Genomic DNA, 233392 nt, shown 5'->3' on the forward strand with positions numbered 1-233392 from the left:
ACGGCGCGGGGCTACCGCCGCGGGGGTCGGGGCCTCCTCGGGGCTTGGAGGCGAGGCCGGGGGGCTCCTGCCGGCGGCCCGGGCTCGGGGGAAGGAAGAAGGGCGGTGGCGGCGGCCCAGGGCGGCCGGCAGGGGGCTCCCTCCGCCCTCGGTGGGCCGCGGGGCGCGCAGGTCGGCGCGGCGCAATGCCCCGGCGGAGGCGCCGCCGGGAGGAGCGCGGGGCGGGCGGGCGGCGGCGGCGGGCACCGGCGGGGCGGCGGCGGGCACCGGAGGCCTCCTCCCTTCTCGTGCACGGGGCTCGGCGGAGCTCCTGGGAGGGCGAGGGGGTGGAGAGGGCAGCCCGGGCGAGCCTCCCAAATTCGCCCGGCCGGCTGGCGGCTGGAGCTGCCCGGCGCAGGGGTGGGGACCGGCCGCTTCCTTAAACGTGCGCGGCGGGGGGCGGCGGGGCCCGCACCGCCCCCGGGAGCCGGCCCGAGCCTCCCGGGCCGCGGCCGCAACACGTGGAGCAAACTTTCGAGGGACGGGCACCCGGCTGCAGCCGGCCACCGGGCACCGCAGCGCCGGGACCGCGCCGCATGGAGCAGCTCGCCTCTTGCTGGTTTGAGGGGTTTGGGGTGCTGGGGGGCTGGTTTTTAATGGCTGCTTTTAGTTTTTTTTTTCTTTTTTTTTTTTTTTCCCTCCTTTTCCCTACTTCTCTTCTGCTGCTTGTTGGGTTGGGACTTCTAAAGCACGCCGGGGCGAACGCAGCGCTTGAAAAGCCGAGAGCAATGTTGCAACGTCCCTTGTGGCAACGAATTTCTGTTTTTTTTTCTTTCGCTTTTTGCGAAGGCAAAGAGGAAGGGTGGAAAAGATCTCGCCGGGCTCGGCACCAGCCTAAATACCCGCCTGCGAGCAGCCGGCGAGGCAGGAGAGGGGGCACCGCGGCCGCCCGCCGCCTCTCCCCGCTTCTCGTAGTTGAGCCCGAGCTGTGCCGGGGCCCCGCGGCTCTGGGGGAGGACGGGGACCGAGGGGTCCCCCCGAGCCCCTCTCCCGAGCCCCCCTGGGCGCTCAGAGCAGGTACCGGGGCTCGGGCTCCCGCCGTGCCGAGTCACGGTGCGCTGCGGGGCCCGGCCCGGGGGCTGCGGGCCCCGGCCCGAGGTGCGGGCGGCTGCGGGGTGCCGGCGGCTCCGGTTCTTTCTCGGGGCCGGGCACCTCTATCCGACACGGCCCGGCCCGGCCCGGGGAGGGGGCGGTGGCTGCTGCCGGGGGTGGCCCCGCTCCGGCCGGGGCCGGGGCTCTGCGCTTGCGGCAGGCAGCGGCCAGGGCAAGGAGTTGAATGAAAACACTAGCGGTGCTAATAAAAATAAATCACAGCCTGCGCCTGATCGGGCGAGCTGAGGGCTGGGTCTTTGCGGGCGAGATGAGAGGTTCGTGGCTTCAACTGGCCTACAAAGTCCCAGTTCTCGGCTCCCAGGACCTGCCGGGCTCGCAGCGGGCGAAGACGGAGCGCGGCGGGGCCGCTGCCCGGGGCCGCGGGGAGCGGCCGGAGGCGGCCAGCCGTAAGTGCCTTCCTTCCCTTCCCCTCCGGAGGGGCCTCGAACGACCGGGGCCGTCGGCGATGCCGCGGCCGCCCCCCCCCCGCAGTGCCCGGGCCCTGCCTTAGCAGGCAGCGAGCGCCCGGATTTCGCTCCTGCGAGGCCATGTGCATCCTTCCCCACCGCTTTCACTTTCAGAAAACACATCTGTTTTCTTTTTTCTGCTCTCTCCCCTTTCCTCTTTTTTTTTTTTTTTTTGTTAATAAATCTGGTCACATACACACCAAGTGGCCTGGCTCCTGGTCCTTCTCTTCTTCCTTCGATGCTCTTACCCCTCACCCTCCTGAGGTTCCCTATTACTTGTCTTTGGTCCGGCGCCCTGCACTCCTGTAGGCACTGGTTTGTGCTCCTTCTTTGGGCACGATATAGATACAACGCAGTCTGTGGATATTATTGTTTGCTTATGTAGCATTGTATTTTTAACTTCTGCGCCCTTCGGTGTTATGTTACATTGCATTTTAAGTTCTTAGAATTATTTTGAGGCTCCCCATAATTTTTTATTTGTGTAGAGATGTTTTTCTTTCTCTCTTGTCAAGTCGAGAACAATGATCTAGAATAACGAGAAAGCCATGAGAATATTGTTGCTACTTGGCCTGAGTTTCCCGAATGGAAAATGAAGTGGCTTAAAAAACAGAGGAAGATTTTAGAACTGAATCACTTCTTTGCTGTAGTATTGCAGGAGTCTATGTTCTGTGTGTGTACACAGACACTGATACAGTCCACATAACTTTTACACTCAGACCCCATGAGATTTTTGCAAACAAAACCTGTTTTCAGTGCTTTATTCTATAGACTTTGCCCATAAAAATATTCACTTTGTGTTTCATGGTTTGCAAGAATTTGCAAATGCTATTACAGACCCGTGCTTAAGTTTTTCTCCTTCAGTCCTCTGTATCCAGACACTTGTGCGCAGCATACTAAAAGGTGTATTAATAGCTATTCCTCTGACATGTGTCTGGGCATACTGTCCTCGATGCAGCAGAATTATTTCCCGTGTGCAGTCCTTCAGGTGCTGGTTGGACTTTGGGGCCAGCAGGAGCGGTCAGGTCTGCCTTGGGCCTGTTCTCTTTAGGAATCTGTACGTGGGTACTGGGTGGGAGCTTTCTTTGAAACCAAAATTTAAAGGAATTTTTTTTGCACATTTCTTTTCCCTGCACGCCCATTTTTTCCAGAGAAGACTGTCTAGCAGCCACAAAACGGAAAAGTATGTGAAAGTAAGGAATAAAGGCAAAAATGCTGTTCCTCTTCTCGCAAAGAACGCCGTCGGGGACGGCTCTGCTGTCCTATTTGCAGCCCTTTTCTCCCTGCAGATCTTTAGCTCTTAACGAAGTTAATCTGCAGTGAAATCACAGAAATCTGATTCTAATCATCCGCCCTGGAACAAGACGGGGCTACAAGACAACGAGCATAGTGTAAAAATACTTTAAGCATGCAGAGCCATATCATTAACATTAAAACCTGATGGTGTGAAAGGGGGGAACTGGGGGTAGATTTCTGTGCCTCTTTAGCACGCTCCTCGCAACTCCTTGTATAAGCTCTCGGTATCGCTGGCAAGCAGCGACTTCTGCTGAGGTTGCTTGTGTTGCAGTTCAGTCTCTGGAGCTGGCTGGTAGGCTCAACTGAAGTTTTCCCTTTCATAGGAGATTTTCTTAATTGTGGTTTGCTTTGTAAAGCTGGGTAAACTGCTGGGTTTAGCTTTTGCCAGATTTAGCATAATCTGGATATTTTTTCCAGCAATAATTGTTTTCTTCCTGCATTTAAGTAACTCTGGCAAGTTTTGCCCCCAAAAGCCCTGTTTTGGAGCACTATATAGCATAATTTGAGTTACGAGCTTTTGGTTTGGGTGCTTCCTTCAAGACCCAGTCAAAGCCTGTTGTTGCAGGGAGCGAGTGCTCAGTGTTTTGCCATCATCAGGACTTGGTAAATCTGTTCAGCTGAGCTTCTGTCTCCCTGGTCCCTTTTGGAAATCTTTTTTCTTAATGGCATTTGCTAAGGTGAAAGGACACATTTTGCTTTTCAAGCAGCATTCATCTGTTTGAATTAGAGTGGATGTAGTTGTTTATAGCTGCTACAACTGTTGATGGACTTTCTGATGCTAGGAACGTAGTTTTTCTTCATTCACCTATAATTATTAGCAACTGTTTAGATTGTAGCTGCACACACGGCATTGACGAGCCCTTTCCAACTTGTGTTTGCGCCCCAAAGAACATGCAGTGCGCTGCAGCCGTATTTCTCAGCATCTGGTTTACACTGTTCAGTTTTAACATTCTCTCTGAATTAAATTTCAGGCTGGAAGAGAACATTCCCTCCTGCCCCAAATGACTTTTTGTGGGTCAAATTACAAAGTAAAAATATTTTATTTTTTAAATAATATTGCTCTGAAGGCTGGGCTGGGGGTAGGCCACACTTTAGCACTTTCCAAATGCTAAATAAGATGGTTCAAGCTTCTGCTGCAAGTTGTGGACAAGCTCTTAAATTACTTTTTTAGCTCTGAAGCTTTCAATAATATCCTTTGCTCTCTGGGATGCAGGCTCAATTATTTCCCCCCACACACCCCAGTTAATAATGGGGCTTTGTTTTATTTTCACTTCTAAACTTGATGCCTCTCTTGCTAATGTTTCTGTGTGTACAAATATGCTTTCTTCGTCAGTCAGACTTGGCAATACTCAGGCCACAATAAACTAGTTCTGGGCAGTACGGTGAGGCTCTCTATTTATCAGGGCCTTTCTGGGGAAGTTTATTACACAGTAAGAGTGACATTTTCAGCCTTCTGAAAGAGTTGGTAAATATTTGGCAGGTTCTACTCCTTCAATAAAAAAGGGGCCATATTTTATCTGTGATAAAGCCTGAAAGAAAACTATCTAGGCATTAAGGCTGGAGTTGTTGGGCAGAAGGGTGGGGTTCGTGCAGGATATTCTTTGAATTGGGCTGAGTGAAGTCAAATGTTTGCCTGCAATTTAGGAACCACTGTTCCTCTATGTTTGCAAATAGAGACCTTCAAGCCAGGGTTGTATTTTGAGTTGCAGAAGGGCACAGGGCATGGCAAGTCTGCGGTGTGTGGGTTACACATTTATACGACCGAGGAGGGACGGTTAGATTCAGCCTGTGTCTGGTATCAGCTCTGCTGCTCGGTACAGACCTTTCACAAAAGCCTGGATGTGCTCGTGTTAGAGCCTTGTGCACTCTGTGAGGGCTGAATTCGGCGCGAGGGAAGCAGCCAAGCTGCAGAGCTCCCCTTCCCTCTGCTCTCGGAACCCTCCTCAGATGGCGAGCCCCGCGCTCGGCGTGCTCCGTGCCAGCTCCCGCTGCAGGCCGGCTCTGAAGCACGCAGAGGCAAAGCAGATGAAGGGAATGCGCTTTTCCCTTCCTGCTGCAGGCCTGCCTGAGAAAAGCCTTCCAGCTCCTGCTGACTTCATCGTTTCCCTTACCGCGGACCCCAAAGTGACGTCCCAAAGGGGAGAGGAGGGGGCAGGAGTGCCTGCGAGGGGCTGCAGGGTGCCTGGGGCTGGTCCGCAGGGGCTGGGGCAGCCCTCAGCTGCTTCCTGCAGTCTGTAACATCCCTGTAAAATACCAAAGATCGGCAGCATCTGCGTGGCTTTCACAAGGCATGGGATATTTCTTTATTTTATTTATTTATTTATTTATTTATTTTTTTGCCTGGCAGAGGGGTTTCTGCTTTATGCCAAGGTTCAATCGCTTTGGGAGAGGGGGGTGAAAAGGATGTGTGGGTACATGTGGTGGTACTAATAGGAGGATTACAGCTGCTAGGATAGGGAAACCCTTCCTTGCTGAGGGCAGAATAGGCCTTTGAAATCCCATCTCCATGCCTGCACATTCGCGTGAACCTTAGTGTGAGCCAGCAACAGTGTGGAAAAGAAATCATGTGGCTGCGAACTGTAGGAAATGAGCCAGGAGTGATGATGGTGTGGAGAAAGCTTCCGCTTCCCTGCCTAACTGATGGACTATAGGATCATGCCATATTTCTTTAGCGCTAAATAATCAAAATATTTCCACGATGCTGCTCGGTAGCTTTGGTTTTGTATAGCCTTCCTGGATTTTATTTGGATCTTAGTGGTCTGTCAGGTTAGGAGCAATAAGTTCTTGGTTTTTTCCCTTCTATGGCAGCAGGCAATGGGCCTTTGTTCTGCCTCTCTTCTGGCAGAAAGTCTTTCATGGTGTCCTGAAAGTCCACGTGGGCAGATGATGTGCCCACATTCCATGGCATCATGCGGGATTTGAGTATTTTCCCACTACAGTTTAGTTAGTGACACCATTTATAGGTCTAGTAGGATTGAGTCCTGACTCCTAGACCATGCCCACTAGTGTTGTCATTCATTAAAATTACTCTAATTATAAAACGTCCCATTTGACCAAGGTTTTGGAGCCTCGCTCAGATGACTGCAGTGCAGCACTCAGTGACTGGTGCAGCTGCCATGCCGTGGAACACACACTGCTCTCCCTGTTCACTCTGAGCACCAGCGTTACCCTGGACTGCCCCATCCGGCAAAAAGGCCGGACCTGTGCCTCTGCAGGCAGGGCAGGGACTCCTCCGGCCCTTTTCCTAGTGAAGGCTTGGTTAAACCAAACAGTGACGTACCAGTGCCTACAGCTGTTTTGAATCTCTCTACTTGCACACTACTTTTTTTTTTTTCGGTTGTAGGTACGGAATTTCCTCAAACTGTAAAATTAGAAAGCGGGTTTCATTCAGCATTATCTCTTTGCATGGTTGCTTTTAAAATACTGTGAGGAACCCAGTTTAACACACTTGAGTTTAATTCAATCATCAGTTTGTATGAGCTAATGTACAAGGGGCCCAAAGGCCTTCTAAAGTTAGTTGTGGTTTTATGTTTTTGGAAAAAAAATCGATGCAGCTCTTTAGGAGCGTCTCTGTTGTTTTACAAAGCATGGGGCTTTGAATGCCAATAGGGTTAAGTTCAAATAGACAAGTGCAGCAGTTTAAGGACTAAATTGCAGGAGCTATTTAACACTCAGCTTAGTTAAAGCGACGATGAGGTTGGGTTAGGCAGAACTGCCGTGTGCTGGAACATCTGGAATAATATCGCACTTCCCCAAAGCGGAATTCTCTTTAAGAGCAGCAACACTTGCTGATATTTGAGAGGGTGGAGCTAGCAGCAACCTACAAATGCTGGAAAATGAATTAAGAATTTATAGAGTGAAATATTGAGACTTTGTCAGGAATCTTCATTTTGATTATGATCTGTTGTTTAAAACATCAGCTAGTTCTGGGAAGTGGGGCTTTCCAGGCTGCGGAGCTCGGTAGGATGGCTTATGCGGGGGCCAGAAGCTCAGCTCCTTGGCGCTGGGCTTTTGAATCTTTTGATGAATTCCAGTGAAACAAGTTGTGGCGAACTGATGTGGAGGTTTGGAGCCAGAATCTGCATGAAAAATCTTGCATGAAAAGAGAGATTGTTTCATCAGGAAGAATTTGAATGTAGTTCAGTTAAAATATGCTGGATTTAAAACTATAAATGCTATTTTGGTATTTTATGAAAGATACGGTTTCCTCAATTCTACCATTGTGGGTGTATTTTACACTTGAAGGATACCATAAAAGTAGATTTGAAGTCTCAGTTGCATTTAAAATATTTTTTATTACAAAATCTGCTTTGACTACAAAGATATTTTGTATAATTGTGACTTCATTTGTTAATTTTGAAGGAAATATTTCTGGAGGAGGAAAATATTCCCATGCAAATGTAACCGTTGTACAGAGCTAGAAACAGAAAGGTGCTTAATCACAAATGAGCTTGCCCATTTTAGTTTAATTTACATTATTTGCTTGATTTTATGGTTAAAGGTAATTACTGAAAAAGCTTAAGTCAGATATTTATGGTATCCAGTTTTTTTTCCAGTGTCATGGATTATTCAGCAATGCAGTTAATGGTATTTTATATATTGTATTTAATATATCTGGAGTGCCTGTTTCACATGAGTTACAAAGCCTCAAAAACCAGCTTGAATCTGCATTTTAAAAACAACTTAAATTGACTTTTTTGAAACAATTGCACTGAAAACAAAATTCAGTTGAATAAATAAAATTGAATTTCTTAAATCTGAGTTAGTGAAGAGCTTCCAAAAAAGATTGTAACAAAGGAGCAAAACTTCACTGAGTCATTTCACAATGCTAGCTGCGACTCCAAGTGCTACACTGAGACTAGAATTACGTTACTCAAAGGCCCAGCCTAAATTTAACTCCAGGATTCGCATACTGCACTCACTTCATTGGAAGAGTTTGGGTCGCATGTAGCATATTTGAGCTAGTTTTGCATCTCCTTGGGGAATAAATTATAGGCTGAATGAGAACATTCACACACATTTATGACATTAATGCTATATGCAGTTGGAGGTTCTGCGTGCATACAGCCTTTAAAACTAATGCTATCTCTAGCCTCCTTCCAGGACTTTATTTAATTTCTGTATCAATGGCTGCTAAGGGCAGAGAGACAACATTTTTCCTGACAGTGTGTCTTGCAAATTTCTTTAGGAACATAGTAGGAAACTTCTCCCTTTAAAATTTCCACTGCAGTGAACTCTTCTCTGCTGCCCCTCGCCCCCAAAACGCTGCCCTGTGCCAGTAACTGCACTCATGTAGCTCGTTGTTTCACATGCCCCAAATAAAAGTGTACTGATTCCAGAGCGTAGGGAAAGTGCTTAAGAGCCAGTTTGGGGTATTATGTAATAGTAGTTACATAAAGTTTTGGATGTCTTTATACTTCTAAGGCACTACTGCCTTAAAAAAAAAAAGTTTCATTTCAAAACGTCTGATAGGAGATTACATGTAAAATATGAATTGGGATTGTAGATTGTCTACATCACAGAATGAATTTACAGCTCTCCAAAGAAGCAGCAGGTATGCCCACTGCTAAATAAACCTCTCCTGTATGCTAGTGGAGATATCGTGGTATCGTGATCTGCACCAGCTCGGGTTTTGTCCTGTGCTCTGTAGTTTTGGTGACTGGTGATGTTTTTGGATGAACAGCCTGGAGTTGTACCTTTATTGTTCTAGAGCCCTGTGTTCCTAAATGAGTGTTTGTAAATCTGTAACTTCCAAAACTTTTTTAACTTTGAAGTGCGTTTTACAAATAGAAGTATTTTGTAACTAGCTAGCTAGCAGTGTTACAGCAACCCTGACTTATGGCCAGCTGCTTGCAGACAGCAAGCACAGATTTAAGTGCTTTAAAAATACATGTAACAAGGCTGTTGCAAAGCAAGGTGGGCTGAGCTGGGCGTGAATGTTGACTGCAGAGGAGTCGTACTGCCTTATACCACCTGAGGTCCCGACCTGGTGGGCTGCAAACAGAATCAGTGCTTTTGACAACCAAGTGGCATGGGCACGGTCCCACCGAGGGGTGCTCTGTGCCCCAGTGGGGCCAGCATGGCAGGGGAGCGGGGTCAACACAGTAAATATGCTCTTCTTCTTCTCTGTCTTCTTCCCTTTAAGTAAATCTGCACCTGGAAGGAAACGCTTTAATTTGCATGAAAGAAGTGCAGTATATCCCAGTACAGCCTCCAGAAATCATCTCCCACCAGAGTGATTTCCCCATGAGCTAAAGAGATGGCTGAATACTTCTTTTTTGTTAAATGAAATTCCCTACAACTTCACTATTCCAGGCACAGCTTTGAGCGTAGCCAGCACTGCTGAGCTATTACCTGACAGCCAGGAAGGAAAAGAGGTGAAAATAAAAGCCAAACTGAGTACATTGACTGGGGTGTCCGACCTAAAGTCAAATGAAAGCGGGCAGCAGGGAGCAGTCAGCACTGGCAGCAGGTTGCCACATGCAGCAGATTCTTGCCAGCCAGTCCTGGTGTCTGCTGTAGTGTCCCTAAGTCTGTCAGGGCCAAGGCAAAGGACCGGTTTCAGTATGCCCACAGGAGGTGCTCCGAGTCCAGCTCAGGTGAGCGGGAACCCTACTGCCCGCAGCAGGGCTGGTAGCAAGGCCTCCTGCTCACTGACTCCTAAGCAGGATTTCCCCTTTCCTGAGCATTTCTCGGCACCCCTTGCACTTGAATAGCAATGGTAAGCCTGGAGACTGGTGGAGTGTTAGCTGGCAAAGGCTCATTCTCATTAAAAGTATCCTTTTGAAAATCGCAGCAGGGCTTCTAGTTCACCCCGGGAGGCCTTCAGCCAACTCTGTATGAAGATGGGGCCCTGGCCCAGCTTCCCTCCAGCACCAGTGGAAAGCGCTGGGGCCTTCTGGTGGGGCAATGGCTCCCTGTGCGACCTAGGCACCTGGCAGCCTTTTAACCATGTATTTCACTCAACTTGTAGATGCGTTTGATGGCTTTATCACCAGATGTCTAAAACTTGCAGGTACAAAGCTGCTCCTTTGACAAGTCACTGAGTGGCAGCGGGCACTGGTGCGGTCCTCTACAACTCAGCTGTTCTGAAGGTTGCTGTGATCCTCTGTCCCCCTGTGTGGCAGGTGAATCTGGGTTTCTATAACCTGTTCTTATGGTTCTAAAACACCAGCGATGTTAGAGACACCAGCTCAACTTCCTGCTGCCAAGCCCTGTCTAGTTGAACTAATGATATTTAGCAAATGAGGGGGGTGGTCCTGTGACTTTTACTGCTCTAAGGAGGCTTCTGGAAATACATGGTTGGGCCCCAAACCAGCCACCATTCTCAGTAGTTATTGAATCTGTGTCTAGCATGTTTAGGAAAAAGTTTCAAAGCTGTTGTTGTGAAATCAAGCTGAGATAATTTAAAAAAAAAAAAAAAAAGGACATGTAAATTTTCCCAGACATACAGCATTAAGACTAAGCAGGTAGGTTTCCTAGTAATACAGACTTTATTTTTCTGTGGAAGATGTTTCTGCATTTTGCAAGAAGAGCAGCAGGTTAAGCAGGGAGCAGCGCAGGCTGAGGGAGCGAGGTCACCGTGTTAGTGTGGGAGAGCAGTGAGGGCGCCTGGGCTCAGCAAGCTGTCTCGGGGGGATTTTCCTTTCCTCCAGCTCGTCCTGGTAACCAAAATAGGCACTTTTCATGAATGCACTGGTAATAAACAGCGTGTGATGGGATTAGTTAGGAGTAGCCAAAACATATATCAATTATTGTATCTGTTTTCTTTCTCCGAGGAGGCTTCCTTTAGAGACATGTGCCTCTTCTCTTGTAATCAAATCCCATGTGCGCTCAGTTGCTGGTTGAAAATTGATTAGCGCATGCTATGCTTTAATTGAAATATCCTGAATTGTCAATATTAACTGATTTTACTGGGTGAACGTGGGGCACGAGTGTTCCTGGACTTCTGGAGGCTCCAGCTGGCAGTGCGCACAGGTCCCACGCCTGCCTTAGGAAGCAGCTCCTGTCCCTCCAACCTCCCCATCAGGGATTTCCTCAGTCATTAAAGAGGCAGTTGTGTCTTGAAAAATGGAGCTTTCTGGTCCTGTGATCTTCTGCTTGCTCCTCCCTGTGGGCTGGATACAATTTGAACTTCCTGAAATTAGTATGAATTAGGAATAAATCTTTGCTGGAAAGGTGGAAAAGCGCAGTGAAAAAATCCCCAGGATAGGTACGCTGTGGATAATGAAATGTGAATTTACGTGACCACCCATGGCTGATGCATATTTTATGGCTGAGTTTTTCTATGAGTCCATAGCTAGCAGTGCAATAGTTTCAGTAATAAGCTTCAGATTTCTTTTGAGGACTTTGTAAACTCCTCAGACATAAGTGAACTAATCCTCAAAATGTGCATATTAAACGAATGTAAGTTGTTACCTGAAGCCCCATTTAGGCACAGTAAGAACTAAGCCCAAAGCTTTTTAAACACACATAAATGATAATAATTAGCTCCAGTTTTAATGCTAATAAATTCTGATAATATCCCTACTGTTGTAATACCCGTAATCAGTATTGGTGAGGAAATGTGGAGAATAGGTACAAAAACTGTAATGGAAAAAAAAAAATCAGAAACCAGACTTGAAGTGAGTTGTTGGGAGTGTATGACCACGCGAACAGTCTTATATTCTTTCCACTTGTTGAGCCTCAAAGAGCAGGAAAACGGGGAGCACAGGAATACTGGTTAGATCCTAAAGGCTCCGGGTCAGTGGTGTGCTTAAGCACATGCTTAACTTCAAGCGTATGATTAATCGCATCCCTGGTCCACAGAGTAATTAAACTTGTGCCTAAGTACTCTGTACCGCGCAGCTCCAGCCTGCAGGCGTACTCTGCATACTGTGCCTGAGAAAGTGGTGAATCAGAAAGTCGTTTTTGGCTGGAGTTTGGAAACGAGCTTGAAAGAGCTGGTTCGGCACCCAGGTCTCGTATTTGAATAGCTATGGAAAAGCTGCTCTTGTTAGCAGAGCGCTGTAAGTAGCAAGGTGTGGCCATTTACTTTATGGTAATGCCTTAGTTTTGTTTAAAGTGAAATTATTTAAAAAGCCCTTTTGCTGAGCAATTTCCTGCTGCTGTCCTGTTCTTTACCTCCCTCCGTGCCAGCCAGACCAGGTTCTGTTCCAGCAAAGCCTGAGCTGGGCAGCCTCTGCCTGGCTGCTTCCCTCCCAGCTTGCTGCTCGCAGCGCTGGAGATCCAGAATGGGAGGCAGTGCGGGCGGGTCAATGCCAGCAGCGTGCCTGCCTTTCCTGCGGTGGTCAGCCCGGGCACAGACCTGCAGCATGCACTCAGCTGGGACCCGGCGGGCATCTGTGCGCAGCTGCCTGCTGGCTGGGCACCTGCAGACCTGCGGGGCCGCAACCTCTGCTCACGCCACACTAGCAACCCGAGTAGCCGATGGCTGCGTGCTTCGCCTGGTCCTGGGCAGGGCTTTGGCCTGGGACTCTTCCAGTCAGTCCTGGATCTGGTTTGAAAGCCTGTGTGGGCCAGGGGCCGTTATTAACAGGCTGTTTGGATGTGGCCGCCGTGTTTTGGTGGCTGGGAGACTTCAGGCAGGGCTGTTTGGCCCCCGCACTGTTTAATTTACTAGCAGTCACGAAGCCTCCTTCAGCCAGAGCTCCTCCCCTAGAGCTCTTTCCTAGCGTTCTCCCTTCCTGTCCCCTTCCTTGGGCCAACCAGTTTAATGCATTATTAGTCTTCACACCAACAGCTCCCTTCTTGGTTGCTTTGGGTTTGTTTTGCCAACGCGTTTGTTTGGCCATGCCACCTGACCCCACAGCACTGCCATCCTCTCTTGCAACTCAGGGTGGGTGTAATGTGGCAGCACCTAGAAGACTTTTTGATGACTAATTGTTTTATTTTATATACTTAAAGACAGTTAAGTGCTTTAGTTTCCTTGTTCTGTGAGGCCTCTGCGTATAAATGCTCACAGGACATAGTCACCATAACGAGGCAAGTCAGCGCCGTATTAAATGCTACCGTTTGAACTATTGGCTCCTACGTCACTGAAAGGCGGGAGGGTAGTTTTCCAAGCAGACTCCATGGAAAGTCTGTGTAATGTGTTTGATTATCCAACCTTGTCATTTTCACAGGGACCAGTCAAGATTAACAGGGCCTAAATGTACCATCCCCTAAAAATAAACCTGGCTTTCCAGCTCCTCTGCTGATGTTGGTGGCAGGGCTGGGAGAGAGGAAGAATGATGCTCCAAACTGAGGGGTTCAAAGAAAATGAAGATGGGTTCTCTTCCATCAGTGCTCAAGGGTTTGTTCGTTGTAGGGTCCCAGTGCAATGAGGACAAAGAGCTTTGAGTTCTGTATGGAGGCTGGGCAGCTCTCACCACTGAGACAACAGCAATTGGGATGTCTTCTGGTAATTGGCAAAGTGAGAGGCTTCCTGAATTTAACTGATGGATGTATTTTTATCTTCTTCTGGGTGAAGGAGACTCAGCTAGCATGGTAACTTCTGGAGCACGCTTGGGCCTGCACAAAGGACAGCCTGATCAGAGTCATAGTTTGTGCTGGCAGTACCAATGCTAATAAACGCCACTATTAGTAACTTGTTCGTTGCTGAAGGGATTTCCCAAACACCATGTGCAATTGTGCTGCCTCTCATGGGGGCAGGTCTGGCTTGGGATGGACTGGACTATACTCAGTCATGCATTTGTCCTCTTGCACTGCACAGTTAATATTTTATAGGGGACCTTTCATGTAATTTTCAAGATGATGATCAACCCAATCTTGGTTTTGAGAGAAAAATCTGACAAAAGCCTCTTTTCAGAAAAGTAAATCCCATAACTGTTTTCTGGAAGCCAGCACTTCTCCAAAGCAGCCCATTCATTTCAGGGCTATGTTGGTATCAGTTGGTTCTTGGGGCTCTGCCCACTGGTTCCTTCACCTGCTGTCAGCTCCGGTCTGGGGACGTATGGAGTGCACAGTCCTTGGAGCACTGGTGTGTTTTCTTCCTCTTCTTCCAGTTACCTACAGTCAGCTCTGCTGCCAGCTAAAACCAGAGGCTGAAGCTCTTGTCTGGGCTGAGCAGGATAGGCAGCTGTTGTCAAAAGGGCCGGAGTCTCTCCTGCGGGTGGGTGTTTTTCATTTGGTAATACCAGTCTATTCCAGCTGAGGATCTGTCCCTTTGTTTTGTGTATAGGACAATTTGTTTTCAATTTTTGTTTCTGAAAGGAAACTGTCAAGACGAAATTCACACTTAAAAAAATTAAGGGAAACAGCCCTTTGTCCATTCCTAACAATCCCCCTCAATGACTAAAGCTGGAAGAATTCTAGAAACTGCAGTCACTTTTTACCTTCGGTTTGTTTTTGTGCAGTTCTTGCATTTTTTGAGTTTCAGATCCAACACACCAAAAAGACTTCAGTCCCTAATCCTCCTGATAACCCCAGTGTAACCCAGAGATTCGTGCTCTGATGATTCGAGTCTGATTGTGCCTCGTCTGGCAGTGGGACTGGGGCAGCAGGGAGCAGAGAACAGCTCGGGCAGTTGGTCCCTCTTCCAGCACATGCAGCCTTGTGCTGGATTTGGAGTCCAAGAAGGAACATGTGAACCCTCTGCAAAGGGGCTTCTCTGGAGCAGGACGCATCCATCCTCTCTGGAGTCTGCCACGCACGTGAAATTAAAGCTGGGTGAGAAAGCCTTGGCGGGCCGACATCTGCAGCGACACTGCTCTTCTGCACCCTGGCCGTGCTCCGTCTGCTCGTGGTGGGGTGCTGGCCGCTGGGGAGGCTGCTGTGTGCCCGGGGCAGGGGCTCCTCTGGTTGTCTTCTGTGTCAGCACAACAGCAAGGGCTACAGACCTGATCCTTGCCTGGGGTTCCTTCCAACTACAAAGAGCTGTTTATTGTCATTCCAAGAAATAAAATAAAAAAGAGAGAGAGAGGGAACTTTTTGAAAATAATAACAGCATGCATCTCATTTTAATTTTAGTCCTAGAAACTACTTGATGCTCATTACAAAGGAATTGATTCCTTAAATGAATGAAGCAGCCATGAGTGCTGCTTTCAGTGGGGAACTGCAGACGCTCTGACTCATGCTTTGCTTCTTGCAGGATCTGGCTTTTATGCTTCATTTAGGACACCAACGTCATTAGCATTCAGAGGGCTCCTGCTTTTTCTTATTATACCGCTGTTATAATTTTTTTAAAGATGCAAATAATATTTGGTTCAGAATCATGGCTCATGTTTTATTACCAAATGGGAGCATAATGCTTGCTTTCATTTGACTTTCAAGCCTTAGAAGAAATTCAAAATGAAAATAAGGTGTGGCTCTGTACAGTGATGAGGGGGTCTCAGGAATTTTTTGGATGTCAGATTGGCCGCTTCTGTGGAGCGTCATCCGCTGATAGAAGGGGTGAGGTTGTTGCCTTGTGTTACACTTTGTGGATCTCTATGACTGCCCCAAACCTCGGCGTTTCCATTGCATGCAAAACAGCTGCACCAGCCTGCCGCCCGTGTCCCTGGAGATGGCATGTTTGAACGGCAGCAGCTCCAAACAAGATGCTGCTCTGCACAGCTGAACGTGGCAGCTCAGCCTCATTGTTTTGGAGCTGAATGCTAACGCAGCGGCGAGCGACTGAGTCCCGCGGAGCACTTGGGCTGGGAAGGGGAAGGGGGAGCTGTGCCCTGCGAGATCCCTGCTGGATCGCACCTCGCAGGTCTGCAGGGATAATCATCAGTCGTGTTCTTCCTAGCCTGTAACTGGAGCGGGAAGAGGTGTCCTTTGCTGAGGGACAGGACATATTTAATGCAAGCAAAAAGAAAAATAGTGCTGAGAGTCCTCGGTTGCTGGCTGTGCTACAAAGGCCCTGGAAGCCCTCGAGGCACTCGCCAGCTTGCGGAGGTGCGTGCAGGTCCACGGCAGGGATGGGCCCATCCCAGCACCCTCCACAGAAAGCTCGTGGAAACAGCAGAGCAGAAGGACATGTGGGAATCTGCTTATGGTTTTTGTTGAGTCCACTTCCATCAAAATTTACATTACTGATGAACTAAAAGGAAAGTGTTGCTCCTTGCCCTAAGGACATGCTGGGCTGGGCTGGGATTTCCAGGAGGATTTGTAAATGAGGGTTGAAAATTCCCAGCCAACTACTTGGCACCTTTTTAGTAGGAAACCTGTAGATTCCTTTCAAATATTGCTTAAGCTGAAAGCTGTTGAGAAATCGGTAGTAATTAGCTAATTAAAATCCCAGCTTTATTAATAAATCAAGAGTAACTGCTCCTGCAATTGGGCAAGCAGGTGTGACCTGCTCTCACTGTGGCTTGGCACCCTGGGGGCGCTGATGCACGAATGCTGGGTGCTGGTCAGGTCTGGGGTCCCCGCGTGTCCTGGACGCAGTGCCAGGGTGCTGACTGCCCATGACATGTGTGCTTGCAGGCGAGGCATTGCTTCCTTTTGCCCCAGCAGTTTGGGGCACTTGAGGGTTGCTTGTGACGAGCTATGCCAGGCTTTGTTTGATGGCATTTCTGCCGAGTGACAGACGAGCCATCTGGCATTACGCTGAAGTGCAGCACGGCGTTTGCTCAGGAGGGAGCCTGCAGCGATGACAAAGCAGTTCCACACCTTCCTGTCTGTGTCACGGCTGGTCACTGTGCTCGGGGCGGCTGCGGGGCCGGCCAGCAGAGACGGCACAGCCGTGCTGGAGAGAGGAGCCTGTCAGACCTCTGCCCTCCTAGGGACCTGGAGGGGACTGAGCGGCAGCAAGAAAAATGAGGGACTTTCAGGGGCAGCTGTGTTTTACTAACCCAGTCATAATGCCCCTAAAAATCCTTATTGTTCTTGCAATGGTCAACTGTAACCTCCAGCATGGGGAGGCCTGGAAGGTAAGCATGAGCGCCTGGGGCAGGACAGGCAGGAGGGCGCAGGCATGCCCTCAGGAGGGAAGGCTTGCTTGCAAGCCACGGTAGTGTTACAGGCTGGGGAAAGTTTGTGGTGGAGGGGATTGGAGCAGCCTCGCTGTCGTGGGCTGTGGTATGGAGGGTGCATTTCTGCGTGAAGCTCATGGCATGAGACCTGACAGTCAGAGTGGGTTAAACGAAACAAACTTTAGTGCTTTCCCTCCCTGTCATGTCTGTCTTTTGTTTTCCCCTCCCGAGAGTGAAATGCAACTGGAGATATTCCCAACCCGAGACGCGGCCCCTGCCAGAGCTGCTCCAGCGGGAGAGGTGTTGGCTGTGAGCAGGGGCAGGGTGTGCCCAGAGATCCACCTTCGCTTCGCGGGGCGAGCGATTCCCCTGGCTCCAGGACAGTCAGCCACGGGAGCCTGGGTGCAGCGTCACCGCCGTGCTTGGGCAGCAGGCAGCACCCACTGCTCCACTGCTGGCCTTGGGGATGGGCTAATTAACGGCCACTGTGGGGATGGGCTAATTAACGCCCACCGAGCAGCCTGCCCGTGTCGCTGTACCCATTTCTGCACAGCTGCTTGCTTGCAGATGGACGGACTCTGTCCAGCCAGTGCTCCTGCTCATGCCCCTTCCTGTAATCTCACAGGACTGTACTCCCGTGACTGATTTCTGTCATAAGTTCTTTAAAAAGTTTTCTCCAGATTCCAGGACAGTGATGTGTGCTAGCTTATTTTATCTCAATTTTTTTTTTCAGTATTAAATTTATTCTTTTCATGTTTGTGAAAGAGTTGGTGGATTTAGACTTAATGCCATTCTTCATATTGCAGACTGCCCTCCCCGTTCTGACTCCCCGTTTTACTCCTCTTTCAGCTGAACTGCTCTGAGTCGTTGCAGATCTCTGCTCGTTCTTATCCCCTCTTCCTGAGCTTTATTCCTACTCTAATTTTTCAGATCAGACAAGGATGTAGTAATTGCATGTGGAGAAGCAATTTGTTAAACAAAACTCTATAATATTCAATTATTCAACATCTTTATGCATTCTAACACCTCGTTTGCATTTCTGAGAGCTTCTCTATGTTGAGTAAAAGTTTTTATTTTCATTGAACTCTGCAACAATGTTCAAAGCTTTTATCCTTTAATAACTCCACCTAGGGGTATGGATAGTCAAATTAATCTGGCCCCACCACAGCAAGTCCCTTTCCCAGTGTCTGGTTGGATTAGTCGTTACCTTTTTTGAAAAGGCTTTGTTTATCAATTAATTGATATGTTTATCAATTAATTCTGCTTTATATGCCTGTGCCAATAGATTAGAACTGCATGCATTTTTTTCTATGCTGACTGCACAGACTTGCCTTTACACATCACTTACCTATCTTTAATTGGGTTATATGGCTCTGGAGCAAGAATTACTCATTTGTTATTTGTTATTCTCAGGAACATTCCCACTGCTTTTCTTAAAGCTGAATTCTTTGTAAAGGAGAAGTGACTAGAAACCCCAAACTGGGTCCCAGGTCTTGCTTAACTTTGTAAGGCACACTGACATACTGACGCTGCTCCAGTTAAGGTATGGTATGGATCAGAAACTCTAACAGCCGCTGTGGAATGAGTGTGTTCACATGAAGTCATCCTGCAGTGACTATTGCAGAATAGTCAACTCCTCTTTGTAAGCAAGCCCCAAAAGAGAATTCTTGTCCCAGTGACTGTGTGACTAGATAAGAGATAATGGGCACAAGAAAGGCACCCTGCTATCAGCTAAGGATGGGCGCTGTTTGGCTGCGAACAACAACGAAATTTGTGCTGCTCAAGGCCATGCAGGACTGTCTCGGGGGTGTCCTTCCTTGCGGGCTGATTCCAGGAATGTGGCACTTTTGGAATGGTTTGTTTTGGGACTTTCCGCTTTGACACCTGTGATTGCTGAGACTGGCCTATCATAGGAAAGCCCAAACCCTCTGCTCCTCTCCATGGGCATTTCCTCTCTTAGCAACTCCAGTGTCTTCACCTGATACTGAAAGAAGATGGAAGAAATTGAATGTTTCCCTTGGCAAGATGTGTGGATGGAATTGATCTGTTTTCAATCTGATATCTACCAAACCAACTAAGTACAATCACCTCAGCTGCTAACACGTTGGAGAACAACAATTTACTTGTTGTACTGAAAGCAGGAAGATCTGGAATGGGGTTTTGTAACTTTTTTGATATGACTCTGTGTTACAATTTTTATATTTATTATCTGCATCTTACTCAAAATAAGAATGTTTATGTTAAAATAAACATTTTTACTCTGAAATACTGGAATGAGCCTGCCCAGCTTCTTCCTATCTCAGCTCAGCCCCTTTGAAGAGAATCAACTCATGGATTTTAAAGTCAGAAGGACCAGTCTGAACCTCAGAGGATGCGCACAGAGCAATCGCTGCAATTCATTCTGAAATCAGTGCCCTGATGAATGGATCTTTTTCTTATGTGCTATGGGAACTCTGCCTATATAAATGTCTGATAAACTGTTCCAATGTTTTATAACCTTGTCTTGTACCTTATGGCAGCCCAGAATTTCCCACTTATGCCTCTTGTACAGCCACAGTGGAAGAAACCCTTCATGTATGTGACTGCGTATGTTGAATAGGAGAACAAGAAGGTTTGGTGTTAACTTTTATACCATCTGTTCTCAAAACAGCTCTATTACAGCTGTCTTTCAGAGTGGAGAGCAGGCACAGCAGAAGTCCATAGGGACACTTGGCTAGGGACTGATAGGCAGGAGGGATCCAGCCTGGCTGACCCCCCCCCCGTTACACCATAGGGAACTCTCAGCAGCCATGTGAGACCATTTCTTAGTGTCCAGGCTAAGACACTAAGATGTCAAGGACAAGAAATCTGGCTGTTCTTTCCGAAAGTTCAGTGCCATTTAGCACCTCTAATCTGGCTTGGAAAAATGCATAAATACCTACAATAAATACATTTTGAAAAGTGTTGACCCTGAAAACAATTTCAGATGTTGCCATCAGTGTCTACTGTGCTTAAGTATTGCCCCAGACTTCCTTGGAGTTGCCATCCCTAGCATATGCTAGGTAGTATGAACATTAGGATAGAAGCCACCACAATAAAGCATCGTGGTACCTCCATGCAGATAATTCTGCATGGATAACAGAGGAGCTGCTAAGCTTGAGCCACCACTCACGTTACTTTGCTCATCCTTGGAAAGCACACACTGACAATAGTAGTACAACCGCCCACCAAGAATAGACCCAAAAGAGCAAAGGTTGCGGAGTGAGATCCCCACTGGGAGAAAAAAAAAATAGAAATGTATTGCTCTTCAAGTACAAGCAATTCTGTTAGAGTCTTTCAAACACTGCTGTTCCAGGCTGCAAGGAGTCTAGCTGCAGGGGACGCTTTCTGAACTGCCCTGTAATATTATCAGCTGCTTTCAGTGCACAACTCCTGTCTGGAATAATTTAATGTGGTACATTCAATCAAACAGAAATTGTATGTCAGCCACATGATCTGAATTAGTCCAGTGCAGGAAATAACATTTTGCAGGCAAATTTGTTGCCTTCTTTCACTGGAGCCCTTTAGTGCTTTGCTGTAGTTCTTGATGAATAGCTGCTTCATGGAGGAAATATGGTTATTATGGCAAACTTTCTTCACAATGTTTAAACATTTAATTTTCAGCAAGACTGAAGAAATCTAAGCTCTCAAGGAACCTTTAGCTTTAGCAGATTATTGTTGGGCTTTGTCTTTTTAATTGGATCAGAATTGGCCAAGTTTATGTAAAGGAACATTTGCAGGAATTGGTGGGAAGGAACGAGCAATTTCTCTGGTGAGCCAGCCAGGCCAGCCTTCTCAAGGATGGACTTTGTTTTGGTGCCCAGTTGGTATTAGCTGAAATTTGGTTGCTATTTGGAGAAATATTTAAGAGAAATAAAACAAAACAAAACCCTGCAAAATGAATTGACTTCCTGAGTTCCACATTAGGCACACAAGCTCATCAGCTGATTTTGGATAGTATGACTTGTGTACATGCCTTTCTCTGCACCATCAAGTTTGAAAACTTTCCTGTGGCATTGTGGCAGGATTTTGTCTTCTGAACCAGAAAGCCATGCAGAAATTCCTCATTACTGAGGCTGATGCTGCATTATATGCAGCTTTTTTTTTCTTTTTCTTTTTTTTTTTCTTTTTTTTTTAAAAAAAGTACATGCTCTTTCCTGCCTGGTAAGGATATAAGAAAAACAATTCATAGTTTTCCAGGTAAATAACGCTATTGGTAGTTATGCGTTAAATCCCATATTATAATCACTGATAGTCCTCCCGCTGTTTGTCATTGTGCCCTTGACCTGACGTGGTGTGACAAACACTGGAAGGATCCTTCATGAGCAGTGCATCTGCAAAACTTTACCTGTTATTTAAGTTGATCCTCCTATAAACCTCTCCTGCTCTCTCTGTATGCAAAATCAGAGTGGTTCTTTCTCCAAGCTCAACAGGAGCATGTTCACGTACAAGGAGTGAAAGCAGAGAAATTCAGAGCTGTGGCAATCCAGTTTATAAATTAGGTAAGCCCATGGAGGTGGACACAATGCGTTTATTAGTCTGCAACTAAGGGAAGGCAATGAAGTTTTCTCTGCACACCCCCAGACTCCTCAGGCTGCTCATCGACCTCATGAGAGAAGCTGAGCATTACAAGGCTTCACTGTGATCCTGAATCTGTGGATGAGCAATTTGTTTTTCCCTTAAACTTCCTGTGACTTTGGCTGAGTGCTTTTAAAGGGAAAAATTGAAAGAAGATTTATTGGTTTCTACAGCCTGCAGTTTACAAATGTACTCCATGTTCATCCACTTCTCCCACAACAAACTGACGTGCCATAATTAGTGCCCACATATACAAGAAGCACTTTTAATCATTACTTAATAAAGTGGAACAGAAATGGACTAACAATATAGCAGGGACCAAAGACATTTCCAGTGCTCCAATACACAGGACAGGGTTTGGCCATCAGCCTGTAGGCACAAAAGCCGTTACAGCTTCGTACTGCGCTGGCCGGTTACAATATATGCTGATGTTTATGTCTGGCAGCACAGATGCTACTTGTAGTACCACGCTTTTGCTCCATGACAGATGAGAAGCAAATCCATGGATTCCAGTGCTTGCACTTCCAAGTAGTTAAGGCTTGCTCTTAATTGGGGAAAGGAAGCCAAAGGAAATCATGTGCATTGGAGTCAAATACCATTTTTAGGAGTGGGAACTGCATGAGTAGTTCAACAGTGATTAAAATAGCCAGGGACCAAGGCACACTAATGATTAATGGTCTCTTTCTGTGAGCTGAGGACATGTCCTACAGAATCTGGCCCTCCTCAGAGAGATTCACGAAGTACAGTTTGGCTGAGCACGTTTTAAAGGCATGAGCAAGAATTGGTTGGTTAGTTCTTATTTTCCTTTATGTTGTGGATCATCTATGTCATGTGGCTTGAATTATTAGCTCCTATTTCTGAAGTGTGTGGTACATACAAGTAACTCTAAACCAACCTGAACCAGGGCAGGCATTGGGAGCACAGCCTGAAGACATTACAGTGGGTACTGAGTGGGTACTGCACGCTAAGCTGCAGTTGGAACAAGACCTAAACAATTATTTTAGTCACTTTTTTTTTTTCTGACTCTGCTTGTTCACCTTTTGTGACTGTGCTACATCCTAAAGCCCTGCACAACCCCCTGCCCAGGTACTAGCTGCGCCATTGAACAGTGGCTTTCCTTAGCAGGACCCAGGCAATATCCTGATGAAGAATCCAGCAGGATACATAGAGGTGACAACAGAGGCCCGAACCCTACCATATCCCCATTATGGCAGAGCTGGGCACCTCAGGACTGGCTCAGCCAGGCCTCAGAGGAACACACCCCATTTGTTATGCCCCAGCAGCCCTCAGCATGGTAAAGCTGGCCACGGGCGCACAGAAGCAAGGCCGTACCTCTGGCTGCCTGCTTGTTTGCAGGCAGGGCCCTCGTACAGCTGCCGCGTCTCAGGGCTGTGATGTGCCCCTGGCAAACCTGGGGCTGCCCCAAGCACCCCACCTTCCCTGGCCTCTCGCTGCCATGAGGCCGGGGCCTCCCAGCTGCACCCCTCGCAGGGCTTATCCCAGGGGGCTGGAGAAGCCGCAGCAGGGCTGGGAAGGCAAAGCCTTTTGGCTGCCCCTGTTCTCTCTGCTGGGAGCCCTGTGTCCGTGGGCACAGCTGGAGGGGGTGACAGCTTCCACAGCCCAGCAGGGGGCTGCAGCAAATGTGGGGCCAAGCCCCAGGACCCTCTCACTTCAGCAGTACCTGAGTGGGGCTCAGTGTGGCACGGAGGGTGCTGGGGGAGGCTGAAAGGCAGGAGGCGAGCTGGGGGCTGCGTCGTGCTCCACCCCCGCTCGCTGTGTGGCAAGGAGCACGGGGCTTAACCTCTGCGTGCCTCCCACCCCAGCTGAACCAGAGATAGGAACCTCTGTCTGTCTCAGTGGGTTTCTGCGGTACTTAATTGATTTGTGCTGTTAAACAGCCTCGTAATAAATGAGTACAAGGTGTTAAAGAAGGATGAGCTAGTGGGAAAGATCCAGCTGAAACAAAGCTTAGATAGAAAACATGTGCATGCCGAGGCAGAGTGCACCCTCTCCCCATTCCCACCCCTGGCCCCGCACAGGGTGATTAATGCTTTACAGAAACACTGGCTTGTTTTCAGGCCTCTGTCGTGTCCTTGAGCATCTCTGTGGCCTGACCATCCAGTGGGGTTTGCTGCTACCGGAAGGAGGCCAACCAAGAAGCTGAGTGTCCCCAGTTCATGTACTCGCCCTTGTCCAGCGTTGTGCTGACACCACCAATTCGCCCAGTAAGGATGGCTTTTCCTGCTCAGAAACAACAAGGCAACACTACAAGAAAACTTTAGTGTAAAGTGAGAAACTTCTGGGAATTCCTCATTATTTTTTTCTTTCCGGCTGCAGAGTAGGGTGAAAACTATCAGCTATAAAAATATTACAGTTTATGCTGTTAAACAAATCATCATTTGTCAACAGGTAGCTGAATTATATCCAATTCAACTTACAGAGCCAAAACTGATTTTTTTTCCCAATACTATCATATAGTAACAGCTGGCAGAAAACTGGCAACCGAGGCTGTGCTGGGCTGATAAATAAACCAATGAGCCTCAGCGCAGAAGACATAGTATCTCATGGAGGGACTGCAGCTCATGCTGGAATGTGTTGAACAAACGCTTGTTAACAATCTATGCACAGGCAGAGAATTGCTTGATGAAAAGGTACTAGAAAAATGTTATTTAAATAAGACACAGATTTCCTAGGGTTATCAAAAGAGCAAGCCAGGTTTTAGGTCTCAGAATACAAAACCATAGCAGCAAACCAGCAAACGTTAGAATTTCTTGTTCGTTGAAACCGAGAGTCTGGTAATAATGAGTGAAATGTCCCAACCAGTTCTAAGATACAGAAAGGCAAGCCAGAAAACCAACAGAGAGAAATATTTTTATATTTGTTTCACAGTTCCCAAATTCTGCTGGAGAATTTTCCACTCTTCCAGATGTTTTCTGAGGCAGAGAGAGACATTCTGACTTCAGATGCTGCGTTGCCTCTAAACTGATCAAACTACCCTTTACCACATGGGAGAAAGAAGGGCAACAAGTGAAAATGACCCATCAGGAGATATTGCTTCAGGCTGGAGCTCAGTGCCTTGTACAGCCAGCATATTAATGCCCTGGGTTCTGTACTTAACACCACTCTGGTTTTGTCTCTGCTTTGCAGGCATTTTATTTTTATCATGGGTAAGAACAGGAATGTGTGCGTCTCTGTGAGAGAATGAGCATGGGGCTGCAAGCTACATCTCAGTGCAAATAATATTTTGGCAGGAAACCTGCAGGAGATTAAATTAGGGGCCTAAAGACTGAATATTAAAACATTTCAAACTTTGAGTTCCTTTAAATAAGCAGCTACAAAACAAAGAAGCAGTCTGACAAAATTAGCAGGTTCAAAGTGCTAAAGGAATCCACTACGGGTTGTTTGCTTATTGATGCAGATTTAGGAGGACTTTTAAAATTATTTGTATTGGTAGCTGTATATGTCAACATGCTATTTCCTCAGTGCATTTTGAGTCCAGATTAGCTAAAGTTTTAAGTGTTGGCAGACTTGCTACAATAGAAGGGAAATGCCAATGGAATAACTTTAAACATGATCCAATCCCTGATGATTCATTGGATGTGTTAAAATTTCCTTTGAGACCATGTAAGTAATGCAGGGACTGGAGTGCAGAGTGCCTGTGACTCAGCTCTCTGCAAGGCAAAGGGAGGATGTCAGAATTACTCACTGGGACAGGAGGAATCTCATTTATCTATTTATAGGCAAGGCTGAGATGAGCTTGTACCATTAAAGAGCTGAGTTTGCCAGTTCCCATTCGGGGAGGAAGAGGGAAGGCCCCCATTTTAGTCGCTGAAATAAAAAGCTTCGGTGTTGGCCTCCTTTTTTCCCCCCCCATTTCCAGCCTTGCTCTCGCATAAGTAGTGTGGGGCTCACAGCCTAGCCCTGTACTGAGAGCAGGGCAGCCCTGAGAACCCCTGGCCCTGGCCGCTGTCAGTGGCTGTCGCTCCCAGCCCTCCTGAGGGGCCCAGGCATCGCGGCTCAGTGCCCCGAGGTCGGGGGAGCCATACGGGCATTACTGTGGCATGTGTCCCTCAACAAGTCTCATTTAAGAAGTACACACGTTGCCAAAACTCTGTTGTCTGCATGTTTCTCTTTGAAGATGTACATTATCACTTGCCCAGGCCTTTTGACAAAGAGGACATCAGATAAAGAGAGGACCAGGGGACAGAGCAGGGAGCTGAGCGCATCGCCTGCTTCCAGCTCCCCGGGGACAGCCACTGAGGCTGCATGGAGGCAAGGCAATGACTGCCGGTATCAGGACAGCAAATCCTGAAGATGTTCCTTCAACCATGTAGCCAGGCTTGTGAGGTGAAAGATGGTCACATTTTCAGATAAAAAGCAAGAGCTCAAACTCACAACAAACTGTTTTAGTGGCATATATCTAGCACTTCACTGCACACATTTTGGCCTAGTTTTCCTACTAAGAAAGAGATCACTACTTGGTGGGTGCCATGCGAGTCTCAGTCACTTACCGCACTGCTCCATCACTGGGAACACATTTGTGGTGTTGGTCTGGGCTGTTCCTTCCAATTCCCTGCATTTAACTCCCATGACTGACTCCTTTCCCAAAAAGAAGTTATCTAGGAACACAGGGCTCTGGATTACTGATCCAGTCGCCCACTATTACAGTCAATTACATTATATCATGCTTTTTGGCAGGCTACTCCAGCACTTCATTTAAAATTTTCAGCCTTAATATCATTTGTTCTTGTGCCAGCATCATAATTTAGTTTAAACAATTCTCTTTTTTCTCTGATCTTTACCTATCAGATGTATTTACTGAAAACAATCCTATCTCCTCTAGTCTTTGTTTTGAGAAACAAAACAAATGAAACTCTTCTAGTCTTCTCTTGTTCTAAACCCTCTGATCATCCTCAATGCCCTTCTCTGTACCTGCTAATCTTCCCTGAACATGAGTGAACCTGTATCTTCTAGGATTGTGTTTGCCTTTCCATATCAGATTGGTGGTTCACAGTTCTCCCTGGGAGCAAGTAATTCACTGTGTTTTTTTTCCACCACCCTACTTTTGTCATTTTCAAGTGAGTAATGTGATATTCTAGTTATTAATTTCTAATTGCATATCTTTATACTTTCTCTATTCTATTTCAGATAAATTCTGTCATTCAGTTATTGCTGACTGATGTTCTGATCCTCCTTTGTATTAAGAAAGCCTGTGTCCTCAGCAGATTTCTTTACTACGTTCCTACTGCTGTGCCAGCATCATTAACGAAACAAGCAAGGCTGAGCTCAACACTGACCTTTGAGGAGTTCCACTTATTAACTGCCTCTGTCCGGCATTTCCCCTCTCAGAGCTTTAGCAGTTTTGTGTTCACCATCCACACTAATCCCCATCTTCTCAACTTCAACTAGTAATTTCCCCTGTGGTATAATATCAGATTCTTCACTCAAGTCTGGATAGAGTAAATCACCTGTATTTCATTTGTCTAGAAAAAAAGCAGTCATCAAAGAGAAGTATCAGGTTAAGCTGAACTCATTTAATGTGCCAGTTCTTTCCAAATCCTGGGATGGAAATCTGCCAGTGCACCTTCATCTGAGCACACTGAATTCTTTAAGGTTTTCCTTCCATCTTACATGTGACAATTTTCATTCCCTTATGTATGTTCCCACTAGAAATCCTGTCTTTGCCCCGCTGCTCAATATGATCATCTCTACTGCAAATGTAGGCAAAGTGTTTTTAATTCATTTTTAGACCATGTGCAGACTGGTCTAATCTCAACCCCATTCTCACTACTACATAATGACCACATTTCTCCTCTTTTTATTTCTCTAGCTGAAACCTTGTGCCATCTGTTCTAATTTCCTTTTCAAAGTCTAGTTCACAATTTTACTTCTGACATTTTTCAGTCTACCCCTTTATTTCCTGACCTCAGCAAATTAAAATCGGATGACTGAGGCAAATACTGCCTCCAGTCTTCTGCTCCGCCACTCTTCTCTGATGCCGCCCTTGTGGCACCGACAGAGTAACTCCTAAAGCAGGTCCTGAATTGCCGGACTGAGCGTGTCCATGGAACAGCGGCTGCTCAGGACCTGCTGGGTAAGCTGCTTAGTCAGCCCCATGACAGGAGTGATGGGCTCCATCAAAGAGCAAAGCAGATGGTCGTTCCCTGTAGCGGTTCCCCTCCAGACATCTGATTTCAGTCCCTGGCTGCATGCGAACCAAATACCCTCTTGCCAATCAGACCTTCTGCCCGTTCCCTGCCTGCTGTCATTTAACTCCCCCCGTGTGTTTGGGGCTGGTTTTTTATCCCACTGGGTTTGGAGTGTTTCCCTTCAGGGTTTGTCCTGCGTGTTTCAGCTAGTTTTGGAATCCAGTTTCACATTCAACTCATACGCTATTCAGTGCAGTTGATTCCACTAATTAGTTCCCTTAATTTCCCAACATTTGCCCTTTTTGAGATGAGTATGTTTTGGTGTGTGACTACAGACGGTGCCGAAAATTCAGCCCTAATGAGGTGCCTGTAAAAGCTCCTGTTTCTTAACCAGTCTTCAGAGGCTTTGGCTGACTCACAACTTGGTGCTTTAGAGACAGAAAAGGAACTGCACTTCCCTTTGTGTGCGAGAGAGACTCTGTATCACCTTAACACTTCTCAATATTAACTGGGGTTTTCGTTCTACAACAGCTGAGACATAAAGAGCCTAAAGGTCACATTTCAAAAGGTACTGCACTCAGTGAAGATTTAGTTAAGTCCCTAAAGTAAAGTCTAAAGCTCCCTAACCCCACTGAGATCACTGCAGCAGTTTAACTTTGCTTACCGGAAAACAAGGTGTCTGCGCCAAGCTGCTTGCTCTGAATTCTGTCTGGTTCCTGCAGACAGCAAAGCGCATCCACACTGCTGGGCGCCCTGTCCCGGACATGCAGCCAAGGCAGGTAGCAAAGGCCTAGCTCGGGCTGCTGGTATGAGGCTGACACAAGAAGAGAGGAGCCCTGTCCGCAAGACACTTTTGAAGAATGCAAAGCATTTAAAATCCTGGCCTTACTGCCACATAGGGCATTGAAAGGGGGATCTGAACTTTAGTAGTCGCCTACGTAGCCACCCACTCACTTTCCCCGCTCCCTTGAGAAGCGCTCTGGGACCCTGCATGTGAACGTGTCCTCACTTTACCTGCTTCCTCAGCTGCAGAAGGCAGCAGCACTGCCCGCTTCCCGAGTCAGCCTGCAAGTGATGCAACCACAGCACTACGGCTATGTCTATCTGAGATAGATGGAAGCTGTCTTCTGCTGACAAACTGGTGCATGTTCAAACCCTGTAGAAAGAGATGAAGTGGCAAAGTTAATTTCTCTCCTTCCCTCTCCTCTCTTCCAAGGGGAGCAGAGATGTCCCTTTCCCAAGGCATGTCTGCCTGGAATGCCCCCTGCTCTGCTGGGCACCTACTGACCTGGGCAGCGTCACAGGACTTGGGGTTTTCTGAAAGAGTAACCTCCTTGTGTGAACAGGCTTATGGCTTTGGGAAACACAAAGCAGTCTTGTCTTCCAAGTGTCCAAGCCTTCTTTTCACATCTGTTTATTCCTTCACTAGCATTTATTTTTGGCCTTGAAGGAAAAACACAACTCCACATTAAAGGGACGGTGTCCAGTTAAAACCCACAGGCGGCACCACCCCTTTGCTCCCCCTTTGCAGGGGAAGGCAGCAAAGGAGCCCAAAGAAAGAAAAAAAAAAGCAGGGTTGGAGAAAACCTATCACTTGTTGGGCACAAAACTGCTTTTACTTTCTAGTGAAAAGGCAGCAGAGCATCCTCAGAAGCACATAGCACACTGGTCAAATAGGCCAGATCCTGCATGCCTGAGGCTTGTTTGTGTACATAATTACAAGTCCAAGGGCCACATTTCCATTTGTCCTGGAAAGCCTTTCTAGCTGGTATTATAACTGGAGCACAGGAGAGCGAAACACAGTCTATCAATGATATCAGATCAGAAAGACACCAGTTCATTCTGCTTCCGCACTGACTCCACAGCCCTTTCAGCTACTGGAGAGCCAGAACATCATAATTTTTACACTGTGTGAACGAGCTAGGGAGGAGCTGCAGGTGATCACTGCCTCCTGAGACCAGTGCCAGCTGCACACACACTTCTCTCCTGTTCAAGGCTAGAGTTAAGGCAAACAAAAGCACTTTGGCCACCAGTGGAGAACGCTCACCTGTTTGACTTTGCGAAGGAGAAATATTCACAGAGCCAGTGCCAGCTTTGTGCCTGTCACCTCCCAGCAGAGACTTGTGACTGTGTGTGGCCTGACGCAGCTGCAGAAGGGCTGTCTAAGGGCTCACAAAGCTGATGTCCAAGGCACAAAGTTCAAGGTCAAGGTCCTGTATCAGCTGTGTGTGTGGTCAAGACCTGCATTCCTTTTGGGAGAGGCAGAGGAGGAGCACAGACTGCCTCATGAGCTCTTTGGACTGTATCTGCAAGAGGAAATAAGCTCACTTTGGCAATGTCTGTTTTGGACCACCCAGCAGCACTCAGCACCCAACCTCAGGTAGCTGCGCTCCCTTCCCGTAGCACAGTGACTGAGCCGGGCACCTGATAACAGACTTAATGCAGTCTGCTCCTGGACCTATGTGACAGTGACCACAACCCTGTCTGTTTTCACTGAAATCAATGGGACTCTGCCCACAGGCCTGACTCATCTCTCTCTTACATCAATACCTTATCTTTTACGTCCTTTTGCTTCTATGAAATTGCAGCTTGTCAGGCTCTGGATGTTTGTAAGGGCATGGCTAGGCCAAAAGAAATGGGGGTAGCAACCCTTGGACATGGTAGAGATTGAAACCTTTGGAAAGACTGGGCCTGTCTCACATGCTTAGCAAGTTAGCAGAATATTAATGATGCATCACTCAGAGTAAATGCTTCTGGATGCTTGGCTGACTTTGGCAAGGGGCACTTTGAGAAGGATAAAACTGCATTTTCATGGCTGAGAGTCTTCCTCCAGTAATAAGATGTGCCCCCTGGGATGCTGGTAACATATCGGTGTTGTCTTCAGAGAGTATGTAGGGGCTAGGGTCTTACATTGCTAAACTGTATAAACAAATGCTTACCGCTGAATATCACGTTAGTCCAGACAAAGGATTTACATACACAGAGACAGCCACAGGTGGGCTGTCCTCCAATTAGCCCATGAATCTAGAAAAAAAAAAAAAAGTTTTGTATTCTTTCCTTTGTGTATAAAACATAATTAAAATAGTTACAAAAACAGATGCATTGTATCAGTAACTGACACATTAAGAATTTTGTCACGGTTGTTCAGGAACTCACAGCCTCCTTGCAATACCGATAATGATTATTTATAACCTACTATGCAAGGAAATTAATCCAGAAAAACTGACTGATTATAAGGTAATACAGTCACCCCAAGGGAGAAATCTAGTGCAAGGTGCCAGCAGCCACGGTATCACACCATTTTCTTGTCTTGTATTATAAACTTTATTGTAAGTAGTGTTCTTGTATTTTGAACAGAATGTCTCAGTTCCTCTGCAAGAAATACCCATTGTATTCCTGCTGAATTTCATTGAATTTACCCCTGATTTATACTAAAGATCAGAGGCAGATCCATGCTACTGCTTTATCTATAAATCCCTTAGCAGCCTATTCACAAAGATGTGCAGCTTCGCAAAAGAGTGAGTTGAGAGAACGAGCTGGGTGGCAGACTGCCTATTAGTTCTGAAGGTATTACCATAGCATCTGGAGAAGCTACATGCAGTACTAACACAAGGTACAAGGAAGTCTCAGCCCTTGAAAAGAGCTAACAAAGAAGATTCACAGAAAGTGGGAGGTAGAAGAGCTCCATGGAAAAGAGAAGTGGCTGTACCATGTCACATTGCAGGAAACTGAGAGGCCGGAGCAGGGCCCTTGTCTCTCAGCACCCTCCAGCTTCAGGCTGCCTTTTGGTCCTTTCTATTTCTGTATGTGGACCTCACCATCTTTAACTAGAAGCTCAACACAGAAAAAGAAAATCTTTTTTTTTTCTTATTTGTCAAGAGAACCAGCTTTCTGCTAGTTGTGAAAACAAATTCTTTCCTGTGATTAATACCTGTCTCCTGTGCTAAAGACATCAATCTCTACATGGATCAGATCCTTATAAAGCTAAGCTCTCTTCTAAGAATAAAAAGGTTTTCTTTTTCTTTTCTTTCTTTTTTTTTTTCTGCTAACATCCCTCCTCACAATTGTCCTTGTTTAGCCCTATGATAGTTTTATGATGCAGTCCCAACATAACTCACAGTACTTCCCATTATTGTGTGCCATGAGCGTTTACAGAGCCATTTTTGGGGTAGATACCAGCCTTTAGACATTCCACGTTTCCTGGTCAACTGGAGCCAATCACACACTGTTCGGTACTGAACCTAAGTCTCTAATTTATACACAACGAAGGCATTGTAATGATAACGTAATGGAGAACAGTCCATTAGCAAAAATTGGCTATCTAGCATGGACAAATTATTTTCTTTTCATGTTTCCATCAATATTAAGAGCCATTAATCATATTTCAAAAAAGAAAAAAAAACAACTGTGCCAATGCCAAACTGCCTTTAAACTTACACACTAAGAATATCTGCATGGGATACCTGGGCCAGCCCTGTTTTCCCTTACAGTGAGGAAACTTTTCCAATATGCTGAGAAGAACTGGATTTTTACCACCACAGATGAGTTCACAACTGGTCCAACTCCACTAATATTCTCTTTATAAAGTCAGAATATAGTAGTCTGGTTTTAACAAAAAAGAAATCAAGACTAAATGCAATGTATTTTGAAGGAGGGAATATTCCTAGCAGCAGCTGGAAGGGAAGTGGAATTCATAAATGTCTCTTTCATCTTTATCAGGTTACTATTCAGTGCAGTCACATTTATTAATAACAACATCCCTTAAACCACATTGTGAAAATCCATTAGCAAGAAATGCTTTAAAATGTACAACAGGCTGTAACAGATGATTTATCGAAGGCTGAAACAATTAAATACTATAAGCAGAGTGGGCATTTTTATAGGCTGCTGAGCTTGCCAGAGTATCCTTACGACATATTCAGAAGTGGACTGTTTGTGTTGTGCAACTCAAACTTTTTCTTGAATACAGTAATCTACATTTCCAAGAGGTAATGCAAACTAAAAGCATTCTTTGACCTTTTTCTTCATCTCACTTCCATACATACCTGCCCCTGGAAATGCTAACGGCCACTTCAAAGTTGTCCTCTGTGGCATTTGCTACACCGGGAGGTCCCAGAGTGCTGCTGCCTGCATCACGTACAGGGAGAGCTCCCCTGGGAGAGCGCTCACTGCTTGCAGGGGAAATGCACTGTGACTGCTCTGTAACAAAACCTAACAAGAAGAACCCTTTAAGAGGTTGTTTAACTATCCCCATGAGAGTCAAACTTAGCAGGACTGACCTGGAGGCGATCACCGTATCGTTCGTTCTTTTCCAACACATCCTGCGTTTGCCCTGGAAGTTGACGTGTTCCCCTCCCATTTCCTTACTTAGGTTTTTAAAACCCACTGTTTAAGTGTCAGCCACCAGCGAGTAATCGCTGTGAAAGTGCTAGATAGCGAGACTAAATTCAGATGAGGGACTTTGTCATTATCTTCATGGACAAAACTGCCAGCCTTGACTACTGTGCATATCCTGCAACACCAAAGGTTCATGCAGGTCCCAGGGGGGTTGTTACAAACTGTGCTGTCCTTCTCTCAGTCGCTTCCAGTTTGCAGCAGAGAACAATAATGGCACAGACAGCTCAGTGCTGCTGCCGCACTCGTTCCCCAGCCGTGACTATCAGTCACAGCCTCCCGCTGTATCAGGGTGAAGATGTTTTTGAAGACATTTTCTTTGTTGCTGAGCAAGGCAAAGCTTGAGTCAGGGATTACAAGGAGAGGCAAGGGGAATGGGTAGGAGATGCGATCGCAGCCAGGGAGAGAGTGAAACAGCGGTTCTGGGGGCTCAGTGCCACTGAGTGGGCTGCCCATGAAGTAGCTTTGGGCTGTATTAGGTTTTCACTTATTTGCTGGCAGATCTGCCCGTGCTTGTTCTCCTTCCAGATTTGATCATTCCCTAATTCTGAAAAAGATGCCCGACGCAGGGGTCATATGATTTCTGAGGCAGATATGCAGACTGCAGCCCAAATGCAGCCCAGTTCCCTCTGGAGTGAAAGACCCCTTCACACCTTTAAGCTGGACCTTTCACTCACCCCAGCAGAACAGGCAGACGGGTAACGCAGACGAGCCACGCTCTGGGTTCATTTGTCCCCACAGCATGTTCCACGCAGGCGGGCAAAGGGGTGGCAGAACAAATTAGCGGCAGAATGTATCTTCTGTAATTGCACACGAGCCAACTTGTTAGATTGATTAGTTTCTGTCCCAGCTGAGATTGTAGCTCCATGAATGCTTTTGACTGAGCACAACTAGAAAATGCGTAATTACATGGGCCAACGCACAGAGAGCTGCAGCTACAGGTGCCTGCTGCTTTGCTGCTGAAGTGCAGCGCACGGGGGGAGAAGAGGAACTTGGAAACAAAGTGTACATTCGCACCTCACCACATCCTCACTGCAGAGGTCACACCTTTCAGGCTTGGGCAGCATGAAAGGCTAAAATTCCTCAGGAGCAATGACAGATTGTGTGGCATGAAACATCGCATGCAGCGTGTCAGTGCTGGAGATGGTGGGTTCAGCCCGTCCAGCCAGATGAAAGCGGTCCAGGCTAATGCTGGTGAGACAATACTTGGCATCTTGCAGGAACAATCATTCTTGGCTGTAATATTCCCCTCCTGGTTCATTTTCTGTTTTCTCTATTGTTGACCTCCAGTGATGGAGGAAAGGGGTTGGACGTGGATGGTGCTCTGAGCAGGAGAGGGGCCTGTAGGAACGGGAACAGCTGTGGGGCTGGGAGGGAAATGGAGACAGGGCAATGAAACAGATACGCTTCCCCTTTGGGAGGATGGGCTGAGCCAGTCTGAGCAAAAAAAAAGAAAAGGGTAAAATGAAAGGGAGGAAACCAGAGAAGAGAAGATGGAACAAGGGAGATCACAGAGAACAACAGGAAGCAGTCCTAAGAGGACAGACATGAAGGCTAGGGCTTGTAGGGGAAAAGCAAACAGAAAGAAAAAAAAAAACTTCAGGAACATTTTGCAGAAGACAGAAAGAGAATTTAAAAAAAAAAAGTCTATAAAAGTGCCAGCTACCCAGCTGCTGTAAGTGAAACTCCAGTACACTTACGTCAACACCACACCACTGATCAGCACCAGGGGAGGAGGTTTGGGGTTGTTTTAATTTCATGGAAAGGCTTTCAGTGATGCAGAACGTGAACACCAGCCTCCAGTGATGGTAAAGGCTTTAGAGGTGCTTACAGCCTCACAAAAACAAGACCCAACTTGATAAAGCCCATGAGACGAGCTGCCACATCACAGCCCAGGAACAGCCAGCCTCTCACCGTGTCTGACTTCCACCTTGAGACCAACAAGACTGGCGCAGGCAGGAGCTGGAGGGGGCACACAGCCACTCCTGCACGCGCGGCAGGGCTGCTGCCCCAGCTCTGTCTCCCCCACACCACAGCAGCCATCGCTTCCCGTACCCTGAGGAGCAGTGAGGGCCTCGACTTCCACAGCCAGGCTGGAAGAGGGGAAGTGGCATCCGCTTTGCTGTTTGAAGTGAAATGTGTGGCTTATTGGTATGGCTTGTTTGGTTTGGCTCCTAGTGCTCAGTCGGTGTTATTAGAGAAAGCAATAAAAATGCATTAAATGCTAGGAACTACATTAAAACAACACGGAGCATGCAACACAACCCAAGACAAGCAAGGGGGCTGAGTATGGAGACTGCCCTTCCCTCCAGTCATCCTCTTCTGCGTGAATATTGTGGAGACAGCATTACAGCGAAGTTTGGAGAGCTGGAGCTGGTGACTTGTTGCCTGCAGCACCACGGAAGATTTCATCCCATGGCTTCTAGAAAGACTTTGAAATACTGCAGTCAGCTCCTATGCATTCCTGCTGAGCTCCTTCCAGACTAAATCCATAAAGTTTCCATGTTTTTGCTGAGACATAATTTTTTTTTGATCACATAGCAAAGGGTATATCCCCCCGCCATAGGGAGGGACTGCGCGATGTCAGAAATGAGATGTCTGTCACCTGCCCAGGCTGGTGCTCACTGCTCTGTCCCAGCTTCTGTAGCTCCATCTGACTTCTTGGTTCCTTCTCTGGCCTTGAGAACGGACTCCAAGGGCTTTGGGATTGCTAATTTGCCCATTTTGTTAACTGATTTTAGCCACAGCTGGATCCTCACAGTTCTTCTGTACCGTGAAAACCACAACTGCATGTTACGCCTGGGCAAGTGGTGAGGTGATTATTGTAAAGCCTGGATTTTCTAAGGAAATGAAGCTTTACATGGAGTGCCGCATAAGCCCAGTGTGTGTATAAAAGTAGCTCTTGAGCACGTCAGACAATTTCAAGGAGACAGGGAGAAGGATTTCTCAAAGCCCTGAAGTTCCCAGACAGGCACTGGAGATGACGGATGGAGGATACAGACACCATTAGTATCCCCTGCGGAGAATGCAGCAGCACTGCTCCCTCTGCACCAGACAGCAGAGACGCCACAAGGGTAAACGCTGTTCATTAGACCCTCTGCTCATGAAATTACTCGTTCATAATCCTTTTCTCTGATCACCTTCTCTTGCGCTCGCTTCCCCTTTCCGCCTGGAGCTGCACCCTGTACAAGTTACACTCACCGCTTTCCACACTCAGCTGCCCATCGTCCCTGGGGCCGACCACCTGGTGGTGACAGTACCTGCGTCCCACTGCAAAATGGGCAACAGAGAAAAGAGCGAGGGGCTCAACGCGCAACAACAGGAGCTGCAGCGGGGTGACAGCTGTCCCCCGGCGCATCCATTATTCGTGTGCAGAGCAGCAGCTTTAAGAAAGTGGTGTAAATTACAGGAACTGGATCACTGGCTTAAACAATGTCAGCACGTCCCTTTGAGGGCATTCACCCCCCCACACACCATGAAACGACAAGTTATTATTTAACAGCAGACCTCACACAGAGGAATGTTTTTCTGTATTCATGACCTCTAACAAGTATAGCAATTGTTTACTATTCTCTGAGTGATCCAGAAGGAGCTATAATGTGATAATTATAGAGAAACCTTCCTAAAAATATATTTCTGATGCATCAGCAAAAACCCAGCAGGCCCCTCCAGCTGGCACTGAACATACGAGTTAAGCCCAATTTGAGAATCAGATCATGCACTACATTTTGTGCAGCTGTGCAAAGGCTGCAACGAGGCGCTCTGGAGCAGAGGCCTTGCAATGATGGAGGGAAGGGCCAGAAGCAGCAGAGAAGCAGACAGGGCCAGAGCCACGGGTTCTTTTCTCCATGGGTAGTGACATTGGAAAACCTCAAGCCCATTTTCAAGATGGACAAACTGAGGCTTTGAAAATCAGAACGCCAACATTTTCTGATCTGCTCACTGATTTGTTGGTGTCTGGTTTTAGAGGGCCAGTCCGAGACCAGGCTGTGCCTGCTTCCCCAGAACCACCAAGCCTCTACATTTTTCACCAAGCAGTATGATTCATTGGTATGATTTTTTTTTTTCCTACACACTACATTCATACACCCTCTCTTTACTCAGTGTTACCAATCCCTAGCTTATGCTCTTTGAAGAAACATCTACAAGGGCTTCAGCTGCTACTACCTTGTAGCAGAGCCACCAAAAAGCCAACCTTCTGCTGCCCTTCAGAGCCCCAGGGGTGACCTAACTCTGTCCCTGCGGTTGCAGCTAATCAGATTGTGACAGGGAAAGCCAGGGCACATGTGTTTGTTCTCTTCGTCCAGCACTGTTGCAGACCAGCACTGCTCTTCTGAGGCTCTGGGTTACCTCAGTAGCACCTACACGCTTCTGTGCCTCAGTCTCCTCACCTACAAATGGGCCAGGATGACAAACCCTCAGCCTAGGGCTGCTCAGGTTTGGAAACACACTTGGCATCTTGAAAGAAGGATTCTGTGGAAGCGCAAACAGTAATTTATTGCTTCAATTAAAAAAGTGTGTGTTTTACAATCCACAGCATGTTTATACTTCTACTTCTTATAGATATCTCTCTAAAAAGAACTCAGCTCTGGTAGCTCCTGGATTTGGCACAGCTTGTCAAATAAGCAGGCTCACCAACCTTTTCACGACACACAGTGCTTCTGTGTAACTTTGCAAGCTGTGTTTGACTTGCCTGAACTTGAACAGTCACCACTGATTGATTGGCTTCTAAAAATATCCACCCTCCATGGTTCAAAGTCCAGAGAGCTCCTGTTGATTTAGATGGAGACCTTCTTGCTGGTGGGAGGCTCAGACAGACACCTGACACCTGGCACTGCTGTCCCGGCTCTGCTCGCTGCCTCCTGTGTGAGGAGGGTCCCGCGGGGAACCCCTGACCGAGGCAGCCCCCGCGCTGAGCAGAGCCCTGCTGCACCATGCTCAGCAGCTCTTGGTACTGCCGAGCAGCCCTACGGGTCCCTGCCCTTCCTGCAGCCCCAGTCCCAGACTGCGGCTATTGGTAATAAGTGGGATGAACCTGGGGTCCCTGCATGTATCCTGCCAGAGGGCTGAGCTCAGGGGCTGAGCACATGGTTATCGCTACAGCAGCCACCAGGAGAAAAGCCAGACTGCCATCTCCATTGGAGGCAACGGAGGCCTTGCTGACATATTCTGGCCATAAAGCACACTGCTGTGGCTCCTGCATCCCCTTATCTAGCCAGCTAGATAAGTTGTAGTCTCTAGCACAATGCCATGGAGAGCTCCATTACTGGGCATAGGGCTGGGGTTTCTCCCTTTAGTGACCGTGGTGTTTGCACCCCCCAGTTACCTGCACCCAGATCACTGCAGCTGAAGCTTCAAAATGCATTTTGGAAAGGGAAGGGGGTGCAGGGCTGGGGCAAACCATGATTCGGAGCACAGGAGCCCCAGCAGATGAAGCTTTCCACAGAAGGAAACTGCAGAAAAGCAGAGCACGGACACCTGCAGTCTGGAGCAAAGCAGCATCTGCTCATTCCAGTGGAGATGCATCGATAGCAGTGTGCCGGGCGCTGGTGAGGAATGCGGCAGCACCAGGTCTGCAAAAGATGTAAAGCTGAGACAGCCTCTACGCAAGGCGTCCCAGCACCGGCAGGTCTCGGGCCCCTCTGATCACTTACCTGCTGACACCAAAGCTAACAAAAGACAAAGCAGAGCACAGCCAAATATATACACTGGATGTTGCCATGCTACTGAATGCAGCTTAGCGCGGCAGGGCTTTTTATAAATGATGTATTATAGCTGAGCTAAAACCTAAATAATAAAGCCTGCTTGTGGATCTCTGGAAGATCACAGCTAGACAGTTGCCTACGGAATACCAGACTAGTGGAAGAAATTATTGGTATTCTAGGAGCATATGGGACTGGAGATGAGCACTGAAGCCAGATTGTGTTTTCGCAGCATCACGTGCAATCCCTTTCATATATGGGTTATGTAACAGGACCCTGGCCCTGCTGTCCCAATGCAAGGTTTGGCAGAACCAGGTTGCTCTGAGGCCCAGACCCCTCCTCCAGCATAAATGTATTCCACAACAGTTTATATCATTCTGACGACCAACAATTTCCTTTCATTTATGTAATATTCTTCCTTCCGTTGCATCTACAGAAGACAGTGCTCACACTTCAGCTCTGCTACGCCGAATGACCCACACTCTTGGTTGTTCCTTGGAAGCATCACCCGTTGTTCCAGTCATCTTCCGAGTTCTTCCTGGGACTTATCCTTCCCAAAGACAGATCATGGGAACTGACTGCGACTTTCCAGACAAAGTTTCAGCAGTTCCTTGTACAGTGGCAGGAGCACTTCCCCATCTTTACTGGAAATATCTTGCCTAATAAACCGTATGATCTCATTTGGCTTTTGTGTTTGGTTTTAAAAGGGGTATAAAGCAGGCTATCCAGTATTTCACTTCATTTTATTTTAGTGTTTGTTATCTGGAAAAAAAGAGGGTAGTTAAACTGCCTTTTTAATTAAATTCCTTTAAATCTTTTAAAACAATAACGAAAGAAAGATAGCAAACAAAGTAAGACAGAAGAATTACCATGTGTATAACCAGAGGTATTTTTTTCCCGTAACACATTTATATATAAATCTCTTTTTCAAAAACTTGCAAAATTTCTCAGTTGCTCAGTCTGTCTCCTGGGTAACATGACACCTCACAAGAGGAGCCTTGTGCCTCCGCTCTTTAGTGGGACATCAGTCTTGGGAACCCTATTGAAATTCTTGTCTAAATTAAAAGTATTCCTAATTTCTTGAAGGTGAGAAGAGCTCGCAGTATTGCATCCTTCTCTCTTTGCTTGTCTTCATTGTCACACAGCTTATTAAAACAAAAGGCTATGAGCACCAACAGCTTCATTAAAGCAGGGGGCTGAGCTATGGGCCCTTCAGGCACACAGTCTCTTTCTATAGATCTGTAAAAAGCACCTCAGAATTTACATGAGCAAGGAGGTAGTAAATAGGTTTAGGTTTAGGTTTCCTGTAAAAGGGTTCAAACCTCCAGTGTCAAATGTTTTGAGCTCCATAAACATTAAAAAAAAAAAAAAGAAAAAAAGTTGGAAAACACTGGCTTAGCTAAAATAAGCTGGCAAAGGCCTTCCTTCCCCATGTCCTCTGCCATTGGCACAGCAGCTACAGGTTGAGAGCTCACCACGTGTGCTGGATGTGGGCGAAAGTGTGTCTGTCCAAAGGCTCACATCCTGCAGTTTGATTGAATCCACAGCAAGGGTTTTGACCGTAAGAAAAGTACTCAAGATGGCTCCTGATGACACCCAATACATCAGAGCAGCAGAAGCACTAGCCCCACGAGGTCAGGGCAGCTGGGAGCACCAGCTGGACAATGCCTGTCACCATGAACATCTGCCATGGCTTCGGCTGGCGACAAGTAGCTCAGAGTGGATGTAAAACACCGGAGGTTGTCGGCATTTAAAATCATAGGGCACTTACAAAACCAAGACATTAAGACCAGCACGTGTTTGCCGTTTTCCTTGGAAGTGGGGAATGGGGAAGAATCTGGCATGCAGGTGGCTCTGAGTGCCCTGGGCAGCCCTGGTGCAGCACAGCTCTGCAGAGGGGCTGTGCTGCAGGAACACCTCCAAGCTCGTTCCAAAACTACACCTTTGGTGCTGGTGCTGTGCAAGCCCAGGGCACTCTTAATGCTGTTTCGGCCTGTACAATGTACAGATTTCAGAATTGAGACCACTGGGTACTAAGGGACACTTCGCTGTCTGCCAAATGGCTCTTTAACATGGCCTGGTGCCTGCCTTTTAGTAAATTTTACTATATCTTCTCTCCAACTTGCTTAATTTATTTTTATTATTATTGTTGTTTTACTCCTTTTTAAAAATAAGGAGACAATGGTTCCTGTGTCTCCCTCCTCAGACAGCAGCACTCTCCCAGGGACCTCTCAAAAACGAAGTCCAGAAGCCAACACCAGGAACTGTAGGTTGCAGTTAGTCTAAAATTGGTGACTTGTCAATTTTAATATTTTTAATTTCCCAACTGTCTACTTGGGTTGCACACATAAAACTTCTAAATAATATGCCTTCTCTCTCTCCCCGCATAGAAAAACACTGTTTCCCTGTCCTCCTTGCAGTATGTGACCCTTCGCTGCTCCCCCTTGCTTATCAAGTCAAGGAATTCATTCAGCAGCTCCACTCACTTACCCCCATTCACAGCCCTCTGAAGGCCTCACCAGCTCCTTGCTCTGTTTAGAAAGATTTATACTTGCATGCCCCTTCATATCCTTCCTCTTTAGGCTTTGATTTACCATTCTGGCTTCCTTATCACTCCATAGCGCTTCCTACATGTTTGTCTTTATAGCTTCTCGCTTTCCCTCTTTGAAATCACCAATGAGTTGTGTTTCCTTAAAGGCAGTGGGAAAAATCCACCTGGCAAAGTGGCCTTTGCAAGGACCTGTGCAAACCCGAGCTCCGGGGGAACGTAAATGCCATTTTGCTTCTGACGCTGGCCCTAAGCACAGGAAGGACTTTCAACCCATATCAAACTTCCTTTCGCAGTTCTCAGACCCTTGCCTGCTTTTACATTTCCTGTGCATTCATTAAAGGAAAGCCCTGTGCCCTCCACCAGCCATGAGGAAATATGACCTTTTTCACCTACTTTTTTAGTCCCACCCTCCACAAAGAGCCACTCCAACCCAGCGCCACCTTCTCTAGCAGGCAGTGCCACAGCTGCAAAATTTTGTCCTTCATTTTTCCTGTTATCAGGTTTGTGACCAACTGGCTCCATAATCTGTGTTATCCTATTAAAGAAATGGGACTAATGGGAAAATATAAGGTCATGCTGGAAAGGGCTCTAGCTGGGGTGACCACCACCCTGTGGACCTCCTTTGGGGTCTCTTCGAGGCACAGATGTGCCGACCTGGAGCAAAACGATGGATCAAAGAAAGCGGCAGAACCCTCTCCGCTCGGCTGCTTGGTGGATGGACCTGAGGTTCGTGTTCCTGATCTTTTAACTCAGTCTTTGAAGTTACTTTCACATTTGTTCTACTTCTAAATATTCCCCTCTGCAGAGATTAAAGCTGGTAGTAAAATATCCCACAAATGTTTACGATCACAATTACACCTGTTCCTAGAAGGATTTCACAGTCGATTGAGTCTCATTATTCTTTTCATATTAGCCTTTCCTGCCCTGGTATCCAGATTTCCCAGCCACGTGAACCAAGTGAGAGCCTTGTAGGTTATGATTTCAGAGTATTCTTTAAAGTGTTTTAAACTAAAATCCTCCCCAAATATAGTCATGCAAGTCAGGCAGGTAATGGAATGGCTTTAGCTGGATGAACTGAAAAAAGAAAAAAAAAAAGAAGGGGGGCGGAGCAGAAGAAATGTTTTCTATAAAGATTGCCTCTGTAAAGGACAGGGGTGTGCATGACCAAGAAGTCATTCCAGATGCTATAAACGCTGCAGAAGCCCAGATTAGATCAATTCTACCCAAATTAAGGCATTCCTACTTTAGATCACACAACTTGGATCCCTTGAGGGGAAATTTCAGTTACCAGCGTGAGCTAATACTGATCTGGGTATGACCAGTACTCAAGCATGCAAGATGCTGGGCAGAAAATCAGGGGAAAAAAATAAGCTTTCTTTGGCATTGATTCAGCCTGAATTTCCCAATAGAAAAACAAAAGATCGGCACTTATGGGTGAAATTCCCCCACAACACAATGAGGCTTGCCTATTAAATAGGAGTTAAGGCATGCATGGTCAGGCTGTTAGGAAGCAGACTCTAAAAAGTCTAGCTGGAAGCAGGAATAGGAAATAGAACCCTACGCCTTCACAGAAGGCTGTTGAGAGTCCCCTTCTCCCATCAAAATCGCCTGGAAACCCCAGGTGCTGTAAGGAAAGGAAAGACTCGATTTGTAAAATATTCCTGGACAGTGCTCAGCTTTACGTAAGACAACTGCCTATCGGCGTTCAGCCCTTTTCTCCTGTAACCTACTTCAGCTGTTAGTGCCAAGCAGCAGTAGAACTACGGTCATGTTCGCTCAGAAATCATCTCAAAATGCCTTCGTGCAAAGGGAGATAGCTTCATATTCTGCACTTCTTAAGATTTCACAGGGCAACTTCTTTCACATTTCCAGCATAGAACAATTTTTCCAATAGGAAAATTGTCAAGTCCTACAGTAATGGCTAATCTAATCTAAAATTTATATTCACGGGGACTGCCCCCACCTTTGGATGCCCATGAAATAAATTAGGCTGATAAAAGCTTACACGGTTGAACTGTGTGAACACGCTAACAGAAAGCAATTGCACTAAAACTCCAACATCCATTATGCTTTGCCACAGAGACTGGGATACCACAATTATATTCTCCTCTGGTTAAAAGGAAAATATTGCTTATCTCTTCCATCATGATACAGAAACTTTCAGCAAAATGTTCAATAGTTACAGCTCTGTCCTAAAAGTCTAATTGCACAATGCAGTAAAAATAGATACAACACTAGCACTTACAAAAAAATGCACTGCAATGTCAAGCAACACTGCCAAAAATCCACAAAGGCAGGCCTTGATCCTGCAAAGCCTCACATCTAGTCATTCGGCTTTTTCTCACATTTGGAATAGCTTTTCTAAAATCAGTGAAACTATCCAGAAAACAGGCGAGGGCCTTTGGCAGGACCAGGGGACTCCTTTACCTACTCTACCGGTGGAAAATTAGATCTGCTCCCTCCTATATAACGTGTTTCAAATGATATTGAATCACCTACGAGTTACTAAAATTAGACTAACAAATAAATTGCTTTGTAGCTGAACTGATAAAATGTGACTGTTTACATATGATTTAGTACCAGAACTGAGATTAAAGACTACTTCAAACACCGCCTTTGCCCAATATGTCATATAAAATTCTGTTTGGTTTCAGCAGAGCTGAGAATGACTTTAACAACCTTGTTAATTACAGATTAGGAATGGAAAGGCTCCTATTTGGCACCAGGTGTGCCATTAGTAACACATGGGATGCAGGCGAGCTGCAGAAGTGCCCTCACTCCAACGCCGAGGAGCAGGCTCGGAGCGCTGGAGCTGAGCCATGGCCAGAAGGCGGCAGCGGGCGCAGTCGGACGGGGGGCACTGGTGCCCCACACAGCCCAAGCGTCTGCCTCGTGGTCCCTCCTCATCTTGTTTGTGTTCAGTTCCTCTAAGTCTCTACTGGCTCCATTGGAAAAGCCTGCAGATAGCCCTGGGAATCCAGCATTGCCTAAGTAAGTGTCTTCGAGCCCTAATGAAGTCCATTCCCTTTTGAAAGGTTTCTGCCCTTGATGAAACAAGGCACGAGGCTGACATTCCTCAGCCCACTTTTCCCTCAGCAGGGGTACAGTGTGTGTTTCTTTAAATGCACAGTTCAGTCCTCATCCACCTCTGGGCTATGCTCAGCACCTGGGAGGCGCAGGCGGAGGCCGAGCAGAGCGGAGGTCCCCGTGCCGGCAGCTCCCTGCCACCTCCTGCTCTCCAGTCCCCAGACACCTGCCCCTGCTCCCCAAGGCTGGGCTCAGCACCAGGCACCTGGCACTGCTCATATCCACCATCTGCCAGGGTCTCACCCGGACATTTCTGCACCTTCTGTCCCACCTCCCTTCAGGGAACTCCTCTGCTGTGCTCCCCAGAGATGGTACGGCCTCTCACCACCCTCCAGCTCTCCTTCCCCAAAATACTCTTCTGCTGGGATGGGAAATCATCTGTTCTTGGCTTATACTGTGCCTCGTTCACGAGACACTATCACTGAACCCGATGTGTTGTAGAAGTGTGCTTGAGTAGGAAGAAGATCTGACACTGGTCCAGGCCTGCAGGACCTGAGCTATCAGTTTAAGCCCTGCAGGGTCCTTTGCACTCACCCGATGCAGACTGCCAGCACTGCAGGCTCTCCCAGCCCCACCAAACTGCACAGGGGCAGAACAGAAAATCAGTTCCACATTAAATGTACCTAGCAATCATTTTTAAGCATTTTAACTCCTAAAGGCTTAACCAAAGCAACACTCCTCATCTTCACCTCCCACGCAAGCCCAAGGTCCCCCAAAATGGATAAAAGAGACTTTGCACAACAGACCAGTCCAATTACAGCAGACACCCCATGGGTAAGCACTGGGCAATGACAAGCTTTCCCACCAGTAATCCTCCAGAGTACCCTTGCAAGTCCTCCTTTCACTTTATTATCCTTGCTCTGCAAAAACAAGGGCTATCTGGGAGGCATCTGGTACATTAGGGTGGTGCCCAAGCATCCACTTGGCACTGGCAGCCATAGCCCATTTCCAGCATGCACACAACAGACACCAGCACAGCTAACCTAACCTAACCACTTCCACACAAACTATCTCCCAGTTGTAGTAGGAAAGGCAGAAAATATAGGGAGGATGGGTGCTTCTTTCCCTCTGATCTTTTTAGAAAATGTTTGCCATAAATCTCTTAAAGGTAAAAAGAAGAAGAAAAGACCTGGAATACTCCCTTCTGCTATGCAAAAGATAAGCTGTGATTCAGCATGAAAGTCCTCCTGAATTTTGCCTAGTTCCCATTACCACAGTGCCCAAATATCCCGTTGTGAAACAAAGTCCCCCCCAGCAAGGTGCAGTGCCAATGCACAAGAAACATCAGGGGGTTTACAAAAGAGAAGAGCAATCCTGGTGCCTGGTATTCTGAAAATGTTGTGCAGCCGACCTTTGAAAAGCAATTCTGAAATCTCTCTCACCAAAACAGAGGCTCTTAAAATCACTTTTCCTATTTAATCATGCTGGTCCCATCTCTGCCCTGACACTTTTGCACTGGAATTCAAGTTTATGGTCTATACTCTATCACCTTTAGTTGCTGCAATTTAATGCATGCTTAAGACCCACACAACTGCAGAGCATGCACAGAGTTCTCTTCCTGCATAGACTACATGTGTTGTACACTGGTTGTTCTTTAGTGTATATTCCATGCTATTAATGTCTTGTGTTTCTATAGCAGCTCCTGAGTGAAGAGCTCAACACACTTTTAGTAAATGAAGCTGAAGCACACCACCGAGGCTGGCAGAACCCCCTGTTCTTTACCTACTTTGACAACTTTGAGTTGTCATTTAACTACCAAGTGGTGCCTTTCTGCTCTTGCATGAAGCCCGTGTTCTTCCACAAAAGGCTGCCAAGCGGTGCAGGACCAGACTAGTTCATCCCTGCAGTTCCTCTGGCAGGCGCTGGGTAAGTGACTGTGAGGTCTGTAGCCTTTCGTAGCACAGACCCAGGGCCTGAATGTACCGATTTCCATGGGAAGCTCTAGAAAGGGGCAGAGCTGAAAAATCCACTGCTGTGCTGCCAGTCCTGATGCAGCCTTTCTTCTCCTGCAAGCCCAGAGCATTTCAGTGACAGATGTCTTCCTTTTCCTTCACCGTGGGCTTTACCAGCATGCTACTGTCACTACCAGAAAAGCAGGAAATTCTGCTGAAGGTGCCCTGAACCAGTAAGAGGCTGGGAGACAGGACTGAATGTGCTGACAGTGGTATTTTCTTTGTGAAGAGCTGCCTGTTCAGGTTTTCTTGGATACTTTTTTCTCCTACAAGTTCTGTCTGGCAGAAGTAGAGGGCTCTATACATCTGTCCAGGATTCCTGGATGTCCAGCAGCCGGCCTGGGAGCAGCAATTGTTGGACTTCGGGAAATCCTCGATTTGCCACATAAACAGGGATGGACTCTAGAACACACGTGTGACCCTGGGAGATTGGAGCCAGCTCTGTGCTTCTACAATAATTATCGTGTGTGTGCAGACCAACTGCGCAGCACACACACACTGGATGCTTCCTGGAAATGCCACACTCACTACACCAATAAACAGATTTCTGCAAGACTAATTACCTCAACTTGACTTCTAACAAGTCTTCTTGTGCCTCAGTGTATCAGTGGGATACTGTCATAAATCTGCAACGTTCAGCAAAAGCCTAGGAAAGATATCGTTTCAGCTGAATTAAAAAGGTCAACCAAGAGCAGCACAGTAACACAATCAACTCCATCACACGAGGTACTTGTCAGACCTCGTTCCTGTGTGCTGTTCTCAGATCTCTCTCTTTGGATTCTGATTGGGCCATCGTGCTTCTGAAGATGCCCACGAACAGAGACATATGTTCAGCCTTAGTTAAAACTGACGACTCCTTGTGTTATGCAAGCAACTGAGCTTTGCTGAGTGTTATCTTTTGATTGACTCCTCCACGATTCCCCTCCCAATGTATTTATCTGAGGCCAATGACAGCCAGCAAATACTTACTAGAACTCTGGTCTTTGGCAGCTCATTCTGGCAGTACCTGTTTTCAGGCAGTTTGAGAAGTGGGTGTCACTTACATTAGCTCACTCTAAAATCTTGACTCACTCTTCATGCATATAATCCCTCCTGCAAATTCTAGGCCATGGATTTTAATAGAGTTTCCAAAGTAGGTGTGAGGGCCGCTGGCTGTGCTAATTTAGTTCCTATTGATTTATCTTGTCTCCTTTCACGGCAGCAAATTGTAAATGCTTCCTTTGCTTCTCTCAGTGTTTGCTCCCTGCGTGACAAGTCTTTAGCATTGATGGAATGTGTTAGTGAAAAGCGCCTTGATGTCTGTTTTCAAAATCACTGAGACAGAGCCATCAACTAGTGATATTCCTGCTCTGGGAGAGCTGCATCATTCAGCCTCTACCTACTTAACTTGGAGAGGAAAGCTGGGCCACATGACGTGAAAGTTCCATAGTAAAAGACACAAACCAATCTTCACAAGAGATTAAATAAACCTGTCTTTAGGATTAGATGCAAAGGTAATCTACTCACCCATTACAACCTTTTACATCTCCCGTGGCAGATGCTAAACCAGTTGCAAACATGAATTTCTTTCTCTGAAGTCAAAATCAGTTGTTGCTGGCTTGTTTTGGTCAGCAGCAGAATGCACCCTCCAGCGAGACTCCTGCTGCATGCCTTAGTTCTTTATGGATTCTATTTTAAAGTTTAAAATCCAATTTTACCTCCAGTCAGATGTGGCTAAAAACTCTATTAGCTCTTGTTTTGTCTCTAGTTGAGCCCCTATTTCTGTAACTGGAACAGACTTTTTTTTTTGAACTAGATTCAGTTTTAGAGGAGTAAAAGGAAATCCTGATGCTCAGCTTCACCCTCTCCCACCACGTTCCTCCGAGGCTTTGATCAAGACCAACCACATAACATCCCTGCTTGGCTAGGGTCTAGTACTTGTATAGTTATTTCCTGCAGACCCTTTTGTGGCAGCTGGAGGCAACTCTGGCACTGTGCAGAAAGGAAGAAGCGGTACTCAGGAAAGCATGTGCTGCACTGTGTTCAGCAGCCAATGCGTCCATGCACAAGCTGAGGACTTCACATGAGGACCGTATAGCCCTTCCACTGATCTGAGTGACACAGCTCGACTGGCAGGAATACATGGCCAGAAGGTGGGAGGAAGATGGAAGAACAGGATCTCCCTCTTTCAGCAGCAGCAAACAATAATGCGGCTCAAACCACATCAAGAAATCATGCTTGAATTCCTGTTCTCAGGAGTTATTTAGGCACTAACCTCCAAAGGTGCTTAGAGGAGTAGAGGAAACCAGGTCTGTAACTTGGTCTCAGCAGTGGGGCAAAGAAGTGGAAGTCCATGGTATATCGCTGTGATCCAGGAAGACTGACACTTCGTAAGTGTGAGTAAAGGCATCACCTTTAATATGCACGTTTAGCTAGGTTTTGATCCAGTCATGTGTTCCCTGTTTCACACGAGAAAGGCCTGTGTTCCAGTTGCTTTTAGTCCTCACTCATGATTTGGGTACTAATAACATACCTTTTGCAAATACAGCATGAAACTTTCCCTTTAGGGAGAGGAACATTTAGATGGAGCCTATAAAGATTATACATTTTCTCTTTAGTTACAATTACGCATTACACTGGTGTTGTTTTTTAATGACCAGAACAAGCAATTTAATCTTTAAAATTACACATTGGAAAAAAAAAAAAACAAGTTATAGATGCCTTTTGCAGCATGCCTCCCCTGCCTCCTTCACTGGGAATCCTAGCATTTGCCTTTGAAACAGAGATATGCTGGAACTGGCATTTGCCAGACTCAGATCCACAAACTTCTGGTTGTGACAGTTCCTGAATTACAGACCTGATGTCTGCAAATGACTGGGTTTCAAAGTGAAGGCAGCCATCATTTTAAAGGCTGAGAAATAAATATATCATAAATCAGCATATGTGGATTTTATGTATAAAGATCTAATTAAATTTTGTTCTGTAATTTCTATATGCAGTATACACACACAGTATATATTTTTTCCTTTTCTTTTGTCCATAAGTACAAGCAATATACCATATAATTCTCTTCCTCTGTAATATGCCTGGTTTTTGTGCTGGTAAAGTAACATCTTAGCCTTTTGTAGTCTGTTACAGTGCACTATAGAATTTTTATTGTATGTTACAGTCTGGTTTGGAGATCATCCAGCAAAGCGATCTGCTTCCTTTTAAAAAATAACTTAAAATACTGCATTTTTCATAAAGTGTATAAAGCCATACAGAATCCAAGTGTGGAAAATAAACACAGCATTGCCAATACCAAACATTTAGCAGGCCTGTCCTAGGCCGCAAAATCACGAGTTTGCCTTACAAATCTCGAGAATTCAAAGACAAGTAATTTCAGGCTTCCTCTACTTGCCCTTCTTCCTTTCAAAATTTCTTGGTTGTTTTCAGGCTATTCTATACAATCAGAAAAGTTGACAATTTACCTCCAGTTTTAAAGAACGTTGAAACTCTCACATAATTACAGGATATGAGGAACCAGACCTTTGAAAAACAACTGTAACAAAATCTGCGGTAAAATTGCAAAAGCTGGTGCTGCTGTAGGCTGAAATCCACTACCTGGCATAGGGCTGACACATCCTTATCCCTATTAACTCTCACCACTGAGATATTCAGAGAAATAAGCAGAAGCTAAGACTGACCCAAACACGTACAGTTGCTTATCTTTACTTCCCTTGGAAAATCCCCACTTTTTGGCTTACAATTTGACAGGCTTTCTGCTACCAAACCGAATTGCTTCCCTGAGCTGTGAAAATAATTCCTTCCAGCACTTCTAAATGTCATTTTGAAACAAGCTTGTAATTCATTATTGGCAGAAAATGCAAGCAGACAGTCAGTGCCTCACTTTTTCACATGCTTGCTCACCCTGGCCAACCCATGGGGAAACTGAAGTGGACATCTCCCCAGTGGTTTCAGGGCCCTCAGTATCCTGCCCTTAACTTGCAAGTGTCTCTGAACACTGAAGCCCCAAAGAGCCTTCTCAACCCAAACTTCCAGAACTTGGTGTGCTCTGGGATGCAGTTACCTCTGTGTCAGGATCAGGGAACCAGCATCCTCTTGCAGACCCTCGTCCCAGGGGCAAGGTGTGATGACAGACCACCAGGGTGGGATCTGCAACAGTTGGCTCTGGTTTAGAAAAAAAGGAAAATTATCAAGAGGTTGAACTATTTTGCTCTGACATTTGCAAAACAAAACATTTCAACTTTTCATGTCAAAATTAAACTCAAAAAAGTTTGAAAACTAAAAGAGCATTTCAAAATAAAATTAAATATTTGCTTCAAACTAAAATACAATTTCCTTTAGCAGGGTTTTTAGTTTTTTTTGTTTTGTTTGTTTGTTTGTTTGTTTCCAGAAAGCACTGAAAAAAACTTGTTTCTGATCAATCCAAAACAAACACCACTTCTCCCCAGTTTTTTTGCCTAGCTCTTACACTGAAATTTGCTGGTCTGACTGCTCTTCCGGTACTTGCAGTGCCCAATGGCAGGTCTCACCCTGTGGATCCACGTGCTGCTTTGGCTCTCAGGGACAAAGCCATACATGCGCTTGCTTAAAGAAAAGGCAATGGCCAGATATCACTGTGTGCTCGACTTATCCAAGCTGCATGGCTGGGACTCACTGGGGGATGAGAGCTGCACCAGGGGAGTTTGTGCTGTTGTGGTTTTGTATACAAGAGTCACATGGAGTTACCACAGCTGTAGAGTTGTCAGTTATGAGACGGTTGTTACAGGGTAGAAAGAGGCAACGTACCCTCTGCAGTGGCACAGCAAGGGCTCCTGCAGGGACTGCAGCCTGTGAAGGGCTGGGACTGATTCCCATCCAGCGCCCACAGCCTTCAAGTTCATGGGATGGTTTCGCGTATGAAGTGCTCAAGCTTCCCTGGTAAAACAAAAGCATTTCACTGAAGTCAGCAGGGCTAGACAAACAAGCAGTAGATGATGGATCATCTGTCTTCTTCAGCCCAACCCGAGGCAGAACTCAAAGGTAACGCACTAACAAACGCGGGTGCCAAGTACTTCGCCTTGGCTCTGCCTGAGGTGCATGGAGCCAGTTTTCGCTGTGCTAAGAGAAGCACTAAATCCTGTGCAGAGCAGGGCACGCTGCTTACCACTCCAGGAATGGCTGTTTTCAGCTTTCTGAGACACTTGTGAATTCATTTTAACACCAAGAGTTGAGCACAAGACCCTTTTCCCTTCCCTTTTTCATGATTTACCACGGATGGGAAATGCCCTCTGGTGCACCTCACCCTCTCATCACTGTCAGCCTGCAGCCGCTGCACCCCTCCATGCTGGGAAGCTTCTTGGAGAGTGACGGGAAGGCAGGGCTGGAAAGTCATTCTAATTCACACATAAGGGCCACTCTGACCTCATTTTGGGCCTCTCTATCCCTTTCACTTAGGTTTGCTGCTGTTGCTGGCTTTCAGTCTGTGCATGGGGTGCAGCCAGGGGCGCACCCTGCACGTGGCCTGGCACCTCCGTCATGGCACCGCTGCACTGGCACGGGCCTCTCAGACATATCCCCAGTCACGAGCCTCACTCAAGGACGCGCCAGATCACACCCAGAGTCACTCTTTTCTTCACAAAAACATATGATATGCAGTCTAAGACTGGCCATCCAGAAACTCATTTCCCACCCAGAGTGAAATGCTCAGGACCCAGCCCTGCACACAGTGCACAGGAGGAGCCTTACACCGGCAGCCCTACAGCACCTACAGGGGTGCCTGCCTCCAGGGATGGATCCATGTTCAGATGATTTGTTATGAAGTGCATTAATTAAAGGGCATCTTTCTCTGTGGCATTTGCTGCCAGTAGATGGACTGTGTGCAGCAGAGATATGTTTTGGTGTTGACATGTACGGGTAGCATCGCTTCAGCAGTGATAGGGAGGTGTTGATGGGATAAAGCCCACCCTCCCAGTAACTCCGTTTCTGCAATCACAGCAGGCCCTGAGCCAGCCAGACGGTTGGTTCTCTCTGTTCCACAGTCCCAGCGCTAATACTTAGCTAGTGCCTAATGGCTCTAGTGGGATTGCAAAGACCTCGCTTTGTGCTGTAAATAAAGTCAAAGGCAAACCGTATGTGCAAGCTAAACACCAAAAGGCAGATGGGGAAAGGGAGAAGCAGGGTCAGATCTGTTTTAAATGTCCAGTTTCTAGTGACAGGTCACCCAGGTTTTGAAGGACGTGCACCTACCCGGGAGCTCGGGGCCTGAGTGCCCTTGTGGTGGGTCTCACGCAGACTTGCCTGAGATCACACAGTGGGGTGCAGCAAAGCAGGGAAAGGCAGGGCTGTGTCCTCAGCCTCTTCATCAAATCACCCAGACGTGAGCCGGACAGGTTCACCTTGGCCAGATGGGGCAGTGGGGTGGAGTGTTTCGGCAGCTAACAGCACAGCCCCCATGCCCACGGCCGTCACGAGGGTCCCCATTTCCCCTGAAGGACTCCGTGCCCCATTCCCATCAGCTGACAAGGGCCTTTTGCTCTAAGAAAAAAAAAAAAAGTAGAACTGTTTTTTGTAAATTTCAGTTGTTCCTTAAATATACCCTTGCATTTACATCAGGTCACACTGCAAGTCAGTCTGACACATAAAAGGGCCGTTTCGCAACGCAGCACTATGTGCCATACAGATGCGATCAATCACACAAAGCAAATTTCCAGCTCCTACAACTCCCTGGCTCCAGCAAGGGCAAAAGTCAGCCCTGTGCTGGGAGCGAGCCCACGAGCCCTCCCACCCACATAGGGCAGGGTCTTCAAGGGAGCTCACAGGATCTTGTGAGACATGGGCCTCGGGAATGCGGTTGTAACGCCAACTTCCTATGCAAGAGCAAAGCAAGATCCTGCCCAACTTTTAGCCAAAGCAGGTCAGCCAGGCTGCAAGGCTCCAGAAGCTGCCCTAATATTTACCTGCACTCACAGTCATGACATTCACTTGCATGTGGTGGCTAAAGAGCCTGAGACACTGCAGGTCTGCTGGCCCAGCCTGAGCTCTCATGCAGTAGCACCCAGAGTGGGCAAGGGAATTGTTTGGGGCCAACATAAAGCGAAGAACTGTTCAGGAATGTCTTGCTGAAACAGCCTCTGAACTCTACAAAGATTTTGCAAGCAGCATTGTAAACAGTTTTCTACTAGGCTTTAGCCCCCGGCTTCTAAGGGCAAACCCACAATTTAAACAGACTGCAAAAACAGGGAAAATAGCAACACAAAGTGCCACAATCCCCCTGAGAGGAGAAATTCTTTATCCTGTGTTCAGACAAAGACTGAATGCAGATGGAGTGGCAGAGGCTTCTGCAGCCTCTTTAGCAAGGTTTCCTACCGGGGTGCTCAGGAGGAAGGAGGGCAGCTCTCTGCGGAGCTGCCTCCGGCCGAAGGGAGCCCATCCTCCGCTGCCTGGGGCTGGAGAAGGGCACAAGGCTCACTGGGGACAGCACGGGGACTGCCCCGGGACGGGCAGGGAGGTGCCTTCCAGACCCAGGCCGTTTCCAGACGCTCCTGCGCCGTGCAGGCTGTGTGCAGGTCCCAGCTGAGCTCTGGTCTCCCAGGCTTTGGTCTGTTGGGGTGGCTGGCACGCAGACACTGGAGGTATTTGCAGCATTGCAGCAGGCAGCACCCACCCTTCTCCCTCAGCATGTGAGAGGTTTGACTTGTATCCTCATAACCTCTGCTCCAAACAAAGTGGCAGAACCATTAAGTAAGACAAAAGCAAATAAAACTCTGGATGGTGAAAGAGCCCATGTGCAGGGAGGACACACTATTGACCCAATAGGGCAGGGAGCAAAAGTTGCGGTTAAGATCTTGGCTGGAGCCCATACGGATTGGCCTGATTCGTGGCAACACATCTAAACCCCTGTGCCACAAAAGCTCCTTTTCCGCAAGACACCGCGCGGCGATATTTCAGTAAGATGTACAGCAACAGGCAGCGCAAGGATTGCAAGGGTAGACCTCTCTAGGGAGGAGCCAGCGCTCCAGAAGCACTTAGCGATGGCAGCACCACAGCCACGGCGCTCTCTGCAAAGAGCTCTCTTGCTAATTGAGCAAGCGAAGGCTTTTTGGAAGAAAAACAAATATATTTGCAGACAGCCTAAAACAATAAAGGAAAATTTAAAAGGCTGAACAAAGGGACCGGGAAGTCAACAAGAGAAGTTAAGGAGCAGTTGCCTGCAAACAGGCTGTGGAGGCCACACAGCTGGCAAGAACTCGCTGCCTCCATCCCTCCTCCAAGCTTTACCTGCCATGGCAGGGAGCGAGGAGGCTCAGCAAGAGGCTGTGGAAATCAAAACGGTGTTTCACGTGGCAATAAATGACCATGTATCAAAGCCAGCATCTGTATCTAGGATTTAAAAACCTGAAGTATTGAAACTGAGAACTCTTCCTGGGGAGGAGCAAAGCGCCAGATAAAGCCAAAGCTGCTGGGGCTGAGCCGTGTGGGGAAGCAGAAGGGGCCTGGGACAGGAGGGGGCCATGAAGGCAGCCTCGAGCATGGCAGGAGCTCAAGCCCCCACCTGTCCCTGCCCCGGGGAGCTACAACAAGGACCTCTTCCAAACAGAAGGATGCACACCTCACTCTTCCTACAGTTCCGCGGAGCTCCAGGGTGGGGATTTAAAATCCTGACACCCTGATTTTGTGGTGGGGCTGCGAGGTGATGGCTGGCGATGGGAGCACTGCAAACAGCCACTTGGCACGGAAGGCCCCAGTGCCCCATTGTGCATTAATACCCTGACTTGCATAATGTAGCAATTAGTCACCAAGAACATGGCAGAGCAAATCCCATTTTTACAGAAGAGACCTGTCTAGGAGTTGGACATTTTCTCCAACAAGCCTCTGATGGATTTCTGAGGAGGATTACGCTGAGATTCCAGGCTTTGAGAAAAAATATGACAAGCCTAAAGTGATTTTTTCTACCAATGTTTAAGCAAGATGCCTGGGTATTGAGGTGTGCTTATATCCCTGCATTTCCTTTAATGCCAGAAAGAGACTGGGGCTCCTTACGACATTCACAGCACCCAGTCCTCAAAAGCACCGTGGGATGGAGCCTGCATTCCCTGGTGTAAAAGAGCTCGGGGAGACGGGCACCAGCCTCACAGAGCAGAGTGAGCAATTATTTAATGCAGGAACCCACCTAGATCCTGGTCTCACAGCTAAATTAGATGTTAATTATTCCCTTGATGTTCAGTTCTTCCTGACGCTGTAGTGAGAACTGCTGCCTATCGCATTACTGTAGAGCTTCTGAAGATGTTTCAGTCAAGGGAGTGGTTTGGTCTGCTTAACTCAGACTTTCTCTTTTCACACACTGTGGGCCAGATTTGCGTGGTAAAATCCAGAGTCATTCCTTTGAAATGACACATTTCGTAGCTGTTACTGAAAACTACTGGCTCATCTCAACAGGGTTATTCTGGATTTACAGCAATGAAACTAGAAGAAAAAAATAGAATTTGCCTGTCATTGACAACTGGGAGTATCACAAGGTGTGAATTTAAAGCACAACAGTTATCACCGAATTCCTCCTCAGGTTAGGATGGAATTGGAACAGAGACACTCTTTGTTTCAGAATAAAACAGCAGGATTTAGAAATAGGTACTCCAGAGTAGCATCTTCTTGGTATTTTGTAACTCTGGAACAGCAAGAGTAACAAAGGAGGTTTAGTTTAGCAAGATAGCCACTCTACTCTCACCTTCTGGGCAGCAGAGAAGCTACCTGCCACTTTGTTTTTTTTTCAAACCCAGTAGACTCTCCTGAAAAGGGTTTCTGTTCATAAATACAGCGTGAAATTCTACAGGGCTCACCTGAACCGTTTCCTTTCAGCATTAGCTTTTATTGCTAAACTCTTGATTTATTTAAAATGGAAAAAAAAAAATCTCACAGAAAAGAAAAACAAGCATTTGCAGGAGTATGGCAACGTTTTCCACACATGCTTTCCCCATGAGTCAGGGTCCATCCTGTGTACTGACACATCCTGCAGGCTTGCACCAACTTGTGGGGCAAAGCTGTCAGTGAGCACAGCCCAGTCACATGAAAAGCACCGAGAGAAACCAAAGAGAACAGCAGGCATCCCAGGAATAACCGTGCAGGACACAGTTTCCCAGCATTTTTTTTTCCCAGGATATCAGCATGCTGCTACTTTTGCTCAACGCTTTGAAAACTTCATATGAACTAGAAAGCAGCTCCCTGGTGTTGGACCCACCAGAGTTTGGAGGAGCGCTAATATCTCTGCAGAAGGTGCAATTACAGCAACCGCACTCAGCACTGCCCTGTGCATCTTGCAGGGCTGGGACTGGGAAACACAGGCTTGTCTAAGCCTGAGAAGTGATTCAGACTAAGAAGATGTGCACTCAGAGCACGGCTATTCCTGTAAATGCCACACCTGGACACATTTATTCTGGAACAAAACGTGACCTGATACTATTTACTTTATCCCTTTGGACAGTTTAGTTTCTTTGGCTTTAAGGGCGGGTTAGGCTAACCCAGAACGGCGCTCTGTTTATTCCACAATGAGTTATATAGGAGTATGGAGGATGGAATGAGTCCACCCCTGAAATTAAATCCCCCAAAGCACACATTTAATTGCATATATTAATAACCAGTGCATATCATCTCAGTGTCCAGAAGACCAAATGGCCCTCCTGATTCGGACAACTTGGGTGAGTATTTGTGAGTAAGATCTCCTCCCCCAGCAAATCATCATCTATCTGAAAGCGAAGCAGTTATTTTTCAGTGGCTTGGGCTGTGATTATAGGATGGTGTAACAGCCCAAACCCCTGAATGATCTTAACTAAACTTTGAGGATGAAAAATTAATCACTATAGTTATTTTATTATGCACGACAAGTAAAAAATCACTTCAAATTTACATAATGTCTAACTGAAAACTATTTAGCAGTCACATGGAGACTGGGATACTTATTAATTATTTATCTTGTCTTTTTATCATCAGGGAGGAACAGGTGATGTTTCGCCATCAAGTTTCTGTGCGAGAGCTCTCGGGCACGGGGCTGCGTTGGTGTAGTTCTGCCTTTCCCAATGTACCTGCTCTGGTACGCTGCAATATGGCCCGAGCTCACAGAGACTATTTCTGCTCCTCTCCCCAGAAATAGATGTTTATCAATATTCTGTCTCCAAAAATACTTTTGCCAGTAATATACAACATATGTTGTATGCTACTAATTAATCTCCAAGTCAGACTTGTGTGAAAACTACTGTTCTAAGCGCTGGGCAGGCTTACATGCAGGTTTCTCAAACAGGCAAGAGAACATGATGGGACAAGAGCTTCCGTGCAGATACCTGTCCTGCAGGTGCTCCCAGAAGAGCCCTGCCTGGCATCCCCACCGCCTGCACAGCTCCCACCTTTGCCATCACTATCTGCTCCTTTGGGGATGGCTCTGACTCCTGCTGTGCCCCTGCAGGGGGACGCACACCCCATGCAGGACTGCTGGGATGAAGCCGTTCCCACCCCTTGGGTCCCTTCAAGGCACTTGAGGAACAAACTGGGTCTTGAAGCAGCTGTTTGGTGCCAGCCAAGCCCCTGTCCTGCTGCCAGGGTGAAATAACTCCTCTCTACTCTCTGTGCATTGTCTTGACTTCTCCCCGAGGGAAACTTATCCAGGATGTCCTCACAGACCTCTGTGACCTCCTCAACCAGTTGCTCTTCCTCTGAGGAGCTGAACAAACTCCTCCCTGAGCTCCTAGCAGCTCATGAGAGGAGTCAGGGAGACACTGCCACCGAAGGTCTTCTCAGAAACCTTCCCCAAACTTTTCAGTGTGCCCCATCCCCATTTTCTCCGTGAGACACACCCTGAGCACCTCTGCCATGCGCAGAGGCGGTGCCCGGGGCTGGCAGCCTGTGCGCAAGGTGAGGCCCATAAATCACGGCGGGGACGTGCTGCAGCACTTGCTGAGAACAGAGGAGCATATTGACAGGTCTGTCCGCAACATCAATATATCAACCCAGAAGAGATCCCCCAAGGTAAAGACAATAACCTGCTTTATCAAATTATCGCCTTAATGAGCCAAGACTGCAAATAAGAGGTAATTGTGTGGGCCAGTGCCCTGGTATGAAACCAGATAAAACAGAATACGGACCAGCATGACCTCTGCAAAATATAGAAGACTATTTATACAGATTTTCCTTATGAATACTTATAACAGACGGTGAAATTTACCCAAAACATTTTGAAATCACCCCCCAAAATTAGCCTCCTAAGAAAGTCCAAGAGCATCTGGTTCCTGGTAAACGACTATCTATTGCACTGCCTTTTAAAGCTAGCGTTAGTGACTATGGAAAATGATTGCACCATGAGAATCCTTGCTACTAGTTTCATCAACTGCAAGAAATTATTGGCCCATAATAATATCAGCAGGAGATCAGCCTGGATGCTCCCCTCTAGCCCTACCAAAATGACTCCCAGCCATATGCCACGTGGCTTAACATCGCACTTCATTTCTATTGACACCGCACCGATCAGCCCGTTGTGCACTTCGAGCTATCACAACGCTCTGTGCTACTGCTGGGAACTCGAGGGGACAATGTAAGGAATGTGAAGAGTTTTACCATCACTGGCATCTACCTGCTCTGGTGATTCCTGACAACATTTGTATCTGGTGGGAAACTGGCGCTTTTGGAGTTGCTGTACATCTTCCATCCTACGTTCAGTTTTCTTGTTTGGTTCAAATACTGCAGTGACAGGGCTAACGGGAGTCCTCTCTGCTTCTGCCATGACTTCTTGTAACAGCTGTCTCTGTATTTCCTCATTACAAAAGGGCAAATTTTATTTAATATATAAGGAAAATCTTTTTTTTATTCAAAACTAGATTTTCATAATTTAAAATCATTCAGTCGCCACCTTAATAATAGCTGGGAAGAAGGGCAGTGTTTTTGAAAACTAAAAAAAAAGTTAAAATATGTCATTTCAGGACTTTCTAAAGGAAAACAGGGTTTCTCTTGAGTTGTCTTCTTAGACATGTTTATGACTTATGACTTTTTTTTTTCTTTTTTTTTTGCCTTTTTTTTTTTGAGGGGCAAAAATGCCATAACAGAAGAGATTGGAGATCATGTACAGGGACAATGACAGGGCTTAGAGATTCCAGATTTTCTGGCAATCTACTAATCTGCTATGTTACTGACAGGATCACAACACACAGGAAGTTTCATTTATAAGTACTTCTTATTTCGGGTCTGTAAGTCACCAAGGCAACAGCATGCGCAGGGACTGTGTCCTGACACCGCGCCGGGGCCACCCCTGCCAGCCTCCCCTGCCACAGCAGGCTGGGTGGCATTTCTGAGCCTTTCGAAGTAGAACCCTAAGTGGCAAGGTGACACCATAAAGTAACTTACACGCAATTAAACCTCCTCATTTGATAGCCCAGAAAAGCTAAGTCCCAATTCATAACACGCTGTGTGCCTATGCCAAAATGTTACTGGACCAAGGCTCAAACAAGAAACAAGAAGATCTGGAAGCTAAGACTTCATTCGACCAGAAACGGGGAAGAGATGATGTTAGTCAGTCCAGTATGTATTTATATATCAGTCTTCAGAGAACAGCAATGCTCAGTTGTCCTCCTATGTTTGTATGCCTGGGGAGAGGTTTCCAGTTACACAAATTTATTGCAGGGTGACACTAACAGATCTCATTTCTTGAGAAAGATAATGAAGTCCAGGACTTTTTGGCAAGGAGCAGAAATTTCAGTATGACAAGCTGATCGCTTACTACACCATAACTTAATACATCCTGTGCGTGTTTGGGAGGATGTTTTTGATGAACTAGCAACCTAAATTAGCAAGTAATTCTTAGCATGTGCCTGCTCTTCTCACACGTCAGGTATCAGGATTCACCTTGAGCTGGGAGATCATTCCCTAAGCATGACTCCATTTGCTCTAGCATTGCGATTTATGACTCCAAGGTGCTTGGAGGGATGAGTGGAGAGGTGGGAATGTCCACAATTATTCAGGGAAAGCCGATGCTATCAGACAAGACTGCGTCATCAGTTTCCAGATCGCACAGCTCTCTTCTAAACAGGACAGCAGAAACAGCAGCCAGCACTGTCTGCCTCTCAATGACCGGGATAAAAAAAAAAAAAGGACAGAAATATCCTCTTCTCCAAAATGCAGAGGACGGTTCTGGAGTGATTTGTAATATCCACACAACTAAGTCCTTCTTTTGTAAATCCCTGCAAGAGCGGGAAGTGAGGTTGGTGATTTTTTGTTTCCAGGAAAGCAAAAGGTCCTGCAGGGACAACTTAAATATTGCAATGGTGGTTCACAGAGGGATGAAACAACAGTTGGCATGAGCCTGTTGGCAGTTTTTAACTCAAATTGCGAAGGAACAGGATAGGTTAGGGCTACTGCTTTGTTATCTTACTGTACTCGGATCCTGTTTACAAGACTGGTGAACACAACACCTAGAGAAGTGAAACTGTTTACTTGTAGTAAACTGCTGATGCTCACAGCTTTTGCTCCATGTGCCTCTCGTGTTGCTTTCCCATCCTTCCAAATATAGTCTCCCGTGATAGCCAAGACCTGGAAGGCTTTTAAGCAGGAGCCTCTTCCCAAAGGGCAGCATGCAATGCAATTTGGCCTTTGCATATCACTGGCACTCAGGATATAGAAAGAAATAATCTTTCTGGAGATTAGACAGGAACCTGTACAAACTCAGAAACAGGGAGATTAATCGCTGGAAATACTACCAAAGCCATGTACCATGTGAGGTACATGCTTGTGCGTGGGGTTTCTGTATGCATATGTGTGTATCTTTATATAGGAGGCATGGTCGGTGTATGTACATACAATCTGCCCAGAATTTCACAACTTAGCTGGGTGGAGGGCAAAGAAAGCTGCTGTGTGGAGAGAACAGAAGGATGCATCCGTTTCTTCAATGAACTAGACGATTTGTTAATTTAGGGAATTCTCACAGACCTGCTGGCTCAGAATGAGTGCAGGCCTACTGCTTTCAGCACCTGACCCAGTCCATAATTCAAATCCTGGTCCTCTTTTGTGGCCATGGGAAAGTCCACAGACATCCTTGCTGCTTCCTCTTCTCCAGGTTACATGGATGGCTGCAGATCTATAGCTAGTACAGAGAAGGAAGCAAAATAAGTTCCTAGAGGCATAGGGAAAGCAGTGACCTGAAGACAGAAAAGAGTGACAGATGTGACAAGCTGACCTGCAATTTATCAGTACAGAAAAGGTACCTCAGGTACTGCCAGAGCCCATGAAGCTGCCCACGGACCAAATATGCTTTGAAAAAAGAAGCTGAACAAGCAGAGATCAAGGTGACAATAAAACACATGCTCCTCACGTGAAGTACTAAGTAAAATGCTGCTCCACTGAAGTCCGTGGGAGTTTTGCCATTGATTTTAATGGGACCATAGTTCCAGCCTGGTCCTTTATTTCTTCTGTTGACAACGCTGTAAACAGCATCACGAAGCTATAAAGTGGAAACATGCCCAAGGCACTGCTAGTGATGAGCTACACTGATGTAGGTGGTCACTAAACTGTAAATAAAGCTGTAACTCTTTGGACTTTGCCCACAAGAACGCTTTTTTCCTGACTAGAAATTCAGGCTTGATAGAGAGCAGGGAGAACACAGTGACTTTTAAAGCCTTCCAGGGCAGACTGACATGGAAGGCCAAGCTGATGCCAGGAATACAAGTAACTGACCTCTCCATCTTAGAAAAAGTCATTTGTGCTCACAAAACTACAGCATATAAAATGTATATTAGCAAATTATACAAGTAAAATTTCTGACATCAGCTGACAAAAGGACATACCAGATAACAGCTCTCTGGGCCTTCAGCTTTTTATTCCTTTCCGTAAGGATTTTTGCAGGAGATGAGCTGGCGTGGTTTTGGAGTTAGCTCCTGAGCCCACACCTCCCAAATTGCCGGGCTTCCCAGGAACCTTCCAAACTCCCAACAGCTTTACAGAGAAGGCAACAAATCTCTTATTTTGCAAGGGAAAGCTGGAGCTCATCAGACTGTTAATTATAAAACTGGATCTACATTCCTTGCTTCTGCTTGCAGTCTGGGCTTTCTCATGACAACCTCTTCTCTCCTTTTATTTCCTGAAGCAGCACCGCCAGAGCAGCCCAGCGGCTGAGTGAACCCACGCCTTTGTGCTGAGCCACGCGAGCTGCTGGAAGGCACAGCTACATTCAGAAGTCAGGGAACACAAAGGGAGAGGAGAGAGTGCAGCAAAGAAGTTTTGTTTCAAGTTTTAAACAACACAAGTGTTAGTAAGCACATTTTGATATTCTAAAAGCTAGCAGGAAGCCCTGCTGAATAATGAGGTTTGACATGGTGATCCCTGAAATGAGTCTTTCTTCTCTGGTCCATACCGCAAATTCAGGCATTTCTAGCTGGTGTCACTCAGAAGAGCAGTATGGTTTCATGTGACAACTTTACCAGACGTCACACTGACCACGAATATTCCTAGAGCTATTCGAGTGAACCCCCCAGCATAACACTGGCTGTGCAGAGACCTAACCCTGAAAGACATACAGGTGTTTAGATCTCCTAATCTGAGCTCCAAATCTCGCTTAGAGCCATCTTTGGTTCCTCATGCATCTTTTGATCTAATCCTTGTCCCGACTTGTATTGGTGATATTGCCACTGGCAACAGGTAGAGTCAGGAATGTAAGAACAAAGAAACACAAAGGGAGAGAGACCATCCAGGCCATAAAGCCCAGCTTCGTGAAGAACTCATGAGCCTGGAAACTCATCTAGATAAGTTCTTCTATGCATTTCTTCTACCTCATCAAATAAAAGTTTTTACCTCATCCTGTAAAGACCTGTACAAACACTTTCAATTCAGTGAATGAGTCTCTCTTTGTTTTTTAGATCATAAAAAGTCACTTATTTTCACGAGTGCAAAATTAATTTACTTTCATCTTCTAGATTAACAAAAAACTAAGATACTGTTAAAAATGATTTTACTAGGTTGATGCTGATTTCAGTTAGCAAGTGCCAAAGTAGCTGACACCTCACTGCCTGGCTTGAAATGTTCTATTATGCCCACAAGAGCTCCTCTGATGTCCCTGGCCTTGCACAACAGCCCAGGCCCTGCGTATCAGTCACCCACTGGACATCACAGGTGGAGAGAGAGCACCGAACTGCTGCACACATCTGCTCATCAAACACCGGAAACACTAACACTGACCTGTACACAGGAAGATGAAATAAGAAAGGACATTCTCTCTCAGTCCCACGAGACTCAAGATATTACAGCCATAGATTCCAGAAAAGCAGACAGAAAGTGTAACATCTCTTACTACTTACAGGGAACACTATTTTTTCAGTAGCATCTCACATAAAAGGCCTGTTCCTGCTCCCATCAAAGTTAGGAGCACAATTCCCGCTGGTTGGGCTACGAATCAGGCCCACTATATATTTTAAAAAGTTAGATCAGCAGCTTTCAAAGTCTCTGGAGGTTTTTCATGATGCTGCCTAATTAATTCAGAAGCAAATAGATTATTTCTCAGGAGGGGAAAAGCAGGAATTATTTAAAAGCTGCCTTTAGGCAAACTACCAAGGAATAAGAAAAATGTAACTACTGGTTATGTCAGATTTCATTTTCCAGATCAAAAATCAGCATGTCAGCTCCTTTTCTTTGTTGTGATTCTTTAAAGGTGCAATGAGAATCCCGCATATGCAGGGAAAGAAGGTGTTCCTTCGCAGAGCAATGCAGCTCCAGATTCCTGAGATCTACATTTTACTGTACTTCCCCCGCTAATAAGTATCTTCTAAATGGGGCTATGTGGAGGAGGGCAGGGAGTCAAGGAGCACAAAGACAGAAGTACTTTCCCCTCTTCTCCAAGTTTCCTGTGCATGGGGCAGGAAAGCTTTTTGCACATCAAATTGTGCAACGCAAGTGATATTATGGGCCAGTTATTTGACATTTCAGTGGCACATGACTGTAACCCCTTAGCCTAACTTCTGCATAAAAGAATAACAAAATAATCCTTATCCAAAGTTGGGCTTGGGGGAAGAGCAGAGTTGCCGATAAAGTTCCACAGAAGGTCGACAACAGGGCTTGAATTAGTTAAGGTCTTCTGCTCTTCCCTGCTGACAAATGCCGCCTCCAGTTTTGTGGTCGCTGTAGCTTGGCACAGATCTGCTGAAGCAACTGAAACTACACCTGTCTACACCAGTTCTGGTTTTGGCCTGGAAGGGTGGTAAATGTTTTCAGAAATTATGGCTGGAACATCAGAAGACCAAAAAGGCATTAAACACCCAAGTCCTAGTGGAAGTCAGTAAACCCAACTTCCATTATATCCCTTCAAACAAGCCAGCTGAGATGAGAGTGATAGGGGAGCTCTCTCATGTTAATACATCACGTACTGGTAATTTAGAAAAGCTTACTTAGTATTAGCTCTGTGTGCAAGAGGTTTGTGCTTCTTAATCCCACCTAAGCCTTTTAAGACACTGTGTTTTTTAATTCAAGGTTTTACAAGGTGGGGTGTTAAACCCTGTCCTACACAAAGAAGAAAATGGGGCAGGCTGGAGGGCAAAGGACCCTGTGAAAAGCACAGCAAACCAAGCATGGGGCAAAATGCTTTGGGGACAGCTTTGTGGCCTTCGTGGGCAGTGGCGAGGACTGGAGGGCACAGCACAGCCCAGCTGGATCATGCTGGAGTGAGCGGAGATGCTGTGGAAGGGAGGCTGCTGTTGGGGTGGCAGCTCCAAGCGGGTGAAAGCCCAGGACATCCCCCCACAAAGCACTGCATGCTAACTCCAACAGCTGTAAGACAAATACACCATTTCAGGCATGGAGTAGTCAGATAAACAATAGGGGGAAAAAAGCATCTCACCTAACGTCTTTTATACTTGGCGGTATTTTTTCTGATTTGCTGCAATATGGCTGCAGAGGCGCTTCAAAGCCGATCCACGCTGCTTTGCCTGAAGAATGTGGGAATCATTCCTATGCAACAGTGCTAGCAAAGGCCCCTGCATTATTCAGTCCCGCTACACTATCAGCCTTGTTGGTTCTCTCCACACACAGAATGAATTTCACCCAGAGCAATAAAAGCCCAGCTTCTGGAAACCACTAGGCTGGAATAAGAGCGCGTCTTTGCGGCACCTCCCGGCTCCCAGCACCGCGGAGGCGATGGCTGCCACTCCCCTGCCAAGGTCTAGGTTTACGGGGAACTCTGCTGCTTTGCTGCTTTTGCTTTTTGGGGTGCGGGGTGTGAAACGAGATTTTTGAAAACCTTTAAATATTCAAACTTGGGCTTAGCCAGTCAGATTCAGAAAGCACTTAGAAAACACGAGCATTTGAGAGGGCTGGCTCAACCTCCTGTTTTTCTGGGATGCCCTCCAGGTACCTGAGGACTGTAAAGCAGAGAAGAGGGGAGAGTCAATAATTCACGCTTTTACAGGACAAAATTCAGATAAGCCTGAGCAAACCAAGCCAGCCATGCACTCCGCTGGGGCTTAGCTGCTCCAGTCCTTAAATATTTTTGGCTGACGGCTCCTTTGAATTCTAAAGCAAAATTAAGAAGCTTGCTGTTTTAAGAGGTTTTGCAAATCTCCTTCCTTTAATTCTCCTCATGTACTCTGTATGGGTGTGTTCTCATTACAACTAGGAAAGACCTGAAGATCTTGTTTCCAGGCTCTTCAGTGTGGGGCAGATTTGAATTCGTCACAGGAATGTGAAAACAGAAAAGCGAACACTGAAGGATTTCCTTACTCACCATCTTTCCCTAGTCTTGACTTAGGTCTTGGTGACTTTACTGACTCTTGTATCTTTGCAACTACAGTGCTAAAATTGTATTTGATGTGAAAATATTGAAGACAAGATATTTACAACATTTCTTCATAGACCCACCTATATTTGAATGTACTTGCTGCCTGGGCCTCAGGTGGCCTTCAAGAAAACATAGGACTTGCTTAACACCTGCAGAGTCAATAGGATCATTTCTGATTATGGTGGGCTTTAGATCTCAAGTCCATACAACAAATCAGGTCCTGTGGCAGTCAAGGTGAGTGCTGTGACACCTGTCAGAGATGGCTGGGAACACAGGACTGAGCCCCATGGGTGTTTAGCTTTTGTGCAATTTGCAGTCCCTAAAATCTCTACAAGATGCAAACCTCCTTTGGAAACATCACACAGGCAAAGTGCTCTGCAGAATACTGAGCTGCGCTCAGTCACTTCCCATGTGTCCTCCTAGGAAGTCTGGGGTGGGATGGAGAGAGGGAAGGGCAGAGAACATTACTGGGCCATGCAGCTTCCAGCTCTCCTCTTATCAAAAAAAAAAAAAAAAGAGAGAGAGAAAGAAAAAGAAAAAGAAGAAAAAAAAGGAAAAAAAAAAAGGCACTCAGAGGAGACCCTCATTTAGTCACTCCTGTGGAAGCCTTGGAGTAGTCTAAAGGAGATTCTGATGTGGCCGTCTACTTATGATTATTTTACAGCCTTCATAATGTTCACAGCAAACTAATGCAAGCAAGGACTCATTTCTGTTACATTCAAGAAAGTGTTTACGTTGGCAGAAAATGTATCTCTTCAAAGCCTATTAATGCAGCATTACAAAAGACAGAACAGTAAGTTACTCAAACTGGAGCTCAAACCTGTTTACTTGGATGAAAGAAACGGTTAAGGGCAACAAAGGGTGCAGCAACATCTGACAGACCAATACACTGAGCCCAGTCCTGCAAACACTTCCTCCTATGACAAGGCCAAAAATCCAACTCAGATGATACTAATACACACGGCAGCTCTGTTATTTCTAGCTGTAGCTAGGAATAAAACTGATCGGGCCATTTGTCAAGGTGCAGCCACGCAAAACACAATGGCAGAAGCTTAAATGAAACATAAATAAATAACATTTCCATTAATTTGGGGGGCTGCTTTAGCCACATATTGGAAATCACACTCACTAAGCGGAAAATGGCTGGGTTTTAATAGGTTCTCCGGAGAGTGGCGGACAGCAGGGACACTTCAGAACTGCTTTTTAGTATTTTATCAATCACAGTCTCCCTTGGGTGGCTTTGGGACTGGCCACGTGAGGACAGGGACGCTCAGGCTGCCTCCAGGCTTGACAGCTTGCTCCAGCAGAGCTTCTTCGCGTGTGTGAATGTGACCGTGCTGCTCTCAGCAGGCAGCCGGAGTGTCTCCATCCCACATTCCTTACACCAGGACACCACTCCCATGCTGGGATGTGCACGGCGCAGCCATCCAAGCATGTTGCGTGGAGCCAGCCTGAATAGGAATTGCCGGCGCTGAGCCAGAGCTAATAAGGCTGGCGAGACCTGAGCTGACTCCTGCAGTCGTGAGTGCAGGGAGCCAGGTCAGGCCCAGCACTGCACCAAGGCACTGCCCTCACCCAGAGCCAGGAGAGCTGAGAAACATGGCACACAGAGGAGCTCAGCGCCTGCGGAGCTTATTTAGCACCAGCTAGGCTTATATCACAAAGAGCTGTCTGCGTGTTTTATACTGCTCTTCCCAGTGCTCCCATTAGCCAGTTTCTTTCTGTACCTGAACCATCCTGGCCTCTAACATATAATGGTGAGCTGACTGCGTTTCAAATTCATTTATAAAAACCTGAAATACTCTGATGAGTTACAACCAATCCACAGTGCAACACTTTACAGCCAGATGGTCAGGCTATCATGACCATCTAGTCCGATTTGCTGATTAACGCGGGGCACAGCAGTCCCTACAGCCGGTTGGTAGGATTAGCTCTGAGAGCTTTTAGTCAACAAAGTACCGGGCCAGCCTTGTTCTCCATCACGCACACGGTGAGCTGAGCAGTGCAGTTGAACAGGATAGGTCTTTTCCCCTTGTAGACATCCCTGCCACACATGGTTCAAGAGGCGCCGCGGATTTCAAGGCACTGGGAAGGCGGTGGGAGCTGTGGAAGGGCACCAGCTCCATGAACCGGTGCTGAGCTCTTGCTGCCAGCTCCCATTGGCAGGGGGCTCAGTCCCGAGGTCCTGCCTCCGTTCCTAATGAAATCAAGTGGAGTTTTGCTTAAGTAAGGGCTGAGTCAGTCATGAGTCAGGATTCGTGGACTTGGCCCAAAGCACACATACATTTAAAAATAATTGCCTTGAGAGCTTGGATAAGTTTTCAGCAACACTGGGGAGATGTGAATAATTTTGGTCAAGCAGGAAGATCAAAGAACGCTGAAAACATCTATGCTACCCAGCCTCGTGGGCACTGTCCAGCCCAGCCACAGGAGCTGTTTGCTTCCCAGGGTGAGAACCTCAACCCATGGGTGTCAGAGAGTGAAATCATAGCTACCCTTTGATGTATTTACATGGGTGGAGATTCCAGGTCATGCAATGAAATGGGATTACTCACACCCTTTTGTTCCCAAGGATTAAAGCCTCTATCTTCATATTCTCAGCAGGAATATCATAATGTTTTGGGAGAGAAACCCTAAGATCTACACCAGTTATACACTACTGTTCTTTTAAATATATATGATATGTGGTTAGCCTTCAGGATAGAATACAGTAACATAAGAGCAAACAAATGAAGTAACAGTAAAGGATGGAGCATGACTGTGAACAACTGAGTACGGCCTATCGGTATGGGCCCAATCTTTTTTTCCTCACTCCCACGGAGCACTCATCACTTGTAATCATATGGGAAAACTGCACCAGCAAAATAATGTATTGTTAATATTCCTATGTTGATTCTTTTCTGCCTGTGATATCTTGCCCTAGCTTGAACAGCCCCAGGCACATCTATTACGCTCATCCAATGGAGACAGTTCCTTAGGGTTTGAAGGTAATGAGGAGATCCATTAAAGTGTTTGCCTGTTTGGTACCAAGTTCGTATCTTAAACGATGAGTGTGACCCCAACATACAAAGTAGCTTTAGAAACAGGAAGAAAAACTCAAGTTAACAGGTATCAGCTACTCTGTAATAACTGTCTTCATGCTTGTTCTCACCCGCTGGCAAATACAAAGTAAGCCAAGGTAGTTTTCCCCTTCCACAAAAAAAAAAAAAAAGAAAAGAAAAGGGGGGGGGCGCATAACTACATTGCATTTACTGGGGGTAAGAGCATGAACAAGGCAATTATGGTGAAGAACCTGACAGGCAGGAGCTTGTTATGCTCTAGTAACTTGCCTGTACGTCACAGCCCTCAGTGCGTGCAAAGGCTCAGAACCAGTGTAATTGTAAAGTGGGGACAGAAATATAATAACACTGGGCAGACAGGTACAGAACCTCAGCACTTCTGTCATGGGTCACGTAGGCAAACCCGTGTGCTATGCATTGAACTCATGCGAAGCCATTTGGCATTACGGTACCTGACTGTCACTTACACATACAGGTACACTAGCAGCTCGGACACACTCCTGTGCTAAGTGGAGGAAGAGCTTAGTGCCACAGTGCAGAGGATTTGAGACAGTGGAAACAGTGCTTCACTTCAGTACCAGATAAATAGATATTTCTGTGGGAGCCCATTTAGAAACCTGGCATGCCTTCCTTCCAACCAAACAGTTTTTGTCTTGGGTCTCAATTATTTGTTTCAGTGACATCCCCTTGTCATCTGTCCCAGCTAGCTAGAAGGTGTATGAAATAGAGCAGCTATTAGGACTCATTAGCATTAGTGGCCTTCGGCAGGTGCTGTGAACCACACGCAGAGTGCTAGGTGCTGTACAGGTCACAGCAAGGAGCAGCCATGCCTCAGAGAAGATGCAACTAAAGTGAGTGATATGTGTGTGAGCAACACGTCAGTTCCCAGGCTTGAAACATGTCTTACAGTACATATGTGCTTCTCAGTCGTTTAACAGATCTGACCTTAACCACAACTTCTATAGGACTTTACCAGATAGCAACGACAAACCACTTAAATGTATTTTCATTCCTCATGTCAAGCCATTAGGTGAGCATCCTGTCTCCACTGCAGAACACAATGCCTAGTGCTAAGAACACCATGTCTAACACTCAGCAAGCAAAGTGTAAGAAAGTATCTCAAGCACATTCTGAAACAGAGAAGGCAAATCCCAGTTAAAGATTATTAAATATATAAATCCATATCATGACTTTATGATACTAGCTGGTTTTTGTTTGTTGTTTTGTTTTGTTTTTAATTTTTGAGCATGATGGCGGCTTGGTAAAGTGCAGAACATGTTAGAGAAAACAGCTAAAGAGGCACAGACAAGGAACTGCAAGCAATGAGAACAGCACATCACGCAGCAGCCATGCCATGAGCACTTTAATCACTACTCAGGATTTTGCAGACATATCTAAGAGAACCTTAATAGGGGATTTCATGCTCTGTTCCTTCATTGGACAACCACAAATTGCACTCATCTGACATCAGAGCAGACCACTGACCATAGGCTCAGAAAAATGCTTTCACAGAGATCCCAATGAGAGCCTCTCCCTCATCCTGCCATTACTCGGTAATCAGTGTGACCCAGTTGGGACTGAGAGGGCCAAGGACTTGCAAAAGACTTAAGCACATGCTTAAGACTGAGCACAAGAATAGTCCTAGTGAAGTGAAGCACATTTATGGGTGATTTCACAGAGCTGGACTGAACTCTGCAACTGCTAGGCATTTCTACTGATTTCATCTGCATCAATAAAAGGATTGTTTCGCTAACAACTATCAGCTGGGTGTTACATGGAAGGGAAAGGTGAAGAGATGAGAAATCAAGAAGGAAAGTTGGTTGCTTAGGGAAAATCAGGGACTGAAGAAAGACTTCTTGGCTCTTCAAACAATTACAAAACTTCCCCAGCTCCCCGAAGGGAGAGCTCAAGCGAGCTGCCTGTCATAGTTGTGACTGTAGTGTTCATAAAGGTCAGCCTGGCCACAGGAAAACACAGGCACAGCCAAATGCCAGACATTTGTTTGGCTTTAAGAGTCACTTACTGCTTTAAAAACTGCAAATGACATGCAACACAAAGCAGGAGCACACCAGGACTTGTGCAGGGAGCACATGGGAAGCCTGCATGCCAGCAGCGCTCGTGGCTCACAGAAGTGAGGCCCAGCGTGGGTCTGGGCTCCTGACCTCCTCCAGGCCATCGCCTGACCCAGCCCCTTGGAAAAGTCACTGAAGTCTCAGTGACTTCAGAGAGGTTAATCAGTGGTGGAGGACGGAACAAGCCAAGTTCCTCATCTGCAAGGTGGCACTGGGACCTCACGAGCAGGGCCAGGACTCGCAGGACTTGTTGGTTATTTCTGGTCTGCTGGACAACCGCAGATAAAAGCTCGATTCCTCAGTTTCCCCTCTGTAAAATGGGGTTAATGGTATTGACCTCTTGTGAAGCACTACTGGACAGAGATATTCCCCTATTTCAGAAGGGAGGTAACAGAAGTCTGCCTGATGTATATTTACACACTTTATGGCCCGAATGGCTTTCTGTGTGTGCTGTGTGGTATCATGGGGCTGCTGTCTCCTCTGGGCTCTGCAGAGCGCTGCTGCAGCACAAATCAGCAGTTAAATGAACACACACCGTGCGTTAGGATCTGAACTATTGCATTCGGTCAGTTATTGGACGGGTGACCAGACTGAAACAGAAATTTCTTCTTCTCCAAGGGCAGGCAGCCAAAAGACCAGCGTTTACCAAACAATGTGCAGACAGTGCATCCCAAGCATTCCTCATGGGAAGCGTAAGCCTCTGCTCTAGCCCGTGTGTGATGGGGAGCGTGGGGGGCAGGCCAGGGCAGCCCCACGCCACCACACAGAGCCACGGGGCTGTGGGGATCACACTTGGCTCACTGAGCCCAGAACCGGGCCCCGTGCCCCGTAAGGGCATCCAGGGTGTCTGCAGGCAGACCGATGCTCTGAGCACGGCCCCTCTCTGCATGTTTTTTCAAAAGTTTTTTTGTCATATTTTTTAAATCTTCACTAACCGCTGTGACCCTTGCGTCCCCTCATCATTTTATACATACCTGAGGTCAGGTCCTGTGAGTGCACAAAGCCTGCCCTGGAAGCACAAATGCAGGACCGAGGCGTGTGGGCCCAGCGACGCACTGAGGGGACACCCGCAGCGGGACGATGGCGACGGCCCAGCCTTCCTCAGCTAGGCCCGAAAGCTCCAGCCCCAGCCCTCTGCGAGCCCTGAGGTTAAAACAACTGGGCTACCACGGAGCTGGAAGCGAGGGGCTCTGGGGAAAGGCCTCGGGCTGAGCCCTCCTGGCACCGGGCCCTCGCCCACGGTGGGTGCGGGGAGCCCCGGAGCGCGGGGCCGGGCCGGGCCGGGCCGCCAGGGGGAGCACGGCGGCCGCCCCGCGGGGCCAGCCCGGGCCGGGGCCCGCAGCCCTCGGACGGACCGAACCGGCCGGGCGACGTGTGGGGACGGGCACGGTTCCACAGGTGTGTCTGTGTGTGTGTGTCTGTGCGCAGAGGAGTGTGTGTGCACACGCACGCGCTTACGCAGCTACCTACAATCTGCCCTTTTTTCCCCCTCAAGGCATTTTATTGTTTTGTTAATTCCCAGGGTATAATCTGTTTTGCATTAAGTGGGATGTTAAGCATCTAATTGTCAAGTGCTGATAAGCCATGGGAAATTTTATTACAAGATAGGCATCAGCTGAATGGAGATAAAACGCATCAGATGGCAAGGTGAGATTTCCAGGTGAGATCAGGCTACCTACTTGAGAATACCAGAACTGAAGGCATGCCAGACTGATCTGCAGAAAAGCTACAGGTGGAAATGGACAAATTGAGGAGTTACAGATCAAGATCTGCTACCACCAACTGCTCCACGTTCCCAGCTGTGCATGGCATTGATGGTGTGCACCTGGACTGATGGCATCACTGGGGAAAGGCCTCAAGCTTCCAGCATTTGATGTAAAACCTGTCATTTACACTTACAAGTACCACAGCACCTATAAATACTGTCAAGCACCCGTAAGTACCGGAGCACAGACTGTAAACATGTTTTTCTGCCCTCTTTTATCTCTCCGAATCAGACAGAATTTGCAGACAGAATTTGGCCCCAGCCTGACAGGTGCAGTCTCAGAGCCAGTCCCTTGCCGTCCAGCCCTGCCGTGTGTAGTTCATGCCCTTGTAGATGAACATCAGACACACGTTTGCATTTCAAGCTGAGCTTATTGTCAGCCCAAATAATTGCTTGATCTTATGAACAGCAGCGTTACCTTGTGCTTCCTCCTGTCTGTATGTGTCGCACCATCTCTTAATGTAGGCAGCGAAGTCTCTGAGTAGAGACTCTTCTTCCATCTGCTGCAGGGCCCCCAAGGCTGTGTGATTCTCAGCATGCGCCATACATCTAGTATCAACATCCAATATTAGGGTGTCACAGGCTACTCTGGGTCCTGGTCCATTGGTTTTACAATTAGAAGTCATCAGTTGTCAGTAAGCTGTTGTCTGGAGCAGCACAAACAGAAGGGGAGCAAAACGTGTCCTCTCTGCACCAGCTCTTCAATAACAGCTCCTCCATCAGGCTCAGCATTGCATCAGCCGGGTCCTACTTATCTCCGTGACCTCCTGATACTTGCTGCTCTCTGTCATGATTTTGGAATGGCAGAAGTAGATGCAGAGATTGGGTTTTGTGATGCTAACAGACTTTGAGCCTTTTAACCTCAAGTACTATTTGTTTTGATTGGCACTTCCTCTACAAGCGAACAAGAACGGGGCTGGCTCTCCGGAGCAGCGCTGCGGTTAGCTGCTTCCGACCAGAGCCTGGAAGTGACAGCACGCCTGCCTCTAGCCCATCCCGCAGATCTCTGATGGTCCTGGCTGGGGAAGCTGCACAGGTAAAGGAACTTACACGTGCTCTGAACTTTGTGAGCTTACTGGGAGCTAGAGAAGAGGAGAAAAACACTCCTCTGGCAGAGGCCTCTGGCACTGGAAGAGTCAGGCCCTTTAATTCCTTAAACCAAACTTTGGACATCACCCTGCACCGTTGCCCACCCCGTGCTATCACCTAACCCTGGCCAAAACGATGCTGATTTCTGACTGTTTCACACCCCTCTGCACAGCTGGGAATGGTCACAGCAGGTACCACCCAGGGGCATTTCAGGCCTCAGGATATTTCAATGTCATCTGCATTAGCATTTATTTCTCTCAAGCAGCAGCACCTGCTGTTGATGGACTCAGAAACAGCCCTCGCAGGGCACCCAGCTGCTCCCAAACAAGTGCCCAGCACCTCCTGTCCATACATTAAATCACACCAGCACAGAGGAGGGGTTCATGCCCCAGCTTAGTGTGCTCCTGGGCTGCTGAAACTGAGGTCTTCTTGGCAGGTCCCACCCTCAAGAAGTTTTGCATTAAGTGAGTGTCCATTTAGTGAATGGCTCAGCTAAAATAATCTTTTCCTCCTCTCTGGACTGCCCTGACAATTTTCTCCTACTCTCCAGAGACTGGTTGGAATTTCTGTCCTATTTACAATTCTTTTCTTTTTATTTTTTTCTAAAAGATGGCTATTTTCAGGTCCCTGAAATTCCCTGGTTATTCAGTGTTGTAAAACAACTGCCAATAAGTTCGCTTTTAGTTCTGAATAAGCAGCTTTTTTTCCTTTTACTTTCATTTTTTCCCCTTTTCTGCTACAGAAAGTGGGAGAGGAAGTCAAGGTGGAAGCATTTAAAAATTTTCTACGTATTTTAGGGACAAAAGCAATTGTCTCTTCAGAAGGTATTTTTATGAAACATTCACTTCATCAGTTGTCAGGTGACTCTATTATGCACAGTGCTGCTGCAGGCAAGGTAACGACAAAAACTGAATTACACTGTATGTAAAATTAAGCTCATATTCCCAGCTGCACCAGAGCTGCCTTCAGATGGGGTGTGTGACAGCCCTGCCTGCAACTGGCCGCTGGTGACTCAGCAGCCGCTGGTGACTCAGCATGCCCAGCACCCGGGGAAGTGCCTCCAGCAGTTCTTACAAGAGCTGAATCAAACCCTAATTGCATTTTAGCCTCGTAAGTGAAACACTCTTCTGACAACTGCACTTTGCAGCTCCAAGTCAGTTTTTGTATCTGCTCTAAACTAGCTTCACCTGTCTTTTTGTCAGAGACATTCCCCCACTGGCTTCTTGACCCAAAATGGATTGAATTTCAACACTGGAATTATTTGAGCTCAGATCTTGTGTGTGTTGCTTGCAGTTACTGTAGGGATCTGAGAGACTTTTGACGTGAAACCCTTTGGCTCCAAATCAGCATTTGCAAACACAGAACTTTTTTTTTTTCTCTCTTCTCTCTCTCTTTCTTTTTTTTTCTTTTTTTTTCTTTGCCTCAAGGTGTAATGTACATTCTTTGGGTCAAAAAAAGCCATCTACTGCTATTAGGACTTCTAGAACATTGTTATTAAATCATTTAACATGAGATCAGGCACTGCCACAAGTTTAGCATGACATGTTTACTGATTTGAAGCTGTCCCTGCACTGGCTGATGGATCACCCTGTGTGCTGTTCCCTCACTGACAATTCCCAATTCTCCCCATTTACGTACAAACCAAACCTTCTCGCTATCCTAGGTGATTTTTTTTACTGGCAAATAAAATATCTTAGAAATACCTAAGTGCCTGCCAAGCTGTAGCTACTGTAAAGCACTGTTGCTCCATTAACTAAAGTGTTAGAAAGACTTAATCAATTCAGCTGACAAGGCAATCTCTTGCTGGCCTTCCTTTCACAATAACCCCTCTCCTAGCCCCTATCCCAGTGCTGTGGAGGTGTACTCTGCCTCTCAGACCTTTGCCAGCTTTCTCTAGGATGAAATTCCCAGTGATAAAGGAAGCTTGTTAAAAAATGTGAGGGGGAGGGAAGAAAAATTTTCAGTTGCTTTGTAACTAATGGTGCCCTGCTTTGTTGCCCCTGACATTTCTGGCCTCCTGGCTGCAGCCCAGCTCTGTCTCTTCCCCACGTCCCACCTGCGGGAAGCCCACGAGGAATGGCTGGACACCCCTGAGCCAGCTGTGCCCACTGCTCGAGGGCAAAGTCCTACTGCAGCATGGGCAACTGAAAGCCATGTGTGATATCTGGAGGGAACATCCTCCTGAGTTACTGACCACTTTTTGCTCTGAATGGAAGTCACCACACACTTGGCTGCCAGGGCTGCCCCTGGTGCAGATGCCAGCCTGGCCGTGCCATGCCGATGCCGATGCCAGCCCCTCAGCACGCATGTGGGAAAAGCACAGCACACCCACACTCAGAGTCACAGGCTCCAGTCCCAGCTGAGTCAACTCAGCCCCTTATTTTCGCAGAGAGGATACGAGGAATCTGATTGAGCTTATCATGTGTGTACGCGGCAGGGAGTGGCTCCTTGGCTTCAAAGAGCAGATAAGGCCATCAAAGTGATTGCCATCTTTAAACACTGCCTACTTACTCACCAGACCTGAGCACGGGTGGATTCAGACTCCAAGCCTCTCACTCCAGTAACCGAGTGGATGAGTTTGCTGCTCCTCTTAGCTCGCAGTGTCAGCGCCGCCCTGGGGAGAAGAGAGTCATTCCTACTTTCTGCTTACTCATCAGCAACACCTTTGTTAGAAACTTTGCCCTGGGACACAACACAGCCTCGTACAGATTGCCGGGGGATCCTGAGCCCCTGGGATGGCTGAGGGTGTCATGCTGCCAGCCTGGGAGCAGGATCTGCCCCCCCCTTCTGTTCCCTGGGGCCGTCACACTGACACATGTGGGAAGTAAAGGTGCTGTGTCAGGACACGATGTGGGGCTCGGCTGTGAAGACAGCCACCTGGGAAGGAGAGGAGTCCTGTTTAATCCCAGGGGCCTGTTCCTGCTGCACAAGTGGAAAGGAAAAGCAGGATGGCAAGTTCCCTACCCTGGTGAGAACAGGAGACAGGAGGCACCACCCTTGCAGGGAGCCAGGGTGCCAGCAAGGAGGCAGAAGTGGATGCAACAAAGTGAACTCTCGTGGTTGGCTCAGGGCAGGAGTAGGGACAAGACAATCCTCTGCCAAGGGCTCTGCTTCACCCAGCACCACCTCACTGGAACTCAGATGGAAAGAATTTCACTTGCGGGCAGGAGGGCAAGTCAGATACAGTATCTCAGCACACTACCCCACCCTGTGCTAGGCTTGTCCTAGGTTTTGATATGCAGTGTGCAAATCTGGAATGCATTCATAAATAAATGTCAAATTCTCAGATGTATTGTCAGCCTTAAAGAAAACTAGCAGACTTAATTAAAAATCCCACTCTTTCTTTGACTCATGACCTGAGTCACATCTGCAGCCTTGCTGCGTTTTGAACATGTAACACAAATGCACAGAAATAAAGTCAATACTTATCAACTTCAAGAAGCCAGCAAGACGATTGCTCCGGTGTTTGAGAAAGTCATCTGTAAGCTGTGGCAACAGAGGTTCAACACCTCTGAGGCATTCCTGTGCAATACACTTAGAAGTGATACACAGATAGCAGTTTATTTAAATCACAAGATGCCATGAATTGGCTCCCATGGTTCTTGCCCAATCAGTAGATTTTGCTGCACTTCAGATATTTTCCTGCATCAGATGACAGCACAGACCCACAGGGATCCAGATGCCCAACAATAAAAATCTCCTCATAGTGGGCTGACACAGTAAACCCCTGGAAATAAATTCCGTTTGTTCCAAGATTCCCATCCCTGACAGCTGGGTGTGGGCTTTGTTTCTGACCCTGGGAAGACAGCACTCCTGCCTGGTGCTCAGGGTGGAAGGGAAGGCAGCTATGACCATTTACCCCATGGGACACTCGGGGTTGGCCATTTCCCCTTTCCTTCCAGCCTCAGAGCAGCAGCCGAGGGCTGCAGGCAGGACACTTGCTGCTCCATGCATCAGGTCGGGTCGGGCCATGCTCGCGGCCACTGCTGCCCCGCTGCTTGCCCCGGACCCCTGCAGCACCTGTCCCACTTGTGCGGGATGAGAGGCGTTCCGGGATCACAGCCCTGCCACAACTGATGGAGGCAATGAAACCAGCAGAAGGCACCTCGCCCTCATGCACACAGGATGTTTCGGCACTGTCCTGTGAGAAGGCTTCATCCAAACCACCACAAAGCCCACCACTTCCATGGGCTCAGGATGGGGTCTGTCTCAGAGTCTTCCCTTTCCCAGGACAAGCTCGTTCTGGACCCGTTTTGGCTTGTCACAAAACCACTGGCAAACACCCACTGATTTCAGGGCTACAAACAGGGCTAACTCCCTACGTCGCCTTCCCTTGGAACACATAGCCCAGCCCCGTGGCTGGTCCAAGGGTTCTTTGTGCTGGCCACACCATGCCCAGCCCGCAGTGCCTGAGCGAGGCAGCGCGCTGCTGCCAGCCCTGGCAGGGAAGGCTTTGCCCAGAGAGCACACTCAGGCTCTTAACTTCCCTTTAGTCGGTTGATTGAGCAGACATGACCTGCCAGGCTCTCTTTCAGGCCTATTTTCTACAATAAGAGAATTTCACCATGCTACTGTGTCTTATTTGCTGCTAATACGATAACAGGCATTTATAGCTGATGTGAATGGGCGTTTATACCTGATGACACGCACACGGCAAACAAAGACAAAGGGCCAGCTCCTGTCCTGTTGACATCTACCATTCTTCAACACTGGCAGCGTACATGTAAGAGCAAGCAGAGTACAGCTTAGTAATTTTGCAAACCAAGCTGTCAACCTTCAGTGCCAGGAAATCTATCTACCTGTTGCAAAATGCAACCTGAACACCACAGCATTATAACATCTGCGCTGCCTGGTCATGACTACCGTTAATAAAGGGTACCCACCTCCTTTTTTAGTAAAGCAATGTGGTCTGTATTTAGGGTTGTGTTAGGAGTTTAGCACTTTTTCTATAACTCTTTTTTTCTGAGAGATTAGAGCTCGGTCATAAAAATTTTATTCTGGAGAGATGTTTAGCAGAGACACTGCCTCGGCTCAAATGCAAGCACCATTTGGTAGCAACCTAAAAATCCTCCCTTCAAGCTCCAAAGTGTCAGGACCGTGATTCCAGTGTAAGCATTCTTCCAGAGAGGTTATTCGTGGTCCCATCAGTTCCACCAGACCCCAGCCCACACAGTGACCATGGTCTCGTTTAAGACTCACAAAGATCAGGGGGAATTTTCCCATCACCTTCCAGGACCCTACCAAAAGGTAGCTCTCTACCAAATTTTCATTCCTTTGTCTTTTAGCTGTGATTTTACCTAAACCAAGCCTAAACTCAGCAGGCCAGCTCTGCCCAGTATAGCACGTAAGCATGAGCTTCAGTGCCAGGATTTATGAATGGACTTAAAAGCTTTGCTGATGTCAGAACTGAGCATCCTTTTTGGTCATTTTTCACGCCCAAACACTGCTAGAGCTGCTTTTCAGAGCCTGCTCTGCTATACTGCTTGCGAAGTGCTCAATCTCCAACCATTGTTGGCAGCTACAGTGATCCCTCTCCACTCTGAGAATGCATCATTAATTGTGGAATTTGGATGCTGGTGGATGTCTTTACAGTTTCCAGACTCTCGCTGTTGAGAAAGTAGATCCTATAAAAGGACTCCGTGGGATTATTTCCTGCTTAGAAAATAAAGAAAATAAAATCCAGGAATTTAGTCCACTTCGGACCTACTGAAGACTGAAGGTCAGGCTTTAACCTTAGCTACTCTGCTGCCAGTCCAGAACACATGCCGGAAAGTTAATGGAATTACTTCAGACTTTCCCCAGCAGAGCTGAGATCAGACACGGGCCCACACTGTCTGGAGATGGAGATATTCTGAGCCAGACTCTTCACCCTCAGCCTTGGGAACATTTTCATAATGGAACATGATGTTTGCAAAAACTAGTCCAGAGGTGGCTTCTCCGTCTCTAAATATGTCAAGAGCAAATTGGCAAGCCAACTGCTCCGACCCTGGAATGCACAGGAAATAGCTGTGACTATACTTACCCATAAAAGCAGTGGCTTAATTCCCACCACCAAAATGGTTTCTAACATGTCATGCTCACAGTAGCTTTGATAAAAGGCCATAACACACTGTATGCCCCTTAAATGGCTTTTAAATCTCAGCCCAACCGTTTCATTATGAGCTCATTAAAAGATGACTGTTCCCTCAGACTGGCTGTGGTCACACAGCAGAACACGAGGTAATTGGAACCACTTCCCTGATCTTGTATAAATGTGTAATATAGCAGTCAACGTAAACCTTAGCTTCACTTGCCAATGTTGCCATACAAATCAGTACACTAGACTTGGCAGCAGTTCAGCCAAATTTGGCACAAGCTCTAAGCTAGTTCGTTTCACAGTTAAGAAAAACAAATCTGTATCATGAACATGCTTCAGAGCACTCATTTCTGTTTTGTTTTCGCAAAAAATAAGGGCAAGATTCGGCTTTGATTTACTTGGGTGTAAATCCAGAGTAACTCCCCTGGTTTTGATTCTTCCAGGTTTCCGTTGGTCTGTATGTGACCATGAGGTGGCTCTAGATCTGACCTAAGGGTGATTCAACCAGGCAAGATACATTTTTTCACTATGTCATTAGCATCACAAATTTATTCATACAAACTGATTCACAGTGGAACCAATATGGGAACGAACCAGTATCAGAGCTGGTACAGATACTGGAACACATACTGACTTAGCAGGGTCACTGGTGTTGCTGAAATCCTGTGTCAGAACCTTTAATTTAACAATCTTGTTTCAAAAGTTCATTAACTGCAAGCAACAATCCACTCTGGCATAAGAAAAGTCAAGCAAGCAAGAACATAACTTGTTTTTAACTTTGAAATAATTTTCTAACTTATATCCACCAGGGACAGGTGTTTTTTGACTAGTGCTTTTTTGGTTGTTTTTCTTCCAAAAAGTATTACTGTCTGTGAAAAGCTATCCTTGTCTTAAATTTTGATTCTTTTTTTGTAAGAGGAGAGATAATGCAAATTCAGTACTTATGTTCTGAAATTTCAGATAAAAGAAAATTAAGTTAAATATATCACAGTACAAGGTAATTTTGTTTGTAAAGGATTTTAAGAGAAACTAAAAGTGGACAAGGCCATGTTGAGGACTACAACTTTTTTACAGTGAACAACTTATCACCCTTCCATTAAAGTGGGCTAATTTCAATAGCCAATAAAGCAGGTTTAATTTCATTTAGAGACTGATTAATTCCAGTAGTGCTATTTGAATCCCATACATTTAACACAACGCTGATTAAAGGCCTAACACCACACTTGGCACAGGAGCCAGCCCCTAGCAGCACTGCACACCAACAGGGAACGCGGCACAGAACGGTGACAGCCTCCCCATAACATCCAGCAATACACATCTCCTTTAAGTACCTAATTTTGTGTTTTCTACTAACCACGCTGACATTTAGAAAAGACTTCAAATGATCCATAGCAACACGCAGCGCTGCACAGAGCCCTCGGCTAACCCTAACGCCGCTTGCACTGCCCTGCACGGTAGCACACAGACACAGCCCGCTTCAAAAGCGAGGTAAAACAGCAAAGCAGCAGAAACTTGGAGGAACACGGCGGCAGTCTGGGGGCGAGGCCACGGGCCCAAGCCAAGTGAAGGCGTTAACAAGGCACCTTCAGAAGGGCTGGGAAGCACCAAACTTCCAAGTCCAGCAGCAGAAATCGGGGTTGCTGCGGCCTTCAGGAACTCGTAGGAGCACGTGGTAGGGATGGAATGAGAGCTCAGCTGAAACACAAGGGGCTTAAGAGAAAGATATTTTAAGCATGTGTCCTGTACCAGAAAGGGTACCGTGACTGGAACTCGTATGCCTTTAGCATGACAGAAAGAAGGCCACGTTAGACGAAATAACAAATGACGTTGTGTTTGTGCAGCATTTCTGTAACATTTGTCACAAAATATGCCCCAATACTCAATAATTTGGATACGTATCCCACCCTTGAAATGCAGCTATGCCAGAAGCATAAAATAGCAGTTGCCTAAAATAGATTTTTCTGCATGGCAGTTAGAGGAAAAAAGGAATGTGACATGCTTGTGCCCTGCTGCCGGGCTTGTGTGGGACCCTGGGTGGGGAAGGACTGGCGGCCTCCCCTCTGCTGCCTCAGCCCCACCGCACTCTGTACTCTCTAGTTTAGCTCCATCAAGCTCCATCTGAATAATTAGTTAGGCATTTCAGCCGCCTGCGCTGCTGAAGGTGGCTTCTGAACCTCCCTGTTCTGTACTTAGAGACCGTCCTTCATTTCCAGCTTAAATTTATCCACGGCCAGCTTATAAACACTTGTCCTCTGGCCAGAATCGGGGTTCACACTGATTCAAACCCATTGAAATTAATGAGGTTTTTTCCCCATTGACTTCAACGAGCCTTGAATTAAGGCCCTGTGTGTGGACAAAAAGGCTTGGGGCAGTTTTCGTAAGAGGAGAGTTTTATCCTGTTGATCTTGGCCTGTCTCTTCAGCCTGCTGTGAACTGTCTGCCTTATTTTAATGCTGTATTCTCATCCTGTCCTAGTGCAAAACTCCTATTGAAATCCAGGACGGTGATGCCAAGTTGTTATTAATTACCGTGCTTCTCGAGGCTCAGGCCTGCAAACTGATCCGCATGAGCTCAGAGGTCTCTCTTCAAGGATCTCCTTTCAGGATCTAGGCTCCAGGTCTACAAGAAGCAAGCACCAAAGGGACAATCTGGTCGGCAGCGCATGCTCTCTCAGCTCTGCTGGCCGCACCGGTGCCACTGCAGCCCCAAGGAGCACACAAGCTAGGCGCTGCTGGATTTTAACAGGAGGGCAGGCGGCCAGCAGGGACACAGCCGGGTACAGGGAGCCTTGCCTTGAAACCTTTCAGTCTAAAACAGCCAGCCTTTTGCTTGCCAGAGTTTCAGTACAGTTCAGCCGTGCGGGAGGAGGGCACAGCTCAGATCCCATTCTGAGGATGGCAGAAGAAAGCCGAGCTTCTCTGCGAGGGCTGAGGGCTGAGAGAGGGAACAGTTGCTGTTCAACTCGACTTTTTGGCTGCAGCACAGACCACCTCTTACCCCAACAAACAGCAAGACGTCACGCAGGATGCACATGAGGTCAAAGTATATTGATATGTGGGCATTTTATTGCATCTTCAGCACTAGGAAATCGTTCTTTGATTCAAATGGGGATCAGGATTAGTTTGCCCTGCCTTCATTACCAGACCTAGTGCTGGGTGGTGCCAGGACCACATTAAAAGCAAGTTTTGGATACACTTGTGTTGTTCATTTTAGCTGAATGGTGAAAAAAGCTGGAAAAAGCTGTTTTGCAGTAGAAACAGAAAAATCTCAAGTAGTTATTAAAAAAAGTTATGAGCTCTTCAGTTAGACCACAGGCATTTTATAAGGCAAGCAGGTCAGGACGTACTTTACTCCCTGAACCTGAAATGTTAAAATAATCATGTTAGGTATTTGCATAGAATTATGTAGGGTGAGTTTGGATCTCACTAATCCAGCGAGTCAGATGCCTGTAAAAATAAATAAGAACCTAAAAAAGAATGACATCAGCCGTAACTACTTCTTCTGCTCCACATTTGGCAGGTAAAAATCAGCAAGAAACCGACTGCATTATACTGACTGGGCTCTGCGCCTATTTCCCATCATGTAGGGAGCCATGCCAAACTCCTGACACAATAGCAATTTTTGCCCAATGCCAACTATTCCCAGCCTGGCAGTATGAATGCGCAGCCGTCTCCTGAGGTCATGGAACTGTAATGGCATCCAAACTGCAATGGGCATCGCTGCTTTAGGAGGTGAAATGGCTGTTGCATGTGAGACCACTTCCAGCGAGCCACTGGCTTTGAAGACAAGCTGTCAGAAGACAAGTTACAGTGACACCAGACCAGGCCACCCTCATCGAAGTCCCAGCTCATGCCAGGCAGCAGGACATGGAGCAGCAGCCTCCAGAGAGCCTGGAAAACAACTGGGTCAGGAGAACTGCTGGTGCCCCAAGGTCAGGTATCCGTGTGAGCTCTGACATAGCAACTGTCGGTCACGGGAAGTGACAAGGGACTTGTATTTAGATGTGCTCCACTCAGTCGGTGCAGTGATAACAAAAGCACTTTACTGCTCTGTGTCCTTCCATGGGGACGGGGACATCTGAAAACTGCACAGCAGAATTTAGTGGCTAGATTGTAATTCACTGCAGTTTCCGACAGCTCTTCCTCTCTTTTATGGCTGATCATCATGTCCTCTGTATCGAACGCTGGGTGGAATCATGCTGGCTTAATAATATACTTCTACTGAGACAGACAAGCTAAAAAGATGTAATTACGTGTTTAACAGCCACGAAGCAGCATGCCCTGCACATGTCCTGTCTGTAAGACAGACCCTTGTCTTCCTGCTGGAGCGTCACAGTGGCAGTGCTGAACCTGCCCAGCTGATGAGGTGCCAACCCTCTGTAAGTAACTCAGGAAAGTTGAAGCGTCCTTAAAGCTCACTGTGGCATGGGGTATGAACATGCTGGAAGGCAGAACACAGCACTGCTGGAGCACCTGTGTCCACAAAGCCGCTGGGCACAGGCTGGTAGGGGTAACTCCACAGGTGTTGTCACCACAGACGGTGGCCGTGTTCAGCTGGGCTGTGTTGAGCCTTGCTCAGGGCCATGTGCCTCCACCTTCACCACTGCTCATCACCGGCTGCCACCACCGGCACTTTTACCTGAAACAGGACAAGAGGCTGTGCCCTGTGAGGCAGACAAGCACAGCAGGGCAGGACAGCTGCAATGTACAAGAGTGTTGCTCTCTTTTTTTTCTTTTTCCTGGCACCGGTGCTCCCTTCTCGTGCTCACTTGAAGCATCTCCAGATGCAGCATGGTCTCTGTGATGCTGCGTTGGACAACCTGCTCCTCTCAACTCTGGTACCAAGCTCTCAGGCTGTCTTCAGCAAACCTGCTCCTATCAGCCCTGCTGCAAAAGCAATATTCCTTCCCCTGTCGGGCATCCCAGTTGACTCTCACTGTCCTTGTGCCCTCCACCACAACACAACAAGGTAACGTGGGAGAAGCCTAGGGCATCTCAATTAAATATGGTAACGAACAACAGGCTGAACAGCCAGCGGCACAAAGCCCTCTGATCTGAATCCCTCTTAGGGGCAGCTTCTGTACAGACTGGACCGAGAGCAAATCAAGTTCCTCTCTGTGTATCCTGGCCCTGGCAGCAGCAGTTTGGGTGGATTCAGAAATCCCAGGGCCCAAACAGCAAGCTAGCAAGAAAGGAAATATTCCCACCACTCTCTCTCACTTAAGTAATCCAACCTATATTCTGTGATCAGAAGGAAAGAGATGAAAGAAAAGTTCTCAGAGCTTCATGGAAAGTGGATTGAAAGTCATCCAGCTGCTTAAAATTTCCTTTAAAAACAAACAAAAAAATGACAGTATTTTGAGCAGCTCCAGTGATGAGCCTTGCAGAAGGCAGCACCGATAGAGAGCTCCAGCTGCCTCGGGGAGCACAGGTGCTGCCCAGGCACAGACCCCATCTCACACAGGGGCAGGTTACCAGCACCAAAACGAGTGCTGAAGGAGTGTGGTGTGACCCACAGGGACTGCCATGTGATTCTGGTAGCCCAGCCAGCAGAGAGAGGGGCAAGAACGTGCACCCAGGCAAATGGCGAGGTGTGGCTGGTACCTGCAGCGATGCGTATCGCTCTAAGAGCTGATTCACACATCTGTAACCCACTTCTGCACAGGACTGACAGCGGTTCTTTCCAAAGATTAAGCAAGAGTATTCTACTTTATGCCAAAACCACCTCACGGAAGCACTCCAGCGTGCAAACTCGTCAACCAAGTGCAGATACCAGCACTGGCAGGCGTGCAGGAGGCTAGCTCGCGCGCAGAGACCAAAAGCTGTGCCTGCAGCCGGTGGGAGCGGGCAGGAGAGGCGGCCGGGCCACCAGCACCCTGCACTGCCAAGGCACAGCCCCCACGGGGTGCTCCTCCGTCACCCCCTGCTGCTGCCTCTCCTGCTCTGCTGGACAAGATGTGAAAGCATTCCCAGCGCCGAATAAGCCGTAGGCAGGCGGCTGGGAAGATCCCACTTGGGCTTTCCTCAGTGCGCCGTGATCTTGTGAGGCTTCGAAAGACTTTTTCTTCCCACTGCACGTTAGCAATTCATTGAGGGGTTTCTACAGATCTGAAAGGGAACAGATGGACAAACTTGTAGTGTGTGGAGTGCTTGAGTGGAAGAACTGCAAAAACTTCTCCAAGAGACCAGCGTCAAGCCACATCAAGAGGTTCAATAGCCTGCGGCCTGTCCCAGAGAAGGCAGGGCCAGAGGGAGCTGAGATGGCTACAGGTGAAAGCCGGCAGTCAGAAGAGCCGTGCATCGCCCAAGGCTCCCCAGACAACCTGCGTGACCCCAGGTAAGTCACTTCTCTTTCCCAGTTTCCTTCTCTGAAAGTGGTGATAAAACTTCACAGGGCGCTCAATTCATGAATGCTAAAAACATTGAAATACGACTGCAAAGATTCTCCCTAATTATGCAAATCTGCAAATAAAACAGCATTTGTAGGGGAGGAGAAGCCATGGGTGGGGCTGAGAACATCCAGATTTTGAAGTTTCCCCCAAGCAATCTCCTCCTCCTGTAGTTTCACAGAAAAGGACTGCTCTGATACACACACTGCTCCTGTAGTGGGAATTTTGGTCACCAGTCCGGCAGTCTGATAGTATTATTTCTACATTTACTAATACTGGACAGAAAGCCATCCATGTTCCTAAAAACCTGCAAGTTTACAAGCTCTCACACAAACAAGCAGTTCCAACCACTGTGCTGTATTTGGAAGGCTGCTTTGAAAATCTGGCTTAGTATCACCTTTGGTTGCTAAATAAACTTGTCTGGAGATTAACCACAGCCCACACAAAAATAGCTACAAAACAGTTTTATGGCTCTGAGTAGAAAGGGGTGTTGGTAAAGGAGCTTGCCTGATTTTTTTAATTATTTTTTTTAAAGTTGAAATGTAAAAAAATACAATATAAGCTCTGTAAGCAGATTCCTCATGGTAAATAAATATGCAGAGATTCAGAGAATGCTAAGTGATCATTTTTAGAACATTTATTTTTGGCAGGGTAAACACTTTCAGACCCCAAGCAACTTCTCTGTGTGTACAGAATCCCCAACTGTGAAAACAAAACAAATAGCAGAGCTTCGTTTGTTGTAATCAGGAGGTTTTGCATGGCTGTTTAGAATAAAGCTGGATCGCATTTGGAGTAACTTGGAAATTCATTGTTTAGGCATTAGCCTCCAGTGGTAAACATCCTACAATATGTACATAACACAGCAACTATTTTTGTACTTCAAAGTCTCCTCTCTTAACTTGGGAAGGTGCAGGATACACACACGTCTTTTTTTTTCCTCAGAGGGAACGGTGGCTTCCTTGCTTCCCTTTGCCCAGCAGAGATCCCTCGTTGCACCGCACCAGACTCCACAAAGAAACCAGACACAAACACCAGACAGCAAACTGCAGTTGAGAAAAGAACTCTTGAGAAATAGGAACTAATGAGGGGACTGCACAGCCCAGGAGCATTGGAGCCTTAATATTCCCCCCTCCTCTGGGCACGGGCTTTTTTTGTGTTGTGTGTATGTGGACAGGAACTCCCTGTTGACTCTTCAGGACTGAATATCCTGCAGATGAGGCAATCTGGACAAGAAGGACAGATGTTCAGCTGGTACACGAGACCACAGCCCCGCCAGCCCCAGAGCGCAGTCCCAGCTATCGTCGTGCCCGCCTCACGTTCAGTGATCGCAGATGGAGGAACGCAAGGTTTAGGAGCAGAGTTGACAAATGTGTCTTCTTATTCCGAGCAACCTAGTGGAAATCTGGCTGCTCAACACTTCTGCAAACACCCATCCGACCTGTCCCACGCCGTGCGTCCAGGGAACGAGCAGCCAATATTAGTCAACGAGCTGGGAAACGCCGGCTTGCCAAGGTCACGTAAGTCTGTGGCAGCAGAAGTAACAGGATCAGCTGGCTCCTCTCCTCTTTCTCAGCCACAAAACTTTCTTCCTCCCCTAACAATTACATATGTGGGTTTCCTTAACAGTTTCTTTTTACATTCCTGTTTAAACAGCACAGGGAAAAGGAAGAGGAGACTTGATGTGGAAAATTAGTTTTGGAAATGCTGAGCAGCGCGCATTTGCCAACTCCTGTTCCTCCAGTCAATTCATTTTAGCCACTCTTAGCTCTCACCGAAATGCTATTTTTAGGCTGCATGTCAGATTTCACAACTGAGACTGACAGGATTTTTCTAAAGGCTTTTCCCTGAGAATTAAAAATGGAAAACAACGTGGAAACTCTGCTCTGTGCTGCTGAGGCTCCACTGCAGCTACTCCAAGGCAAAGCTCCAAGGGACCCGACCTCGCAGAAACAGCTTGCTCAGCAGGCACCAGGAGATCACCAGCACGGGGGAGATGAGCAGGTCTCTCACAGCTAATGAGGCCACGTGGAGCCTGAAATGCTCCAGGGAGACCCTCTGCAGCAAAACAAGGCCCAGACATGGAGCAGGTCTTCAGAATACACAGCTTTGTGATTAAATACCTCAGCTGTTGCTGGAGGTGCCAGGCTGCTCCTTGGGCTTCACCACCACATCCTTGGCGGTGTCCTCTGAGCTGCAGTGCTTGCTGCTTGAAAGGAGAGGGGCAGAAATGCAGAGCTACATCTTTTGTTACAGCGAAATACCAGCAAGGCCTCCAGCAGGACAGCAGTCTCAGTGTACTGTCTGTTGAGCACCTGGCATGCCGTTGGCCGTACACGTTAAGGAATCACAGTTTCTACATGGTTATTTCCGAAGCTAACAGGTGTCTGAAGCCAGTCTCCAACTCAGCCTTGCCATCCAATCAGAGGGAAATCGCAGCAGGTTTAACTCTGGGTATTTTTTAGGGGCAGATCTGTGGTTACAATCTCTGCCATGGCTATTTTGGTCAGCTCTCACGCATCCTGACAGCCCTTGCTGACAGAATGGGGGTGCAGCGAAAATGCATCATCCACACAGAAAATACTGGCTCAACCAAAAAAAAAGATCTTGCTGTAAAAGCTATGGCACTGCAACGTTGTGCAGCATTTTTATTCAATATCCACATGGATATTTGAGACTGCTGGATGATAATGCAGATTGTGTTTCAAATCTTCCAGGGCCATTTTTGCACAAGAAGCTCTGGACAAGTAATCCAGCTAGCTTTCAGTTTGCAGATCAATGTGCCCAGATATTTGATTACACAGCTCTTCCAAGGAAAATGGAGAGTCACTGTGCTAGCTGAGGGCGGTGAGTTCACACAGGTGTAACTGAGCGCAGAATCTGTCTCCCAAGGGTTTTCTGGTGCTTCCTGAAGCTGACAAGATTAATTTAGCAATTTGGAAATCTGTTGCCAAGCCCAAGTCCCCAGAAGACTGCATAGCAATAGGAAGATTAAAAGCAGATGGTTCAGCAACCAAGGTTTTATAGTCACACTTTTAACAGACTTAAAATTCTTGGGCTTCATATCAGCATCTTCATTCTTCCCTTCAATTCAGCATGTTAGTGTCTTTTGAGCACCTCCATAGGAAGTGAAGCCAAGCACACATCACGCTAACAATATGACCTCGATAAAATATATATACCTGTATGATAAGCTTAATAATAGGTTAAGGAAATGTTGATTCTAGCTCAAACAAAGCACTATGCAATTAGACCATCTCCACGTCGCATTTCTAATTTCCACAAAAGAATGCTGGAATTTAAAATATGAAGAGAGAGAACATTTCAGGGAGGGGCTTTAGCAGCTGGGCTTGTTAAGCACAATTTAAACACTGTTGCAGTTGACAAGAGCCTCCTCCAGTGCGGTGAGCTGCTTGCAGAGGACCAAAGGTGGCTCCAGGCCCCGGTTCACGTTCATGAGCATTCACAGGACCCTTTTTGGCCACCCATGTAGAAGCTGAATGCTGGTGCAGGGTCAGCAGGGACACAACCGCCTTTTCTTCATGTCGCCTGCACTGAACAACCTCAGGACTTGCTTCTTAGAAGTCATTTCATCTAGATGTCTCAAAGGCACTCTGAGGGGACCAAGCAGCAACTATTTCTCTCCATGAATGGCAAAAAAGAGGCTTGCATTAACGGGCTTTCTGGCCCAGGGTGCCCCGTGACACTACCAGCCTCAGGGTATCCCAGGCATGAGTTGGAGGCTCTGCTGAGACAGATTTCCATCTTAGAGTTCAGGCCCATGTCAGCACACTCCCTGCTTCAGTGTAATGCAAGAGAAGTAAAGCACAAAGCTCAATACCAAAGCCTTCAGACGGAGAACGAAGCTGGCCTGATTCTTCCCATCCTCAAAAACAGACTTGCAGAAGTGTTTCTCATTTCTGGGTGCCCACGGTGAGCTCCTGCTTTCCTCTCTCCAAATGTCACATTGAAGGCAAAGTTAGTTGCAAGGACAAAAAACTGCACCTGCAAAAACTGAGGAGGCCTGCTTTGAAAATCCAGCCCCCAAAATACATTTGAACACATGAATATAGCGGCCAAACCTCAACTTAAGTCTTCCATATGAAGTATAAGGAATCAAATAACCATCCAGAAAAGAGGTCTGCGAAATAACTTGGCTCGTAATATTTTCATTTGGGTTAAATTAAAATAATTGTAAATCTTCAGCACACACCACGAGAGCTTCATTCTGTGTAACACTGTACATATCCCATTAAGCTTCATACTCAGCTCAGTCCTACAAAAATGCCTTGAAAACCAGACCGAGTTGCCTTTCCTCCAGAAAGTGAGTCTACAGTAATCACAAAACTGCAAGAAAGCAGCTTAAGCTTTGTGAGGAAACCTCCTCCACTGCAGTTAACCAGAGCTAAAAGAGGCAGGGGAAAAGGAGGGGCAGGAGAAACATTCCTTGGAACGAGGTGGAAAAGCATCATTACACACTGATCTCTTTGAGCGGCATTAAGCCTCAGCTGTGCATGAATTAGAGGCTAGTGCCAAGTCGACTATCTCACACATAAACATGGTTTATCTAATGATCCATTTGTAATGACTTCCAAGTTATGACTTCCTGGGCATCCTGGAGGTGTAAAGAAAGAAGGTATCCAGCCCCAAAGTTTCCTCGCACACAAACAATCGAGCGCGGCTTGCTGCAACTGAGCTCTGTGGGGAGCAAGAAGGCTCAGACATCATCTGCCAGGCTTTTCGCTAAATCTGGAGGATCAAGAAAAGCAAAGGAGGTGAAAATCACCTCTACTCACAACCCTATTAAATCATTGCTCATCACCATGGATCAGATGCTGATAACATGATGAGAAAGCTCAATCCCCGGGTTGGAATGAGAAGTTACAGCACAGCATATACGCGGTTGCTTGTGATAGCCACACTAACCCTGCTGCTGCTCCCTTCATCCTGAATCATCTCACCTGCAGCGTCCTCTCCTGACAACCTGAGGGTATTCGCAGACTGAGTGGGAGCAGAACACGGGAGGAAGCAGCGTGCTTGCAGCCCCTGCCTTTGCTGTCCAGGTTCAAGGTGGCCCCAGGCAGGTGAAATACAGACACTCACTCCCAGGTGTGTGATGAGACCGCTCAGATCCTTCCCAAGCCCAGCGCAGTTGCTTCTGGCCCTGTGGGATGACTCCACAACGCAGACACCACCACAAAGGTACCTTCCACGTCCCAGACCACCAGCATCCTAAAGACCTGATCTCTGGTCTTCACCCCGTACAGGAAGCTGTCGTGGAGGCCCGTAGAGAGTGCCCTGCATAACACAGGAACTCCTGCAGGCTCAGCACAGGGAGCGGCAGCTAGCCCTGAGAGTGAAACACACCGATATCCCCTGCTTCTCTCCTGAACATCAGTCTGGGTTCTCCTGGGACCCCTCAATCCTTGCTGTCTGCAGCATTGCAGAAACTCAGCCCTACCCATGGGGGCAAGGCACAGGAGCCGCTGATGCCTGGGTCCTCTTCCGGGAGCTCTCATTGACTTTGAGAGGCTTGGAAATAATCACACCATTTCCCCAGTCCAGCAGTAAACAGAGTATTAAAATTCCCACCTCACAACTGCATTGGCACCAAGTGCCAGCCTTAAAGAGTGTTAAAGAATCTTTGCTACGGGAGGCACAGAAGGGGAAAGGTTAATGAATAATTGGCACAATTCTGCTCATTAGTTCCTGTAGAAGAAGAGTTCAGAGTAAGTTAAACCCCAACACATGAATTTATTTGCAGAGCTCTTTCTGAAATTGCTCCTTCATATTGGTGCCAATAAATCTTACATTCCAGCCATGCTTTTCTAATAGATACAGGCATAATTTCTTATTTCTAGCTGGCCAGATTCATGATGAAAAAAAAACGGAAGAATAAAGCAAAAGCTGCATCTAGCATTTATCTATCTCTATCCTGCAGCCTTCTTTCTCATTTCTCCTGAAGCTCTCATATTCAAAGGCAGCCAAGCTCTCCACATGCAGCTTTAATGGAACACCTATCCCTCAGCACCAACTGCAGCATTCAGCCAGGACCACAGCTGCAAATAAAAACCATCGTGCACTTCCCAAACAAGCACAGCAATGACAGTGTGGATAATACCTTGTATCTCTGAAACAAGAGCCATCCAAAGATTTCAAAGTGCTTTACAGACATTCATAATTTAAAACAATCCACATCCTGCTAAAGGCAATGTTGGATCCTCATTTTGCCGATGAAGAATCGAGGCATTAAAAGATTAAGGGACTGGGGCACAGGGGTAAGGCAGCACTGGACAACGTCCTACTCACAAACCCATACATCACAGCAACTGAATTAGTGACGGCTTCTTCAGGCATTGTAACCATTGCCATATGCTTCTGAAGTTTGCTTTATATAATCCCTTTCTCTATTTTATTTCCTAAGCTACACTCTTAGATATTGTTTTCCCATCGCTATTACCCTCACCTTCATCCCTGACCTGAACATTGCTGTTTCATACCCATTCCAATCACACTGTCCAGTAGTCAGTGGTGACACTGGAATCCAAGGGCTTCTGCCATTTCCACACCATGCAGGCATGATCTGTGCTGGTGAAACAGCTACAGTGTTGTAGTCCTATTCCATACAATAGATTAGGATTTTACTAATAACTCATTAAACGCACCCTACTTCTACTGACTTTCCTGCCCACACTGAATACTTTCTGACGCTGTATAAGCCATGGATTTTGCAAGGTGTGCTGTCCTCTTCAGGAAGAAGCTGGGTACCAGCCTAGTTAAGCAGGGTCTGCTCCACTCAGCACAGGTTGTTTTACTGAATAACCCTCAAAGTTTCAGACCCCAGCTGAAAAGTTTTAATTAATGCATACAAAAAAAGTTTGATGAGACACTGTATCTCCTGATGGACCTCTCCCTGCAGACTGTGGAACTGGGTAGTTTAAAAGCAAAGATTTTGCTCTTCCACTTGGCTGCCATAAATCATACCTTCTCGCTCTATAATTAATCCCAGTGAAATGAAACACAGCAGCCTAACGGATTCACCTGCTGCGGTGCAAAGTGCAAAAAGGCTGATTGAATATACAACATTAGAGATGCAGTTTGGGTTTTCTGACGTACCTCTTTAATGAGCATCTTGCACATGAACAGAACGGAGTGCAGGCCAGGCCGGGAAGACAATGGCAACAAAAGGATTCTACAGCTCTAGCTGGAGGTGAAGCAGAGCTGCAGTACGCTAAATTATAAATGAGAAAAGCAGATGTAAAGACAGCCTGTCTCATGAAAAGCCAAAACCAACTAAAAGGCTTACTCCAGCCAAAGTACAAGCTGAAAACGGAGCATACAGTTTGCTTTTGAGCTGACCTGAAACAAAGGGCTGAACTCACACCAAAGGAAGAACAATGAAAAAGAAACCAAGCCTAGAAAAAGCATCAGGAGCTCACATCTTCAGGTGCCTCTCGTGAGCCACGCCAAGGAGCTCTACGTGCCACACGAGCTACCTGCTGGCCTCCTCTGCTCTCAGCCAAACTACGTCCCTTCACCTTGTAATTACTTCAAGAGAGATCGGTACCTAAGACCAAGCAGAAATTAGTAAGAACTTTGTGGACCTTGAGAAAGCAGGGAGATCCCAAAAGACAGAACTTTTCCTGCCAGAAATCAATACAAAACTTCCTCAAGGCTATGCGAGCAGTGTGCTGTGGACGTATTTGCCAGGTAAGCTCCAGGCTGACAGCTGCAGTTCAACTGTAATACCTAAGACCCAGTTCTTGATGAATATACACCACAAAGTGATACTGCAAATGCTGCTAAGTCAGTGTGCAGTAGGATCGAGCAGAGACAAAAGATGAACGATACTATGGAAATGAAATAAGGATATTTTGTACTTCAAAGGAATGGGATAGAGAGCTTACAGTTCATTGCTGGACTTCAGCTAAGGAATTAGTCATTATTATATAATACCAATTGAATATCACGCAAAGGAGATGTCACAAGAAAAAATCATTCAAATCTTGGCAACACTTTAACTGTATCAATTAAAATTGTACAACACAGTATGACATCAGATAGCAAAGCTTATGCCAGGCAAGTATTTATATAGTGCTATTAAATGACAAGGATTTGGTTTAATTGGTGAGTAAATGGAGCTGGAAGTTGCTAAAGTCGACTCTAGCAACCAAGAAGATCACTGGGGCAGAACAAATCGTTTTTCTCTGTTTTGCGTGTCTGCATTTTAAACCTTCCAGACGCTACAGTAAATGTAATAATAACATTGTATAACGAAGATTGGTTGAAATAATGAGTTTGGGGTGAGAGGGTGAAGCAGTGACTTGTGCAGCATTATTTCACCAGGAAAGTAGAGAGAAGCCGACAGTTTCTGCCTGGAAAGGGGTGAGGAAAACTGGATCACAGTGATAAACAAAATGGAAATCCTCCAGAAACAAAGAAGGTAATTTAGATACCTAGGACAGTTTTGCCCAGACTCAAGTGAATTGCTGCAGTAGCAAGAAAGCTTATTGGTACTGTAGGCAAGAGTCAGAGCTCTAGGAAATGGTTAAAAAAGGCTCGGAAAGCACAGAGAGACAAATCCCGATTTTTCATAGACGTTAATGCAGCACTCACTTGAATGGACAAGGGACTGCAGCACCATCCTTCCCAACAGAGCCTCCCAGAGACGAGACCAGGAGCCTGCTCTGGCTACGTGCACACATCCTCCAAATGCTGAACAGTGCGCTCAGCATCTCTGTTAGCAAAGCTTCTCCACAGCTCCAAAAGAAGCTGCAAATACCATCTGAACGGATCCATGGGCCGGGATAATTTACAGCAGCTGGAAATCTGACCCACCTATTTAATGCAGGGGAATAGTCATGATTTCTTTTCTGCTGTACTGACTAAGATCTCCCCAGCCCTACTCTGAGAACTCTTTAGGCGTTGGGATGTCTACCACAAAAAGCTGAGTGGAAATCCCCAGCCAGGAAAAAAAACATATGTTTAATAAATGGTTCTTCAGAAAAAGACAGAAAGAAAAAAAAAAAAGGAAGATGAGGAGGGGGAAGAAAAGAAAAGGTTTGTAGTTGTGAGATCATAAGAGTCCAACCAAATAAGTGATGACTAAGTGTAATCTTGAGTTTCAACAAGATGAAGAAAAACATGTTTTTGAAATTGTTGAGCCTCTTGTTTCCAGCCAACATATATTCTTTTATTGGCCTGCAAGCGACCCTTTCAACTTGGGCTTTCCTCCAGCCCGTGGGTCCATGGCAATGATTAGAGAGTAGAAAATCCCTGCTACTGGCCAGCTGTGCTCCAAATTACCTTACTCAGCCATGCCTATAAATGTAATTGCTTGTTTCCATAGAATTGCATCAGAACGACCTGCTCACCCCTCACATAATTCATACCTCTGCGATCTCTCTCTGTAGATAAAAATCTCTTTCTTCTTCTGCACATGTATGAAAGAACTGCGAGGACACCGTCAATTCTTCATTAGCCCGGGAAATGGAGGGAGCAGATAACCCAGACACAGAAAAACGTGAAGAGTGCAGAGCACAGGTAAATTATGGCCTGAAATGTACAATAAGAATATGGTAGTAGGGCAGGGCTCAGTGCTGCTGCTGACTGCAGACACCACACACCAGCACAGGCTGGCAGGTGGACCCGGGGTGGCACAGCACTGGGGGACGTGGCACGCTGAGGGGCACAGGGCAGCCCACACCGAGCAGCCCACACTGAGCAGCCCACACTGAGCAGGCTTTGCTGTGCTCCAGGCAGAGGGGAAAGGCAAGTCCAGCAGAAGTTCCAGGAGGTGCCCGTGGCTCAGATGTGAGAAGAGTGCCCCGATGCAAACTCAGCTTGGGCCACAGCATGGGAGGGGAAGGAGAAGGCTATAAGGTCTCAGAAGGTGAGAGGTCAGCATTTGGCAAGAGCCTGGATCAAAAAATTGTGGATTGAAGGGAAAGGAAACCCATGGTTCAGTTTCAGGTCAGTCACAAAGACAGACACAGATAGAGAGGAGGAGAGGTGAGAATTTGCCTCCTTTGCTTTTAAAAGAAAAGCCAGAGAAGAGGAAAATCAACTGCATATAATAGTCAGTGATACAAGCAAAATGCCTGGGAGGCTATTTTCTTGGTAGCAAGCTAATGTTAGACCTCTCTATTAGGACATAAATACTAATTCCACGAGGATGTAAGTGAACTCCCCTCATTCAAAGGCTGCCGTAGGATGGAGGTTTTCGCTGCCCTCCCTTCCTGCCCCATCGGACCCACCAGCGTTTCCTGCCAGGCCCTTCACACGGCAGGGCAGGCCCGCTCCTGACAATGACTGAGGCTCGGGACTATTGTAACCAAAAAGTAAAATATGTTCCCATTAAAAAATGTGGATGATAGCAATTAATTCCACATTTTTGTGAATAAATATCATGTGTTTTGTGCCAGAGCAATTTGGCTTCTTCACAGAAGCTAACAGTGACACATAAATCTATTTTCCTTGTTGCTCAACAGACCATCTCACTCTGCAGACCAGATTTTGCACTGGAACAGGGTTTTCTGTTCCCATCTTTCCGTTAGCACCTTAAATGCTATTCGCCATCCATCTTGCTGTCAACCTATGGGTCAGAGAATTCATTCAAAGCCTCTGAAGCCAAGGTGGGCTCATGACTGCTCAGGGTTTTCACCAGCCGCTGGCCTGCTCACTTTCCCTCCAAGAGGAGCCCCGCTGTTCCCAGCAGTGATGTTACCTGGCTGGAGGAAGCAGCCCGGCCCCGCACCTCTGCTGTGGCCAGTGCCTGCATCTGTGAGCCCTGGCTAGCGAGTCACGAGGAAGGTCCCACGTCTGAGCAAAGAAAGGCCAAGCCATTCAGAAGAAAAGCGAAGGTACTCCTTCCTTTTTCCAGCTGTACTTATTTTGTTTTGCATGTTGAAATCAATGGCATTATAGAATTGGAAAACCCAAGTCAAGCTGTACGGATGCTGGCTGCTTGGAAGCTTTACAGATGTTTGCTGGCCTTACGCGGGAGGAGCGTCGCTATTTTATTGACCAATCTCTTTTGTTTTGTTTTAATATGGAAAATCTCAGCAGCACTTCACTCCATTTGTCTTTTTTTCTTCTTTAGTCATATGATAATGTACACTTATAACCGGTGAATCATCCCCTTGAAAAGTCATAAAGAGAAAAATAGCTCATATGTATGCCTCAGCGGTCAATGAATCATTGACGACAGGTATAATGGGAATAATTATATACTGCTGAGAAACTTTACCCAAAGCCCAGCTCAGAAGGCTAGTTTCAAAACTTGTGAGTTGTGCAGTTGTATCCAAGGTTGTGAGTGCCAGGTTAGGAAACAGCCAGGAGGATTTCAGATTTCTGTTATTGCAAGGAAATATCCTCTCCAAGTGTCTGCTATGTGTTGACAAATTGTTTATACTTAATGAAGCAATAATAATGAACAGTCTAAATAGACATTGATTTCTATGTTTTTAATTCACTTTTACTGGGAAAATATCCTGGCAACAGAAATATGGATGTCAAGCATTGGATGCCAGCCACTGTTCTATAACTATGCTATTTTAAGCAGTAGTATGTATTATTTGGTATAATAACTTATATTTTTAGGGCCTAATCCTGGAAGTTCCTACTCTGAAGAGCTCCAGTCTTCCAACCTAAAATTCTGGGATTACACATATGAATGTGAATTTGTAGCAGACAGTGTCCCGACAAGAAGAGGTTTCAGCCTCTGTGCAGCTTGCCTGCTACCTCCTAGAAATATTCAGTCAAAATACGAATGTGAGCCAAGTGCTCCAGAGTGCAAATGTGAGCCTCTTCCCAAGCCAGCTCAAAGAAATGTAGCAACAAGACGACATGTCCACTGCATGGAGCCCAGCTAGAAAAGAAGGCTTTGGTAGCACAGTACAGGGGCATGACGCATTTTGAAGAGCATGTCTTACACCAAGCAGGCAGGACTGCCTAGCACGCTGCATGGGCTACTGACCCCGCTTTGTGTCTTGTGCTGAGCTCAGCCTGGCAGCCCCCAAACTTTTGCACACCCTTAATGAAGGTGGAGCCAGGTCCCACAATCATCCCTTGCGGGCAAGGCCAGCAGCTACTCTGTGCTCACACCTGCTGGAGCCCGCTAGCGAGAAAAGATGCACAAGAATGCCCCCTCGCAGAGACCATGCCTGTGTCCTCTCCTTTCTGCCTGGCATGAATTCTTTTGAAGTGCAGAATTCCTCACACAAGGAAAAGTAACAAAAGGGAATGTGGATGAATCAGATCAGCTGAGTGCAGCATGAGCCCACCACGTGCCAAGGGCAAGCAGAAGTCTCCAAGTACCAGGTATGCTCTCCCTCCCAAACATCCCAGCGGCACAAGGGAATGGTGATCAGCACCATCCTGCTTCAGTCACAGCAGTCCAGAGCTGTACACCAGCATTTAAGCCAGTGAAGCAATCTCACCCAGACCTGGGAGGAGAAGGTGCTTACATGAACTTCAGTGGACAGAAACAGGCACCTTCTGCGAGCATTTCATCTGATCCATCAGATGCCGGTCTTAGGAGCAGCTGAATCACCCTCTGGAGGTTTCCATTTCTCCTTGTCAGACACAAGAGGAGCAAGGCTCCAGTTGTGACCAGCTCAAGCATAAATGTCTTATTTCTGGATGCTCTGAGTTGGAGCAGAAATATCTCACCCTTAGTTGGGAAAGTAGTTGAAAAGAGATGAGTAGCTGCTGTTGCATTTCTGGGAAATGTGAGATATTATATGACCTGTTAATTTATTCCAGAGTTTCCCTTTATGCTTTAACAATACCGTTCAGTATTCAATTCAAGTCATAATGCTTAATGGCTTGTGGTCAGCTAAGCCTATCCTGCATTTCTGTGCCAGCTTAAAAAATAAACAAAGCTGTGTCTACTGAATGGCACAATTAGAGGGATTTATCCTGCTCCTACCCCAAAACCCATACCAGAACATAAAAATGCTCTTTCAGTTCAGTTCAAAGAAGATGAAAAATGCTTTACATCCTGCTGCAGAAGACCATGAGGGCTGAGCAGTTTACTCAGATGAGGACATCAGTCTTTAGGGGACACAAACACTAGGGAGAGCTTCAAATTAAAACGACTTTCACTTCAAAAACGTCTAGTGGCCTCAGAGTAGATTGGAGATTCAACATGTTGGAGGCTGCACATTTACTTAGGACTTGTTTCCACCGCTGAGTGAACTCAGCTAATAACATGAGTGTTGTCCTCACTCAAGTACCTTTCATACAGAAAAGCTTAGAGCTTGGAGGGTGCTTTTAACAGGGGCTAGCTACCCTACCTAGGCACAAACAATGTGACGTTACCATGTATGAACCATCCCTCTGTCACTTCAGCTCTACAGGTGATTTGAAAAGAGTTAACTCCGCTGCAGAGTTAATTCTGTGCTGCAGAAAATCACCCTAGCAGGAGATAGTCCCTGTCCTGGAGAACTCCAAAGCCCCCACACAAAGTGGGGCAGGAGGCACAGAGACACAAAGAGGTACAGCAACACTCACACAAGCACATCAGTGGCACAGCTGGGAACGGTGCTTAGTACCCAGCTGTCCCAGGCTGGTGAAAAAAAAACAACAACAAACAAAAACAACTTGCCAATGACACTGAGCATCTCAGGCAGTGGGAACAAAACCAACCCCTTCAGCCTAGAGAGATTTTTCTCTCTCTCAATGTTGCCAGCTCTTAGGCAGAATTAGGATTACAAAATTGAAAGTAAGAGCCAAGGTTGACAAGGTCTGCTCCAAGCTTAACTCCTAGCTCCTGTTAGCAGTTTCTGACCCCCGAATTCCCTCCAGCCCTCTCCTGCTGCCTCCAGCTCCAGGTGTTAGAGGAACAGAACCCCCTCCCATGCACAGCTGGATCACCAGCGGTGCAGTCAGCCCATGTTCAGGCACTGCCTGCGCTGTTCGAGTATCCGTGAGCCACATGGCCAAATCCCAGGCTCTAAGGAAGCCTGCAGACCGAAGCAAGGACCACAGCTGCAGGCACAGCAAGTCCCCGTAGCCCATGGACGGAGCTCACTGTTCTGCAGCAGGTCACACAGCTGATGGCGAGCCCCAAGTGCCAGTCACTACTGGAACTCGCCTGGACGTGCAATATTGATGCACAACATACGCAGCACGTGCCATGCCAAGCCACTCCGGGTAAGCTCACCAGTGAGCCCTCCTGTTTGGTTTTTGCCCCACTTCAGGGAACACCCTTCCCTCCTAGTGTCTATGCACTCATCTGGTCCAGTCACAATTCATCACAGCAGATTGCCATTTCTTGGCCCCAAAGCAGTCCTTTAGAGATATCCAGTCTGTGAATCTGCTGCACGGACGTTCCCCACACGCTCAGCTTCCTGGGCTAAAAGCTATCAGCCAACTTAAAGGTCTCCATTTCTTCAAAAGCCTACTTTAATTTAATTTCAGCAAATCAGATTGCAACTGTTTAAAGCTGGTTTGTGGGCTGTGTGCTTTCAAGAAGAAACCATTACGAAAGACTTCAGAAAGTTTGCACTTACGCAGCATTGTTTCTCTGCCCTTCTGCACCTTCCCCACCAGCTGTCCGCCATCCCACCTCCTCCTGCTCTCACATTCCACGTTCAATGGGCTCCTCTGCAGTCAAAAGCTTGCTCTTACCTGGTGGTGCCTTTATGAAAGGCAAATAATTTGTTACATTCAAAAGGGAATTACTTTGCCCTGCCTTTAAAAATGTACGGCATCTTTACAGAGCCTAGCTAGCTTTTCTACCCTCTGCCTGGACATCTGTACAATTATGATCTCAGGATGAAAGTGCATTTTTGAGTATACCATGCAACGAGACAGGACATTTTACTGTGTCTTATATGGAACTTCGAGTGGTTTCTTAAATCCATCATAATAAAAGCAAAGTATCAAACCATGAGGCCCTCTCTAAAAATTCAAGCTCTTTCCCAATCTGAAGCCCTGTTTCTGCTAAATAGGACACAGATGGCTGATTTGAGGGATGAGTGTGAGGTAGGGAGGGAATACCTTTAAATATATTTTCAATATGCTCTTCCCTCTACTGAGCTTCATAGCCCAGGTTTGACACAAATGGAGACTTTTCCCATTGCAGGTTGTTCTCCTTCCCTCCTGTTCCACAAAAAGCAGTAGTTGACTACTGACTGACTCCTTTGTTTCCTCCTCTAAATGTCTTCAGTGCCTACAGTTTCCACAGCGACATCCTTTTAACCTACAGATTCACATCTGATAGAATCAAAGTTACTCTGCTGCACCCTCTGAAGCAGGATTTCCAAGCTGCGCAGTGAATACACATTAATTTGCAGATCAAAGCTGCCATGCTCATTACCTTAAAAATTGACCCGGTCAATATTATACAACACGTATTCAGCACAACCTTTGCACCCGGCTCTATGAAAATCACCTGGTGAATAAATTCATTTAACAGAGAGGGCTCTGAGACTCCCCGGTGCCTCCTGCCAACATACCGGCATCGCTGCCTCGTTATGGGGCCTGGGTGACAGGCAGCAGTTCTTTCCTGTGACCAGTCATGTCCCAAGGGAAATAAATAAATATAATAACAATGATAATGATAACAATGATGATGATGATGATGATAATAATAATAATAATAATAATAATAGAACAGCCTTTGGGAATGACCCTCACTCAGGTTTTGGAAGAGCAGCCCTTCTTCTCTTGAGGAGGAGGAGCAGTGCTTTTCAGCAGGGCTCTGCTTTCAGGTTATCCTGCTGGGTCACGTTACATACCTGGTCACTACACACAGAAATACACTGTCAATCCAGAACAGATTTGCAACAAATTCTCCTTTGATCAGTAATTTTTTTTCCATTTGTATCATCAGCCTGGGATTAAGTCTCAATGGTGGTGAGCGCTGCTCGTTTGTGGCTGAGCTCCATGTTGTGCCACTGCAAAAACTCTCCAGTATGTTGCCTCTGCTTCTTCAAGTATTTTCTGAACACAAAGACAGCAATCACTCTGCTGCCTAACGAGGGCCTGACCCAGAGGCCATGGAGGCTTATGACGTTTCCTTAGGTTTGGACGTTAGGTGCCCAAGGAGAGCAGCAGGAGACGCGTGCAGGCATGAGGCAGACACTGGCGCCAGCACTGCCATCCCTCGGACTCTTCCCTCCCATCCCAGCAACTGGAGAAATTGCTGAGCTGAGCACAGAGATGGGGGGCACCAGAAGGAGATGGGGACAGGTGAAAAAGCTGGGTCACTGGGAGCCAAATGGTTTGTGCTGAGAGCCTGGTCCATGTGTGAGGTGACTGGAACTTCAGCTTGCTGCTGCCTGCTGTGGGGCTACAGGACAAGCAAAGCTCCCTGCCTGCTTCCAAACCCACGAAGGTAGGAGTACGAACATTTCCCCACTTCAGATGGGCTTGTTGAGGCTTGGAGGTTTGCAGTGTGCTGCAAGATCAAAGGATCAGAATAAATTACAAATTCAATACAGGCCTGTGCACTATTTGCAACGTCTGGAGGCGTGACAGACTGCTTAGCTTGCAAAGGAAAGCAGGAAAGCAGAGGTTTCACAAGTCCGTATACTGCAATTACTTGGGCCTCAACTGGTCCTCTGTGAGATGCTCAGGCAAGGCTGCTACCCCCACTAAGCACTTAGTTATGAGGAACCAGAGGTTTTAAGTTTTCCCCTACGAGTACACTAAAAGGAAAGACACCCAGCTGATTCTTCTCGCTGTGACAACAGTCTTTTCTTAACCTTGTGAGTTGCTTCTTAACCACCTGTCCCTTGCAAACTTTCCTCTTTCCTTCTGTGGCCCTTCCATGGAGTTTGTTGGGAAACAGAATACAAAACTTGGCATTTGCGAACTGCTTTGGGTTGTGGCACCCTGAAAGGTCTCGTATTGCTGGCGAGGCAATGACTCTCACACTTGTCCCAATAAGCCAAGGTCTTTCTTGCAGCAGACACATACACAGAAGAAAATTAATGTATTCCAGGAAAGCACAGGGATGAGTTCACAGTTTCAAAACGGGAATGTTTCTATAAACACATACAGACAAATATATATGCTACGGATCTCTTATTCCAGCTATCATGGAAGGTCACTTAAGTCAGACAGCTCAACTGGGGACCTCTCCAGGGCGAAAGGTTTTCTCTGTTTTTGTAGCAGATGGAAATTGTTCTTCTGCTCCTGCAGAACCTGCTGCCACCAGCAGCACGGGGAGCAGGCTCAGTTTCAGGATTTTCACATTTCCTAACTCGTGTACCACAGGTGTTCAGACCACATACATCTATCCCACTAAAACCAACCTCCTGCTTGTTGTTAGTTTTTTCCTAACAGCCACACATGACAAATTACGAACACAAAAGACAGAGCTGACATTCCCATCGATACACACATATATATATTTTAGGGCTCCAGCTGCCACACCTCTCTTTTTCCACCGAAGCATCTTAAAATGGTTGGCAGTAAAGTGTTTGCATAAGATTAAATCCTGATCCAGAGCTCATCAAAATCAATGGGAGTCTTTCTATTGATTCAGAAAGCTTCACAGGACTGGATCTCGAGTGCCTCACAGTTGTGAAGAGGCACAGGTCGTGCTGACTCCGGCTGGAGCGCTCAGCACTTGGCAGGCTCCACACCCGGCCTTGCCAGCACAAGCAACGAAGACAAAACGGAAGCAAAAATCAGAACAGGTATTTTTTATAATTCACCTAAGCTTCTAATTTAGACACACAAGGAAAATATTTTAAAAGGTGTGGAAACTGCCATGAAAATAAAATGCAAAGAGTTGCAAGGCCCAGAGCTGCTGGGAAAGCTTGGGTTTGGGTCTTCAGCAAAGTGCAGTCACCAGAAAGGGTGACCGATCTGTGGAAACCTACAGAGGGAACCTGAGAGGGTGGAAATGATTAAAGCTTTTACATGAGGAGTGCAAGAAAGTGAAGCCTGACTTGAAAAATAAATAAAAGCAAGAAATGTCTTGCAAAACCTTGGAAAAGGGGTCAAATGAAATCCCCCATTAATGCCAGCATTACCTGAGATCCTCATTACTGAAACAACGCTAGCGAGCAGACGACTGCAATCTCTGGATTTCACTCAACAGCAAAGACAGCCAAGGTTTTATAAAATGTTCCTCAGCTGATGCAGACAGCAAATAAGGTTTTCGGGAATGATGCTAAATGCAAGAATAAGGACGATGAAACCAAATCTGAAACAACTAGGAAAGAAGTTTACTTGAATACTGCCTGGAAGTCTGACAACAGGACCAAAAAGCAACACCCTCCACCCCAGACAAAGCCATAGGTAGCTCTTCATCTTGCAGTCAGAACTGGCTGTCTGGCTGTCAGCTAGCTGGGAGGGTGCTGGAAAGCCTTTCCATCGAGAAGCCCAAAATGGAGCGAACAATGCGGTGCCTTGGTCTACTACTTCAGTCACAGGAGGAGGTATTACGAAGCCCAGAGACTACAAACTGAACTGAAAATTATTGAGACAGAAAATACAGCAGAAGCTCTTCACACTAATTAACAACAGTGTATGCATGCCCTGGGACAGGGTAGTTGGGCCCTCACCTGAACTCTTTCAAGCTGACCTACTCCAGGGGTCCTACACATATCTGTAATATCAGACAGACTTTTGCCTCTAACTCCATGAGGTCCTTTTTGATAACAGAAGCTTAAATTGCGACTGGATGTTATTCTCTGAGATCTGTTCCGGTTCAGCCACGTTTAATGGCTGCAGAGCAGGAAAACACTGGATGAAATGCCACGGGCTGTAATGTGCAGGTGTTCGGGCAAAAGAATAACAGCGGTCCCCAAGGGCCATGAAATCAGGGAACTGTGCAGAGAGAATTGAACACTCTCACAATTGGAGATGACTTTGGTTTCCTCTGCCGAAAGCCTGAGTGTGCAGCTGGTCACTTCTTACTCTTACGTTTTGCTCGGTGACCCTCAGCAAGACAACAGGATAAAATCTGGTGTACGTGTGTATATATAAATATATACATATAAGTGGCCCTTTTGTGTGACACAACAAAGCGAGACAAGAGAAGAGAGATAAAGAAGAAGATCTGAAGGAGTATTTGCAGCTGCTCAGACCATGCGTACCGCAGCAGTGACCCACCGCTGCCGTGCTCTGTGGTGATGCTTGAGCTTTGGCTCAGCAGCCAAACAGCCAAAGGGAACCCAGCTTTCACGTAAACTGAGACCCAGGGCCCAGGGAGCTCTCTGGATCCCTTCCGCCAGGCTGACACTGGTACATATCGCTGCCAACGGACCCGGCTGAGCCAGCAGTTCTACCCAGAATGTGTCCTTCCTCCTGGCCATCGAAGAAAACCAGCTGTGTGTAGTAGCCTTTACAGAAGAATTGTTCTGATTTGGGAAAAACATCTCTATTCAAAAAAGCACACAGAAACATGCTCAAAACTACACTGTGTTTACCTGCCACCCTGAGTATAGGAGGTCTCAACCACACACGTGAGAGCTTCCTTGTGCTGGCTCTTTGGAAGCACACTGGCAAGCCAAAGAGCAAAGGAATACGCTTGTCTTCCTGCCAGGGCTTTCAGGAAGACAAAAACAAATGGACAAAAAGACACCACTGCGTAGCATTATTATATAATATAGCAAACATAAACTAAAAAAATGTACTGACAGAAGACTGGAGCAGGAAAACGTACAGTATGCTGAGGTGAGGGACAAGAGACACCGGATAGTCTGATGGAACACTTTCCGTCCTTATGGCATTGCTCACCCTAATATTCAGTAAGAAACCAGTATCCTCATAGCCCAGAGAAACTGAGGCAGAGAAAGTTTCTGTGACTTGCTGACCGTCCCATCGGGTCTGGGAAGGTGCCCAGTGGGGCGGCCTCGCTGATCTCTGCCCCATTACACCAGTGAGAGGAATCCCTTCCCAGCCAGCAGGGCGGGCACTGACGCTGACCAGCAGCCAGGGCCGGGGCCAGGGCCGCCGCTCTTTGCTGTGAGCACAGCTCATGAGGCAGAGTCTTGCAGATACCTGTTTTAGTGCAGAGGCTGCCTCTTTCTGATAAAACGTTTAGAGCACAGTACAGCAAGCCCACACATCTTACAGATCCCAAAGTCTCATCTGGAATGAATCAGTATCAATTCAGACTTTATTTAAACATATTGTTTAAATACAGTTTATCCCTCTTGATGCTGGGTTGAGAAGTTCAGTCTTTCAAGTATTTCTTTCTTACACTGAAATTTTCTTCCATTTAGGAACAACTTGAAAACACATGAACGCAGAATTAAATGCTCAGATACCTTAATCCTATTATCAGTAATCTGCGATGCTTTTCACAGGCCATTAGGCTGACATGTCTGTGTGAGGCTGTGTGCACACCGCGCCACAGCAGCACAGCTCTGTCTGGGAGCAATGGGGACCATATGAGCCTGCAGCGTGCTGTGCCACATGCACAATGCGCACAGCCTTGGTGTCTGGAAGGGAAGCCGACAAACTTCCCAGGCCAAGAGAACTAAAAGCAAAACGTACAGCTCAGCAGCCGTAAGATCTTCTCATCTTTATAACATTTTCTTACTCGGTGACAAACAGCATCTTCCTAGAAATTCAGTTTCGCTTCATGTAAGTTTGTTCTCTGAGTAACGTTGTTTCTCCTCAAAAACGTTTCTCCTCAAAATCATCTCCCATTGTTCCCTACATTAATTCCTTCTTGGTGAAATACCTAGTATGGTCAAATGAGTGACGAATGGCAAACTTTCTAAATTTGAGCATAAACTTGTCCAGGAGTAAACCTTTTAAGGACACTTTCAGGAGATAGAAGCTTAAATCCCATTTTCAACAGGAATCCAGGGCCAGACTGTAAGGCTATGTTGGCATCTGAAGATTTAGAGCGGTTCCTATTTTTATCCTGAATGGCTGTAGACCCTTCAGAAATCAGCCTGCTACAAACCAAAGTCTGTTTCCATGCAGACTGAGGGAGGAGGGTACGGAGATCTGCGGAAGGACGGAACCGTACAGGAATGTGGAGTTGGGCCTCGAGAGCCCCGCAGCTGGGCTAGTGGGGCTTTAGCAGAACTGCTCAGTGCCACAGCTCTGCTTGCCAGAGCTGGGCTGGCTGCTGGTGTGCTTTGCTGGCCCCATGTCCTTTGGAAACAGTCAGTCAAAATCTCACCCCACACCTGCCAGCCTCTTCTTTTCCTTAGCCCAGCGGAGGGTCACATCTTTAATAAGGGACATCTAATAAATAAACAGCTCACAGAGGGTTTGTACACACTCAGCAGCTGTTGTGCACGTTTACAGGGGAGCTGTATGTTGCAGAATCTCAGTGTCTGGAGATGCCATCCAGCTGGCTTGTCCCAGCTATCTGCAGTCAGCAGCAATCTCTAACCACTTACTGATCGATAAAATTTACTAAACTGGTTTTGAATGATTATGAACTAAATGTACTTTTTAAAGGAATGACTGAGGGGACTGCAGCCACGACCATTTTCAGTGGTGTGAAGGATCCCAGGGGTAAGCACAACGTATGGGGCTCTGCCTTACAAGGGTTGGAGGAGTTTTTGTCTTTCGCAGAAGCCAGGATCAGGCGGAGCAGGTGCTGCTGCACCATCGGCACTCACACCTCCTGTGTCAGCGTGTCAAAATGCCGGTTGCACTGAGGGCAAGATGCCCAGCCTGACACAGAAAACCCTTTCATCAAAATGCTCTTATGCTTCATGTAGAGAAGATATTATGAATTAAAGACCCATCCCCCAGCTCTGGGTCAGCAGACCAAGCACTTCAGTTTGTCCCACTCATTGAAGCAAACATACAGACGCTGAGCAGCAATACGACTTATAAACCCATGCCTCAAAGTAGCCACGTGCCTGAGTGTTTTCTGGGTTGAACGTGGCCAGCTTCAGGACCACCAGAGCACCTTCTGCCACCTCCCAGCACGGAGAAGAGCACCTCGCTCTGGAGATCAAGTGACCACCAATTTCCATAGCACTTTTCCACTTGGGAAAGCATTGGCAAAATCCAGCTCAAGAGTACCACCTAGCCTTCCTACAACACGTTACAAACACTAACCGTGAGCTCAACATCACCAAATTAGGCAGCTATCGACTCTTGTACCTGTGCTGTAAAACACAGATTTAAAAGGCTGATGACTAGCTCCACCACAGCATTAGGAAGAGAAGAAAGACCTCAGCCATGTCCCACACGGCCTTTGCTGACACAGGAGCTGCCCCTGCCCTCCTCCCGTGTGCTCTGCGTCATGCTCCCTCCAAGCCAGCCGTGCTCTGCAGGGGATGCTCCAGCTTTTGCTTGGTGTCCCAAGGCAGTGCTACACCTCGGGGAGGGGACTGGCTTGCTGCAGCCCTTTCCCCATGACAATGGACAGAAGGGTTGTGTGTTTCAGGAATATTCACAGTATAACGTGACAGGTTACACTTAGTATCTCCTAAACCCCCAACCCTGCAGCTCACACACCCGCAGACCGGTACCTGGCCCCTGCGCAGGCTCGCTGTGCCCACAGTCACTTCGGAGCTGAAGTCAACAACACCTAACAGCAAGCAGCACTGTCTTATTACCATTTAGCCGAGGAAATTGAGGATGTGAGCCCACTCCAGGAAACACAGGACACGTCTCACACCGAGGGGTACCTACAGCCTGAAGCCAAGGTTCCCGCATGTCCCGGTCGTGGGCAGTGCGGTGCTCGGTGTGCTGTACCTCATGCTGGCCACAGGGGACCCATGCTGAGCCCGGAGGCAGCCAAGCTGCCCTTGCAGCACTGCTGCCATGAAGCAAGGGCAGCCAGACGGCTGCTGGGCATAAGTTTGGAGGCCTGTGCAGTGCTGTTTTGTGCCCTGTGGACTTACTGGCTCAGACCTCTGATCGCTCAGGAAACCCTACTCCAGCACACAGTGTAAACATACCCAGAGTTATCCAACCTGGAATCTTGCCAGACCTCTGGCATGAAATCCCTTTTGCTTGAAAAAAATACAAATAAAATAAAAAAATCAAGATGATCTGAGTGAACAAGAAGGGACACGTTGCAAAGGCAAGGCAGAAGATTTGGGTTTTGTTCTTAGCTCCACCCAACCCCAGTGATGATAATCCTTTGTCTGTCTTTTTTCACTATTTAGATTTTAAGTTCTTAAAGATAGAGACAGTCTCTTGGTATTTGTTTATATAGAGCTTATATATCAGTCCCCAGGATTACTGCAATGATTAGAATAATCTTTAATGACCACAAATCACTGTGACCCATGTTTTACGAATCCTCGGAGCGCAGGCATGTCAGATAGGTGTACAAAATGAGGCTCTGAGCTAATTACAAGGTGTAAGGTACACACTACAACATTTCTTCATGCAGTTTCTGTCCATTATATCCCTATATTTTTGCTTTGACAGTGCTATAACCTACTTGCTAGAGTTACAGAAACAAGCAAATGAGCCCTAGTGTGACTGGGAACTCAGCGCCCACCTTCCCTCCAGCAGGCTCACATCTGACAGAATTAAAAGTCACTTCTCTCGTTACTTCATCCAAAACCACCACCAACAAAACAGAGACAGTGAGAAATTCAACAACGCTTCCAAGAAACTAAGACAGACACAACCCTCTTGTAACTGGAATCTTTAAAATAAAAGCAGGACCTCCAAGCCGGGGCTGCTGACTCTGTGGACCTGGGGCACACACAGGAGGAAAAGAAGAAGGATGCCAGGTGTGGGAGGGACTCGCTGATTGGCATCTGGTAAACCCAGAATGGCACCTTGAATTTGCTTTTCATTTCTGCACAGCAGCATCAGGAGGAATGGGGGAGGAGAGGAAATGAGCAGTGAAAGAGTCACTCAGCCCAGGCAAAGCCAGGTCCCAGAACGAGCCTTATCACCAGATTTGTTTCCCCAGGATTGCCCCAGGATGGCTGCCCACAGCTCCTCTGACTTCACTCATCTGCTACAGATTACATTTGTATAGTCCTACAGCTAAAATATATTAATAACTGAATTCTGTAGGGACAAGTTTTTCAAGTCAACAAAACCCTGGCTCCAGGAGAAGCGGCACCACAATCACTGTAAGCCAAATTTTAGGGGAAGTTTGGGTACTGCTCTGCAGCCCCTGACCTCTCTTCAGTAACTATCCCCTGGCTGTGAGTGTCAAGTCCTTCAGCAAATCCATCCCACAGGTGCTCCTCCAAAGGCCAACAGAGTCACCAAAAAGGCATTCATTAACTTTTAGCAGGTTTTGAGAAGCAGCTCTTTGCCCTAGTGCCCTGCGACACCTACTTCGGCTGCTCCTGGCGTGCCCACGGTGTTCCCCTACCTCTCGCACAGCACAGACCTGCTGCTGCACTGACTCACGGGGAGGCAGAAGCAAATCCAAACAGCTCTGTTCTCAGATTAGTGCAGATGAAATACAGGTTTGCCTGTGTGTGCACTGTGAAGCCAGGATTTGTTTAGAAAAATGACTCTGGTTTACTTCACATGTCCATCCCTATATGCTCTCCCTCCGGTTGAGATAATTAACCTTCTTGAGGAAACATTGATTGGTCCGTAATATTTGTTCAGTCCTGTAGGATGAAGCTCATTTTGGTTCTGAAGTCAGTCCCATTCAAGTAAAGTGTTGTTTGCATTTAAGATCTTACTGGCTGTTAAGATGAATCAAGGTGCTTGGGGCTGTCAAGTTGAAAGCTTAATATCTTCAAATTGCTGCCCAGGTTACTTTGAAATATTTATGTAATGTACCTTTCTTTTCTGGCAAATTACCATTAATGGGAAAGAAGCTTAGTACTACCTAATTGAAACAGCAAAGTCCCTTTAATGGAAACAATTATTCATTATAGCCTTTTTTTATTATTATTTTTTTCCTGTAGTATCTTAAAAATACCTGCATTCCAGCAAAATGTTTTATGTTAATCTAGACTCTGATTCCATCTTAGTCATTTTTCTCAAAGCTGCTGCCTTGAGGAACCAGGCAAAGCAATAGATAAGCACTGATTTCACTCTTCTGACAATGCTTTTGATGTGAAAAATCCTTTTGCTAATGTAGGCTGTTTTTAAACAGGCTGAAACCACTTCAGTTGGAAAGCGTACTATCATGGTATCAATCCAAGACCTATTGAAGCCAAATGGAAAAATTCCAAAAACTGCTCCTCAAAAGGGTTAAAAAGTCAACAGCAAATATTTTCATAAGGAGTTACTCAATTCTAACCAATTATCATAGTCAGAAAGGTCACAGGCTTTCTCTTAGCTACCTAAAATACTCAATAACATGTTTATCAAAGTTCATTTAAAAAAAAAAAATCTATTTGGAAAAAATAGTGAGTTTTCACTGAAATAATGAAGAACAAAATACTCCCATTCTGAAATGCCTGTACAATGCCTCATCCTCTCCTTGAGGGGCAAAGTTTCCTATTGAAAATCGTTTAATAGAACTGCAGGAAACTAGGGAATCTAAATTGTAACAAGGAGGAAGGGTGATTTGTGACAGTGCCAGCAGGCAGGACATTCATGAGATCTGGGATAATTTCCCAATATTGCTGCAGACTTCCTGCATGAACTCAGGCGAGCTGCTTACCCTCTGTTTGGTACCCACCTGTAATAGAGAAGTACCAGTGCCTCTCGCCTGCCTCTGCCCTCTTTAGGTGCCCATTTCCTTGGAGCAAAGACCAAACTCTTATGCTATGGAAAGCTTATGAAACTGGTAGGTCCCAGTACTGGTGTTGATAAAGCTACAGGAGAGGTGTGGAAGCCAAGGGGACAAATCTCTGTTTGCTGCCATGCATTGCACTTTGTGCTGTTCCCTTCTTGCTCCATCAGAACGTTATGTTGTGATGTTTGGGACTTTTTAATTTACTCCGATGCAAAACAAGAGGGAAAAGTTGCTTGTAAATTACTTGCCTTTACTGATCTGGGGAAGATTTCAGAGAAGGTGGAGCCCTAGAAGGATAAACTCTTGTCACTGAAGGATTGCATGAGAGGAAAGACAGGAAACTCAGCTCTATGTTAACTAGTTGCAGGAACAAAACAAGGTCTTACATGCATGGATATGAAAGTCAATATTATTGTCCTCTAGGAGAGCAGAAGAAACATAAAGATAGAAAACAGAATAAAGTTGTTGGGAAAAACACTAAGCACTGCACCTCTTACAGGCACATTGTAAATAATCAGGCAAACAGCCAGCTCAGTACATGTTCTACTTTCTTCCTTAAGCTGATTGCAATGAATAGGAGGATGATGATATTTTCATATGAGAACAAAATAAAATAACACCAACAAAAAATGGCACCCCTCCCAGGAACAGCTGCCTGTTTATAAAAAACAAATCCATTAAGGCTCTTGGAGAAATGGAATACTCCAGTTCTGTCAATAGTGACCAGGTAAGCAGCAGCGAGATCTAAAAGCTATGTAGGACTGCAGTAGAGCAGTAGCTCTTTCAGAGTCGAGTACTTACCTTCGACATTATTGGTTCCAAATCAATCTCACATGCCCTGTATTTACCCATCCGTACTTGTGCTCTGGCTTCTCAGACTGCAGGATGGAGAGACTTTTTTATTTTTTTTAAGTAGATGTCTAGACAGTTGTCTTCGCATCAGACAGAGTGATCACACAGGAAATTCAAAGGCAAACTGATGTGAGCTGCTACAAAATGGAGGTGTTCGGGAGGAGGATGGCAGCTCTCCCAGCATGGGCTGCATGGCCCACCTGCAACCACCATCCGTGTCCCACCGCTCGTGTCCGCCCCAGCCTCACCCGCGCTTGAGATCTCCGAGGAGTCAAAGGAATCGTTCAGTTCTCGTCTGAGCCCTACCAGAACCAACGTGAGGTGCCCCCTGTAAGTCAGTGCCACTTCAGTGGGGGCCACGCTGAGATCCGTCACCCACCTGGGCCTCCAGTCAGCACTAAAAGAGAGAACCTAATGGAAGGAAGTGCAGTTCCCATCAGTCAGTTAGTTACTGAGTGGAAAATAGACATTAAATTGAGCTTCTGCTCCTTCCTCTTTCAAACCCAGAGTGTACTAAAAAACTGAGAACTTTGAATCACCTTGTGATTCATCATAGCATAATACAAAGTATTATGTTCCCTATCTGGTTACATGGAGAGGTGACACATGATCAGAGCAAAGCTTCAAGACCAAAGAAATAATCTGGCTACATAAATAAAACAGGTGTGAGCTTGATTCATTTATTTTCAGAGTAACCATGTCTCTATATGAACTTATTACAAAGAATTTGTAAGTATTATAGATCTTTTTGGACCTACACTACCAAAACAAGAAAAACTCTGATACCTACTTCATTACTCTTCTGATTTTCCCTTTTCTGCCTCAGGATGTATTGCAATCAGGATGGGCAAATAAGAGAGACAATTCAATCAAAAATTGTCAAAGTTGTCAAATGTCTTAAAGGGGTGGATTTCTCAGGTTTTCTTTGCTTCTTTTTAATTTACATATTATGTAAAAATAGTAATTACATTTCCCTATTCTTTAATGGAAAATATCTATAAACTTTGATAACATTTTAAATGAAAAATTAAACTACAGTCAAAACAACCTAAAACATCCAGTTTTGAAGAATGATTTTTTGTTTTTAGATAAAATGGGCATTTCTCAATTAAAGTCTTTCCCAATCAAAAGTGTCCATTTTGTGTGTCTGCCCGGGCGCGTGTCATACTTGCAAAATTCTAAAAACCACTTCGAAAACAAAAGGGAAAAGAATGAAGAGAGAAGAGTGACAGATGGGAAATGGGCCCCCTTCCCTTGAGAAACTCTACCGATTCATCGCAAATCCTCAGGACAATCTAATTTATAGTGGTGGTCTTAAAGACATAAAGTTAATCTTTAAACATAACCTTAGCTATGGAGCACTTAATAATTAAATGAAGACTCCTATTGTTTTAATAGGAACACCAAATTAATATGACCGTTTTAAGGCAAAAATGATTTCTGAATTGCTGTCACCCAAACGACAATATTTTAAGAGACTCTAGGAATAACTCTCCAGAAGTAATTGCTTCATCTTCTATAAAAAGTAGCACAAGGCATTATGGAAGACAGTTTTCATATCAGACCAGCTGAAACCCCCAGAGCAAACACGAAATGAGGATTGCTCACGGACCTTTTAATGGTCCCATAACATTTTTTCTTGCCTTTTTTGGTTTTCAAATAATATACATCATGTTTTACGGCCAATAAAGTTTACTGGAATTTTCATGGCTAACGGTCACTCGTGGTGCAAATCAGAGCTGGGGAGGAAAGGGGATGCTATTTTTACGCTGCTTCTAGCAGAAACAGCCTCTCCTCCGCCCGAGGAAGCGAGCTGAGACCAGGTATGGCCTGCCTCTACAGGGGAGGGAGCCTGAGCGCCTGGAGGGAGGGGGCAGCTCTGGGGCTGTGTTCTGCTAACCGCTGTACGCACAGGGGGAAACCCATTCTTTCAACATGAAACCAGCAAAACAATTAGGCACATATAATTTATGCCCCGTTTGGAGAGACTGAAGAGGAGATGAGTGGCAGGTCAGCTTCAATTTCAGCTGACTTGAGTCAAATCCAGTCAGAGAATTGCAAAATCAGAGCAGGGGCAGAAAATGCTCATTTCCTTGCGGTAACTCTGAGAGGGGCAGGCACGGCCGCAGCCTGGCACTCCACGCAGGCGCTCCACTTGGCAGAGGTGCCAATTATTTATTCATTCCACAAATAAAGTAAAAAAAAAGATTTTTAAACTAAGTCATTTGCAGCTGCAGCTGTTACTAATACCTCAAACAAGAGAGTCCCGCTTAGGGCACTGCCTTAGCAGCAGCAACAAAATGGGACAAAAATCATCCAGCATCTCAGGAGGAGTATTAAATGGTCTGGTGTTTAATGAGTTTTAAATATTATCTGCTGTTTAAAGAATCTGAAGTACAAAGACCTGAAATTCTAAACATCTAACACCGATAGCGCATAAACCAAGGACTCACAGACCCAACGCATTAAGGCAAGGAGCTGCGAGACCGTGTCATGTGTCTCAGTCCCAGCCCGTCACCACCTTGCTATGGGGCACAGCCACCTGGGTTCCTGGGTGCTCCGCCAGGCTGAGCCCTCCCTGCTCTGCTGCCTCAGTTTCCTTCACTGGAGCGGGAGGTAACGCTCGCCGTGCGGCCGGCCACGTGGGCAGCCTCGGTGAACATTTGGAGCCAGCAAGGAGCTGGTGTAGGAAATAGGTGGAATTCCTGAGCCCGTCGGAAAGGCTGGCGGCAGCAATCCCACAGACTGCGTGGAAACAGGCGTGTTGCTTTGTTTACCTCAAGCTTTATTTTTTAAAGCACCATGACAGCTCTGAGACTCGCTCTGGCTCAGACTAATCTATTTTCCCCTCAACACCTTGCGGCGAGCCGTCTGCCAGCTTCCCATCCAGACCAGGGGTCACAGGCGCCCCGAGGGACGTTCCTGGCTGCCGAGCACCGCATTGGCCGTGTGGGAGCAGCAAGCTCTGCATGGTCTGACCCGCTGGTATCAGCTCGTCCCTTGCTCTCACCTTTGGGGCACGGCGGACTCCCAGGGTCAGCACACACACCTCCGAGTCCCACCTCATCCACAGTCAGGCAGCAGCAAGGCCTCAAGGTGCCAAAGCAGCTGAAATGAAAAGCTGCTGTTCTCTGTGTTAGGTTTTGTACAGGTTGTACGGGTGTACGCTTGTTTCAGCTCAATTCTGTACGAAATAAACTTGACGGCTGGACAATGAAGATACTATTATGCACCAAGGATTCATGAGCCTCGTGTTGGCCTGGAGTTATCTCATGAGCATCTTAGAGTATTTCTAACACTAGCCATTTAAAAACATGAGTCAGACTTGCTGTAGTCACAAATGGGCACTTTTTCAATGTCTCAGTCATGTTTTTGAGCTCCTTCTGAAGCAACAAAGACAAGAAACTTGCTGGGTTTTTATATAAAAGCCGAGTCTTAAACAACATCTTAACCCTGTCTGCTGGGACTTTCCGCATAGCACCAATTAACGCAGCACTCGTGATAAGATCCTGAGAATGGATGCTACAGTTTTTGTAGGATAAACAACAATGAAGTTAATCATTACTATAATTATAGCTGTATGTGGAGCTGCAGATGCCTCACATAAAAATTGCTTGTAAATGGGAATCCTTAACTTCTCCCAAGTTTTGCTTAATCCCAGTTTGTTTTCTATTTAGATTGTAAACTTGTTTGGGCTGAATCTCTCACTCCTGTTCATGCAGCATCTGGCACATGGGGATGGTGAACCCTCGTGGAGCTTCTGAGCACTGACGTGAAACAAAAATACCTGTGTGCAGGGAGTTTTATTTTGGCTCTCAAAATATGGGCTGAAGTTCTCTGATGAGAAACCTGGGGATACTTATTTCTGTCGGGGAGGCACTGTTCACATTCAACTTTGTTGTTGTTGTTGTTGGAGAAACAATTTTTTTCTGGAGGTTTTGGATTTATCAGAACAAAGCCAAGACAAGATTCTTTTAATGCAAACAAAAAGTACAAAAGAAATCTTCAGAGTTTGGGATTTTGTGGACAACAAGCTAGAAAAAAACATGCTTAAAGCAAAATCATTTTCCAGATGTTTACAGCTCTTGTAGCACACATGCCCCCAACTCCGGGAGGAAGTTTTTTTTTAAAAAAGGAGGGGGGATCTGAATTGTGACAAGGACCTCTAAGTATTAGCACAACACCAACTAAAACCAATAATGAGACAACTGGGCTTTGTTGGCATACTGGAGTAGGTGGAAAGCTAATTATGTCACCAGAGGAGGAATGAGCAAGTAGGTTTGAGCTGCACGATGTTGGCAGAGGTCTGGGATGAGGAGGAGGAAGAGAAGGAGGAAGAAGAGGAGAAGGAGAAGGAGGAGAAGGCCCAGCTTCTGCCATTGCCCATGCCACAGGGCCCTGACAGCAGGGCAGGCTCAGCTGCTGTGGGCAGAGCCGCTGGCACCCGGTGATTACGGCGTAGCGCCATGGCTCCATATAGGACACAAAGCTAACAGCTCAAGTGAACATTTTAGCTTGAAAAATCCCAACGTTTCTCAGGGAAGGGCACAAGACAGGATTTACTAATTAGGTCATTCTTTATAGACATGTTTGAATGGTGCCTTGGGTTCTCATAAAACTGCTGCCTAATAAGCAATTTATAATTAGCATACACTTGTCACTTAGAAAATTACTACTTCGTATATAGGATTAACAAAGTCTAAATTTGTATCCAGTACTTTTTGCTCAAGTTCAAACTTACATGCCAGTATGAAATGAAAAATAAACACCAAACCACCAACCAACAGGGCTGGCAGCTCACAGCATCACCATCCTTCTCTGCTCCAGCAGCCCAAGAAGGATCAGGCCCAGGAAGGATCGGAGCACGGAGGAGAAGAGGTCGGTAAGGTTTTGAGGACAGAAAACCCTATGAATGAAGCAGCGAGCACACCAGGTCCTCCCAGTTTTCTCAGCCCCTGAAATAAGGGGAGTGCTACTAACACCACTCGGGGAGAGCACCTCATCTGGCTCCTCTCAAAGCCGGGATTTCAGCTGGGAGAATTCAGAGCATTTCCATCCCTCTCCAATATACATCTGTGTTTATTATTTTTTTGCCTGCAAGACTGACAATGAGCAACCCTGTTCACATATTTTCTAAAAGAGAGCATAGTTTGTTTATCTGTCAGCTATAGGTGCCAGTGCTTAGTATGTGTGGAGCGACAGGAAAATAAATGGACTTACTATGCTGCGTGTAGATCCCCTTCCCTGTCCCCCACAAGTCCCCCAGTGCGTTGTCTCGTCTCTGTTCTCAAACCAGACTTGCAGCACACAGCGCTGTGCCCCTGCTCGATTTGCTTGGATGCTCAAAGGGCACGCTTTCAGAGTGTGGGATTTTCTGTTTTTTTGGAGGACTTGACCATTTATCATCCCAAAGGAAAAAGTTCTCACTGATTTCACGAGGATAGACCCTTTATAAATGACTGAACCAGCTTGTACAGACAGAACAGATTCTGTCACTTCAAGCACTTCCTCACCCAGAAGCAACGGAAGAATTTCATCAGATATAAGGCCTGCAGCAATTTTTCTTCCTGGCTTAGGAACTGGCCTGAAGGGATGTGAAGGTCCCTGCGATGTATTTATGGAACAGCCAGAGCTGTTTCTGAGCATTCAATTCTTAGACAGGAAGATGGACAGAAGCAGTGTTTTCCCTCAAATGGATTTTTACACATAAAATATGAAGAACCCCCCAAATGAAAATTCCAAGTTAGAAACCATTGTGTCATAACAAACAAACAAACAAAAAACCCCACACCTTCAGCAGAAAACTGGAAAATTTGGGTTTCTGGCTGAAAGACTTTGAGTTTTGCATTTGTTGCTGAAAAACAATTGCCAAGGAAAATAGATGCAAACTGGGAATGGCTCTGTTTAGTTGAAAACATAACTTTCTGCCTAGAAAAGCTGAAAATGAAAGCTTTGGTGAGCCTCTGCATTCTGCACATGGGACATACAAGTACGAACACTGCTGGAAACTGAGATTTGCTTCTCTCTTATTTCTGAATGACCAAATGTCAAAATACCCCCAAAATCATGACAAGGAGAAAGCCAAGCAGCAGGGATGCCATGCCCCACCTACGAGACCACAGGAGGAGCAGTTACGGGGCAGTCATGGTGGCTTGGCTTGGCCAAAGCAGAAGGGTCCTGGTGGGAACCAGGCTGCACCCAGCAGGCTCTGACCCACAGGGACAACCCTGCTGCCTGCACGAGCCAGCAGGAAACTGTTTATCTGAAGCTTGTCTACGTGATAAGTTCATCAAAAAGCGGCGAGACTTACAGGACGGAACAAGTCCGTTGCGGACCTGCCCTGGATATTGGTAGGCTACTGCAGCCTCGGCGCTTGGTGCGCTTTCAGCACAGCGGGTCGGGACCAACAGGAATGCAAACAGCCCCCAGTGCCATGCTGTCTGGCAGGTTATTTGCTAACGCACAGCCACACAAACGAAACCTCCTGTTAGCAGGAAAGGGGAAAGCCAGGACTGGGGCATGAGATCATCTCTCACCAAGAAGCAAACCAGAGCACCTCAGATAAGCAAAACTGGTCTGTCCATCTGGCTAAAATGATGAAGAGATTCAATCTCCCTTGGCAAAAGGAGCTGATACACACAGAGAGCTGGAACACGGCTCCCAGGCACGGTTCAGTTCACAGCAGTGTCGACAGCCAACATCAGCTGAGCCTCCCCGAGTCCATACTTACTCAGGGGCAAACCAGCCCCGGCTCCAGGTTTGCCCTGCGTGCTGCCCCACGCATCGGGGCTCTTCTGCTCTGTTTTTTATAGGGCCCAGCCACCCCGCCATCCTGTAGCGGGGATAGATGCCTGGGAGCTGTCTGAAATGTTTGCTGCATGGTATTCAGCTAAAAGAGAATTAAACACGCCAGAGGCCCAGTTTTCCCGTCCTTAAGGAAGTTTTGTAAAGGTCTGTCAGTCACATCCTCCTGGATTAAACTAGATAAAGCATTTAGATGTCCACTCTCCCTTTATACTAATACAGACAACTCTTTTAGTGTTAATGTACAGGCTACCACCAATGTGAACAAGGAAAAAAGCTCTGAATCGGTTTTCAAAAGTTACTTACAAGAGCCAAGGTCCGGGGGGAAGGCAATTCAGCAAGCAAAGCTAAGAAAAAACATTCCCAAACTGTCAGCTTAATTAGCTTCAGCACAATATTTAATGTGGTTGAACAGCATGGGTTGGTTTGGGAAATTTAGCATCAACTGCAGCAGGCATGCAGTGCCTCAGTGAGAAACGGATGAAATCTCTTTCTAGTACACAGCAAACTTGCTGGGAAATGTTTTGTTTGCTGGGAAACAATATCTGGCTGCAGGATGAATCTGCTGCCCAGTTTTGGCCAGTGGAGGGGACTGACAAGCCCGAGGACAGCATTCGTTCCTGGCTGGCCTTCCCATGAGACCGCAGTGGCCTTTCTCTGTGTACCTCAGTACATTATGCGAAGTGGAGCTCTGAAAAGCCTGGGAAGCCTCACCTTTAAAGGACTTCCACACTTGTAGGGTGAGATTAGGACATTTTTCAAACAGGAGGGGATCAGACCTGGGGCTCCGGGATTGCAGCTGAGCATCTTATCCAGTTAGTCACAGCGCTGAATAAGTGCCAGCACTGCCTCGGCCTCTGGCAGCTTTGCAAATTTTGCTTCTTTTTTTTTTTTCTTCCCCATAAGTGCAACTGCCCAAAAATGAAACATCCTATATGGAGCTGAGTGGTACATGGCACAACAGAGATTCAGGGTTTTTTTCCTTTAACTTTTTGGTTATCGAGCCAAAAAGTCATGCATCTATACAGGTCATCAGTGAAATATGCAAGTTATTAAAAAAAAAAAGTGAGCATTCAGCCTAACAAACTGGCACTATTATCTCCATCCTTGCAAACAGTAACAAGAAATCTTTAAATGGTGAAAACCCTGCTCCTGGAAAGGTAAGGACACAAAGCCATCGAACCTAGAGTCCAACCCAAACTTCCCCCCATCACCTCAGATTCCTGAAGAGACTTGTGGGGAGGATCAGCTTTAAAGATCACTGCAAGACCAAAAGCCTTTATCTCACAAACCGGCCCCCATTTCCTGAAGTCATCCAGAGATGCTAAGCTCAAGCAATTTATCATCTCTACAGTTACTTGTAAGAACCATTCTCTTAAAACCAAGATTAAAATGGCTGAAAACTTCTGCTGCAAGCATCTTCTGGTGGGGAGAGGGAAACTACCACTGAGCAGAAACACCAAGTCTCTGCTGAAGTGAATCTGCAGCCACAGCCGTGCATTTGCACCGTTTGAGGATCTTGGCCACAGAGCTGTTTCAGAGAAGGTCAAAGAACAAGTCGGAGAAGCTGTGTGCTAGTTTCCTAATAAGCTTGCCTTGTCTCACATTTCTGCTGATTTCTTTCATACCTTCAAAGTTGTTATAGCAGCTCATAAAGAGAAAATAAAGATTACACACAAGCCTTTGCCCTTGAGACCATCCCTGACCTCTGGTTTGCCATTTACATTTATTACAAAAGAGCCTGAAATGTTTTGGAGGCACGGAAAGGCATCTGATGGTTACAGAGGGTTTTGCACCAATAACGCTCCCTCGCTGGGTTTCCTCAGACAGAACTTTGCAAGGATATTGAAACTCCCTCGGTCACAGGCAATAAATGCAACTGTGCCAAGGCTGGGAGGAGGGGAGGAGGGGGATGGTTCCTTGCACACCACTGCTCTCTTATCCATCTGGAATTAGGAAAGCACGCCTGGAAAGAAAAAGCCAACAGCTTTGGATAAGCCAGCCCAATTCCTCGGCTATGACATATTCATTGTATGCACACGTGCGAGAGACCGCAAGTAACTCATTTGACTGACTTCAGTCATTAGTTAAAGTAGAATAAATGAAAAGATTGACCATGGCAATCAGTAGCAAAGGACTTCTTTAACAGTTCTGCAAGCCAACCTTATCTCAGCTGCAGAAGGGAAGCAGTCTTGAGTTCAAAATCAGATTTAACAGGATTTGAGAGCATTCACATCTGGTAAAATCTGACCCAGGATCAATGCTTCCCTGCAGGCTTGTGCCATTGAAATCAACAGGAATGACACTGGAGACGTAAGCATGGTCAGCTTGGAGTCACAGCAACCAGAAGGCAAGAGCGAGTTGTCATGACTGGTGGGCTCCCGAAAAGGAGCCTCCTCCCTGCTTCCATCCCTCGTAGCTTCAGCTTTCTTTATTAAACTAGCTAGGATTTGCCCATGACTCTGCATAATAGCTATAGCTTCCTTTTAATCTGCCATTCACAAACTGCCCGTTGCTACCACATGCTGCACTACAGCCTAGAGGAGAAAGACAAACTGTTTCTCATGAGTGTTCATATATTCATTTCAATTCAATTTAAATGTGAGCTTCATTATGACCTTGTTAGCACTCCCTCTCCTGTTTACTTTCCATTAACATTCAGGCTGTCAAACTTTATTAGCACAAATGACCATAGAAAGACCGAGCTGCTTGAATTCTCGCAGTTTGAAACAGATTTAGTGGGCGAAATTCAATCTATCCGGTAGGCTAGGAGACCTCTCTGCCGTGCGCCCGTCTTCTGCTGACTTGCAAATTTTGGAAGCGTTCACAACCAAAATGTGATGACAAGAAGAAGCCTCGTGCCCACGTCAGGAAAACCAGAAACGACACACTCCCAGGCAGCCAGCCACAGGTAAGCTAATTTTGGATTTCTTCATGTCACAGACTGAAGAAAATGTAAATGGGAAGGAACCGTTCATATCCATCTATTTTTTTCAAATCATTAAAAAAAAAAAAAGGAAAAAAAACCTCAAACCCAAGTATATTCTACAAACAGATACAAAGCAGGAAAAATGTCAAATAAATTATATGATTCATGGAGCTCTGCAAACCACACAAGCATTTTGTATGCAGCCCACACTATCACCTCTGTCTCAAGAGAAGATGACTTCTTTACTGAACTCACCCTTCCCTTTAGTCTCAGTTAGATTTCTTGTCCCCAGAAGAATATTATAACATATGGTTGACTTTCTCACATAATACCTAGTTCACAATCTCACACAAAAACTTCCACAATATATGTCATTTTGACACGGGTTTAAACATGATAAACAGTGTAATACAATCTCCAGCTGTTTGAACAATTCTGGTCATAAACTGCCTCTCTGCATTGTCATCATGCTCGCTTCTACATGGAGCCTTTGTTCTCTTTTATTCCCTACATTACTTCTACTTCCACTCCAAGACATTTTGAAAGAAAAATGCATAAATGCAATGTTAAAAACAATATTCCCTTGGATCTTCTATCTCTATGCAAATGAGAACCTCAATTTCATTTTGTGTTTGTTTGTTTGTCTGGGGGGGTTAAAATCAGAGATGAACAAAAATGTAGCTTTTTTTTTAAATCTGGTTAGGTCATTCTGAAATGCTGTGTGTAACATTTCAACAAAAGTTTGCATAAAGCATTTCAAGAGTGGGAGAAAGTAAATGAAAGAAAAAAGAGAAAAATTAAACCATTCCAATTTTTCAGGTCAAAATATCCATTTCATTATTTAGTTACTTTTATTAAAAAACTTTCAAGGGTCGAAAAGCTGGTAAACAAAATATTTTGTCTATTTATGAAGTTGCCGCAGAAAAAATGTTTTGTTTTCAGTTGATTGCAATGACTTTTTTTCCTATTTTTTTAGTGTAGCCTAGAAGATCGGGACAAGACTTCCCCTTTTTTGTGCGGTTCTAGTGAAAATAAACTTAACATCTAACAGTGAAGCAGATGTCGATTAGGGGAGGTTAATACCCACTGGCACGTTGGTTTCTAAGCCCCACTTCTGGAGGTTCCCAGCGCTGGTCAGTTATGAAACCCAATCTGCCTCTGTGCTAACACACAGCCCTGGCAGAAAACTCCTCCTGCTTCGAATGCTCTTGTGACTTTTGCAAAGCCTGAAGAATAGATGCTTTCCTATTGTTCTAATGTGATGGCACAGGATACGCTGGAACACTGAAGAGGAAATGAGATGGCAAAGATGAGAGGCCCATGAAGACAAGCCCGTGTCTGAGCCTACAACTGGCCGCAGTGGCCGGGGGCTTGCTACAAACCCTGTCCAACAGTTACGCTCTCCTGCGGTGCTCCAGCGTGGCAGCATATTCAATCCCTCCCTGCCAACCCAGGTGTGGAAGAAAGAATATATCTTAATATCATAAGAAACACAGAAAGAATAGAGAAGCATATTTTACTTCATTAGTGGGCTTTAAAAGCTAAGATCTAAGATAAAGATGAAGGGAAATTTAGGGCAGGCTATGGAACGAGTTCCCCAGGGAAACGGTAGAAGCCCCATCAACCAAGATGCTTAAAATTAAACTCAATAAAGCATGAGAAAGTACGTGGTACTAAACAGCATCAGCAGAAGGCTCAGCCACGTGAAGTGTCTTTTTCACTCCTGATTTCTGTTCTCTTCTCACCCTGTCCAAGTGCCCTGGCAGAGTCTGCTCCCACTCAACATCGCTGTCACTCCTCAAACAGCCAGGGGCAACTTCAGTTATTTTAATGGGTTTAGCTTTATGGTAAATTCCTACCCATAAATGTAGAGGGACACATCGTTACAGGCTTATCTGTGCTGAGTAATACCTTCCTCTGGCCTCGCCTGTAACTTCACACTGCTCTGAGTAAGGGAGGTCACTGCACCACTGCCCGGGGAGCGAAGAGGGAAGCGGGACCTCCTGCGTGCTCCTGCCCTCCTGCCTGGTCCTGCCCTCCTGCTTTCACTCTGCCACTTGGCGCCACGTGGGGCCAGCAGCAGGTCACAGGGACGAGCTCGCCCTGTTCCACATCAGCGAGACACAGCGGCAGTCACAGACGGCAGGCCAGCACTGAAGGCAGAACAGACAGGTGCCTGGGCGGGTAACTTGCTGTTCACTGTGCGAACCTAGGGTGAGACTCGGGTAGTTCTGGCTTGCAGATATGATGGGGTTATTCCTAGTGTAAGAGAAAAAATTACCCAAATCAAATAGATTAAAAACCATGTTGGCTCATGCCAGGAAAGCCATTAATATAACTAAATGCTGTTGACAGGGAAAAAGATAAAAATCACATGTCAAAGCCGGGGAGGGGAGGATTTGATTAAAGATGGCCTAACTGATTCAGCAGCAGCAATTAAGGTAGCTCTTCAAGTGGTGCAGCTCACCCTGCCAGGAGGCCAGGAGGGAGGCAGCGGGTCTGGCTCGTCGCTCGCACCAGCGTTACACTGCTGACACAGCTCCACGAAGAGCAGAGCAGAATCGGGCCCGAACCGCCTGTGGCAACGTTACAGGATCAGATAAGACACCTCAGGAATGCAGCAGTGAGTGGAGCACTTTTGTAATGCTTTAATTTCCATTCTTGGCTTATTCTGTCCCAGCTTTCATTAAGAGACGAAACAGTGGTTGGAGGAAAAGTTTTTACATGAATTAGTTTAAAGGGCAGGAATTACATTCGCATTTTAATGGTGTGGAAATGAATAATCTGAATAGGGAGCAACAAATGTGGGAGGGGCTGCTATGTATTTTCCGTTTACCAAACGAAAACAGCACTCGATTTTCTTACTCAACCACCCCTCTGGTTAACTGGCAGCCATCTGCTAGACGCTGAGGCTCTGGCCCTGCAAAGCACTCAGATGCCCTCTGATGCCGCATTAGTTAGCGTTTGTCCCCAGGGTGCTGAGTGGGGGCCCCAGCCGAGCTCAGACCTGGCTGTGCTGGGCTCGGTACAGCCTCTGCCCCACACCGTGCCCCACTGATGGGGCTGGAAAGTGAGCTCGACACAGAAAGTGATGTGCCCCGGGAGGAGCAGATAGCACCCTGTAATGCAGGGGGCAAAGTGCAGCCGCCTGCCCACACTTAGAGCATCCTCCCATCACCAGGCTGAGAGAGCTCCACAGCCCCAGCACAGCATCATGGATACATGTGCTGAAGGGTTTGTTTGGATGAGGACCTTGAAATAACTAACACCAAGGAGAGCTTCACCCGAACATGGTTGCAGAATTATGTCCTGAGCCAAGAGCCTCACTGAAGTCAGCAGGAGACTCTCATGGGCATCAGATGAAATCCCTGCTGTGCTTGGCTGTGTGTTAGAGCAGATACACTCAAACAGCTTGTGTGCATTACAAGGAGTTATCACCTTTGCACTGTGCATATGTGGCAAAAAGCCAGATGGCTTCATGCATGATTCCCTTTAAGCAGAAAAAAAGAAAAGCTCCAAACAAAGCCCCTGGCTCATCCATCACTTCAAATAAAAATGAGCCAGCTACAGATATAAAACAAGCTATGGAAGCCATCAGACCTTCCTTCTCTTTGGAACCTCAGACAAAAAAAAAAAAAAAGCATTGATTTGATTTGATGCAGGCCAAGGTTACACCATATTATTTTATTTTTAAGCAACTGTGAAATGTGGGACAGGATATTACATACAAAAACAGAAAACATTTTTACTGTGTTATTGTTATAATAACATAATAATGCCCTAACAGAGCCACTACAAATTCCTCACCTTTGCAGACCAACCAAGCTCCAATGGTCCTGTCCCCAGCATAAAAGCCAGACCAGATTTTAGGAAAATGCATCAGAGGAACAAAATGAATCACAACACTTTGCAAGACAACCTATCTCATACCGGTGAGTCTAAAAGCGCTTTAGAACTAGTTATTAATTCCAAATGCACCTGCTAGGGAGTCAATATTTACACCTCCTTTTTATCAGTACACAAACTGAGGTCCAAGGCATTAGGATGTTGCAGTGAGTCAGTGGAGAGGCAGGGACGGACGCCAGAGGTCCTGTTCCAGTGGGAGTTTGTTCATCAGATAAATATGCTCTGCATGTTTGCCTTATACCTGGATAAACTAACGGAGACAATATGTTTGCCTGAAGTTTCACAATGAGTCACAGCAAAAGCCTGAAAAGGACCCCAAGAATTCCCTAAAAACAAAAAAGTAATAAAAATAATGTACCATACTGACACTTGCAGTGCAGCATTCATCCAGAGGAACAGTATTGAGGCCCTGCCTTTTTATTTTTGCAAGGAGAATCCCACAAACTAAAAGGCCACTGAAATTGCACCGCTCAAGCTCCGGACAAGAGCCTGAAGGCAGCTGTTGTATCTTATTTGTGCCCCATTTCCAATCAGGCTCTTGCCTGAAACCTCAAAAAACCACACTACCAGCCACTTGGAAATAGGTAACAGGAACCGACAGGGCAGCGCTGCTGGTTTAAGAGCAATAAAATACTACGTTGGACTTACGCCACCCACTGAGCTCATTTCTTCAACCTTTTCTACACAAAACCTACCTCCTGACTTCAGGGGCAACTGTATACATGCATTGCTGCAGCATCTGAAATATAGTACCTGGAAATCAGAAATAAATCTTTGTGTCCAGCATCAGAAATTCAGTTTTGTGGTTGTGCAGGCAACCAACCTGTATGTGCACAAGCCTGGATGGGTGAGCGGACAAAAGCAGCTCCCCCTGACACACACTGATCGGTTTCTCTTCCAAAGAGAAAGTGGTGCCATCGTGTCTGGGGAGGTCTGTTGGTTGGGTTTTAGTATAACAATTTTGGTTGCACTACAAATCTTTGAAGAGAAACAATCACAAAGAGCCTGCAAATAAACTCCAGCACAACTGCCTGTTTCCCAGGGAGCTCTTTATCACAAGAGCTGAATCTAGTTAGAGAAGTTAAGGGAAGAGCAACTTCTTTGCTAGCTCTCCCAAAAGAGAATGCCACACTGCAGTAACAAAAATGATGGAAGGACGGGTGTGTATGTAATAGTGCCATCTGCTGATTGCATCCTGAGCCATAGGCATGTGTAAATACACATGTACTTACACGACAGACTCAGTACACATCTGCCATAGCATCGCCAACAGTATTTTTATTTATTCCTAGCTGTGGCACTGGTCTTAAGGTAGGCCATTGGTAAAAACGTTCTCTAATTCTCTAATTCTTTTGTTGTTGACAGAGCTTCATGCTAGAAAAAAAAAAAAAGTGCTGGGTTGACTTGTTTCAGGAGTGCTGATTCCTTTTATATACCTATTCCTTAGGTGGATGAGGCCTCGCCAGCTGAATGTCAGTCTCATGATTAAAAGAAGCAATTTTCAGCCAGCACACAGGCACGCCTTCCACCTGAGAAAGACCCAAGGAAATAGAAGGAAAGAAACAGGTACAGCTTAGTTTACTTACTAAAGTTGCTCTGTAAAGAAAGCCATGAACAATGAGGTCTAAGAGCACAAGCTGTGAAGAAAATAAAGTGCTTTGGGGAGACCTGCAGAGTGATCTGGAACAGACAAAGGAAATTTGGTGTTTACAAAGGGCAAAGAGAGGAACAGCAATTGTGTGAGCTGGGAGGATGTTCTAGGATGGCACAGAACTATATAACTGATGGTTGTTAATCTCTGCAAGGGAAGGAGCTCTTTTTTTGTGCCATCTGTTTCTAATTACTGCCCCACTTGGCTCTGGGCCCAAATTGAGCAATTCAAACTCAATTCCAAACCACCCAAAGTGTGAAAGGTTTCGGAAGGCAAAGGAATTGGAGTATTGGGCAAAAATCGCAAGGTTTATGGCATTTACACATGAGCACCCAATTAGCTTGTGCACGAGTGCCAGAACAACACACACGAGCACCCTCTTAAGTCATGCATGAGCACCAAATCAGTCCACCCATGCACACCTAATTACTTTATGCAGGAATGCATAAACTCCTGCACGAGCACCCACTAAGTACGCACTGGTGCCTAATCAGTCTTTATTCCTGAGTGCACAGTTAACTCATGCATGAGCTCCTGATTAGTTTATGCATGGGTGCCCAGCTGGTGCTGAGTGCCTAACTGGCACATGCCTGAATGCCCCAGCAGGGCATGTTTGAGCACTCAAGTGCTTCACGCATGAGCACCCAAATAATTTGTGCTCGAGGGCCCTGTTTTATGCATGAGAACGCAATCACTACATGCATGAATGTCCAATGAGTTTATGCTTGAGGAACCAGGGATCCCATGCAGGAGCCCCCAGTCAGTTTGTGCATGAGCACCCCACTGACTCCACCCCAGCGTGGTGCTGGACACGCACAGCACCTTTTGGCTGCTGGGGCTGTGGTGGTGCCTGTGCCAGGTGCTGGCCCCGGCCAGTGCCCCGCCACCTCTGAAACTGCTGGAAGCACCGAGAGCACCCCAAACACCCATGAGAAGAGCCTCCAGCACTCCAGCTCCAACATATTTAAGAAACAGCAGCAGCTGCTAGCAGTGGGGCTGCAGACATGCTCCTGGAAGAAGACACTCCATGTGCAAGGCGCACACCCCAGGGGACTGGCTTTGATATGATTCATAGGTATTTTTACCTTCTTTACGTGTCTTTTGCAGAAGTATCAGAAACACCACTTCTGGAACCAGGAAAGGATGCTGTCTAGAAGCTCTGATACCTGCCCAGCTGCTTGTGATTCTGCAGCACTCCCCCAGGAACTCGAACACAGAGTAATGACTGGCGGTCTCTAGAGAAAAGCTTCACTCAAACAAAATGCATTGGCTTAAGAGGGATAAACGATGAAGCTCTACAGCCCGTGCTGCCACACAGGAGCTCAGATAAAATGATACGATGACATACAGCGGTCATAAAATCTGAGGTCTTATCAGTCCAACTTGGTTAGGTCTCTGAATAAGCCTAGCATCACTGTTGAGTCCAACTTGCACAGCTTTCCTTGTTCAGGCACAGGGAAAACAAGGTGGTATGTATAAAGCCTCACTCATGCCAATAAAAATGTACTACAGGAATGAATGTATTTATTAACTCTCAGCAGTGATGCCAATGGTTTTGGCTCAGCTACAGTTTCCTGGCTTTGGACACAGGGTCACAAATCTCTAAGACTGTTGATTCTTGCCCTGGAGTAAGGAAATGTCTAAAGTCTGAGCTGGAGCTGGCTACCCCAGGGGACAGAAAGTAAAGCCTAGCACCCTTGCAACAGTATAATAACTTTTTTAGCATTCAAACAGAAAAAAATCAAACATTTGCAAGAGCAGTGGAAGGGGTGGCTTGAAGACATTTTGGATCAGCTCTTTCCACTTATGTTCAGCTGCATGCAAAGAAAGGAGCCAGGCAGAGCACCCTGCCTGGGAGCTCCTGCCGCAGCCTGAAAGGGGAGGCTATTTCTGAATGCTCACAGCAGTGTGCTGGTGGTCTGAGGCCTTTCATGAAAAGGCCAGTGCAGGACTGCCTGCAAGGCTAGAGGAAGCATGTGTCTACCTGGCTTGCAAGCAAACTTGCAAAAGCAGAGTTAATATTTACAAGAAATAATGATTTTTTGAAGTAACTGGCAAAAGTTTTAAATTAAGTCCTTTTAGTATTTAATTAGATATTCAGAAAGTTACCACAGGAGGATCGCAAGAGGTCCTTCTTACTACCCTGAAAACAGCAAATATGGGGATAAGCAAATATCACAATTATGCGTTAGCCCTAGCTAATCATCTCATAACCAAAAAGAGTCTTGCCTTTAACTGCCATCCTCCCTGGTCCCTTCTCTGCATGCCTGAGTTCTGCTGCCCTTTACACCAGGACAGGACATATGTCTTCTTGCATATTCAGTGTTTAGCACAACAAGAGGCAGATAAGTCACTGGAGACTACTCATGCTCAAAACCAACAGAAATATGTCTAGCATTTGCCTATGGTCAATCAACCTGGGTCACATCAAGCAGAGCATTTGGGATGTGTTAGAACAGGCATAACGCCCGCAGTTAAGTCACTGGCACATCACCGCAAGTAACTCATTTGGGAGTCCCATTTCTAAAGGTGAGCTAAGTTCTTAGGAGCATATTTCTCAGTGAAAGCTGATCAAAATACATTTCTATGGTCCAGACAGTCGAACTTTTACTTCAAAAAAAAAGATACCTAGTGATTCCTATCCGCAAAGCTTCAGTCTAGGTCACATCCAACCAACAGCAAATGGCACACACAAGGAGTACGTACTGGCTGGGTCTGGCCTGAAGAATCTCTTCTGAAAATGGGTATTGGCCTCTTAAATCCCTGGGCTGCTGCATGTACGTGGTTGAAGAAGGTAGTCAATAGGTTTCTGTAGGAGCATTTGCAGACATTCAGCCCACCCTCTAAGCAGAATTTGCCAGACAAGTTTGACTAAGGCTGCCGCTCTATTATCAGACTGATCTTTCCCAGCACATACCTAGGAGAGCTAGAGACATTTTTCCTAATGCAGGCAGGAGCTGGGCTCGGAAGGTCACCAACCTCACCAGCCTGCCTCATCCTACCCGGCCCTAAAGGAGACGGCTAACCGATGGATTCTGTCAGAAATCTGGAAGATGCTGATCTCACTCACACCTCTCCATTAGATCAGTATCAGGGAACCTTTCCCCCATCTGTACTCTGTCCCCAGAAACAACAAGCTTTACATTTCTCCAAGTATAAAAGCTTTTTCATTTCTTAAGCAAAATCCATCAGCGTTTAGCGTTTCTTCGTGCGCTGAAATCCCCGTTGTTAGTGCTGAAATGTAACCTATCAGTGTTTGCATTCAAGGAGCCCATCAACAGCCTGCGGTTAAATCCTCAAGGGGAGATAAGGCACCTGAACCCCTGTGAATGCCTGGATTTATGGGCGTTGGGCAGAATCGCTTTCTGCCCATGGTACTTAACATAAACACGAGCTGTATGAAGAGCCACTGAACAGCTCCCCCCACCTTTTTCAAGAAATGGCTTTCTCCTTTTGTCCTGCCTGCCTACCTGGGAATTCCTTGGGGGAACCTAGCAACAATACTGTGAGCTGCCAGCAACCTGTTTTGGACAAAGAGCAATATTATCTAGGAAAAAAGACAAAATTATAAAGTATGTAATTAGGATAGGATGTGATATCATCAGTGAGGTGAAGCATCATCAAATACATTGGCCCAGCTAGTGAATTGCACACCAGAGTTTTAAAGACATGGATAATCTTTATATAACTAAATGGTTGACAAATCACTGACATCTTAGATTTGAGTGTGAGTTTCCAGATGAAAGAGAGAAGAAAAATATGTTGCAAGAAAATCAGCAGGATGATTTAGCAGTCTACTCTCTTCAGTGTTTTTTAAGCAGAGTTTTGCAATTAGGTGAGAGGATGCTGCATCACATGTAGACTTAGTGTGCAGACCCAGTGCTTGAGAAATAACAGCCTAGAAACAGAGGTTCACCCCAACACATGCAGATACGAGAGAGCCCACACTCCTGCCCCCTCTGAAGACTAAACAGGAACATTCAGACCTTGCACTTGGGGCTCCTTCTCTATTCCTGCAGTCTTAAGTATTACCTGACCCTGATTAGCACAGCATCTAATCACTACTTAGCAGTGCAATGCACCCAAGGTGTATTGATCCTCACAGTACTGCTGTAAGGTAGTGGACCCAAAGGAAGGGTCCATGTGAGCATGGGGAATGCAAAGAGCAGCTCAGAAAGGAAACGCTGGGGCTCTGGTGCTTCCCAGCTCCATAGCCACACTTCAGAACATTCCTGAATAACGACCCCAAGAAGAAAATACAACTATCTCCAACACAGGCAGTACTTTTAAACATCATCCCAATCCATACAAATTAAAAAAAAAAAAAAGCTTTACACTGATGTACCTTTTTATTAAAGGCAGTTGAAGCACACTGGATGTGTTTCCTAGTATTTCTCAAAATAATTATCTGACTTTTCTTTTTCATCATTCATATTGCCAGCACTATTTATTGCTTTTCAAGGCATGCAGTGGATATTACATCAAATGCTGCCATAACACATTGTGAAGAGCTCTTTGCTTTCCGCGTCTGAAATTCCCTGCACAGGGCAGATCTTTGGAAAAGAAAACATCAGCGAAAAGCTAAATGCTTGTCAAAGGGAAGAGAATCACGCACTCATACTTTACTAAACCTGCTTTTATCAGAGCAAATTTTCTTCCACAAAGAAATATTCACAGCTCTGGGAAAGGAAACACACTTATCGGATCAGCACTGTTTGCAAAGGAAATGACAAATGGTGAATGTTTATAACTTAAAGCGTTTTTAATGAGCTTAAGTGCTGTATTCTAGTCTTGGAGGAAGAGTAAAAGGACTTAGAAAAACAAGCAGTGTAACAGAGATTATGAGATTTATTAATTTCCCTCAAACCACTTGGTACTTGTATATATTCTTTCACCATCTTTGCCAGTCCTGCTTTATGGCACGCAGGATAATTGCCATCTGGCGTGGAAGGAGTGTGCCTTTTGCCAGATGCAAAAGCGAGCTGCTCATACCTATGTCACCTCCCTGCTGGATTCAGTAAAACCCACGGCTGAACCAGCAGCCACTGGCCACCAGGCTGCTCGCTATATTTAATTCTGCAGTGTGATTCTTGCGTGACAGCCGCTGAGCGCAGCAAAGCATGTTCCAGTTTTCCTGTTTCTGTGGTGAAACACATGGGCTGCGTTGCAGGTAACAGTGCAGATGCATCCAAGTTTGAAACCAGCTAAAGACAGCAAGTTAGAACAAGAATCTGAGAGTGTAACAATTTCATTAATCATCTTCAGTATCTTGGCATACATCAGGAACTTATTAGCAAAACTTAGGAGCTAAGCAAAGGGGTATGAATGCCTAAAAAATTGCAATTAAAAGAGGACAACATACACCTAAGGGAAGATCAAATAAACCCTAATCTGTTAAAGAAAGAAGCATACAGCATATTGGAGGACAGCTCCCTATCACCAGGATGTACCACACAGCCAAATCCTTCTGCCCCCCAAAGCCCAAGGCAGTTCCCCATAGCCATAAGTGCAGGACCAAAGCTCGAGGGCTCGGAACCATGCACATGAGCAGGCAGCCTGCCCACAACGTGCGGTAACCCTAAGCGAGTAGTGCAAGGCTGAGCCAGCAGCTGGCACAGTCCAGAACGGGCTTACTCTCAGGTCCTGGACCTCAGCATGTCACCAGGTTGCTCGTACATCCCTTAACACTCAGTGGCCTCCACAACAGATACGCTTGCAGCCTGATGGAAGGTCCAGTCCCTGCTGCCGCTCAGTGTGAATGACAGCTGGAGACAGGCTTAAGGAAACTCCAACAGGATTTTCTGGGAGAAAGGCTCCCAGACAAGCATTGGAGAAAAATCTCTTGCACGTATGTAAAATCTTGCAAATTTGGATTAGGTAGAAAGCCAACTGCTTGGGGATTTTTGTTGGTTTGTTTCGAGATGTAGGTTAAGGCATTACTCTTGCTTAAATTTCTCTAATGGAGAGAAAGTCACAGGATGAACCTGGTTTTAGCACAGTGAAACCAAGGACCGTCTGAGTTTACATGGAAAAACTGAGACCTGAAGGAGCACTGAGCCATTGGGACTCCCAAGGTATTGCGATGGCAGACACTGAACTTGGGGCAGGTCATTTTGTTGTGGAAACACCAGGCGACATAATCTTGGCTGAGCTGTGCTGGCACATGCCACAGTCTGACATTCCTGAACATTGCAAACATTTCTTTTGAATGCCAAGTGACTGGTCTTGCAAGGATTTTTGAAAGCCCATAGCAACGTGGAGCCTTATTACCCCCAAGACACCAGTACCACTGGAGAATAGAGAGGAGCATCCCCACAACTTCAGTGTGAAGTAAAGGTGGAAGGGAATATTCACAGCAACACAAGCTGAGAGGCAAGGCAGTCTACTGCACCAGGATTGCTAGAGTGGGATGTCTGTCCTTCAGGAAATAACAAGCAGGGTTTCCATTAAGTTCAGAACTGAGAGGATGCATGCTTCAAAAAATGTTCCTTAACTATAGCTACTGACAAGTGCACTTTCCAGTAGTAAATCTAAAGAACCAGTTGGGCTACACCTGATCAGGCGTCCAAAGAGAAAATAAAGCAGCAGATGATATATAAATCAGCTTATACATAAAGACAATTAGAAAAAAGGCAACTCCCACTCTGCCTCCTTCTCCAAGTACCCAACAACTGACTGAAATGCTTAAACACTTCAGATCTAACCTCATATTTAACACTCATACCAGTTTACACCACCTTGGGGGTATATAAAATGGCCTAAATGTGAGTATAAATAATTATGTGTAATCAAGAATTCAGGCTCCCTTTGCCTGAGGTGGAAAAAAAACATATTCATTCCAAATCCAAATTCATTTCGGAAATGAATTTTCATGACTGATCAGCATATCTGCTAATCAACATATCTACAGTCTAGCCCTTTAGCATGAAAGCCAAGAACAGAGGGTACTGATGACAAAAGATGATACAATCTGCATGTTCATTGAATTTATCAGCATTTGATGGATACCCTGTGCCCTGGGCAGATAATTAAATGTGATTGATTGGGGTTGGAATGGACCAAGATGGAATCCATTTCAAAAATCCATTTTTTGTTTGTTTGTTTGGTTTGGTTTGGTTGTTTTGTTTTGTTTTTTTGTAGAAAGCAATAGCAAAGAGCAGCGACCAAGCCCCCAGCACACAATCTTTTCATTCATTGCAGAATTTCATTTCCAGGTTGCTGTGCTTAGCATGTCAGTCAGAGTGCTGCAGGAAGGCTGCTGTGCCACTAGCACTGCAGGTCACACCTGTGGACATGCACTCTGAAGACGTAGCTGCAGAGCATCTTGCAGCAGGGACAGCAGTGACTCTCAGCCTCTTCAATCCCCACCAGACAAGACAAGGCCACTTGAGATACTCATGCCTCAGGTCCTGGAATCCATCTCCCTTAACATGTTGGAATAAAACTGTGGTTGGTTCAGAACATAATAGATAAGTGGTACGGACCATCCCCTCTGCCCCAGCACCAATCTCCCTGCCAATAATGTTCCGTTACTGCTTTTTAAACCCCTACCACACATCCTCCAGCATTTTTAGCCTAAAGCAGGGCCGGGACATGCCTCGGTTTCCCCAGCAGAGAGTGATAAGCTACAGCAGGGAGGAAGCCCTTATCTGACAGAGCCCTGCACAAGTGACTCCCCAACCCATTACCTTACTGGAGCTGCCAGCCCATGAACACACAGAAATGTTTCATGCGACTAGAAAGACAAAGGAAGCAAGCAGGCAGATGTACACAGCCTATTTCTGCATATAGCCAGAGCTTAGCAATTCTCAGGCACCAGCTAAGGACCCCCGAAGGTGCATACCTCTAACGTAAACCTCAGCAATTTTGCACAAGCTTGTTGAAGCATTAGCAGTGCAAACCTAGAAACTCCAACTAAAAAATACAAGCCAGTGGTGTCTGAGTAGTGCTCATGAAGACCCTATCAATGACTAGTTAGGATTCAGAAGCTGGCCTTTAGTACTTTTTCCCATTCAACTACCTGCTTGTTACAAAGGACTGGTTCACAACTGGCAGCTTCTTGTTAGTGCATTCTTGATAAATCCCTCTTTGGGGTCTACCATTTCCTAGACACTAATGAGATCAAGGAAGATCTGGAGAGATAAGGCACAGCTGCACTTTTTTTTTCTGCCTCTTGCTCAGCCCTTACATTCTGCAGCCTCACCAAAGAAAAAAAGGCAAAAGCCCAAACACGTGACAACATTTCAAGGGTGACCTAGTTAGTTACTGTAGGTTTGGATCCTTCGCATTCTTGGCACCCAGCGTTTGCAACTGCATACATGAAAACCAGCACACAAAAACAGGGATTATTTTTCCCATGGCACTTCAAAATAAAGTAAAGGTTGAAAACTGCCTGGAAATTCACACTGAATGAACCCATCTGTCTGCAATCTTCAGGCTGTAAACAGCAGTGCTGCTGGCAAACAGGAAAATGATTATTTAAAGGGAAGAAATATCCCAAGCATGGTGTTTTGCTGCATTGTGCCTGTGTTTTCATCCAGTACCAGAAGACTGCAAAAGTAAATGAACACCTACTAATTATTTAAATCTAGAAATAGAAAGGCAACACCTACTGGCCTGATTCCCACGTCTATCTACTCCCTGGAAATAATTGACTGTGAACTTAGACGCTAGTAGCTCTCACCAGAGCTATGGTACATGCTCTGTGACGGGGCTCAAACTTGGCTCTCCCTGCTTGGCTTGTTATGGCAAGTAGAGAGACGTGACAAACCTCCTTTCTGGCTCTTCATTCCCATCCACTGACCTCAGATCTTGTAACATATTTGCTACGTAAAGTCACCCATTATTCAGTAGCAAGGATTAGCTGCTACAGCTAAAACCTGGGCCCTGGTTTCAGACCTAAGTAAACAACCATTAAACCGGGAAACTAAAAGTCCCTGCTCCAGTCTATAACAGAAAACAATTCAGCAATCACTCTGGATTTGAAAATCCCAGGTAGATGTGTGGATCAGGCTCAGCACGTCCGCCTTACCCCACGCTGCTGGCCAGTATCACATCTGCATCAAGGCAGCTGTGCATGCACACTTTGAACAGGTACTTTTGAGAGAGAAAAGCTCTCCCCCAGACAGACCTGGCTCTGTGTATAATCTGCAGCTAGCCCTTTTAGCTGAGCACACTGTTGCATATCCACTTGGCACAGCCAAAGGAAAGTGCACTTTATCCTGCATCCGTCAGCATCAGTGACAGGCAGATTCCACATAAGGGCATGAAATAGCACATATCAGGACAAGGTACTCCGAAGAAGCGCGTGAGATTTAAGCAAGAATTTCCTTCTTTGCTCTTCTGCTCCTGCAAGGATGGACTTGAGATGCTGCTAAGGAAGAGTAAAGATTTCTCCAGAACTGCCTAAGAAGCTTCTGCTGAATGACAGCAAATTTTCTTCTCCCTGCACAGTTTCTAACGCGCTTACAACTGCTGCGAGCAGCGCTGAGCCTTCTGCAGCTCGTCTGAGCTCTCTTTCCAGTTGGAAGTCCCTGCAAAGAAATGCAAGCTCCCCCTGTCCTGAAGGAAGAAATTCAAACAAAATAGCAGCTCCTCCAGCCAAAGCAGAACTTTGCAGAGGCCAAGGTCACGTACGGAGAGGGCAAACGGGACAGCAAGTGCCGGACTCTGCCGCCAAGCGACCCAGTGCCTGGAGCAGCCCATCCAGCCAGATGGCACCTCCACCTGGAGACCAGGGCTCATGCTTTACCCTGCTCTGAGAAGCAAACCCACCTCTGTTGTGGAGTCCTTAACACAGTCACACAGGAACCTGTTCTTTTGTAACCAGCAGATAATTACTCAAACAGTACCAAAGCCAACAGTTACTCTTCTGGGGCTCAGGTCTCCCTTTATATAGGGAGAAAAAATTAAATACTTTACTCATTAAATGCAAGATTAAATGTGTGTTTGTAACTGCACACACATATGTGCACAGACACTGCTGCCTGCCTCTCAGCTCCCAGGCCATTCCACAAGTTCTCAAACCCCGGTTCAGCTAATCAGCTCAGACTATATAAGGGCAGCCCATTTCTGGAGTAACAGATGCTCCTCATTTATCCTTCAACATCACGCCTAGCATTGTCACAACTGGATGCCAGAGTCCCGAACTTGGAGCGCTGCCTGGCAGAACAGGGATGGCCACGGAGCGAGCTTCAGAGCCATTCTGCCACGTGAAACAACGGGAACTAGTAAAAAGGAGAGATACAAAAATCAAGCCAGAAATCACTGCTCACTGACACATGCTGCAGGGGGAGGGCAAAGCTGCATGGACACTTAGTAAGGGTTGAAATTAAGGCAGAGGAAAAGAAGAACCAAAAATAGTTTATTAGTGAATCAGAAACATAGAAGGAGGCAGTGAGCAATGGAACAGCACGTGGAGGAGCCCTGCTAGAAAATAAATGCACGCTATCATGTATAGAAAATAGAAGTGATACTGGAATAGAGATACTCCTAAACAAATATTTCTATGAATAGAAAACATTTTAAAGTAATTTTCTTCATACTGAGTCCACATTTTGTTGTTGTGTGTTTGTTCCATGACCATTCTAGCAAATAGGTTGTAAGTAGGAATGTTGACAAGAACACTTTAATCACATGTTGGCATATACTCAAAGAATTCACGTGCAAAATCGTTTTCACTGAAATTCTAAAAGTTATGCTTATCCAATCCAAGAACAGAAAAAAAAAAATTGCATGTGAAAAGCAAAACACTATGTTATCTGAATTTAAAATACGCTATCACCAGCTCCAGCTGTCCAAACACCATCAGGGAAAACCTTTACCTTCCATTTTTCTCATGAAAGCTGATATTAATGAATTAAAAGAGCACATGCATCAAGATAGTAAGGCACAAACAACCACAGAATTGACCAATCTTACACATCCCTTTCCAGCAATTATATCCACTGGTCTGATAAAAGGTACCACTCTTCCAGCAAAACCTTGTATCACCATAGGTAGGTAGGAGGAGAGAGGAAGAATGAATTAGCCTGAATGACCTGGCAGAAGGCTCAGCATTTCCAAAAGGCAGACAAGTTTAGCAAGAACTGGAATCCAGTTACTGGAAAATAACTGAAGATCTTAGATGAGATATTCCTTGCAACTGCCTGAGTCACTTTCCCTGTTGCTGATCCCAACGGCCTTCAGAGTATGTGGCAATCTGAGGAATTGATAGCACATTGTCTTTAAATGTCAATGGCACACAGGCAGTAAAAACTGGAGGCATTTTTGCAGCCCTACATCACATATAATGAATGTAAAGCAAGCTTTTTTGAAGCAATTTGCAGGGTTTTTCCTATGTGGGACTTGAAATAAAAACATTGATTTTCTTTATGAGGAATCACTGAATTATGCACTAGTCTTAGGCTATCAAGGTTCAGTAATTAAGCAAAGATTTCTAGACTCGCAACAATTCCATCGTGGAAGGGTTTCTGTCAAATTAACTGACAGCAGGTGCATTTCTCAGCCTACTCCAAAGCAAAGAGCTGACTCAAAGGTATGGAAAACACAGGCCCTTTTGTCAGATAGCCTGACTGACAGACATGAAAAATGGAAAAGTTCAGCCCAAGCCTTCTCCCCAGATGTGGCTCCTCCTGGAGCTCCTCCTGCGCTCACGCCCAGCGAGGTCCCCAGGGAGCTGCTCGCGCCTCCTCGCTGTCTGAAAGCCAACACAGGCTGAGCATGGCCAGAGCCCTCCTGCACACGTTGAATGCCTTGAAAAGCAGCAGAATTCGCTTTAATATTTTCAGATTATTTGGTTCCACATTTAACAGAAGTAGTGGAGACTTGAAAATATGAAGTGAGTCATATACTGGAGGTTTTATTTGCTTCTGCATTTATATATATAAATAGGTTAAAAAAAAAAAAAAGCAATTTTTAGTATTTATTTCTCAACACAGATAAGGGAGTTACCATGGCTACCAATCTCCAGTAACATGGTTTAAAAGGACAAAAAAAAAAAGTAAACCAGACTGAAGCTTGAAATAGTCAGGTCACCCTGCCCAATACACACACCGTGAGTATTATGATAGGAACAGGGGACTGAAATCAGTAGGACTGGAAAAATACAATACTGAAAACAAAAACATGGAAAAGGAGTCACAAAGATAAGTGAGCCATGCATGCATCTTCAGAGTCAATATATTTTCAACCACACAGACATCTCAGTAGGACCTGAAATGCCCTACATTTAAAGAAAGTGCACAAAAGGCCCCGAAACAAATTCAAAGACAACTAATTCATCAGGAGATTAATTCAGCTCCATGGGCAGCATGTACAGAGTAGCCCTGTCCATGGGAAGTCGGATGTTTGAAGGCTCAGATTAAAAACTGCCCCAGCTCCTGGAAGTGCCACAGTCCAGCTGTGAATGACCCTGAAGCAAATCCATGCCAGTCCATGCTCTACTTCCCCCCAGTAAAAACACTGAAAACACCAGTAAAAACTTCCACACCAACACATGCATCGCAGCACGGATGGCTCAGACAGACAGAAATACAGCCACTGAAGAAGCCTGACTCCAACCCCTCTGCTTCAAAACCCTGGCAGCCCCCCAGCTCCAGCCGCTCCCCTCGCAGCAAGGCACTGCCACCTCCACCCCTGCAGGGTCCACGCAGCGCCCAGGCAGCACCCAGCACCTTCCAGCCCCCAAACCTTCGGTGGCAGCTCCTCTCAGTCACCTCCAGTGCACGTCAGCTGCTGCATTAACACGGGAATACTCGTAACAGGTCGTTCACCCACACAGCGGGAGCGCAGGCACGCTCGTGCACCTCTAGGCTTGGAAGTAGAGCCAGGGAAGTTGTTTCTGCTGGAGCTTTTTCATCTTTCTGTTTTTATCAGAGAAGAGAGTTTGTCTTCAAAAGGGAAGCGTGCTGTTTCATGCACTTGATTTCCTGATGTTCTGAAGGCCTTCAGACAGATGTTTAAATTGTTTTGTTGACAGGGTACAGAGGGCTCTTTGCCTAGCACCCCTTCCACTACAGACTGGCTAAGACATATTCTTGTATTTTAGAAGCTGAGCAAAGAAGGTGTTAAATAAAGGCCTGAGAAGAATGCGAATGATTCATTTTATATTGATACACACATTGTTCACAAAAATGTAGCCTCATTTAAACAGTGCAATACATTTGGAGAAGGAAAAAGAAAATATCCGGCTGCACAGCTTAATGCATTTTTGCAATCATTGTCATATGAGCGAGCTAAGTATAATGATAACTTACTGAGAAAAAGAAATAATTTGTGCTTATGTGATTAGGACTGCTTAATATTGAAATGATGAATATAGCTGAGGTCCTCAGCTTTTGCAAACTGATCTCCCCGCTCCCACTCCTCCAGTATCATCCCTCTGTTCCCTTACTGCTGCTACCAAGTATTGAAAGAACATTTGCCCGTCTGGCCACAGGCCCACTGTGTGCATGTCTGCACGGGGCTCAGCTCAGTGGCATCAGGGAAGGCCCAGTGCTTTCACGCAATCTGCCTCCCAATTTGTCACATTCTGAGTTTTCTCATTACTTTAAATCATATGAGCAAAGAACAACAAGATGCCCCCTTGGCAACGCCAGCAGCATCAGCAAATTTTAACAATAGTTTGTTTGTGTGCTTTTCAACCTCATGATGGCCTCTGCGTGTTTGACTCAAGAGCTTGATATTTGTTGAAAATTCTGTAGCGCCAGAAGCACAGTCTTTGTGGAAGAGTTAGAAATATGAATTGTTTCCAAAAGCATCAGGAAAATCTCTCTCTGAAAGACGAGGGGACAAACAGTTTTATTATATATTTAAATTTTAAACAGCCCTAATTATACAAGCAAAAATTATCTTTCTGTCCCACTAAATTATCCCCACATGCCACTCAGCCACAGACCAATGAGTTGCAGAAGTCCTGCATCCTGTGCAATGCAGCGACTTGGCCTCCAGCTACTAAAGCAACGCCTTGTGCAGAAATGTGACAGTTCAAAGCACGTATGTTATTTTAATGAAATATCACGATAGCTCGTTAAAGAAAGATGGTAACTATCATTAAATTGTGGAGCCTCTCCTGTTCCCATGTTCTGTATACAAATGAACGCTCACTTTCTTCCCAGAGGTACAGAGTTCAGCTGAGACAGATGTCTGCTGCAACAATTGTTCTAACAACCACCCCTGACAGCCAGGCTCCAGTACGAGGCTCTGATTACCACAGCTAGACCCAGCTTATGGGTCACTTGGGAATTCTGATTAGACCATATACATTTTTCTTAGAAGGCAGAAAAACAGGATGGGATGAGTAAGTTTTGGCTCACCAGAGGCTTTTTTTCCCCCCCCCCCTCTCCTCAGGATGGAGCTGCTCAAGTTTCTAATGAATACTAATTTGTAAATGGCTGAACTCAGATGGAAGAAGTGTGAGGGACAAAAAACAGCAAACAGGAAAAGCAAATAATTTGTATTTATGGACTAGATGTGCCTTCTGGAAAACAACATGGGGACTGACTGCAGCAGAACCAGACACAAAGGAGGAGCACCCAACCAACCCAAGACTCAGTCAGAAAGGATGCAGAGATGTGCAAACACTTTGTGCTCAAGTCTCCATACAAGTTTGAGGACACAAGTCCTGGCAGTCAGCAGCATTTGCTCTCCCAGCTCCCTGCGATGAGCGTCTCCAGGAAGGGCACTTGCAGAACCCAGATCCTGGATCTCCAGGGCTGGGACTCTGCACATGGGAAGTGCTCACCTACACCACTGTCCCTCTGCAGCCGTGCAGTAAAAGGCTAATGATAAATGCATGGCAAGCATGCAGGCTGCTGCTCTGCACCATGCCAGCGAGTCCCTGGTCCTGCTTTTGGCCTCACAACCAATCAGCCACCTGAGCTTCGGAATGAAACCCAAAGCAAGGAAGGTCAGATCAAGTCCCTCACTTCCTGAGTCTGCAAAAAGGGGAAAACAATCTCTGCTGCAACCCTGTGAGGCTCTTCTCTACCTACAGAAGTCTTTGAGACTTTTCTTTGCTGAGGAAACTGCAAAGTTCTGTTAATATCTAGTAAGCTTCACAGGAAGACGGGGAGGACAAACATGCATCAGCTTTATTCCTTGCCATGCAACCAACTTTGTGTGGGACCTTAGCAAGTCATCAACATCTCTGGGTCTCGTTTTCCAATCCACTTTTTAAAAACTGTAGTTTCTACATGGACAGGTAAGATCAAACGATCCAGATCTTTGCCATTAAAGAAATCCCCAACTCTGTTTTATATCAGCAAGGAATTTGGCTCAGCATTTCTGCTGGAACTTTTCACTGCTGTTGCAAACAAAACAGTGGAAAAAGGGAGAGAAAAGCTGAGAGAGTAAGAGGATAATTAAATAGTAGATGTTAAAATTAATTTAAATAGTAGATGTTAAAATGCTGAAAGCCTGGCATGCCTGATAGAGTTAAATACTTCAGCCAGGGAGATGACCAGGAAAAGCCTCCATAACAATAAGAAAATAACTTGACAGAAAAAAAATACACTAGGAAAAATGCTTGAGGCAAGTTGTGCCTTTTAGCAGTCAATCAGTCTTCTATGTTCTCATACTGAACAGAACAAAGGGAAAGGTTGAAGGGGAAATAAGATCATACTTATTCAGCAGATTTACCATAAGAGACATCACTGAAAAGAAAATAAATCATCATCGTCAGTATCACACAGATCAAGAAAAGCATCTGACAGCCTCCAGTGGGTTCACTCTGGAATACCTCAAAGCATTCTTCCATGCCACAGAAAATCACTGGCACCCTCCAGGCTTCCCGTCAGGATGCAGCAGATGCAGTTCCACAAACAGGGGCTGGAGAGTTTGGGTGCTTCCCGAGGAGACAGAGCAGAGATGAATGCAAATCTGACACTACATGCCTCCGCACTGCTATAACTGGGAGAGAAAAGTCCTCTTCAACAGGGTCCATTTTAAGTGTCATCCCGGCCTCCTGCCAGGCCTCTGTGTTTTCAGCATCCAGCGAGCTCCTGCCAGGTGAGGACCAAGCCTTCCTGTACAGCCATTTGGTTCCTTATGAACGAGCACCTTCCCATATTGTTCTTGTATTTAGTGCACTCGTTCAAAAATGGTAAGTCTTTATTAACCATCCCACCAATACTGTAGGACTTTATATGCTGATACAATAGGTTTAAAAAAAAAAAGAAAGAAGGAAAATGAGATTGGTATTCTATACCCATGCAGTTTCTCCTGAAATTGACTTAGTGATTCAGTTGAATTAGTATTAAGAGGACAGGAGAGTTTGATACAGCATGGCACTCTGCAGATTACACTAAGCTACAAACAAGAGAATCCACCACAGAAAATAACTCAGGGAACATGCAGGAAAGGAGAGGGCAAAGAAGGAGAGGATTACATTTTCAGGGTTTTGTTTCTTGTAACCTGCCGTAGGCCAGACCAGGATGAAGTGAGTGCCAATCACCCACTTCAGCTGCAATCCTATCAGTTGTGGAAGAACGTACCTCTGGCTTTTATTTGGACTCATCTTTCCTGACATGTATGCTTAAATGCCCTCCACTGCCCTGTTAAAAAGAGTTTGCTCCCTTCACATGACAGATGGCTTCCAAAAAAAAAAACCAATGAAACAACAACAAAACACCCTGAATGGTTTGGGTTAACTGAAATCTGAAAAGTGCTCAGAATTTTGGTTAGAAATTACATGTTTAAAAGTGCAGCTAAGTATTTTTCTAGGCATAGACACAAAAAAGGACATTGCTGAAAATGAAGCACTTTGTTTCTGTGGGAAAAACATGGAGGAAGGGAGTTGAATACCAAAAGATTCCTTTGCATGTTTGTTTGAGCACTGAACTGAAAAAAAAAATTTAATTCCCCACATGGGTCAGGATGCTGAGTCAGGACAAGTATTAGCTTCCACCAGCACATTACTGCACTGGTTGAATAAAAGTGGCCTTCAGGATGAGCATGGAGTAAAGCTCCAGCTCACCACTCTGCCAAAATACTTTCAATTACTCATCAATGACTGCCTCCATTTCTATCCTAACTATTGTAGCATCTCTTATTCACATTTTTAAAATTACAAAATATTATCAAATTCAAAAATGTATTCACTGTTAAAATCTGCACTCTAATACAAGCCTACAAGCCACCAGCATAATCAAAGGGACACTGCAAATCCTCACAGTCTTCTCTCTGAGTTGCTCATTCCTACTACCATAGGAGAAATTCCCGAGAGCATCCTTCTGGGCTAAGGTATATAGTTCGCTGATTTATGGATAGAGTAATGTAAAAGAAACTGAATCTACCTACATAAATAAAGGACATAAAATAACTAATTCCAAAAGACTCTTTATTCTGTTAATCCAATAATGCATTTTCCTTTTTTTTTTTTTTTTTTTTTTGCATTACTTGGTATTTTTTCCACCCATATTTTAAGGCAATTTCACGACAAGTAAATCCAGGTAATAAATATTTTTGTTGAGTCTGATCTGTGAATTATCAAATCCAGTGACACACTGACACAGCATGTTCTTCCTGCCATGCAAAATTTATCGCGTACAACCTCAGTACCTCTAAGCAAGAAGAGCCTACCATTTCTGATTTACATGGTTTGAAAGGAAATAGACACGTTTTAAAGTTGCAAAGCTGCCATTCCATTTTGTCTTCTGCTGGGCATGTTTGATCAAATCAGAGCTTGCAGACCAAGCTCTCTACTGCAGTCTACGTTTGCAAGGGGAGAGCTGTTTTTGTGGGAATGATCTAGCTCGGGAAAAATGTCAAGGATAGCACACCCTTGTGTAAAACACATTGCCAGCATTACTTGGCACTGCTGCCTGCAGGTCAAGCTTCTACTCATGTCAGCAATCTTGGCTCTTTTGGAGGAAGCTTGGCAGGATGATGGAAAAAACTGTACATCCCTCCTCAATGAATCCTCCCCTCCCCTCTTCACGTGCTGGACACCAGCAGCAGCACCAACATAGTTGGATGGTATTGCTCACCTGGCCTAGAACATCACCTAACGTTAGTTCTAATCATGGTTTTCCTCCCAGAGAAACAAAAGATTTATTCAGACTTTCCTTGGCATCTCCCAAAAAATTGGAAGGGTTGGAAGAGAAGTAAAGAAAGAAAGAGAAAGCACTGCTAATCATGGGAAAAGCAAGGGCAGACTGAGACAGCTTAAAGCGGTTTAACTTGGTTAAGCGGCTGATTAGAATTCAAAATAAACCACATTAATATGCTGTGATCAGAAACAAGTATGCTTTGGTACACTAACACACATTACTTCAAATTCAGCGCACCTAAACACTGATGCACAGACACGCTGCAGCAGCATCTCTTCCAGGGAGCGCTCGGTGTCCCATCAGGCAGCAGGCTGGCTCCGAGAGGCTGCTCTCCAGAGGGCAAGCACAGGCTGGGTGTCCCTGCCTCAGAGGGGATGGGGAAGGAGCAGAAAACGCAGGAAATGAAAATAGGACCAAGATTCAAGAGAGGAAACTGTTCCAGCAAACCACAAGGCTGACTCGATGCTCTTGTGAAGTAGTATTTAATGCTGGGGAAGGCCAGGATTCAGGCTCCCCAGCCCCATAAACACAGACTCTTGACTGAAACCATTTGTGATGTCTCAGCGGTGCAGGGACCGGGCATGCAGCTGAGTTCTCTTTGCATCCACAGGAGGGCAGAGCCGCTCACATACGTTAGGCATTATGACACAAGAACATTTTTACATAATCTGTGACTTCAGTACCAACTATCCCTTACACAGTTACAAACAGCTTTGGTTAGAGGAAGCAACCTTTTTTTTTTTTTTTTTTTTTTTAATGGATGTCAGACAGCTGGATGAACACAACTTAGGAAAGACCTGTGAAAGAGGATAATTAAATTCAGCTCTGTAAAGGGCAGTTGTAGTTCCATAGCCAGGATTAGGAAATTCCAAGAACAGATGACTGAGGTGACAATCAGATGGGCAGGAGGAGTATTAACACTGGAGAGGAAGAAAAAACTATTTATACAACAGTCTTACTGTTCTTATGCATAATCATTTCAGTTTTAGCAAAAAGAAGGGGCAAGTACAGCCCCAGCGTAGATGGCACACAATGACTAACAGCACAGAAAATGGAATTTATCTTTGCTATATTAGGAATGAAGTAACTGAGATTTGATTGCATAAAGATTGCAAGATCAGTCCTTGCATACACAAATTTTCAAAATAACGATCTAATGTATCTGGAGGATTTCTGTTTTAATTCTTCACCAAGTGTGCATGTTGCTATTTTAAAGAAGAACGTAGGCTAAACGCAATTGTCTGTAACCACAGTGATTTCAGCACGTTATTCCTAACCATCACTCATGGCAATGAAGAGGACTGATTACAAACCATACATCCACCACTTCTGCTTCTGCTACTTAAAAATAACACCTCATATCTATTTTGACTTACAATGATTTTAAGCTTTTTACTCCATATGGAGTAAAAACGCTAATGTGTTTATTGACATTATTAAGTCCATCAGTTCCAACTCAGACAGGAAAGTAAAATGAAAGGGGCAGGCAATGCAGACCAGCACACAAACACAGAACGCTGATTTTCCTCTAGCCAAAAGGCAATAATGTCCTTTACAGGGCAGCTACATTAGATGACATTATTTTCAGAAAGCAGAACCAAGTTCTGCATTTGACACACATTATTCAGGAGCCCACAGAAGAATTAAAGAAATCAGTATAGCTGGCAGTGTGGAGGCCGAAACAGCTGGCCCAAGTAGTTGTGTGTGCAAACATGCAGCTGCGTGGGTTGCTAATCCGTGCAAACATGCAAATGTGCATACAGCAGGAAGGTTTAAATTAAGCCATGTCAGTTTAAAATACCTCAGGTATCAGTACTGAAACAAATGCCCCACTGTGCAGCATTTCAAGGAAGCCAAACATTTCTTTGGCAGCTCCAATTTTACTCTTCGGGACTCTCCACCTGCCAGGCCATAAGGTTCCCCATGCATTTTATCTGCACACAGATTTCTCTTCTGTTCAAAAGTCAAAGGACACTGCCCAGGAGTTAGAACCTTGTGGAGCCAGGTTTGCAAAATGAGGGGAGGTAACACCACCCAAGCTTTGCTACAGAGAAAACAGAAGTCAAGTCCAGCACAGGAATGAACTCCAGACTTCCTGAAGGTCTCACTCCTATGTCATGCAAGGATGTGTAGAGGAAAACCCCTGCTTCACTCCTATATTACCTCTGAGGACCAGTTCCCACTGGAACTCTTTGCCTTTCTTCGACACCCTCCTTAATGGTTATCTCACTGCTCCCTTCCCTGTTGTGCTCATGACTGAGATCTGCATCCTCCCGTGGTGCTTAGGGACATAATTCGGAGATGGTCTCGGAGGTCTTGTGCAACCTTAATGATTCCACAATTCTATGATTCTTCAAGCTGTCTTCTAAGACAATTTGTGACCTTTGGTTTTGGGGAAATGCTGATTGCGAATATGTGGTGCTGATTGTCTAGATTTTTTATCCTGCATGCTCAAAGCACACTTGAGTTTTTAATAAATAAATATATATATATATATATATATAAAACAAAATATTTGTAGTGTGACAATGTCATATTCCTGATAAAAAATAATGCAGAGGCTCAGCCCATGAGCCTACAAGGATCTGTGGTGAGTAAGAAAATGGAAAGCAGCCCTCCTTTGCCCTCGATATGAGGTGTACCATGAACCTGTTTTCAGAAATGCAGAAGAATTCTGCAATTCAGAAGAATTCTGAAATGCAGAAACCCTAGCTAGGAAAGTGCTGTAGTGCTGAACGCCATAGATAAACCTCCCACACTGTGCTCAGTGGGAATGAATGGAAAATTGCACACATCATGCCTCGGCCACAGGTCTGGAAAAGCAGTTGAGATCTACTAATGTCAGGAATTAAAAAAACAGTAGGCAAGGGAGGAGGGAATTAGGCACCAGTCTGCACTGACACTGAGGTGCAGCGCTCTGAGTCCTACCCGATAATCCTAGCGCTGACACACAGACTGGCCAAGTTCTCCTCGGGTCCCCGGGGCTGCTCAGATGATCCCTGCTAAATTCAGGGGAAGAGGGGTGGCATCATTTCCTCGTGTATTGACTGCTGGATAGAATTCCCTGCCCTGTCAGTATGATGCTCCAGGACATCATAAAAAAGAAGCACTAATAGTTACGCAGACCCGATTCCCCTCAGAGCCAACGGACAGGAGAGCACGCAGAGACAGATGATGTTAGCAAAAGGCAGCGGTACACCGCTCCTGAAGGAAGCTGAGCTTGAGCCAATATCCACAGAAGTCACTGGGAAACGCTGTCCTTCAGTAGGTGTTGGATGGGAGCTATACAGTTCATCACTCACTACTACATTAAAAGAGGATGATAGTAATTCCAAAACTGGGAGCCTTGGGGATATGCTGCTTTATGCGGAGACAGAAGATTTAACGGTACAGACATGACTTAACACTGCGTTTACAGACAGGTGTTAACCAGGAGCGAACTTTTTGAAGTCGGTTGATTAACACCAGGGTAAAACCAGCACAACTGAGAGAAGAGACAGGGACATTAGATGGAGATAGCAGAGGCAGGGATTTTGAGAAGTGCCTGTGGAAAAGTGTTCACACATACTTTGCACACATCATTGCTATGATTAATTTCTTGTGCATGCATGAAGTACTCAAAATGTGGGCTTGAACTTGCTAACTCCAGCAGGATGAGAATAGACTCACACAACAGATCCTCAGCTGGAGTAAATCAACATAACCTTATTGAAGCCAAAGGAGCTACATCAATTTATAGCACCAAAAGATCTGGTCTGAAGGCATTCAAAAACCACATGAGGAAAACAAACACACCAAATAAACAAAAACAAGAGGAAACACATTGCAGGGAATGTGTTTTTCTATCCTAAAAGGCAACTTTGGTTTTCTTTCCCTAAAGATGTACTTATTCATCCTTCTCCTCTGGGAGCTGCTCACAAAGCTTTCTTACATTGCTGTCCTTTCAGTGTCAGGTTTCACTCCCACCAGCCATTCAGTTTAGGGACTCCCTTGCTGATTAAGAGACTTACAGTAATTCAGTAACAGTCCAGATGCTAGACACTGCCTCTCTAGGTAGCTATTTGAGGCCTGGTAATTTGAAACCTTTTATTTAAACCCCCATCATCTTCCAAAATACAACTTTTGTGACCCAACTTACTGTGCTTTCAAATTACTGAAAGCAGCAGGTGGGCTATAAGGAAGCAATTTGTTATAAAACATGATGCTGCCTACATAATGGTAGCTGTTCAATCCCTGCAGTGGTTAATGGCCAGCATGCTGGCGAGGAGGGCAGAACAATTTATGAATTCCAAATATGTTTTTTTCTAACTGAATTCTGGCATCCAAGAAGAGTAATGTGATATATGGAGCCAACTACTCTGATTATGCCTCAACCTTTCTCATGGAGCCTGAAGGGAAGATTTTGGACTGTTCATAACCTAGGGCAAGCTGTGCTGATAACGCATTGTTGAAGATCAACACTGGGTAGAGGACAACAGAGGCTCTGCTTAGGAATCCTGGCTTCAGGACTGAACCAGAACTTTTTCATGTGCATAGCAAAAAATCCAAGAGCACAGGAGAGGAAACTACTCCAGAAAGAGAGCAAGAGAAGGCTTGAAAGTGATGTTCCTTCTAAATGAACTGGAAAGAAAATGCTCTTACTGCTTTGACAGCAAATCACAAGGTAATTGTTTCTTCCCACAGACATTATTGTAACATAGACAAAAATTGGTCACCATTAAACAAAGTTTACTCAGTGGCACTTTTACTGTTCTGCTGATGTGCCAGTTAAGAAAACACTGAATAAATTATGAAACAATAGAAGGAGGATGGCTCTTTATAAGCGGCGTTCAATATAACAATTTTAAAAGGCTATAACACAAGTTTATTGCATTTGGCAGGACTTATAAATCCTAACTCCCATTACTGCGCTGCAACTTAAAAAGAAGTACTCTTCAATTTGTCTTTGGAAATTTCAAGCTTAAATGGTCCCAGTGCAAAATAGCAACTTACTTACATGCTCAAATGTTTCCATGCACACGCCACAGGTCAAACATCTGGCTAAATGCAGCACTCCACACCGCTGCCTATCCTGTGTGTACAAGCATAGCTGAGACACTGGTCTTTACGTATCCATTTGACCAAGTATTTACCTAATTTTTGTCCCAATTAGCTGTGGTTGTTGTTTTTTTTTTTTGGTTTTGTTTGTTCATTTTTAAGAATTCAGACTTTAAGTAGCTTTCTATGATGATCTGGCATTGCACAAGCTCAAAAGGAGTGCCAGCATATTTCCATTAATACGCCTAGCTGGTTCAGTGGCAATCAAGTAACCGAAGGGTGGGTTGGGAACCTTGGATTCTGTACCTTTGCAGGAACTGAAATACCTGCCTACAGACTGTATCGTACATACAATGAGCTTATTTTGTGGAGTAATGCTGCTCAGTAACTAGCCTGAGAGCACTCTTCCCCAGCACCACCTGCCCCTCCGAAGACATGCATGAATGTTTGCCCAGCGAGAATCATAAGATATTCAGAGCCCTGCCACAAGGCAGAACAATAGAACCTATTCTGGAGGATTGCAAAGGGAAAAAGAAAAGCAAAAACAATTTCAGTTCTCATGACAATCCAGGAGTGTGGTACATCTGCAAAGGGGAAAGCCCAGAAGAATTAAGGCACTCCCTGTCCAAGACAGTTTTCATACCTGCTCATCTGGGCTCGCTCTTGTGCTAACTTATGCTGGGGGAGCACCATACATACCCACCAGTGCTACCCAACACAGACAGGAGGCACAGAAATCAACCATCCACCACCAGTCCCCTGTCAGACCCCATTCCTTTCCCATCTAAAGCTACAGATTTTTCTATTGACTTCAAAAGGGAATAAAACCTAGAAGTTGTTCTTTTCCCTTCTCCCTATTTAACAAGCGTGCTGAACTGACGCTGCTCTAAACAACTCTTTTCCAGGATGTTGTCTTACAGGTAGGTCCAATTCAATAGGAGCAGAACAAGATTGGAGCATTTAACATTTGTTTTAGAAGTATTTATTTCTGAAGTAGTAAAATCCAAAAATGTGTAAGAGGCTTAACGAATGGGAACTGAGCCTGTGAGAAATGCAGCTGTGCCAAGGCTGAAATGCCAAACCATGCCTAGAATTATTTCAAAATTTGCCAGAAAAGCCTGAAGCTTTCTACTTTGCTTTCATTCTGTGGAGACTGTATGGCTGTGAACTGAAAAGATACAAATATTTTGCAATAACAAATTCACATCAGCCAGCTGTATTTTTCTATTAATTTCTGCTTTGAATTCACAGCTTAAAAGCAACAATAAATGTGAATACGTGAAAATGTGAAAGATCTTCAAGTAGAACAAATATTACCTTGAAAAATACATAACCAGGGAAGGGCCCAAATCAAAGACCAACAGGAGCTGATGAAAAAAATCTGCATGTCTTTTACAGGCTCTAAATCAGGTCAATTAAAGCTTTAATTGCTCCCAAATCAGAAGATTTCCAACACAGCCTACATTTCTGTGACACTCCAGGTATAAGCCTGATACTAATAAAGTCAATAAAAAAAATAAATCATATGACTGAGCTGGCTGTGGAGCTCAAGGTGCTGAAGACTTTGTATCGCTGCAAATTTCAGCACCGTCTTGTTTTTCCTGCACCCCTTTACAAATTAGACTGGCAGTAAGATGCCAATATTACACGGAAGTACCAGACATTTTGCAGCACCTAGATAAAATTTATGCAGCTGGCATGCCTACGCTTCAAGCAGAGCTGTACCTATCTAGATGAGTTCTGTGCTTGACTCTACTTCATGGGCTCAGTGTTAACTCAAAAACCTCTGCTTTCGGACCAGAGTGATCCAGATGTCTCCAGAGAAAAACTGATTTAGCTGAATCTCTATATACTTTGCACCTTTACATTTTCTTTTTAAATAGAGGACCATGATCTGCTGATAGATCTTCTTCAGCTGCCAATACTTTTCTGTATTCCCTTACTCCTAACGCCAGGCCTCATTCCAACAAGAGTTTAGAGTAATAGCTCCCTCCAACAAAGGAGGGCTGGATTTCAAGTAGCATTTCATTTAGCCTAGAAGGCAAACTATAGAGAAATGCGTTTTTCTGGAGTAGGTGGTCTTTTCAATCTCTCAATGTTCCTACTGTAGCATCCTAATATATGTGCAGGAAAGATAAAACTGCATTTTCACTGTGACAGGATGACTGGTAAATGAGGGCTTTTAGAGGGACTGGGCTGCAAAATCTATTTTTAAGTCCAAGAAAATGCTTTTCAGAGTTATGTACTCCAAATCTACCTTGAACGAAATGCAGCATCATTTAAAAAGAGGGATAGGAATATCCATAAAACAGGGAGTCTGATCTTCTAGAGTCACAAATAGTTAAATTAAAAGCTTTAAGTTCATCACTTGTGTTTGAGGGAAAGCCTAGTAAGTCAACTGACAAGCTCCCTGTTTCCAGCAGCAGATCAGTGATGATGTGATGACTCCAGTTCTACTGGCTTCTGAACACCAGCCTTCATTTAAGAGCTTTCTTTCAATACAAGCAATAATATTTGGACAGCTCCAATGGAGCAGGATTTACCGCTCTGCTTCTACGGCCCCCCTCACTAGAATGAGTGCCTTTGAAATCCTAATGATTTTTTAAGCCTCCTTTTCTTGACGAGGCACAGAGAGAGTAACAGCTTTGCCCAAAGTGAAGCAGAGCAAAAGGAAAGTGATATTCCTGGAGGTCACAGAAAACCCAAGGCAGCACTCAGAGCTGCATTCAGATCCTGATTCTCAGTTCTCATCCAGGAGCTGCTGAAGTTGATGCAAGTCTCTGCTGACTTTAATGGGCAACAGACCAGGAGCCTTTGGCCATAACCCATGGGTTAATCCTTGGCACAAGCCTGAAGGTAAGTAATTGCAGAGCAACTGTCTCTTAAAAAGCAGCACATCACAAGAACAGCCAAATTTGCTTCACATGGACTGGGAATGTGCAGGGCACTAACAACACAATCCTCAGTGTTATCACATTGTTGAAATCCTACAGAAATTTTTAAGTGCAATCTACATTTTTGAGAAACAACTTCCCTGTGCACATTTTATGTCACATGCCTTTGTTATTATAGGGTCACTTGTTGCCCAGGATCCAAAAGCTCCATTGTTGTTTAGGTTTGCTAGACACCAACGAATGAAGGACACTGGATCCCTGCCATTTCTGCACTTAACTGTACTGACACTTTTTTTTTTTCAGGATCGCCTGACAAGGGTTGCAAGTTTTTAAACATGCAATCAACATAAACACATGTTAAAACAGATGAAATTATGGTATAAGCTATAAAGACTGAAAATTTATAGCAAAATCTCCTTTGCTTATTTCAAAATAAGTATTCTATAAAGCCACTGAACTATCAATCTGAGGATCCAGCTGTATTTTGATCCAAGGTAATGCTAGCCCAGACAGTGCCTGTATGCTGACAAAACCTTCTCCTGCAATGTGCTCTAAATACACATTCTAAGACATCCTTAGACTCAGTGCAAACAGAACTTGAGCCTTGACATGCTCTACCAAAAGAAAAAAAGTATTCCTAGAAGTTGCACTTTATGGGACATATCACACACTGCTGACGTCCTTGGATGCTTTGCCAGAGCCAAGATTAATAGCCCATTTTAAAGCCTGAAAACATTGAAGAACTGAAATGCTGGTGCTAATGGCTGAGCTCCCTCATGTTCCACTGAGATCAATGAATCTGAAAGCATTTGGCATCTTACAAGATGGGCAAGTTTTGCTCTAGATACCACATCTTGATTAGTTCAAAATAGAAGAACTTTGAACACAGGATTGGAAGAGCACAGAGGAAAATGTGAGCTATCATGGAAGAGAAGTAAATCTCCTCCCTGCGAGCTGCAGTAAATCTCCCTCTCATCAGCTTCTCCTTCCCCCCACAACCCCAAAGGAGAAAAAATTGAACTTAATGGACAAGACTGGACCACCTGATAGTGTATTTCTGACCAGTTATGTACAATCTCCTGGGAATTTCAACAAACATCATAAACAAAACCAGGTGCTAAACTGGTTTATTTTCATTTTACAGAGAAGTTCAGACTGAAATTGAGTTGTTTACAAAACTACAGGACCTTGAGGGGCCAGGAGAGAAACCTGTATGTCAATCTGAAATCCACAGAGCCCACATCTCACTAAAAACAACAGTATATTTATGTTATGTGCCCAGAATTAGCAATAAATAAAGAAACTCTGTTAAGATGCACAGGCAAAAATCCTAGTTTACACAGCTGCACCAACCCAAAGCATTTTATAAAACCATGCAGGACCTGAAAAAGGTTGAATTGCAGCCTCCTATGAAAGGGAGTTTCACAGCAGCTTACAACAGGATGTGAGGGTCATCAATACACAGTTGTAGCTACAAATTTATTTTCAAATAGGTAGAAGGAGCTGAAGTTTAGCCTAAACAGAGGGATAACTTGCAACATGAGCTCTTTAAAGCTGACAAGTCATTGGAAATAAATACTTTATCTCTCAAGATGGAGAGTACCTATTTGTAATACACGAAGGGCTCAGTCTGGGAGAAGGAATGTCAGCTAATTGGCCATCCCAGGTATTCCTGAAAATCTCTCTCCAAAGCATCTCCTGAGGTACTGAAACAATGGGTCGAAAACAGAGAATGAAAACAGAGGTTAGGTTAACATCCCTCCCTGGCTGTATTTACGTTTGAGAATTGCATTCTCTCGGCTGGCTGTGGCTAAGATTACCAGCCAGATGGTAATACCGGCCTCACTGCAAACGAGGACAAGGTAAGGCTGTGAAATGAAATTTGTAAACTCTTAACCCTTTTCTTAGAGGTCAGCGGCTCTACAAACATGCCCTGGCAGCTGAGTAAGGAGCGTGCTCAAACATGAGGCAAACTTCTGGAAGAGAACCAATGGAAGCACCACAGCCTCCACAAGTTTCTAGCTTTTGAAAGGTGAATCGTAACTGCAGAGGATAAGAACAGGCCTTAATGCAGGGCAGAGATATCAGTGGTTTTCCATCCTTCTTGACACAGCAATAAGTGCATGTCAAAGAGAAAATGGCAGCATTTCCTTAATCAAAGCAAAGAGCGAGTTTTCACCTGCTGAAAACAAAGATTAAGACCTAACTCTGATGAAGTTGCTGTCAGACCAATATGATTGAAAAAAGATTCACACCCTTGCAGACGTAGGCTCAAGAATGTCATTTAAAAGAAAAAATAATTTGCCAGTGCCAGCCGATCTGTCTGCTGTTCCTTTACCATTTTTCATGCAGATTCAGAAAAATGCAATTTCACAAGAAACTTTAAGAGCTGAAAATTCTAAAGGCCAGATACCTGTTTATATAAAATATAAAAGTCACTTTCCGTCATTAGCCAAGTAAAGGAACCTGTGAATACATTAAATTTAAATTTACATTAATATCCTGCTATACTGCTGGGGAAATGCAGTCTGTCTGTCCTTGGAATTCAGAATCAAATCACGCTGCAAGTTACAGAGAGCCCTGAATACCCTATTTTATTAGGGCAAATGTCGAAAAGCAGTGCTCAATACCAAACAGCTTTCCATTGAGCTTGTCAGAGCACCACGGCAGCGCAGACCCCCCTGGTGCAGCAGCACATATTTACCAATGTCCTTTGTGTTTTTTCATTTTAAAACAAGAAAATGGACAGACTGGGCAGAAAATAGACAGATTTTCACAGTCAAAAAGTGAGCCACTGTGTCCGAGACTACAGCTGTTGATGGATTAAAGTAATATTAGGCTCCACATTGCCCCATATCAGGCAACACAGGGATGAAAGTGATGATATTTATCTGAACAAATAAGTTGCAAGTCCTGTAACATAGATAAAAATAGAAATGGAGGAAAGATTAGAATGGGAGTCGAGAAGAAAGCACAGAGAATTGATCAATATGTAACAGGCATACCCCAGTGAGTTGAGATCTTCCCCCAGCATTACTGAGTTCTAGCTAATTGCTTCAGTGTCACTTCGGTGGTCCTGCCACCACCTAGTACCAAGGAATTTGCTTTTCTTCTCCGTACTGCATTAAGAAGTGTCCCTGGCCACCTTCCCCAGCCCTGGTTTTGCCAGGGGCTGCCTTCCTCAATCACACAGCACCTCCTAGCCAGATTACCTACAAACGTCTGTGATTTATCTCTTTCCTAAAGCTGAAAACAGATGTAAAACACAGGAAGCTGACAAAAAATTAAAGTATTTTAGAAAATGATTGATTTGCACCAACATTCAGGAGGGGCATGTTGTGGAACTGAAAGCACCAGGTAAATCGTCACACTTGTTTGGGTTTGAAACATGAGAATGTACAAGATAAGGAGAGGGCCACGAGCAACAGACTGAGGGCTGTGTTAGAAGAGAGGAAAATAGACTGCTCTGTCCTAATACGAGAAATATTTTTGGTTGATCTCTGCTGTGGTCTGAGTATTCTCCAAAACGACAGAAAACAAACTTCAGGAAGATATCAGGTTTTCCCTCTGCCCTGGTTCTCTCTACAGTTCCCTAATGATCAGAGTATGACAAACGTGCTAATAGCTGTGCTGTGTTTGTATCTGACTGCAGAATTCATCCCAGGGCTCCACGGCCATCACACAAACTACAATTAGCTGCTCCCCCAGAAATTTTTGAATAGACAAGGAAAGGGTTCCTGCAGTTCCCAGGGAGTACTGTGATAGTTTTCAACAACAAAGAGTATCCAGGTATTGCTTGCAGAGGTGTTAGGGCACGTACTTGGACTGTAACTTGCAAAAGAGCAGATTTTGTAGCTAAAATGTGACGGTACCACAGTGACTTCAGACAATTTATGCCCACTGGAGCTGTGTCCTGGGACAGTGCCTTTCTTTTCTTATTGGTTTGTTTTAGTAGTAGGATTATACATCTACTGCTATCAAATACATATATATATTTTTGGAGACCTTATTAAAAATAAATAAATAAATAAATCTCAGAACAAGTAGTTTAGAGAAGAAAAATTGTTTTCCTATCAGTTGAAACCAAAGCCAGACTTGTGAAGTAATATTAGCATAAGACATTGCGCTGTAACAGCTTACACTGGGGGCACAATTGGCACAGTAAGACTAGTGCCAGCCTAATGCCAGTGAGGGATCAGGCATAAATGCGCAAAGTGATCTTTACCTCGGGCTGATGAGATCTCACTGTTAGGTTCTGACCAGCAATGGCTTCACCTCGGCTAACAGGAGCAGCTGGTGTTACTACGGGGCAGCAGCCCAGCTCCAAAGGTATGAAGAAAACACCCACACATTCCCCAACAGCACGACGTGGTGCTCTCAGCACTTCTCACATCTATTTGTCAACCCAGTCCTTTTTCCTCGGAGACCTCCCAAGATGTTGAAGCCAGCGCTCAAAGAAAATTTTGATCTGTTTCTCTCTCTTGCCCTTTCTTTGTGTTCCCGAAAAGGACACATTAGCTGTTTGCATTAGGGAGAGATTTGTGGCCAATGATTCAAGCCACATCTGCTGAAGTAAGGCTTTAATCATTTGATTTCGGAATAACCCTAGTTCTCATGCTCTGGCAAGAAAGTCATTTTTCAGCAGAGTCCAACGTGCATGTTTGTGAACAGAGTATTTGTTTCATTTGTAACATGCCCGCCTTTATGGTGCGGAGAGGAACTAGTAAACCAAGGCTGAAGACCACACAACAAACAGATACAAAGTTAAAAGTTTATAAGGCATACAAGACAGATTTAACCCTTTTGCAGTCATACCACTGGTACACTTTGCAGTCCACATTCTCACAGTGGTCCAGTTACTAGATGTAGGTTAATTTACTGAGACAGGCTGGCCTCATTTAAAAACAAAACCAAACCAAACAGCACCCACACACATGAAGTTATATACATGAGGTAAAGATAAAAAGAACAGAAGTAAGCTCCACACAGAGGGGTACTGTGTGTCTTAGTAGGAATCTGCTCTGAGCACCAACCATGGAGCAGCCAACAATGCTGCACACACGGAGGACACTCACTGAAGGAAACAGAAAAGGACATGACACAGAATAACTCAGAGGAGTCAGTCTCACTGCTGTGAACTTGGTGTCATCACCAGGTGGCAATAAGGCACGTAAGACATGTTTTCTAGCCTGGCATTCCTAGCTTTCCAGATTTTTTTTTTGCCTTGGGACTCAGAGCACTCATTTTTCTCTTATATGCATTCTCAATTTCATTAATTCAGTGAAAAAAATGTTGCTTTAGTGATAGGCCACAGTCACATGAGAACAGCTGAACTTCACAGAATCTGTTGATAATTAGAAACAAATTATGACTGGGTTCTGTATTCAACAGAACACCCCCAGAGGGGTAATAGAGAGCAAACACTGCAGGTGTGAAATATTGTGGTTTGCCCCAAATTATGGGAATTTTCATTCCAAATGGGATTTCCAACAACTCCATTAAGGTGCTAGAAATGCACTGTCCACATTAGACAAGACAACATCTTGTCAGACTCTGAAGTAATCGAAGGCTCTTATAGACAAAGCACTTTTTCCTAAAGTTTTTTTCCCTTCCTCCAGGTGACCCTTCTGTGTTTCCTGGAGAACCAATGTTATCTTTCCAACATTTACACTCCTCCAGTTCCCACCTCCTCTTAAATTAGCTGCTGGTATTTTTCTAAGAAAATTTCAACGTGCAGCCATTTCTGTCTGATAAAAAGATCAGGGGCTTTTGTTGCCCAGAGGTAGGCTGCAGCACAAGAAGCAACAGGCTAGGATCACAGTTTGTAAACTACAACAGTGCTTTTTATTTTTATTCAATATTCACTAGGTCTGCACATATATTAATTTGGTAGAGTTGTCAGGGATTTGGAGACAAATGCTTACTCAGGATGTGGAGCCACATAGATCAGAGGTAGAGTATGCATTGAAAACTCGCACTTAATACAGTGATACACATCTCTAAAAAGCTTCATGAATCACTCTTACAGAAAACTCCTACTTCAAAGATCCTTATTCTTAACCCAGAAATTGCATTCTCAGAAGTCAATATAACCTTAAAATCTCACATGATTATTCTTCAGAGTGTCTCTAAAATGATTTATTTTTCTTTTTGCACATACTGTCCTGAAAAAGTTACAATGGGAAAAAAGCAGTCATCTTCAGTCTGATGCTGAATTTATGCTTTAGCTTGAAAAGTTATGAGCCACGTAATTTAATATGAAAAGCAAAGGCTTCTAGCCAGTCCCATAAAATGACGGTTATAATGCTTTGCATCTCGTGAAAAACTAGTAACACGGAGAAAACAAGAACTAGCACCAAGCCTGATTCTTGGCCAAATGTAGCTCGCATTGATGCCCAATGGGAAGCTATTTACAGTGCAGGTTCCCCAAACGCATCGCCTGTATCCAGGGTCTACAATGCTACAACAGCCTCTGCTACAAATAAAACTTACAGCTGAAACGCAAAATCAATCGAGGGAAAGCATCATGGAGAGAGATTTTTGAAGTGCTCAGAGCAACTCAGTGGCACAGGGGGAACTGCACCATCGGTCCCCTCAGCGGAGCCCTGGGGTCAGCACTTTTCTGGATCAGACTTAAACCAAGCTAGCTTGGCAAAGCTCTTCTCGTTCAACTGGAAATAAAGCTGACTCGCTGTCACCAAAGTAGTAAAGAGCCACCAAGAACATTTAATACTTTGACGAGTATGCCTGGTGACACTGCCAGGCTGGCAGGACAAGCCAAGACTTACACACACCACCCCAGCTGTGTGCTTAAGGGCTCAGTTTGTGAGCCTTCAAAAAAATCAGTCCTCACACTTCTGGCAGCTCACACCAAAGGTGTTACAAGTGAAGGAGCATAGCTCCGAAAAATAAACCATTAATGAGTTGGTATATAGTGTTACGCAACTCAAGGGCATACTGTGTACCAGGCACTCCAAATGACACCTTGGAACAAGATGAAAGACATTTTTGTTAATGCTCAATTCCAAACAACAACCACTCATTAAAGTGAGCTTCCTTCTGCCATCTCCTTCTCTTCGGGATGAGCAATTTCTACTTTGCTTGACATGACACAAAGAACTAACAGTGAAATGATCTCTCCTGTTCTCCGTGCCGCTGATGCGCAGCAATGGTTTATGTCAACAGCAGTTATTTGACAAGGTGCCCAAAGGTTTAAAACCACAGATAGTGTACATGCAAACCGAAGAGAAGTATCCTTGTTTCTTCAGCCATGCACACACCAGAAGGGGCAGTGGCACGTCCTTAAGGAGATTGGCCTAATCCTGTGATTTTCCAGAAGGATTGGTGCGCTCACTCAGACTGCTTTCACAAAGCCCCCCTGTGGATGTGACACAGGAACTACCTGAGCACATACATCTACATATTCCCTCCAACCAAGTTAGCTGTTTCTCTACTAAGAACTGATGCAGAACAGAACAGCTCAGGAGTCTCTCTCTACAGAGTAAACTGCAGTTCATACAAATACTCTTAAACACACTTTTCATCCTCTTTCTCCGTTTAACTTTCTATTAGTGGAAAAAAAAAAAAAAGGTTTAAAGGTAAGGTTTGTTTCACTCGAAGTTTGAGAGGAAGGACACTACTGTGCTGGGATGAATGATGTGGAAAATGAACTGTTATCCTCACTCCATGCGTCATCAAGAAAGTAATATCCTTCTCTATGCCTCAGTAGCCAATTGGTAAAACAGAGTAAGACTCACTGCCTCCCACCTCTTGCCTACCTTGTCTTTTCAGACAGAAATTCTTCCAAATGAACTTTATCTACCTGGTCTTAAAAAACAACAATAACAAAATCAAACACTACAAACAAAAAACACAACCACCAAAAAAAAAAAAAAAAAACAACTTTTTCCACTGCAGGCCTTTATATGTTTTAGATGGGGCATTCCCATGTAGGTACTGTCCACGTCACCCTTTGCAGAGGTTAAATCTCTGCCTGCTGTGTGCTAGCCATACCCCACCCACAGCAGGCAGAGCCTCTGAGCCAGACCCCAGGAAGAGGCAGCAATGACTAACAAGTGAGCAATAGGTTTCTGGAGGAAGGGAAGCTGCTCTGCTGCAGCTACTGCCAGCTCCCTGCAGCCTGCCCTGCCCATGCTCCTTTGATTGCTGCTAGGGTGAAGAAGAATGGAAACAATCACATCCCCATGATGAACATCATTCAGGGGCTGCAACAGCCCGATTTCTATGGACACCTACTTGAGAAAAAACTTGCAGTTAAGGACCAGAAACTACGGCAAATGCCACGCTACAGAGTTACCACCAGACCAATGCATGACTTTGGTTTTGTTAATTATTTTCATTGCAGACACAGGGCACACATCTTTAGAAAAGTTAAGTCATAAGCAGTTTCAAAGCTCCTGACAAACCACTCCAATATGCTGCTTACCTCTGTCTGCAGCTTTGCCAGTGATCTGAAGACCAGGTTGAATAATATCTTGAATAATATCATCAGTGAGAATAATTAGTGCTTTAAGATCCAAGGGTCTTAAGGTACTTTCACAGAAAATAATAAAATTGACAACATCCATACGACGTGTCATCATTATAGCACATTGCACATATAAAACTTAACATTCAGTAAAGTGGATTTACCAAGACCATTACTAGAGCAAGCCAGCAATATAATGACAATCTGATTCTCAGTTCCCGGCACTGTCTGGGCTGTGCTGCTTCCCCCGTTGTGCAATTACCGCGGAATCCTGCTTGTCCTCACTGCTGCAGAAACTGAGGAGAACTGCTCAGAAACAGAGTTTGTCAGAGATAAATTGAATAAATTTGTTTCTGGTGAAAATTCAAGATGCCAGCAAAAAAAAAAAAATCTCCTTTGGCAGAGGAGATATTTACGTTTGGAAACATTGCCAGGGGATTGTATGGGAGTTATAGCTTAGGCCCAGGAAAGCTGACGATCTGCTGCTGAATGGCTGCATTCTTACCTTACCTCAGTTTTACTTTCTTAAGCAGGCAGGACTCACCAGAGTCTTTGGTCTGGGAGGCAGTATGAAAATATTCATACTGGGGAGCCCAGTCCCAAAGAATATAATGTGAAATGCATTGGAAGCGATTTGACATTTCCTAAAGGAAGCACACTCCATTTCAGAAAGAAGTATTGCAGATATCAGAAATGAGGATTGAAAACAAAACAAAACAACACTTTCAGCAGCTAACACTTCCTCCCACTCCCAAATGACTACAATTACAACAAAATAAACATTTATTTCTCAGAGTCGGGTCTTTCTTGACCAGCGTTATTACTGGTCATTTAAGCCAATGTTTGGGAATGAAAACGGAAGCTCCACACCTTAAAAAGAGCCATCATTTTAACGTAACATTAAGAGGATGCCACAATCCACTATTTTTCTGATCAATGCCACGAGTTTTCTCTCCCTCAGCCTTCTAGTACTCTGGATCCTTTTGCCTGTCGTGTCCATGTCCTGCACTCTGTTTCATATCAAAACTAAACCCCAGGCACAATGACAGCACAATGAAGCCTTGATCAAGCACTCTGAGCTCTACTGTAAATATATCAGATAGGATGAGATCTTCCCATTTGCCCTCTGTAAGCTCTGGATCAAGTCCAGGACAAAGAGAAGTTTATTAATGCACACACATTCCTACTAGCCTTTGAGCTCTTTGGTAAAAATTGTTTTAAACAGGCCCCTGTAGAAACTGAATGAGCAGAATTCAAATATTTACATCGAACAACAGAGTTAATTACACTTCAAGACATTAGTAAGATTCACTTTGCTGCAACCTCAGCAACATACTACAGCAAACCAGCAACATAAACCATTTTCCGCAATCTGAGGCGGGCAGCTTTCCATCTGGGTTTCAGCTAAGGCAGGAATGTTTCTGTCTACAATAGAACCTCACTAATCAGCACTTCACTAATCCACACATTTTATTAACTTCGCCAAAAAACTTACAGCCTCTCCCTGCCCCTCAGCAAAGATTTAATAGCAGAGACCTCAAGCAAAGTCTTTCATTACCAAAACACATTTTTTAGGCAAATGTTACGTGTGTTTGAGTCAGACATTACAAAGCACTTTGATAAATAATTTGAGCAAAACTAGAGTTGTCAAAGAAAGAGATGGATCTTGTGCATATGTAGAGAAGAAAACCCAAGGCAACCCAGAGTTGCTTCTACAAAACAATGTTTTATCAAAAACCACTTAATCCTCAGTATCTCTCGGGATTTGGCTTTTTGTGAACAAAATAACACGCACAAATGAAATTTACTTCCTTCCAAGTTAACACTACATTTGCCCACTTACTTACTGGCTCACAAATTCAGAAACTTTCAAAGAAGTCTCCCTCCAGCCACTTCTGACACTTCATTCTTCCTTTCGGATAGTAGTCAGCATCCTTTAAATGTTAGCCAACAGAAAGAGCAGAGCCAACAAAAACACATAACCATTCGCTGGAACAAAAAGCTCTGTCCATCCTGGTTTCTTAGCTCTGTGGTTAGCAGCCCTTCATACCTCTCCGAATTGAATCATATAATTCAGCCCATTAGCACTTAAAATTTGTGGCTACAGCAGCTTCGTGTTTCAAGCCAACCAGATATTATCCACATGCCATCCTTAAAAATGAAACTAAATGATTACACATCATTAATTATCCTTCCACTTCCAAGGACATTTTTGAACTAGTGAGAAGATAACAAAATATACCAAGTTGATATTGTTGTTTGTTTTTTTTTTCTCATCAATTATGCTTGCTATTAGTATAGAATATGAATAATACAATTTATAAATTATGTACACGCATTTATAGAGCAACATAAGGAAAATTCATATACAGAAAACCAATAAATTGGATGACATTTATATTGATCCATTTCTACATTTTTGTATGAAATATTTATTCATTTAATTACACATAGAAAGCAATGCCATTTAAATACTACAAATGCTATTGAAGTTAATCAGACATTTCCAACAGTTCCATTACATCTATTGTTTTTTTGACTTTTTAGTTGCAACTTCCATTATGAATCATGAGATTAATATTAGAAGCATGAACAAGTACATGCAAAGAGCATAGCTTCCATTATTTTCTTCATTCCAGAAAACCAACTATAAAAGCTACCTTCATATATAAGAAACAGACAAAAAAAAAAGTACTTTAAGTTCTTATCTTTTATCATTATGTTTGGAAGTGTAGGTAGATAGAAATTATTTTTTTTTTACTTTATATATTTTAAGCAGTGTATGGCTAAATATTTCTTCACTGCATTCCCCCATGCATTGTGACCAGCGCACAGGCCAGAAGGAGGTGAATGGCTCCAGGAGGTGAATTGCCTTACAAATTAATAATTTGTAAGGCTGTCTTTTCAGGTCATCAGCTTGAGCTGGAAAATCATACATACTGAGAGCCGTATGTTCATCTAAAAAAAATAATGCTAATGCCTGTTTTGCAGCAGATAGGAATTCAAAACCCCAGGATTTACAGCTTTGCATGGAGTCTCAGCAGACTGGCCAAACACTGAATATTTGCACAAAGACAACAGGCAGAATGAAAGAATACACAATAATTAGCTTATTCTCTCACCTAAATCAAACAAACCGATGGATAAGAGGACAGATTTATCCGAAATACAGTTAGGCGTCCTTTAAAAAATTTACATGTTCAAGAGACTTTGCTCCCCAGGTAACGCTCCAACTTCCCTCAGTCACTTAGAGGGACTGAGCACATGAGTCTATGAGGACCCTGCCAGCTCCACTCAGCCTGTGACCAGATTCATACCTCACCAAAACCTCCTCTCCCCCAGCTTCTGTGGTGTGCAAAACACAGCAAGCTTTCACAAGTTCTTTCTGGAGTGCCAGATCACAGTTGCAGGCAAAGGTATGATATAGACCCCACATATTGTCCTTGAGAGCCATGGAACACCAGAAGGAGAATCTCACAGCAAGTAGATGGAGGGGAGGAAGCTGGGATCTCACAAGTTCAGTCCAAAAGCTACATACACCCCTGCTTCATGTAACACCCTCTGTCCTGCTGCAGCCCGAAAGAGCACTGACTGTGGATGCTCTTGCACAGGACTCATTTAGAGAGTATGTCCTTAAATTATCATTTGGTGGACAAAGAGTAGATGCAGGTAGATACAGCCAGAGAACAGGCCATCAGATGACCCATCCCCATTTGGCTCTGGACTCCTCACAAAACCCTATTTCCTCGGTCTGGCAAGGTTCAGATGGATACATCATACCCTATTCCTCCAAAGCTCTCAGCCCTGGCCTCTCAGCCCTGGCAGCATTCCTAGCTGCAGATGCCTTGTGCTGGATTTACAGCAAGAAGCACCACGAGCCTCACGAATATTATAGTTTATATCTGTTAATGATCTAACTCAGTTTATTACACAGACCGTGACATTTTAAATTAAATTATGCTCTTAAAATAAAGCATAGTAGAAACTTTAGTGAACTTCAACTTTAAGTGAGACCAATAAGAGCAATCCTTCAAGCAGTAGTGCTGTCATCTGGCTGCACGTTCAGTCATTATTGCCATTTATGCTCTAACTCAGGATTTCTGTTTGACCCTTGCAATTAGCTCAGTAGGTCAAAATTGGAAAACACCACATTGCACTTAAAGATTTGAATGCTGCTTCTGTCCTTGAGGGCTGAAGCGATGTTGAGATGTTCAGACTTCCTAATCAAGATTCCCCTTGCCTTCATTTGAATGAGAATGTCACTGGAAAGACAGGCTCTGGGTAACACTCGTGGCAAGATCCATACACCCACGTGTATGCCATTCTCAGCTTCCCACTAATGTTTACTGGAGAATATTTTGATTTATTCAGATACCCTGAAAAACACCCAATTCACCAGAACAGATGTGATACTGCTACAGGCTTTGACACTGCACATCTTTATCAGCCCCAAAGCCTGTGTTGTCTTAATCTTGGAAAACTATTCTGCTCATTGCCTCTTCATCTGAGCTGTATTTGAGACCAATGAAGGAGTGAATCCTTCCATGTACCTTTGTAATCACAAGTGCCAATGTCAAATCATAACTTTATCTGAGTATGGAGGGATTGAGCCAACATGACTTCTTTCCTAAGGCAACCTGCTTTGCATCCAACAGAATGAGAGAAACATACCCTGCACTGTCATACACGAGGAAGTCCACCTCTGGCATAACTATTTCAATCAACTGCATCACACGGGGCATGACGGGTATGCCAGAGACTTCCTCTGTCAGAAGCAACTGGCAGTCCTGTGCAAATGCTATTAAGGAGAAAATGAAACCAAAAATATATCCACAGATTATTTCTTACATGAAATTGTCAACCAATGTACCTGAGGAACTTGCAAGCTCCACTTTCCTTCTGAAATGCCAATAAAACCACTTCTCCCACCTTATGGATTACACTGCATTTGTTCTCACGATTCCAAATTATATTGTCAGATTTCAGTTAAATTTAGGCGGAGGAGGTGTTAACACCACGTTATGCATGCCACCAAACAAGCTGTAAGCACGCAAACACCTACCTATAAACATGCAGATGATTGATGTAAATAACCATACGCACATGTACAAATTCCATTTACAAAGAGGCAGACCACGTCTCAATCTCACTGTCTGCACAGATGTCTACTCCTCTTCGTACCAACTCCCACACCACTGGGAATTTCTAGACATGTTCAAACTTGAAGTCAACCCTGGGCATGCTTTGACACCTGAATTTTTTGGCCTAAGAGAGATCTGTACTTGCACAGATACCTCCTCAATCTCTTAATCCAACCTTTTGTTTGAAAGAACCAGTTTATTGATAGTAGCCAGCAAAAAGGATTATTACACTTAATTTAAATGTAAATTAAGAGCCCTTGGAAGAAAATTGTTTGATATTTGTTATTTTTATAAAGGAATTCAATAATACCAAAAATCAGAGACAGACCTAGCACAGCTCATAAAATCAGTCTGTGGAGACATAAAATTCATTAGGTCTTTGTCTCCACCTACTGTTTGGAGGAATAATACTTGTAACTCCTTCAGGGACACAGAGTGAAGTAAGATACTGAATACCTTTCTCATTATAAAAACATCTATTCCATATATATTGCTGTACTTTACCAATTGTTACCACAGCTGCTGTTAAAAACCTAACATTGAAAGATAATCACGTCTTATTTTATTTAGAAGAGAACATTTGCCCACAACTATTGCAAAGTGGCAACTGTTATGGTTTTATGGAACACCCTTCCTTCAGTACAAGTTTTGAAATACAAAAAACTCTGCTGAAAATGTAAGCATAAGAGGTGATTTGGAAACTTCCTGAACAGGAATGAAAATTAAAATCCTACACAATATTTACTTTTTTTTTAAATGACCAACAATTATTTTTTGAAAAAATCCACAGTTCGCAGTCTAAACCTGCACAGGCTTGTGAACACTTTCAGGTGTAAACGCAAAATGAATTAAACAAAATAGTCTTAATTAAAACGGATCAATCTGTCAAAGCCTGGAAGAGATTACAGACACTTCTGATCTGTGGCTGCTCTATACTTGCATTTCCTAATCTGACAAAACAAAATGCAAGTTATACAGTTCTTCTAAAGATAGATCTTTTCCTGGTATTTCAGCACTGTCTGACTACTTTCTCTCTTTCCCGTCACTATACTCCTGGATAATCAGAAGCCAAAATAAAGCTTTTCCTTGCAACAGTCTGGGGAGGACAAGAGCTAGGCCTGCTTGAACAAAAACTGGGGAAGCCCCGGGAGTCCATTAAAAACTTGATTGAAATTGTCAGGCTGATGGCACAGTAGCAGCTAACCTGCACAGTAAGGGGGCACAGATGCACTGCAGGCAATTTGGTGTTTTTATTTATTCAAACCACATGATGTTTCCAACCCTCAGAATATGTTCAGGCAGCAGATTGAAGTGTGCCAGAAAATTGAACCTTGAAACACGCTGGTATTGGTGAATAAGCTCTTTCAGAAATACGCCCTGGATGGACCTAAAAATGTACTTGCAAAGATGCATATGGGAATCATTTTGTTTTCACATATAACTATCTTGACTGCATGTTGCAGAACTGTGAGGGCTTTCAGCTATTTTCAAAACTGTCTGTAGGATTTAAATAGCAAGTTCCCTATTTATTACTGTGAAAAAGAGGATATGGACACCGATGACTGAAAAAAATCACATTTTAATCCCTTTCTTCTCTGAGTACGCAATTATATCGAATATTCTTATTCCACCTCAAGAACACACAGACGATAAAGGCTCTTACAGAGTAGATGGACCTAAAAGTATCAGACTCAAAAGAAACTTCTTCCGCTCGGCTCCTCATTACCCTCAGGAATGTTGGTACAATAACCACCTGCAGATTTCATCTAAAATAAACAAATAGTTTTATATAAGAAATACTAGATGTTACATATGTATCCAAGCTGTAATAGTACTTGCAGTTGATACTACTTCATCATTTGTTTTTCATCTTCACTTGAGGAAGCCTTTGGGCACTCCTGACACAAGAAGGACAGGAGAACCCCACAAACAGGTGATGAATCCGGCCATAAGCAGTGCACGGGAGACCTACATCCTCCTCCTCTGTGTCTGAAGCAGGCTGAAAGGAATCCTCGCACACCTCTCCAGCCTAACTCAAAACAGACAGCCATGAGGGTAGGGAATTATGTCACCAGGAATGTCACGGCTTGACCAGATGTGCACATTCAAAAACTTACTGAAAGCTTTTATGTACCCTGATAGATTGTTTTCCTGAAGGAGAAAGCTTTGCAGCTGTAAAGCAAATAAACTTAATTTAGCAAATACTCTCCCTCTAACACTTATTTACACAGACACAAATGCACATCTTAAAAATTGTTTTAAACCATAAGCAGAAGCTCCAAAATGGGTAATTAAAAAAAGGTTTGATAATATGCAGAAAAGGCATGTCCACAGCAAGAAAGCCGTCTTTGCATAACAACCCTAGAGGACACGATAGGATATGTCCAAGTGCATACCCTTTTGTTCTCAATATGAATGGGACAATCCCCAACAGAAGTAAGCTGTGTCAGAAGCACTCAATCTTTGGCCTCTGCTGGGCAGATGTGCTGTTGGGGCAGGACAGATGCCAGGATGACAGAGCAAAACACTCTGAGCTTATTTTCTTTGCTTCACATGGTCCGTTTTTATAACCTCACTAATATTGTCATTTGTTGAGCTCGGGGATGAAAGCTGCATAGAAATTGTCAAACAGGATCTCACCAGAGGGCTTAAGTCCATCCCTTCGTATCAGAAATAACAGGCTATACTTTCTGACAGATGTGCTAATATTCTGCAGGAATTGGTCACAACAATGACTGTGCCAGCACCTGCAGCTTCAGAGGAAATGAGCCCTAACGGAATAATAATGGCATATCTGGCCATAAAAGTCATTCCTTCCAAACTTTTCATTTGCTAGTCAAGGTAAACTTTACAGCAGAAATGTTCAGAAACAAGAGACTAATTTGAAGAACAAGTGGGCATGAGTCACTCATATAAACCCAAACACACACAAACACAGCCACATTCTCTCAGTATCATACACGAGACCCCCAGTGGTATCTGTTAGAGGTTTATCCACAGTCAGCGAGCCACCGTGAGTTGTACTTGTCTTACCAGCCAAAGGATAGTCACCTCTGCCCTACGGTATAGACCTGAAGAATAACATTTAATGAGATTTAATTCAAAGGTGTCATCGTATAAAAGCATGTGCTTGGGGAACAGCTATATTTCTGGCTTTTCTGATTCCTCATAGCAACAATTCCACCAACTAATTCATGCAAATAAAAAGCACTTTTTGAAGTACTATTTCATTATTTACTGAAAGAAGGGAAGAAAAAAAAAGTCTTCTTTGAAGTGAAAGGCACTGCCATCCTGGAACTAGGGAAGCTTTGGTAACTATAGCAACATTATAATTTTTATTATAAATTTTAATAGATAGTTAATTTGGCAAATCACATGCTGGAATTCAAGCCATTTTTTCCAGTAAACCCAGACTTTTCAATACATGAAGCTATTCATGTTTACTAGCATTTGCCTCTAAAGTGCCCTACAACATAGCTACCTTCCAAACATAATTTTCATATCAGCCTTGACAAAGCAAGTTTGATAAGTGGATTCTACTTCTGCTATTATTGCCCTTGACAACGTTTTTTTCTTCTGAAACGAAGTGAAGTGTTTGCAAATGTTCTTTCTTCTTTTATTTTTATTTTTTTAAGAAGACAGAACAGACAATGTTCAGTGGTGACTAACTCATACACTGTTAAAGTAGTTCAAATACTTTGTCTTCCAAATCCTGATCAATGTCCAAGTTACTTTAAAAGTACATAGCTGTATGGATAGGAGATTAATGAATAAAGTTGGCTATGAGCTACAACAGAATGCTTTATCAGGATGAAATTCACCTGCAAAAGACTCTGAAATTCGCTGAAGAAGGTAAGACTGCTAAGCAAGAAGCATGCTGTTTATTACTAGTGAATTTGATGAGGCATTCAGGCATGGAGACTTCCTCTATCACTGAAAAATAAGGTGCATTCCTCCCTTGTATACTACACACTGCAAAAAGCTTGAAAACAAGCAACTATCTCAAAAATCCAGATTTTTCTCAAGATAATTAAGATGAATCTTAAACATGACAGACTCTCCACTCAATGAAATCTATTTAAAATTTTTCTGCCATACAACTGGAACCCTTTGGTAACTCAGTAGATTAACTGTCCAGAACATTTAAGATAATGTAACAAAAGGGAAAAGAAGCTTTGTCTTCTCATTTTTGCTTTATCAGATTGTGAAGAACATGTAACATTACATGCAGTCTTGCTCAGCAGGAAAAAAAGATACCACTTAACACTGGTGCACCACATTTTGCCTGATAATATCAACCAGAAAGAGATCTCCTGTAAAATTAGACAGTAGCTACTAAATGGACAACAAAAAGGATGAGAAAAAATACATAGAAAAATCACAAAATAAGAATCTGTAAATGGCAGCATTAACACACACTCAATGGAAGTGTTAATGAAACAGAAATTAGCCTAATTAAATCTTCTCTACGGCATCTGACAGCAAAGTACATTGGTCTACTTGTATACAGAGTACATTTTATTGATGCAACAAGATAAGGCAGTTAAAACTACTGAATTGTTAAAAAATAGCCTTAAAATGTCATCCTAGATCTAATGAAAGAATCAAAATTAAAATGAATGTTAAATCCTCATACTTTTTTTTTTTTTTTTTTTAAAAAAAGAAAAGAATCTAGCTCTCTAGTCGCAAGTACCTATTCCTAGATTGCAGTCCCCATGAAGAGATGCAATGAGATCCCTCGGGTGGAAATTTGGAATAGCCAAGAATAAAGAAGCTTCTTTGTTATTATTAGAACATGGAGGATATTTGATAAGACATGGAGAAAACAGCTGTTGCCTACATCATTAAAATACTGTTGAATGGCCAAACAGAACCTGCATGGATTAATCATGGGAAGAGGTGCTAAAAATAAATATCCCTCTCACACCAGAGTAGTGGTAAGGTAATAGAGCAAAATGGATACAAGGCACTCTAAACTAAAGAAGGGAAAGCTCTCAGCTCAATTAGGCGAGGCTTCAATTAGTCCAAGGAAGTCATCAAATCAGACTTGATGCATGCTCAAATTGTAAAAGTGAGCACAGTTACTGCACCTTTTCTCTTTTAATGTTCTCTCTTATTTACCTCATTTCAGTCTCCTCCTAGATGCACAGTTGCTACCATCCTTGAGTTACTACGCAAGTGGAAGCTATCGTAATTATCAGAAAACATATTTCTTCTTTTCTTTATCTAGCACCCATAGCTAGGGCTGACTATTATGGGCAGAAACAGAAACTAAATTTAACCCCAGGCAGAAGCAGCCACTGAGGGAGAAAAAAAAAAAAAAAGGAAAAGAATCTTTCCAAAATGTAAAATCCAAACAGAAATGAAAGGCAAGCCTTAGTGATAAGCCCCCAGACCAGGAGAAATCCTATTGCCGAGCCCTGAGGACTGAGTTGTGATGGCAACCATCACTAAACCCTTAGCAACATCCAATACCAAGGTAAACTGAATAGGAATAACGGAGCTAAACTTCAAAGGATATGTAGCAAAAGAGGTTGTTTCCCACATACCTGGAGTCTCAATTATGGAACAATTAAGTCAATTAGCAGGACACTGAACTTAGTCCTTTTGTTTGCAGGCAGTCAGGATCACAAAGGCTGGGTGTCACCAGTTTCCCCAGCCCAATAATACCAAACAGTGAGGCTGCTACCTGATAGCAAAATGTCTACATCTGTCCCCTTTTCCAGCGGAACACAATTAAAAGGAAATCATAGTAACGTAATCCACAAATGACAAGATGTGGCTGATGCGTCCTTTAGTCTGTTACACATTGTGGAGGAACGGAAGGTGCCTGGAGCAGTCAGCACAGGGAGAAGGGCCTCCCCACACTGTCAGTGTTAGGTGCTTGGCTTATTTCTTTGTGCAACAGAAACCCTGCTGCAGTTAATGGGACAGGTGATGGAAACTCCCTGATCCCTGAGTTTACCTCTATACATAATTAGAAGCACCATCATTAAAGTTAGTGCTTGAAATTGCAGGCAGGAAGCAGACACACAACATATTCCTACAGGGCTACAATGCACTTTATGGACCATGTAAGAAAGTCTGTACTTAAACCAAATCCCAGATGTGTCTGAAAAACAGTTTGCCCGCTTCTCCAAATTAAATCTAATCCACCTACCAACACAAGTGCAGATAATAGAACTAAATGTAGTTTTTATCTAGTAGACAGGCAGTTTCTCTGCTTGGGAAGCGTTTATGTGATTACGTCTGACAAGTCCTACTGAAAACACCAGGCTTCCAGCAAACCACGAGCTGCAGAGTTAGAGGCCCAGTCAAACAAACCAAGTATGAATGATGCAGAAGAGCTAGAAGTAAACAAATTGGAAGGTAAAAGGTGTTTCAGACCAGGAAAAAAATGGCTTGTTTGAAGAATACAGGACTCAAGGTACTATTAATTCCCTTTGTTCTCAGCATTATATTTAATATCCTAGCAAATCCAGTAATGATACCAGACAAGAAAATGATGATGGGTTCTGAACCAGCACTGTGGTACTTACAGGCTCCAGCTCTGTGCATTCATTTCAGATTACTTGTCCAGCTTCAGGCTGCGACAGAATGAGCCAACCACAGCTGAAACAGAATCTGCAAATTTCCTTTACATATTCTTCTCCTATACTAGCACAATGCTTCCCTGATTTATTGATCCTTTCTTGGAAGCATCAGTGTAAAACACCTCTGAGAATCAATGATCACCTCCCTGTCTCTTCCCCAGCACAGCCCACACACCCAGCAAAAAGCTGCATCTTGCAATAAATGTTTATGTTTACTTCCTTAAGGACCCAAATCCCATATGATTCTTCAGGCTTGGATTGAAATTCCAGTACTAGATCGACTCCCCCGCATCCATTGGACTTCTTCAGGTTTCCACAGAGGGACAAGGCATAGCATTAACACTCCAGGTACTAGTTTGTACATCATATCACGTTTTCATACTTAATTTTTAAATCTGTATTTATAGCTTTAATTTGTCTGTGAAGTAAGAGTCTGTAAGACCTACTAAGCTCCTAGTTTATTTTGCCACAAGAACTGCTTGGCTGTATCCTGGAGGACTGAGGTTTAGGCCGGATGACCAAAGTGATCCCTATGATGTGTAGCCATTACAAGTTTAAAATAGCAGCTGTATTAATTTCACCCTTACACCCTCCCCCTTTTCCCTAGGAGAGTTTTAAAAGGGGTTCTTTTTAAAAGGGGTTCTAAATTGCAATGCAAAATCGGGTAACTTTTTATATGAGACCCAATATATTTTGGTAAAATGCAGGAAATACAGAAACTAGAGCTACAGAAATTCTCTGGCTTCAAGCAGAAAAAATGAAAAGAAAGGTCTGCACAGCATACGCTTTAGATGAACCTTACTGCCCTTCTCTAAAGATACTGTACTTTCACAAAAGGTGCCATTTCGGAGCAGATGAGGTTCTTAAATTTTCTAATACTGTCCTCTTAGGGGTATATCAAATCCAGACCAAAAACTTACCACGCTTCTCTTCTGACAAAACAAAACAAAAAAAAAAAACTCGTCTAGAAATTAATTCAAATAAAGTGCTGAACAAAGTTCCAGTCTATCACCATTCCCCCTAAAAGTTACTTTCTGAGACAACCTCACAGGTATTATTTTGATCTGTTGCCCATACTTGTGTTGAAGTACCAGTTACTCCTGCACTTGGTATTTCAGTTCCAACAGCACCCCTGTCACCAGCACTGTGAAGATCAGCTCAACTAAAAGACTTTTCCCTACTACCTGGAACTCCAGGTACATAAAAGGAGGTGGTACTCTCTGCTGTGGAGTATAAGTCCTGTTTAATCACACCCTCACACCTATTTACTTCCCCAGAAGTGTCTGAGCATGCAACGCTCAGAAGAATTTTAGAAGTTAACACTTGTAGGCTGGTTTCTGCTATACTTCCTGAAATTATCTATCCTAATTGTGGAAAACAAAATGCAAAGAAAGGGAAAAGGACCTTAAGACACGTTCATGTTTTTTTTCTCTGTGAAGATCAGTGGAGTTACAATGAATGTAAAGAAAGCCCATTATATCAAAAACTGAAATTCACAGCAGTAATGCAAGCTTTATGCCAGAGATGCCACAGGTATTACATAGGGGGATGAACAGGGACAGAGCTTCCTCTTGGGTAATGAGCTGCTAGAGTTTATACCAGCTGAGGATCTATTCCAAATGCTTAAAGGATACTGCTTCCACTACTAAAGCCAATTACTAGAGTTGTGTGCTTTGCAGCTTTTTTTTTTTTCAGTAGATTCTTCTGCCAAGCTAGGAAGTTAAGCTATGAGCAGCTAGTACTCCCAGGACTAACAACCCAACATGATTTTGTTCTCATACTTGAGTCTCCAATGTGTACATTTGTAATACAGAACCACTGAGAGTAAGACTCACAAGTTCATTCCCCATGCCTACAGAAACTTACCCACCAGCTTGAGAACATGACCTTTGTTACAATGGGATTTACACTGGTGTCCTTGGAAGCAGCAGATGGTCAGGATGGGCTGCTGCCATCAGCATTTTTCCTTTAGTCTGTGGAATTATTCATATAGTCACCTCAACAGCGAAGGAGTTTTCTCAGCTTCAGAGCCAAAGCACAGCAGTTACAAGATGGGACAAAGGAGCAGTCGAGCAGTAGTCTTTAAAAGATATTAAAATGGGCTGGACTTTGTGGTTATATAACAGCAAGAAACCACTATCTCAATCTGAGGTATGAATTGAATGCTGTACCATATCAACAGGAAATATGAACACATTTCCTTTAATTATTTCCTCTTGCAAATCATTCCCCATAGGTCTCAAAGGAAACAACTGATGCACCCAAAACAAGTTTAGTTTCTTTGCTGGCCTGTTTAAAGAAAATGCAAAACTCTTGTCACTTTTTAAACACTGCTATTTAGACAAAATTTCTTCCTCAGAGAAGTTCAAGTGCTTTACCAAGAGGCTGGTCTCTTTTTCTCCACCTGTAAAAAGGGACTATGAGGCAGAGTAGGAAAAGAAAAACAAGGGCAGCTTCACAATTGTACCCAGGTCTCCCTCTGAGTCACCCTGTTATACAAACTACTAAGCCTCTGCCACAACACAAGCCCGGCAAGCACACTAACCTGCAGTAGAGCCTTCTGTCCTTTGTGTGGTATCTTATACTCTAGGTGGTATGAAGTGAAAAATACATCTAGAAATGGATGCACATTCAACTGAGTACTTTTTAACACTTCAGATACATGTTCAAACTGAGTTATGTACTGCCAATGTGTTTCCTGTATGTATAAAATATTTATGATCTTGGTCCTGCAGCAGGATGCTTTTCCCTCCAAAAATTTCAGCAGGCTGCAGGATTGACACTCTTGGCTTGAATTGTTGGCTCATATGCTACCTTATGTTCGTTTTAATTGCAAAGTATTCTTGCCTAGAATGACACGCTTGTGTCAACACAGAACAGACTCGGTGCAAAAATCATAATGGAATCTGAAACACTCCGTAGCGTAGAAACATTAGAATCCGTGAGCTTGGTTTCAAATCCTTCCAGGGAGATGCTTTCTGAGAAGTCTGCATCTGGTTTTCTAATCCCACTGAAGTCTGAGAGTATTCAGATCAAACCTTACATTAAGCCCCTTCCCTAACAAGTACGGCCAAGATGAACGAAATTAGGTTTGCCAACATATCCCTGGAGAGTGCAATGCTTCTCTGCTGTAAAACCCACATGCCATTTTTTGTGAGGCTGGTAGGGGTGGTGTCAGATTTAACCTGAAAGGAAAACTGAAAACAAATCTTTTAAGTTTACAATCATTTAAAACACAAACAGCTTGGCAAGGCAGCCATCCAAGACAATTTCTCCTCATATAACACAACAGTCCAGACAGACAAGGCTGATTGCAATTAAAGGTACTAGCTGAAAACAAACAAACAAAACCTTGATTTGAGGTGTGAAAGTCCATTTAAAAAGTGCATAGAAAATGCCATGGAGACTTCTGGACTGATGGAATTTTGGAATCATACAGGAATAAATTTAACCTAATCAATGTTAATAAGGACTTTTTGGTTTTCCTTTTAAAACAATTCTAAAGAAGGTGTCTTTGCTTCCACAGAACTCTGTTGGTTTCATCTTTATTAAATCTGATGGGACATCTCCCACAAGCACAGTAAAAAAATATATATTAAGCCCAAAGTCAAGTGATGTTCTTTTCTCAGCCATGGGAGAAATTTTCAGTCTAGTAAATATAACTTCAGAGTGAAATAAAAAAAAAAAATGAGAAACTAATCAGGGCCATGAATCATTCTCACTGGGGAACAACTGGGCAATGCAGAACCCAAATCTAAATAGCTATCAATGTTAGAAATCCAGCCCAGGGATCTGACACTTGCTGGTGAAACTTCGTACCAGATGAAAAGACGCTTAACAGGATAGACCATTTTTTGCTGCCCTCTGCAGGGTAGCACTGAGCATTGCCATCTACAGCTGAGGCTTGGTAAGTGATAAATAAACTCACAAGATAAACTGTTTTTTTTCCCAAACAACCTTTACAATTTACTGGTCTATTGTTGCTTCACTAATCAGCACTCAATTTATATTTATTAATATTGAATTTATAAGTGCAAGTCAGCAGTTTTACTCCAGCTGATGAGTCAGTTACAATCAGGCTCAAGAGTTCTATTCCCGTTTTCTAGGTTAGAAAAAGAAGCCATATCCAAACCTAGAAAGCTAGGCATAGTCAATTCCCTCTTCTATTCTACAGAGGTAAGTGTGTGTTCTAACACAGGACTCCACTCCAAGAGCAGTTCCCCCTCTCTCTGATACAATACACAGCAGTCCACATAACAAAACCCACCAGTGCCTTAGCAGAGCTAGGGCTTTCTTCGTGTGCGAGGAAAGAACAGAGTGTTAGCCTGTGCTTTCTGTGTATGCATGTACTCTGGATGCATGCCGATGTAAGTTGCAATGGAAATACTACTCCTCAGAGCACTCCATCATACAGGAATAAAAGAACAGGCCCTCTTTGTTGCAATCCCACCAGCAGGCTTCTGCTCTTTACTCCGGTTGTTTGCTATGTACCAAGATTTAACCAGGAACTCCAGGGTACCAAAAGAAAAGTCTCTTCCAAGCTTTTACTTCTCTGCTCTCAAAGAGAAGATTAATGAAATCATTCACTTCGTCCTTCCAAATTAATATGGAAATTATTTTAGTCTCACACATTGGATGATTTAAAAAAAAAAAAAAAGTCTTCCAGTGTTAACTCCCTGCTTGAGAATAAACAAGCACAGGTACTGTGCTTCAATATCGAGCAGTGTCAAAGTCATCAAGAAGTTCACGTTTCATTCATCACTTCTCTCTCAAGAATATTAGAAGATTATTGTTTCTTAGGTCATCAGCAATCAAATCCACTTACATATTTCATTTGAGATCATTTCCTTTAATTCCAAAGCAAAGGCAAGGAGGATATGGTTCTCATTCCAGCTATTCTCTTAGAGACATTATGGAGTTATTTTGTGTTCTCATTTCCTCATTCTTCAAAACACAAATAACAGCAAAAATATCCACATCTATCATGAGCCTTACCTCACTACTGTCTGCAGGACACACCAAGATTATATAACCATAGATATTTTCTTTGTCATTACATATCTGACGTAACGTGAGGATGTTATAAAGACAGCTGTGAGACTGGAAGATAATATGCCTGTATGCAAGAAGATCTCATGTGGAAAAACCTTTGCTGGGAGACAGTCAAACACCCGGCATTCCTATTGGGTAAATAAATCCCAACTATATGTCCGCATACGTGTTATAAATGTGACATATATTTTGCAAATTCCTTTGTATTGAAATGCATTAAAAAAAAAACCAAACCAACTCATTTTGCATTTGCCACATCTGATTTTGTCAAACACGAATATTAGACATGGAGTAACAAGCTACAACACAGAAGTTGGAAGGAGGAAGAGTTTTTAGAACTATCTGAACCAATTTGGTAACATCAAATGGAAAGGAAAGAAAAGTAAAAGTTACATGGCCAGACATACAAGTATCAGCACATCAAAGCTGGCAAAGCTTGGCAACCAAGCTGAAGTTTAGAAATTAAATACTTCCTCCCAAACAATTAATTAGCAACAACCTAGATCTATATAATACAAACTGAAAGTAGTCCAGAAACGCACTGACTGCGTGCAGCTAGCACCTGCACTCTGGGTCCCCGGGGTCAGGTGTGGTCGCTTAATAAACACCTCAGAAACAGTCTAAGATAAACTTCAGAGATGGTGTGGCATTTCGGGCCTTAAGCAGAACTCTGCAAGCAAGCCAAATGGCTTGACACAACTTGGTGAAGAACACAATCCAACTCAGAAGCCGTACTTAGTTCTGATCTCATTCATCAGCATCATCAAACTGGCCAATCTCAGTCACTCTAACTGGCAGTGTAAAAGCAAGACTAGCCGCATGGTGACAACATGGGTTGTACAATGATTCCTCTTGCAAGGAGTATGAGACCAAAAGATTATTTTCCTGAAAGCTTCCGCAGTAGAGATCACCAGCATCTAAAGAGGATGAAAGAAAAGACGTAAACCATGAAAGATATTTAGAAAACTAGCGGTATAATGTAGCAGATTATTTTGCACTTCTACAGCATTTTCCAGTCAAGAATTTCAGTCTGATCTGCCAGCACTCATGAATTAAACCTAAAAACAAAGCAAACAGAAAGCTGACTTTGACAACATCTTCGTTTTAATGAAGGTTCCTGCCACAGAGACAAAATAGTTTTCTGAAAAGCTCAATGATATACCTGAATTCAGAACATCTAACACCAGCTCTTAAAATGTATGCAGTTCTCTTCTCTCCAGGCACAAAAGGTCCATGAAGCCATTTCCCTTATTTCCCCCCTTCTCCACAACCACGTCCCAAATTAGGATACCTCCAAGCCCTTTTAAGACTGGGTCCCTGGACAGAAACAGAAGGGTAGGGTTCTATGAAAGCTACCTCTGAACAGTATTTTCACTAGCCTAGAATTAAGCCTAATAATTGTTTATTTAACCAACCTAGCACAAAAATAGAGCAAAGTCCTTTTACACAAGCAAAAGATTTCTAGAGAGCAGACACTGAAAAGCCAGTACATCCACTGGCCAGTTTTCCAGTAGCACTGCAGGACAAACTTTAAAAACGCTTGCTTTCAATGAAGTTAAAATGCCATAAAATGATCGACCAAGCATGTTTTTGACTTGTAGTTGTCAACAACTCAGACACTTGTATTCAGTGTTGCAAGCACTCAAGTCCCATAATCACAGCTTCTTTCAACTAAATTTGTGAGCATGTGAAGAGCATAAGCTACAGGTCAGGATGACTTAACTGAATACAGGAAAAGATAAGAACTTGTGATAGTTCCAACAAAAAATATATAATAAAACAATCAAAACATTCCATAAATTTGAACAGACAAGAGATTTAAAGGACAGCCCAGAATAAAGAGGGAAACATACAAAAAGGAATTAGCACCCATAAAAGAATCAGTCTTTTTCTCAGGTTACCCAATATGAAAAGCTACTTCTATATTCCCACTATTGCTATATTGCAATATATATATATATATATATATATATATATTGCAATATTCCCAATATTGCTATATTTATATTCTATAAAATCATTCTGATTTTACAGAAGGTTGCAAAAACTTTCCCAGTTCATTCTGTTATCAACCTATGGAACTAGAATTCAACAGCCATTTATGGAATTAAAATAAACAGAGAATCGGCATTTCCTATACAAAGAACAAACTGTGTGTATTTAATTCCAATAAATTCATTCACATTAATGAGAAGAAAATGGAAATGGTTCTATTCTGTGTCCACAAAGACACAGCAGGTTATCGCTCACTGTTGGCTAAACACCATCCAGTTGTTTTATCCCAACACACAGCCTGGCCTGAGTGTCTCAGTTCAACACGAGTCACTGTAAAACAGATTACAAACCAGAGGATTAATATGGCTCTGAAGATGTAGATGAAAGTGCTTCTATCCATTGCACCTTTGTCTGTGGGACCGATAGGAACGTTGTCAATTACATGCACAAAGACTTCAGAGAATCAAGCTTCAAAGTAAAATAAAAAAAAAAACCAACACCCTCAAATCAAAAAAATAACAAAGAAGCAAACAAAAAACCCAGCACACAACACAGAAAACACCTACAGCAAAAGCAACAACAAACCATATTCAGAACAGAGACTGAGTGCTTGCACTGCTCCACACCCAAAAAGCCCACACTCTTGACGGACATTATGGCTGGATGCTAGGAGGGCAGGAGAGTTCCTGAACTTCTCTCTTCTGATTCAGAATAACAAAGATGCATTATAATAGAGTACTAACTTCTCCAGAGAAACTCGATACACATACACAATTCTTACTGTTTCACTCCTTAAGAATTCAATTGCTCAAGCAAGATTTACATGTGAACTTGACAACATTGCCTATAGCTCCTATATTTGGCAACAGAATTATACGTTACAAATCCATGAGGTAAATGTAAACATAAAATGATTCAAAAAAAAAAAAAAAAAGAACATGGAGTTATTTTAATACATTTTCCTACACAGCACCTACCTCCACATATTCAAATGAAGCACAAGTAAATTTGTACTCACCATAAGGATTACTTTCAGAGTCCTCCAATTCTTTATCCCAGTCCTCCACCTCATACACCAAAGCAGTTTGCTGCTCAGGAGAAGTAACATTCTCAAGCATATTCGAGATTTCACCATCCAGGTCTTCTAGGTCAGGCTGTACATAGCGATAGCCAACAGGAGATCGACTGACATCATCTTCATAGGGAAAGATATCAGAGAATTCACTTTCTTCAGAGTCACTGTCAAGAACACGTGAAACATTCTTCCGCAAACATTCTAAAAACAAAAGAAAGCCAACAGAGATATTTAGGAATTAAATGGGAACAATTAAATGCTTAAGATGGAATAATTTGACCAGGTGTGTGAACGTGCTTTTTAACTAATGGTGTAATTATAATAGATGCTATTTCAAGTGCTTCTTTAGGTTTCATATGCTCGGGAATGTCAGAAACAGGCGTACATCACAACACTAGCTGAAGTAAAGATTTTCCATAAACTCTTGTTGAAACATTATTCTTTAAACCAGGGCAGAGGAGCCAGCAGACCTTCACCACATTCATATCTAGGTACTTATTTTTTTAAATTATGTTGAAACGCTATCGCTTTGGCTTACGAAAAAAATAATTTTTTTTGTACTATTGATTAAACACACTCGTTCATAGGCACGCACAAATATCTACATGAAAATAGTTTAGCAAAGTAACTCAACAGGCATTTCCCATGTATCACAAAAAGGTTTTAAGTATCTTTCCTCAAGCAGAGTTCCATTACTTACCATCTGCTTTGGTTTGCCCTAGTATTATAGGCTTAACTTTTCTGGGCTTCCAGTTCATAGTTTCCCTCTTGTCAGGAAGTTGCTCCTCCTCAAAGTTTGTGCATTCAAGGGAGGCAGCCATCACCTACAAAAAAGTTTTAAAGAATTCGGTTGCCTCTCATTGATTCCTCCAGCGAGGCTCACGCTACGCTCGAGGCTACTGTATTTGAGTGCTCTGGAGTCCTTGGAGACAACCTGTTTGTTCCCTTGATGAACCAGAGGTTTTAAACCAGACAGGCTTTGATTTCAGAAAGCAGATCTGCAGGGTTTCTGCTGGTTTTCTGCCAGATCTTTCTGCTGCTGCCATCAGTCACACCTAGCAGCAGCCACCACAGACCAGCTAGTCTCCTCAGTCATAGCAGTAATCCTGCTGCCACTCTGAATTTGGGGAACAGGGCCCAAAACTGACATAAAACATACCAGTTGGGGAACAGCAGCAGATAGTGAAAGCTGCTAACAAAGGTGAAGAAGACAAACAGAAGTATAAGCACAAAGACCACCAACTACAGTCCAACCACCTTGTGGGGGCCACCGTGCTGAGGACACAGCCGAGGACCAGACCTTCCAGCAGCCCTGAGGAACTCCTGAAAGATGGAGGACGTGATCTGAGGGCCCCCGACGAGGAAAGCAAGGTGAGCTACCCTCACCAGGGGCATTACAAGAGACGAACTCCTTGGCGAGCAGCCCCCACGCGGTGTTGTGGTGCGGCAAGCTGGGCTCCCAGCTGCTCACACACACCTGGGGCCGCGCCGGCTGCCGGGAGTGGCCTGAGAGGGGCCGAGGCGGGCAGAGCGCCGCGCCCTTTGGGCAGCACCACAGCAGCGGCCCACTTCGCCTCCGGGAGAAGCGAACCAACACGCCCGCCCCGCCGGAGCCCCCCCCCCACCCGCTGAGGCGGTGGCCGGACGCGCAGCCGCGGCGCTGAGACGGCGGCGCCGCCCTGCCGCCTTCCCGCCCTACCCGTCCCCTCAGCGCGCCGTGAAGTGCGCGGTACCCCGGGAAGGACGGCCGTGCCTCGGGCCCCGCTGGTCGAACCGGCGGCTGCCACGGAAAGGGGAGCGAAATCTGGCGGTGAGGCGGCGCCGGGACAGCAAAGAGCACCACCGAGCGGCGGGGCACGGCTGCTTCTTCCTCCTCACTACTGAGCGCCCACCTGCATCACACACCATTATACGCCTTATTTACAGTTTTTTGAGTACATGATACGTAACTCCTTTCTCTGCTACTAGAAAAGGAACTAGTGCTGCACATTCCTCTACTTTCCCCAGAAATCCTCTACAGGATGAGCTAATGGCCTGATGATAGCATTTATGTTGATTTAACAAGTGTGATACCAGAAAATGTAGTTCTGCAAACAGCCATGGACAGCAGCGTCTCAAAAACTGTTAGCCACTTTTTCAGGGTTTGAGGACAGAAGGTTGAAGTGTAGATCAGAACTTACTACTGTCACATCAGGAACATTTTTAACAGACTCTCAGCTCACCTCCACATTTCATAGTCACTCTCAGAATTACGACATAGGATGCAAACTCTAATTCAAGGTGTTGGCAGAAGTTGTTTGGTGTTTGAAAAGATTACAGATGACTTCAAGGTTAAGAAACAACAAATAAATACCATCATTTTACAGACTGATTCTCCAGTGTTCCATTACTCAACTTTGATAAGATAGGAAGACCACTCACAGATGCAGGTTGTTTTTTTGTTGTTGTTGTGTTGGGTTTTTTTTGGCATTTATGTGTTGTAATATTAGCTTTCCAGAGTGTAAAAGCTGATGCATTAAGATTATTCCATCTCAATGATTAGGCAGGAAGAAACCTCTTAGAATTCTCAAAGAACATGCTCACAGACTCCTCTACTTTCTCCCAATGTGCACTTGAACATGTCACTGAGATGAAACACTAGTAACAGCTGCAATGGGGCAGATGATTTTTTTCACATATGCAAGAAAGAAAAAAAAAAGTACACTTTAATATGACCCAGAAACATATTTACCTTTGTATAAAAGTTTAAAAAGAATCCATAATGTCACATTGTAACTATTTTTTAGTTTTTTATAAATGTCCAGTTTGTAATAAAGTGTATTTGGAAATGAAGTCTTCCACCTGATCTCCCTGCAACATCTTCACAGCTCGCCAGTGAATACTCCCACAGTTTTCTGGTTTGCCTTGGGGATGACTTAGTTCCTCTTTGATATAATCCAGCCAGAGATCTTAAAAAGAAAAAAAAAGTTCTGGTTAGATTTTGATTTGATATTATTTAACAAACATACTAAACCTAACCAAGAAACACTCTTTTTATAAGTGTTCTTGATCTTAATGCAACGAGATTTGTCAAACCTCTCCCCCCCCTCAGCCCCTTACAGTTCAAAAGTCTGGGTTCTGCTCCCAGGTGGAACAGAAATAACACAACCATTTAGCAGCAGCTTCCTATAGCATCAGGGAAATGTACCTATTTACCTTCTTAAAAGGCATACTGCAAAAATCTTGATTATAAAAACATGGCTCCATACTTTTCACAAATGTAAATTAAAGGTGATGTGCATCTCTTATTCCGGGCCAATGTTCAAAACTACTATTTGCTAGTAGTTCTGCTGAAGCTAGACTACCATAAACAAAGGCCCTGGACTGCAAGTGTAGTGTCGCTGCAGTGTGTCACACACTTAATGGCACAGAAGAACTAAGCTCCACTCTGCATGACAGTAATCACAAGGACAGAACAAACAACTACTTTTGTTCAAACAGAAAGAAATAAAGGAGGCAGCATTGAACTGAAAAGACAAAAATCCCTTACCAGACTCCGTTGAACCAAACTCTCTCAAGGCACGTTCATAGTATTCTCTCAGATGAAGCATTTTGCAGGATTCCTAACAAAGGAAGGTATTAAAAGACCGTTTATTTTGTACAGAAGTGAATCTGCAGCTTGATTAGATTCTTACAAAGTAAAAGAGTCATGGTAATTATACATACCCACACATTGCCAAAGATTAGTTACCATGGAACTCGGTTTTGCATTATATGCTATGAATCAACTTTGGAAGACAAGTATGAACCAATTACAAACTAATGACACTATTCATAAGCCCTTAATTTCATATCAAAGTTAGAAGTGTATTTTACAAATACAAGGCGCTAGTTGGATCTTCAGCAACTTACTTGCTCCTTTTCGATTTGAATCATTTTCCTGAAGAAGTCAAGTGAAAGTGGACGATTTTCATGTAGGCTAAAGTAAAAACAGAAATAACTTCAAACTTTATGCCTTTTACAATTTGCCCTAGAATAATCAGATTTAAAGTTTTTGTCACCTGGTAAAGACTCTTTTTACTTTCTTATAACCACCATTCCTATAAGCCCAGTCGAGATATTTTTCTTTCATAGTCACAGATTCAGCAGGAGCTGTGGCATGCAAGGATCTCTGCAAGTTAAAGAGTAAGAGAACCAACTACAATTAAAAGGCAACAAGGAAGAAGAAACCAAACAGTACCTTCTCTCTAATTACATATCTGACATACAGCAGATCTCATGAGACGAAGTACTGACAAAAGCACCCTGAATGATGTCTGTAAAACAGTATTATGTAAAACAACCAATATTTTTCAAATTAGAATATTACTTGTAATCTAAAATACATTTCTTTCCATAATCCACGCAGCTGGCATTTGACATTCCCCTATCATGCTTCATGCAGAGGGTTCTACAATGCTCTGCGAACAATCGCATCTCAGCTTCCACTGGAAATAAGTGTTATACGTTGTAAATAGAAAAGAAAACAAACAAACAAAATGCCAGACAAATAACAAATGTTTTGCCCTCAGCAATTTAGAAAATTTACAGTGGGATTCAAGTCCCAGTTTTGTTCTTGAGTTTTCTGCAACAAGGCTGACATTTTCACACAGATTGGAAAATGCTCTTTTTTGTGTTCAGACAGACATCTGAAAATACTACAAAAATTCCAGACCATGAAGTAAGAGCTCATCAATAGTTGTGCTTACAAACATCTAGATGTCTTTGAAGCATGGGGATGACATTTGTGCTTATGAGCTCACATCCAGCTGACTCTTGGTAACAGTTTTACTTGAAATGCTTTGATATCAACAAATTCATGAAGGAACTACAGTATAAAGCATTTGTTAAATGCTCCATCCACACACAGTTCCCGTTTACTTACACATCGTCATAAAAAGAAGATTTCTATTAGTTTAGTACCTGGTAGAGAGCTTCTGTGTCTTGCTTGCTATTTGTGCCTTCACTCCATTCCACCCAGAGGGCCCATAACGGCAAAGTGCCCTACAAGGTAAGCAGAGAAATCAAATGATTAGAATACAGTAACTCAGATTGATTTACAGAAACAGATAGCAACATATCTACCGGGTTCTACATCACAGTTGCTATAAAAACTCTCTAGGGAACCTGCTTTGGCAGGAGGGTTGGACCTGATGATCTCTTGAGGTCCCTTCCAACCCCTACAATTTTGTGATTCTGTGAACTGTCCTTTAGACAAAGCTTTTAGCAAGGCAACTTTGGACGGCACACTGAAATCACTTCTTGTCACCTCCCTAACTTACAGGACAAATACTGCTTAGATGGACAGCTGCTAGACATGTTGCTGGGGACGGGAGATGAATTCTTGTGCATCACAAAGCACTGGAATACAAAGGTAACTTCTGAGAATAGAGATGAAAAGGAACAAATCGCCTGCTTGCTTCCTCTCATCTCTCCATGTGGCAAACAATGCATCAGGACAGTGATGAAAGGAAACACTTTTCAAGACACAAATACCAGATGACTCCTAAAAGAGCATGCAAAATATCACCTCTGAGCATTCAAACTGTACAACTTTGAATTTGAAGTTAACCTGCAATTTCTTGATGTTCCCGAATGCAATGTGCATGTGAAATGTTAAGCTCTTATTTCTGACTTTAAAAGCTGTTAGGGGCTGTGTGTGCCTTGTGAAGGAAAAAAAATGCTTCAAGTAAGCGTTAGAGGTTTCCTGCTCAAGACTTAATGCGTGCAAGTCCATAAAAACAGCACAGACCTTAGATTTCAAGTGCTTAAAGGCTTCTTGAAAACACTGGGTCACATTGTCATTCTTCAGTTGGATCAACACCTGCAGCCTCATCTGCCACATTTCTGCTGACAGGCTAAAGCGCTTAGTTGCGGCTTCTGCCACCTCTGTAGCCTTCTCAGAAAGGTTGGACTCCAGTAATAGTTGAAGCTAAAAATAAAAAATAAAAAAAAACAGCAGATGCAGCTAATCACAGGAGATTAGTAGTCTTTTGTTAAAAGCAAGGCCTTGCACACAATATTGTCTACTTTGCTAGCTACACAAAATGGCATTGTTGTAGGCATGCATCAATGCAGGACAGTCTCCCAGTCTATTCTTCTGTATCAACTCTTACCCACTGCTTATAGAGAGATTCTAGCAGCAAACTGGACTCATGCGCTTTGCTGAACACACTTAGTGTCCTCTCCAGTCTCTAGAATAGAGAACAAAAGGTAAAGAAAATAAGCATTATTCCTTATATAAAAGATCCCAGCATTACCAGAAGCCCAGTGGATTTGTGTATCAAAACATCACTAAAATTCAATAAAAGTTATACATCTAATGCTTTATGTGCCCATATACATTACAAGATAAACGTGGAATTTGAGCATTTGAATTACACCTCCTCTTTAAGGAGCAAAAGAACAACAGAGCAATGTTCTTTTACTGTATTAAAAGGGAACTGAGCCACAAAGGATGATTTTAAGTTTGCACTCCTAGCAACTTCCATCCAAGGAGTTTGCAGTACTTGACTGACAAGCCTGGTTTACGCCTGATGTATTCATCTTCAGGCAGGCCACATGTAAGCCCAACAGTAAAATCTACTCGGTCAGATGAAGACTAAATTATTTTTAATGAGAGCCACTTGTCACTATTTCTGATAAACATTCAAATACACTTACTCCTTGTCCGAAAGATTAGAGGTCAGTAAAAATAGTGTTGTTTTGTTGCTATGGTTTCCTAATGACCTTTTTACCTTTTGCTTTAATTCTTCACTGTTGGTTTTCCTGTTACATCTCTCTAAGCAAAAAGTGATGTAGCATTTCCACATGTCCTCTGTAGAATAAAAGGCATAGTATCATGCTTCATTGAATCACAACAGTAAACACAAATATTTGTCTTTAAGGTAAAGAACAGAGAGAATCCAAGCACTAAGTGCTAATGCCAACTTTCTTTTTTAATGTTACACTGTACAAGAAGCCCTGCATTTATAACATTAATGTTTAAAAATGACTTCCCAGTATAAGCTCCAGTCAGTAATTCTTTCTAAACATCATCAAGCCCTTAGTTCAGCTGAGGCTTTCGCACATGCTGTCACAATTAATGTTCAGTGCACCCTTTGCTTGCAGTTTTCAATGGGCCTGCAGGAGTGACAACACTCACAGGCAGTTGAGAAAATCCTTTGTCTGTCTGACCCCAAAGGCTAAATTAGCAGCAAGTTTGAGTCTACTCCACTCCAGTATCCTGATAGACTTTTTTGAGAATAAGGACGATGACAGATGAAGTTGGATATCCACTCCACTGGCAACTCAAAAGCATTGCTTACTCACAGCTAACCAACAACGAACTTCAGTCCATCTACAGGTCTCCTTTATTCAGGAAACTTTATTTACAATTCCCAAACCTCTGTTCATCTGTCTAGATGTGAGCTTCTATTCTCCTCATCAGTTAAGTCACATTAATGTTACAAATAAGCAACAAAAACCACGTTGTTAAGCAATTCTTTCAAGACCATAGATGCATTTGAAAATAACCTGAATAACACACAAAATAGATCCCCAAAATGAATCTTGAACTGCACCTAAAAGCTGCCTGCATCCTCCAAGATATGGTAGAGCCTGCCAACAAGTACTTCAAAGTTTTCACAGTATACAGTATGCTAAAATGCCAGGAAAAACAGATGTTAAGATGCAGGCAGAATATTTCACCTGTGGGGACAGCTGTCACAGCCTCTTCAAAGACTGCACAGCACCGTTCCTCCCTCTGTGTGATTTCGGATACTTTCATCTGTTTTGTAGTGGGTTCTGTGGACTTCAGGGACCCCAGATCCAGCTCTCGACGGGCCATGTAGTCCCACGTAAGAGGATCATCGGCGTATTCAGTCTGCAAACTAACAAACCGTGTTTATAATACCCCTGTACTACCAACGTTCTTGTACAAGTACGTTTAAAAGGGTTGTTGTGTTGGTATCAGGTATAGAAATGTACTCAATTTCTAAACAAATGTTAGAAAAAAATTTACCTTTCAACAAGAAAAAATGTTTGTTTTAATATAGATATTCTCCAATAATAACATGAACTAGACTGGCACATTTCCAGAGACACCTTTCTTTTGAGAGAAGAACAACTGGGGAAGCCAAAGATATAGAACCACAAAGTAAACCAGAAATTCCATGGTTCCTACACTTAAGTTAGGGAAACAACTGCTGGAATAATTCAGTGACAACTGTATTTCATCTGCATTTTTCTTAGCAGGTTTTCAAATCCTATCCTGAAGTCAGATACAAACATCTTTTTGTAAAAAGTATGCATGCCTCAGACACTTTGCTTTTCTTAAAAATATTTCACATACACCTTACGCCTTAGATTTTTATTTCCCTAGAGGAACAGCCTTTAGTCATTAACCTATCAACCCACTATAAATTAGGGAAGTAATAAGAGCATGCATATTAAAAAAAACAAAAACAACAAAAAAACTCACCTTTCAAGAATTTCTTTTTGCAAATCTTGGGTAAAATCAAAAAGCTTTGCAATAGAAAGCACAGACAGATGGAACTCAACACCTACAAATCAAGAGGGGAAAAATGGTACCAAGTAGAATATTACATCCCATTACATACTTTGTATTTTTGTATCCTTGTAAGCTTTTTTCAAGGCACAAATACCCTTTCAGTCTTCAGATAGATACTCTTTTCTTGGAGTCTTGGTATTCAAGCCATATGGTAAGCCATATGTTACTATGTTAATTGCCTGACTGGATTCTTCATGATTTCACATTAGCCAGTGACAAAAAAAGGTCACCACAGACGGAACACTCCAGACTCCAAGGTGATAAACTAGTCCTGTCCTCTGACACGCCAACCGGTCCTTCCAGCTTGGTTCCACTTGCATGTCAGCAACTCCTCTACTCCTTCATTCAATTCATCCAAGAAAACACAGAATGGCTGCATGCATGGGACAAGCCTCTCCAAAAGTGCACACAATATACGTCAATGAACTGTATCCATCCACCTTGTATCTTGCTAACTTATCTCTGAGAAAGGTCAGGTCATGTTACCTGGCAATGACTTCACAGCAAATCCCTATCAATCATTACTCACCACCTTATTTTTAGGTGTTTACAAATCATTTGTATACCTATTTATTCCACTATTTCTCCAGGAATTTAAATTAAGCCAACTCTTCCTGTAGTTTCCTCTAATATCCTCTTTTTCCCCTTTACTTTCAATATCATTATTGTATTATGCCTGTTGCCTTCTAAAACATCTTCATCTGTCCTGGTTTCTCAAAGATACCTGCTACTACTTTGCAGCTATTTCAGCCAATTCTCTTAATAAAATGGGTGAATTTTACTAAGTCTGGTTAATTTAAAATCACCTAACCCGTTTTATTATTAGTTTGAATTCTTTCTTCCTTGTCACTAGTGCTAGCTGGTTAGTTGTCATCTAGTGTTCAGTACAAAAACAAACAAACCAAAAAACCTAAACTTTTTAAACTTTGTAAATAGTTCTAAACTATCTTCCCTTCACTCTTTTAAACAGACAAACAAGTTTTGAGACTGTAAGCCCAGAACCTATGCCACTTCAGTCCAAAAGCTGTTGTAATGGAAGGGGTGTCAGTGTACAGAACAGTTGTAAAATCTGAACAAATTACTTCTATTCATTTATAGTTTGGCATTATCTAGGCATCCTGAAAAAGATGTTATATCTGAAAATTTATATTTGTGTGTACACTGGAACTAAACCTATTTGTATTATCAACTGGAGAACTGACATTTTCCTAAGTACAAGAAATGTTAAATCACCTTTAATTTTCTGAGCAGCATCCCTGTAGATTATGCGAGCCAGCTCCCCATTAAGAATCTCTTCAGAATAATTGAGTTCCCCCTGCAATATCAAGCATAACATTGTTGAAAAAAAAAATTGTCTTCCTTCCTCAGCTACCATTTTTGCAAACATCTTTTTCTGATATTTTTTTCTATATTAATTTTTCATCTTCACCTAAATCCATCTTAATCTAGTTTGCCCAAACCAACCATAATGAAATAAGAGATAAAAATTTACTTTAAAATAAAAAATCACTTTAAATATTCCTTTCCAGAAATGACTACTAACTTTCAAACTGGGGGATGTAACAAAAGACTTTACAAATGTAAAGAAAAAACATAGCATAAAGTATTTGAGCTGAGCATCAGCCAACACTCAAAAAGTTTAACATAGGCACAGGGCATGAACAAAAACTTTCCCTAAGCTGTCCTTAAGCAAACTGTTAATATAGATCCCATAAAACTACACTTTCCAACGTGTGATACATAAGCAGACAGTATCTCAAGTTTAGGGGACTTACCAAGTCCATCTTTGCTTGTTCAAATTCTTTCTTTTCCTTCCTCTGTTTTTCAGCATTCATCAGCTCCATTCTGAAATACTGCAAGAAAGTTAAAAGATGGGGGGTATGGAGGCAGGGTGGATAAAGCATAAAATACATTAAGTCCACAAACATGAAGAAAAAAAAGCTCTGTCTGAGAAGCTATAAATCAGTTCTTGTCAATATCCCACACGCTTGAGAGCCTTGCTTTTTAAAGATTTGTGCATATAGCCATCTGCTGTATATACTCAGACATTTCACACATTCAGAAATTCCAATTTTCTAGTCATTCTTTAAACCTTAACTTGCCCTCAAAGAAAAGCATGCTCCCTACCAAACAGTAGGGATGCCAAATCTAATCCAGAGAATACAAAATCCTCAATTTGCAAACATAAGTACAAGATTTACTGAAACAAAACCAAAAAAAATGATGCATGTTACCAATACAAAGGATTTTTAATCTATTTTTTAATCTTTTTGACAACATTCAACCCACTGGTGGAAAAAGTTTTCGCCAGCCTGATATGAGAAATTTGCTGGACTGATTTGCTTCAACTAATCAAATAACTTCTCATAGAAGAAAATCACAAACTCACCTCTTGATAAAGTTTTGGACACTCTGGATGGAAGCGCAAAGCACGAAGGAACAAGTGCCTAGCACTTTCTGATGAGAGTCGTGTCTCCATTTCCCATTTTGCTGCCATAATCCACAGTGCTGCAACAGAAGATATGAATGAATTCGTTTTAATACAAAGCAAGTGGCTGGTCACGAGAACCCATTTTGAAGCTATTATCCAGGATGTACAAGTTGTTTTTGTTCAACATACCTACCCCTGATGCATGAGCTCAACTATGGAATAGGACTGATGATCTCTCATGTTAAGACCAAGTTAAATATGACTAAAAGCTAAGCAGATCCAGGAAGCTTAATCTAGCATAGCTACAAATTCAGTGATGTATGCTGATGTTTTCAATCCTGAAAAGCATCCACAAGTATTCAACAAGTGCCTCTGAAACACCTACCAAAACCCCAATCTACCTGGGGAACTGTCATTCAAAGCACATGGACTCCCACTTCATATCACCTTTTGATTGTTCAGCACAACCTCTATCAGAGGCCTTTTCTCTGATGTAGCAACAAGGCAAAGAAAAGAGAATAGGAACTTTTACCCCAATAGCTTGAACTGAAATCTATGAAAACTTGAAACAAATGCTATACAGCCTATACAGAGTCATTTGCATAGCACTCACGCTTTATTTACCTGGTTTATTGGAATGAATGGCCAACATAGTAGAAAACACCTTGCTAAGCTGATGTTTTGCATTCTGAAAAAAAAAAAAAAAAAAAAAGTAGTTTTGTTTTATCCACTCCAGTACCAAACTGAACCACCAGCACCAAAGTTTTGGTATGAAAGGTTACTAGTTGCAATGCAATTGTACCAGTAAAGACACTTCTCTACTATTTAACTTTGGTATAAAGTTCTTCTACATGTTTAATATTGACCTGCTTTCAAATGTTACCAGAGAGCATTAGCACAGTTAACTCAAACCTTCTGGACTTAGACAACTAACACAAGTGTTGCTTAAGTCACAAATCCATAGCCTCACTGACCACTTTTAAGGTAAAGACTGCATTTTTCCTTGGCCACTTGCATTACTATAACAAGATCAACTTTTCAGTACAGGAAGGAAAATGAATGCTAGAATGACATGAAGACTTGCACAGAGAAGCTTACAAAGTATTGAGCTGCCAAAATTAAACTTCTTAGCATATCGACTACAAGAAATGTTTGGAACAAAAACAGAATTCATAGGCAGGTGATTCATTCATTCCAGAGAAAGGATAGCCATGGTTATGACACTCTTAAACCAAATGATACTCCAGATTCAATGCAATCAGAAAACATCAAAATTCATACTAATTCATCTGAGTCAGAATTTGCACTTAGATCACTGAAATTCCCAGGCAGCTCCAATTATAACATTAAAATGATTTTAGTACTACAGTATGTTGCAGAAAAAAAATTGTTCCCTGTCATGTAACACAAGCTCCAGATGCCTGACTGACCAGTAATCCAGTGTCTTGAATCAATAAGATAAACATTTTGAAAACTCACCCACTGCTTGCAAAATGCAACATGTGACAGCCAAAGCTGAACATCTTCCTGGTGGAAATGCAAGGGAGAGAGAATCAACTTTACAAAAAGTACAAAATCACTTTTTCACATTGAAAAGCAAACAACATACACTTGGTACAACCACTTGGCATGCAGAGAGAACGAATTTTGAATCCCAAATTCACTTTTTTTTCTAGACTTTAAAATTCCTACAAAACATCTGAAGAAAACCAACCTTCCATCTCGATATACACCCTTTGCTGAACTCAACAGAGAACTCACTGTAATAATTCCTTCAATACATCACTTAGGTTTTTTACCCTAAGAGGTATCACGACAGTCTTTGCTCATAGCAAGTTAAAGTTCTTTTCATTCCATTTCTAGTCCTTTCAAGCAGATACACCAAACTCGCATAGCAATATATGGCTCAAGACAGATGACTAACGACTGAGAAAAGACAAAATATTGTTTGTGTACAAAAAATGTTTGATGTGAATGATCTACTTCTAGGACACTGCTAAATGTAAGACCAAACTTCTGCTTAGTTCTTCCTATTACACTCCTCTGTATTACTGAAAATGTTTGGTGGCAGTGATATTTAGATTCATTTTTTACATCAAAACATGCCAAAAGGGTATTTTTCAACCTGTCACTATAAATGACAGAAACAAACTTACTTTCCATTTTCCTGTGGCACGTTTGAAGAGGCTATGGACCCTATGCACAATAGAGCTTTCAATTTCTTCCTTCTTAAATGAATATCCAATGCGCTAGAAGAAAAAAATATTATTTTTATTGCACTAGAAAATTCGGTGCGTAGCATTTTGCATTCTAAGTAACTGACAAACTTACTGCTCTTCTTCTCTTGATCAGTTCCAGCAGGTTAATTTCATACTAGAGTGGGGAGAAAAAAATGTATTTAAAAGCAAATTAAAATATATGTAATAGTGAAGGAAAAAAAAATCCAGATGAAGTACTTTACAGCTAGTCACACAGACAATAAAAATTGCATCCAGGAAACAATTTTGTGGTCAGACCACTACTTTTCTAAGGCTGTCTAAAAGTAAATTTAAACATTTTTATTACACATTATATTCCAGACTTGAACTGTTGGCAGTCCACTCATTCCTAGAATTGTAATGCACAATCCAAATCCCTGACACTACAGAAGATGTTTTACACATATAGACAATTTGCACAGCACATCAGGGAACTGTGATCTCTGCATCCCTGGGGAGAAAAGTGGCTCTGGAAAAGAGTAATGACACAAAAGAAGTCTCTCTCATCCCAAACAGATGCCAACTCCTGGCTATAATTCATTCTCAGGTATGCCTTTAAATAGCCTGCACTAATAGAATCATCACAGAATCATAGAATGGTTTGGGTGGGAAAGGGCCTGCTTTAAAGACCACCTAGTTCCAATCCCCCTGCCATGTGCAGTGATGCCGTCTGCTAGACCAGGCTGCCCAAAGCCCCATCCAGCCTGACCCAGCAGACTTCCAGGGATGGGGCATCCACAGCTTCTCTGGGCAGCCTGTTCCAGTGCTTTATCTTCCTTGTAATAACTACTTTCTTCCTTATATCTAATCTAAACCTGATCTTTTTAGTTTAGGGCCATTAGCCTGTGCCCTAACAAAGCATTTACGAGTGAACACTGCCAGCCAAGGGAGAAGAGGCCTCAAGGAACAGCAGATAACTACAAAACTTCCTAGCCCCTTACAGGGCTGGATCTACATGACGTAGCACGCTGTGCCACCCAGTAGAGCCCACCTGAATATAATTGACAAAATCCTCCTTCCGAAGAGCTCTCCGCTGGATCTTGTATTCCAGAGCCGAGGCCTTCCTGAGGACAGCCCTGCGGGAAGGAGGCGATCAGCACCCCGCAGCCCGGCCGCCGCGCTGCCCACGGCTCGCCGGGCCGCGGCCCCACCTGATCTCCTTGGGCGTGAAGAGGCCGACCCGCTCCAGCTGCTCTAGCTCCGGGATGCGGTCCTCCAGCCGCTGCTCGATGCGCTCCGCCATGGCGGCGACAGCCCGAGAGCCCCACGCGTGCGCTGAGCCCGGCACGGCCCGGCACGGCCCCAGTTCCGCCCGCTCCGCCCCGCGCCTTCCGGGGCCGCCCCTGCCCGGCTCCCGGCCCCGCTCCTGCCCCCAAGGGCGGCGGTGGGGTCTGGCAAGCCCGGGGTCGGGGCGCGGAGAGGCAGAGAATCCGCAGCCCGGGGGCTTGCTCCCTCCCAGGGCAAAGGGCCTCTCACAGGGCGCCTTCCTTCTGAGAAGATTTGCAGTAAGAAAGTCGGGTGGCAGTAAAGTTGTTTCTTAAATGAGAGAAGTCCCAGGAAAACAACAAAAAAGATGTAGGTGGATAATATTCTTTATGAGAGTTATTTTAAATACCTACCAGCCATAGCATGAGTTGTCACTTCCATAACTGAGTTGATAAAGTTGGAAACACATCTTTAAAGGTGTGTTCTGCCCTGTTGCAGTGATTACTCCCTAAATGGAGAAAAAGGCAGATGTTTGACTGAAAAAAATGTATTGTGATTTGGGAACACAAGGGGAAGAGCCAGTGGACTTGGGGCAAAAGAATTTCTGCCACAACACTTTTTATATATAATAGCCAAGAAAAGGTGTAGGTTATCTTTTGATTTTTTTACTATATTTTATTACAATAGAATGAGAACATCTTCTCTTAAAAAGTGTTACTGAGTACAGAGAAATCGACTTATGTAAAAAACATAAAACACTTTTCAAGAGCTATCAGGTCTGTTTTTTCACCTGTTATGACTTGGATTTGTGTTAGCTTAATATTGGGCACCAATACAAAAGAGAAAAAAAAATGAATTTTTGGACAGGTTTAGCAACTTTTCACTCTGACAGGAAATAGTGACACTTGTTTTCCACGAAGTGATCAAACAGGAAAGCTACCAGGAAATGCAGAGGCAGCATCCAGTCACAAGACCAAGCCTGACAAGCTGCTGAGTTCAGATCCTTGTGGCCAAGGCGGCTCTGAATCGCAGCTGCTTTACGCACTGCTTACCTCGCAGTGACAACTGCAGTTACAGATGCAGGCTGTCTACGCTGGAGATCCCCATGTCTTAATGCTGAACAGCCCAAGCTGTGACTTTGCATATTACTATGCCATCAATTCACCTTTACAAATCACAGTACAATTTGCAAAATCCAGCAGCTGCCTCAGAGCAGCTGAGCCATCTCTGTAATGGAAGGAGGAACTTCCCACAGCGAGGCTAGGCAGAGGGGTAATCGACACATCCTTCCCAGTGCACGCCATCCCCACTTGGCAGGCAAAGCCTTCAGGTTCTCTGGACCTAAATTTCAGTGAGTACCTGCAAATCCTATCGAGTTCAGCGTTCAGCAAAGCAGCACAACAAGCTAACCATTCTCAAAGTGGTGGTGTAAGAATACTATTCATGATCATCAGTAACACTTTTTAATTACCTTGGTTTTGACTTTTTTGAGACGCACCAGCTTGAACTGACTCTCGTGAGTAAGTCCACAGACTTTGCTAAAACAGTTTAAGGATGACTAGGCATGAAAAGTGAAGTCATATTAGCATACTGAATCACTAAGCCAGAATGTGATTAGAAGTACTGTGCTTGATTGTATATCTTCATTTACTTTGACATTTCTGCCTCTGATTGCATGACTTTGCTTTATCAAAGCATTCTGTATTTAAAGCTTATCTGTCATGGTGCACTTAGGTCACTACATGTAAATAAGAACACCCCATGCAGTGTAGGAGTTCAAAGCTTAAAGGTAGATGTCTGTCATTACCTGGAAATATCTGGGATATGTGATTTCTATCTTCTTGCTTTCCTTGTTCTTTAAGCACTAGGCTCTCCTTTGGATGAAAAACAGTAGTAACTGTGAACAGACACAAACATGATCAACCCAGTCTTCTCCTGAACCTTCATGTTTGCTCATTCTATCAGTCTGAAAACATTTTTGTGATCAACTTCGAGTGTTCTACCAACACCAGTCAGTTAGGAACTTTGAAACAAAAAACAATCAAACAGTGTGTTTTAAGACAGGTGATACAGAAGTGTGTGTACCCTATGGGGCAACAGCAATCGCCACCTTTAAATGTGTCTCCAGGAAAATTCAGTTATATGCACATATCTACCAACAGGTCTTTGACATAGGTGGGAGCTATTCACATGCTGTCCCCACACCACTAACAATGTGTGCCCACCAATGCCTCTTGGGGCATTAAATCCCTTGTTAGCACTTGTCAAAGCACCACAATATCATCTGAGAGAAGCATATAGGCGTAGTACAAACCACTCTGCAGGACCCATCACTGTGGGACTTAAAGGAAGAAAGAATGGTGTGCGCCAAAACAATAGACTCCCCAGGTTTCTAGTTCAGGGGCCTAGTATTTCCCTCTCAAAACACACACACATGGAGTAACAATAACATTTAAAATACTGAACTTGCTGGTGACCTCATGGGATTATTTATAAGCAAAACAGATCAAAAACAGATTGAAAACATTTTAACATTTTCTGCTCCCTCAGATATCCCTTCTTTCCTGTAAATGGAAAAAGTACAAAAAAAACAAAACAAAACAAAAAAAACCTTTCCTTTTCTTCCCCCAGCAAAACAATCCTTAGAACAATTAACATTACAGACTGTCAAAAGTGTTCAAACCAAAGTGACAAATGCAGTGAGTGGCAGGCAAGCCCAGCCCAACCCACCCGAACACTGCATGCTGGATTTGTCATGCAAATCAAAATGGAACCTGACATGCTCTTTGTTCATTTTCCTTTCAAAAAATCTACTTTAGATGCCTCCCATGTGCCTTGTTTTGGAAGCTGACATTCCAAATGCATCACTGCAAATTAAGGGAAGGATCCATTACCAATAAAGATGTTGAGATGCAGAGAGTTTCACAAATCCTATTGGGAAGACTGGAGAGACAACTGCTGCAGCTTGCACCTGTAGGGTCACTCGGTCTGCTCCTACTTCTGCTTTTATGAAGTCTCTTTTGAAAAACTCTGATCAGAAAGTCCTTGCAAGAGAAGTTCTGGCAAGCTGTCACAGCCTAATATTTGTAGATTAAAATCTGCAAGAAAAAGATATACTGTGAATTAGGAATAAAAACAGTGTTTTTGCTTTACAGCTTGCCTATATTAAAATGCATGAAGGTTAATGTGCATAAGGCAAATATTTAAATGATAAATCAATTTAGATACCTATTTCTGCTCTTTTACTAAATGAGTGCAAAAGCAATTACATTTTTTAGAAGATGCTACCGGATTTGTAGTATTGTTACCATTAACTTATACTATATGAAGATGAGTTTTAAACAATGCCAGTAATGTCCTGACCTCATGAAAATAACTGGGAAACTTCCAGTTGAGCCAGCAGTTCATCCTTAGAGACATATTTTTAGCAATAAGCCCTCAAAGCATTTACTGAGAATGTCGGGCCTTGATTTAAAAATATATGAACACATCTGTTAATAAAATAGCCTAGAATTTACTCTTAAAAATAGACTATCCCAAACTTCAGACTACATTAACTTCCCTGGTTTTGCTATTAAAACAATTTACATAATATTTTGGTTTGCATCTGCCAAAATTGGCAATCATCTGGATAAATAGTGGTTTCATCACTGCAGTTCTGCTCTGAGCCTCCCAAAACTTCTATTTAAGACTGCAATTGGTCAGCTGGGCTGTTCTCTACCTACATGAATATTTGTACCTGTCATGTACATGTGCCTATACAAATGTTAGTTTCCACTGTGATAGACAAATGCTTGTCTGTATCAGTGCACAGCTTTATTCTTGCAGCTTTTTGGCTGCCCTGCAGCATTACGTTTGAATGCTTCCTAGAATTTCATTCACTCACTTATCTCTTCTTCAACTATGATCGGATTAAATAAACATAAACATTTTCATTTAATGCCTTAACAGAACTATTATCTGACAATTGACTCTTACACGGAGTCCTTAAAAAAGGCAAGACCTATACTTTCTTCTCTGCCTTGACTTTGAACTTGTATTTTTATGAATCAGATTTCCTCCTACTCATTTTCAGGCATTCTGTTTCTTTTCAGTTGCCCCAATTTCCAAACATCTATACAGAGGGAATTTTCAGTAAAGGGAGACTCTGCCTCTTGAATTGTTTCCTTGCCAATTCACATCTGGTACTCAATACAAGATCCATCTGTTTATTCAGGGTCTGTAGGGGCTTGTACAGTAGTGGATATTTAATTTGATTTTGTCATTTGACTGGTTAGTAAGTAGTTGAAAGTCTGTCTAAATGCGGCAGGGCAGTTACAACTAGTCAATCATCATCTTCTAGTTGATACGTCATAATCAAGTGGAATGCCAGTCATATTTCAACAACTTAAAACTATATCAGTCATCACCTACATACTCCCAAACTGTCAACACCATGAAATCTATTGCTTAACGAGCTTTAATATTACTTCTTACACACACATTTCCACTTAGGAGTCTTGCCAGAGCATTATAGAGCAGGGTCTTGCTAATCTTAAATTACCTCCCTAACCTGTTTATGTTCAGAGAGGAGGTAACACTGCGGCATGGCCTTGAGTGACCTAGCCACATCATAAAGAACAAGGCAGGTAAAAATAGAACTTCGTTAGAGCAAAGCCTTGTATCTTTTAAATGCAAAGATGTCAGCTTAATTGATGCTTGTACTGACATATCAAAGAGCATAAATTATGTCAAATAAAGATTTATTTCTCCATCCCAAAAGTGGGATTAGGATTGGTGGTTTATAATTCTTGGTCACAATTTGCCTCCTGGTGTGTTTCTCATCTCCTTCTGTGGAGCTTTGTTTAGCATGGTAAAAGTACTTTGACCACGGTCATGGCAACAGCCATTAAAACTATTTCTGGAAGTATGGATCATTCAGACTATAGACTACAGAACCACAGATCTCAAGCAGCTTTCAGAAAACAAGGTAAATTCTTGTAAATGCAATCTGAAGCAACCTCTAGCACAAAAAAAAAAAGAGCAAAGATAATGTTACTTTTTGCATGAAATGTTTATATGAGCTTTCATGCATGTGACTTTTGTACACCTGGGCTAACTAGGAAACACTAGGGAAACAGTTTCTGCCATGACCTTATCATTTAAATAATTGCTGATGATAAAAGTCATAATTTTCATCTTATTAACCTGTACTCAGCTTGGTTGCAAAATAATGAACTTAACTCTTACTTAAAGCTAAAACTAAATTATCTGTTAACTACGAAGTTTCATTTTTACTGTCTACTCATATATATAAATATATACTATCTATTCATATATATGATCCACGTATATTGATCCTCCTTTATTTTTCTTTTTGTCTGATTGAAGCTTTTGTTCTTGCACTGTCAACAGACCCAAGAAACTTCTATTTACATCTGTAACTGATTTAATTCTCACTTTTTCCTAGCAGATTTTCTTATTCTCTAAAAAAAAAAAAAAAAAAGCCTCTTCATTTCTGAGTTTAATCATTAAGTTTGCATCAAAAACTTTGCTTCAGTTTTTCAGTATCTTTCATAGTTTCTGGGACTCGTTTAAGAGAACAGAGTTCCTGAAAGTTCACTGTTTTAGGACAGTTTCACAGTAAGTACTACCCATGCTCTGAAATAACAGCATAAACTAACATGATTTTTGTTTGTTTTCTGTGTGTTAAACATTTGAACTTCAAAATATGGCATGAGTTTTTGCTGTTTATTTTGTTTGGGATCATATATTAAAAATATTTTAGTGTTGCTTTTTTTTTCTTTTCTTATTTGTGTGTGTGTGTGTGTCCTCCTCATATCCAGGAGGTCTACAGATTTTTTTGTAAAAAGGCAAGCAAATCCAGATTAAAATCTTAAAAGACTACATTTTTGTTTTTGAATTTAAGCTCAAATTTAAATATGGGGCATATTGGCTAAATCGTGGCAAAAAAAAAACACACAGTTGCTCTGAGGATGAAAGGGACAAGAACTTTTATCCTGTTCACCTCAAGTAGCGTTTTTGAACAATTACAGATTTGATGAAGACATTCAAAATAATGGACTCAGGCCAGCTATGTATATGCTAAGGTCTGCTCTGAGTGCTGTGTGAGCTCAACAGAGCAGTGACAGTCCTTTATCTGCACAAAGACCCCACAAGTTCTTTTCCTCTCTATGGAGCCTTCAGTGATAAATGGAATTTATTCACGTTTTAGTAAAGGTGAGCAACGCTACCTCATTTTCTTTTGGTAGAACTCTTACTTTTGATTTTGATCGAATATTGTATGGAATTTGAATTGTTTTAGTCTTTGTCTTTAAAACCAAGTGGATGTTATCCTAAACTTACTGTATTTACATTTAAAAAGTTTTTTAGTTCATTGTATGAGATGTATTTTTCAGTAATGAATACTTTTATTGTCATTAGATTACTAGGCTTAAAGTTAAATAATTAGAGTTAAAATATTTTAAGAGATCCCCTACCTTTCTAGAGCAACACAATAAACTGGACTTATGCTTTCCACAATGCTTTTGAAACAAGTCTGGTAGTTTTAGTCCACTATCTAAACACTAAAGAAAAACATTGCTGCTAGCAAGCCACCAAGCAAAGCAAAACTAAATAATTAACTGAGAATCAGGAAATAGACTTCACTGTAGAAGCATCATGAAAACTATATTAAAATATCACTAAGAGAACTACAAAAAGGAAGTCCTGAACGTACATTTCTACTTAGCAATAATGACTAATAATTATCATTTGTTGTTCACAATGCAATTCAAAAGATAAGTGCCCTATCGGTGTGAAACCTGTGCATTCACTTTTCACTCTCTTCAATAACTCAAGACACGTAAGCAACCTGCTGACTGCAAGCTGTGCATTCTGGGTGCATTAAGATTCCCCAAGGGCCAAGTTGCCTGAGCACTGTGCTCCTGGCATACATTTGAACAGCTCTGTACAAAAGCAGTCCCCAGCCAAACACGTGAATGAGAACCACAAGTGGCTGCTCTGTCAACCTTGCACACAGAGCGCTTTCATAGCTATACATCAGAATCCTTGGATTACTGGGTAAGATCTTTCTTCTTCCTGATGCCATGCTTCAGTACAGTTGATCCCTTACCATAAAGGTCATTTGCTCTTCTCTTAGTTTCCTGCTTATGAAAACAAGGCAGCACTACACATTAACATGCAGGAAAGCAAACTGAAACTGAGAGCTACCACCCCAACTGCAATATGATCCCGCCACCCTAAATATACTTAGTACTCCACCTACCTACTCTCACACCAAGGCTGCAGCAACTCCCTTTCTCAAGCTGAAATATTATGCAGCCTCTGTTTACAAGAGACTGGGAAAGCACAAAGTGGGAGTTGACTTTTGCTTCCCAAGTACATCAGGAAGATTAGCTTATCTAATAATTTTCATGGCCTGATACCGCTGATCAAAGTTGAATCAGGCTGAAAATAAAAACAAGAGCTGAAGAATGAATTAATAACTACTACAGATGAAAACCCAGCATCTAGTGAAATTTATTCACTTAAGGGAAAGAAAGGGACACCAGTGAAACAGACCCGTACTTGGAGTACGCTGATACAGCAGCAGGACCTACACCTCCCTCCTATGCATGAAATATTTGGTTCTGCCTCGGTTCTACATCATTTGTGCATTTTCACTTCTCACGTGGAATGCTCATGATTAGCCTGAGGCCAAAATAAAGAAGTACAGCTACCCAGAACACTCACCTTGGATTTGTTAATCTCAGCAACACCCTGCAAAGCAAATTTCAGTTCCTTACCAATATATCGTATCACTCCCTAATAAATACTGACAATAGCTTACGTGATGGCCTGAATCAGTAAGCAAATCATTAAGGAATGACCATAAGTTTATATTCATCCAGTAAGCACTATTCTTGTGTTCAAATCTACATTTAAGTTGTCAAAAGCCAAGACAACCTAAACCATTAGCTATGTAGCAGTAACTTTGTACATGCGTATTTGCTTTAGTGATACTTTTGCAGGGCTCACATAGCCACTGTTATTGTATGGTTATTTCTTTTAATTACTAACAATTTCTAGACAGACACATGTTTAAAGATGTGGGGAAAACAGTTTAATTATGCTGACAGAACTTTCATTTAGACCGACCTCCAAGTATACCAGTATTGAACTTCCCCTTCAAAAAATGATTTAGATGTTAAACATTGCTGTGCAGAGAAAGAGTAATTTGGCAGACTGGAAGCTGGAAGTTTAAGTGGTGAGGGATACTACAGGCAACCAAGAAAAGTGTGCGACTATGAAATGAAGAAAAAAGTCATAAAGTGGTATAGAATTTGCACGCGCTTTTTTTCCTACATATCTGAAGAGGTAAAAATTGCTGCAATTTAGCCTTTCAGGCTGACAGGAATGCTGAGTACGTACATTGCAATAAGGCTTGGGAAAAGATTTAGAAGTAGCATATGCTTTCAATCAGCAGGAAACAAATGTGATCTTTTGGATATCAAATGCAAATCCCAGTAACAGTACCAGAAAACAAGAACGGATTGGCCATCTTGAGCCATAAAATCTGACATATCGTAAAAACACTCTGCCAACTATTTCTGCTTTCACTACCAGGAATTTGTTCCAATAGCAACCCTTGTTTGCAAATGATTGTTTCTTCCATTTATCATGTTAGACTTCTGAAACTGGTCTTTTTTTTTCCTGCATTATACTAGGATATTTTCTATATTCGTAGCAAATAAATACACTATTTTTCATCATCTTTTACTTTTTTGATTTTATGAGCACATATCAATTTGGTAAGGTACACTCTATTTCACTCCTTGTCTTTATCAATAAACACATTTTTACTAGCATTGAAGATATCCTGTTGTTTGATAAATATGGCCAACTTCTTTCTGTTATCCGGTCTATATAAACAAGTCTTTTTTTTTTTTTTTAATAAATTCATCTATAAAATCTGTACAGGTTTATATTACCAGGCAGGTCAAGGACACAACAGTCTCATGCTACAGCTCACTTCTTCTGGAGAATCCATGATGAGTCCCACTGTCCTTTTGAAAAGGACTATTTATTTTCTTGCTTCTAACTGCACTAAGTATTATCAAGTTACTTGTGTTCTTTTATGTCCTGTGTTCTTTCTAGCCACTCACACCAGAAAGCCCCAAATACAACATTTCAGAGTTGTTAAGGCTCCTTCAGTAGAACGTACCTCAACAGTACTCTACACTGTCTAAGTTTAGATGAACAGCCCAGGGCAGATCTGAACAAATAAGTTTTAAAAAATGAGGTCCTTTTTACAAACTAAGGAAAACAGGCTCAAACTATCAGAGCTTTACTATTTGGCAATCAGTACTCTGTTTCCACAGGGCTCATACGTTCACATTTCTGTTGCGCTATCCCACTCCACTAAAGGCTAGAGTCTTATCCTGAGTCCCTCTATTCACAGGCAGATCTGACTCCGGTGCCAGAGATTAATTGCCTAATTATCTTTCCTTCTCCCGTTTGGAAAGTTGCCCTCTGGCTCCTCCTCCTGGTTCTGAAATTTAGAAGGATGAGCCACCAGAAGCAGCAGAGGCTTATAAACAGTAGGGAGGAAGCAGAAATAAATTTTAGGTAGTAACTCCCAAAGACAAAAAATTATAGCTATACAACATTTAGAAGCCTTTTTCACACATAGTGCAATTATTTGTTACTTTTATCACTTGGCACAGGGTATCACTGACCTCAAGATCAACCTTCAATCATTTAGTGTGCTGTTGCTATCTAGTCTATGCTTTCAGAAGACTGGCAGTAGCAATACCCAAAGCAACAAAAGTATCAGCAGGAATTTCCCTGGCATTAAGAGAGAAGAAAGTAAATGTGAGGTCCTCAGAAATGTACAGTGCATCGACACTGCCGCTGCCAGTAAGTAAAGATATATTCAGCAATAATGAATGAGTGGGCTGTAGAGAAATTAAGTAGGAAACAGGAGATCAAGAAACTGGAATACTAAGCAAAAATGATTATGGTAAACAGGAGAAAATGTATAACAATATTTTACAAACACTTTAATAATCTTTTTTTTTTTTGAGGGACAAAAAGTATAATGCATGTGAAAAGCTGGCCAAGAGGAATTACAAAAATGCATGAAAATTAATGTAGAAAGAAATTACAGAGAAGACTGCATCAATGTCTGGTAAATGTGGAAGGAAAGAAGGAAGAACCATAAAAAAAATCATCGGAGAAGATCTTCCCAAAACAAACCTGAAAGGTACAGCAGACAAAAAAAAAAAGAGGCTATGAAAAAATATACATTTTGGGTATCAGAAAATAAAGAAACTATAAAAAATGTACATGTATTTATCCAAATGTGTGTGTGAGGATACATGCATATACTTTCTTAACAAGCAATAACTAGACTAACAACAATCAGATCTGAGTCCCCCCTCTGCTGATAACCTGAGGCACATTTACAGCGTGACTGAGGCTGACGTAACATTTTCCTGATGATAATGATAAAACATTTACGATGTCCACTTCCTTAACACTGGGAACAAAAAAGATGCACCCAGCTGGCACAGGGCCAGCAGCACGGACGCATCGGGTGTCCAAACCCCAGGCTGTGTGGTGAACCTGAACCACTGCTGGTTCGTGACCCTCGCACGGTGACTTCCGAAGAACCTCGCGCACGGGGACCGCGGGGCAGAGGCGGGAAGCGCCGCCCGTCAGGAGGGCTTCGCCTCGGGCGGGCTTCGCCTCGGGCGGCCCCCACCGCCCCCTTCCCCTCAGGCACCGGAGAGCCCCCCGTCCGGCGCCGTGCCCCCGGTTTTACCACAGGACCGGAGCCGATTTTAGCGGGGGCTGAGCGGGCTCCTTCAGCGCCCGGGTGCAGGGGGCGGCGGAGCGGGCGACTCGCCTCAGGGAGCGCGGCACCGGCTGGCGGGGGGCGGGGGGGGGGGGGGAGGCGCTCCCCGAGGCGCCTCGCGGCTCGGAGGGGCTCGGAAGGGTTCGGAAAGGTTCGGAGGGGCTCGGAGAGGTTCGGCAGAGTTCGGAGGGGCTCGGAGGGGCGGGCCCCGGGCGCGAGGCGGAGGCGGCCCCGCTCTACCCAGCATGCCCCGCGCCGGGAGGGCGAGCGGCCCTTTCCCGCGAATTCAGTTCAAAGGAGGGGGAGGGGAGAAGCGCCAAGCGGCGGAGCGCACCGACCAACCAAACTCTTCCAGAACCATCCGTGCGTCATGCGGGGGCGGGCCCGGCGCCGGCCAATGGGGCGGTGCGGCGCCACGTTCGGAGCCAATGGGAGGAGGGCGGGGGCGGGCGCGTTGCGGGCCGTCGGGTTCGGCTGGTCGCGGCGCTGAGGAGGAGCGGAGCGGCGGCGGCGACTTGGAGGAGTTGGGGCTCGGCGCTTCCCCTCCCCCCGCCTCGCCCCCCGCCCCCGGCCGCCCCCCCCTCCCCGGGGCCCGCTCGCTCCCCGTCCCCCCGGGGCGCTCCCGGGGGCCAGGCCCATGGCTCCTCAGAAGCACGGCGGAGGCGCGGGGCCCAGCTCGGGCTCCGCCGGCGGCGCCGCCGGAGGAGGAGGCGGAGGAGGCGGAGGAGGAGGAGGAGGAGGAGGAGGAGGCGGCGGAGGCAGCGGGGGCTTCGTGGGCTCCGCCGCGGCGGCGGCTCCGGCCGGGAAATCCGGGGGTGCGGCGGGCGGCGGCGGCGGCGGCGGAGGAAGCGGTTACTCGGGCGGCTCCTCGGCCTCCTCGGCGGCGGCAGCGGCGGCGGCGGCGCTGCCCCCCGTGAAGAAGCCGAAGATGGAGCAGATCCAGGCCGACCACGAGCTCTTTCTGCAGGCCTTCGAGAGTGAGGAGCGGCGGGGACCGGAGGGGGGGGGGGCGACGGGGCCGCCGCGGAAAGGGCGGGAGGAGGAGGCGGGGGGGAAGGGGGAGGCTGTGGGGAGCGGGGGGAGGCCGGGGGGCGGCGGGGCCTCAGCCCCCGGCTGCCCGCCTCGGTCCCGGCCCCCGGCGGGCTGCGGGGCTCTCGGGGAGGCCGGTTGCCTGCCCGCGGGGCGCTGGGAGAAGGGAGCTGCCCCCCCCCCACACACACACACTTCGGGACGGGGGGCAGGGGGCGAGCCGGAGCTCCCCGTCCGGGGGTTTTCTTTGTCTGGTCCCCACCGGCCCCCGGTTGGGGCTGCGGAATGGAAAGGGAGCTCGGCGAGCCGCGCGTCGCCCTGTGGCAGCTCGGGAGAGCTGAGAGCGGAGAGCCCCCGGGTGCGCGGCGGAGTCACTCGCGGAGCGCTGATGCACGAGCACGGCTTAGCTGTGGACTCACTCTGAGGGATGTCCTTGCCAGGGCTCGGAGGAAAATCGGTAGTGCCCTACGGAGTGCACGGGGTGGTCCTGGGACTGCTGCTGTCACTGCTCGTGCCTCCCCGCTACAGGCGATGACAGTGCTTGATAAAGAATTGGAGCTTTTGGTGTCGCCTCAAATCCCTCGTAATGTCGGGTCCTTTGAACCTGAGCCTTGTTAACGAAGCTACGGGATCGATAATAGCATACTGCAAACAGGGCAAGTTGCAAACGGGAGTTTTAAGATGTTTGCTCAGTGTTCAGTATCAGAGGTTGGGGTGAAAATTTCCCTTCCCATGCCCCGGGCTGTCAGAAAAGGGGAGCGAAAGAAGGGGGCAGGTAGGGATCGGGAATATGTTACAGCTCGAACGTGTCACAGTGTGCTAACTATGGTGTGAATATTGTGGAAAACCTGCAGTAAGTAAATATTGGGTTAAGAAACCCTAACACCCATAGTATTGAATCGTATTCTTCACGAATATTTTTGTCCCTTCTCGAGGTCATACGCCAGAGAAAGACTTATTTTCGGCTTTTGCTGAGCGGTATGGACTTCTGAAACATATGTCTGTTTGCAGGTCAAGAAGTGTCACAGAATTTTTCTGCTTGGGGAAGTTAAAGTTGAAACAGCAGCGCACTGTCTGTAAATTACATATTATGTCATGTAACTTGATGTTTTCGTACCTTTCTAAACTATATCACAGATTTTTGAGACTAAAAAATTGAGTTCTTTCTTTAAAAGTCATGACTACGTATTTTCACTTTCTGTTAAAGTGCACGTTTCTTAATTTCTTATCTGTGTTCTTCAAGTCACATTAGTACCAATTCATTAGGATGGCAGTTCTTTATTTGCATTAAGCAGAATTTTACTGGTATTCATGAGCCTTCTGAAAGTAAATACTGGGATTGTTTTAAGACTTCTTTCTCTTTAATAACTACGCACCTTTCTAATAATAAATTATTTTGGGTTTTACATTCATAGTCTTATTTCTACACTTGAATCACATCTTTAAAAATGGGTGAAGAATATGTAACGCTGTCCTTTTTCACCTCTAATTACAAGATTCCATAAACCAGAATAAGGTTTTCAGCTATTTAAAACAAATCCCTTGCCATAATACACAAATGAAACATTATATTTCTTAAGAAATATATAGCTGTTTAGTTTCTTCATGTGGAAAGCTGAGGCAGCGCTAGTAGCCTTAGCGTGGGAATCTAGGCATTCTCCCTGTCTCTTGCTCTCCGTTTGTTCTGTCAAGTCATTTCCACGTTTCTTGCTGGTATTACCTAATCAAGGTGGCTGAAAAGTGGTATTTTTCAGTTTAGATTGTATTTTTGTTTTAAGAAATAACCTGATCCAGACAAAAACTTTTTTTGTCCTGATTTATGTTAATTGGTTAAAACTTAACTGAAGGTCCCCTTTTCTGCATGTATCGCTCTTTTGAACTTTGGTTATTACACCTATTTTGAGTGATGCTGCCCTTTCATGTCAGTATCGAGCAGAGCTCTATTATCTTCCATCAGTTTGCACTTTGAAACAGTAGTTGCTGTAGCAGAATCAACATTTTTCTGGTCCTAATTGTATAAAAGATTTTGGAAATGAATTTTCTAGCTTAAATGATCTGTACTGTGTCGTAGTCAACTGTCACTGCCTATTTTTGTTTTGGTACCTTGTGCGAGTGACCTTGGTACTTTCCAGAAAGATGAAACAATCGAATCCCAAATTGTCTGACTCTGTAAATTCAGTGTACTATTTTGGTATTGTACCGGACATGTTCATTAATTTGGTGAAGAAAACTTACCTGTTCAACAATAAATTTTAATATGTTGAGGTATTTTTTCTGCCTTTCTCTAATGCAAAGCCTGTAAGAAACATATTTTGTGAAAAACGAGCATAGTTGTCGGGGTTGTCACTACCAGTGTACGCTACCTTAAACAAGAAGTTGCTTTGTGTTGTACAACAGATGGAATAACCTTTGACTTGTTAACTCGGGCTTATTTAGACATCACGATGCTTCACTTAAACTGACTTTTGTGACAGTTGTTTAAAACAACCGACCAACGTGTTAAGCTTGATATTACTGCATCACTTAAGGCTGTTCTAGAAGTTCAAAGCATGTTGGATAACACGTGTTTCTTTCTCTTAGAACCAACCCAGATATACAGGTTTCTACGTACCCGGAATCTCATAGCGGTGAGTAATTGGTCTTTTATCACTCCTTTACTTTGGATTTGTAGGAAGCTTAATTAAAGCATGTTAACCTTTTTCATATTTTTTTCCTGCAGCCAATATTTTTGCACAGAACTCTCACTTACATGTCCCACAGAAACTCCCGAACAAATATCAGAAGGTAAAATAATTTTTTGAAAATTATCTTCTGCTACTTAATTAACATTTTGGGATTAAATAAATAAATAGTGGAGGGTGATGTCGTCTTTTCAGATAGTGTGTAAAACATTGCTGTTTCTTTTTCAAGAACTTAAAGGCATACGTTACTTTACAGTTGATTTCTGAGACCTAGGAACTTTTCTGGAATGTTAAGTGTGTGTGACTTTACGCTTGTGACTTTTTTTGGTGTTGGGAGTATTCAAATATGGAAAACTGTCTGCAGAATCCTAACCTAATTCTCCATATTTGTTTTGTGTTTTGGGGAAGAGCTTCTTAAAAACAAACAAACAAAACTTTATAACTTCTGGGCTTATGAAATCCGTGGTGCTTGATCATAAGTATAAAAAACATGCTAGTTTAACCACTTATTTAGAAAAAAAAAAAAACAACAAACAAACAACAAACACTTCTATTTTGGTTTTGTTAATTAGTCTTAGAAAGAACCAGTACTATTTTCTGTAATTGTATTAGCTGAAAAATGATTGAGTTTGGTTTATAACATTTTACGAAAAAAAATCCAGCAGAGGCTTTAAAAAGGTTGCTTTGAGCTGGATGTATCTGAGAAATGGGCTTCACTTTTGACATTGGAAAATAGTTGTTTTTATCATATGAGGTGCTACAGCTGCATGTCAGTTGCTTTTAAAATACATAAACATTGCATCTCGGAATGTGCGTGTCGTAGTTGTACATTATTTATTACTAGAACTGTAAAGTCCTTTAAGTTTTATCCCCCTCACTGAAACTCATTTTTTTTATACTTTGGATTTCTTGTAGCATGAACACTGAAAATGTTTTAACACTTCCGGTCTTACTGCTTGTGAACAGTTACTATGGGACTAAAATAGTTAATCATGAATGCTTAGGAATAGCAACAATCTGATTTTTGCAAACAATTCTAATTTAAACTGTATTTGTATCTTAAGAAGGTAACTTTTGAATGATCTATCAAGAGAATTTGCAAATTTTAATTAAAACAGGATATATTTAGCATTCTCAGATCTCTTAGATATTGTTTAATGCTTTTGCTATCTTCTTAAAATTAATAGCATACAACTTCAAGTACTTTAGGATGTATACTTCTTGAGTTCATCCTGTCCTTTGATCAGATTTTTTTTTTAACTTGAAGTTGCTGCTTGATTTTTTTCTTACAGAAGTTACCAAAGGGAATTGTTTGCTTATTTTAAAATAGGCTAGAGCCAAATTTTAAGAAATAACGTTCAGGTGCTTTCATTGTTTGTTTGCTTTACACCAGAATTGTGCAACAGGAAATTGTTCTTGCTTACTACTGATTGTAATTTATAGTTGATTGAAATGCATACGTTCTTTTACCTGAATCTTATTCTGTTTCTTTGAATGTCTGCTGTAGTTGCTGGGAAACAAGAAGTGGTACTTTGCATGTACATTGTGTTGTCCACTGTTCCAAATTCCGGTTCAAATTCAGCTGCACAAGTAATGCCTCGTTTCTCTTTGAAATCTACTGATTTTTATTGCTGCCCATAATACTCTGTTTTAGAACTGTGATTTCGGTTGGTTAGTGTTTTCATCCATAACAGACAAATTAATAGCGATTTCACTCACTAGTTTTCTGAAAATACTGGCTTATTGAAATCAGTCTGCTAATTAGGTCTTGGAAGAAGTAGTCAAACACTTGAGTATGTTTTCTTTTTTGAAACACAGTAATGCTGCAACAGAAGTAAGTCAGCACAGTTGAGGAGGGAAAAAAAACAAAACAGTTGCTACGGAGTGCGTTCTCCTCTGGGTGCCCCCTGCCTGTCAGTGCTGTGGTCTCTCTCTGCCGAGTTAAAACAACAGAAGTTGTAGCTTAAAGGTAGTTCAAACTGTTCGGCTGTAGTTAGGGCATTGACTGAGGGACTTGAACTAAACCTCCCCAGGAGGTTGTTTGCAGACATGCTGGCAAATGCTTCCAAACATGCACAAGGCCTTAGCTGCCGTTCCTCATTCAACAGAAATAGTTAATGTATAGGATCCTGACATGTTGCTCAACAGGAGGCTTTAACAGAGGAAAAAGTATCCAGACTAGAGCGGAAGATCTTATTGAGGCTTGTATTTGGAAAGCTTTACATACCTACCTTTGGTATAGCTAAAATTCTGGTAGAGTTCTCTCTGCAAAGAATTATCTTTTAGAGCTGTGTAATTTTTAGTCTGCTTATGTTGACCTTTACAAAATATGGAGAAGTATTTATTTTCCCTCTAAGATGTAGTAATTTTGCCGCTCTTAAATTCCCGATCATTGTTTTGATGGCCATTTTGATAAACAATATCATATGTAAACTACACAAATTATCCCCAAGATGTATACAATTTAACTATTACAGTAGTAATTATGGCTCCACATCTTTTATCGCTAGCCCTACAGCAGTCTGAGAAAAATGTCAGACAAACTTATCACTTGGAGGTAGGGGAGTAAAATTGCATTTTTACCAAGAAATGATCCATTGATGTTGGTTTACATGTTTAAGACTGAGAAAGTGTTGATAATGACCAGGATGCTTAAAGTATAGGGAATAAGTTAATGAGCAGGTGTCAACTTGTGCCCTAAATCTTCATTGTGTTTTGTTTCATTAAAGGCAACAGTTGCTTGAGACTTTTGCTTTGGTAAAATGATACTTTATGGAAAATTGAAATGGATTTTCAGCATGTGGGTCTGTCTTTAGGTGTCAGTATCTTACTGGATCAAATGATGTAGTTGGAAAGAAGATACTGTATTAATAAAAGTTGCTTCCCTTAGAGTATTGGGATAAAGGATTTTTTTTTATTTATTGGCAGAGTAATGGCATGCTACTATGATGTGACTTCTAATACTTTGTTAATTATTACTGTGCTGCTCTGGAATAAGAGTGGGTGGAGAAAGGAATGTGCAAGATGCACATACTTGTAGCCCAAGTAAATGCTGTCCTAAAAATCCTGGGTGTTAAGGACTATTATAAACTCGGTTTTGTCCCTTGTGCATGAATAAGGAGCACAGTAACATAAAAACAGTTCTCTGGCTTAAAGGAATGTCAGTACTTCCTTGTGTTCATAAAAGTTCACTAAATCAAATTTGTTACCTTTGAAGTTTTTGTTGTTGTTGTTGCTATTTTTTATTTTTTCTGAAAGATTTTGAGGACATTTTTTTTCTCCTTTTGACTAACCTGAGTTTGACATTTGGAAAAGCTGTGTAATCGTTATTTGTGAGTATTAACGAACCAGAAAGTTTAAATGCAAGCTGTGTTAGACAGCGATATACCTTAGGAAAGGTTGTGAAGCTCCCCCTTTCTTGAAACGTTAGTTGGTTTCTGGCTCCTGTTCTGGCCACGACTTAACTTTGCTCTAGAGCTGTTTTGAGGAAAGTCTTTACTCTGAAGAAAGCCCTCTAAAATCGGTGTGCCTGCTTGCTGTTCTGCAGACTGCTGGCTGATTTTGAGCTCGTGCAGTGTGTGCATGGACGTTTTTCCCTTAGAATCTGAAACTTTCAACTCTTCTGTTCTTAATGCATCTAAAACTGAGCATTGCAAGATTCATATTAATAATCCCACACTTCAGTGTGGTTGAGTCACTTCTTGAATCTGTCATCTGCCCGAACCTGAGGCAGAGTAGAGCTTTGAATCAATGATTGTTTACTACACAGAATTATTTTTCTTATCTGACTGCAAACATGTACTTGTGTTTCTTGTCCAGTGTTACTATTTAGCCACATGTAACTAAATCATTCAGAGGTACTAAATGCTGAATGTAGACAGTATGTGACATCAGTTTGTTCAGTCAGAATGTAAACAGTGCCTCCTGCTTCGCCATAGAGGTCACCCCCCGACATTTTAATAAAAAATCATGTATTTGACAACAGATTATTTTCTTATACCTTAGAGAAATGAGATAAAAAGATGCAAAGAATGATACCCTCACTGGTTTTGCACCATTACTCATCTGTGCAATTTTGTTTGCCTTTAAGTCCAAACGTTAGTTTTCCTTTAAAGAAAGATTGGAAGACTAGTCCAGAAAGTGTTGAATAACTTCTGTTCATGAGTGAACTTCATTTAGCAATAATATTAAATGATATATATATATAGTAAAAGCGGCTGAACACAGGAGCATGAACAAACTGATTCTCAGAGAAAATATTTATAAAGTAGTTATTCTGACATTGTTGTCATGTTTGTTTTCTCCGTTTCTTATGAATGATTTCTAGGAATATTTTAAAAATTCATTGTTCTTTCTATTGTGTCCATCTAATGCAAATTTGTGGAGAAAAAATGTCTTTGATCATTAGGCTTTCAACTGTTTTTTCAGATAATGTTTTTATTTGATCAAGATTAAAGTAGTGATGACTGGAGAATTAACTTGAATGTTTCTAGGTGTCGTGAGTGTTGCTAAAGCAGGAAGATTTTCTTTGAGCTAAGTTGAAATGCCGTTAGACATGTTCATAGGCTGTAATATCCTGTTAAATGGCACTTCTTATGAGCAGTAAGATCTCTTCTGGAAGGTCTCTAATTATTTTCATTATTTTGATACTGCTTGAAAAGCAGCTGTATTGCAGATACTTCTATATATATATATATATATATATAGGGGGGCTTTGTGAATGGAAGGCTAAAATTGCATAGATAGGTAGTTTTAGTACAAAATCAAGTTAAAGTTTTGACTGATGTTTTTTGTTACATATTATGGGAACAGTGGCTACATTAAACTATTCTTCTTTTTCTTTACAGGAAAACGTTCAAAGTAGATGACATGTTATCAAAAGTAGAGAAAATGAAGGGAGAACAAGAATCTCACAGGTACTGTTCTGCATATATATGTTTGTGTGTATGTAGGAATGCTAAATCAAAAGGCTTTTGGATTGACAAAATGAAGGTGATAGATTAGTAATAGATAGATAATATATATATATATATTATATATAATAATAGAGTAATTGTTAGAAGCAAGGTATTCTGGTGAGAACTTGGAGAAAAAGCAAAAGTCTTGGAGTAAAGCAATGTTGGGATAAACTTTTCCAGTATTTATAGTGCCCTTTCTTAAAAGTGCGTAGAAGCCTGAAAGAGGTATTTGTCTTAACCTTCTTTTTGATATTGTTTATTTTATCAGTAACTAATCTGTACGTGCTGAAATTAAAAATAATAATAATAATAAAGTAATGGTATTTTCCCGTAGCTGCCTTTGTTCATAGCTGGGGGGGAACACTTACAGAAACTGTTATCATTATTTAAAAGATCTTATCCTTGTCCTTTTCAAGCCATATCAGGGAAACTAGTTATAAAATGTTTTTATTAAAGGCAGTAGGACTCGCAGTTTTCCTTTGTGATTTTCTAGTGAGAAATATTGCTTAGTCAGAGATTTATCTTGTGATCTGACCACACGCATTTCTGAGCCTTAGCATGATTCTAGCTGAGTAACAGTGTTCCGTCTTTAAGAAATAGTTGGATAATTTCAAGTGTTAATTCAATACGGAATTGTCAGATTGAGGGGGGGGAAGTGCTTAATGAATTATAATTGTAGAATGGTAATTGCGCTTACCTATTGGTTTTGTCATCTTAATTATATAACACTTATTTAAATGTTGGATAAAGCTCACACTTTGTCAGGTCTTACTACGATACTTAAGAAAAAAATATTTGACATTTGAACTTGCTGAGTTTGCCGTGTTGTATTTGGTAAATGTCCAAGTTCAGCGGAGGCAGTAAACTTGGGAATGATGCATTTCAGTTCATTTTTATCCTAGCCAATGGCAAAAACAAATTGCAAATCTGCATAGTCTGTTCCTTGACACATTTCATAGTGCTGAAATAAAAGTTTGAAAAGCTTATTCGCAGAAGTAATATAGTATACAATATGTTCACATTTGAATGTGATAGATAATGATGTTTTTTCTTTCTTTTTAAAATTTTATTCTTTATGTATGATTCAGTTAAGCACCTAAGCTTTTTGTGAAGATATATATGATGGGAATAAACCAATCCATTGTAAAGACTTCCAGAATTATTTTCTTCTAATCTACACAATTCAGCCTGAGATCCATTTTAATCCTGCAGGATGGCTTTGTGTTCTTTTTAGGTAGAAAGATTGTAGATGATTTGCCAAAACTCTTCTTTTTAATGTACTTAATGGATAATGAGAAACAAAGCATTCTGGAAATTGTAAGACAAAAACAAATGTTGAAAGACTAACCTAAATTGCTGGAATGTGTGAAGACCCATTCAGGGTTTTTTGTGGTGTGTTTTTTATCTTAACCAGTTATTCTTTTTCCATAGTGTTTGCAAATAATTAGTCTGCCTCAGAGGCAACCATGCTAGACAGAATTTAGTCTGAAACAAATTTATAAATTCTGTGTTTCGAGAGATTTTATAGATTTTGCTCATATTATCTTTCTTAATTATCTTTTGCTTCATATATTATGGTTGCTTAATAGGCAAATAGTCTCCCTTAAAGGATCAAGTTGAAACAGAATATAAATTTGTGTGTGTTGGTTTTGTGCTTTCATAACTATAAAAAATATATTTTAATCTGGAACTGGTCTGGAGGAATAACATGGCTGAATGATGCAAATTGGTGTAGACAGAATTCTTCAAATGCTCGTGGACACTTGTCACCTCAGTGCTTTCAGGAATGTGCTTAAAATAGGTTTTGAATGTCAGGTATCTTTCTGAGAAGTTGATGGAGATGCTTATCTGGTGTTCCAGTGTGACAGACAGTATTTTGTAAATTCTATGCACCTTAAAAATACTGAGTGTTTTTGAAATCCATTTAATTCTGGTTTTGTGAATACTTGCTTTGAATTGAAATGTATTCTCTAATTAACAAATTGCTGATTATAGGCCCATTTATTTCAGAATAGTTTAGCCTACAAGCTGCAGTGCCATGAAACCAAATAGATGCAACTATTACTTTGTTTGCATGTGTTATACCTTTTAGCTTCCCTGTTGTGAAGAATCTGCTTACCGAACTTGAAATACTTGTACAAAAATTTTGATACCAAATACTTCAGGGTGAAGTTCTAGACAATTTCTACCAAAACTCATTCTGTTGTTGACAAAGGTTTAGGAAATGTCTGCATGCCTGTGGTGGCAAGATCTCACCTCTACATACAGCACCCTTCTACAGCAGTGTTTAGACCCCTACCTTTTCCCCCACCCTCCCCAGTCATGGAATATAGAGAGAGAATTAGTCTGTAGAGAGAAGACTGGTCTACAGCTGTGCCTTAGTGCATGCTGTTCCCAGATAGTTTGAAAGCAGGTGGAAGGATGGACTCTGTGGTTAGGCCTGTCCTGAACATCAGTGAATAGAGTGGCTGCTATGAGGAGAAAATATTTCTTTGTTCTAACATATCCTTTCTTTTTTTTCCTGTTTAGCTTGTCTGCTCATTTGCAACTTACGTTTACTGGTTTCTTCCATAAAAATGGTACGTTTGCAAAATTCATTCATTATACCATTAATTTGTGTAACACCTTTGAAATTAGTATAGATCTGTGAGAGGAATATGTGAACAGTTTGTTACAATCTCTGCTGCTTGGATGCAGATTTTAATTTTGTTATTCTCTGTCCCGTTACTTACAGTACTTTTAATTGTTCTTTCAATATGTGTTAGTGTAACTGTAAAGTTAAGCAGCTAAGCCTTCCAGGGTTTTAGTCAAAACAGTGATTTTGATGAATACTTCATCTTCATCCATTCAAACTTGAAGTTTAAAGTAGACCTTGAGGAAAGAGTTCCTGAAGAAAGTGACTTTATGGATGTATACCTTTGAAGTATTTGAAGTATCTTTTACAAACAAAAGAAAAAAAACAACAAAAATTCAAATAGTTAGCAGCTTCAGAGGTTTTGAATTTAATGTAGAAGTATGTGAACAAATTGTATCAGATAGAGCCCAGAAATGTGGAAAAGGCAATGCCAGGGATTATAAGAGAGCAACTGAAAACATTCCTTGGTGACTTGCAATCATTTTATTGTGTCTTTTATGCACGTAAGGCATTACCTCTCAAAATTGGAATATTGGACTTCCCAGACCAGAATGAATGGTTCTGTTCCTTTAACAAATGCAGAAGTTACATGTTTTATGCTGTGTAGGCATGGGTAAATTCACTGTCTTTTTACTTTCACGAAAAAAATACCTGTTTATCCATTAAAATTAAGCAGTGTTTCTATTTCTTCAGTTAAAAATATTCTGTATGACATCTTAATCCTTGGATGTAAAACCTACTTCAATTCCTGTAACAGGTTCTACGCTTCAGTCTGGAATCTGTCATGTTCCATCAAACTATTTTGTGCTTAACTGGATCTGTTCAAGTCAGATGTTTGGAGGTTAAAGTTGCAAACGTCTAGATTTCAGAATCACTGTTTTTAGTAAACTGTAATGTCATTCTGAGAAAGTTCAAGTATCTTGGCTTGTAATGTTCTGCTTCTGGAATTTCAGAATACTGCTGGTCTCAGTGGATACTATTCATCTTGTTTCTGTTCTTATGAATTTCATTTTATATGTTGTCTTCAGATCTTTAGCTGAGAAAACCACACAAAATGAGGACTTCTGGGGCAGCAAGCAATAAGAATAAATACATCTTAAATTCAAATGCTGTTCTGGAAGGAACAGATTTTGAAGTTGTGTTAGTAAATTCCTCACACGTGCAATTTAAATAACCTGGTAGATAGGATAGTTGTCTCATAGTTTCTGCTGACTGGCCTTGCCTTTCTTACTGTATAGTAGAGGTGGGCTATTAGAGAATTTTGAAGATGTTTGATTTTTCTGTTTTCAAATTTATAGATCGTCTGTACTGTTAGCTCTAAAAACCTCTGTTTACTTTAAGAGCGAGAGTGTGATGTCTCTTTGTACCATGTAAACAAATGTCACAACATAAACAATGTATACTTTGGTAATTATTAAATATAGAAAATATTTAAATTAATGAAGCTGGCACAGCATACTTATTTGTCTGGATAGAAAAATATTTTGGAAACTCTTGAAAGAAGAGTATGTGATGGCTTTTTTGTTTACTTTCTGAGCTTTATTTCCTAAGAAAAGATTTCTGATATATCTTGTATCTAAAATTGAAAAAATGATTTTCTTTAAACTGCTAGTATCTACAGAGGACTTACTGAAACTCTCAACTGAAGCGCGTTAAGCTTCTTCAAAGTAGCATCAGGAGGAAAGCAAGTGAAGATGCGTGGGTTGAGTTCTCTTTGCTATGCTAAAGCTTTGCCCTTTATACCTAGTGAGCATAAAGAAGTTTTTCGTTGTCAGATCCTTCGTGACAGGGCTAAGTTTAAGCCATTGTGCTGTTTAACTTCAAAATGCGTGTAAGCCCATAATGGTATTTGTAAGACTTCAAAAAGCAGAAATAGCTTCATTTGTTTTTTCAGAATTTCTTCCACAAATTCTATTTAAGCATACATATAATATTTCAATCTTTTTTTTCCATATGAGGGCATGTTTCCAGAATAACATCCATTCACGTGACTAAAATTTCTCTTACTAGACAGTGAAATTTATTTTAAAAGGCAGTTCTTAATTGGCATTCGCGATGTAGGTGGTAGCCATCATGAAGATTCCAGGTTCTAGGAAACTTAGTGTGAAGAGGCTGTGATGCCAAGTCTTATAAGAGTTTTTTTCAGGTTATTTCAAGAGTCATTTAACAGCTATTTGGCATAGGCTTAACTTCGCATAATTCTTATTTTTTTTTCTTTAGCATCTGGAGCTTAAGTTTTGGTAAGAACCAAATTCTAGGTTTATAAGCAGTAAAGTTAAAAATTATAGGAACTAATTTCACCCATCTGTAACTACTGACTTTTCTTAAATCTACCGATATTCTTTTCCTCTGCTATAGAAATGTTTTGGCTGGTTCATGTCATGCTGTGTCTCTGGGCTGTTTTATGAACCTACACAACAGCTTCACTTTCAGTTTTTACCCATAACATGTGCTCTACTCACATGTATAGCGTATGCTGTTCGTTGGCAAGTGGGTTGTCTTCACAATCCATCTTTGTAACTCTAGTTCTAGAATTCAGGTTTGGGGGCGAGGGGGTCTTTTTTTCTCTCTTTTGCTGGTTGTTCTGTTTTTGTGAAAAATAAGGTAGAATTATTTTAAGGAAGAAAAGAAACCAAGAGTAAATAATGCGAAAGGTGTAGCAAGCTTACTGTTAAATGTTAAAGGTCAATTATGCTAATGTTTTTAATCTACTACTAGTAATTAAATAGGATATGTTCTCAAGTGGGAATTTGCCATATATTTGGGGAGAATTAAAACTTAGAATTGACTGGAGGTCTTTTTGCCTGAAAGTAGCTATGGCTAAAAAGTAATTACAGATGAATTTACACCATTGAACAGATTTTTACTTTTTCAGAACTTAAAATATTTTTCTGTTTAGATAAGCCATCACAAAACTCAGAGAATGAACAAAATTCTGTAACCCTGGAAGTACTGCTTGTGAAAGTTTGCCACAAGAAACGAAAGGTAAAAGTGATTTGACAAACCATTAATATGTATTAAAGCAAAATGTGTACCTGATTCTGGAACATCTATTTAACATTACTATACAAGAAGCTAATGGTGAAATGTTTGTGTTGAGTTTAATTTAGTGTTTATGACCTAATCATTAGAAATTGTTTTCTGTTGACTGAAAAGGATTCTTCAGAAGCACATGTACATTTTTTTTTCCTCTGCTCCCTGAGAAATAACTGGAAGCTCTTACAAAGGGATACCACTTTATTTTATTTGAATTTAGCTTGCTTGCAAATCATATTCACTCATTCTGTATTTCGGCCACCTCTATTTTCACTTAATTTTTTGTTTCACATAATTAAACTGTTAATTCTGTTGGCTTAAGCAAATCAGGCAATCGCAATATCATAAAATAGTCTGGGCTTTTTAGGGTTCATAGATAAAAAGGAAGAAGTTGTAATTGTTTTGAAGTCCTCAGTCATCTGTCAAATCTTTCCTTCCTTTTTCTGAACCCATGTTTTTATGCTTATCATCTCAGTTACTGCAGATTTTAGCTACTATGAATCATAAACAATTCTCATCTTTTTTTTTCCCCAAAGCATCTTTGAATTTACCTGCTGCTTTAGATATGTTAGTTTCACACTAGTTGCAAGTTATCCTCACAGCTACGGGAGCAGCAATGCACACTATAATTTTTAATCAAAAAGGGAAAAATTTGCAGTGATAACTCTCTATTTTCCCTAAGAATATTAAACTGTTATGGCATGGTATTAAGAGTTACTGTTTTTTCTAGCTAATTTTGTTCCTTGCTATTGTATAGATAAGTATGGTAAAAGGAGGAGGTGCCAATGATTATTTGAAGTATGTTTTATTGTGAATTTCATACTTAGGCCATCTTGCCTTGTTTTTTCAATATTACACAGTGTTCCGTGATCTATCTGAGAGATACTGAATATAGTAAATCCCAGGTAAGTGGTTCTTTATCTCCCAGATAGCGCATAAGTGCACTTTGTAATATTGGAAGAAGATAGGAAGCCCTTGGAATATATATATGTAACCAAAACATTTAATTTCTTTAGGTAAACTGAATTAAATTAGCATTAATGGCTGTTCTACAGTTTTTTCTGAATACTTCATGTCAGTGTTAATTTAATCACTTAGAGAAAGATGGCTGCTGTCAGAAGTGGTTATAAAATGCCAGGTTTATTTACACTTTCAAATAGCTGTTTTTACATTTAGAACCTGGACTTGTTGTTCTGTTTTTATTTACATCTGTTATAAGGCTTATTTTCAAAAAGAGGACGGGACAAGTACAATCCATAAATTATATAAATTTTCACACTTAATATCTTTACTTTGTATTCTAAAAACCTAAACCTTAGCTCTCTTGTTTTCCTGCAGGATGTCAGTTGTCCAATAAGACAGGTTCCTACAGGTAAAAAGCAGGTGCCTTTAAACCCAGACCTCAGCCAAATAAAACCAGGCAACTTCCCGTCGCTTGCAGTTTCCAGTAATGAGTTTGAACCAAGCAACAGCCATATGGTGAAGTCTTACTCATTGTTATTCAGAGTAACTCGCCCAGGAAGAAGAGAGTTTAATGGACTGATCAATGGCGAGACTAATGAAAACATTGGTAACTTCAAACTTTAAATAGGCTTTTATGAGGTTTATCTTGCAGGCATGTATACAGTTGTCCTGATCTGCTGTGTAGGTCCTACTTGGAGAAGGCAGTAATAGATGAGTGACTGAGTTGGCTTTACTAGTTTTCACCCTTTCAAGAGATAGCTGAAATATAGTTTGTAGCTAGAAACTGTTTCTATTTTTGTCAAAATTTAACACCGCTTTTGTTAATATGTGATGGCGTTAGGCAACGCTGTGATGGGGGGGGGGGGGGGGGCGACGGTGAATAATGAAACTGGTCTCTGGGACTGGTTCCGTCAATGCTGGTCACTACTGACTCACCTGGAGGTGTGGTCATGGTCTCTCATCAAAACTAAATGACTAGCCAATAAATACCTTTTTAAAAATTGCTATTAAGGTATTTTTTAAATCTTATTAAGGTGTCATATGTTATATCACAAATGTTGTAGCCTTGAAAACTAATAGAGAATGAAAACTTCTTTTCTTACTATTTTACAATTGAGGAAGGAGGAAGGCCAAATTCTAAGTTGTTTATGCTGACAGTAATATGACTGGACTATAAATAAACACGAATGTATCTAAAATATGATTGTCGTTATGTTAAGTGCTCTTTCTATTGGCATTGAGCTGTTCATATGACACATCTGACATAATCAGCAGCCAATAATATTTTAAAATGGCATAGAAGCTGTTTGATCATTTAAATTTGTGCCTATATAATAATTGAATGCAACGTTTGATATTTACAGATGTCAATGAGGAGCTTCCAGCTAGACGAAAAAGAAACTCTTCAAATCGTGAAGATGGAGAAAAGACATTTGTAGCACAAATGACTGTATTTGATAAAAACAGGTAATATTATCCAAAATGAGTATTTCTTCTGCTAATTGTTGGCATTTTTTTTAAATACTAAACCTAAACCTGTTTTTTAATTTCATTCTTGGATGTCTTTTGATGCATTTTTAGTTAGTAGGTACAATAAGAGTCCAGGCTTATTGTCTTTTTTTAAAAAAAAAAAAAGAATTCTACAGGTTTTGTAGTGCACATTTTATACTGAGAACTACTCAGTGACAATTGTAAATTATTCCCTTTTATGAACTTGAATGTTGTCACATTAATATGCATCAGTTAGTATCAATATACCTGCCTAGCCTTGTGCTGATGTAGTCATATATCTTCTGCTTGTACCTAATGAAGTTCTCTGTTATTACAGTGAAATCATAGTAATGGCAAGTTGCTCTCGGGAATGACGTGCTGGTTATGAAGTTGTTACTATACTCTAAATAGAGTAAATGACAAAGGTGTTATAGCAGCTTTTGCAAGATGCTGTCAAGAAATAAAACAAAAGGTGTCTGGTTTAGTTCTGCTGGGATACTTCTGCTGTAACATATTTTACATGTGAAGGAAAAAAGCTGTAGTTCACCTTTTCCAGTATCTCTCACTGTATAGAATAGAATACTGAGGGATCAGGAAACAGAAACAATCTTTTTCTCCTGTCTGTGCTTTTTTTTGTTAGGGATGATGTATTCCTAAGATTTACATTTAGTGGCCAAATAAATTTGCCTGAAGGTCTGTGTTTAATTTCAGGGAAAGCTAGTTTCTGTAATATATATTCTACATTTTAATAGGCAAACAATAAAAATGAGCTTCTTTACCCATAATACATACCTTGTGTTGACAGGCGCTTGCAACTACTGGATGGCGAATATGAAGTGGCCATGCAGGAAATGGAAGAGTGTCCCATTAGTAAGAAAAGAGCAACATGGGAAACAATACTTGATGGGAAGGTAAGGATTGTTTTGGTAGCTAAAAGACTTGTCTTCACTTAAAAGATTCTGGATTAAGGTGAAATGCAATTCAAAGTGCAGTAGCTGTTTCCCTGAAAATGGATTAGATTAAACAGACAATAGTACTTCTGGAAGGATGGAAACAAGTTAAATTTAGCTCTTTGTTTAGGAAAGCTTTGGCTACACTGGATCATTACACAAGCAGATGTTAGTAACTGCAGTAGCCTTTCAGTAAAGAAGGCCTGAATATAACAAAAAGTTCTTAGGAGATTGAAGAATTTCATCTTAAATGTAGGGTGTCCCATCTCCTTCAGTTTTTTTAGTATATCTAAATGTATATGTTTGTGTTGAGAACACAAGAAATTCGTTTGATAAAAATGGCATTTGTCCCCATTCTGTGAATTTTCTTTTATGATTGTTTTGTACATGGTAAGACGCTAATTCTGGTGGGTTTTTGCCCTTTTTTTTGCCCACCAGAGGTTGCCTCCATTTGAAACATTTTCTCAGGGACCTACACTTCAGTTTACTCTTCGCTGGACAGGAGACACAAATGATAAGTCTACAGCTCCTATAGCTAAGCCTCTTGCAACACGAAATTCTGAAAGCCTCCCTCAAGAAAACAAGCCCAATTCTGTTAAACCTACTCAGACTATAGGTAAGCAAACTTTGGTTTTGATGCTGAGTAGTCATCTGCTTAGCAATTCTGTACTTCAGGGTTCCTGACACACTAGTGGAACTGCTTCAGATAAACATGAAAAAGCAAAGATGAATGGGGTTTGTGTATCCCATATGTTGTAATATTTTTAAGGTAAATTTAAAATCTAAAAATAGTTGGACCTTTAAAGTCATGACAATATTTAAGTGATTGTATACCATGGTCATAAATCCTTGTGTAAAATAAATCAGCGGGAAATCTATGACTGACTTCTATGATTTTCTGCTTTGCTATGCTCTTTTGGACTGCTTGCTGTTCTACGAATATTTGGATTCATAGCATCTAGAAGTTCACTTATCTTTTGTAATGAAAAGAGTTTAAAATTTGTTGGACATTAAGAGAGAAATTTAGCTCTTGGAGAACATAGCTGTTATTGTGAAATGTGACAGAAGCTATCTAAAGTATTGCACTTGTATTTTGCATTTGTGGATAAAGATAACTCAGGTTGCTTCAGAAAGCTTATGACCTGGCATTTTTGAAACATTTAGAAACTTCATTCTATTTTTGCAGCAATGAGAGGCATGTCTTGTGAAGCTTTGGAGTATAAAAATTATATTTATCCTAGATTTCCATGTAAAATTTTAAGCACTATTAGAAAAAAAAATAAAATTTTGTTTAATATTTTTATAGGTATATGTTAGAAAAAGTTATGTATTTCTTTATGGAAAGTCTTCCAGGCATGTTTCCCTTTATATAAGTTCAGCTGATCAGTATTGGTGCTGGTTTATACCTTACTCAGTGTTTATACAGTTGGCCCCTTAGTAATTTTCAAAGAATGTGCAATAGCGCACTTTTTTTAAGCTCACGCATAATTTAAAAACGTTAACAGAAATAAACTTGCTGTAAAATGTTTGGTGGCAGATTGTGGTATTAAAATGTTTAGATACACAAAAAAAGCGCAGTATTTTTGTCCTCACAGTTGTTTACGTCTTGCAAAATACTGGGATTGTTGCTGTGTTGGGGATATTGATACCACAGACCATTTAACTGAATACTTGACGATGTACCTGTACAGTGGGTAGCATGTTTTTTTGGATGATAATTATGTCAAACATTTAAGACCTCACCACTATATTAAGCTTAATTCTGAATTAGTAATTAGTTTTGTGCGCTTGCGTAATTACTTTTCTTGATGTTTCTAAAATCATGTTTCTTCCTTGCTGTCCCAGAACTTAGCTTAAAAAGCTACTTTTAAAATACTTTGACACCAGATAGGAAAGACACCTTTGAGTGACAATTGTTTCCTTTTTAATAGCAGTTTCCCATCTTGGGGTCGTATTTAATCTGAAATTCCCCTTTGATTTCTAGGTAGCAGTGAGGGCTAGCCTAGGTACGTCTTTTATGTCTCCTTACTGCAGAAATAATTATGTGGACTGTAGTGGCTCTGTTTCCAGGCTTAATCTCTGGGCTTGTAGCCAGGCACTGTTTGTGAAGAGCTGCTCGGAGTTTTGGGGTTCATACGAGGTTGTGCATTAGAGAATTTGGTAAAATAGTATTTCAGTCTGGCTTTGTATTGAATGTATGTATACCTGGGAGTTTTGGGAGCTGTAGCACAATAGCAAGGGAAAAAATGCTAACAAAAAATTGCATTTCCAAATGTGCTTTTTGTGTCTTGCAGTATATGTTGAGGAAACAATGGGTCAACAATAGCTCATCTCTGGTGAGGCTTATTACCAGTGGCAGTTACTCAGGCTGCTTTTAGAGACTTTCTGTGTAGTAATACACAAGTTACAGAAAGAAAAATTTCACCCCACCTGTGCAGAAGCCACTGGCTAGAATGATTCCCACCATCTTCAGCCAACCTACAGACACCTTTGTCTTTGTAAAAAGTGCAGGCATATTTAAAGTAAGGCTGATTCCTGTCTTCTGAATTTAATATTTTACCTGAGCTAGAGATGGCAGACCCTTTGATTTCTTCTTAAGTCAAGGTGGATGACTGGCACAGCATGCAAATGTGAAATAATTTCTAGTAGAAGAAAGGCAACAGAAGGAGGGAAGTACTTGAACTTTCACTGTCAAAGTTGTTCTGCTTTCTTTTTGCTTCCTCATACCATGTCTCCTTGTATTTTAGAGCTTCTGGGAGGCCTACGTTGTAATTTGTTAGGCAGGTTTTATGCTCAGACTTGCAAAAGAAATGACTGTACATTGGCTAACTCTAGAAGGTTTGTACTAGTTTACCACACAGTACATAGGAGCAATAGGTACATGGCAATGCTGCACTGCTAATGTACGGATAGAATCTATAGTTTTTTTGGAACTGGAAAAGCTGTGTATTCCAGTAAATTCGTAAAGTTACAGAAAGTGCCACCTTTCAGAATAGCACAGCAGCCTCTTAATGCAGGAATATATCATAGTACTAAGAAAGCAGTGAAAATAGTAAGAAACTTCTATCAGGTAGAGGTTCTGATAGTAGAAGAGTAAATCCTGTGCATCTTTTCCAAGGGTATAAATATGTACTAAGTGCATTTTCTGAAAGGCCCCCTTAGGTCAGTAGAGCAGAGACTTGTTTTGCCCTTTCTTAAACCACTCAGAAGCAACCAGGTGTCATTATTTGGTCCCTCCTGAGGGTAGATTTGTTAATGTGCTTAGGTATGAGTGTGTGTTTTTTGCTAATCAAATGGAATCAAATAACCTTGACATTAAAATGTATTGAAGAAGCTCTGAAGCAAGTGAACAGTGCCATTACACATGTAGATGACTTCAGTAGGTATTTGAGGATAAGAGTCGAGGGTTAAAGTTTTATAACACTTTAAATAAATATTTTGTGTTACTTTCATTCCAAACTACTTTGTCTCCTGAAATTGAATTTAAACCATCTGTTTGCAATGCATCTGTCTGAAAGCCGCATTTCTTTTTTATTAAAAAAATAAGAGCCATACTTGCTTTTAGCTATAGCTAAAGAATTGTTTGCTTAAAGGGAGAAAAGAAAATAAAATGTTGCTTTTTACTTGACCATTTTTAAGTTCTCTTAAGGGTAATTCAAAACTGAAAATAAATTTGATGTTCAAAAGTGGTATTTCTGCATAGATGTTTGTGAAGGAAGCTGAGCATCAAGACTTCCTTTTTGCTGATACAACATACTTGTATCAAAGTTCACTAGAGTAGCTCATTCCCTTCAGAAGCAGGATACATGTCACAGAACTCCCACACTTGAATAAGAAACAATGTCATCTTTACTTCTTCACTCTAAACTGAAATGCTTGTCTATACCTGTGTTTTTTCCAGCTGTGAAAGAATCTTTGCCAACAGACCTTCAAACAAGAAAAGAGAGAGATGTTTTAAATGAGCCTCGACAAAAGTTGCGAATATTTTACCAGGTATTGAAAATATCTGGGTTGATGGTGGGGAAGAATGTATTGCAAGTAATTATAATGTTCACATCTGAGCTGGCGAAAGTTTTGGTTTTGGCTGGGTAACTGTCTCATTTGCTACTTTTGTGGATATCTTAAGGCGTCTCCAGTTCATGTAGGAAGAGCCATTCCACATGTTTCTTCTTACAGGAAGTATTGTAGGAAATTAATCTTCCTGGGGCCATGTCCAACGTAGTCCAGAATACAAAGGACATCTCTTGTTAGACATCTGGAGGGGGAGAGGTGGTCTTCATAGGGGGCATGGGGAATTCTTGAAATACCATTGTTTCAGTAAAGTGAGCTCATTTAGCACTCCCAAGAACTTACTATTACAATAGAGATTTCCTGAAATTATGTCCAACCTTGTTTGGGGGGTTGGAAGGCTAACGAGTAAAATTCGTTTGATGCTAACACTTTCCTTTTCTTTGCACCAGTTCCTTTATAACAACAACACAAGACAGCAGACTGAAGCCCGAGATGACTTGCATTGCCCATGGTGCACGCTGAACTGTCGGAAACTGTATAGTTTACTCAAACACCTTAAACTTTGTCACAGCAGATTTATCTTTAATTACGTTGTAAGTGTGTGTTTTTGTAGTTTAGTGGTGTGAGACGCTGTGCAGTCTGTCACAGATTATACGCTGACTGCAGTGACTTTATTACTAGCTGGTTAAGTTTTAGGACTATCTACAAGTTAACTGCAGCTTCCTTTGAATGTTGACATGTTACATGAGGCACAAATTCGTGGGTTGTATTCTGACTACACGTGCTGCTTTTGCATCAATGTATTTTTTGTGATGTAGAAAGCAATGTAATCTACAGTTGGTTAGAAGTCTCTTGAGGTTTTAAGAAGGCAGTAAACATTTAAAGCTAATATTTATATTTAGTTATGCTGATAAGGATCTATTCCTACCAGTATGACCTTAAATAAAAAATCTGTCATGCTTATTTGAAGATAATGTAGTTTCCTATACCCACTATCCTCCTCAGAAGATTATTCCAAAACTTTACTTCTTAGCTAGTTAGAAGCGTTCTAATTTCTAGAGTGCTTGTTAGCAGAATTTTGCCAATATTGTCCTTAATTTAAGAATTGGTTGTATTGAGTGTTTTCATACAGGACAGTAAGATCATAGAGCAAGGAAGTTTTAGTAAAACTTTTGTTCATAGCAGTTAATTATTTGGGTGGTGTAAAAGGAATCTAGAGCTCTGTCAGCTTGTTGATGGGATGATATTTGAAGTATTTGAAATTGAAAAGGTTACTTGTTTAAACCTCTGGGTATATTGCTAAATATATTTGCGATTATCTGTTTCAGTATCATCCAAAGGGTGCTAGGATAGATGTGTCTATCAATGAGTGTTATGATGGCTCCTATGCAGGGAATCCCCAGGATATCCATCGTCAACCTGGTTTCGCCTTCAGTCGTAACGGACCGGTCAAAAGAACTCCTATCACACACATACTTGTATGCAGGTAGGGAGGCTGAAAAGAAGGTCTGTCCATACTTGTGTAGGATAGCATATGCACCAAATTTGTGAAACCTAGGGACTTGTAAATCTATAGCTGTGCATAAGCAGTGCTACATGTTACCAGCATTAAAGTACAGCTGTTTCTAACTGAATAAAAGGTTTTTGAGGAATGATACCTTCACTCGTGATTTTACATCCTTTAAGTTGAGGCATCTGTCATAATGAGAACTTGTTTTTGTTAACCGCTTCATCCTAAAACTTCCCTCACCCAAAAGTTTTGAGTGTATCTTTTTCTTAGGGAGGGGTTGTGAGTTGGATTTGTTTTTTTGTTTGTTTGTTTTATGGGATATATTTCATTGCTGGTGATTTTTTCCCAAACACTTCTGCAAACTGGAGCCTAAAATAATAATTTGTATTAATCAATTACCATACCTAGCATTTGTATATTTGATTTAGTAGTTGAAAGCAGTTACTTTTTTCCTTCTGCTAGGCCAAAGCGTACGAAAGCAAGTATGTCAGAATTCCTTGAATCTGAAGATGGAGAAGTAGAACAGCAGCGAACATACAGCAGTGGGCACAATCGGTTATATTTCCACAGTGACACATGTTTACCTCTCCGTCCACAAGAAATGGAAGTAGACAGTGAGGATGAAAAGGACCCTGAATGGCTACGGGAGAAAACCATTACTGTAATTATCCCATTTATACAAAACTATTTTCAATGGATTGTGGTTTTTAAATGATGGGCTGAGTTGTTTGGGGAACAAATAGGGTACATGTTGTGAAAATGATCTATTTACTTTGAGAGTAAGTAGAAAATGGTGTGATGCTCTGCTACTAATGATGTAAATTAATGGATTCAAAGTTTATATTTTCAAGTATGTCTTCGGTTGCAATGCTGGCTCAGTCCACATGGGTCCTAACAAGTTTTCTTCGTTGTTTGTGGCTGTTTCTCCTTGAAAGAGGAGATGCTGGTGATACAGGAGTACAGTGCTGTATATATAATATGAAAATAATTTATCACAGATCTCTATTTGATCTGACTGCAGTTCCAGAACTTCTTAACAGTAGTTACTTCTGTGATGTATACGTGACACAAGTTGATTGTAGGTGTGTTTTCACTGCTTGTCAGTGGACATACAGTTCTCTCATGTCGTGTTTTCTTTTTTTTTGGTCCTTTCTCTACTCCTTTATCTTTCCAGCAAATTGAAGAATTCTCTGATGTTAACGAAGGAGAGAAAGAAGTGATGAAATTATGGAATCTTCATGTTATGAAGCACGGGTATGTTACTATAGACTTTTTTTGACACAAATTATATAGATTTGGTTGACTGTTCTGCATTACAGTTCACTAAGCAGTTAAAATTCATTGCTTAGAAAGGGATTGTTAAAGGATGATTTGGTAATAAGCTTTCTGTTAAGCTTTAAAAAAAGAGTTCTTGGGCCTACTAGTTCTTTGGCTTTGAAAATAAAAAAAATGCAGATGTTGAGATTATATAATAGTCTGTGCAGTTACCCTGCAACAGTGTTTATCAGTGTATCTTTATGCTTTTGAAAATGTTCTACTTGGATAATGATGGATTTCTAATTTGGCAGGTTTATTGCTGACAATCAAATGAATCATGCCTGTATGCTGTTTGTTGAAAATTATGGACAAAAAATAATTAAGAAGAACTTGTGTCGAAACTTTATGCTACATCTGGTCAGCATGCATGACTTTAACCTCATCAGCATAATGTCAATAGACAAAGCTGTTGCCAGGCTCCGAGAGATGCAGCAGAAGTTAGAGAAAGGAGAATCAGCCTCCCCAACAGATGAGGAATCTTCTGAGGAACAGAGTGGGACAACAAATGGATATAGTGAAAATAATATGAGAGAGAGAATTTCAGAAATGGATAGCATCTCAGGTGTCACAAAACAGAGCAAGAAACAAAAGCTCTGAAGTCAAAAGTCAAATTGCATTCAACGGACAAGCATTGAAGTGACATTCTAGGGTGCATGAGCTCTATAAAAAATTACACACACAAAATACAGAGATTCCAAACAGGCACTGCTGGATGGAAATAAATGATTTCAACAAGGATATTGTTTTAACAGGGTTTCTATTCAGTTAATTATGCAAGTACTACATGTATATCGGTTTTGGTGATGTAATGACAATATAAGAGTTTGAGCATGAAGAGCAATATGAAAATCTTTTTGTAATTTTAGTAATTAGTGTCTTAAGAACTTTATGGAATTTACATAATTTAAGTATATGTAAAACAGTTTTTATATTAAGATTTTTGCATCTGTATCTGGCTGTTTTTCCTACCATGAAGTTGTGAAACATTGGGGAAAGGGGTTTGGGATACAGTTTCTGCTTTTCTTTTTTAGAAGTTCTCCAGTTAGCTTTTTGTGAA

General features: G+C 43.6%; 3 protein-coding genes and 3 long non-coding RNA genes across 21 annotated transcripts; 3 read left to right on the forward strand and 3 right to left on the reverse strand.

The window, feature by feature from the left end:
- The first annotated feature begins 208 nt into the window (after nucleotides 1-208).
- On the forward strand, nucleotides 209-19727 carry LOC121057118. The gene is made up of 2 exons (XR_005813647.1): nucleotides 209-598; nucleotides 18206-19727. It is a non-coding gene; the product is annotated as an uncharacterized LOC121057118 (long non-coding RNA).
- Nucleotides 17513-164543, reverse strand: LOC121057117. Of its 15 annotated transcripts, XR_005813634.1 has the most exons (12): nucleotides 164442-164543; nucleotides 76471-76569; nucleotides 73285-73650; nucleotides 50994-51122; nucleotides 50272-50372; nucleotides 32583-39395; nucleotides 30477-30561; nucleotides 29585-29843; nucleotides 28826-28980; nucleotides 28552-28693; nucleotides 26686-26871; nucleotides 17513-26007 (listed from the first exon to the last, which is right to left on the reverse strand). It is a non-coding gene; the product is annotated as an uncharacterized LOC121057117 (long non-coding RNA). The 15 variants fall into 15 exon arrangements; XR_005813639.1 differs by adding an exon at nucleotides 52434-52721 and having other exon boundaries at nucleotides 17513-28693; nucleotides 72076-73650; XR_005813633.1 differs by having other exon boundaries at nucleotides 23655-26871.
- LOC121057121 lies at nucleotides 124635-129636 on the forward strand. Its single transcript, XR_005813649.1, has 4 exons — nucleotides 124635-125191; nucleotides 126384-126500; nucleotides 127922-128040; nucleotides 129233-129636. It is a non-coding gene; the product is annotated as an uncharacterized LOC121057121 (long non-coding RNA).
- A 14613-nt stretch (nucleotides 164544-179156) lies between the features above and the next one.
- On the reverse strand, nucleotides 179157-184039 carry COPRS (coordinator of PRMT5 and differentiation stimulator). Its single transcript, XM_040530863.1, has 4 exons — nucleotides 183708-184039; nucleotides 183151-183274; nucleotides 182394-182651; nucleotides 179157-180297 (listed from the first exon to the last, which is right to left on the reverse strand). The coding sequence occupies exons 1-4, from the start codon at nucleotides 183843-183845 to the stop codon at nucleotides 180128-180130; spliced, it is 690 nt and encodes a 229-aa protein (XP_040386797.1). The 5' UTR covers nucleotides 183846-184039; the 3' UTR covers nucleotides 179157-180127.
- A 1089-nt stretch (nucleotides 184040-185128) lies between these two features.
- UTP6 (UTP6 small subunit processome component) lies at nucleotides 185129-197025 on the reverse strand. Its single transcript, XM_040530834.1, has 19 exons — nucleotides 196860-197025; nucleotides 196700-196784; nucleotides 195782-195823; nucleotides 195607-195699; nucleotides 194930-194977; nucleotides 194075-194138; nucleotides 193409-193527; nucleotides 192795-192872; nucleotides 192253-192334; nucleotides 190930-191011; nucleotides 190158-190339; nucleotides 189206-189285; nucleotides 188585-188662; nucleotides 188221-188400; nucleotides 187392-187472; nucleotides 186491-186600; nucleotides 186342-186408; nucleotides 185980-186052; nucleotides 185129-185398 (listed from the first exon to the last, which is right to left on the reverse strand). The coding sequence occupies exons 1-19, from the start codon at nucleotides 196949-196951 to the stop codon at nucleotides 185241-185243; spliced, it is 1794 nt and encodes a 597-aa protein (XP_040386768.1). The 5' UTR covers nucleotides 196952-197025; the 3' UTR covers nucleotides 185129-185240.
- Nucleotides 197026-208074: 11049 nt separating this feature from the next.
- On the forward strand, nucleotides 208075-233014 carry SUZ12 (SUZ12 polycomb repressive complex 2 subunit). Of its 2 annotated transcripts, XM_040530829.1 has the most exons (17): nucleotides 208075-208731; nucleotides 211364-211410; nucleotides 211503-211567; nucleotides 216312-216380; nucleotides 218952-219001; nucleotides 221957-222042; nucleotides 222954-222998; nucleotides 223432-223663; nucleotides 224421-224523; nucleotides 225353-225458; nucleotides 225936-226113; nucleotides 229399-229490; nucleotides 229958-230101; nucleotides 230837-230994; nucleotides 231481-231679; nucleotides 232193-232272; nucleotides 232587-233014. In XM_040530829.1, the coding sequence occupies exons 1-17, from the start codon at nucleotides 208392-208394 to the stop codon at nucleotides 232930-232932; spliced, it is 2340 nt and encodes a 779-aa protein (XP_040386763.1). In that variant the 5' UTR covers nucleotides 208075-208391; the 3' UTR covers nucleotides 232933-233014. The 2 variants fall into 2 exon arrangements, with proteins under 2 accessions (XP_040386763.1, XP_040386764.1); XM_040530830.1 differs by lacking the exon at nucleotides 222954-222998 and having other exon boundaries at nucleotides 208077-208731.
- The last annotated feature ends 378 nt before the right edge of the window (nucleotides 233015-233392 follow it).

Source organism: Cygnus olor, chromosome 18 (genome assembly GCF_009769625.2).
Source record: "Cygnus olor isolate bCygOlo1 chromosome 18, bCygOlo1.pri.v2, whole genome shotgun sequence".
NCBI classification, from domain to species: Eukaryota; Metazoa; Chordata; class Aves; order Anseriformes; family Anatidae; genus Cygnus; species Cygnus olor.

Bases quoted from the DNA above. Each gene is read 5' to 3' on its own strand.
- COPRS (XM_040530863.1), bottom strand. From the start codon at position 183,845: ATGCCCCTGGTGAGGGTAGCTCACCTTGCTTTCCTCGTCGGGGGCCCT. The intron at 182,652-183,150 runs GTAAGTAATGGA...TTTTGTTTTTAG, and splicing joins AGGGCAAACCAAAGCAGATG to AATGTTTGCGGAAGAATGTT. The intron at 180,298-182,393 runs GTGAGTACAAAT...CATCCTCTTTAG, and splicing joins CTCTGAAAGTAATCCTTATG to ATGCTGGTGATCTCTACTGC.
- UTP6 (XM_040530834.1), bottom strand. From the start codon at position 196,951: ATGGCGGAGCGCATCGAGCAGCGGCTGGAGGACCGCATCCCGGAGCTA. The intron at 195,824-196,699 runs GTGGGCTCTACT...TCCCCACTCTAG, and splicing joins ATTTTGTCAATTATATTCAG to TATGAAATTAACCTGCTGGA. The intron at 185,399-185,979 runs GTAAGGGATTTT...TTTCTTTTTAAG, and splicing joins GTTTGGTTCAACGGAGTCTG to ATCTCTGGCTGGATTATATC.
- SUZ12 (XM_040530829.1), top strand. From the start codon at position 208,392: ATGGCTCCTCAGAAGCACGGCGGAGGCGCGGGGCCCAGCTCGGGCTCC. The intron at 219,002-221,956 runs GTACGTTTGCAA...TTTTCTGTTTAG, and splicing joins TGGTTTCTTCCATAAAAATG to ATAAGCCATCACAAAACTCA. The intron at 222,043-222,953 runs GTAAAAGTGATT...AATATTACACAG, and splicing joins TTTGCCACAAGAAACGAAAG to TGTTCCGTGATCTATCTGAG.